The following is a 288,358-nucleotide window of genomic DNA, read 5'->3' on the forward strand; positions in this document are numbered from 1 at the left end:
CTAATTATATATCATCACTTCTGGGAGGACATATGCCCTTCAACTGCCTCCTATTTGATACACACAGAATTGTCCTTGTTCTGATGGCTGCAATTTAGGAAATAGAAAACATAGCCAGCCATTAAATATCAGGTGGGGATCCTCATTCCCTTTGATTTGATTTATGCTTTCCAGAGACATACACCTTCCTAAACTGTTCTGCTATTTATGCCTGTCAGATAATAAACATACCAACAGGGACCTATGGAGTCAGGACGTATAGACCTGATTAGTCATTATCCTCAACAACCAAGAAGGACTGGAGGAACCAGAACCAGTTATCAGGCAGAAATCAAGCAGCAAACAAAGGCCGGAGTACCAAGAGAAAAGTACTTATCACGATCGGGCAGATGTTCAGAGTCTAGAGGTGGCAGAGCAGGAGAAAAGATAGGAAGCACTGACATTTCTAGAACAGCTACTATGTAGGATAAGTAGCTCAGACTGAGGAACCTTATCTGACCCATCTGCACCAGGCACCATGTCAAAGCAGGACCATGGATAGCTCCAAGTTAGCAACTTACTGTAACCAAGGACAAAGCTCAACTGATACAGGTACCTCCCCATTTGTGTGCAATCAGCACGTGTATTACTGCTAACACACACACCATTTTCAGCACCGCAAGGGGGCAAGGGCAGAACAGGGTGGGGCGGGCTTACTGCTAACATGTCCAGTGCCTCAGAATGTAAGCCCTGTGTAAATGGGGACTTGCCTGTACTTTAACAATTCTCTCATTCGCTCATTTCCCCCAAGTTCTATCCTCTTGGCCTCAATACGATGGCACTTAGTGGAGCAAACCCTAGCCTGCAGACATGAAATGATGCTGGAAGCTATTCTCTGCTGCTGACGATGACTCTGAATACCATTTACTCACAAGAGGAGAGAGTAGCAGCTTAATCACTATTTTATACCCTTCCCTCTGCCCAGATCCTTCAACAATTTGACAAACAATTGGACATCTGGTAAAATCATAGTATTGGGTTAACTAAAAGTATAATAAATAATAATTATAATTATTATTACTGCTTGTTTGTTTGTTTGTTTGTATGCTACCCATCTGACTGGGTTGCCCCAGCCACTCTGATGTTTTAATTTGTTGGAAGTTGCCCAAACAAAGTAAAACATCAAACCTTCCGAAATTAGAGTCAGTCACCAATACTTGAAATAATTGTGTCACACCTTACATGGAAATCAGACCCACAAGCTACAGTTTCATGGAAGGAAAATATATGTGATTGTACCAGTGTCGTGTTGGCCCTATGTCTAAAAATGCAATGCTATTATAAGATTAAATATATGAGAAAATATTTAATGCAAATAGATTGAATGACTTTTTAATGATTAGCTATTAAATATTTAAGCACAATCTTGCAGCATTTTGGTTTTTTATTATTCTCAGTGTGATCTTCAAAACATAATAGAAATTTCTAGGTAAGAAGGTGATTATGCATAATAACTAGTAAGTGTTTCTCCTCATAATGCTGGAAATAATTTTATTATTGCTAGGCACTTAAGTAAAATAGCAAGCTTAAGAAATGAATGTTTTCTTGGTACTCCAACTTGGAACGTAATTTGGATGTGCTATTTAATCTATTGTGTTTCACAGCAGCAATTACTACTGCCAAATTATATAATGGAAGATTGATCTACCCATAGGATGTGCTGCAGTCATCTTCATGGTGTTAAATAGGTTCACAGTGTCTTCCATTGCACCCGTATGTGGTTCTATGGCACAAGGCGCACCATATAAAAAAAACTACCCATTTCCAACTCCCCAGAAATATTGCTCTTCATATATAAACACTTTTAAAAATTCACTGAGTGTTTCAATTAAAGTAGGGCATCCAAATTCTTTTCAAATTTCACTTTAGGTTGAATGCAGAGATATCTAGGACTGTCAATCCCACTTCTTGATAATTGTTCCAGTTGCTCTTCCCCTTAATAAGAACCCCCCATACTTTCTTAGGCACACTGTTGATAGCAACATAAGAGGCTTACCAAGCAATCTTATATATACTGACCTTTGAGTCCCATTCAATGGGGGCTTACTTCTAAATGGACACCTATAGGATTGCCCTGCTAATTGGTGTGTTAGGAGTGTTAGTTGCAAGTTAGTCTATATTTAAAATTCTCTTTCGACCCCCATCAAGGATCAAAGTTGTATAAAATACTAGTAGTGTTTGTTATTTTAAGAACATGCTCTACATTTTCAGTTGGTCCCGTGCCCTTGATGGTTTGACAGCTATACTATAAATCAAAGAAATTCAGACCTAAAGCTAGCCTTGTTCTAATAAGTTTTCAGTGCCTGCCTGGTAAAGTTTAGAATAATTGTAGACCCAAAAGTAGCACCATGAAAGTAAAATGGAACTGAATCAGTTTGCATATAAAACAGCATCTTGATAATAAGGGGAGGCGACTATAATTCTTTAAATAAGGCAGTATCTAGCTGAATGTAAGCACTTTAAAGCCCCATTGAGTTAAACAAGAGAAATTTAGGAATGTTCTTAAACCTACAGGCCTACCCATGTTTATCTAGGAAAACCCACCGAACACAGTGAAACTTGTATCTTGCTCTATATGCAATGGATTGTACTCTAATGCCCCTGTTGAAATCTAAGGCCTATAGATTGTTCTGTAGATACATGGGCTTAAATGCAACATTCCTGTGGTTTTTAAAGGCAATGAAGACATATTAACATTTTTTTTCTAAAATAACCCTAGAGATAGTTTAAGAGTAATGCTTGTTAGCAAATCCCGTCCTCCAGCAACAGCTGACTGCACTGAAAGTCCACAGATGGAAAATCAGTTCAACTCATGGATCACACTTGCTGAATTATGTCAAAGGACATTAGAGGTCAAATGGGGCCTGCAATAAACTGTTACAGTGCTCAAAATTCTAGCTATTCCGTGTTATCCCTCTCTGCTTTTCCACATACGGTAGACTCAACAATTGGGGAACATTTTTGTACTATGAGGTTCCATCAAACCTCCTGATTCCTCACTCTTGTGTGTGTGTGGAGACATTTTGGCTACATCAGCAATGACATCCACAGAAACGGGGGGGGGGGGTTAGTAGAGAATTCTATTAAATGTAATACCCCTCTGCTCAGAATTTGCTTGACTACAGAGATAACTAGAAACTTAAAAAACAAAACAAAAAAACTCACCACATCATTTTACCAAATACATATGCAGGCCAGGAACTGGCATGTTAAATTTTAATTAAATGATCCAGTTGCCTAAGCCTACAGGAAACTAATTTTATAAAAGAAGCGTAGAATGTCTGCAAAGGCATGCCCTCCTTATAAGTGATCTGTGAACATGAAACTTTTTTTCTCTCGGCAGCCTTATTATAGAAAGTTCCAATTAATGTCTTACAATTTCCATAAACAATCATATTAAACTCTGCTTGCCATGCTAAAATCACAAGTGTTTTCCCCCTTTAGGCGATAGATGATCTTAGCACTTGAACCTGCCATATTTCTATTAGACAAGAAATAAACCTCATGCATAACATTGTTGAGTTTTTAATTGAATTTCTTTATTGAAGACAATATTGTACAGATGTTCTGTACCGTCCCTGAGCATGTCTTTTTGCCATTTTTTCTGCTTTTTAAAAGCCAAAACAATGTACATTGTTATAGAAGCTTGAAGACAGGAAACATTCACTATACCCAGACATATGGCAAAGATTACTGTTGCAGTGGATTTTTAGCTTGAACATGTTTTATGGATCTAAAATGCTTCTTTGATTGATTGGTTGATTGATTGATTGATTGATTGATTCACTGTTTGTCTCAAAGTGACTTACTCTAAAAACAACAACAACAACAACCCAAAACATACAATGTACAAGATTGAAAACAAAGATTAAAGCATCAGGAAGAAGAAAAAATAGAACAACATTCATAGTGCAAAGGACTCCTGAAATACAACCATTTTAAATCTCTGGACCACAGAGAAAAGCTCATTGCATTGACGATGCAATGCAAGATGCAAAGAGCATCTTCTTAGCCACCTTCAGTGCTACTTACTAGATGGCTACGTGCTCTAACAAGTGCTTGATCAGCTTTAGAGTTAGTTTATAGCACTTATGCTCTAGCCTTCTCATGGATTACCCTACCGCATTAGAGTGATCATGCTGACATACCCTCCAACATTTCTCCGATGAAAATAGGGATGTCCCATTCCATAATGATCATTTTACTATTTATACCCCACATGTCTTACTGGGTTGCCCCAGCCACTCTGGGAAGCTTCCAACATATATAAAAACACAATAAAACATTAAACCTTTAAAAACTTCCCTACACAGGATTGCCTTCAGATAGCTCAGGAGTCAGATAACTCCATACCCTCCAACATTTCTCCAATGAAAATAGGGACATCCTAAGGGAAAGTGGGACATTATGGGATCAAATCAGAAACTGGGCCTGCTTTTCTAAATCAGGGACATCCCTGGAAAATAGGGACACTTAGCGGGTCTGTGCTGATAATCCTCTTCATGTTGTTATTCCACAGTGAAATGAGTCCCTATGTTCACCAAAACCCTCCTTTCAGTAGCCTTCTCAAGAGGCATAGCAAAACTATAAATAAACACTAAAAACAAGTTACATTGAAAAAATATGTAGTTCCATTAGTCCAAAAACAAGTTAAATGGAAAAATATGTAGTTACATTAGTCCTACAAATAGCCCGAAGCAGGAGCTGAATGAGACCTTCTTCTGTTAAATTTAAATGGTAATTATTTTTTTCACAGATTGCTATAATGCTCACCTCACACTGCCCAGTCCCCATATAACCCATGTTATTTCCTATTTAAACCTACAGACAAAACAAACCCAAAATCTTCCAGGATAAGCAAGTTTGAAATAGGCAGATCTCTGGCTGAGCTGGAAGAATCTGGGCTCAGCTGGGCCTATGCCAGCTGCGGTGCCTCAGCTGGAAATACACCAGTTTAGCTGGTGGTCAGTCATTTCAGTTGAAGCTGGCTGGAGTTGGACCAGCATAACTCCCGAGAAAGGGTGTGGTGGTGGACAGGAGGGGGCAGGGGCAGACTCACATCTATCCCAAACTGCTTTCAGCATAAGGGGGTATCATACACTGTCTTAAATTAGGCTAGTGTAACTTCTACTGGTTTCCTTTAGTTAGGATTACTCTGTCAATGGAGCTCTGGAAGCAGCAACCACTCAGCACAAAAGTATGTATTTTATCACAAAGCTTCTTATGGCTTCCTTCCTACCCACCCACCTGCAATCAAATTAAGCAATAAAAACTGTGTTTTAAAGGTCACAAATTACTAGGAATTATATATCTGGCATTTGGTCAAGTTTCAAAATGTGTTTACTTTACAGCACTTTCCCTACATTCCCTTCCTGAAATCTTTCCTTGTCATTTTAATTATTGGCTCTAACCACTGTCTGTACTAGACACCAGAATTTGCATATAAAGTGCAGCCCCCAGAGCTCTCATAGAGCATGTCCTGATCAAAGCATTTATTTTGCTATTGATTCCAATGTGAAATGACTTGACAACTCTGCTCTCAGTAGGTAAGCATTTGATGCTGTTTCAAATCATATGTATTCAGTCCCCTCGAGCAATACTAGACTACTCACAAATTTCATTTGCCCAAGTCCTGATCTTATTGAGTGTGGCAGGTATAGAATAAGTGACCCAAGGTGAAATGATTGAGAATGAGGGAGGAAATTGTTTTGGTGTTTTCCCCTGAAACACTTGCATACATTTTTTTTTTTTTAAGGTAGTCCCATCCATCACAGCAAAGTTCCCTATACTGTTCTGGAAGATTTTGTAGTGGAATGGGTAAATTTGTTTGATTTTAAAACTTCAAAGTAGAATGATAAAGTATTTTTAATGTAAGGCCAAGAATGGAGGGTGCAAAGACATGTTCTGAGTCACACAAAATGGCACCTGCTTCTCCTAAAGTAGTGGTTTTGGTAGGCATGGAGATGAACTTAAAGGAGCAATTATACCTAGCTTACTTTTCTCAAAGCAGTATTAATTGAAATGTGGAATGTAAAAACTTTTGATAACTCGGTATTTTTCATTGTTCTCATTCGTCAGCTCTATATTGCATATGAAAATGTGTAATAGCAGTGTTCAGTAGAAGTACATTTCAGTCTCCTAGGACAATCTGCTGCTGGTCTGAAATTCAGTATTCTCCAACAGAGATTTCAAAGAGTTCTGTTCTCTGAATTTTCTTTTGTTTTAAATTGTGATTTCTTTCTTTCGAGATGTCATTCAATAGATCTCTTTACAAGTCATTGTTACAAGAAGGACGTAAGGCAGTTTACATGAGACTAGTGACCTCTCTGCATGCTGAAAAACCTGAATTTTACTAGTGGGAAGAAAAGGGGAAGTGATGAATGTGAGGGAAAGAGCTTCATTCTGGACACATCCCATCACTGGTGTGGAAGGGAAAGGGCATCAAACAAAGTCTCAACCACTGTTAAGTGACTGCCGAAGTACATAAGCAACTGCACCTTTTTGCACTAAAAATGTCACCCCAAAAATAGTGCAGTAGTGCTGTAAAAGGTATGTTTGGACGAGCCCTAGATCTGGGCAATGGTAATTAAGGGTCTAAAATAGCCATACTTTTTCAAAGCAACAAAATAAAATTGAAGTAAAAATGTTCCTGACATGTGCTAATGGCAATTTTTGTTTCATTCCATCTTTTTAAAGAGATTGTTGTCTGTTACAAAAAGTGAAACACTCCTTAAGAAAAAGTTTCAAGGGAGTGAATCAGACTTAATGATAGTTTGCTTTTCAAAAGTTTTGTCCACAGACTGATTGCACTTCCAAATGTGAACACTGTCAGATCATCAACTTTACTTTTAATCTCCATAAAACTCACCTTGCAGAGTGCTACTGAAGTCTTTACATCTGTGCCACCAGTTTTTGAGGGCTAAAAACATACAATAAGAACTGAGATTTTCCCACAGCTTATGGCAAGGTGCCATCACACAAAATCTGTTTTATGAAGATTAGAAAGTAAGGTAAGCAGCTTTTACAGGGGGGAAAGTGTGTTGATTGGTGCTTACTTATTTTTCTTTATGCAGGTACTTTATCATCAACATGATGAAGGTGCTGCTGGCATTTAAGGGGAAATGATGATGTACGCAGCATTGTGCATTCAGTATGATAAAACGAAAACAGCATTGGCTCTTTTAAAGTAATCTGAAGCTTGCTACATTAGTTTTAACAGCCATTTGGAGTCCCAGAGCAGTTCTTATCTTTCTTGTTATTCCTATCCCAAAGCCTTAGAAACTCTCAGTAGTCCAGAACCCAAGCACTCCTGTCCCTTTCTGAGTAGTGGCTCCACTATATTATCCCTGTATATAATTGGATTCTTCCCTTTGAAGAATCTAATGTGGCAGAGACTTTATGCAGTAGGTTGCATATGACAGAGTTGTTCCCTGCATGAATTGCTCATTTGCAGATAACTTCCTCTATAGTGGCCAGCTTTGATCTGGAGTTTGCATGGAGAACAGGCCTCCTGGATGGCCTTCCATGTTGATTGTCATCATGCAAGGCAAAGTTTATAACAGGCATGGGAAACCTGTATTCCTCCAAGTGTTGACGCCCCATGTCCCCCAGCCAGCATGGCCAGTGGTCCAAAATGATGGCAGCTGTAGTCCAATGATATGTGGAAGGTCACAAGTTTCCCATGCCTGGTTTACGAGATCTGGGGAATCTGAACTTTGAGTAATATCCATATTGTAACTTCACTGTACCTCAGTTCAGTTTCTGTCTTTAAAAGCAAAGACCATTCAAAATCTAGCTGTGTCTGAGTAAATGTCATAATATGAGAATCAGGCCTAAGGCTACCTTTTACCATATATATCAATGTTCATTATATATTTATAGTCAGATCCAAATAATGGATCATCAATATATATTTAATGGTGACCACTGGCCTCCTGATTTATGTCTAATAGTCAATAGTATTAAAAAGGCTCCAAAATTGGTCTTAAAGCTGAAAGTAAGTTGGTTTGACCTTGTAAACTGTCTTGATGAGAAACCAAGTGGGAATGGCTTCAGCCACAGGAGACCAGTGGGAGAACTCAACCTTTCAGAGAAAGGTTAATAATAATAATAATAATAATAATAATAATAATAATAATAATATATCCATTCATACATATATTGCACATCCTCTAGCTACTTTTAAACAGAGTGCTGCTTCAATAGAGTGCAATCCAATGCTGTAGGTATGGTTTGTTCAGAGGACATTTTCAAGCTATGTTCTGGGGTATCTGAGTGTTGCTTGGCAGCTTGTCAATGAGTCATCATTGGATGAAAACTTCTCATCTGGCTCATGACAATGTGGTTCATGTGTACAAGCAAACAGAATAAGCTTACTTATTCAGCAGTTCAAACCATTTCTACCTAAGAAGTAAACCCTATTGAATGTGATGTTAGGTTTACAGCCTTGGCCAATCATCCTAGTCTCACTTATGTGAGAGTAAACTCTGCTGGAGACAGGGTCACCAATGACTGAGCACAGGATTGCTGTCTTAGAATATAACATATATTTAATATTTTAATAGAATTGTCCTTATTATGCCTTCAATATTAGTGTCATGATGTGTGTTTTTTAACAGCAGGATTTTTATTTACAGTAGCAAGAGGCCAGTTTACAGATTTTTCATATATACACTTTTTAAATAATAAAAAGCCTTCTGCTTCTCATTGCCTTTTTCAGTTTTTTAAAATGTTAAAAAATGTTGTGGTTCAAAACAAGGAATGATATGCGTGGCTGCATCTACTGCTGTGCCTTTCTAATGAGAATTATTCAAGATATAGTAGGGAAAGTTGTACACTGGTAGTATGTCAAGGGAAAAATGTGCTTTCTATATATATATTAGAGGACTTGAAAAGTTCATGCAGATAGGTGTACATTCTGTGTTAGACCCTTGGCATAAGAAAACGCACACACACAAACAAATGCTGAAACAAATGAGCCTTTTATGTCACAAAAAGAGTGAGGTCTTTAATAAGAAAAGCAAATGGACTAACAAAATTGTAAACATCATTGAACAGCCCTAGGTAAAGGGGAAGGTGGTTGTGAAGTGGCATTTAGGTTTCATTGCAGAAAGGAGATAACTAACTGGCTGGAAAAGCTGTGTACGAATACATTTCAAACAAAACATTTCCACTGTTATGGTTTGTTTTTAATATTAAATAAATGTGCCAAGGAAGGAAGGAAGGAAGGAAGGAAGGAAGGAAGGAAGGAAGGAAGGAAGGAAGGAAGGAAGGAAGGAAGGAAGGGGTAGGCAGGCTACAGAAAATAATAGCTGTGTATTCAGATATTTATCTGAATACAGGAGGGATACAAATATGTAGCAAACCCTATGCCCAGGGGTCTGCATACCTGCAGAAGCCTCTCAGAGTTTTGTACATTGAATCTATGCATATTCAACTGTAAGCACTGAGAATCTTCTTCAAGACTAGGAATCCTGATAAGGTCAGATTCCCAATCAGATGCATATAATTGCATCCAGTGAAAATGATAGGGAGCCCCTCTTCAACTTTCATGCTTAACATATAAAGGTTTGAGAGGAGACTGCAGCTGAGTAAACAATAGGGGAAGGCTTGAGTGCCTGCTTCAACCTTCAGTATGATCCCTTGTGTCCTCAGGACAACACCAGCAAGTACTCTAGTGCCCTTTCCACTCGGAGATGATGGCACCAAAATACATGTTCAGTTATCCACAGCGAGAAATGTTGTTCTCAACTTAGAGTGCTATTTTTTCCAGAGCTCAGAACTAAAGGTGAGAGATGCGTTTGGATTGATCACAGCATGATGCCTTTATATTTTCCTGCTGCTGCAAAAAGTTTTATCTATCTTCACAAAAATATATTAACTGACATGCCACAAGGATCTAGCACGTAATGCATTAAAAAAGAGAGTTTTGTTGGACCACACTTGCCAACAATAATAGGCTTAAAATTAGGTTAATCAGCTCAATGTTTCATTTGAATTTAAAATTTTAATTACCTTGTGCAGTTTCATTACTGCAGGGTGAAAAGGGTGGAGGGGAGGGAGCTGTGTCATTTGCAAATGTTAAAAAGCCAAGATATTAGAATGCTTAGGTTGAAATGACTCCAAGTTTATCAGCAAGAGGAGTAATAATCTCTATCACATATGAGACCCAAAGAAGAATTTGTATTTTGTATGTGGTCATCCATATGTTCTCTACTACTATTCATGGTGAACCACATTCATTATTGGCCAATAATGAGGGCCAGTATGTCATTTGTATACTTCTGCACTTCTGCATTCGTAAATAGGCACATAGGCCCTTCAGCTAATTTGTGCAGGTCAGCCGAGGAAAAGGTTATAGCCCCTCTCTGCTCACCAGATTATCAAACTGATGCCCATGAAGGGGCACTGGGCACTACCAATCCGCATCCTCTATTCTTCTTTTAGCACCTGCTGCTATAATTTGGGTAGGGAAATATTGTTTTATCAGGTCCTTGAAAAGGAAGCTAGCCGCCCCTTCTTTAAAAGCTTCTTGACTTGCCTTTTCCCTATACTAAAACTCCCTAATGCTGAAAGCTTTCCTCATAGGGGGTTTTCTCCAACCCCTTCATCATTTTCTTTGCCCTTTTCTGAAATATACAATATACTTTTTAAGATGAGGTGAGCCGAACTATATGCAGTATTCCAAATGTTCACACCATTTGTTTAGTCGTTTAGTCGTGTCCAACTCTTCATGACCCCATGGACCAGAGCACGCCAGGCACTCCTGTCTTCTACTGCCTCTTGCAGTTTAGTCACACTCATGTTGGTAGCTTCGAGAACACTGTCCAACTATTTCATCCTCTGTTGTCCCCTTCTCCTTGTGCCCTCCATCTTTCCCAACATCAGGGTCTTTTCCAGGGAGTATTCTCTTCTCATGAGGTGGCCAAAGTACTGGAGCCTCAGCTTCACAATCTGTCCTTCCAGTGAGCACTCAGGGCTGATTTCCTTAAGAATGGATAGGTTTGATCTCTTTGCAGTCTTCTTTAAGGTCCAGCTCTCACTTCCATACATCACTACTGAGAAAACCATGGCTTTAACTATACAGACCTTTGTTGGCAAGGTGATGTCTCTGCTTTTTAAGATGCTATCTAGGTTTGTCATCGCCTTTCTCCCTTCGTGACTGCTGTCACCGTCTGCAGTGATTATGGAGCCCAAGAAAGTAAAATCTCTCACTGCCTCCATTTCTTCCCCTTCTGTTTGCCAGGAGGTGATGGGCCCAGTGGCCGTGATCTTCGTTTTTTTGATGTTGAGCTTCAGACCATATTTTGCGCTCTCCTCTTTCACCCTCATTAAAAGGTTCTTTAATTCCTTCTCACTTTCTGCCATCAAGGTTGTGGCATCTGCATATCTGAGGTTGTTGATATTTCTTCCGGCAATCTTAATTCACCATAGAGTTATATAAATGGCGCTATAATAACAGTAGTTTTTTGCTATAAGCTGCATTTGTTTGACTTTTTTTTTAGGATGTTGGTAGCTTTGTTTTCAGTTCCTTTCTTAGTGATCCCAAGTAGTGACTTCACCCTTTACACAGCTGCCACACACTGGGTCTAGCTATCCTCTATGACAGGATTTCTCAACCTTGGCCCTCCAGATGTTTTTGGCCTACAACTCCCATGATCCTAGCTAGCAGGACCAGTGGTCAGGGATGCTGGGAATTGTAGTCTCAAAACATCTGGTCAGCCGAGGTTGCGGAAGCCTGCTCTAAGATGTCAAAGTCATGTTCCTGGTCAGTCACTGCCAGTTCAGACCCTATTAGCATATACAGTGTGTGAAATTAAGATTTAGCCCTAAGTCTTATTGTTTCAAGGATAGATGTCTAAGAACTTCTTGGAACACTCACCTTTACATGAATGTTTATTGTTTAAAAGTTACAACTACCTTGTCAAGAATGGGTGAGAGGAGGCATTGAGAATAATTTTATTGAATACAAACTAATAATTGTAGGGATAGGTCCATTTTATATGAGCCAATAATCTATTTTAGCTTCTCTTTTGCCCTTTTCAAACATGCCCATCTTAGATAAGGTCTAATTTATTTTCCCAGCCTTTTATAATTGCTTTATTTTTACTATCTTCTCTGGGGGTATATCATTCTGGAAATTAGAAATGTCTTCTTCATCCTTTTTGTGATATCTTGAATGATTCAATTTCATATAATTAGATTTTAAACACCACCATGTCTTTAGTGAAATTTCTTCGATTCGGCAGAAGCAGTCTCTTTTGTAAGACAACCTGTGCTTCCAAGATGTATTAAAGATGCTTGATGTTCATTCATTGTTCTGAGTTAAAAAAAAAGACTTAGTGCAATATGTAAACTGTAAAATAATAAGGATGCTCTTAAAGCTGGATAACTTTATAGATTCCACCCACCCCCTGCCAAAACCAGACATCTCCACACTTAGAGGATAATAGCTGATGGAGAAACAGACCTCATCCAAAAACCACAATCAAGCTTTGAGATCCATAAAACACATTTGTTTGTTCCTCAGTTATATATAACTCATTGAAAGTCAGGATCACTTACATTTCCTTCAGAGGAAAAAAAAATCAATTCAAAGTCATTAATTCATTTACTCTGCTATATCAACACAATTTGCCAAAAACCAGACACTATATTAAACGCTTTCTTAATCTTTATTGTTGTTGTTATTACAGTGTGGTATTTTCCTCTCCAAAGAGGTTTGCTTATATAGTAGTACTGATACTGTTCCAACTCTGCTTATCATACGATTATTTATTAAATTTATAGCCCCCTCCCCCTCCGTCCTTTCTCCAGAAGGAGACCAGGACAGACAAGCATACAAAAGATAGAACAATTAAAATGTTTAAATCAGTTCCAGAACAGACAGACTAGGAAAGATGATATAGTGAACATTGGCATAATTTCGAGAATTGAGAATTTTGAATAATTGTGAGTATTGGCATCAGGTAAACCAAATCAATCTCCACTCAAATTTTGCTTTCCAAAGGATCACCTGGGGCAATTAATGTATAAATTTCCCAGCCATCAAGTGCCATAAGTCAAAGGACACGTTTCTGAAGCAGGAGCTGCCTCTGCATGCAGAGCCTTATCACACATTGTAGAACACTGTATAATCAGCACTTGAATGGCAATGCCTAGCTGTTATATTTATGTATTTCATGCAGTTGTGTTCATATGTGTGCTAAGAATTATGGCTACATAATTATCTTAAGGCTTTGCAATGGAGCAAGCTGTATATTTAAACAAATGAAGAATACTGTGATTGTTATGAAAGGTAACTACAATCCCCTGAGATTATTTCACATGGAAAGCTCAAGGCAAGGAATGTATCAGTTTTAGATTAATCTATTCTATCTGAAAAGAATTAGCTTTGGGATAGATTTTTGAAGGCATTTACATTCACCGCTTTGACATTCCACTCCCTCAACCTTTTCACTAGAGAATGAATAACATGACACCCTAACTTTAATACCTTTTTAAAAAAGAAAAAAGACGGTCCTATGATTTAAATAAGGGTTATTTTCAGGTAAGAATGCATTGGATTGCAACCTTAGGCTGTAATGTAGCACATAGACTGCTTAAATCTTACTGTAGTCAATGTGATTTAAGTGGCTTAACAGGGTGCACAATTTTTCAGCTGGCATGTTCCAAAGGACAGAAAGGCAAATTTGGAAACTCCACGGATCAAAGCAGTCAATCCACACTATTACTACATGAACTAAGGAAATAAGGCAGGCAGGCAGTCTGCCTGCCTGTCTTATGGGAGAAGGAAGGCAGAATGAGAGAAGAACATCAGGAGAATTTTTGGCAAATCTCAAACAACAGATGTGTCTGGGATTCAGAGCTGTCTCAGGGACAATTGCTAACATACGGATGGACAGAGGGAAATGTGGATTAAAATATAAATAAATAATATGCTGAGTGGAGTGCAGTGACCCAGGAGAGCGAAAACAACAAGACATTCTATTTAGAAGGAGCAGATGATCAGGCTGGCTGATCAGGAAATTAAGCTGTTGGGAATGATGGCTAGATTCCGAGTGCTTCTAGCCATGTCAACACATTGTTCCTGGTGTGGATGGGCTCCGGTCCAGATCTTGATCGTTCCTGCAGCATTTGCTCCTGTGGTAAGCAGTGAAAAGGGCTCAAATCAGTAACATCTGCTAGGATCATTGAACACCTTGTTTGCTAAAGGCTTGAAGGGGCAAACCCTATGGTAGCTCATCTGTTCTTGCATTGTCATAATTGGGAAAGCAATATTGGATTTCACAGCACACAAAGAAAACAAGAACAGCAAGAGTTGTAAAAACATAGCCCTCTTCATAAGGGCCAGTGCTTGTGTCGTTTAGCTTCAGAAAGAAAATGAAGTAATGTAAAGATAGGATCCTGTAAAAGTTCATCTGAAAGTTTTAAAGGACTGCTTCTACATTTGTACCTAGAATAAGCGTACATTTTCCTACAACATTCCTGTAAGCATTTAATATAGGTGTGGATGAATCTCCCAATTTTAGTATCACCCAATTTCTAATTTTTCTAATCTAATTTTTTTTTGTGGGGGGGAAGTTCATATGGAAATCCATACATTTATTTTTTGTGTGTGTCTGCATTTCACCTTATATCTTTATTTTGGCAGCCATTTTTTATAATATAATGCTTTTTGGTACATTTTGTGCTGTACTCTTATATTAAGATATGCTTTTTGGTATGCATATTTTGGCTGAAAAACTGCATCACAAAATTTGGATAATGCAAGTTTCAAAAGACAGCCGTGCTCCGAAAGAGTGAATTGGGTGGGTTCAAATAAAAATGTGAATTTAACAAATATCTCCTCCATCCCTAAAGCAATCAATTTTACTAAATGGGTCTGGGTGGCAGGATCTCATCTTGCATATACTATGGGAACTGCACATGTTCTATTTCTGAAATTTGTACAAAGTCTCATGGGCTCACACCTCTGAATATATGCCTATATTAATGTCATTTATTTTCCCAGGCTTTGTTGCTTTGTTGTTGTTTAGTCATTTAGTCGTGTCCAACTGTTCGTGATCCCATGGACCAGAGCACACCAGGCACTTCTGCCTTCCACTGCCTCCTGCAGTTTAGTCAAACTCATGCTGGTAGCTTCGAGAACACTATCCAACCATCTCGTCCTCTGTCGTCCCCTTCTCCTTGTGCCCTCAATCTTTCCCAACATCAGGGTCTTTTCCAGGGATTCTTCTCTTCTCATGAGGTGGCCAAAGTATTGGAGCCTCAGCTTCAGGATCTGTTCTTCCAGTGAGCACTCAGGGCTGATTTCCTTAAGAATGGATAGGTTTGATCCCAGGCTTTAAAACATCTTAAACAGATGGGAGTACTATGTTTAATTCTTCTGTGCTTTCAGGCTTCCAGCAGATAGGTGTTTCTTCAGTTCTTGTTATAATAACAATAATTTATTATTTCTACCCCGCCCATCTGGCTGAGTTTCCTTAGCCACTCTGAGCAGTTCCCAATCAAGTGTTAAATACAATACAGCATTAAATATTAAAAACTTAACTAAACAGGGCTGCCTTCAGATGTCTTTTAAAGATAGGATAGCTGCTTATTTTCTTATTTTCTTCACATCTGAAGGGAGGGTGTTCCACAGGGTGGGTGCCACTACCGAGAAGGCCCTCTGTCTGGTTCCCTGTAACCTCACTTCTCGTAATGAGGGAACCGCTAGAAGACCCTCGGCACTGGATCTCAGTGTCCAGGCTGAACGATGGGGGTGGAGATGCTCCTTCAGGTATACAGGACCGAGGCTGTTTAGGGCTTTAAAGGTCAGCACCAACACTTTGAATTGTGCTCAGAAACACACTGCAAGCCAATGAAGATCCTTTAGGGCCAGTGTTATATGGTCCTGGCAGCCACTCCTGGTCAACAGTCTAGCTGCCGCATTCTGGATTAATTGCAGTTTCCGGGTCACCTTCAAAGGTAGCCCCACTTAGAGAGCATTGCAGTAGTCCAAGCGAGAGAGAACTAGAGCATGCACCACTCTGGCAAGGCATTCTGCGGGCAGGTAGGGTCTTAGCCTGCATACCAGGTGGAGCTGGTAGACAGCCACTCTGGACACAGAATTAACCTGCACCTCCATGGACAGCTGTGAATCCAAAATGACTCCCAGGCTGCGCACCTAGTCCTTCAGGGGCACATTTACCCCATTCAGGGCCAGGGAATCCCCCACACCCTCCCACACCCTGTTCCCCAAAAACAGTACTTCTGTCTTATTGTTGTTACTGCTGACAATGTTTTCAATGCATGGTTCCCTGAAGGAACCATTGTGCTGTGACAGTGCAGAATGCAAATTCTGAAAGTGTAAATAAATAAATAAATAAATACTGCATTAACACACACAAAGAAGTTATTATTAGGTCTGTTTTTATTAGAAAAAGAGGTGCCAGAACTCACCATGGACGCCTCCCTTGTTCCCTTATAATGGCAATGGTTCCCACCTGAGAGAAGCTGCAACAGAGTTTCCGTGAGTTTTGACTGTAAAAAAATCATGGCTATTATTGAAAGACACTGTCTTCTTGGCAGTTAGAGACAGGTTGCAAACATTTACATAGGCCACATAAAGGGATGAATCTAGCTAAGTCATTCTGAGAGCAATGGGACTTCTTATGCAACCTCCCCCTGCACATTTTCCGTACCTTTCCCAAACCTGCTATGAAGCATTGTGGGGAGTAGATTTGGGGCAAAAGGGCTGGGAAGTTCCAATACACAATCAGAAATTCTACTGCTTGTGCAATGACCTTGCTGGATGCAACCAAAATGTTTGTTACCACTGAAGAAAGATGATGTTGCCAGACAAATCTCCCTTGCTCTGACCTGTTGGGAACTGGTCACCTATCCGAGCATTTCTATGTCAAGAGGCGAGTGATTTAATTCCCTATTTTGTGGGAGGTGGCAACAATTAATAATTTGCCCTAAACTCTCAGGCAAGTTAGGATAGGTAAATGGCATTATTATTCTCTCCTGTTACATCATGAATTAGTTGGAAATCCTATATCTAACCTCCTTCCTTCTTCCAGGCTTGTGTCCACATTTGGACCAGCTTCACACATACAGTGGTACCTCTGGTTACATACGCTTCAGGTTACAGACTCCGCTAACCCAGAAATAGTGCTTCAGGTTAAGAACTTTGCTTCAGGATGAGAACAGAAATCGTGCTCTGGCACAGCAGCAGGAGGCCCCATTAGCTAAAGTGGTACTTCAGGTTAAGGACAGTTTCAGGTTAAGTACGGACGTCCGGAATGAATTAAGTACTTAACCCGAGGTACAACTGTACTTCATTTGAGTAGACTCCCAAACTCAGATGTTCAACAGATACATGCAGATGATGTGAAATGTTAACCATATTAACTTCTTAAGCACTGAGCTTGAATGTCCAATGCTTGCAATACTTGTCACATTATTTGTGAGCAAGCTCCAAGCCAAGAATTATTTTCAGAAGCAATTTGCTATAGGTTTCTGTATTCTAAGCACTCAATCATAAAACAGGGAGAACATTCACCAGATGAATTATTCATTGCTGTTTAGTCACCCAGTCTCACTCTAAGAACAGATGGCATTTCACTTCTTTTTCATGTTTCGGCTTTGATATGTACATGCAACATTTTAAACACCTCAGAAGGCCTTTTTTTCGATTTCTATGGAAGTGCAGAATCCCATACCACTTCCATGTGTGGATTTTCTAAAAGCAACAGCCACCCAAGATGCAGAAAAACCAATTTATTATTATGTATATAATTAAAACTGACTACTACACTTGTTTAGTTTTAGAAAGAAATAGGAAATGATAAAATAATGGCAGCAGAGTTCAGATGCAGATCTTGATGCAGCTCCCATACACAGCTGGCAGCCCTGGATAGGAATGTGCAACCTTCCAAAAACCAGTTCACTGAAGCCTGGATGAGATGGACACCAGAATCTTCATCTGGGTGTCCATCTCCATCTACACTGAGCTGCTTTCATGCATATCAGGTCTGAATGGGCCAATGTATGCTACAGACTCAATGCACTCAGTTCTATCCAATTTACTCCAAATAATATTGAGGTTATATGTTATGTATGCACATATGCATATATTCATTCAATTTATCAACTCTCCTGAGAGTTATGTGCAAAACATTTCATTGTGGTCGTGCGCCTGTCATTAATGTTGACTGTATATTTGAAAAGTATTTTCTGGCTTGTATTTGTCCTATAAACATGATGGTGGAAAACAAATGCTGTCTAAATGCAGCCTGACTTATATTCATTAATTTTAATGGGGTTACTCTGAATAGTACTAACATGAATACAAGTCAAGGTCTTTATCGTTATCTTGGTGGTTCCGCTGTGGTACATCACTAAGAGGTACAATGAAAACTTATGCCATATTCTGATGGTTGCTCAGAAAAAGCAAGAGATACATAATTCAAAACAATCAAGTACTTTCTTAACCTTTGGACAAGTAAGGCAGGGATACAAATTTACTTAGCTTACTTAGCTCTAAGAACAATTCTCTATTGTTGGAAGAGATTTAAGCAACTTAAATCACATAATTCTGATTTTAATGGTGATTTGTACATGTTTTTAAGTTTTTAAGTCTTTGTAAATCAACCTTAGACCATTCACTGAAGGGTGGACTATAACTACAAATCATAAATAACATTAAGAATAATAGAGGTGCCTCTGTTAGGCCTGTAAAATAATACTCATTCCTTTGCATTAATGGGGGGGGGACACAAGCTGAATTATCATATAATCATTAGGTATTGGTTCTGTTCTCTTTGAATCCACAGAGATACATTTTAAGTTTGTTGGCAAAGATCTTCAAGTAGGCAAAATATTCTGATGAACAACATTTGTTTCTAGGATATTATTATTTTCTAATTATGGCACATCTGTGTTTATTCATATGCAAGTGTGGGTTTTCTGGCTGGATAAATGATGAAACAGAAGATGCATTTTTATGTCTTGCCACACATTAACCAGGAAAATACATTTCATGTAATTCAGTGACATGGTCGCTATTAAATCCTGTATAATTGCAAACCACTATGCAGCCTAAGCACATATTAACACTGAGCCCATACACATAAATACCAAAAATGTATTTATTTCCATTCCTATGAGGGCAAAAGCAGGTTTAAAATGAAAATTCACACAATATGACACACATTCACATGCAAGGAAAAACTAAGTAAAACTAAGGCGACATCAAGAGTGCTTTTACTAAATTGCTCCAATTTACTTTCAATTTTTCCAACACTACAAATTCTGCCTAAATTATTTCCACTCCAGTGGATTTTTCCTTTTAAATAAGATTGTGGTCTGGTTCCCACATCACATTAAGCCACAGTTTAATGTGTAACCATGGTTTAATGTGAAATAGCAGCATTATTATGTATGTTCTTCAAAGTCTAGGGAAGCAGAAGTGTGAAAGTTAATAGCTCCATAATAACACATTATAGCTCTATTCAGATGTTATTCCCCATGCATAGGGCTACTGTGTGGAAGGAAGTGGGGTCGCACTACCAATCTCACAATGCCCGCCATCCGCCACTGGTTCCACACCTTCTAATAAGGAAATATTCTCCCTTGATGTGAACATGCATACACAGAGCCCAGGAATTCTTCAGGAGAACCCAGGACAAAATAGGAACTTGAGAATGGAACCTGAGATACCGGTAAATTGCAATTTTGGTTATTAGGTGTGAAATACTTACAATGCAATCTCTTGATGTAGAGGAGAAGCAAGCTGTGAGGGATAACTATCAATGAAAGTCCTTTTGGCAAGCATGGATCAATAAATAATGAAACTTTTTACCAAATTAGTTTTTTACAGAAGCATATATGAAAGTGTGAGATGAGGCAACTTTCTGAATCTAAGCAGGTGAGGGTGCGACCAGTACCTGAATTTGAGGTCACCAGGAATCCTGATATGTACAATACTGAAGAAAACATGGGGTATAAAGGCATTGGATACATTAAAATTAAAATGTGGAGAAATGAAATAAGGGTTCCAAATTTCTCCTCCAAAACTCCATATTTTGATATAAACGACAAATGTTAATGTTCCTTTACTTAACAAATTGTCATAATGTGTCAAAGCATCAACACCAGCAATGTTCTGTGTTATTATTATTTAAGAGTTGGTCATTTTTTCTTCTCATCCTTTGTAATGCCTTTGTGTAGTTTTGTTCTGCCTTAGTTTTATTTAAACTGCCTTTCCTTTGTTGACTCAAACCTTTTGGTTCCTCAAGCTTCTCCTTGAGGCCCTTTGATCTGTGTTCTTTATCTTTGGCCACTGGGTTTTCTTATTAACAATCATGTGTGCTGAAGATATTGTCGTTCATAGATTCATTTAAATGTGTGAAATTGGAAGTAGGCCCAGAGAGTGTGATCTCTTTCATTGCTACGCCAGGTGTTCTTTCCCCAATATGAAGGTGTGAACAGTTCTTTTGACAAATGCTTATCTTTAATCTCTGATTTCTCTGTGTCCTCTTCTTCGTGGCCTCCTTTATTTTTTTGTTGCTTGTCAAATTGTATTTTTATCTCTGTTTTTTCACTTTTGGGCTTTTTCTGTATTGGCTCCCTTTATGAAACACATTTACCATCCATCATTCATTCATCTAATTCTGTTCCTCTTAAAAGAAAAACAAACAAACAAAATCCAACATGCATACTGAGAATCAATTATTCCAGTTACTCATTATTTTGGCACTCTCCCTACCAGTACATAGAGTTTTTGTTTGTTTGTTTGTTTGTTTGTTTGCTCTAAATTAGATTGTAAGTTACTTGGCCTGGCTAGGAATGGCAAGTGAGCCTCATTATGTTCCTCAACACTGCTGATCTTTTCTCTTTTCCACCAAAACTCACAGACCAAGGTAGTAATGAAAGGTAACTGCTGGAAATTAGGTCTCAGTTGTGCTTCACGATACTGCTGTGGCAGAATCTTAGGTGTCAAGAGCTCTGCAAAAGTAGTTTCCAAGACTTTAACATCCATAGATCAGAAAACAATATTGTTCAGGTTCCGGGAATTCTAGAGGAGTGGATTTGAAATTTTTCACCCTGCGGACCACTTTTAAACTGCTGAAAGCCACTGAAATAACCTGCCCCCCTATCAGGCCTGCCATAATCATTATCATCACCAAAAAGGGGCTAGAAGGGTGCCAGGAGAAAACTGTAATGAAATGCCATCCTTTGGTATAAAATAATCAAATAGCGAAGAAAGTGTATCAGTGAAAATACACGCATGCAACTCCTTATTGTACTAGAATATTAATCTAACATTAATACCTAAAATGTTATGTGAAACTTCATTTAGAGACTGTGACAGTTGACTGTCAGTCTATTTATCAGTCAAGGATATTGCATATGCCAAACACTGCAGAAGCTCAGAAACATATGGGAGAGTTTCTGAGACTTTCAAATGTTCATATATATGAAGCATACCATATATTTATAATCTACATATTAGAATGGCGTCATTTTTTACAGATAGTATCAGCCAAGATAAATAATAACTGATTTTATGTCTATTTATGGTGCAACCTGATGCATGTCTGCTCAGAACCCCATTAAGGAAGTGCTTATAATAGTGAAGGACCCAATGCACGCCATCGTGAATGCCCTTTAATTACATGCTATTCATTGAAATAGCTTTTTATATCTTTGTTTCTAAGAGATGATTCTGCAGTTCTTTATACACTTTTCTCAATCTATGCAAGAAATATTTTATTCTCTTGGAAACTATTCGAAACACCACTTCTTCTTTTTTAGCATAGGCACCTAGTTGACTATGCAAATTAACACAGGTTCTTCATCCTTACCTGTTTGCAGTTATTAGGTGGAATTATTTTTAATGTTAGCAACAGTGTATTTGTAGAACTAAAGACTGATTATTATTTTTGTGATCCAAACTATCTCACTGACAATAGCAGTGTACTTGAAGGCTTTCCCATAAGTGCTATACCAATACATCATAATAAGTTGTACTGCAGAAGGGATATACTATTTTTCTCATTTTTGACAGCATGTCGTTTTTGTTTTAAAATGTCTTCTGGAAAACTTTCGCTGGAAACAAACTTTGGAATAGTGAAGGTTTTTAAGTAAATGCTCTCCCAAATCAGCTTATTCCTGGCAGAGAGACAGAAATGGAAAATGAAGCATTTCATTAAAGTAAAAGTCTCTTTACTATTAATATACAAATGGTGAAGAGTGACAAATAATTGATATAACTGTAATCCATACTTTCAATATCTTTCATAAATACAAAACTTCAGCATTGCAGTATCTTTTTTTTTTTACAGTTTAGAATATATATATACAGCATTTCATAGGGACATAAAATTCTGAAACTATGAACAAACGCACCCCAGTTGTAGGTAACGCAACAGTACAGTAAGTGGATCAGATGACAGATACCATATGGAATGTTGAAACAAAAGAAATGTTGATGAACAAAAACTGTTAAGTCTTAATTTTACTGTACACAGAATCCAAAATACCTACTAAATGTTCATTTTTTGCAGGATAACTATCCTTGTCAAAGTAGGCTATATATCTGGAGGCTTAAAATGCTCTGTCTCTTTTTTTATTATCCAATTATGTACATTCAGAGGCTGTTGTGATGATGGCAACTGAATTAAATTGCATGATTAAGGAAGTAACTCAAAGGTCCCGGGGGAGGGTAGCAGGTGGCTGCAGGGTGCAGTGGTTCCCAATCTACATGGATTGGCTAAGTCCTGCCATTGAAGGCTCCTCATGGCAGTGGCAGAAAGCTCCACTGCTGTTGCTCCTCTGCATTCAGACTTCCAATAGCAGTAGAGGGTGAAAAGGAGTATGTTGTGAACATGTCAGGGGGGACTGGTCTTAGATCAGGCTTAGATCAGCAAGATCCAAATCCCTCCTATGCCCCTGAAGAAAATGAATATTAAAAACTGACTACAGAAAATAGGGGGGGGGATCCCATTCCCCTGACCTTCTGCCCTGTACACACAACATGGCAGGGCTTAGGATATGAGTAGTCCACAGACTACTCCCTGCCTCCACCTAGGATTGTTCTGCCTGAGATCTTTTTCTGAGAACAAGTCTCCTTACAGTTTCCATTCAAAACAAGCATAGGTTTTTATGTTATTGTCCACCTATTTGTCGTTCTCTGTTGGCTGCACCACTACTTCAGCATTGCCTTCATGGGACCTGTTGCTGTCCTATCCTTTCCCCCATCTTTTCTTGTTTTGGTCAGCTCTCTTTTTACTGCCCTACTGCGATCACGTGGAATCAGTGGGGCTTCACATTGACAAATTTCAATTGTTTTGTGCCCATCCACACCACACACCCCAGGACAGGTCTACAAGAAAATCTTAAATACAAGCAGAATGGAAATCACAATGCCTTTTTAAAGAGAAGTTTTAACTAACTAACTGTAATTGGCCCAAAGACAGCTCTGACGCTTCCCAGCTGCATCAGTAAATTGATCAGGTTTTCAAAATCTAAATGCAGGTTACATTTATACATGAATGGTGGAAATGTTGCAAATTCTGTGGCCAGAAGTCGCTCTATCTGGTGAGTGTAATATTACATAGCAATGAAGTTATCATGTGTAAAAGAATCATCTCACGCGTGGCTATTGAGCAGGGTTCTGAAAAAGAAGCATATCTAACTGAATTCCTGAACAGATTCAGGGGACCGCTGCAGTAATTTTGTCAAAGATACTAAGTTTTCCTTATAAGGCTAGCAGCCAGTGATTTTAACTGATGCTTGGACCTGATGTCCATTCCCTGCATAGAAATGATTGAACTGCATGCTGCAATAAGAGTTCTTGGCCAATAATTTATTGTGACAATGCAAGCAGAGGCAGTGAATTCAATACGAGCTTCGGCAACACTCCTAATAGTTTTATGATCCATTGAAAATTGAGGGATAGTATGATGCAGATCCTCCCCCCCCACACACACCTTTTTAGGAAAAAAGAGAACAGAATTAAATGTTAAGAGTTAGGAATATTAACACAGAAGGCTATTTATTGATAAGATTGCTCTAATAAGCCTTTGCTATGACGATTTAGTTAAATAAGGCAATAATTGAAATTGGGCTTTTGTTTCTCTCATTGCTTTTGTGGGAGATAGCAGTGTCTGTTTTGTTTTAATCTTCTTCAAAAGAGCTCTCATTCTCTCTCCCTTAAAGGAAAGTTGAAGACAGGCGTCTGAAAACCCATAACTACATTTAGCAACATACTGCACAAATCCAAACAAAATGGCTACTTTACCAGTCTTAGGTAGGTTTGGGTTTTTCATGGTGCCACTGAATAACATGATGGCCCCTGTGTATTTCCATATGCAAGAACGTAAGCAAGTCTGAGGCTCTGTATTCAATGAAACTAGGGATCTATAGGTACATGACTGGAGCTGGGTGTTGTTTTTTGCTTGACTAAAACAGAGTGACCCACTCTGTTACTTACCGTGCTAAGCAACAGGGGGAAATGACTCACAGTTTGGCACTTAAATGAACTTATTTCACAATCATTAGACAAATAATTGATTTCTAATACACAGTTCAAAGCTTGGCAATATTTAGTGGGATTTGTCATATGATTACATATTGTCTGTCTCAGTAATTGTTTTATTGTGGAATATTGCTGTATATTTCTGTAGACAGAAACTAGACCTCACACACATACCTGTGAGCTGCTTATGAAGGACAGTTACAATCTTGCATCACCCTACAAGGTGGTATTTGTTTATTATTATTGATCTGGCACTCAAGTTGCCAGATATTCGTATATACTAATAGAAAATTCATTCTCTGAGTGTCAGTCCAAGAAGGAGGTAGGTGGTGGGCAGGGCGGGATTAATGGAAGAAGGAGAAAGTTACATACCATCTCATTGATGACTGAGGAATGAATGCTGGCAATTGGGGAAGGATGGAAAATTGGGGAGGGGGTGAGTATCCTAGAAAGGGGCACTTTCCACACCACAATATTTCAAATGTTTGAAAAGGAGAAATTGGAACAATGGATTCTAGTTGATAGAAAGCTAAAGCACTGGTATGTGCTATAAAATAAAGCATTAAATATGAAATTAACTACAGTCATTTTGGAGTTGATTTTCACATGTATTGCATTGTTCTGAAATTTAAGAGAATGCCCTATTTAACTCTTAATTGTGGAATTCTATCATGCTGATTTCATTATGCTATTTTTGTACTCGTTGTTTGAAGATAGGTTGCAAAGATGTTGTCAACCACCTAGAGATATTATTTTTTGGTAAAGCATGAACACTATGTAAACCGTCTAAATAAAGCAAAAAGTATTCAAAGTAGTTTAGAAAAACTATATTTGTCTTCAAATAAAGAAAAAACTGGCTCTGACATATGGCACCACATTATCAGACTGTAGGACCATTAATATTTAGCAGTTCTAGCATGATGACACAGGAAGCCAGTAAACATGTTATGAAAATTTCTAATCAAATAAATATATATTTATACCCATTCCATATATTTCAATAGTGTATGCCAGAGAAGGTGAATGCTTTATCAGGCCATTAGTGGATGGAAACCTTGGGCCCTGCAGTGCAGACCTATCATACCATGAGCCCTTGCTGGGAGCTGCAAGAATCGTCTCAGGACATGGAGGTGGGGTAGCACCTCCATATCTCTGCCCAACATATCTCTGCACCTCTCCCATAACACCTTCAGCCTTTTGCTCCCTTGTTTGCCACTCAACAACAGCAGTTGCATAATACATTCCTCCCGTGCAGGACTACTGTTCCATATATTTATTAACAGCAAAGATTTAAGGGGGACCTGGGAGCCAAATGAATATACTGCAGCTGATGGCAATTTTACCAAGGATAAAAAAAGCACAGTTTCTTATTTGTTATTTTATTTCAATAGCAAGTTACACATCTGTAGAGGCCAACCAAAATTTAACTATTGAAGGGTATGATACACAAATTGTTCTATTGCCATCACAGCTATCCAGTACAACAAAGGCATGCCTAGGGTTTGGAGACTGCAGTTCAACATTCTATTTTTATTTGGATTTAAATGCATCTTAAGGTTGTCTGATTAGTTCATTCCCAAGCTAGGGAAGATATTGCTGGGGAAAATTATGTATAGAATTCTATGAGAACAGAAATAGCATTTTAAAAGTCAACTGGTTTCTTGGATATATTTTCCTCTATTGTTTAAATGCAGCTCACTCAACCTCTGTCTTATCTTTCTTATCACCTATCATTTGACATTCCTCCTAAGACCCACATTTTCCATTGCTTTTATTTTATTTTTGTGTAGTTGGTTTATTAAATTGGTGGTGGAAGTGAAAATTACACAGGGCATGGCCAAGCCTAGAGAAGTTTTTTGGATCTTGGGTTTGAGTTTACGTGAATAACTTTTAAAATATATATTAGAACAAATATGATTATTGTTGTAGTAAACGAATGAAAGCAGAAATGTGCATGTTATGTTTCTTTATAAATACATTGAGGCAACTCAGTTGATCTTGTATTTATTGTTGTAAGACTTGCTTTGAAGCTGAGTGCTATGGTCATAAGTCAGGATTCTTATTTTCACAACAAAATAAGTTTCGACATTTTTAGCTTACACATGATCTTCCAAACATAAATACAAAGTATCTGAAGCACTGAAATTTCTGTGGACTTTTGATAGTTAGGATGTGATCAATATCTTCATCAAAATAGTTCACAACTTTTGTTAAAATCTGTACATCAAACCTACAAACCCTTCATTGTCTGGTGTGAAGTGCAGGGTTAACAGCATAAGGAGGTTGTCTACTCTGTGTCAAAGATCAGCTGCAGTCAAGTCACTATTTAGCTTTGCCAGCCACATATATCTAATTTCTAATGGAGCCTAATATTATATCTATATATATATAATTTGTTTATATATATATTCTTTTAAAGGCAACCAAAATCTTTTAAAATTTCAAGTACAAACAAATATAAATGTATATGGCACTTTCTCTCAGGGTTTAATTTCCATTGTAAGTGGTACGGCTGTCAGGTGTACAGTCTGTGGCTAAGGGGGTTTCTTGAATTTTTATAAATAGATTTCTTCAGTGATAAAATAAATTACAATATTTATATTGGCTGATTTGCCAAACTGAGACCACGGGACTGATGTCATCCAGGACTACAGACTAAAACTATTGAAATAAAGTGAAAATGGACAGTCAACAGAAGTCATTTGAACTACTTCTGAGAATTTTTCCATCTTAAGTTGCCCAAGAAACTAAGGTCAGCTGTAAAGTTTTGGTCACAGATTTATTTGAATCCAAATGCCTTTTATTCCCCTCTAGACAGCTGTAGTTGTTGTATTATGCTTTGCTATCATCTTCTTTTGACTGGATGATGTCATTAGAAACTTTGATTTCTATAGTATCTGAATTTAAAACTTCTTTTCCATTTTCTTCCTTTAATGGCAGTTTCCTGTGAGAAAGTAAGGAAAAACCAAAATATTACATTGTAAATTCATGGGTGATTTTTTTGGGGGGGAGGAGGGGGGTTAGATCATTTTTCTCTTATTCAGATTTTGTTGAGAGCACTACACTGCTGCAGTGGCAAATCTTTAAGTTTCTCTATGCGTCTCTTCCTCCCCATCCCACCTTCCACCACTGTTAACAATGTGCAACACTACCAAAAAAATAATTGTTCATACAATTGCATCAAGTTTCATTTTGTGAAGTATTTTACTGATGCCCATGTGTTGTTGTCTTTCATGCTCAATAGAAGCTTTTCTTCTAGTAGAAATAGGCTTAATTGTGTTTTTAACATTGTAAATCACTTGGAGACTTTCCCATAAAAAGTGATTAACAAATATAAGAAATACTACAACTAGCAGGCAGGGCCCCCCAATCCAGATTGGGAATTGGGGGTCAGCAATTTAAAGCTTCTCCTTCTCTCTCCAGGGTCTCAAAGCAGATCAGGCATTCCCACACCTGCCATTTACATTTGATTGATTTCAAAGGGATGTCCATTTAACCAGCTACATTTGGATTGGGACAAATATCTTCAAGAACAAGCAGTTGCTAGAAAATATGTATTATATGATGGAAGGAGCATCAAGATGATATGTTGTAAGGTACACTAAGATTACTTTTCCCCATAGTTCTGGGAGGACAGTTGTTGTTGTTAGTGCACAACATTATGGAGATGGTAGTGTGATCTGGACCTAGGTCACAGACCCACTTACATGGGTTCAGCCATGAGTCATCCCTTCTGCTCATTCAGTTCTTAGTAGCAGGCAACACAAGGCAGCTACCCTGACCTTTTTAGCTAGCAGCTATTGTTCTTAGAGAATGCTAATTCTGTAATGCATCAGACTATAGTTGGGACTTTCCTATTGATGTCAAAAATTACAATGCTCCAGAGGCAGGGGTCAAGACAGCGAGCAACCACAGCACCTGCTTGAGCTAGTTTCTGATGTTCAACACTGAGCTGAGGGTCAACCACAGAGTTCCTGTTTGATAGCCCCAATTTATAAAAATTAGAACATCAGTCTGCTGCAACTAAAGCGTAAGTTGATTAATAGGAAGAAACACAAGGCTTGAGAGAAACACGTCCATAGAAGGACTGCATCGGAGTGCCAACTTGAGTAAACTAGGGTGGGGCAGGTAAACCCTGATCCATATAATCGATCAAATGACATGGTGCATGCACTCCATTTGAAGGGCAATACCCATCAACTTAGGGGGTGGTACCCTCAAATATTTTATTGGGGTGGGTATGAAGACCACCTTGACCCCTAGGAGTTGGTTCCTGTGCTGCAGACCAATCAGGGGAGTGCAATGGGGACGGGCAGGGTACAGTAGGGAATCACATATGTGTATATAATGTGCTTTAGAACTTATGCCTCTCATCCAGTCTTGGGAGATTAATCTGCTGGACATTCACTTTTGAATATACAGGGTGTGAACTTATTAAAATGTGGGCTACATACTCTGGTTCTGTTAATGGTGTTGTTTCATTGGGTTCATTTACTGGACTTCCATCTTCGTGATTGGTAATTCTTTCATCCTCTGTTCTCATTTCAACTATCGGCTCTTTTGATCCGTCTTTCCTAAAGAACATTGAAAGATTCTTAGCCTCACTTCCTTTGTGATAAAAATATGTTGCATTTCATTAATTGTCAGTATTCTGCTTTCAGAATCATGGAAGAAAAGCAAAAGGCAACTATAATTAATACTGATAAAAATATTTCAACATTTATTACACCCATCATTGTCACCTCATACATTATCATACATTTTAACCTCAAACTAATATGCAAAAATAAATGTTATATCTAAATAATAATTTGAGAGTACCAAATTGGATTTGTCAAAAACTAACATTGAGGCTAGCAAACTATCTGGATTTGTCAAAAACTAACATTGAGGCTAGCAAACTATCTGATCTATTTAGCATGACAAATGATAGTAGCCATATTATAGTTTCAACTTATATAGATTAATTAATATGCTTTTCTGAATAAAAGGAGAAAAACTAATGCCTTTCTCATGGAAACTGATGGTAAGATTTTCAGAGCTGTAACAGTATGCTTGCATAGACTTGCCAATTTCATTAATGTGTTATGTTAGAAAACCCTTTTCCTTTTCATCAAAGTAACAGCAAATGTGTGGGGCAGGGGATGAAATCATTTTTGAGTGCTGCTTATATATAAGGACTTTTAACTCCCATTGCTTAAAAATATGGGAAACTGTTCCGCATCTACCTAACTCTCTCACTGAAAGCCACCAGCAAAACATAAATGTGCTTAATTTTGGCTGAATGGGATTCATTATGTCTTCGGTCTCAGTACTGACTGAAAGCAGCTTTCCAGGGTTTTTAGACAATGGTCCTTCCAAGCGGTCACTGGAGATTCCAGGGATTAAAGCTTGGATATTTTGTATGTTCTCTATCACTGAACTACAGCCCCTTCTAACACTGAAGCCTCAGCACAAATGTCTATTAAAAAAACCTATTTTAAAAAAATGTAACATGCAATGTGTAATTCTGCCTTTCCTTGGCAATATGGCCCATCAATAAATATGCATAGGAGCAGGCTGTACAGCTGCGTTCCTAAGGACATTTATTAAGGAAGTAGCATTGGGTTTTCTTAATATTGATGTGGTCAATGGTGCTACTCAGAGGTGTATGTTTGTAATTATAACCTGCATGGAAGCACATCTGTGAGCTCTTGGCAATTCAACACACCTGCAGTCTCTTAACAATTTAACTAATTAGCCGGGGGGAGTTTACCTGCTTCACCGAATGCAGCGATGTGATAGGGTAATTGATTATTTTGAAAACTGCATTTAAGTTGATCAAATGCTTTGTATGATACTGGCTGGAGTGGAGTGGTGAGAAGGGTTGTTTTGCAGCTGTTTGATTATATTATTTAAAAATAAAAGATAAGCAAAGATATCGCGGGCAAGTTTTTATTCCATCGCCCCAGTCGCTGCACTCAGTTGGTGAAGAAACTCCAACAGAAAGTCCAATTGGACTGACCTGCAAGGACTGGAGGGGCATGTCTGGAGTTAAAGAACACAATTTGTGCCAGTCACCTGTTGACACACCATTGAAATAGTGCAGCGGGCCATAAAGAAGCTGTAGTTAAATGACACAGTGAACAAGCTTTCTCAACCTTGGAGACCCAAGGTTGTTCTGTGAATGGCAGTTCGTGACAGATTCACAATTCACATATGCTTGTCCTTTGGCTAAACGTTGTGACTAATACTCACAGATACGCAGCCTTCCCCTCCTCTAGCTCTTTACTCTTCCCACTGGAGCCACTCTTCTTTCCACAGATCCTTCTGGTGATGCACATCAGCAATCCACATTGCCTTACAAAGAAGCAGCTGACATCAGTCACGACAAGGATTAATAAAAGGGCAGCTACACCCAGTCCAATGACTGCACCGAGTCCAAGTCCATTAAAAAGTGTGTCTTGAAAACAAACAAAATAGACAAAGGCAATCCGGTTAATCTACTGTGATGCATTCACAAAGGGAAGAGCTTATATGTCTTGATGGCAGGCCTACTTTTGCACATTAAAGGCCTTAAAATACTTCAGACTTTTCTAGCAAAACAATTTTCTTCTACTGCAATGCAGTATGCATTGTGCCTGCTGGCTTTAAAGCGTGGTAGTTACATGCAAACTAGGAAGAGTGTTTTGTCAGGTAATTTAGCTACAGAATTCAATGGCTGATCATGTACTTTGGAGATAATCAAACATTATAGCTCAAAAGGGTTGTTATTTTTAGAACATGCATTATTTGATTGATGGTTTGTCAGATCCCATCATTCCACTGTTGAATGAAACAGAAAGGTTATATGTAAATACTTTTTTAAATGCTACGGTTAGTACAAATAGACACTTTTCAAAGTTAATTGTGCAGCTATTAGTTCACACTTGATGAACTCCAAATATATTTTTGTACTTATTACAGTGTAAACACACAGAACTTCATTAAGTTTACTCTGGAGTTGAAGCAGAATAAAAATTGGTTGAAAATGTTTATCCAGACTACATGTCCATACAATTGGCCTTTGGCAGAAAAAATCGTTTGGGAGGGATAGGGTACCTTATCTGAAGGTAATAAATAAATAAATATACAAATGTAGTTTTAAAACTATTAATTTCAAAATTCAACACTTTCAATCTTTATTCCAGTAAATTATTTTACATAACTTTCTTATCCCACCCAAGTGCATTATAGTAGACAGAGATCATGTAAGCCTACAAAACAAAATATTGAATTGCATAATTGCATATGACTGGCTGGTTGTGTCACGCCTTTGCAGCTCTAGCAAGACCTGGCATATTAGGAACATAGGAAGCTGTGTCGCCTTGTATCACACCATTGGTCCATCTAGCTCACAACTGTCTACACCTGGGATGGGGAACCTGTTGCTGGACTCCACCACCTATCACCCTTGAACATTGGCCATGCTGACACTGAAAGGGATCCAACTTCATGTGGAAGGCCACAGCTTTCCATCTCTAGTGTACACTGACCACCAGCAGCTGGAGATTTTGGGATTTAACGCGAACCTTTTCACATATGCTTTGCTACTGAGTTACAATCCTGACATCTCCTTAGCAACAGTAACAGCACCACCCTCTTTTCTGCAGTAGTAATAGCTCTGATATCTGTGTTCCAAGATATAGCTGGGCCTTGAATGTCAAAAAATGCCAGGGTGGGCTGTTGTCATATGGCCTTTACTCAGCCCTTAGGAAGAATGGACATAGATAGTGGTGGTGAAGAATAGAGAATTGACAGATATACACTAATAAAATTTGTCTGTTTGTTATACCATCTTATTTTGTTCTATTTGTTATGTACTTGAAGCTGGAAAGTTGACTGCTATATTCTAGACATCAAATAGCAAATATGATCTGAAAGCCTTATATAGACCAGAGCCCCAATACATGCAGCACTATTAAAACAAATTTCAAATAGTGCAAATCTATTACTACCAAAAAGGATGCTGACACAACTAGAAAGGAAAAGAGTAGGACTAGTAATTAAGAGTGGGAGTGGAGCATGTTCTCTTGTACTTAGGACAGGACTAAACCTGAGGTCGGGCACTGCCATTGGGAAGTGGCTACAGATTATGAGTTTGGCTGGATCAGTTGCAGATATGTAGACATGAAATTCTGTGAGATTGGGGGGGGAGACCTCTGGATATGAGGGAAATATAAATTCCTGATTATAGAGAGGCTTCAGAGAGTGTTTAGTTTAACGTATTTAAAAGGCCCCTTCAGATCTTCACACTGAGGTCTGAAATGGAGCCAGCATGCACAAAGAGATGCTGGGGGGGGGCAGGGTTTCCATGCATGCCCCTTTCCCCCTCCCCAGTTGAAGCCCTCAGATGTTTACTCAAATTCCTGAAATAGGGTTTACACAAATTTAAATTGTTCATTCACTGAAAGCTTTGCACAGGCAAAAATGGTAACAATGCCATAAGTATATCTTCTTACGTGTAGAACAATGTATTTGCAATGTATCATCTAACATTAGAGCTGTTGTTTTTGTTTTTGCAGTGCATGAGAAATCTAGCTTGATAAAAACAGTCTTCCCTTCTGAATCCATGCTGAAGCAAAGAGAGCACAAGGCTTTTCACCTTTCACCTTTTCACCCATCTCTTGTTTTCTTTTTAACCCCTACAGCTGAAAGGCCCTCTGCGTACATCATGCTAGCATACTCAATGATTACCCTGGGCTATAGGTTGCTGATGTGTTAATAGTGGATGTATCTATGCACTATGGACTGCAAAAAGATCAAACCTATCCATTCTGAAGGAAATCAACCCTGAGTGCTCACTGGAAGGACAGATCCTGAAGCTTAGGCTCCAATACTTTGGCCACCTCATGAGAAGAGAAGAATCCCTGGAAAAGACCCTGATGCTGGGAAAGATTGAGGGCAGAAGGAGAAGGGAACAACAGAGGATGCAATGGTTGTACAGTGTTCTCAAAGCTACCAGCATGACTTTGGCCAAACTGTGGGAGGCAGTGGAAGACAGGAGTGCCTGGCGTGCTCTGGTCCATGGGTCCAGAGTTGGACACAACTAAATGACTAAGCAACATCTATGCACCAACCCCTACACAACTGTAGCTGGGCCATGTGAAAGTTTGAACGTTTACTGCTTTGTCATACATTGCATTTCACAAAACATGGGAAATGGAACTTAGTGATTAAAGACTACTGGACACCACAATTCTTTCAGCAGCAGCAATAATAATAAATAATTTATTTTATATAAGATTGCGTAGGTCGTGCTTGGTGAATTGTACATCTTAATCCCAGGGAATCACCTTTGGTTGAAGGATGGTACAATTGTTCCACAATGTTGCACATAGAAAAATTCAAAGTAACTTTGGGAGGTCCTGCTTAGGCCAAATATCTGAAGAAATATTGAGGCAAGAAATGAAAAACTAGGGGGAAATGATCAGGCCAGTAATGCTGCACTTTACTTATTTCTTATCCCTCCAGGCTCAGTCATTAATTATATGACTCATAAGACAGTTTAGATGAGTTTAATGAAATTAGGACAATTTTCTTTCTTTCTTTATGTATAACATAGGAGCAGTGAGGCACCACAGCCAAGATAACAACTGGGAACTATTATAAACATATAGAATAATTTTGCAATACCAGGACACTGTTCACTGGCTTATATGCAATTTCAGAAGGTCTAAGGTCACAAATTTTTATTAATGATTTGGACTGTCTCACTAAAAAGACTGGCTGCTTTTGCATTCTATTTCAGATTACTGGGTAACCTAACCCCAGTTTGAACTGCTGTCCCTAATTCAAAAGAAAATAGTTTGTCAATCTTATCTTTAATTGGTGAAATTCATCCAAGCTTTCTTACAAATTTATTTATTAGCTAATTATTTTTAATGCCCTTTATCAGCTATGATCCCAGGGTGATAATTTAAAACCAATACAAAAGGCAACCATAATACAATGTAGCAAGAGGACAACCTTTGGCTTAGTAAGCATGTTAGAAAAAAGCCAAACCATGGCTTAGTGTAAACAAGCATGCATATGGCTGCCACACTCCATGAATCCTGCTGCTGATCTGCAGCTCTGAGCTATGCCCTGTGGTGCTTGATCTGTAATGGTAGATTCACATATGCTATAGTCATATGTTGGTGAACATTAATGTGTTCAGCGGCTCTGGGTATAACAGATAAATTCTTCGTTGATGTAATTTACTGCTGCACAGCTCAAAGCAGATCTTTGAGCTCTTCAGATATTTGTGCCAAATATTAGTGTTGAGGTAGCTTTGTGAAACTGAGACTCAGGCTTAACTTTAGTCAAACCTGGAATCTATTCCACTAGCCCAATGACCTTTTTAATGCCAGGGGAGGGAGCAAAACGAATACAGTTTGGAAAGGGGAGAAAAATGAAATTGAGAAATAGTATGGGAAGAGGCCCCTTAATTCCCCCATCCCATTTCCCTGGTCCAAATGGCTGCATTGCCAAACAACTGGTGTTAATACTTTGGTTTTAACTTACAATCTGTTGAAGAGTGAATGGTCATTTATGATTAAGTTTTTGGAACCCAAATTCCATACAAGTGAGCTGAATTTATGTGGATTTTACTTCAAAATCTGAATGAAATGGCCTTTAGGTATGTTCTCCGCCCCCACTTTCTAGCCTGTCTCTCAGAATTGCCTTGGGTTAAACCGGAAATCATGCCAAACCCCAAGTTCCCCCTACATACACTACATCACATCTCACACTATCAGCAAAAATGGCTTTGTCCCCTTCTCCCTGTGGGAGAATTTTGTGGACAGTGCTCTGCCCACCAATAAATCTAAAGCCTACCATCTTTTCTTGCAATGCTGATGGATTTCAGGAAGTGAGCTTAACATTACTGTTAGGCTTTTCTTTCTGGGCAAATGCCTATTGTTTTGTACAGAACTGAGTCACAAGATTGGCTCAGGATAAATCCTGCATAAGCAGAAAGCTGCAGAGGCTGCAAGGCATTGATTGTATCCAACAATCCACGAGTGGCATTCTGCTTGCACAGTAGAACTTCCCCTTCTCCCATCCCTGCTTCAGAAGGTCCCCAAACCCTCTACAGAAGATTCTGAGGGTGCATAAGAAGGGGGCTGCTGGAGATAGGGAAGGAGAAGAGGAGAAATTTCCATTTCATAAGTGGGAGCCTGCTACATGAGGGTGGCAGCATTGGATAAAACCCTAAATTTGTGCATCCCTAGTGTGCAAGTCTGGCAGGTAGAATCCTCCCACTACATAAATGGGTGAACAAGACTTGATTAAGTAATGCTATCCATCACAACTATGGTCTGATCATGTGCTTTCAACTCACTCTTTGTGAGTTCCTAAAACTATAAAGCCCCATTTAATCATCTTGCTCCTGCTGAGAATAGCACATCCTTTTATTCTTTCACTTTAAGTTATTGGGGTTTTTTTATTATGTGATGTTTTAATTTATTAATTAATTGAGTGGAGCAATTAATAGTTCTAATCCCATTAGCAACAGAACTGATTAGAATTTCATGGTTGAAGGAGACAAGAAGTGATCTGATTCATGAAGGGATATAAGCAAGAAAGGAGACAACCTCAACAGGTGCTAAACTTAATTAGCCGAAGAAGCAGCACAACAAACATTATCTTCAAGTTGCCCCTAATGAGCAGTTTATATCCAAAATGCATTGAGATGCATTTCTTCATGTTATATTGCTTCATGACACTTGCAGAGATTATTTTCTCTCTTGTTTCTTTGTTGTTCCTGCCCTAATCCACCGAAGAAACTTGCATACAAGCTTCTGCATTGGGACTGTTCTTTGGGATGCAACCCCATAAATGCGACAAATAGCTGGGGAAGGGAGAAGTCCTTACTTCCAGCCCTCTTGGAAATCCTGATCACATAATTGGAGACAGATTCTGAGCACCCATCTCTCAACTAAAGATGTCCAGTGTGCAAAAAGCAAAATATACCAAAGCAGACCCCATAAAAAAGCTCAGATTTTTATTTTTCTCTCCCCCTAAGGGGAGAATAGCAACTTTGTAGAATTTTCTCCACCACTTTCTTGTGGTGATCACCACCATAGAGCTTGAGCTACTGTTACATAAATGGCTACAGAGAAAATGAAAGCCTTTGCAGAAAGCAGAACAAGGAGAGATGGTTTTGCAAAGCAATGCAGTTATGAAGCAAACATACATCAAATTGTAAAGAAAGGAAATAAAATATTGAATTTTATGGGCAACACTCTGTGTAATGAAAATCTCAAATCTCAATCGATCACATATTTTCATACTTAATTCTAGTGAATTGAGCGTCGGCAATTTGCAATTGAGAAGTCAACATTTTGCAAGCTAGTTACAGATTTTAAAATAGTGGGCTGTATAAAATTTGCTAATTTGGATCCTGTGTTTATTTTGATTGGCATTTGTCAAAAATGTACTGGTTCCACAATTCTATCACTTTCAAATATGAATAGCTTTTCATAAATGAAAATAGCATGCCTTATCTATGGTCCTGTCAAGTTAAACTATAATGTTCAATAAGCGTTACTCAAAAACTTTTGAATGTGTTATCACTCCCAACACTTTTAATTACAAATATGTTAACTATGACAGAGGGCTTTGTTCTGAAAATATTCCATCAAAGCAGAATCAGACAAATGAGTTGACATGTGAAAATTAGTATTAGCAGGTAGTACCCATCAATATATAGCAGAGGTAGCCAACATGGCTCCTTCTATATGTAATTAGAATAAAACTTCCAACATCTCTGATTATTGGCCATGCTGGTGAGGCTGATGGGAGTTCTAATAACATCTGAAGGACACCACCAAGCTGTATTTTAAAGTACAGCATTTTAAAAATGATTCTGAGTACCTGTGATTGCAGGAAACTAGCTGCATGTGACAATTTAGGGCTCAGACGGGCAGTGTATCCAACCAGTTCAATACTTCAGGAAGCCATGTAAATTATGTGGACCACTCATTACCTGCACTGGTCTATTCTTCTGTTTTAGCTTAGAAAAAGAGGGCCTTAATGTAATCTGTTGTAATATTTACCTGCATGGGAATAAAGGATTGTATCCAATGCTAGTATTACTCAGAATAAGCTCATGGAAATGCATTTGTTAGTGGTGTTCATTAGTTTGAATGTGTCTACTCTGGGTGCTTTGGTCCATGGGGTCATGAAGAGTTGGACACAACTAAACGACTAAACAACAACACTCTGAGTAGAACTAGCATTGCCTACAGCCCATAATTACTAATTTTAAAAGATGCCGAAATCACCATGACATTCATGTTAAATGATGGTTCAGTAAATGGGAATGGAATGCAAACAATATTTCTTACTGGTCCCAGTTTATTTCAATTTGAAATAGTAGATATCGAAGACCAAGCTTTGGAAGGTGAAAGTATTACTAACAAAATCTCAGGGTGGTGACTCTATATAGCTTGTCAGACACTGTGCCCTCCTTGGATTACAAGTGGGATTTTCTTTTTTTAATATGATTAATAAATTATCAGAGTAAAAATTAATTACACAGGTGCTAAGAGCTATTCCTCATGTGTTATTTTCCTCTGCACATCTGTATGTTGGAATCAGAATAGGAAAGGGGAATCTTCACCCTTGGGACTGAATCCAGCTCTCCTGGCATAATAGGCCCTTGGGATTGTTCCGTGGCCACACCCTCTCTCCCTAGACCATGCCCCTGCTCCGTGCCTTCCTCGGATTGTTTTGACTGGCCAGGGTATGTCTATAACTGTGAAAATGCATCTTGATTTCCTATATGCAGGATGGGAAAATGACTATGTGGAGAGAGGCCCCCTGTCTTTTACGTGGCTGCTGTAGTCTACCAAGGGCAAGAGTAACCTCCATTGCTCCACCCACTTTTGTTTCTGGCCCTGCCCACAGCTGACATGCAGTCCCCATAAGTTTCCTTTTGAAAAAATGTGATTCTTGGACTGAAAGGTATGGAATCTTACTGGAGGAGCACCACATGCTGGTTATCCCCACTCTCATGATGCTATAAGGCAGGTCTCTGACCTAAGACAGAACAGGTATACACAAGTTTAATAAGGAAGCAGGCACTTGTGTAGCTCTTTTGAAAAATGCTACCAAAATCACAGGCCTGAAATTCTTATGTTGTATGGCACAGCACCTTTCCCCCTAGCTGCTGCCATGTGTACAGCCAAGTTTGAACTGATGCATATATGTCACACTCCCACAATACTATTGGTATTGTACTAGGGCTGTATCCCAGATTTGACCAAATCTCAAGCCAAGTCAACCTGATTCAGGTGGGTCTCAGCTTTGGTCGATTTGAAGTTGAGGCCTAAGGATAACTGATAGATTATTTTTATTGTTAATAGGAGCTGACAATTTTGCTTGGTTTTTTTAAATGTTATACTCAGACACACATATACACATACATGCACGTGCACGCACACACACACACACACACACACACACACAATCTGAACACTATTATGTTTTACTGAAAGATCTTCATGGTAAGCTAGGTTCTATGTCCACTGTAAAGAAACAGTATGCCTCTGAATAGCAGTTTCTGGGCATTACAAATGGATTAAGGTCATGCTTGTGGGTTTCCCATAGGCATCTGGCTAGTCACTATGAGAACTAGATGCTGAACTAGACTGTTCTTAAAGCTGCATTACATTTGGTAGGGTTCAGAATAAGAAGCAATAACCACAATGTGATGATTGTGTTTTCTTCAATATTTTACTGATAAGACAATACTGTCCTTTGACTTTACAAAAAGGGGGGGAAATCCTGAGAAGAATGTTATACAGTTAACTGTGATGTGGAAACGTGTGAATTAGAACAACAGTAACTTTATATATAATTAAAGAAACTACTGCTAAATGAATGTTACATCACTTTTCTTTATTACAAAAATGGCTTAAAGATTACATAAAACAAAATGGACATTAAACAAGTAATGAAAGACGTGCATAAGGTTACAAATGTTTTTGACATTACACTTGGGAAGATTTTGTGGGACATTACACTTACAATGCACACACTTGTTTTAAGGAAAAGATATGATGCATGACAGTAACCATCAGTGTGTACTAAAAGCCATTGAGACAGAATGTCAATGAGACGTGAATGAATGAATAAAGAGTTACACAGTGCTTCATAAACTACTTTAAAACTATATATTTCTACATTTGGAAAGTGTTTTGTTTTTAAATAGCATTCCAGAGAAGATATTTAGTATGGACAGTTTCTCTCTCTCACACACACCCCTACACCCCACACCCACACCTAAAATCATGGCTTATTGGGAATGAGAAGCAGTGACCCATGAACTCTAAAACCACAGTTCCCCATTACATCTGACCTTGGGGAACTGTGGTTTGCTCTAACCAAAGCTAATTGAAACAAACTAGGATCAAACTCTGGTTTGAACCAGGCTAGACTAGCTTAAGCCAGCTGTTGGGAACCTTTGGTGCTCCAACGTTGCTGAAATACAACTCCCATCATCCATTACCACTGACCATACTTGCTGGTGCTGTTGGGAGCTGTAGTACAGAGACATCTTGAAAGCCAGAGGTTCCTCACATCTGCTTTAAGTGAACCAGACATATGCTGGATATGCTTGATTTATTTTTCATGTGTTACAATTCAAATATGATTAGTAACTAAAAGAAGATAACAAAATAATGTTAAGACCAACTTTATATCAAATAAAAATAATTATTTTACAACCTGCAAATATACATTCCTGTAATTTGATTACTGAAATAAAGAGTTTACATTAATGGACAGCAACACGTTTTTGTATCCAGAGCTTTGATGCTAAGTAGATGTCTTTTAAAGATTATGAAATACAAGAACAAATAAAATGCTAACCGATTCTAAGATCGATACACAATGCTCAATTTATTTAAATGTGTCTACTCTGGGCATGGCTGAAGCTGGATATCACACACAGTTTTGAACTTTGTGAATTAGTGGGTGCTTTAGTGAGGGTAGCTGTATTGCTGCCTAGAGATTTAGCTTTAGATGATGCCCTGCTTGTCACACCTTTAAATTCTTAGAGAATTGGTGTGGCCCTCTAATAAAAAACCCCATAAAAATATGTTGCAATAATTAGAGAAATATGTTATTACTCACTCACATAGCACTTACTATTTAGGATCAGATTGGGCTAATAGTCTCTGGGCTCACACCATCTCTTTCCCCTTTACCCAACCTATTCCTGCTTCCTTTGCTTCAGCACCTCCCCTTCCCAACTCAGACTCTGTTTCATGGCTCTCCCTCCCTCATTCAGCACCCCTGTGCTGAAGTTCCTGCCCTTCATCTGAGCACTCAGATGTTTAACTTCCCATTCCACAGTCACAGCATCCCATCACCTTCTCCCTCCTCACTCCTCACCAATATTTTTCACTGTTGAGATAGGTCAGAGCTGGATCAGGAGCTGTGAATATGATCCTGCCCCTTGTTTTGTCCACAGGGAAAGCCTCACTAAAAGATGACAAGAGAAGGTATAGGGACTCTTCATCCCAGGGGTGCCAACTTGGGATCCAGGCAATGGGTGCCCAATGGCACCTGTGACATAACATGACATTGCAGTGTCATGATGTCATGTTAATCAGTGCACCGTAGAAGCTTCTGAGGCCTGGCAGGGCCTCGGACGCCTCAGAGATCATGCCCAAGGTCTCCCACGACCTCCAAAGAGACTTCTGGTTTGTACTGGAAGAGCTGTTGGAAGGCCTGATTGGGCCTCCAGCACGACTTTGGGTAGAAACCGGAGGTCACATGGGAGCCCGCAGTGTGGGTACCAAACACCCAGAAAAAAATTGTGGATGCCCGGGCATCTAGGTCACCCAATGCTTGGCGCCTACGCTTCACTTAAGTTCAGTCTGAATGCCTGAAAGTCATGAATGCCTTTGCCATGATCAATGTAAAGGGCAGTACAACTGATTCTACCCCAAACCCATCCACTGAAGTGTTCTTTTCCAAATAAGATATCTCGCATGTTTCCAGTGTTGTCTCTTTGGTAAGAAAGAGGTAGTCTGCTGCTGCCTTGCTTCCAGATATTTTTTGAGAGTTCACTTCCCTGATGTAACTGAGAAGCCATTTCATAGTAGAAAGACAGTAGGGAGAAATATAGACCTAAACCATCTAGAACCACCAATTGTTGCTACTCATTAGTGCCCATATAGACTAATAGCTGTAATAAGGGGGGCGGGCAATGCAGATGACACACATTTGGTAGCAATCCCCTCTGTTTCTCTATATATCCTATAGTATGCTTTCTATATGTTCCATTTATATATGGTACTTCACTACTTCAGTGGGCATGGCTCTTTATTGCTTGTATGGAGACATGCAATTTCAAGCTCCTATTAGAATCAACAATGCTATAGGCAGCCTCATTGCTGACTGATTAGACAAATTATATGGGAAAATTTATTTATTCATTTATTAAAATATTTCTAGAGCATTATTCATACACAGCAGTAAGGCAGTATACAAAAAAGCAGAATTACAATAAAATTACAATAAAAAACAAATTGGCATTAGAAGCCAGCAGAACCCTCAAAAAAAATAATAATGCATTTTCAGCTAGTGCCAACATTGCATTAATATATATGCTTCCTGCAACTCACAGGGAATGTGGTTTCACAGGGAGGGTGACACTTGAACAGACCCTCTCTCTGTGAGTTGTAGAACAACCCAATATGTTTCTGAACATCTGTATAAGATATAGCTCAAGTGGTTCCTTCCAGGTGTGACCATTGGCCACATGCTGGCTGGGGCTGATGAAAGTTGCAGGCAACATCTGGAAGGCACTACATTGGCCACCCCACCTTAAAAATTCCCAGTCCTATTTTAAGTTCTATTGTTGTTATATTTCTATAGGATCCATAGTAGGTTTACATTAACAAGACGTGCAGATCGTAGAAGGAAAGGATGCTAACTAACAGCAACATCTAGTATCTAAATGATTATTTACTGTACTTATTAATTTTGACAGGCCAGTCAAACTGACAGGCTTCAATTCATCAAGATGTTTAGGCTTATGCATATTTAAAGCATATACACTAGCAGAGAGGATATGCACATGGTTAAGTATTTTTAGGACATCTGCCTAATGCAGATTCCCAACATATTACTAAAGGTTTTAGGAGTGAAGAAAGTGTGTAGCTCATTAATGTTTTGAAGTTGCAAAACAGTTGCTAGGTATTATTTGCTAAATTATAAATTGGCTAGTGAAGTTTCCAATATGAATGATATGTTGAATGATACCCATAAAAATAATGTGAAATAGAACATTTACTTTCCTAAATACAATACATAAGTGGATATCACTGACCATTGAGAAGTTTCAATCTTATGTTCTGTATTTGAAACACAGATTGAAGGATAAGCTTATTACTATCCTACAATTTTCATGTAATCTATTTTTGCCTTTAGAAAAAAATGTATTCCCTGGTATATTAAAAACATAACAAAATTATTAGACCTACCTACCTGTATAAAGGTAAAGGTACCCCTGCCCGTACGGGCCAGTCTTGCCAGACTCTGGGGTTGTGCGCCCATCTCACTCAAGAGGCCAGGGGTTTACCTTCCCGCTAGAAAGCGGTCCCTATTTATCTACTTGCACCCGAGGGTGCTTTCGAACTGCTAGGTTGGCAGGCGCTGGGACCGAGCAACGGGAGCGCACCCCGCTGCGGGGATTCGAACCGCCGACCTTTCGATCGGCAAGCCCTAGGCGCTGAGGCTTTTACCCACAGCGCCACCCGCGTCCCTACCTACCTGTATAGTAGTTGCTTAATCATGAGACCTATTAGATGCCCAAAGGTAAGTAGTGTAAATTGTCTGACTATATAAAATGTCTGACTATTTAAGAAGTAAAAATGATTAATTTGAAGAAATAACTAATTTTCTTTATAGAAATCTATGGTTGATGCAAGAAAGACTGAATAACTGAGCAAACTTCTCAGTGGGCAAAATTTTATGTAGGAAAACCAGACAGAGATGTCCTTTTTCCCTGTTCTGGGATACCAGCATGCTACGTTAAGTAAAATATACAAATGAAATAAAAGTAAATAATCAGACTAGTAAGATATCACTATTGTCATAGGATATCATGTATCTCTTATAATATTATGTTTTTCAGAACTGAAAACATCACCCCAGTAGCTCTTTGGGGAACCTTTGGACCGGCAGATGTTGCTAAACAGCATATCCCATCAGCCCTAGCAAACATGGGCAATGGCCAGGGATTATGAGAGCTGTAGTTGTAGAATCTAGAGAGCCAAAGATTTCCCACACCTTCATTAGAGAAGCATTTTGATTTGCTGTTAACCATGATAACTCAAAAAGTATGTTACTTTAACAACTAAGGGAAGGGGAGAGTAAATCAAAGTTCCCATTTGTGTGGACTAAAAAATATCAGAGACACTTGGAGCTAATCCTACATCTGATCACCTGCTCATGTTCGGAGAGGAAAGAGCTATTGATGGCTACTAGACATGATGGCTATGTTCTGCCTCCATAGTTGGAGGCAACATTGCTTCTGGGTACCAATTGCTGGAATCCACTGGAGGGGACAGTGCTCTTGTTCTCAAACCCTGCTTGCTGGTTTCCCAGAGGCAAATGGTTTGGCACTGTGAGACAGGATGCTGGACTTGATGGACCATTGGCCTGATCCAGCAGGCTCTTCTTATGTTATATTTATGTGTAATAAACTACTTTGTGGTGTGTGTGTGTGTGTGTGTGTTTTTTTTTGTGTGTGTGTGTGTGTTTGTATGTATGTGTTAAGAAGTTATAATTGTGGATATAATGGAGAATACTCTATTCCTACCAAACATGATTAAATGAACCAAGATTTCCACCTCCAATGTTCTGAAGAGGTTGCATTAAGTATGAATGTTGAATGTGTAAGTTTATGTCTAGAGTCAATGGATAAAACAAACACCATTAGATGAACTGGCTAAGTGTTTAATGTTTCATGTATCTGTATTTGTTTAAAAACCAATAGAAATTGTGGGGGGGGGGAGTTATAAATATGGATGGGATGTTGTTTATCTTGGGCAGTACTTCCAAAAATTATAAATTTCAAGCAATGTCAATTATTTAATTATCACAATACATTAATGAAATGGCAAACTAAAATAAATACTTTAATGAGGCGAAACAAGAGATACAGCCTACATTGTTGCCTTAAGGGGGATAGGCTGGCATTACCGCATATTGCTGATTATTTTTATGCTTGTCAGTTGAAGGATTTATCAGGAAGCATCATGGCAAGAAATGGAACAATTTCAGTCCTTAATGTATTAGAAGTTTGGAAATAATAACTGATATACCGTAAGGGTAAAATGGAAGGGGATAATCATATCCTCAAAACAGTCCACTAGATGCTTCCAGATGTAATCCAAATTTCATAAAGCAACATTTCAGAGGTGGAAAGCTCTAAGCAAGCATGAATTTACTGATACCTTTAAGAAGTGAAGATATGAAAGTTGACTAATGCAATTCTGTTCCCTGTTGATTTCCATATTTGAGAAATATTACACAGAGTCTGAAAATGTGTTTTTCACACTGTTTTAGAGAAAGAAGTTCCTTTGGTGGAGGGGAGGTGCAAATCTTGCTTTATACCTTTTTTAGGTAAATGAGAGCATAGCATAGCATACCATAATTGCTACATAATAAAATGGGAAGTAATTTCCAGAGTGCTGAATCCACATGGGAAAAGTGCTGCTTTTCCAAGGGTAATAGAAATTTTCCTCCAGCAATAGGAACAGATGTGACACAGGTGAAATGAGGCATATTGATATCTCAGTTCTGATGCTGTCGAGTGACATAACTACAGAAACTATACAATAAGACCTGTGGCCTTTGGGTTATTATTTAAAGTTAGATTTTAAATTTCACATAGAGATACTGAATACTGTAGTATGAAATAAAATCCAATGGTGAATCAGAGTTTTATTAGAGGATTGTTATATGGTAGTTTAAAATCATCAGGTATTATAATTATTTATCTGTGATCTTTACTTCAATATGTATTTCTAGATATATGTTTTAGTGTGTTATTTCTTTATATTAGCTGAACATTTATATGTATTTATATGAAAGAATGTGTTTTACCCTTAATACATAAAAAGAAAGGCCTTTCCCTATAAATTAATCCCTGTCATTCCAATAATTTACATACTAATAAGGCCAGTGATATAAAATATTGCCTATTACTGTGTTAATGGAATTATCACCAATATCTAATCTGGTGGATGTATTGAAAAGTAACAACATTTGGTGTAAAACTATTAACTGTCTCATATGGGGATGATTATTATTTTTTTTGTAAAGATGTATTAGTTAAGGCAGGAATGGCTGCATTTTACCTACAATAAATAGTATATTTTACTCTCAGTCTTGGGACGGTATTCTGAGAAAGGTTTTAGTTGTCTGAAGAATTGTGATAGGAAGGAAAAATAGAAAAGGATTGCCTGGGGAACTTACAAAGCCTATAGAGGTACGAAATGGCTGCTTGTTTGTTTTTGAATATATATACACATATAAATCTAAACTATGTTAAAATATATATTAGGCAAAAACGCTCCGGCCTGAAGTTCTGCATGCATTCCAATATGCTTCTGCAGGTTTCCCCATTGACTTTAATGTCAGAAATATCATTGTACAGGGATGTATAAACAGGCTCTCCCTGACAGCACAGTGAATGGAAAAACACAGGTAGGGACAGTAAAACTCTTTATGGGTATTTAAGAGGTCCCAACTATATTTAATAGTCCTTTAGAAAGGGCTGAACTTCAACACTTTGCTTTAAAAACAAAAAACAAACAATGTCATAAGAAATAATAAAGAACATATAAATACATCTTAATAAAGGCACAGCAATATGCATAGTGGCATATATGAAACCAAAGTATTCTAATAGACTATTCAAGTCGTGTGATAAAATTGAACTACAGGTCAACCCACGGGCCAATGAATAATTATGCTTGTGGTTGTTGCTGTGGTTGTTTTGCAAAGAAACATAATTGAGACAGAATGGCAACATTTTACTCCAAACCATGCTACAAGTAGCTAATCATGTTGTGTGTTTGCCATAAGATTGAAACTGTTTCCACAAGTGATGCTGAGAATCTATCATTTTGAACTGAATCTACTTCTATACCATGAAGATTCTACATTCAAATTGCATATGCATGAAATACAAAAGATGATTTAAGCATCACTTCTGAAAACATTCTTAGGGTTTCCCCAATGAAAAAAAGCCACTCGTAAGGAACATTCATTCATGCATAGTTTCTTCAGTTGCTTTCATGTTGATGTAATATAACAAATGTTTAAAGGAGCTCCAGAAAGTCCAATAGTATCCAGGTCTGTTATTTCCCCTTAAATAGGAAGTTCACAGAAAGAAAGAAAAAGCTCGTACAATGTTCTGCATGGTTCACCACCAATATGAAAACGTGCACAATAGACTTATGACTATAAGGAAAACAAAGCCAGCAGCATTCAGCTGCCGTGACTGGCATCCATTTCCACCTTTACGGGCTTCGCAGCAGGTATCTGCTTTGATGAAGATTGATATAAAAATCAGAAGTGTAAGAAAAAAATTGACAAAAATGAAAAAAAAATATTATAAAATGTGAAAAAAGAAAATTAAAAGGAAACAGTGATAGTGAGAAAGAAAAAAGAGAAAAAAATAATTAATGCAATATTTATACAATGTCAAAGACATTTACTTAAACCAATTACTTTAAAATGTTGAAAATGTAGGTAAATGAAGGGCCCTTTTTAAAAAACATGAAACAAATATCGTCTGAAGTAGGAGGAATTACCAGGTTAAGATACTGAATATACTTTCAGTAAAAGTGCACCATAAGAGCCCTAGGACAACAATATGAATTTCAGGTGGAACCACACCACTGCTAATCCCATTTTAGTCCTTCTACTGATATTATTAGACAAGCCAAGATGCCATGTTACCAGTCAAAATCTGATTTTGCAAGATTGCAATGGAACAAAATGGCCTCCCATTCACCAACATTTAATACCTTGCCAAGGTGCAGACAATAAATTATGAGTCATTATGTTGCCTTCAGCTGATCTGCAGTACATATTAGTTAGATACAGCTCTTTCTGTTCCGTTACTTTGGAAGTACTGAGAGGCTATGCAATTTTCATCTTTTAAAGTGTTGGTAGAAATCCTATTGAAGTGGCTGAGCTATAAATCAGTTTGGCATATCTTGCTACACTGTGCAGGTTCCGCATGCAATGTATATGGATGGTGGTGGCATGTATGAAGCCCAAAGCTCTATCACATGAATGACCTTATCTGATTGGTAATAGCAAAATACCATTCATCCATTCATTTTATGTAAGAAATAAGTTGCACTGGGAAATAAAAAATGTTATTCAGGTTCAGCACAGGGCCACAGAAATCTATGGGCATATGTAACTCAAGTCCATTAATTCCAGTGGGTCTATCCTGATTATGAATTGCATCCATCTTCCTCCCAATGAAGTACCTCAGTTCTAGCCATGTCTACTCAGAAATAACTCTTATTGAATGAAATGAAGCTTATTCCCAAGTATGTAGGGTGATGATTGCAGCCTAAGTGTCTTTGACACCTCCCGTCTTTGATCAAAGAGCAGAATTGTGGAAGAACAAATGGAGGGTGAATCTTTCTCTTCCTGTGCCCTACAAATCACCAGCAGAGCAGAAATGGTGGGTGAGTGGGAGTATATATTAGTTCTGAATTTTTTTTTTGTCTTTTAAACAGTTTCACAATGAGAGAGAAATAATTACATCAGATCCAGGACTGGGTTTGCTCCAATTCTGGGAGCATGATGGGGACAGTTTCAAACATAAATGTTCCCATCACCATTTTTGACATTAGTGCTCCAGTGTTGGAGAGAAACTGGCTGTGAACTTTTCCACAACAACATACAGTAGAGGAAGTCTATGATTCTATGATTCTATGATATGATTTCATACCTCCTTCTCCAAGGGAAATCCAATAGATCCAACACTCCTATCATTATAAGCATATATAGCAAATGCAACTAATAGAATTTTCTATGGCTCTGTCCTACAGGACTTTAAATGTAAGTAATTCACGTTGAGTTTCTGACTTTCTGCTGCTCTTTCTGGCCAATAGCTATGTTTCACCTTAACCTTCTCACATTCCATTGGAAAATTATTCCAGATGCCTCTGGATCGGCACATAAGCTTCTGAGGCATCAGCCTATTTTTATGCTGGGGATGGTGACATGCTGCTCAGAAGAGGTATGTAATTCCCAGCAAGCATGCTCCACTTAGCCTGACCTATACTACTTTCCCCAACTAGTTTTTTTCCCCTTTAGAAAGAAATATTGGAAGCTGTTGTGATACAGACAGGACATCTCTCCAAGAAGGGCTTGGAGATAATAGCCTGCTAGATCAGGCCAATTGCCCATCTAGTCTAGCATCCTGTTATCACAGTGCCAGCAAGATGCCTGTGGCAAACCAGTGAGCAGAACATGAGCACAAGAACACTCTCTTGTGGTTTCCAGCAACTGGTATTTGGAAGCATTGCTGCCTCCAACTGTGGAGGCAGAGCATAGCCATTATAGCTGGAAGCCATGGAGAGCCCTCTCCTCCATGAATTTGCCTAATCATCTTTTAAAGTCATTCAAGTTGTGTACCACCACTGCCTCCTGGGTGAAAGAGTTCCATAGCTTGACTAGCTAGCTACTATGACTCCCAGATTTCACTCCTGCTCTGTCACTTCCAGTTCAGACCCCTTAAATTAAGATTTTTTGGGGGGTCCAACATGCACCACTTTACACTTGTTTATATTGCATAGCATTTGCAATTTTACTGCTCATTCACTCACTTTGGAGAGGTCCTTTGTTCAAATTCTCTTTTTTGCATTTGAGAACCCTGAACAATTTAGTGTCAGCAGCAAACGTAGCCACCTCACTGCTTACTCCTAACTCTAGATCTCTAGGATCTCTCAGCTGGTTGAGCAAAGGCACTTTCTAGACATCTCTAAGACGACAGCAGTAGGAGCAACATTGCACAACCCAACAGCATTGATCAGGTCTCTGTTTCTGAGACAGTAGATGCCACATCTGAGAAATGGGAAGAAATGGCTACTACACAGTTCTCTTGCTTTGAAATGTCCTCTACTTTTGAATCGAGGCAGTGCTTTCCAAATTATTTAAGAATGTGAGCAGCTTAATATGGAGGGTTTGAAATAAAGGAGCAAAAAAAGGAAAGATAGCAGTGTTGGTCCATAAGAAAAATTACACACTCCACAGTAGGGCAATAATTTTATTAGGTCAATAAAAATATCACAAAATAGTGTCAAATTTAATAATTGTGTGATTTTCTCCTAATAAACACATTTTTATGCAGTGCATGTTTTGCAGTGAATTTATCCTAATAGAATCCATTTTGTATGTAATTCTCACCAATATATTCATTTTTATGCACACTTGTTCCTAACAAATTCATTTTTAATTAGTTGGAGAACTGAGTTGAAAAAGTCAGATAAGGGCGAATTTCAAAGAATAGTTGTTTCTCCATTCCCATAATATTTCAGAAACTAGGAGTTTGATAAATTCACCTTCAAAAGTGAACTGAATTCTCCAAACCCATTCCTAGAAAGAACCATATAACTTACCCACTTAAAGTTCTTACAGAGCATATTGGTGTGGCAATGTAACTACTGCACTGTAGATGCTGTAACATGTTGAGTGGTAATAGGACAGAGAGGAAGAAGCAGACCTGATTGTCAAGATTTCCTTCCCATAGAACCCTACAGGGTGGACTCAGAGACCCACAATGGTTTCTTACTCCAGGTTCTGCTTGGCAGGTTCTAATCACAGTATCCCTTTTTTGATAAAAAAAATCCTTACAGTATAACCTGTTTTCTTTGGCTCACCACTGAAGTTTACACTCAGACTTCCTCCCTTGGGTATCTCTCTTTCACAGCTCTTCATCTCACAATTATCTCTCTCTCTCTCTCTCTCTCTCTCTCTCTCTCTCTCTCTCTCTCTCTATATATATATATATATATATATAAAATTTTTTATTAAATTTTCTTTTACAAATTAATCAGCACAATCTTGTTCTCATATTTCCAATTTTTTGAACTTCCACCAGCTCCTCACAATTATCTCAATGTGCCTATGCTGGCGAAAGATGTCTAGAGTTTATCATTCATCTGTACTGGATCATGGACGCCTCAATTGTTTCCACAATTCAGCTGTGCTTGCAAAGAACAGTAACATGACTGAAGCTGTGTACATGCTACCATTGGTGTTTGAAGATGAGTACTACATGTTAGCCACAATTGATATGTAACTTGTATTTTCTTGAAAAATACTCTTTTAAAAAAATAAAACTATTAAAGCTTTTCCATAATGCAACAAAATAAAAGAAACTAATCTAAATAAAAACAAAAACAGAGAGAGGAAGAGAAAGAAAACACCAAATGAAAACAAAAAATAATGGAAGAAAATGAACAAAGAAGAAAATATAAAGGAATTTTGATTTTCTGTCTGTCAGTTACATAAAATAAATAATTCAAAATAGACATTCTAGAATGACATCCAACTGATCTACTTTCTGTTAGGCATCCCCTAACAGATCTTCTGACCCAAATGTCTCAAATTAATTCATTTTCCTTTTCACACAAAAAGTTTAACAATGGTTCTCTAATTCTTGATATTAATAAAACTCTGAAATGGTTTTTATCCAATCAAACGTATCAACTTCTTCTCCAATAACTTCAACTACCATTCCTCCATATTAAATAATAATAACTCTTTCCATATTTATCCACATAAGACTCTTTCTGCTGTGATCATATATTAAAATAATATTCCATAGTTCTTTACTTATGATGTATTCATCAATTCACACCCAGTTCAGTTTCTTCCATTTCCTGTTGAATTTGCCATGGTTCTGCATCTTGATTTTTTAAAAATTACCCTCCTGTTTACACTTCATGTACTCCATCAGGACTCCAGCATTTGGCTGCTTCATTTCTCTAAACTCCTGTGTGAAGGGTTTCTTCTATTTCACCAACCACTGCCTCCAACTCTACAATTTCACCCTCCTTTTCTGGCAATCTTTTATCCATATTGTTCTCTGAGGTCTCTGTGTCATATTCAATTCTGCTTTCCATTTCATCCTTCTCTGGTCTGCTTTCATTCACCAATTCATCAATCTTAGCTCTAATCACTTTTATTTGCTCATCAAACATTTCCTGAAGGATGCCAACAGTCAATGGAATGTCCAACAATGTATTTGCAAAACTGAATGTTCTTGATCTTATTAACAACTCAGTCTCATTACATCTGCCATCTTCACCTTAAGTTCTTAATGGCACTATATCTTATCAAAACACATTCCTTTCCCATGGAACAGGTATGAAGTGGCAAAATTACTATCAATTTCAAGGCAACACTTTCATCAATAAAACAGAGAATTAAAAATAATAAAATAAGAATTATCAACACTCAGAGCTCCTTTGACCTTTTAAAACTTTATTGGTTCAAACAATTAGAGCATGTTTTTTTCCCCTCCTGCCTTGAATGAACAACTCTTCTTAAGGCCAGAAAGTAGATCACACGCCAGATTAAATTTCCACTGGCAAACAGAAATCTTTCTTAGTCATAAAATATGACTGCCTCGGAGATTGTTAGAAAAAGGGATGCTTTTCAGGCTCATACCCATCAGGTCTCTTACATGGTTTTTGGGCAAAATGTTTATTCCTCTACTCATAAGTTGCCCATCCTTGTTCAGGTTCCCAGGAGCTGACAGCTTCTCAGTCACCCAGTGTAGAAAATGGCCTTTTCAGAGTATCAGACGTTAATCCCCTGTTCACTCTTATCTCTAGATTACTTCTGGATCCACAGCTATCTCTTGAGGCTCAGGTGGCCTTGCTAACATGGTTTAGCTTCTGTTAGGTTTGGCCAGTAACCCAGCTGCACCCTTACCTGGACAAGGATAGCCTAGCTTCTGTTGGCCAAAAAGCAAAACGAAACCTCAAAAAAGCTCAAAAACTTTTCTGTTTTTGAAACATGGCAACCCTGGGACAGGACTTTTCTGTGGTAGCACCCCATTTGTTCTCTCAGGGAGGCTCAACTGGCACCTTCATAATATCTCCTTTGGTGCCAGGCAAAAACTTTTCTCTTCAAACAGGCTTTGGCTGATTAATACTCTATGACCTTTTAAATGTGTTTGTGGGAGAGGCATTATTAGTTTGTTTTTATTATCAGTTTTGTTTTATTTTGTATTCTTCCGTTCTCATTTCATATGTTTGTGTTGTGGACCACCTTGTATCTTCAGATGAAGGGCAGTATACAAATTAAATTATTTGTATTAATTTTTACTGAATCTATATTGAATCCTCATTGTATCACAAACATTCTGCCCCATGATGTAGAGAACATATCTGTGTCCTTGGGTACACTCTTTGGATCTTAGACTATGTACTTAAAACTAGGGGAATAACAATCTTAGAAATTTCTACATGATCAATGCTGAATTCTAGCAAAGAAAGTCTACACTGATATAATATGATATGATAGCCAACTTCAAATATCTAAAGGGCAATCACATCAATGACGGAGGAAGCTTGTTTTCTGTTTCTCCAAAGGTAGGATCTGGACCCATAGATTCAAATTATATGAGATGAGTTTCTGCCTGAACATTAGGAAGAACTTTCTGGTAGTAAAATCTGTTCAACAGTGCAATGGACTCTGTTGGGAAGTTGTGTACTCTCCTTCACTAGAGGTTTTTTAAATAAAGGTTAGATGACCAGCTGTCAGGGATTTTTAAATCTATGATTCCTGTATTGCAGGGGATTGGAATAGATGACTCTGTGTCACTACCAACTATAATTCTTTGATTCTATGCCAGGCAGGGCTGCCAAGAGGTGGATACAGAAGGTACTGATTTACAAGACCTGCAGTCAGCAGGGGTCCTGGACTCTGAGATTCCTTTTAAAAAAGAGGTGCTAGACCGCCCAGAAGGGAAGATATGAAGTAAACATGGAGGCAAATCTCTAAGTGATTTCTGTGAGATGACATGTGAGTCTGGCTGCTGACATCTTTCAGTGAAGTCAGAGCTGTGACTGATTAGTGAGTTGTTTGGACACCAAGCAATAGGACCACCTGTGTTCCTAAAGAACTGTTGCTTTCACTCCCTGCCTCCTTCTGTCTAATTTTCTAATCCCTGAAGACTCACTCCACAGTTCTAAAGATCTCAGTTCCCCATGTGTTCAGGCATCCTTCCTTTCTTCTTAATCAACTTTTCTGTGGTTGTTCATCTGAAAATAGGCACTGCCTTGAAGTTATTCTGTGCAAGTTATTTAAACAAATTTTCTTTTTTTAAAAAAAATGAAAGACATTAGAAGGAAAAGCAAAACAGGAGAGGAGAAATCACAGTCTAGGGGAAATCTGAAGAAGTGTATCTGAAGAAGTGTGCATGCACACGAAAGCTCATACCAAGAACTAACTTAGTTGGTCTTTAAGGTGCTACTGGAAGGAATTTTTTTTGTTTTGACTATGGCAGACCAACACGGCTACCTATCTGTAACTGTAGTCTAGGGGAAAGTTACTGTGTAAGCACACTAGAAATATATTGATATATAGGGTTTAATGCAAAATACAGAAGAATAGTCTTATCATAATTTTACCATAACTTATGATAAATGGAATAGAACCAAGTATATAATATATGCACAATTTGTTTACAAACTAAAATTACACAAAATATTTGGGAAGATCATATTCACAAGCATTTTATGATGGTTCTCCATTGCATAAAAGAAATGCATAAAATGCAGGTCCAATTTTTGTTGGGCAAATTCATTCTTCAGTCTTATAGCTACTTCAGCCCACATTTGAGAACAATGCCTTAATAGCTTTAATTATGTAAAGGTAAATTACTTAGGGCAGTAATACAAAGTGATGTGTTCTCTTACTTTTTTTCCTGAAGAGCTAATTAATGTTCAAAAAGTGCTGAAGTTGCAAAAATATCATAATTTACCGTAATTGCAATTTGGGTAATGTAGCTGACATTGATGTTGATGATGGTGGTGGTGGTGATGATAGTGACGAAACAGATTTACATTTTGCTTGGTGCAGAAAACTATATGCCCCTGGGTATAACATTCCCAGCAGCTATTTTTACAAGTGCAGGAAATGCAAAAAAATGGTTGCACTTACCCCAAATTGTTGTTCATTAATCAGGTCCTCTATGCAGTCACACACATAGAACCACACATATACAAGTCATAGATTCTAGAGCTCTAAGCAGGCACAAAGGTGCTTGGGTCCCTTTTTGACTGATGGGTTTTGACCTAGTGGACATGTGCTGACAGGCAGACTGAGCACCTCTCTCCTAACTACTCAGTTCCTTCCTGACAACCAAGACCCTTTATAGGGACAAAGGCAGAAATCACGTGTTCCATTTGATATTACCACCCCAAAAAAATAAAAGTTACAGATATGTGCATTCTTCTTTTCTACTTTTTATCCATGTTCATTCCCATATAGTGACAACTGATGACCTAGGCAAGGTCGTAAGTGTTTTCAGAAGTAAAAAGCCTGAACAAAACTGCAGCCAATCTTTGCTCAAACATCCTGGGAATAATGCTTGAGATATAGTTCACACAGTAGCTTTGCACAGATCTGGAATATGGTCCACTGGAATGTGCCAATATGAATAGAATCCCATATCTTGATGAAAATAATAATAATAAATTTGAGATGTAGAGGATCATATCATCATGCTCCATTACACTTTGGAATTCTGACTGTTATATTTATTGGAATTTCTCTTCGTGAAAGTATCCACTTTAAATTGCCCTTTGGTTTAGTTGTACATCAGCTATTCCACTAAAACATAGCATACAAAGGACTAACATAATTTGGTCCAGAATCTCCAGAATGGGCTCCATCTAGGGCAAGGAGAAACACTTCCTTATCTTGCCAAGATAAATCTAAAACAAAAAGGAGCATAGAACCCATAGTTATTTGTTCTAAAAGTTTATAGCTAAAATGCCCAGCAGTTTGATTCCTCCTTTATTCCATCATAATCTGGCTTTCTTTCCTTTGGACATGAATCTGCTGGGCAATTAACTGTTTTGTTCTGGAAGACAGTCAACTGAGTCATTTTGAGAGCATCTCTAAATCCTGAAGTCATTTCTGGGGTGATCACACAAGACATTGTGTGATTTTAACTGCCTCAGCTACTTTCAGTGTCCAGCGAAGATTCATTTTGTAATTCCTATTTACCTGGCATAAGGCTGTGTAAATTTGAGAAATAATATAACTCTTTTAAGAAAGAATTCCTGTAACTACAGAGGAGGTGTCAGTAGTACATCGCTCTAGAGTGAGTCTTTACTACTCACTTCCCCAATTCCCATTTACTCTTGATGGCCTATAAGCATTTTATCTGTGAGTCATCAGAGTGTCAGTCCATTCATGGAATGTGTGCAGCTCACTGCGTTGCTAGTGCAGCTATTCTTTGTAATATGGAAAGACCAGCTGGCTCAGGAAATTCCAAATCAGCATCATCTGTTCAGCCATAAAAATGTTCTAGCAAATAACTGGAGATCTTGTTGATCCAGTCTGCAGATGCACCAAATGCTAGAGTGTTCATCTTTGGCCCTGTTTACTTTGAAGTTTTATCTCTGAAGCAGACAGTATCACTTGATTTCAGCAAAAGACACTCCTGGGTCTATTTGTCAAATGTGCATTTTTGCTTCTCTTTCTTTCACATTCTTTAAGGCGACATTGCCATGAGTTTTCAGTAGGGTGTCATTAATTGTTTGGCACCATCCCTCATCCCATTTGCTACTGCACTGAGAATAATACTCCAGGGGTGTACATAGGTCAATAATGCTTTAAACAAATCTCCATACAGCATATACTTTCTTCATCAAGTATTTCACTGTGTGGCTCTTTCAATTACACACAGTTCTGGGTTATGTGGGCAACTTGTGCTGCAGTTAAACAGTTTAAATTCAGCATTGGGAAACTGAGAGAATTATTAATGACTTTATTTGGTATGCTATATTTTGAGAATGTTAACTACAACACAGCCATCACTGAGGACTACATGCCTGTGGCATGTAGTGAATAGATATATTGGGGTACATTCCTTTGTGGCATTGGGTGAGAATTTAGTGCCTGCTCTTGCAATCAAGCACCTTCCAAAATTATCCCATCTGCAATTCCTGTAGTCTCTCACCCAGAGATCACAGCTACGTTTATTTTCTAGCTTTCTCATATGACTGCTTCCTCTAGAATTCTCAATGAACAATCCTCTTTTCCATTTCCACTTTGATTTCCTGTTTATTGTTTTGTATGCTAGAGGGAGTGATTTGACAAGTAATCCTGCATGGGCCTGCAGCTCGGGTTCAGAGATCTTACTAGCTTTCAATATAGAGTTTAAATTTCCAGAAATAACATCTAAAATATGCATTTACCTGTCATGCAGATGCAACATTCAACTCTACTTTTGCATTTTTATCATTTGTTGAATCCTAAAATGTGGTATAAGGAGTTTGTGATCTGCTTAATTCTGGGCAGTTTGCACAGATATAGTAATAAAATAAGATTCCCAGCAACTATTTCCTGATTTCTGTGTATCTTGTTTGTGCCGCAGTCAGATTTATTTAGAAGATTTGCACACCATCTCTTAATCAGGTTCCAAAAAGTGGCTTATAACAGGCTACATAAATTAAAACAAAAACCCAGGAACCCTTGTTCCTTAGGCTAATGCAGAGGCCAGCGCTCTTCTGATAGCTAGACACAAGATGATCTTTCACTTCCTGTGATGTTCTTCCTAGGAGAGTGAAGAAGCAGCATCTCATTGGTCTTTGTTTCTTTGGTTGATGAGAGGACATAATGGTATTCCCTTTGCTTCTGCATTCCCAGTTTCATATTCGTATGTCAGCCATTGTCAAAATAGATTTGTGTATCTGCAGACTGTGCTCCTTGCTCCGGTGGTAATACATCCAACTGATATTTTGACACATATCCAGGAATCACAGTGCTGCTTTTGTGTTAAATTAGATGTGTATTTAACCCAATAATTTAACTTTCCCAGAAAATGCTGTACTTCTTTGTTTGACTAAAGCAATGGCATCAGTTCAGGACCCTGAACTTTCCTCTTGTTCATTTCAATCCCTTTGGTGGAGAGGAAATCTTTTACAAAAGTCAACTCAGCAATGGCAAGCACACTTTTTATCAATTCAGTTATATATTTTCAGTTCGGGTAATTAGTAATTGAATTAATAGGGGGTCTCATTGGCTCTTTCATCCTGAATAGTGAATTAATTACACTTTCAGGTGAATTTAGCATTTTGGCGTGTGCTTTTGCTGCTTTTTGTTATCCTGCAGATCTTGAGAGTCTTTTACAGAATGAGGACTTGCTCATGAGAAAGCTTCTCTTGTGACATATTGGCTGCATTTACGCATTAATGTTAAACAGTGGTTTAGCATTATGAGGATGAGCTACAGTAAGCAATGAACTCATGTACACACAGGTCCAGCAGTACATCCCCAGGAAATTGTTTATTAGGTGAATTTTTGCATAACAAGCTGATGATTTCCATTATTTCTTATGGGAAGATTAATAAATCATGACTTGTCCGATCTCCCTCGTACCCTCCCTCCCTGGCAAAAGACAAAAAAAGGAAGGAAGTGGGCAAACTTTGACTGTTCAGATATCTGAATCAGTTGCTGGTGTAATGAGGTTTGGGTATTATTCTAATGAGCATTCTGATTTACTCCCTTCCCCTGGTGGGGTCTTGAGGAGTTTGGAAGCTTTTGCTTCTGTTTTACATTATCTTAGTGTTGCATCCCAAAACTAAAATGTGGTAAACTAAATATGGTTTATAGAAACAAGCCTCTCCACAACAAATAATTTGAAGTTGGTTTATTTCTATGATAGTTTGTTTTAAAAAAGGTGCATTTATTTATTTATTAAATTTGTACTCTGCCTTTCATCCATAGATCTCAGGGCGGTTCATAGCATAAAAATACAAAATAAAAACACAAAATACATAATAAAAACAAGAATGAAACAATAACCCTGCTCTCCCCAACCCCTCCCACAAACACATTTAAAAAGATATAGGGTGGTTGAAGAGAAATGTTTTTGCCTGGCTCCTAAAGGTGTGTGTGTGTGTGTGATGTTTTCATTAAAGGTTTCTTGGTTTACAAAAGTATGTGCAATGTCTCTTTTTTCAACTTAAATTTTCTACAGATCAGTTTCATTTGTTGAGACATTAGTGTTACATTTAAAGGTGTATAATTAAGGAGCCCGATTATAGAGAACAGAGTCAAAAACTAAGCCAGCTCTTAATACAGTTGTCATGTACTGGATTATAATAAATAATTGATATTTAAATGGGTCTTTTCTTCAGCTTAAATTCTTCAAACTATTGTAAGCACTGGATGTTGATATCATTCACGGGATCAAGTACTGTGCAGGAATTTGAGCTTTTCCTCCACCAGTTACTGTTGTAAAAAGTTTGTTCCAGCCTTAATTATATCCTTGATAAGGCACTATATTCACGTGTGGCCTTCTAATCTATCTCAAAGGTGTGTTTTGAGGATAAAATGGGGAGGGCGTCATAGGAGCCAACTCCTAGGGGCTGAGGTCTGTTCAGCCCCCCTAAAGTATTTGAGGGGCCCATCCCCCCTCCCCCAAGTGGATGGGCACTACCATTCAAATGGTGTGTTTGTGCTGTGTATTTTGATCAATTATGTGGGGTGGGGCTTACCTGCCCCCCATATTTTATTCACGTTGGCCCCCTTGCAGGGCATGTATACCACCCTGCACTTATTTCATGAAAGGTGGGGTGAACATGTAGTAATTAACAAGTACCATACATATTATCTGTTTCCTCTCTTTCTGTGCCAACAAACAAAGATAGATTTTATTCATCTTAATTCCTACACAGTTTTCACTGATGCCGTAGAGATTTCTATACAGCAATCTCTCCCCTACCCATTCCCATAGTGTTGCAAAACACTTCAGGCCTTAAATTCTGCTAGGGGCCACCAAGAGTGATATTTCAAACCTGTTTTTACTTTCATATTTTAGCCTTGGGAGAAGTGCATAATAGTTGAGTGTCCTTCTTAGAATATGCCAAGTGAATTTCCTGTTGCAGCGAGAATAATCAGACTACGCACATCAAGTCTCAGGGTGCACTTTCGGGAGTACTTCAGATCTAACATGCTTCTTCCTATTTTAAGTTTAATTTTATTCTGTAAGTAAATCTATATGAGTGAACTGAAAGCTCTTTTCTATAGTGATGAGATTTGGAACCAGGTAGCAGTATTGGAACAGGCTTGTACCCTAGAATATCTTGAAATTAGGTACTGAATCCACCTTACCATTACAGAAAACTATGAAGCAAGAAAGAAACTCTAGTTGAAAAAGTAAACAGAAGTGTTTCACGCATTTCCTATGGGGGGTTGCAGAAAAGAATATAACAGTGTTGTGTTTATTCAAGCTTCAAAATATGAACATATTGTTATACTTAAAATAAAAGTAAATGTTTTTAACCTCCAGGTGAACCTTTAAAGTTTATAAGGCTGTGGCTGCGAGTAATTAATGAAAATATAAAATATAAAATATAAATATGGTTTAACTTGATGAACACTGACATTTTTTGCAAGTATATAGCACAACATGGTCACATTAAATAGATTATCCATCATCTGTGCCTATGACAAAATGGGTTTGGTCAGGAAGAGTGAAAATGCTTTAGCACACATGATGGCACTTTGTTTGAAAGGGTATGCAAGATATTCCAGTCAGGGACATAAAAGGTCATAATATTTGTGGAATCTGAAAACAGTCCTAAATGCAATGACTGATGGGTGCACTTCCATGAAATAATTGGCTTAAGTCCATAGTCAAGAAAATATTGCTATGTAAGCTGAGGGGTTGTGACGGGAAACAACAGCTATTCATCCCAAACATCAACAAATAAATTCTGCCTTGCTGATAAACACAACCACTTAAAACATTTTAAAGAAATTGATTCACTGATAAAGTCTTAATATGTTGAGAATTATTGTACATAAGTTAAACTCTAGGGAGAACTGAAGAACTGTCTAGAAGCTTTCAATTTTATCTAAAAATAATCAATGTGGATTCCTAAGATAGCAATTGTCTTGATGATGATGGTTGAATCTTGTGATCTACCTTCAAATCATAGTTTCCTACCAATTTGCTCTGGATACCAAACTGATATTGATATAATTGTGAGACCTAGAAAGTAATTGAGGATGGCAGAAATCCTTTTCAATGGAGTTATATTTAATACCAAATGTGTCATAATGGCCATGTTTGGATGCTTGATCAAGGCTTCATAAGCAATAATGATACCCAGCATTATTTTCCTGGTTTGTTAGCTCAGGCATAGTTCCTTAGTTCAGGTGTAAAATGGAATGCTGGATTAACGCAAGCCAAAAAGTTCACACTGCTGGATAATGGGAACAGTGTAGGGATGAGAGTGTAGCCAGATCATTCATGCATGGCTTTATTAAAACATTGTTTACAAAGTCCTGGATGATTATCCAAACATGGCAAATGTCCATCTTCCCACCCATTGTCTTGCCCTTTCCCTTTCAACTTTTATTTTAATGAATTTTTTAAAAAACGATTCTGTAGAAATAATCCATTAATCACAGACACCTATCTCATTTAGGTTTGTAATTTATTTTCTGCAAGGTTTCAGATCTTGCACAATTTCTTTTGTGATTCTGAATAAAATTTATCTGCTTTTTATTATGCACTAGGCACAAGGGAGCAGGTGCACATGAAGAAATAACCAGACTGAAACCGTGTATGGGGAAAACAAATCCACAAGAAGGCTACAGGAACATTGGGGTTTGGCAAGGCATAATCAGTGGGGGGAGACAACAGAGGTCACCACCACCCTTTTAAGGTTCAAATGCAGATCAGGAAAGACACAATCTTCCATCAGGTCTGTTTCCAGGCCCTACCCAGCAAGATTTTAAATCTGATTTTCACATCATTACTAGAATTCAATTTTTATAATTCCTTCCAAGTTTGAAAATTCATTTGAGTAGTTCGTTAAAAAGTTGATTGCCTTCTAACTAATAGCCACACAGGAATTACCTAGTGGCCTATAGCTAAAAGAAACTTTTGACAAAATTTCACAGGGAACCGAACACTTAAGTCAGAAGTCAGGCAAACAAGGCACCATTAGTATTCTTCAGATTTCTAATTAAAGTACCTATTGGTAACTTTTGGACAACCTGATCCCAAACAGTCATGGAAAAGAACAGGGATAGGGAAGCTGTGGCTTCTTGGATTTTGTCAGACATCAAACTCTCATCAGCCCTGTGTTTAGACATGAAGTCCACCAACATCTGGATGGCCACAAGTCCACCTCTTCTGGTATGGAAACTTGTGCCATGGCAGCTGCAGAATGACCAGCATCATATGCTATACAAGTGGGGCAGATGTCACCTGACTAACATGCTTTCAAAAATGCCTAGCATGCTCTTTTCTATACTATGATCCCAGGGAGGCATTGTCACTCCACCAGACTTTAATATTCCAGGCAACAATCTGCCAGCAACTGCACCATCATCTCCTTTAATGTCACCCTCTAGGAGCCTGTTGTTTGATGCATGCAGTACCATGCAGAGACTTCTTCTAAGTGCTACCGCAACAAAACCAATTACTGCTAGGTGGATGTAACTACCAAACTGTAGACCGTAAAATTGCAGAGATATGGTAAGTGGTTTCTTTTGAAATAGCGACCTGTTAGCATATGTCAGTGCATAAAATCAACAGAATATTGTAAACCTTGTAGCTGGTGATTTTGCTAGTAATAAGGAAATAGTCATACCAGTAATAAGCAACTGTGTGCCATTTGAGATATACCATTTGTAGTGCTATAAATTGTAGCTGACCGCCCACACTAGCTGTCACATGTTGCTGCTTTTTTGGAGGCTGATTGCTTCTTTCCCCACTGCCCTTACCAATGGTGGGATGGGTTCAGACTGAGAAAAAAATCTGTGCCTGTAATCAGACCCCTTCCTTTACCTTGTGCCTGAAACCAGTGTAAGAGTTATGAGACAGGGTACTGACAGACCTCTTGCATCCACACCTGATGTTCTGGAATTCTGTGTGTGAGGGAGATTAGGCAGTAGGAACTCTCTGAGTTTTTGGTCTTGGCTATGGACAACTCCCCTGTCAAAAAAGGCCAAGGAGGTTAAAGAAGTGCAAAGCTAAAGTGGCTTAAATCCCACACCATGAACAGCACCTAGAATGCATGGAACTGCACAAAACACCACACAATGGTGTTCCACACAATGAAAAGATTGCAGAAGAATTCCAGATCTTTCACAAATGTCAGAAATTTTGCTGCAGAAGAAAAAGTGGTTTGATGACTGCAGTGCTTTGGAATAGTGATGAAATAACGCTGCCATGTGGAAGCATGTAGAAAAATAAAGACAAAAGCCCCACCAGTTATAATGCTACAAACGGTATATCTGGCAGGGCCAGAAATGTTGAAGATGTTTAGAAAATATAGAAAACCAATTCTCTACTAATGTTAAAATAAGAGCAGAAGTAACTGTTAGTAGTATGTTAGAATTAACTTACCTGTAATTATATTGGGCTTTGGTGGCATGATGAATTCATACACAGCTGGTTCTGAATATCCCAGTCTGTTGGTGGCAGTAATTTGCACTTCATAGACCATTGTCCACTGCAACGGTTCTAGAATAATTTGGTCTTTATTACCTTGAAACTTTTTCACTTCCCATTGGTCTTCCTTATCTTTCTGTAAAAATGCAAAGAACAGTCTAAATTGTGATGAATTTAGTCCTTAAACTGAGTACAGTTGAAAGCAAGTCCCAAACTACAACATCAGTCATCTAATATATGAGTGTACTTTCCTATTAAGCATATAAAAAGCAACTGACCAGGAGCTGCTGGTATGGAGAAGTGGTGTTGTGCTGTCCCCTTTCAGACACTAGAGTTACTGCTACTTGCTGAGACAGTGTAGGAGTTACGTAGGGTTTGGTTAGGCTCTGTGGATGTACTTGGAGTTTTGGATTGGCTGCACTGATGCACCCACATAGCCCGGACCTCAGTGCTACCCTGCACCTTCTATAAGTGGTAGCAACTCTGCAATGTCTTTGCTGTTGGGAGATCTCAGCACTGCCCCTCCATACTGCATGTTTCTGGTATAGCCCTGGAAAGCCTCCTTTTCTGGAAGCTATCTTTCTTGGAAGTGAGGGTTGGAGGAGAAGCAGCAGCCCTAACCGGAGAAGGGATCGGGGAGGATTTCACACTATATTGGGCAACCTTTTGGTCTGCATCTCCAAGCCTTTCAATCCATGCACAGAGGTTCATCTTTCTCCTTGTGCAAAACCAGTTCTCCTTCCCATTTTTAGGCTGTGTGTGGGTGGCTTTTTAGGTTGCCTACAAAACAGGAACCCTTTCTCATATCTGTCTGAAATTTGGCAAGTCTAATTTCATGTTTCATTCCAAATAGATGGAAAAAGCAGAAGATACAGATAATATAATAGCAGCTGGTCTTCCAATGAAAACAGTTGGAAACAAATGAAATAATAATGAGAAGAACTAATGAATAACAAAACATATGAGGTTTTAGTAACAAAAATGAATGTAATAATTAAACAAACAAATTCTTGCCCATCCCTATAATCTAGAGTTCACTGGTACAACACTCTGAGGAAATATAAAGTACAGAAAGGCTTGGGGAAAGTAGTAACAGTTATTTCTTCTGTAGTAAACCACCACTATGGCACAGCATTACTCTCAACAAAGCATTTAAAGCAATAGCTTCTTTCTAAAGTAGCGTTATATTGGATGAAAGAATATTATTTGCTACTTCTGTTATATAGCTGTTAGAACTTTAGGAGCATAAAGCAAAACAATTCTGCACTCCATTCATTTAAACAGCTACAGTGTGTGTGTGTGTGTGTGTGTGTGTGTGTGTGAGAGAGAGAGAGAGAGAGAGAGAGAGAGAGAGAGAGAGATATGAAGAGATCTGGGAAACAGTTATAACTGTCAGAAAAGTCAGAAAGCAGAAGCAGACTGGAGCTCCTCAGGGCCTCTGCTTCATAAAAGGCAGTTAAGCCTTTTCATGATCTAGTTGCCTATAGGTAGCAGCAGGTAGCAGTGAGAAGAAAAGTATTATACTTCCCCCACTGACTTATATCTATTAGGGATGGGAAAGAAATTTGATTTTTGCACCCGTATTAATGAGAAATTACCTTAATCACACTTCACAAACAAGTATGTGAACCAAAACACAGCTATCCTTCAAAACCAGGACTTCCCTAAATTTTGTGATGTTCTCCAATCAAATAAGTAAAGGTAAAGGACCCCTGGACAGTTAAGTCCAGTCAAAGGTGACTATGGGGCGAAGTGCTCATTTCGCTTCAGGCCAAGGGAGCCTGTGTTTGTCCTAGGACAGGCATGGCCAAACTTGGCCCTCCAGCTGTTTTGGAACTACAACTCCCATCATCCCTAGCCAACAGGACCAGTGGTCAGGGATGAAGGGAACTGTAGTCCCAAGTTTGGCCATGCCTGTATTAGGAAGTGGGTGGCACTGTGGTCTAAACCACTGAGCCTCTTGGGCTTGCTGATCGGAAGGTCGGCAGTTTGAATCCGTGCAATGTGGTGAGCTCCTGTTGCTCTGTCCCAGCTTCTGCCAACCTAGCAGTTTTAAAGCAAAACAATGCAAGTAGATAAATAGGTACTGCTGTGGCAGAAAGATGAATGTGTGCTCTGGCTTCTATCACAGTGTTCCATTGCACCAGAAGCGTTTTAGTCATGCTAGGCACATGACCTGGAAAGCTAACTATGGACCAATGCTGGCACTCTTGGCCTGAAGTGAGATAAGTGCTGAACCCCACAGTCACCTTTGAGTGGGGTCCTTTACCTTTACCTCCAACCAAATAATGTATACAAAGCACATGTATTGGATAAAGGGTGCATGAAGTGCATATATTAGAAAATGTAAGATACAAAAATGCATCATAATAGGGAAAGCTGCACAAAAATGTGCATATCCATTAAAACTGCATACAAAAAATGTGTATATTAAGAGAAATTCACAACTTTTCATGAAGGTTTTTAAATACATGAATAAATCACAACTTCCTGCAGAAATGTGGAACACTGAATATAAGATTGGAAAACTGAGATAAACTGAAAATTACAGATTAATCCACCCTTAAATAACGTATGTATCTGTAAGAAAGAAATTCAAATGAATGTATTGAAACAGAAAGAATGTCAATCAAGGTCAACCACAATTAAAACATACTTTACACTGTAAAAAAGCCCATTTTTAATGAGAAACTAGTGTCACAATTTTCTTTCAAGAGCAATTAATGTAAACTGGAAAATACATTATCAAATAAAATCATTTGAATACCACAGGAAAACACTATCAAGCAAGGGTTGGACTACATGGCCTACAATATATCCTCCATCTTAGTTCATTTATTCATGTTTTATGGAAATGCTCCCATGTTTAAAACTTTTGGAATTGAGCATTTTCCATTATAGCTGCAATTACAGGCCAACCCATTTCTCCAAATCCTGCCTTAACTTTATTATCTTTGGACATAGACTCCACCCTGCACCATAGAAAACTAGCTGGCTTCTTACTGCCTGCAGTACACTTACTGATAGCTCAGCAATGGAAGAACCAGACAGAAATGCCCATGAACATATGGGGAAATAATGTATTGCATATAGCAATGTGGGAGTGTCTGACTAGACCAGGCATAGGCAAACTCGGCCTTCCAGATGTTTTGGGACTACAACTCCCATCATCCCTGACCACTGGTCCTGTTAGCTAGGGATGATGAGAGTTGTAGTCCCAAAACATCTGGAGTGCTGAGTTTGCCTAATCCTGCACTAGACACAGGACGGCAATTAAAGACATCAAGAAAAGAGACACCTTCCAAGAAACATTGATCCATTACTTTAACTATTTTAATGACCAAAATGAAGACCTTGCTAGACCAACAAATCAATATTCTCAGCGGAGAGAGTATGCTAAGTTATATGTTTAAATGTTATATGTGTAAGTTTATGTCTAGAGTCAATGGATAAAACAAACACCATTAGATGTACTACTGGATAAATGTTTAATGGTTGTTGTATTTGTATTTGTTTAACAACCAATAATAAGTGTGTGTGTGTTTTAAAGTGTGCATAGGATTGCAGCATACACATCCTTTCAACACACTAGTAACTACCCCAATGTGAAATCTGGAATGGAAGTCTGAGGTTCTTGCTTGTAGATACTGTCAAAACGTATTCTAAGGGGGAAGTTTTATAAATTTGCTGCAACAAGAATAACAAAGAACCTTGTGGCAACTTTAGCAAAAAACAGTCTGGGGAAAGATTTTGTGTGCTTGTAGCTTTATTTTAAAAGTTCAAAAGAAAAAACATAACATAAGCATAGTCTTAAGATTAATAAAATACTTACACTTCTGTATTTTACAATATATTCCAAAATAGGTGCTCCTCCATCATCTTGCTTTGTTATGCTAAGTTTAAAGCTTTTCCCACTGCCTGGTTGTCCATGAATAGCTGGAGGGCTTGGCTCACCTAAAATACAAGACGAAAAGAGATATGCAATAATTCTATGATGTAATTGTTGTCTTTTATTTATATATGTATTTTTAGGTTGCTCTCATGTTATTTTACAGATGTGAGTTGATCTCAATCAAATGAAGAAAATGCACAATTTTATTGGGGAGCTGGTCTTAAGCACCACTTACAGATAACAGTGAAACAGTAATTTCACATAAGGGAGTATTTACAATTAATGCAAACATTGTGTTATATTTCTATTGAAAAATATAACTTTAACAACATATCTATCCAAAGATTGACTGGGTTACAAAAAGACCACCCAGGGTACAATCCATTCCTGAATCTTACATGGGTAAAATTCCATGTGTAGGAAGGTAAACCAGTGCAGGATCTGTCTCCCCACTCCTGGCTGACTCATGGCTATGGCTGCAGTAGTATTATCTACGCACCATACAGCAAATTACACAATGCTCTCCTAAAATCTCTGGCTTGTGAGTTACCAAACTCTGTTTATGCAATTTATTACACAGACTAGAAAGCAACCATATATTTTCTGTTGCAGGACAGGTTGAGGAAATTGAAGCAGTGGAAAAAGGGACAGCTTGCTTGTACAAGCTGTTGCACAGCTAAGCCAATTGTACTCTTAATGCCTTGAGAGGAGAGAGCTGTAAATTAGGAAACCATGTTGCTGTTCCTTTTGTTCTCTCATGTGTTTCCAACTAGAAGCATTTGTGCCCCACTCCCCATGGTCCCCTATCTGAACTATGTGAACAGATTAGAAATCTCCATATGTTCATAGGAAAAGGAAATGATTAATAAAAATTGCTCTCCTCACTGGTATGCTGCAATAAAAAAGGTAATTGAATTTCACTTTATTTATGGAATATTACTTTCCCACAGCTTGGAAAAGTCTTTAGAGAACTTAGGTTTCAGCAGATACCCATTAGTTACGTGAATGGTATGTACCTGTAATGGATATATTGTGTACATTTGGAAGAAGTGGTATAGAGAGTTTTGTTTACTTTATGTGTATCCCAGAATGAAACTGTTTTCCTGCTACGTATCCCAGTGAACCAGAAGGTCAGCACAGGATATAGCAAAACAAAACTCACAGATTGTATGGGTGCATGGTCCACACACCATGGATGTAAAACCCATTTAATATACTGTTATGGGTTTCTGGGTGCCAATGCCCTCTAGATTCCTGGGTGCTGGGGTTTAATCAGTATGCTGAGAATTAAGATGAGCTAACAGTGCAAAGGGATGTGGGTGGTGCTGTGGTCTAAACCACTGAGCCTAGGGCTTGCCGATCAGAAGGTTGGCGGTTCAAATCCCCGCAACAGGGTGAGCTCCCATTGCTCGGTCCCTACTCCTGCCAACCTAGCAGTTCGAAAGCACGTGAAAGTGCAAGTAGATAGATAGTCACTGCTCCGGTGGGAAGGTCAATAGTGTTTCTGTGCACTGCTCTGGTTTCACCAGAAGTGGCTTAGTCATGCTGGCCACATGACCCAGAAAAACTGTCTGTGGACAAATGTCCAATCCCTCGACCAGTAAAGTGAGATGAGCACCGCAACTCCAGAGTCATTCGCAACTGGACTTAATGGTCAGGGATCCTTTGCCTTTACCTTTTTTAACAGTGCAAAATGGCAGGCTAAGCTTCTTTTCCAGTCCAGGATATCGCCTGGGGGAATTAGTTAAGGAGTACAATGATGCTGATGACTGGTCATCAACACATCAAAACAAGATCCTTGGAGTCTGGGGAAATGGAGGTTTCCAGGGATAGCAGTGGGTTTGATGACCCACTGGAAAGAAAAGTCTCCCTTTAAAAACAGATGTTTGGAGGAAGGGGAGGCATGGAACATCTTGGTGGGCTGGTCAACACAGAGGGGGGAAGTGTTGTTTTCTGCAAGTGCTGTAAATGCTGCTGAGAAGCAGAAGGAGGAAATGGGTAGAATGGGTGAAAGAATCAGCAGCAAATAAGCATCCAAAGTATCACCTAAACTTGATTTTTCAACAAATATAATTCATTAAAGAGTAAGGAGATTACTTACGAACTGGCAATGTTTGAAAGATCTCAATTTTACTATATTCTCCTTGCCCTTTTCCATTTACAGCAGCAACCTTCATTTCATATGTTGTATTAGGTTCCAGGTTGCTGAGAATAACGGTTGCTAAAAAAGAAGAAAAACTTTGCTTAGAAACACACACATGAAATAGGATATAGTATTTTGTTACATTGCTGCTTCAGTTACTTCAAAAGCATTTTACTAATTTTATACTGAGAAGTTAGACAAATATATTTTTGTATTTAAGTTCTTTAATATTAAGTTCAATAGGCAAATTTGTTTTCTGCTTTATTTATTTTTGTGTTATTAGTGACCAAATGATAAAAATACATAACAGTGAGCATGTAACTATCTATGTTCCACTAGATTTGTGATCACAAGTATACTGCAGGATGAGGGAACTCAACACATCTAAGGAAAATCCCATGACCACATGTTCAAACAATTACACCTTGGCACTATCTCAGTCAGTGTTGTATACTGAAGAAGAGTGTGGTTGTACTGGAAAACTGCAAGCCTGAATGCAATATAGAAATATATTTTAATCAACAGAATAAAAGTATAAGTTATAATGTTCCATAGATAGCATGGGGGGGGGGGGGATGATGACAATTTTCAGCACAAAACAAGTCAGGTAATGACTACTATGTGAGTTGTGACTTTTTAAAGAAAACTTTTGATAGGGTCAAAGCCTTATCACGTGTTTCAGGGAAATAAAATAATATTATTGTATGATTGTTGTTGGTTTTTTTTTAAAAAATAAACCCCACAAAAACACTTCAACTAAATTGTGTATGGATGTGTAGTTCTTCTAGCAAGTAAAAATAATAATTTTTGAAGCATGCCATCTTTTCTCCCCTTCCCTTTTCTTTAAAGACACCATATTAATTTTCATGCAGGAACTGTCTCACTAACCCAATTACCTCAGTTTGCAATACTCAAATAACAACTCAATTCATAAATTGTGAGTCAAGAATCACATTATAAATGTCACAAAATAGCTGAAATGCCAAGTTGCACTTTCATAATAAACAATTTGTATGCTAAAGGTTAAGACATATATGATAATTAAGTATTGCATTATACTTTTTTAAAAATCAATTTGAAACCTTAGGAGGTTGCAGCAACAACACATTTCCCTATCAAAAAAATGTTTAGTTTCTCTGAAATGAAACAGCAATGTACCAGATGGAGCTCACTCTCCTCACACTCGTGCCCAGTTAGAAAAACAAATATTCACACCCACTTATCCCAAACACCTGCACACTGCTGGTAACAGCAAACAGGATTACCGTAAGTTGAAACCCAGGGCTACCAGTTGCAGCATACCAACACAGAATCACCCACGGGCAGTCACACACCCTTGAGCTCACCCCAGGAAGCCCTGCAGGATTCTTTAATAGCAACGCTTGGTCCCCTTTAAAGGGGAAACACAGTCACACCCACCCACACACCTGCAGGAAGCCAAGCAGAATGTCTAACAGCAAAACTCCCTCTTCCCCAGCTGCACCACATATGCCCACATACAAACACACTGGACTCTTCCTCTCACAGGCAGGCAAGCAAGGATTATGGAAACGACCCTTGAGCCAAACACACACACTCACACAGGACCAGTACTCTTCTAGCACGTTCACTCACCACCACTACGGACTTCAACTCCCAAACTCCCCCCACTCCCGATGTTTTGCCTGATTTTAAAAACCTGCCCGGGCAGACACTTTAAGCTGGAAAAAGAGGGCAGGTCTGGGAAAGACAGACAGATGGCAACCCTACCATAATGGACAGACATCCCAGAGTTTGATTGTAATATACACAAGATACAATAGCAGAGCTATTTTGCTAGAGAAATATGAAAACTAAAATAAGTAAATAAAATGGGTTCAATTTGGCATTTGCTCCTCCTCACTATAATATCTTCTGAGCAGAGTTCTCAGGCAGGAGCGTACCTATGGGTTGATCAAGCTGGCCTCCACCAAGGGTGCAGGCCAGGAGTGGTGGTATAAAATCATACGTCTCCACCCTTGTTAGGAGTGGCTAGGACCCCATCTGCATTCACCCTGGGTTGCTGCTCTGCTGCTCAAGCCATGGGGGGGGGATACAGCTGCTAGCCATGGGCACACCTTTGCCAGGTACACCTCTGTTCTCAGGGAACTTTTCTGCTGGCCAAATTTGACTGTGGCGAACTCCCCCTCTCCTATATCTATCTGCCAGTACTACTTCCAATACTATTCCAGAGGGTCTTCCAGAATAGTCTGGCCCTCCACTGAGTTGGTAGTCTTTCAAAGACAAAATAAGTCTTGAAATCCACAGAAGATAAAGGCTGGATCCAACCCACTCAAGCCTCGAAATGTTGTCAACCACAGGCCATGGAATGAGGTGGCAGGATCCTTAATGAAACGTTAAATTGTTCATTTTTGTTATATCTGAACATTTTCTCCCCATTGTTCGGTGGCATTTCTTCAACCCAATTAAATGCACCAACCAATACTTTACACATTTAGTTCCGTAAGAGCCAGAAAATAGAACAAAACATTGTTCATTCTGAAGCTACTAAACACTATGTATGATGGACTTTGTGTGAATGGGTTTTAATTAGTATGTTCTACGCCCTGTGTTATTTTATTCAGCAGCTTTGTTTGGTCCAGTAAAAGAAAAGAAAAGAAAGAATGTTATCATATGAAGGACCAGTTCCAAAACAGTCTGTGAAGTACTGCAGTTATAATTAAATGCATGCTATATAAATAGATGTGTAACAAGTCAAAAGCTTAAAATTTTACATCTGTTTTCAGAAGTTCAGCCTCTGGGTAGAGAAAGTGAGATTGTTCATTACAATGAACGTTAATGCTGCCATCACATAACCATTAGAAATCACATTGTTAATTTCTTCATTTTACTAGTTCTTTTAGGATATATGTATCATTTCTGACACCACTAATTCTCAATCTCCCAGATTCCATTTAAAGTTCCTATATTGTAATAAAGTCAAAATGTAGCACTACACAAATACAGCATATTATAAGAAAATAGTATGTCTGAGGGACACACTAAACTGAGATATTGATAAAACACACACATTGTGGCTTGTGTAATAAACAACTTATTACGCTGAACAACCTCAAATGCTATTTGAGTGAACTGTCTCCAAACTACTTGAATATATGGTGTGAGCCTATAGTCTGATTTAATCAAGAAACTGGGAGTGTAAAATTCTATGCAAGTATCCACTATGCATGTAGAGTTACCTTTATTTTTAGTATTAAAAATGTTTCCAATGACAAAAAGAATTTTGAAATGTATGTAACAGATATGCACAAATATTTGTGCAGTGTTATACTTCTAATATTGCCCAGTTTTTATCCAGCAATTATAAAAGTTTTAAATTCTTGCATTAATTATGTTAATAAATGGCTTTCCCCACCCAGTCATTTTTTTCTTTGCAGGTATAGATATTAATTTCCCATGCGTTGCCTAAATAATTTTTGTGGCCACTAATAAAAACATTACAGGCATTATAATTCTTCCAATGTCTTTAGCTATCTTAAAACACAGACAAGCTAATACAGGGAGATACAATCCTTCAGATTGTCTGGACCTTACCTAAATATGTATAGCCACTATATATTAAACACACAAACATACCCAAAACTACCACCAATTTTATTAATAATCTAATTATGTAATCCTGCACCCATTTACTCAGTAACAAACCCTGTCAGGGAACTGACATCTAAAGCGCCGCAGGTGCAAAGGCTCCCTGAGGTTGAGAGAGCAGTAGCAGCGGAAGAGGGAACCAGTAGAGGGCGAGCAAGAACTCCAAGGGAAAGTGAGTCGGAGGGATGGCTCAGAGACGCTTCAAGCGAAACCAGTGGGGAGGTCTCAGGACCTCCTATAGGGACACCCACACCTCGACGGAAACTGTCACGCCGAGAGGCCAGACGACGTGTTTCCGTTAAGGAGCTTTTATGTTGGAAACGTTTCCGAAAGCAGCCACTTTCGGATTCTACTAGTGATTGACGCAGCCATGCTGGAGGGGCTCCGTCACAGGCAGAGGTTTGAAAACCTGATCAAACTCTGAGGGACTTGCATTTTACGCACAAGCAGCTCATCGTCCCATCACAGCAATCCGAAAGTCACCGAAAGCCAGCTTGTGCAGAGAGAAGCATCATGAGCAACCCAGCCGGAACCGGGGGTGCAGGAGCAGCTGGAGGGGGTCCAAGCCTGGAAGAAAGGTACAGAGCGTTGGAGATCCAGTTGGCGCTGCAAACGGCGAGGCTTGAGGAGAGGAGGGCTCAGGATGCAGAAAAGGGAAAGGAGAAAACCACCCCGCTTGCCAGAAAGGTACCAGGATTGGTGCAGAAATTCGGGGGGGATCCCAGGAACTATCATGCCTTTAGAACAGAGATGCAATACGCTCTAAACTTGCAGTTTGATGACTTCCCCGACGAGGAATCGCGAGTGGCGTATGTGATTGGCCATCTCGAATCCGGGGCGAAAGATTGGGTTAGACCCCTGATGGCAGCGAATAATGAGATCTTAAAGGACACGAGGAAGTTTTTTCGTGCCATGGACCTGATGTTTTCCAGCGATATTGAGCAGGGGGTGGTGCGAAGGCAGTTAATGGCTTGCCAGCAAGGAAGCAGATCTGTCCGTGAGTACTGGACTGAATTTACTATGCTGATTCATAAATTGGGGTGGGACCTATCGGCGGAGCCCATCCAAATGCTTTTCGAAGAGGGGCTTTCTTCAACCGTCAAAGATGAGCTTTCCCGGGGGCCCAGGGCGGAGTCTATGGACCAATTAACCAAATCTGCGCTGGCCATAGGAGCGCGCCAGGAGGCGAGGGCTTTGGAAAGGCGGGAAGGGAAAGGAGACCGTTGGAGGGAGTTCCGCATTCCAGACATTCCAGAGCCATCTTTCCCGCCGGCAGAGCCGATGGAAGTTGGAACAGCGCGGGCGCGCGCAGTTTCAAATCCCAGTGAAGGGCGGAAGAAGGAGGGAAAGAGCGCCAAGAGATGTTATCTCTGCCAACAGCCAGGGCACTTTGCCAGAGTCTGCCCACAAAGAAAGGAATGGCAAGGGATGGCAGGAGCTGTTGGGGGAAAGGAAGAGGAAAGCAAGGAGCAAGTAAAAGCCAACGCCTGGCTGCCACCGTCGGGGCACAGCAGCCAGGCCAAAGAGCAATGAAAGTGCCCATGCCAGAACCTCCCAGACCTGCTTTAGTGATAGAGGTGTTACTAGAACTGCCAAACGGACACCCACTAAAGGTCAAGGCGCTTTTGGATTCAGGCAGCTCCTGTAATTTCATGAGTAAGGAGTTTGCAGCTGAGCACCAGATACAGACCATCCCTTTAAGTAACCCCTTGCAGGTGACTACGATTGACGGCAGAGAGCTGTTGGGGGGAGAAGTTAGCCAACAGACTGTCCCGATGATAATGAGAGTGGCAAGGCACACCGAACAGATAGCGTTTAATGTGGCCATCCTGGGAGGAGCGCCCATCATTTTGGGGATGAGCTGGCTGGCGCTACACGATCCGCTAGTGGGCTGGCATCAGAGGGTGGTCTCCTTTGGGTCAGCGCATTGCCTAGAACACTGCAAGGAGGGGAAGGTCTCGGGAGGAGACAGAGTCACCCTAGCGGGGATGGAAGTGATGGGCAAAGGGAAGGTGCCCCCGCAATACGCAGATCTGAGCAACGTATTCAGCGAAAGGGAAGCAGACAAACTGCCACCGCATAGACCCTTTGACTGTCAAATCAACCTACTCCCAGGGGCCCAACTCCCAGTAGGCAAGCTGTACGCCATGTCAGACAGGGAGATGCAGGAGCTGAGGGAGTTCATTGACAAAAACTTGAAGCGAGGTTTCATCAGAGAGTCCCGAGCGGTGGGGGGCAGCCCAGTGTTTTTTGTGGACAAAAAGAACACAGACAAACCGAGACTGGTGTGTGACTTCAGGGCCCTCAATGCAGTGTCGGAGCCCCTGGCTTTCCCTATGCCCCGAATTGACGACATTTTGACCAGAGTAAGGAAGGGAAAGATTTTTACAAAACTGGACCTGCGGGGGGCGTACAATCTGATACGCATAAGGAAGGGAGATGAATGGAAGACCACCATGTTTACCCCTTTGGGAGCCTTTGAATACCTCGTTATGCCCTTCGGTCTACAAGGGGGCTCCGCCTGTTTTCAAGCTTTTATAAACCACGTTCTGGGACCTTTGCTCTACAAGAACTGTGTGGCCTTTTTAGACGACGTGTTGGTGTATTCGGAAGATGAGGAACAGCATGTGAGGGACGTTCGAGAAGTGTTGGGCAGGCTGCAAGCCAACCAGCTGTGGGTGAAACTGGAGAAGTGCCAGTTTCATACCAAGGAGGTGGAATTCCTGGGGTACCGCTTGTCAGACAAGGGATTGGCCATGGATCCAGGCAAGGTTCAAGCGGTACTGGAATGGAAGACACCGAAGACCAAGAAGGACGTGCAAAGATTCTTGGGGTTTGGGAACTTTTATCGGAAGTTCATCAAGAACTTTGCCCACTTGACGGCGCCCATCACCGACTGCCTCAGCAGCAAGAAGAAATTTGTTTGGACGGTGGAGGCGGATCGAGCCTTTGAAGAACTGAAAAGGGCTTTCGCCTCGGAAGAACAACTTCTGCATGTGGATTTACAAAAACCCATGAGAGTGGAAACAGATGCATCCGACCGGGCTATAGGGGCGGTCCTTCTTCAACCGGGGAGGAGTGCGTCGGAGTGGAGACCGTGTGCATTCTTCTCGCGGAAACTGAATAAGTCCGAGAGGAATTACACGGTGTATGACAGGGAACTACTTGCCATTCACGAAGCATTCCGGAGGTGGAGACATTTATTAATTGGGGCACAACACAAAGTGCAAGTGTGCACCGACCACAAAAATTTAGAGTATTGGAGAACAGCTCGAGTGCTCAACCAACGACAAGTGAGATGGGCACAGGAATTCTCCAAATTTAACTTTGAGATTTGTTATGTGCCAGGCCCAGAAAACGTCAGGGCGGATGCGCTCTCACGCAAACCAGAATATTGGGAAGGGGAGGAGGTGATCGAAGAGAGACATGTCATCCCGGAGGACCGCTGGGTGTGTGGGGCGGCGCTGGTGGGGCAACGGGAACTGGTGGAGGAAACGGAAAATGATGAATATGCCCAGGATAAGCTCAGAGGTCTCAGGGGGGAGGGCGAGAGCCCCGGAGGTTTTGAGGAAAGAAATGGGGCATTGTATTACAAAGGGGCACTGTATATACCCGAAGGTGAATTGAGGGGGAGAGTACTCAAGCAGTTGCATGATAGCCCCACGGCGGGACATTTTGGGCAACACAAAACCATGTGGTTGGTTACCAGGGAATTTTGGTGGCCTAAGGTGAGGGAAGATGTAAGGGAGTATGTAAGAGGGTGTGACCAATGTCAGCGAGCCAAAGGGGAAAGAAGGGCGCCGGCAGGGTTATTAGAACCTTTACCCACACCAGAACGGCCTTGGGAAGCGATATCAATAGATTTTATGACGGATCTGCCAAGGTCCAAGGGGAAAACAGCCATCATGGTAGTAGTAGACCTGTTAACTAAGATGTGCCATTTTGTAGCATGCTCACATGCAGTCACAGCGGAAGAAACGGCGAAGTTGTTTGTGGAATATATCTTTAGGTTGCACGGGGCTCCCTCGAGGGTGATCTCAGATCGAGGCAAACAATTTACTTCCAGGTTCTGGAGGAAGCTCATGAGCTTGCTACACGTGGAAGTTAATTTTTCAACTGCCCGGCACCCTGAAACCAACGGGCAGGCGGAAAGGGCAAATGGCATTCTTCAACAATATCTTAGGTGTTATGTCAATGACAGAGAGAACGATTGGGTCGAAAAGTTGGCGTTGGCAGAATTTGCCTACAATAATGCGGAGAATGTGTCCACAGGGATGAGTCCCTTTTTGGCTAATTACGGGTGTCACCCCAGGGCATTTCCAGGGGAAGGAGGGGAGAGATGGAGCGTTCCAGCGGCTGAACATTTTGTAGAAGAGATGGAAGCCATCCATCAGCAGCTCCAGCTCAACTTAGAAAGGGCCAAGGCACAATATAAGAAGCAGGCAGACAAGAACAGAAGGGAAGGTGAAACCATAAGGGTGGGGGATCAAGTGTGGTTGTCAACCCAAGGGTTGCCGTTCAAAGGGGGTTGTAAGAAACTGAGGCCCAGAAGATTGGGACCCTTTGAGGTGATTCAGCAGGTCAACCCGGTAGCTTTCAAACTCCGATTACCCAACCACATGAAATTGCACCCAGTGTTCCACAGGTCGTTACTGTCACCATACAGGGGGGGACGTGAAGGGGAGCACGTCAGGGGACCAGCCTTGGAAGAGAGGGAACGCCGCAACCATGTAGCGGAAATCCTCGATTCCAGGTGGAAGGGTAATCAGGTGGAGTATTTGGTGGCGTGGGAAGGGGAACCGGAGTCAGAAAACACCTGGGTAAGTGCAGAGGAAGTCAATGACGAGGTTTTAACAGAAACGTTCCACCAAAGGTTCCCGAGGAAACCTCAGCCTATAGCAAGTTTTAGGAGGGAGTATTTCGGCACCACCGATGAGGAAGAGGAAATGGAAGGGTTCGCGGAGTCGGAGTTGGAAGATGGAGTGGACTCTGATGACGAAGAGTACCTAGAGAGTAGGAACAGCAACAAGTGGAAGGAAGTGTTCGCAACGTCGGAAGATGAGGGAGGTTCTTTCAGGGGTTTTACCTCCTCACCGCCAGTAGGAGAGGAGACGGGAGGGGGTGAAGGGGGCCCTGGAGGGGAGGTGGATGTCAGGGAACTGACATCTAAAGCGCCGCAGGTGCAAAGGCTCCCTGAGGTTGAGAGAGCAGTAGCAGCGGAAGAGGGAACCAGTAGAGGGCGAGCAAGAACTCCAAGGGAAAGTGAGTCGGAGGGATGGCTCAGAGACGCTTCAAGCGAAACCAGTGGGGAGGTCTCAGGACCTCCTATAGGGACACCCACACCTCGACGGAAACTGTCACGCCGAGAGGCCAGACGACGTGTTTCCGTTAAGGAGCTTTTATGTTGGAAACGTTTCCGAAAGCAGCCACTTTCGGATTCTACTAGTGATTGACGCAGCCATGCTGGAGGGGCTCCGTCACAGGCAGAGGTTTGAAAACCTGATCAAACTCTGAGGGACTTGCATTTTACGCACAAGCAGCTCATCGTCCCATCACAAACCCCATTAAACTCCCACATATAGAATCATGCTGCTAGAGTACTTAATATAAAAAACAAACTTTCCCTCTGTCATTTTTCTTGTCCAGGTAATACAACTTCATGTATGCAAGAGTTAAGTGTGGCACTCCCCCCCCCCCAAAAAAAAATCACATATACTCTTATGGGGTGTGAATTGGCAATGACTAACCAGAAAATATATATTGGGGTCATAATGAAACTGTCATCCTAGTGTGTGGTAGTTAAGAAAGGAAAATTCTGCTTGGAAAGAAATTGAAAATAGTGTGGCTATATGTTGAATAATGTGTTTTAGTCACTATACCTTAGGATTTTGTAGATCTGAAAATGCTTGAGAAAAGTCAACCTGATAGTCAAGGGGCTGGAATAACTCTGCTATGAAGAACATCTTGCTTGATGACAGCATAGTAAATCTTATTGGTTTAATTTTGAAACTTTATTACACACTAAAATTACCACAACTATTTAAAGATGACTATATGTGTTCATTATCTAAAACATGTTAGTTCCCCATTAGAGAATGTGTTCTCCCATGTAATACCGTGGACAGAAATGAGCATTTAACAAGTATTTTCCTTTTATATTCATATTATGAATTATCCCCGTTTTTCCCATTGCAGACTCACTCTGAACTCCATGGGAAAGAACGACTTTCCATGTTTCCGAAGAGACTTCTTTGACATCCACTTGATAATGATGGATTGGGACGCCCCCATGTGAATCTGGTTTATTGAAAGAGACTTTAGCAACCGTCTGTGAGATCTCTATAATTTTTACTCCATGTGGACTGGATGGTACATCTAGGGAAGTGTAAGAGATAAGTAACTAGAAATTATATTCCTTATCAATAAAAACATAATACTGTGTTCAGCATCTTGAGAAGAACATATTATAAAATGTGTACTGATGTGTCTTAAAATGTCAAAACCACATTGCAGAAACATTAAATGATATTCTGTAGCTAATGTAACAGCAATAAAAGAGTTACATGGTTTCAGCTTGTTTATGGTAGCATGTTAAGTTTGTGCTCACGTGACTTTACCTCTGTCATTTTCCTGTCCATGTAATAATAATAATAATAATAATAATAATAATAATAATAATAATAATATTTATACCCTGCTCATCTGGCTGGGTTTCCCCAGCCACTCTGGGCAGCTTCCAACCAAATATTAAAAACAATACAGCATCAGACATTAAAAACTTCCTTAAACAAGGCCGCCTTCAGTTGTCTTTTAAAAGTAAAATAGTTGTTTATTGCCTTGACATCTGCTGTGAGGGTGTTCCACAGGGCAGGTGCCACTACCGAGAAGGCCCTCCGCCTGGTTCCCTGTAACCTCACTTCTTGCAGCGACGGAACCACCAGAAGGCCCTCAGCACTGGACCTCAGTATCCGGGCTGGATGACGGGGGTGGAGACACTCCTTCGGGTATACAGGACCAAGGCTGTTTAGGGCTTTAAAGGTCAGCACCAACACATTGAATTGTGCTCGGAAATGTACTGAGCACAGTTCCCCATCTAATTCCATGCCAACTCTAACCATCCTAGATATGGATGGATGACGAATTCATTTCAAACGGATCTGTACATGGTTGGTGGTTCCAACCTGATGAAACTCTGCACACATCAGACTTCTCTTGCATCAAGTGCCAGCTTATATCTGAGGCAACGATGCCTTGTCAGTTTTGTTTTGTTTTTAAAGAAAAGGTTAAATGCAAAGGTTATATGCAAATCGGAATGAAAAAGGTATATTATATATATATGCCACATATAAAAGCCTCAAATATTAGGGTGCAGTAAAGTTCAGCACCTCATGTGACCAGATGCTACAGATGATTGCAATAGGTTATTCTTAAACTGCATTGTTAAAGAAACAAGTACGTAATTCATCTCCTGACTCAGTTTTACTTGCAGTTAATTAACCTTTAGAGTCCAAAACAGCCTGGGACAAAGCCACTGTAATGACTTGCTTTGCCCACATGAAACAACCCAAGCCTCAAGCTCAGAAAGGACTTCTTCTCTTCTGTATTTAGATGGCTTATAAAAAACATTTTTATTGCAAGATGAGCTTGATGACCAACAGAGCAATCTAAAGCCCTGCTGGGCTCATGCTACCAGGACAGCGGGGTGGCTTCTCTTTCTCCTCCTTTTTGCATTCTCTTTATTCTTCTTCTTTTTCTTCTTCCTTCTGTAGTTCTCCACCCCATGGATTTTTCTTCCCATTGGGAGCGCAAAATAATTAAGCCAGCGTGGGGAGGGAGGAGGAATGTTGGATAAACAGGATTCAAAACATTCTTCAACACACACCCTGTTGTGTTTTCTCAGCCATTAGGCAACTGATGATGGAGAAGTAACAGCAGTTGGTTCTTTCCTTAGCCCAGTCACTGGAAGGACACTGAACTGCCTTTCCAGGGACCATAAAAGTGACCAGAGTCTATGCCGTTTATTTGTTTGATGCTGGTTTTCAAGGTTGCTATTCAATTGAACTGGATAGGAATATTCTACCAAATATATATTTTCCCCTGCAACTTTTTTTCAGCATTCTGGTTCATTAAATCATAAACCTTAACAATATACATCAGGAAAGTGAAATAAGGTTGCTGATTTTTTTTCTTCACTGGCCTTCATAGTAGCCTTAACAAAATGGGGGTTTTCAAATACAGGGCTTAATATATTTCCAGAGAATTGCTGTGTTGTTGTTTAGTCGTTTAGTCATGTCCGACTCTTCGTGACCCCATGGACCAGAGAACGCCAGGCACCTCTGTCCTCTACTGCTGTAGTACAGAATAAATGTTAAACAAATCACATGCCATGGCTGAAAGATGCTAATGTATTCTTAAAACTGCCATCCTTCCCCTTAACACAAAACTGTTATATTAACAGGTATAAATATACATTTCTAGGGGGTGCAGTGCTTGTGAAATATTTGCTTGGCAAACAGTTTTTCTTTGCTTTGAGTAAATTTATTGAGCTGCACAACCCATTATTTCTTCAGACAAAAATGTTCTGCAGCAAAAAACCCCCAACTCTTTGTCTTGTAAACTTCTCTTTTAAAGAATGTATTAAGGGCTGTTCTCATAAAACTTATAAAAGAAATGTTAATTGCTTATGAAGGAAGCACAGTGACATTTAGCCAGCATAATCAACCTTTAAGAATTGCAGAACAATTAGAGCAAATGAAGTCAGAGAGAAAGCTACATACATAATCACCACCTTGCAACTATCTGGCTTTGTAATGAGATTTGTGTCTTTGATCCACATTCTTCACTGGTGTAAATTACTATCATTCCAGTCATGCCTAGTCTGCACCAGAAGACACCTAGATTTATGTGCTGTGGTGTAAAATGTGGCTAAAATAAGTCACAGTATGTCAAAAGCAGGCTAGAATATTTCTTTATAGGCTGCAATAGTGGGTTGTGAATCTCACTCATCCTACACCATTTGCCCTCTTCCTCCATTAACAAGATTTTGTGAGAAACCAATGTGGTTGGCAATGCAATCCTAATCACGCTAAGGTGAAGGCCCACTGAGGCCACTGAATTACTGGTGGCAGTGGCATAGCGTGGGGGGTGCAGGGGGGCCGGCTGCACCGGGCACAACATCTCGGGGTTAGGGTTAGGGGCGCAAATCCACAGGTTAGGGGGCACAAATCTATGGGTTAGGGGGCGCAAATTACTTGCCTTGCCCTGGGTGCTGACAACCCACGCTACGCCACTGACTGATGGTGAGTAAACATGCTTAGGATTGCAGCGTTAAGGGCCCTCACTACTGCAGTTTGACAATTTCTGGTCTAACCATGTGTAACCATTATTGTACTATGTATATAAAACTTTACTGTGAAATGCTGAGCTTGGGTTGGCAGGCTCTGATGCAGGAGGAGGAGGAGGAGAAACAGAGGGAGCCTGAATGCTGGGAACCTGTCAGAAGAAAAGGGAATCTCGCCTTTCCACCCCAGCGTCTGTTGCTTGGAAACAGGGAACAGGGATGTCACCTAGAACCAGATCCCATGCCTGGAGACTGGAGCTGACCCACCCACCCTGTCGTAGCAATCTGAACATTCCTGTGAGACGAGTGAACATGTCATACCTCATCTTGGTGGGCAGAGAGTAGAAACTTCCTGAGACATTTCTGTTGCTTCCACCTAGTTCTCAGCTTTTTGTCTTGCTCTTGAACTCCTGAACTCTTGTGTCTGTTGCTGAGCCTTTACCATAATTTGCCTGAATAAATATATATTTCTTGCTTACAAGTAAGAGCCCTTATTTGCATATTTTGGGGTAGGAGCCTGGACAGTAGCAGATATTGTCATATTGATGTTTTTGAGGGTGGGAACAGAAATTTTAATTATGCCTATTGTTGCTAACTTTCTCATTGCCAAAAGAGCAGGGCATATATGTAGTAAAATAAACAAATAAGTATTTGAAATAAGTTATAAAGAAGAAGGCCTTCAGTGATATTCCCTCTTTTTCCTCTTCACATCCCACAGAGGCCTGTAAGGCTTGCTCTTATTCTCTTCTCTCTGCCTAACTCTAAATCACGCACACTGTTCAAAAAGCTTAATAATTTCATTTATTCAGGCAAGTGTCTCTAGCTTAATCATTGTATGCTCTCAAGAAACACTTCGCCAATCAGATTTTAGGGCCAATTATATGATCCAGTGTTGTTATGGTTTAAAAATTATATGTTTCCACTATTCATAAGCTATATTGAGAATTTCACTTCTACACATTAAGTAGGCTTATACATTCTTAAGTACATTATTTATCCATTTTTTCATTAAAGTATTGCTTCTCATGAGCTACCCTGAAGCAGTTTACAATATGTAATATATATACAAAAAAGTTTAAACAAATGCATATATAAAAATATTTTTTTTAAAAAACACAAATTTATGCATGCACACACACTTTCAAACAACAGCGCACATAGCCTAAATTGAACTCAGTACAAGCTGGGATAAGTATCTACATTCAGAAAGTTTGTTGAAATAATATATTTTTAAAAAAATATTTTTACTTACCAGCTAAAGCTAATATATATTCTTGATATCGTGTTCCTATTCTATTGGTGGCTGTGCAGTTGTACCGTCCAAAATCATTGTCAGATGTAGGAGCAAACTTTAGGGTCACAACAGGGGAGGGGGGAAATAGATAAATACAAATGTGTATCAGTCTGCATGTAAAAACAAAACAATATAATATTTAAGCAATTTATTATTATCTAGTTTTTACCCCCCCCCCAAAAAAAAGAAATGATAAAAATAATAATAATTGTGAATCTAGTTACATATCCATCTAGCAACTGGAAATGGTTAAGCATAAATATCCACTGCCATTGGATGGTCATCTGTCATGGATGTTTAGTTGATATTCCTGCATTGCAGGGAGTTGTACTAGATGTCCCATGGGGTCCCTTTAAACTCTGCAATACTAAAATTCTGTGATTAACATCAGGTTTGAGAAAGAGCCTCCATTCTGGGGGCTTGATCCTGCCAACAGCAAGCATAGTGTCTAGCTGTAAAGGATGTCACATAGCTTACTTGCTAAAATCTGATCTTTCACCTACTTGTCATGTACACAGGGCAACTGCAAGGAATAGGAGACCCAGTTGTCCTTCTGTCCACTGTACAAGTTACTTTTGATTTGATGTAGCCAATGTTGTGCCCTATGGATGCTGTTGGACTGCAACTCCTATCATCCCTCACCATGGACCATGCTGGTTGGGGCTGATGGGAGTTGGAGGGTACCATGCTGGGCAATAATGTTGGAAAGAAACCCTGCTCTAGAGCATAATTTCACCAAGTTTAGAGGCTCAGCTGCATAAACCTTGCTGGTATGCACAAGACAGGTGAGGAAGGAGGGCTGTATTGAATCTTGTCTGAGTCCTCTGCGACAATAACACTGGAACTGCACTTGGAGAGGATCAATCCTATGCCTGTTTATTCTGAAGTCCTTTTGAGTTCATTGGTGCTTGGGATAAGTGTATATAGGATTGCTTACACACACACACACACACACACACACACAACACTGTTCAGTTTCTGTTAATTGATTCTCATGGGAAACTTGCAGATTTTGGCTTCAAACAATTAACTCAAGGCAGTGTCAATTTACTCTTGGCAGAAAGCCCAGGTCAGCTTGACCTAGAAACTGCTTACTCTGATTGGTTAAAGACCAGCATTCAACTCTTAACTAGGGATTGCTAGCTCAGTTTGATGTGAGGTGTGTTAGGAGTAGAAGTGCTGTGTATGGTTTTGAGAGAGAGAGAAAGAGAGGATTTATTTTGCTTTGTATGCAGAAACTCTGCTGGTTTTATTTTTCCTTTTAATAAATCCTGTAAATAGTTATTCTGAGTCTAGCTGACTAGTCATTTCCACCTCAACTAGCTTCTTCGCTGTGCAGGAAAACTCTGCTACGTTTGGGCTAAAGCCATTAGAGCTATGCCTGACACTTCAAAGTTCCAAGAACACTAGGGAAAAAATTGACAAATTCAAGTATAGAATAACAAACCATATCAAATTATTATTAATAATAATAAAAGAAAGATGCCGAATCCCGCAGGGCCCTGATCTCTTGTGGGAGATTGCTCCAACAGGCCAGGGCCACAGCCGAAAAGGGAATGTAAAAGGGAAGGGTGAAGAATCCCTCATCAGAAAATAATCTTAGTCACAATTGTAGAAGCAAAGATATTATGATTTTTTAAAAACAGTATTTAAGTTACTAACACAGGTTCAAGGTCTTACCTCTAGTATCAGTTTGCTTCCAGCACTGTGTGTCTTTAGATGAGTTGAGTTTCTTACAGGTAAAACTAGTTTTCCTTGTCTCCATTGAATAGATGCTGATGGATTAGATAGAACATCACAACTTATATTGATGGGATTTCCTTCCCAGGAATAATATGTTGTCTGATTTGAAACAAAGACTGGAGCATCTGCAAAAAAAGAGAGGACATATTGTAAAAGTGTGTTCTTGCTTTCTCTTCAGTCAACCCAATGCTATACAAGATGCTGTAGAGATTTCAATGACCAGTTATATCAGTGTGTAATATATAAAGAAGTACTCCGTAATAATTTCTGAAATATTATTAGCATACTTCCTATTCTATTTTGTTGTCATGAACAAAATACTTGGCTTTATACTGCACTTTTAAATACATTGTGTGAGTGGGGCATAATTAAGCCTATCCCAAATGCTCAACACATTATATAGATGCACAATGCAAGATCAACTGGAAAACAAATCAAGCTACTTGGAGAAACAAGATATAGTTTATTTGCTTATCTGTGAAAAGATTAGTTGTTTGTTGAACAAATCGTGGTTAAAGCAAATCATGGCTTAGTGAACATGCTTGAATGCATTTTTGACATTGCTTGTGTTAATACTCAATGACAAGTAGCTATTAAAATTATTTTTTAGAAATTATTTTCAAAAAACCCCAACCTAAAATCTGATTTAAACTTAATTCTCACATAGCTACATGGTGTGCATATGGCACATAGCAAACAGGATGAAATCCCCCCCTTTTCCTCATTAAATACAGTTTCAGGGTGGAAAAATTGTCCCTAAGCTATTCTCATCAAAAACACTGAAAACAAACAACTGGCTACTTCATCACTGCTAAAAATTGCCACCTGAAACATCTCACCATGTCACATCATGCCTTCACTTCACCTTCCCTTGATTACAGGAACATGATCAGATTTCTATGTGGCTGCTGCATAATACCTCAAATGGATTCAGCTAGAGTGACCATATGTTGCATCCATAAGCAGAGGCTGCAGAATATGCATTGAAGAAGCTACAGAAGGAGGTCAATGCCAGGGGACAACATCATTAGGCACTCACTGACTGCTGCTGCTGCAGGCTGTTCCCCTTCTGATCACGCAAGAATCAATGAGAGCAAGGAGGGAAACTGTGAGAATTGGGCCCAGAGGGAAATAGCACACTACTGGACCATAGTGAGGAGCTGGGCCAAATCAAGGAAGGGGGCTCTATGAGAATGCTCACAGCTCCCCATCTTCATCTGGATGGCCACCACAAATTGAAAATACAACTTTAAAATAGTGGCTTTAAAGTTGTAGGTGAATGGGTTTGCAAACCGTGTGACATGAGATAAGATCCATCCAAATCAGGTAGATTCATTTTAAAAGGATTAAAACAAAAAATGATGCCCAAGAAATCACTGAATCCACAGCTTATATGACAGAACACAGTTTACTGGAAGCACCAAGCTTGGCAGCAAATTGAATTACTTTGACTTTGACACATGAAGTACTATTATGACAGTTAAATTGCAGAGCTGTCAATGGTATCTGATAGGACCCGTAATTCAAAACGAAGCCAATAAGTTCAAATGAGAGGAAGTGTGTGCTATACTACTGGTAAATTAGGCCCATATCAAGAACATATATAGTATTTGATAGAATCATAATAAATTATAACTTGAGTTATAATTCTCAAGGCACAGAACCACTAAGCACCTTTCATTTCTAAGAGTTTAGCATCTTCATAGTACTGTACCAGGAGGAAATGTATCTGAAAGTCTATAAGGCTTTCCTGCCTATCTGTTTAATAATTTTATTATTATTCCACTTGGGTGGAATCAGGCAGAGATACTAAGAAGTAAAAGGTTCAATGGGAAACAGTAAAACACAACCACTTAATTCTTAGAAATGCAAAACAGAACTGTGTAAGCACAGTGTTTGTGCTATCTGGAGGGGGCAGTTGAGGAAGTAAAACTGCAGTGGAAACTTTTCCACTGTAAACCAGATCATGGCTTTCTGGCTAACTGGTAATCAAATATTGGAGCATTTCATCATTTAATTGGGATAGCACGCCTACATAAAGTGGGTAGTTTCTGCAATAACAGTTCCTTGTATTTAGCAAACCTATGTAGCTCTCAGCAATCCCAGCCTACAAAGTGGATCAGGATATATGTTTACGGTATGTGCATTTCGAGAAATTTTCTGCCCAGGTGTTTGCTTTGCTGATGTTAAGCTGAAATAATGGCATAGACGGTTCAAACAATATGTAACACCTCTGTGAATTCTCAGAAATTTGCATGCAATACTTGATGAAGGCCATATTGCAACATGAAACTTAGAGTGTTTAATATATATTAAGGAAAGCACCAAATCTATATTTAACAAATTTATACCACGGGGTGGCTTATATAAGTCACATAGAACACAATATGAAAGCACATACCGGTATATGCTGCTGTTTAAAAAAATACAAGAAGAAACAAAATGCAGGATAAAAGCAGCAATTAAAACATTTATGGAGAGAGAGAATGAAACACAGTGAAAATAGAAAGGTCTTTGTTCCAGAAAGACAACATAGTTCTTTGCAGAAGAGGATCTCATAAACAAGGCTCAAAAACTGACAAGACCCTATTCCCATTGCTACCTGCTTTACGTGAGACAGCAGAAACTCTGGAGCTCAGGCTGTGTTAGAAGCATCTCTTCAGCTACCCAGGTCAGAAACCATTTGGGACTTTAAAAGTAAACAACAGCATTTTGTGACCAAAAATGAACCCGGAGCCAGTGCAACAGCACCAGTAAGGTATGACCCCACCATTCAGGTCTAGTTAGCAGATGAGTAGCTAACTAACTAGCTAACAGTTTCCTGACAAAGGTAGCTCCAAATGCAACACATTGCAATACTCTAATTTGGGGGTTGCCACCAAATGGATGAATGAGGCTCGCTATTTCTAGCCAAGCAGAGTCACAGCTAATGTGCCATCAAAATATATTATGAGCTGTGTGTAATGGTTATATGGGGTTGCTCGTGCATAAGTTGCCGCCACTCCTGGCTAGGTAGCCTGGTTAAACCTTTTCTGGCTGGACAGCCCTTCACTTCGTTCAGTCGCTGGCAGAATCCGTCAGTGGGCATTTCTTGAACTTCTTCCAGCAAAGAAGTTCTTTGACGCCAAGTCTACGCCTACTTTCCCTGCACGGAAGTCTTCTGCGCAGGGTGGGTGTGGGTAGCGGAGGACCTGTGCTCTCCCCGCTGGTCTCCGGCGAGGAGTCCTGGAGCCCCCTCGCCGATTCCCCCATCTGCCCCCCTTTATCCTTGGTGTTACACTGATTTCCTTCCCCAGCCGATGAGCTCCCTCTCTCCCTGCTGGGCCCTTCTCCAGCATCGCTTGGGAGCCTTGCCTCTACCTCTGGCTCCGATGTCAGTTCCCTGACACTGTGGAAGCATGGTTCCAGTGACAAAGCTGGATCAAGAAGCACCCCAAAATTGTGAACTCCTTGAGGGGAATGGCAACATCATGTAGAACAGGTTAAACACTCATTGGACAACAAATTGCCCACCAACTGGAGATTCCCGATCTCCATCTACTTTATTATAGACTTAATATGTTCACGTCCACACCAGACTCAGGTGTAAAGCATACCGATGAAACCAAACATCAAACCTGTGGGTGATGTCACTCAATGGCCTCAGGTAGACGTTGAGATGCATATGGAAAAAAGATGGAACACTGTGGGGCTACATAGCATACTGGGCTGAACAGCAGTCCCATAGCACCACCTTCTGGAAACAGCCTTCTAGATAGAAATGGTATGAAAACAGAATTGCAATCCACCTGGGGCCCCTGTTCATTCCAGAATTTACACAGAACTAGACCTACAGCAGTCCTGCTAATTTATTACTATAAACAATGTCCCCAAATTCAGGCACATTTGACCCCAGTGCTGGAATGGTCCAGTCAGGTTTTCTAATGAAGGAGGGTTAACGAAACTACAAGGAAAGTGTTCAATACTGCTGAATATAAAATAAGTCATTCTCCCCATTCCTTTCAGAGGAGGGAAAAACCCTCTTAGGCCATTATTACAACGATGAGAAGTGGCTTTGCATAAAATCAATACAGAAATTATGCAGAGCAGCAAACCCTTGGCTGGAAACTGTCTCCATACATTTGAATATTTCCATTATGTTTAATGCCTCAGAAACTGTTAGGAGAATACTGGATAATATATCACTTGTCACATCCAGCAGGTAATTCAATTAATGATTTCTTAGATCCAACCCTAGTGTATGTTCAGAGTTGTATCCAAAATTAGATATGGAAATCTACCTGATTCAGCATATGTGCCTAGGGAGCTATGATGGCCAGGCATAAACCTGCTTGTTAAACAGATGGCCAAAGGTTTTCAAAATTTAGTGTATTTCCCTTTTCCAGAGGGGTGGGGGTGATGTGGGAGTAAACTGTGTGGCTTATTTATGCAATGTTCACCTTTTACTCCCAAGCAGCTAGCTTTTTGGCTCAGTGTAAAAGAACTTTTTTTTGGAGGGGGTGGGGAATCTTTCACCTCTGACCTTCTAATTTGCTAATCCCTTTGAATAACTGATTTTATTGGATTGTTTTACTTTGCAACTGTTTTGAATACGTTTATCCGCCACTGATTCTTGTGTTTAGCATTTCAAACATTTTAAGGCAGACATTTCATCTGGTTTTTATATCTGGTTTTATAGCTGTGCTTTTGTATCTTATCACTGAACTGTCAGGAAAGATGAGATATAAATCTGGTAAATAAATAAATATAATCTAGGTGGTTCACAGCATAAAAACAAAGGATAAAACACAAAATGCATAATCAATACAAGAACAAAACAAGCCAATATCCCTGCTTCCCCTTTTGATTCAACAGATGCCCATGCTAATGGAAGAAGAAGGGAAGGTGTTTTTTTTAACCATTCCTCCCCCTCCTCCAGTTTCCATGCTTCCTTGAAAACTTGTTACAGAGTTGTAACATACCCCCACTCTTGGAACAATGGCATGGGGGGGGGGATGCAAGGAAGATAGGCAAATAGACAAAAATGTCCCTCTTCCTTTTCCTTTAGCAGACACATCCACTAGATCAAAAGTGCTTTCTTTAGCACAAAATAATCAGTTTCTACCCTAAATAGTAGAACCCTATTATGCATGTTTCAGTTCCTTTTGCATCCTCTAATCTATGAATGCTGGTCCTGCTCACGATCCCTATTCATATGCACAGCCCTCTCACAGAATAATTATTACTTATTATTTATTTTAGTATTAATATTGTACCTTAGAACCAAGTTTTCAGGGCTGCTTACTACAATAATAAAAGGAAACTAAAAATAAAACAAGCTGCATGCACATAATAGCACTCAGGAACGTGCATGCTGAGTGAGGCTCCACAAGCAGCAAGCTCTATTTTCTCATAACTTCTTATTAATTTAGAAACACAGGAAGCTGTCTTAAAACAAGCACAACTTTTGATCCATCTAACTCAGTATATCTACAGTGGCTGGCAGAGATTCTTCAGAATTACAACTGCTATACACATCCCAGTCTTGTTTGGAGACGTTAGGGATCGAACCCGAGACCTTCTGCATGCAAAGAAGGTGGTCTGTTTCTGAGCTACGGCCATTCCCCTATGGAACCCTTGAAAACAAGTCTTTCAAAAAACTATTAAAATAGTACTTTGCTCTGCAAACAGTCAATTTAAGCCTTTTGCATACTGTTAAACTTTTATGCGGTGGAAGAAGTCTTCAAATAATTTGAATAAATTTTAAGATTACAGTATGTATTCAATAAACATCATACATTTTTAGACCCATTTCTTACGATTTATTTTTATGTATGTATGTATGTAAACATTTTCACAATTGAATTGGGCGTAATCTATGCAATAATTATTTTAGGCAGACAAATTATAATGGGACAATTGTATTAGTTTGTTTCAGTTAAAACAACAGTCCTGTGGCACCTTAAAGACTAACAGGTTTAGCGAAGCATAAGCATATGTCATAACAAATCTGCTTGTTTTTAAGGTGCTACAAGGCTCTTTTTCATTTATACAGATGGTGAGATTTCTTAGAAAGTAAACACACCTCAGCAGATCCCAACTCTCTAAATCAAGGAAAAAGAATTTCCTGTAGCTTCAGTGCTAATACATGTAGCAAATACATGTTTGTCATCTTCTGAAAGTGATGCTGCCTTGTTTCCTAAACATATTATGTGTTGGCTCCAAGCTTCACCTTCTGTAAGTCTCCTTCCAGCCACCGAATACATTTTTTATGGGTTCCTATGATCTTCAGAGACGTAAGTAGCCTTTTCACTTCAGAGAGATTTTTATTCTCTGAGGGATTTCTCACGGCAGTCTTTGAAGGTGACAACTGCCCAATACTGGAAAATACTGGTTTATTCTAGTGTGTCTATAACTGTTCATTTCTGCTGAGACAGCAGCAGATGTCATGGGTTACTCTGTTCTCTGTGTGTTCTCTGTCAAGGCCACAGTGAGCCAGAAAGATATATCTGAGCTCAGTGAACTGCCTCATCATTGTTACTTTCACTTTTCTTTTCTTCTCTTCTCTTCACATCCTCTGAGTTTCTATATATTTATTCTTGAAGTTGGTTTTTGTTTTGTTTTTGCAACGAAGCCAGAAATCATTAGAAAACGTTCTATTTGCTAATAAGCTTTTACTGTTCGTGATTTTTTGGAATCAAACGCAACCAACAGGCTTCTGCAATTGTTCTATCCAACAAGACAAGGAGCACCTTGGGATTTAAGGCCAAATCTTGTCAGGATCCTTAATCTGGGGCCTTGAATGTTATCATTAAATCTTCTCAATAAAGGTGTATATTTTACACCATCACTCTTCCTCAACTTCTTCTGCCCACTCCCTTTTTGGTTTACCAAAGGGATTAACAGCCTGGTGCTTTCTTATTCTAAGCTTTTCTTCCAGTGTTGCTCCCATCTCCATGCAGCTCTGTATGCCATCTTCCATACTGTTCTGGAGGGTTTCTAACCCTCTGGGAGAATGTGGGAAGTGGCAATTGGGTCTGCAGGAAAATGTGGAATCAGCAAACATCAATTTCCCCATCCACCATTAGGAGGAAAGTCTGAATCCAGCCCAATGTTTTAAAAATGGAATATTCTGTGGAAAGTGTAAAGTTGCACACAAGCAAATTCAAATAACTAATTTTGGAGCAGCTTCCCTGAATATTCAACAAGGTTTCTCTAAATCTAGAATGTTACGTCTCTGTTTGGGGAATCTTACTGAGGTAGCATAACAACTGCAGTCATTCCTAATCTAACCAATGTTTCTCAAGCTTTTTCAATATGGACTCTGCATTCAGACATCATACAAACCATAATTTATTGTGACATTAGTGCACCACTGTGAGCCTTGGGTATGCATGCTCCTCATGCCATCTCCTCTTACAGCATGATTACAAGCTGGAATTCAGAAACTTTCACTTCCATTTATGCTTAACCACCTCTTGTGCTATCGGAACAGGCAAACTGATCAAGGTGGGTTGTTTCAAACATTAATCATAGTTTGTCACAGCAAGTTGTAGTGGGGAAGGGGGACAGAAGCAAAAGCTTTCAAACTCCTCTTCACAGCTGTAGAAGGACAAGCAAGTGGGGAGCATGTAAGTGCAAAGCTATCTGAAGTGCATTTACATCATAGTAATCTATGATTTAATATACGGATAAACACAGCAAGGATCGCCTTTTAAACCAACCATTGAGAAACTGTGTTAAGGTGGAGGAGGAGAAAAACACAGAACAAAATTTAGACCAAACAGAATGTTGTTAGCAAAGAATTCAGACACTGAGGGGGAAATGACTTTTCCTGTCTCTTTCTTGCCTTGTCAGATCATGCACACAAAAAGGGTAGGACTTGGCATTGCTACTGGAGAAAGAAAAACATGCCCACAGCCAGATGGACCTTTTATCAACTATATATTACAAGCTCCCTCTTCTATGATATGGATTTCACTTTATCATACAAGATTTTTTTTTAATAGCTTCAGTAGTCAAATATATAAGAAATAAGCTAGGAAATAAGCTGGATGTCAACTGAGAAGCTTCACAGCTACACTTTCCAAAGATGGAAACAGATTCAAACAGTATTGCAAAATTTGTAGCAGCTGCTGGCAATTTTCCAGGCCCATTTTTAAAGGCTTCACAATCTTTGAATAGCATAGCTTAGACTGCATTCCTACATATATAAGAAGGGATGTCAAATCAGAGGTGAGGATCCTACTTTTAGTTATAACAGCTTAAAAGAACAGGACAGCAGCGCAAGATCTTCTCAACAGAAGCTCCCATATGACAATGGTTTTTGCTAATGTTAAGAAAACATTGGAAAGCACACACCTTCAGGCTAAAGCTTTGGAATCTGATTAATAATACAAGGCATTGCCTGTGCCACACAACTACAACACATTAATCGTTTAAAGTTGCAAGGATTTCCCTCTTCAATTGCCCATATCTTCAAGCATTCTTTATTTTTCACTATGTTCTTTGCTTTTCCATACAAGTTTAACTTCAATTTAGTTCATTGGATTTTTAAATTATTTTTTAAAATCCCACAAGGTTTTATATAAGGCTCATCATTTCCTTTCTTCAGATTCTTAAACTGCTTCATGACACAATTTTATATAATTGTTCCTCCCCTTGATTAGTTTCAAGAATCCATTCGGTTTAAGAACTGATATGTTTTTGCCTTGCATGTATTTTCCCATTACAAAGTTTTTGCAACAACCAGATGACCATCTCATTTTCCTGCATTAAGTGAACACTTAATGTAATTCACATGGTATGTGAAATAAATCATATGAATATTAATGCATTTGATTTCACTTGCCTCAGTTTTTTTCTACGCAGGAATTATATTACTCACCATAGTCATATTCACTTGAAGTTTTCTGAAATTTCTCCTTTTTCTGAATTAACTTGAAAAAGCAGTTACCCTTTATTCATTAAATCATTGTATTTCAGGAGCTTCATTTCTACCTCAAAGGTCAATGTATGTCATAACTGCTTTTATATGCTTTTTGGTGACTCCTACTTAAGTAGTTTATTTGCTCACTGACATCATTAAGATATATCACTGCAATAAAGTTCACATGCTGACAGAAAAATCAGTTCCAAATGAGTAAATGCCAAATCTATTTTTCAGTTTAAACCCCAGCATGCCATCTTTAAATAGTACTATTTTGAAGTTGTTTATAAGTAATACCAAACCAGTTTCAAGACAATCTAAAAAGTAGGTTTTAAAAATGAGTTTAAAGTTATAAAATAAGTTAAAATGAGTGCAGTTAAAGATGCTTACTATGAGATAAAGAAAAACAACAATAAGAAAAATTGCTGAAATACAGATCAGCTCATAAATGAGTTGCTTTTGTTTTTCTTTTGAAAAAGAAATTTTCTACGAAGAAAATTGCTGTATACAAAACTATTCAATACTTCTGTGAAGTTAAAGAAAGCAGTGTTCTGAACTCTGAGCACAATCAAGATAATTTACAGCACTTTTTGGTCCCACTGAAATCTAGAGGACTTCTAAGTACTTAATCTTTGGCTATATCATGACAGATTTTCTACTATGTGGATTTGTCATAGTTAATGTGGGTGTCACTAAAATAAGTTTGCATTATACCAAATTGCACAGAGATGAGTTCAGATACAGAGGTGATTCCCTGAGTTCACTAAATAAAAAAGCTGAAAGTCAAGAACTAAAACAAGTTATTTCATGCTTCAGGCCAGGAATATTGAAGAAAATTATTACTGATAATAAGTCCAAACAACTTGATCCTGGAATTCTCATGCACACAAAGTTGCACTTGTATTTAGTTTTCCAATATATGTTAGTATATATGTTCTATACTAACACCTAGAATTAAACATTAGTATGAGAGCTGTCTAACCCAATCTATCACACTGGTTAACCTATATCACCCCAGTTAACAGAACAGATGATAGAGCAATTTGTATTAAAGACAAGCAGCTACTTAGTAAAACTCAGAAAGCTGAAGTATGTGGGAACTCAAATATCATAGTGCAGGAAACAATTGTGGGTGGATGGGGAAGAATCAAATTATGAACATTTCAAAGGAAAGGAAAGACCTGAAATACATTATCGGGTGGGAGTGGGGAGATTGGTGGGGATAGAATTACTTTTCAAGCCCAATATTGTCACTATTAAAACTACTTAGAAAATTATGAAACTATGCTTCAATAGCACTTTGTTCATTTTGTTTACCAACAACAGAATAATTTTACAAAACAAATGTTTGCAGAATACAGTACGAAAACAAAAATACTGCTGTTTCTTATGTGACACTATTTTATGAAAACATGTTGGTCTTTGTGCAAGGACTGCTTCCTTGTAAACAAACCTTCAGGCCTTTCACATGATTTTTGGTACCCCTTCTTGAAAATGTGTGAAACTCTTTACAAGGAGATAAACAATGTGAGCATCCAAACAATGTGAGCATCCCATTGAAATGGATAGTGAGGGATTATTAATATTATAAATTTAGTGCAAATGTAAAGTCACTTCCTTAAAAGTCCAAGAAAAGCATTAACAAGTTAAATGTTGGTTTAAAGCTCTTCAATTCCATGCCCAATAAGCACAGGACACCCTTGCCCGGCAGTGCTGTGGCCCATAGATTGCAGCAAAATACTGGGCAAGGTTTTGCCCAGCATCTTCTGTGTGTGATGGGCTCATGGGAAAAAGCTGTCCCATGAGCCTTTGCTGAAGATGGGAGGTGAAAGCCTATATAAGGCTGCTTTCCCTGGATCTCACAGCCATTTTGCTTTTAGAGCTTCCCACCCACCTATCTTTGGGTTAGAACCTGGCTGACCGGCTGACTCCCGCTGTATAGATTTTGAGCGATCCAGACACAGCGGATCCATTCCATCAACATGGAGCTTGTGGAACGATGAACTGATCCTGGGACCCAAGCCATGCCAAACCTTGCTCTGCCTGCTGCTGTCAATAAAGATTTTATCCTATCACCATTGTACAGTCTGATTATTTTGCTGCTCTCATACTGTTCCTGCCTGGGCAACTCCAAATTCAAAACCACAGCCCTTAGGAATCCTAAGAAAACTAAGTACGTAAGTCTAGTGCTACTAACCTAGGTGTTTAAAATGCAAACAGTAATCCAGGTCTCTTACAACACAATTCTACTCAGAAGCAACGACCACAGTTCCAGCGTCTCCACCCCCATTGTTCTGCCCGGACACTAAGATTCAGCACCGAGGGCCTTCTGGCAGTTCCCTCACTGCGAGAAGCAAAGTTACAGGGAACCAGGCAGAGGGCCTTCTCAGTAGTGGCGCCCGACCTGTGTAACGCCCTCCCATCAGATGTCAAAGAAATAAACAATTATCAGACTTTTAGAAGACATCTGAAGGCAGCCCTGTTTAGGGAAGCTTTTAATACTGGATAAATCACTGTACTGTATTTTAATATTCTTCTGGAAGCCGCCCAGAGTGGCTAGGGAAATAATAATAATAATAATAATAATAATAATAATAATAATAATAATAATAATACAGTCCAAGTAATCCAAGGGAAAATAATCATTTCACTGCTTGGGGGTGGGGGCATACACCAGTACTTGAAATGATAATACAGCTAACCTCCAACAGTACTTAGATGAAAATAAGGGCATTCTATTCTACTTCAATATCTCTCCCTGTACCCCTTAAATATGTGCACTGCCAATGGAATATAAGAAAAAGGCAAGGGTGGCTGCATTACCCAGTGTGTTCAAACTGTAAGCTCTTTGAAGTTCAAATACAAGTGTGCTCAAGTTCAAAATCTTACACACATGCTGTCTCATTCAAGTCAGTGAAAGCACACAAAGGGATCCACAACCCTTTAAAACTGTTAAAAGTGTAAATTTACACCCCATGGGCTTCCAAGGAATAATACTCAAAATGCTGGTTCTGACCTGCTGAATTTTTGCAAATCATTTATCAGTTATGGAGACATTAACTCTGCTGCGGTGGGGGGGGGGAGGTGTCAGTCTATATGCCCAACGTTACCTTTTCATATATATACATGATGACAGCACACATACAGACATGCTAAAAGGCGATAACTTGCAACACGCCTACACCTCAGGTGCAATGCCTGCTTCCTACCCACTGAACTCAGTTGGACAACACACACAAGCTCCCGAGTTACAGCACCCTCATCCTCAAAGGCTTGCACAGCGCTTTAAAGGCCTAACACAAACATTCATTTGCAAATTCAAAAAGGGATTGAATGAAAAGCTTAAACACACTTATTCACAACACCAGCCCAATGGAATTTATGTAGCTTCCAGCCTTTTGAAGACCCCACAAAGCTCCAGCTTGCAGGGCAGCTTTTATGGAGCTGAGCTATGAATGGCAAACTGCCAAAGCAGAAGCAGGGAAGGCTCCATGTCTACTTTGCCCAGGACCTGTCAAGTGTCCAGCCTGCAGATGGGCATCCTCAGCTCCAGGAATGTAGCCATGCCTCTCACCCTTTCTTCCCACCCCACCCCCCAACAAGCCCCTGTGCATGTCTCTTCTCTATAGCCAATCTGGCTCTTCCCTGGCTATGAAAGCAAATCCCACTGACTTCAATGGGGCTTACTCCCAAGTAGACATGGGTGGGTTTGGGAGAGAGAAAGAAAAATGAACCACTATGTAACTTTGCAAAGCCATTGGCTCTGAGGCGACTCTTTTGCTCTGGGGCCTTGCCCAATGCTCCTCTGCCGAGCCAAGGAGACCCTGCCAGTGTGAATTAATGAGAGAGGGTGGACAGGCACTGTGGAAAGTGAACTAAACAGGTAAGAGCATTTTTCTCAGTAGTTTATTTAGGAGAGCAATATGGGGACTTCAGGAGCCAAGATACTCTTAAAGGAGCTGCAGGCTAGTAACAATTTTGCCCACAGCTCTTTTAAAATTGGGACAGCCTGTGGCACAGGAAGAAACCATGATGGCTTACTGGGTTTCATGGCAGTCCTGGCATAGTCGTGATATTTGGAGACTATGGCTAATTGCTGCTCTCTTTCCGTAAGCACAAGTGGAACTCTGATAAGCTTGATTTTGGATCCAATATATTTGTCCAATTATCTGTTGGGCAACTTTATTTCACAAGAGAAAAACATTATACTGAATGCAGTGATGCACTACACTGGAGTGTTATGAAAACTTTACTATGTCTCAAGAAAACTCTGTGTTTTTTTTACTCAAATAATTAAAGGCAAATTAGAATTTTCAATCAGAATTATTTTAAAGAGTGTATCCTTTCACAATACAATTTAGGAAAGAGAAAGTAGAACTTACATTCAATATCAAGATACATGCTCTTTTGGTGCCCTCCAATTCTACTTGCTGCTTCACAGTCATATCTTCCCGAATCTGACAACTTCACATCTTTAATGTGCAATGATGATCTTCCATGTTGCCCTTTGACTTCTATCCGGCCATCTGGGCTCTGTAGACATTCAGGAAAGAAGTTTTTGTGTAACTTATTTTGTCTTCAAATTATTTTGTACTAAATTCTACTAACAATTGTATCTGAATGCATACCTCTTTTGAAAACAGAGCAATTTTAATAAAGCTTATATGACATATTCTGGATATTTTAAAATAGCGTTTTAACCATAATATATGCATTAGTGTTTATTGTGTACTTTGCATAGTGTTTATTCTGTACTTTGCCTTAAATAAATAGCTTCATGCTGTTAAAGGATTAAAGTTTCAGTTACCATCTCACAAAGGGCTGGTTCTCCCAGAGTCCTTGTGATAATGACCTATGTCAGGTGAGGCAGATATTTGTGGATTTCTTTCCAAGATGACCTGATCTATGTGTCTCAAGGAATGGTGGCAACCAAATGATAGAGCAAAGGCTTTATTGTAAAAGTGCCTGGTATAGTTCCTGGAATCTACACATATAGTTGGCATAGGGCCTTGTCTGAAACCTTAGAAAACTGCTCCCCGTCAGCATAGACAGTGCTAGATGGACAAATGATCTAGGCTTAGTATAAGGCACATTCCTTTGTTCCTATTACTAATATGTGAAACTTGCATGTCTCTGAATGCTGAAATGCTATTCTTGGCAGTTTAAACATTATCAAAATACACATTTAAATAGCCTTTGGATTATTATTATTTTAAATACACATTTAAATATGTATTTTGAGAGGGTGTTTACATTTGCGATTAATGCAGTTATGGAACAAAACAAAGTGGCACAGACAGGAAGCAAACAGATTTCGGCATCTCTTGGCCGGGAAACCAATCTGTCTTGCACTCACTTCGCCATAGTGTAGTGTATCATACATGGTGCTGATACACACATGTCTGTACCAATATAGGCTCATCTTGATTACCTCCTCATATTTTTGGTGGGTTTAGATTGGGTGTGTCAGGCCTGCATATGTAAAGACATGTAGACTGCATGCTCAACATCATAAATGCATGCACAATATACTTTATGCTCTATATATGGTACTAGGGGACAGTGGAAAGGCTGAGGCTTGCTCCTGCACTTCAGTACACACGGGATACTGATGTTGGGACCATGAATAAAATGACACACACACTCACTCAACCTTCTTAATTAAATAATAATAATAATAATAAATTTTATTTATATCCCGCCCTCCCCAGCCGAAGCTGGGCTCAGGGCGGCTAACAACAATCAAAATAGTCCAACATTCTAAAAACATTCATTATAAAATTAATTAAAATCAAATTAAGATCAAATTAATGGCAACCATCAAGCAAAATTCTGTGCAGAATGTATATGTTACTTGATGAATATAATGGCTTAAAAAAATTATAGAATAAAGCAGTCCTCATTTGAAGTGTTCATGTTTTATACAAATGTAAAACCAGAATATTTAGAATCAGAATAAATTGGTTGCCCGCTTTTCATAACATAAAGTAACATATCAGAAACAGATTTGAAAATAATAGTTAATTGCATTCTAATCAGATTGACATATTATATTGAAGATATCCATGAATAATGTAGATGTAAAACACTTAAAAGAGTAATGCTGACCTACATGTACCTAAAGGCTGTGCAAACCACAAAATGCAAGTAAACCGTCTAGCATAGTGCAAAGAGACACAAGGGCTAAATGTTTCTTCTTATAATGGCACAATTGCTAAAGATAGTCTATGTTTTTTTTAAAAAACAAAACAAAACTTGTGAGGCATTTGCTGTGAAACTGCATGTAGCCTTTAGATTTTGTAGTTTCATTGAACTTGTTTCAAAACCTATGCAATAAAAAATAATAAAGGGCATACAATGTTGTAAAGGAAAATATAATTAATTCATCAGTAGCAAATACAGTCTAGAGAAAGGCACGCCAAAGTCCCCCTGAAATGAATGGTACAATTAAGCACTTAATTCCTGCTGATTTCAGCTGTATTCAAACATTCCTAAGGTTTTGCAATTTTATGTATGCAGAAAAATGTGATACTGACGCAAAGTTTGGATATAGAGCTCCTTCTTCACAGTGTCATTCTATACATCTGCTTAGATGTGAGTCCCTCAGAGGTCAATGGGGCTGGCTGTCATCTAAGTGGGCACAGAACTGCAACCTCACAGTGCTAATGACAAAATGTAAAAAACTGAATTCAGATATCATCCAGTGCAGGGACACCTGTGGCCCTTCTGAAGGACTCTAGGTCCCATCAGCCTCACTACAATGGCCAATATAGAATACAGATCAAGAGGTCTGGGACCCAGAATCCAGCAATATAGGGGTGAAGGCTGCTGCACCAAAAATAAAGAAAGTGGTAAGGAGTGGAACCCAAAGTACCTAGAGGTAGATACATCGGTAATATGCAGATCCCAGTGTGCCTATGCAGAGCCAGCTGTAAAGGGGTGGATCTGTTTATCTATGGAATACAGCTAGCTCTTGTCCTGTAAACAAGCAAGACCACCCACACATATCACAATAGATCAGCTTTCACCTTTCAAGTACAAAACATGAACTAAATGTGCAGGCAGAACCATTTGCTGAATGATGAGCCAAACTACAGACTATACTCTAGTGTCATATATATTCAGGAGAAATAAAAAAATAAAACAGGCAATCTCAGATTAACAGTGTGTAGCTCAAACGATGAATCAGTGAATCAATGGCAGACATGCCAAAACTAACACAGAACAAATCCCTCATGAGTGAAAATACTATAAAAATTGCCAGTTGCATTCAAGTAACCATACCCACAAAACTCATCCCTCCCCCATCACACACCACTGGCTCTAAACAAGCTAGCATTCCTTTCCCCTTTGTATTGTGTGCAGCCCATATACTCCCCTAAAACTTCTCATTCCAGTTGTTCCTCTTCTATCTCAACCTGAAGCAGCCACCACTTTCTTACTTCTGTGATGCCAATCTGCCAGTTATATTGCCTGTGTACCACTGTAGTGCTGCCATTACAGTTTGCGTTTGCCATTAGTATGCCATCTCACACATTATGGGAAGGTTCTGAATCACACAATGAGCCAAAGAGCATAGTGCAGGCTCCCTTCTTCAGACCTTTGCTGAATTGACTAGCAGGGTGAGCAGAATGAAAGAATACAGGATCACCCTGATCCCGTGCTCCATGCAATGTTAATCATATGAAGGCGAATGCCTGACCAACAAACTGAAACTAGCATGGGGAAAGATAAAAGAGGATGCCTTAACTCCAGTGTGGCTCTCCTTTATTACACATAGCCCAACAAGACAACAAGAACCCGCCGACAGCATACAAATAAATATGGCTATCTTGACCCAGCAATCCCTCCCCCTCTCACACACAAACAAACTCACTGCAGTCAACTGAAGGCAACCAACAATGCCCTGGACCCTCCAATCTCTTCCACTGCCAGTGAAAACTAATAAATGAACAGAAAGAGAACCTACCCACATGACACTGACACAAAAACCTTGCACATACACTATGTAATAGAATAGAAGTTTACTGAATATGGATTTCTGGGCCCTTACTGATCATATAAATAAATAAAATGAATCGTCCCTGAACCAGAGTCCATGGGTACTTTGATATACATGTGGAGTATGTGCTTCCTGTTTACATTATTTGGTGAGTACCACTCAACGCTCAAGGGGAATCTAACAATGAATGGTAATCACCATTCAGGTTCTTACACCAAAAGCCCTGTGACTAGAACAAAAGCCATAAAAGGTTGAAAGAATGGTGGTGATTACACAGAAGGAAATTTTAGAAATTTCATTTCAGCTTTTACCCCTATAATATGGATATCCACAGGCTACCTAGGACTTATTTTGCTTAACATTCATTGAGACTGGACACGGTTTTTAAAAAGACTTTCATTTGTTTTAATAATAAAAGCTAAAGGTATATATAGACCTATCATTTGGACCTATCATATAGACCTATCGTTAAATAAACTAATATTTGACTATAAAGCTGCAATACTTTTTGACACATTGTCATCACTTCCAATGCAAAAAGAATTACATTTCATGAATATGTTGCATAAAATCGAATATAAATAACACAACAAATGTAGTTTTGTTACCAATAGAAACAAACATTTTCTCCATCCACAATACTGAATTTAACTATACATATTGTATTTGTTTATTGAAAAAAATACATATATACTTTTTCTTTAAAAATAAAAAACCCTCAAGGCAGTTTACAAAATGAAAACATAGGAGGAAAACATCATTAAAATACAGTTATGCAATACTATGCATATTCAGCCATAAGTAAGTCGAGGACTTACTTCTGAGCAGACATGGATAGGATTGCACTGTAAGCAAAACAATAGCATCAAAATAAGGCTAAGAATATGGATATAAATATGATAAACAGACTTAGAAGAAGACTTTTATTTTAAGAATAAGGATCAGACTCAATATAATAGGGTCAGATTAAAATAGTGGTGAAAGCTGTCCAATTTACTTTCAAAGGGTTGTATCCAACAGTGGACTTGCTGTAGCCTAAGCAATCATTTCTACCAAGTAAAACCCTGTATATATTCCATACTGTTCAGAGGATCCTCCAACTATCAGGAGAAGCTCTTGGTAGGCATGAACGGCTGCACTGGATAAGGTGGATTTGACATTACACAGGGAAAAGGAAAATAAGAGCAGACACAACAGGGGTGTAGCCTACTGGGCAAAGGTAACAGTCCCAACTGTTAGTCTGCCTCTGTCCCTACCCACCACTGGCATGTGAGCTCTGGGAGACTGCCTATGAGAGACTGTAGCTCTTTGTCAGAATTTCAATCCACTCCCAGAAATCTTATTCAGAATTGTATTCAAAATATATTCAAGAAATTTGAATGTTAGTTTGAAGAATTTTTGTTTTAGCTCTGTATATTTTTAAGGAAACATGTTCAGGATTTTTGGATGGGAATCAGTCTAGAAATGATTTTAATAAATAAATAATTAACTCATTTAAGTAAGTCAAAGAAAAGTAACCCAGGTGATTTGTATAACCAGCAGTATATGCATTGTAGCATTAAAGTCTATGGTAGCAATGCAATGCTTTGCAGAGTTCACTGACACTGATAAGAGAAGGAGTCTTGTTCCAATACAGAAGAATGGCTTCTAATTTTAGTTATTGCTCGCTGCCTGTAATGATGTCCTACATGGGAATTATTTGTTGATCCCCACTTACAAAACTATGCAAATTGCAGTGAACAATAACTCAGTTTAATTGATCAGTGTCTGATGGATTTTTTCTTTTTTTTGCAGTAAAAGGGATAACATCATAAAGTTCTCATATTGTCCATTTTTAATTAGATGGAGGATAATATACAATGTGAGAAGAGCTGTAAGCAGTAATGACTACTTGGATTACAATATAACAAGCTTGTCTTCTTTTGTGGTGGTTTCTGTGTCCATACATAAATTTCCACAGGCAATTATATGACAGAGTTAAAGAACTAGAACAAAATTATTTACAAATAAATAAAATTAAGAAAAGACGATGGCGCTTTTATTTGTTCCTGAGTAAATGTTTGAATTACTGTTATTTTTAGAATTCTGTATAACAACTACATAACTATTGCACTATAGGTTGATTTTACTTGTCACTGTTCGTAGCAATAATGCATTTTCAAATGCATTTCCGTTATCAACATGTTCACTTGGTTTAGATCTAAAGAATGCCATGTGTCACCAGCTATAATGACAGGAAATACAGCCCCAGTATGTATAATACTGCCATTTCTCAAATGTATGATGTATATGACAATATTGGTTTCTTGATTGTACTACAATCTGTCCCCCTCAAAAAGGCAAAATTTATTATTAGCAGTCATCAGAAATTGAGTACCTATAATTGCCACAAGTATAGATGGTAGGAGAGCCAAAGCAAGATGATGCCTCAATCGTATACTTAGTTCTTCACTGCTACTATTTAATTCAGCTGCTGTTTAGCGGCTGAGAAAGTCAAATATATGGTTTACTCATGTTGTCAGGACCAGTTTTTACTGATTTTCAAAAGGATCCAGAATCCTGATTAAACAGCACTGTATTTGAAGTCCATGAAATATATCTGTTTGCCAAGAAATATATTGCATGTTGTATGGTTGATGAACTAGCATCCACAGGAGAGATAAATAAAACAGTACAGACACTTGCAAGTCAGGCTTCACTGTTGGAGACAAGGTAGATCAACTCCAGCAGTAAGCTTGTTCCTCAAGTAGAAGAAAAGCAATGGAGACAAAAAGTGCTGTCTGAATTGAAGGTGTTATGAAAATTCCAGAAGTTGAAACAGATGGCCAAGACTTCCTAGGCTGAAAGCTACCTTTGATGAGCAAGGGCTGTTATTCACAACAGCCACCAATGTGGAGAAGCTGATGGAAGCTCCCTTCTGGGTTATGGATGCAACATTCACAACATTCCCCACATTCTTCTGGTAAATGTATTCTATCCATGCACCTGTTGGAAACAGCAGAAAATTCCAGAGTATTGCCATGTGTATATTCCTTATTGCGCACTGATTCAGTCATGTTACATCTGAGTCTTGCATTTGATTGTGATTTTTTCCCCTAAATGAAAGACCTTGAATGGAGTCTATAAGTGCAGTTTATTTCTCAGTTTCACGCAGGTACTAATCATTGCAATATGCTACAATTTCCTTAATGGGTTTATATACTTTCGTCCTTCAAGGGAAGAAATAATTTGTAGTCACCCATTTAAGAGCTGATCAGTATTTAGGTCATTATATGAAATCTAATCCTGAAGGAAAGCTGTTTTGTTGCTTTGGCTTTCTGTCCATCTGTAGACATAGCAGCTAATTTTAATGATTTCAAAGTAGAAATATCACTTGGTATGTACTGAAAATTGCCTGATAATTATCATTACATACAGGTACAATAAGTAAATTCTAAAGGACATGAGACATAATTTAAGAAATGGTAGCAATATGAGACATGATTAATCACTGCTTTATGCTGGTGTTTTCATGCAACATTTTGGTTGGTTATAGAAAGAGGTGACACAGGGCATTGTACATACCAAACCCAATACTACTTCTTCTGTTCTTGAAAGAGCCGGCATTGGTGCGCCTGTAATTGTAGGAAGGTAAAAAAGGAAAATAATGAAGAAAAATGATACTTTAAATGTGTTTTTGTTGCTAAAAAAAAGTAAAGAAGCATCAGTAATCATACAGAACAGAAAAAATAAAGGGAACTACATAAGGATACTAAAAACTTCACTGAAATATGATGTCAGATACTGTCAAAAACTGCTCTGGAGATTCCAACCGTACGGAACAGAAAGGGGTGTAGGAAGCTGCAGGGAGGCAAAATTGCCTCCTTCCCTGTTTTATTGACTAAGGCCTCCATTAGAGGAACAACATCAGCTGGATTCTACCCTGTTTATTATTATTAATTTATTAGATTTATATACCACCTTTCATCAAAAAATCTTGAGGCGGCTCACAAGATAAAAATGCAAGATGTTTCAACTGGTGTTTCCAAAGCAGCTCAGTATAATCTAATGCTCCAGTTTTCATTAATCTGTGCATTTAGACTATTTTGAACAAGCTGTAAATGTTTAAAATATAGAAGCTTGAGATTGGGAGGAAGTTATAGGAAACTAAATTTCTGGAACAAAAGGGTGTGTAAATGAAGACGACAAAGCAGAATTTTGTAAGAATTACTATAAGAGTTCTACAACCAATTAAAAGTGCAAACACAATATTTCTACATATTCTTTATGGAGCCTGAAAAATGAAAACGCATCTACAGGTTTCTGTAAGGTGATCAGAAGACACATTTGTGATAAAACTAGAACCACAAATGTTCTGCATATTAGGCTCCTTTGGGAGGAAGTGCAAGATAAAATGTAATTAATTAATTAATTAATTAATTATAATAATAATAGGATGATACCCTTCATTTTTAATACCCTTCAGAATCAAATAACTTAATTTTAAATGCTCTGGATATGACTTGGATATATCAGTCATAATAACCAACAATGTCTTAAAAAGGTCAATTTCACTGATCATGTCATTACACTGGCAAGAATCATAAGCACACATGGCCTTATCATCAGCTTTAACAAGCTATCAAGACGTAAAGTAAGTATATTTTTCATATTTCATGTATTAGCAGCGCATTTGTACTGCCAACCATCCCAACTATATTTACAAATGCACAATTGGCGAATTACTGATATTGCAGTATCATTTAGTCACTGATTAGTAAGTTCATGCTGTTGTAGCACTTGCAGACATGAATAAAAACTGCCATTTTTAATAAACTAAAGCAGTATTTGCCGTCACAATACAGTCTAAAATTCACTTAAGATGATGTACTAAGACTGATGCTGAATTTAAGGGAAAACAGCACCTGCAGTTAAAAACGTATACGACCCCACTTCTTTTCAGTTATCCAGCGGATCACATTTCATATTCAGGCTTTCAACATGTATGTGTATATGCTTTTTCCAGGATAACATGCATTATTGATTATGCCATCATTGTATTTAATGACGTGACTGGTAGCCATATGTGATAAAGAATTCCATGCAGTCAAATGTGTGGAATTGCATGGCAATGAGTATGTGGCTTGGCAGAGTGGAGAAACCAATTTCTCCACCAGCCTGATTGATATAAACCAATTTTCTTTTATTAGTCTGTTAAGAGAGTATTGTCTGCTGTTTCCATGCTTGCTGTGGAAGAAATGACTTCACAGGACTATTAGCAGGCTAGTAATTTGGGGGGGCTTCTTTATAAAGTGAAATTACGCCCCCCATTTAGTTCTCATTCTCCCCTGTTTAATTCTATCCCTTCTACTGATGTTCCTGTATAGTAATTACAATAGTTTCACCAGCATAAATAAGGGAGTACCTATAAAAATTGCAACAAACACAAACATACTTCACATTAAATTCAAATAAAATAAAAGGATAGGATTTGCACCATAGTAATAGGTTAGCACATTACAGAATGACCAGATATTTTACAGCCTATCCTCTGTGAGGTTCAATGGGGTGGAGGGAAAGGAATATAGATTGCTTGTATAATACAATGCGGTACATTAGAGTCAAGTGTTATATATTAAGGTCTACTGTACACTGTTAATTTTCCCATATTTGACAGGTTAGTCATAACCTTACAATTATTTACACAGTGCACAGAACTGGAAACCTATTGAAACTGACCATGAAATACCTTGCCAGGTCATTTAATTGAGTACCCTGATAATATATTAAAGTACTTATTGGTCCTCTCTCAGTAAAAATGCCCTAGCTCCTTTAATCTCAACTGTAAAAAAAACAAAAAACTTAACTGGACATTATTTGAACTCATCTCTGTGGGTGGGTGGTGGATTTTTTTAAAGGAAAAAGGAAAAAAGAAAGAGAGCTCTCCCCACTCCATAGGCTGACCTGATCAGCCCCTGCTACTCTGATGTCTTTTCAAAATAAGTTGAAAACAACTGCTTTGCAAATCTTTTTCTAGATCAAGAGTAGTCATTTCCTTCAGGATTTCTTTATATGATTCTACTTTGGATCATAATCTTTGCATCACCATCAGATAGTCTACAAGAAACAGGATGAGAACATGTATTGAAAAACCTATTACAGTAAAGTTCAAGAACAGAGTCAACAAAAGCTAGAAAGGCAGAAGCAAAGAAAACCCAGTTCCAAATAACACCATTTTATACCCAGTAAAATACTCATGAGAGTAGGTTTAATAGGCATAACCAACTCAGGTGAGATTATCATAAAGAACAGCTCCAAACAGAAAAAAACAACATGAAAATAAGCACCATCCTTGGAAGTGCATAGCTTCAACCATCTTCTCAAAGTATACTAGCACATACAAGATAAACTTTGCCAGTTTCTATTAAGAATAACAATTTATGAGAGGAGACATATCCACAGTGGTGTATGGGACATTCGACATTGCAGATAACAGCAGTGAAATCTGACACCATGTTGTATTTCTGTATTGTGTATCACAAGCCTTAAATGTTACCAGTAAATGTCATGTATGGAGACTGCCTTGCAGCCAGAGGAAACACTGCATGTGAAATGTTAATATTTCTAGTCTTTTGCTATGAAGAAGTTACATCATTAAGGGCATGGTCATCCTCCTTACACAGCTTGATACCTCATGTTTCTAGTTCTGGGATATAAGCCAAATCAGGAGTAGACATAAATTCCCCAAAGGACATCTATCTTATTTGTGGAACATATTTATCTGCACACAAGGCAAGGGTGTCATATAAAATTTGCTATAATTCAAAGAGGTCACTATTAGAAGAATTCTAGTGGAAGATTCAAGACATTAAGAGAACTAAAAAAAAGTATACTAGTACACACATATAATCATTTTCTTTAGTATTTACCTCTTGCTTTGTTATCTTAATGCTCCCAAAGAGTGTTATGGTATAAAACAAGCAATGTTCAATAAGCTCATAAAACTACATTAAAAACACCAACAAACAGGTCCAACAAAATAATTAACAATAACTAAACCAGTGGGGGAAAAGAATTCAGAGCTGCAAGGAATTGGTTGGTAGCAAGTAAGGGAATATGTGCTGGGACTAGGGTTAATGGAGAATTGTACAGAAATATGAAGACTGCAACTTGCCATGACTTCAACTTGCATTCTCAAGACCACCTCTTACTCATTTTAAGCAGTTATATAATTTCATATTTCCAATATAATCTTTACAGATATATCTTTATAGTTAGGTACATTATGACTCTTTCTTTCCATATACTCTTGCATTCCCAAGAAGATACATCAAAACAATATCATATTACAAATAGCCCCAAATCTGAAGACAATGTATAGTCACATAACTAGATAGCTCTTTCTCATAATAATATGTTCAAATTATCCACAAAATACTCAATGTGCACAAGTCCTACAGATTTTGAAGAGAGCACTTCACCCTGTAAGTTTGTCTTCAGGATTATACCTAGATAAAGCAAATTAAGGGAGCATTTTTAAAGCGGAAATACTGACATTCTAAATTACAGGGGAAATGTAGAGAAATGTCCTATCAAATTTCAGCAGGGAATTTTTAAGAGATTAACAAAGTATTCTTACCCATGCTTATTCAGAAGCAAATCTTACTGAATTCAATGGCACTAACACCCTGTAAGTGGATATAGGACTGCATTCCTTAAAAATGTTCCCTTATTTTGGATTGTCTGATCTCTGTCCAGAAAACAAGTTTCAAGGAAGACCATTTCCCTTGAAGTCTGTGGAATTGCTGTGGTTAAGTATTTTGTCTTTATTTTCCTTTCCACTGGAAAACTGCAATTCCCACACTATCGTATAAATATATTGGAAATAAAAGTGCCAAACTCAAAGTGACATTGGTATTTACACCTTTCCTCCTTCCCCATTTTTTTTCAGTAATAAAGAGATATATTTAGCCTTTATTCAACATAATCCTGATTCTTAAAAAAAATAATAATCAAGGGAGACTGTTTTACCTTGTCACCTTCAGAGAATGTGATTCCATCGATTGCTCTTTTCCAAGTAATTTCAGGGACAGGTTCTCCTTCTGCCTCACATATGAGGGTAGCTTGGCCATTTTCAAAGGTAGTTTCATTTTTAAGTTGTATTATTTGAGGCTGTACTGTTAGAAATATAATTTATATTATTCATTCTTGATTTGAATAAATATGAACAATGCTATTTGTTTAGCTAGAAGATTTATAAGCTACCCTTCATTGGTACCAATACCAATGAAGATTTTGAACACAAAATAAATTATTAAAAGACAATAATAAAAGAAAGCATCAGGAAACAAAATGGCAACTCAACAACTAAGCAGAGGAAAGGACCAAAAAACTAACTAAAAAGGATGACTGGGTATGCCTTCACTTAGCACTATGTTAGTGTTGGGTGAGTGACATTCCACAAGAAGGCTGCAGCCATGGAGAAGGCTCTCTCATGCATAATTTCAAGTCTCCCCTAGCAGTGGAACACACACAAGGAAGGGTACTTGACAATTAGAAAACATTTTTTGGTTCTGAACACACATAAATATTTAGCAGGACACACAGAAAGGACATTATTGGAAGTGCATCAGTGCCCCAGGGAATGGGAGCAGGGTGTTCCTCTTATAGATTGTGCTGAAATTTGCTATTAACTGGTTTCTGTAGATAACTATGCCAAACTTGTTATACTCAAATGTATTACCAACTGAGTGCCACTTCCCCTGGAACTTCGGTAACCTATGATAAATGAAATTCTGCACATGTGTGGTCAAGCTTTCATCACAGCAGGCATCCAAAGCTAGCGGATTTTAGATGTACATGTCGAACCCATACAGGTGATAAAAACATTAACTGCTGTGAAACCCAGTGAATTTCTGAAATAGGCTTGTAACTTACAAAAGGAAAGACTTTAACATAGTCAATTAAACTAATCAGATTTATTCATTTGGCAACCATTACAAATATGAAAATACAAGGAATACATGTCATTGACAACAAAGAATATTGTAGAATAGTAATACATTAAATCAGAGGTGGGGAAGCCTGAGTGTTTCTTCTTTCCAAATCTAAAATTTAGCAATAATTCAAGTCCCCTTGTAGCACTAATCAGAACATACTTTTTGTAAGACTGTGAATAAAAGTAAGCAAGAAAAGAAAAGAAAAAAAGCAGCCATTGAGTAAATGAAACTGGAAATTGTTGGTTTCGGTGCATCAGTGCATCGCTTCCATACTAAAAGAATGAAAGTTGTATTTCAAATTTAGAAAAAAAGTTGCAGCGAACCCTTATCACTTTTGAAAAGTGGTCTTCTTCAATGCTTCAGTTAGCTGCCACAGGATTTTCATTGTGCTGTTTGTGCTTACTAAGGAAAAGGGGGGAGGGGTGTTTTTCAAGATAAAGATGGGGTGGAAATTTCCTACTCCTTTGAAACGTTTCCCTCACTCTTTTAAATAGTGCTAAAGGCATTTGAAGCTATCTACTAGTTTCAAATCAGAGTGCTTGGCTATAATAAAGCAGGAAAATGGGTAATGTCTGTGGGTGTTCCTGTATTTTTGCCAGCCTGACAGACACGAGGCTACTCAAATTCAGCATTAGAAATAATGGTAGGTTATAGCATCACTGTCCCTCCCCTAGGTAATCCAAATGAATCCTTGGGGATTAGCATTTGGGCTGGGGAAGAATCACAATATGCAAGATACTATAATCCCTATTCCCTGAGATATGTTGCTTTATGGAAAATCTAAGCTTCCTTTAAAACTCCTCAGAGTTCAGAAGTTTGCTTATTCTTTTTTTACCATAGGTGAAATTTCTGGCAACTTGGACGTATGCCATACACCAGGCATAGGCAAACTCAGCCCTCCAGATGTTTTGGGACTACAACTCTGGCCATCCCTGACCACTGGTCCTGTTAGCTAGGGATGATGGGAGTTGTAGTCCCAAAACATATGGAGTGCCGAGTTAGCCTATGCATGTCATACACCCTTGCACAGCACCTCCAAATTTGTCTGAAATCTTTATGTGAAATTCAGTGGCAACTTTAACAATACAACAGGAATCAGAATATGTACTCTAATTTTGAACAGAGTTCAAAGGTAGATATAGCAAGCAATACTTACCAAAAACCTGAAGAAATGTCTGATTTGTCATCTTTCCTGCTTTATTTCTTGCTTCACAGATGTAAGGTCCAGCATCAATATTTTTGATATCTTTAATGGTCAGTTCTGTATTGCTTCCCCTTAGTATGTATTTTTCATTTTCCTCAATGCGTTTTCCTCTCCTGAGAGACGAAAATGATTTATAAGCACAAAGCATACTTTATCATCTGATCTGAAACAGGCAAGCATTTCAAAACAATATTACTGTTGTTATTTGGGTTGTCTTGGGCGAGATAAAGTGACTAACAGATTTAATAAATAAATAATGATAAATAAGTATAAGAATATTTTCACGATCATTTCTAGTACATAGCATACTAGTGTCAATAGTAGCACACAGTTTCTTGGTTCACTGGCAAATGTACAGTGCTATTTAAAAAAAAAATTGCAAGGCAATTCATTTTAATAGGGTTCACTGAATAATTGAGGACTATGCAAATTAATTACCTGAGGTCAAATTATTTATTAGTTTCAGGTAAATTCAATATAACCTCACACATTCCAACCTTCTCACTGGATGTACAGCTCCAGTCATGAGAGTTTAAATATATTCTCACTGTACTACTGAACTTACTACCCACAGTCACTTCATCATGATTGACTGACCTGTGGCCAATTTAATCACAAAGTTGAACAACTAACAGAAGAGATGTACAGTGGTACCTCGGGTTAAGAACTTTATTCGTTCTGGAGGTCTGTTCTTAACCTGAAACTGTTCTTAACCTGAAGCACCGCTTTAGCTCCTGCTGCCGCTGCACTGTCACTGCACGATTTCTGTTCTCATCCTGAAGCAAAGTTCTTAACCCAAGGTAATATTTCTGAGTTAGTGGAGTCTGTAACCTGAAACATATGTAACCTGAAGCGTATGTAACTCTAGGTACCACTGTACTCTCATAGGCTGTATTCAGACAGCACTTTATTTGGTCTTCCTGACCTTTCCATACCTGTTAATTTTCATGTTTTATGGTCACACAAGAACAAATGTCACTGGACATGTCTCCACAACCCTACCCGCTACATATGTTTCAAGTTACAGACTCCACTAACCCTGAAGTTTTATGGCATAAAAGCAACTTCTAAAAATCCACTGGAATCTAGCAGAAGTTTAGCATTCATTTACGTCTTAATTCTTTTGAGAAATAATAATAATAATAATAATAATAATAATAATAATAATAATAATAATAATAAATTTATTTATATCCCGCCCTCCCCAGCCGAAGCCGGGCTCAGGGCGGCTAACAACACTAAAACAGTACAACATTATAAAACATTATAAAAATGAATTAAAATCAAAATTGATGACAACCATAAACTAAAGTTTTGTAAAGATTGCCAAAGGAGGGAGTCAGGCTGCACCCTGACCAGGTGGAACAGCTCTGTCTTGCAGGCCCTGCGGAAAGATATCAAGTCCTGGAGGGCCCTTGTCTCTTGTGACAGAGCGTTCCACCAGGTTGGAGCCGCAGCCGAAAAAGCCCTGGCTCTAGTTGAGGCCAGCCTAACCTCTCTGTGGCTTGGGACCTTCAAGGTGTTTTTATTTGAAGACCGTAAGTTCCTCTGTGGGGCATACCAGGAGAGGCGGTCCCGTAGGTACGAGGGCCCTAGGCCGTATAGGGCTTTGAAGGTTAAAACCAGCACCTTAAACCTGATCCTGTACTCCACCGGGAGCCAGTGCAGCTGGTATAGCACCGGATGAATGTGATCTCTAAGCGAAGACCCCGTAAGGAGTCTCGCTGTGGCATTCTGCACCCGCTGGAGTTTCTGGGTCAGTCTCAAGGGCAGCCCCACGTAGAGTGAGTTACAATAATCCAGTCTGGAGGTGACCGTCGCGTGGATCACAGTGGCTAGGTCAGGGCGAGAGAGGTAAGGAGCCAACTGCTTAGCTTGGCGGAGATGAAAAATGCCACCTTTGTTATAGCTGCAATCTGCACCTCCATGGAGAGGGAGGTATCGAAGATTACACCCAAACTCTTAACGGACGGTGCTGGCACTAATTGCACCCCCGCAAGAGATGGGAGTTGCCCCCTCAGTCCCATGTCGTCCCGTCCCAGCCAGAGGACCTCTGTCTTCGAAGGATTTAACTTCAACCGGCTCCCACGTAACCATCCAGCCACAGCCTCCAAGCATCTGATCAGTGTGTCTGGGGCCGAGTCCGGGTGGCCGTCCATCAACAGATAGAGTTGGGTGTCATCAGCATACTGATGGCAGCCCAGCCCAAAACTCTGGACAAGCTGGGCGAGGGGGCGCATAAAGATGTTAAAAAGCATCGGGGAGAGTATTGCACCCTGGGGCACACCACACACCAAGGAGTGGCGGGATGACAATTCCCCCCCAAGCGCCACCCTCTGTCCCCGACCAGAGAGAAACGAGCGCAGCCATTGAAGGACTGTGCCCTGGATCCCCACGTCGGCAAGGCGGTGGTCCAGGAGTTCGTGATCGACCATGTCGAAGGCTGCTGACAGGTCTAGAAGAATCAGCAGCCCCGACCCGCCTCGATCCAGCTGCCTGCGGAGATCATCTGTTAGGGCGACCAGAGCCGTCTCGGTCCCATGACCAGCGCAGAAGCCGGACTGGAATGGATCCAGAGCTGATGTTTCATCCAGAAACCTACCAAGCTGTTCAGCAACCGCTCTCTCAATCACCTTACCCAGGTGATATAAATGGGAGCACACAGGTGGGGTTGTGGTGACATGTCCAGCGACATTTGTTCTTGTGTTACACCATGGCCACTGGTGTGAATGAAATATGAATGCATTTTGAAAGCTTGGGTTAGCTGTTTCTCTCCTACTGGACTCAATATACCAAATACCAAAGAGGTTACAATTTAAGCAAAAGGGACGCTACTGTACATTGCTGTAGTGTAGGAGGAAGAGAAAACCTGTAATATTAGTAAAAATCCTGCTTCATTGTTGCAAATTATAGCCTATTCACACCATGCAGAATATGTCTTTTCTCAAGGATATGGGAAGAAAAAGGGAAACTGAAAAACCAAACCAAAAATAAACCCCCACAGCTAAATACTGGATATTTTCATCTTTAAAAGAAAGCTTTATACTCCAAAACATGCTATCCTCAAACAGGCAGAGAGGGAATTACCCTGAGGCAACAGGAAGTTCTGCTTATGTCAGGAAACAAGGATCTGAATACCAACAGTTGAGGTTGCAAATAATTCTTCAAGAGATTAATAATTTAAGAAAATGAACAATACTAAAAGAAGGCATCCATTTACATTTTTGAAAGATAAGCCTCAATTTTTAAAAAAAGATGTTATCAGGGGGACTTCTTTTCAGTCAATGATAATTGCCATTGAAAATAATGTTTTGATAAAATCTGCTGATTTAGTTGCTTCTACCTATGAAGGAACTTTTCTGTGGAAAGATCCGCAAGGTCAGATTTCAACACCCCCAGTGAGCAGAAGAGATCTCATCCAGCAGTTTATATACAGGTGGGCACTATAAAAATAGCATGTACAAGTCTACTACTGTAATTCTCAACATTGAAAAAAATATTGCTATGAATAATTTCATGCTAGACTGAGTATAGTACTGGAATTGCACCCCTTTCCTTTTAAAATCTATGCATCTATGTGCAAACTGCATCAGTTCGCAAACTACAGCTTTTATAATATTTATTTATATAGATAAGCAGAAAGAAAAAAGTTGGTAAAATAACTTCTCTGAGAGATGATCCCTCATGCTTTTAACATAACGAAATGGTATTTTTATGCAATACCTGAGTCAGATTTTTCATGTTCAAAATTGCAGAAGCGGCTTTGAGAAGGAGTATGCTTCTGCACACACAACTTGAAATACTTGTTTAGACAGAAAAGCTCAGATTTTTTATTAACTTTTCTCTTAAGCACCTCTTTGCTCATTACAATTTACATATGAGAGACATATGAGATTTGGGACAGAATCCCAACAACATGTTTTCAGGAAAAGAAAGCATCTCTCAACAAGAGGTGATTAGTAAATAGAAATAAAGTTTGATCATGGACTGTATTAGTTATAGTCTGTGTAGCAATGTTTCTAAACAAATTACCTTATCCATATGTGGGAATACAACTGAACTTGTATTCTAAAAAGGTAAGGTAAAGGATCTCTGGATGGTTAAGTCCAATCAAAGGCAACTATGGGATCAGGTGGTCATCTTGCTTCAGGCCGAGGGAGCCGGCGTTTGTCCACAGACAGCTTTCTGTGTCATGTGGCCAGCAGGACTAAACTGCTTCTGGCGCAACGGGACACCATGATGGAAACCAGAGCACACGGAAATGCCATATACCTTCCCACCGCAGCAGTACCTATTTATCTACTTGCACTGCTGTGCTTTCGAACTGCTGGGATGGCAAAAGCTTGTATTCTACACCTAATTAGCACTTAAGATTTGAAATGCAGAATGATGGAGGCCCAAACCACCTCAGTCAAAAAGGGTAAGAGAAACAACCCAGCCACACTTTCAGTGGGTAGAACAGAGAGTTGCACGTGGGGAAAAGCCTGCAGAACTGCTCTAGGCTCCATCCACAGTGCAGCAGATTGAGGTGTGTGTATTGCACCCCTCAGTTCCTGGAGACACATCTGAATGTACTGCTGATGGATCATCTGGATGACAAGCTGATGACTGCACTGAATATGAAAGTCTGAACTTTTGGCTGAAGCACTATCCACTTTGGCAGTGTAACTCAGATATAAACAAAGTGAATAATATTTCAGGATCCATGCCTTTCTTGTATTTACAGCATTCAGACAATGTTTCATGTTAATTTTGAAGGTTTCAGATAGCACGAAGTCCAATTACATGACATTTCCATCAGGAATAAAGTAAAAACAAGAACAAAATACCTGCTCAATTAGTGACCCTTTAAAAAGAAATCCCTATGAGTTCAAAGTTTTATTTTCACCTCACTATTCAAATGTATATTTGAAATATCTCTGCAGCATATATTTGAGCTTACCTATACCAATTGATTTCAGGTTCAGGAGAACCCATGGCTCTGCAGAATAATGTAATTGACTCTCCTCGATCTGCTGTGGCATTAAAGGACTTCTGTAGCAATGTGATAGCTGGAGGAACTGAAGAAAATATGGAAAATGGATGTAAGGTTAGATAACTGAAAGCACACAGATCACTCTTGTTTCTTAAAGTAACTTTGCTATAACCATTTCATTTTTGAACCATAAATGAGGCCCATGGATAAGTTTTAGTCAAGTAAAATTCAGTTACTTATTTTACTTTCATCAAGAACAGGCATAGGCAAACGCAGTCCTCCAGATGTTTTGGGACTATAACTCCCACCATCCCTGACCACTGGTCCTGTTAGCTAGGGATGATGGGAATTGTAGTCGCAAAACATCTGGAGGGCGAGTTTGCCTATGTCTGATCAAGAATATTAGCAGTTTATAGTTTCAGTTTTAGCCAGTTCAGAGTTAACTACAGTACTATCAGAAGAAACCATGGATATTTAAACCTTAATTGTTAAGCTCTAAACTGTTAACTCTTAGCATTTTGATGCCATTTTAAAATTAAAAATTTATAGTGATTTTTTGACATAAATGCATGATAGTTTTTAAAGGTTACTGCAGTATAAATGCTTTAAGGAGTTCATTACTGGAAACAGGAAAAACGCCTTAACAATAGCATTTAAATATGTAATTACTTCAAATGAATTGCAACTAATTGCTAACTACATATTCCACACAAATTTGTAAACATCAAAACATTTGAAACATAATGCCTTTTAATTTTTTGTTTGGTGCACTATATTTATTAAAATAACATTCCTCTTACTTTGGGTAGTGCCCTTTAAGATGACTACAGCCTGCCATCAACCCTGTTGGCTGAGTTTGCTGTGGCTCCTAACCTGAGATCAGCCAATAGCTGACGCCTACTCCCCAAAGCCAAACCTTTCAAGGAATGGAGGGAACTACAGGCAGCAGAAAAACCATACTATCCAACCTTTGAGAATAATGAAGGCATTCATGCTCTAGGGAAGTTTCTTTCCTGGTCTGCTCAGGCTAATGAGCTCAAAGGTTGGTTTTGTAGCCACAACAATATCTCAGGATGGTCACCAATATCTTTTTACTACTTTATTTTTTATTATACTATGTCTGCATGTATCTTCATTGTGGAAGGAGGGACTATCAATGTTTGGTTTGGCTGAACTGTGCCCATTCTATGCACTATGAAGGTAAAGATAAAGATACCCCTGACTGTTATGTCCAGTCGCGGATGACTCTGGAGTTGCACGCTCATCTCGCTCTATAGGCCGAGGGAGCCGGCGTTTGTCCGCAGACAGCTTCCAGGTCATGTGGCCAGCATGACTAAGCTGCTTCTGGTGAACCAGAGCAGCACACGGAAATGCCGTTTACCTTCCCACCAGGGCGGTACCTATTTATCTACTTGCACTTTGACGTGCTTTCGAACGGCTAGGTTGGTAGGAGCTGGGACTGAGCAATGGGAGCTCACCCCATCATGGGGATTCAAACCACGACCTTCTGATAGGCAAGCCCTAGGCTCTGTGGTTTAGACCACAGCGCCACCTGCGTCCCTTCTATGCACTATACCACACACTTAATAAAAGGTGCCATTTTAAAAAATAATAATATAGAGTTGTATCTAATGAAATCATAGAAGATGATTAACTGAAATTCAGGGGTCTGCTCTAAGTCATACACAACCCATAATTAAGGTAGTGTTTAAAAATAATACACCAAACATTATGCCTTGGATTCAAAGAAATGTTAAGTGAGACTCCACTTGCCCCATTGGAGCACTGCCACCTTCCCAGTATGGAACTGCCTTTCAGCTTATGCAGGGCAACTTTGGACCCAGGCCTATCTTTTTAATCAAGATACTTCTGCTGAACTGAAGATCATTTAAAACAAAAGGTTTGCATGGATACATATATGTAATAAATGACTACAATCCTGGTCACATGTAAACTTTAGGTGCACAACAATAGTCATAAACATTAGAATATATACATATGTCTCTCTCTCTCTCTGTGTGTGTGTGTGTGTGTGTGTGTGTGTATGTTTGGCTGCAGCATCATTAAATGAAAGTCTCAAGGTGTAATTTAACAAGCTGATAAAGTTGCTACAGTAATGAGCATAATATTGAATCCTTGATTATTCTGAATTATATAAGTGGAGGTTTTCCCAATGTAACATCTAGCCCAATTTCTATTATAAACTGGAATGTGAACTCAATGGTAGACTATTACCTTGATATTATAGTATTAGAAAAAATGATTTTGTTCATGACTTTTGCCAGACCTCAGCTATTTACACACTTAGAGTAAGCTACAGCATATTTTGTGGTAATAACAAGGAAAGAGAAAGCACTGAGGGCCACACATAAAGGGTGATAATTTAGATTTACGGAATATTTTGTTTGGTGCTAAGCAGAATTATTTAAACACACAAAAACAGGCATCCATCTCTCTCTCTCTCTCTCTCTCTCTCTCTCTCTCTGTATGTGTGTGTGTGTAGAACTGTTCAGTTTTGCTTCTTACCATTTACAAGTACAATGATATCCCGAAAGTCAATTTCCCCTCTGGCTTCTACTCTTCCTTCACATCTGTAAACACCTTCATCACTTTTATTGATTTTAAGAATTTGAAGATTATTGTTTGGCAGCATGGCAAACCTATCTGGAAAGGCATGTAAGATATAAAATAGTATCAGTAAGTGAAGGCACTGCTGGGAACATGGTTGTGAATTGATAAAATTTAAACTATTCTGCTATACTATCAGAGAGCTCATCAACAAAACATACTTCAATTTACAAGTAAAATGTAATTCTCGAAGCTCAGTTATCCTAGATAAAATGCTTCATGTTGTCTTTTTTAAAAAAATTAACAAATGTACCTCTTATAAACAACAGCTCATCTGACCCATCATACCTTACAAACTTTCCTAACAAGAAATGAATATCAGAAAAAAGAAAAGGGAGGCAGGAAAGAAAAAAAGAACAGAGGCAGGAAGAGAGATAAAGAAGTAAGTTAGAGAAAGCCAACATGGTTCCCTCCAGACAATGTTACACTGCAGTTCCTATCATTCTGACCTATGGCTGTGCTAGCTGGCTTGGGCATGTGCAAGTGGTTGCCCAACAAGCACAGGAAATGAACCACATTGGCCATCGGAAGGTTATATATGAATTTATCTACGGATTCTCAATCATTTTTATAAGTCTCTCTCCTGTTATATGACTTTTCCACACACTGAACTCTTGCATGTCTCTGCTATGTAACTTATATCAGGAGAGTAAGATAGCTCATGGTTTTGAAGTTTTAACTTTTTGCCACCAATGAAGGTTGTTGAACTCGTAATGCAGGGGTCAGTCCAAGCTGGTCCACAAGGCTGTTCTCACCCAAACCATGCCAATATCCTCCTCTCAGGTGTGAGGTAGGTAAGGGTGCAGCTCCAAAGGAATAATGCAAGCTCAAAAGCATTGGCAGAGAACCCCACTAGGGTATGTATGCCACTGAGGGGGATCAATGTTGAGTGAGACCCCCTTTTGTTTGCAGGTGAGGTTTCATAGCACATCTGCAAACAGATATTTTTGCTTTTCAGATGCCACCTGCAGATGGAAAATGTAACTGCTGTAACTCAATGTAACTGCTACATTAGTAATAGCAAGCCTGTTTGCAGGCACACTCCCAGTGCCAATCAACTTCAAATGGTTGCAACCTGATATAAAGTCAGGTGACTGACCAGTGGAGGCCCTGCCCACCTGTCAAAGATGGTCTGCAGGGGGTTAGGAAGGAGAGGTTCTGGCCACCTGCTGAATCCACTGCCCTACCTCTCTCCCAATGTATCACTTAGAAAGCTCCCACAATGATTTAAATAATCCAGAATCAACTGACTGATGGAAGACAGGATAGCAGAAGACAAAGAAAGAATAATTCAGTGCTCCAAATCATGGCAAAATCCAACAACCATAGAGCAGATATTTATATCTTTTGTTAAAATTCAGTCATTTTCCTGATGTTTAATTCAGCATATTTTAGCTAGTTCTCAGAATTTACTAAGGTAGTATAGAAATTAAAGTAGAATTGAAGTCATGTATGAGAAAAAATATGGTCTTGAGGGTCTAATCCAAAAACCAAACAAATGAAGATTAACATGACAGTTCTTGAATTCATTGGTCTCCATGACTAACCTAATTTACAACCAAGTTCAAAAGCTAAAAATCTACAAATGTCTTCCCACAGCTGTTGACTAGAATTATTTATTTTTGTACTTGGCAAAGGTTTACCTAACTGTGGGGTTACTTAACAAGAAGGTACCAAACACAGTCAGTTTGTAAATTCAAGAGGGATCCTGAGCAGAGAAGTCTCAAACAACACAGAGTCTAAAATAACCAGGTAGATAGTCCTGCGGCCACAACCACCACTTCTTTGGGAAATTTCTTTCATCACTGAGTTTGTACATAGAACCCAAGTAGTCACCAGGGTTTATGTTTTGTTTTGTTTTGTTTTTGGCCAGTTTTATCTTGTGGCTTTCATTTGCCAATCCCTAAGCTATTTACCTTTATTTGCAATGGAAAATTAAATTTCAGAGGGATATATCAGGAAAAGGACTGCATCGCAATTTAATAGTAACATTAATTGCATTCCCCATCTCCAGCAATATAACATCTCAATGATCACATTTTACTCATTATTTTGCTAACACAATAGGTGTTTCATTACTATATCAGAACATTAACATAAGTGCCTTTAAACTGGTTGAATGTAGAATGAAAACAGATAATTTAAAGAGTTACCAAAATACTAACTGTCAGCAATATTTGAGACTTCCTCATTTTGATACAACCAGCTGACAATAGGTGCAGGTGAACTAGTAACATGGCAAATGACTTGTACATCTTCTCCCTGTACAAATTCTTGTGGGGATGAGATATCTTGGAATGTGAGCTTTTCTAAGAAAGAAGGAAAGACAGTTTAGCTAGTAGCTTCTACCATTTGCTGAGAATTCCAAAGTACATTACTTAGGTAACAAATAGAATTTACTTAGCACTTTAAAGTGTTAAAAGTATTTCACATGCAAGTTGGGTAAGTACGATTATCGTATTGTTCTGTTGCAGCAAAAAGACAAGGTTGATGGCAAAAATATACAGCAGGGCATCAGTGCTATATTATTTATTTATTTCATAAAAGTCATACACTGCTTGATTGTTGTTGTTTTTTAAATCACATCAAATTTGTTTTCAAAAATACCAGAATACTTTAAGTTTCTATTAACAAAGACAAAACTATTTCAAGTTAAAAGTAAACCATTGTTGTTGCTGTTTAGTCATTTAGTCGTGAACAATTACTATAAATAAGTCTTCTGCTGCCATCTATTACAAATATATATATGAAAATTTGCTTACTTCAAAGTAATCATTGAGTACATACAATACTCAGTAGCCCCAATATACTGAATAATTTTGATATAAAGTTTACAGAGCACTTATATTCATCATTTTCGGTACAACATGAAGGAAGAGAAGCCTCATTATTGAATTTATTTTCACCTTTGGATTTTACTTACGGTAAATTTCCAAAACAACAGTAGCCTCTTGAGTCTGTCCTCTAGAATCTGTTGCTTGACACCTGTATATTCCAGCATCTTCCACATTGGCATTGTAGATTGTTAACCGTGATCTGACACCTTCTTTCTGTACTACCACTCTTTGATTAGATACAATCTTCTCTCCTTGTGGGTTGTACCAATCTATACTCTCAGCCTCACCAATTACTAAAGGAAAGAAGAAAGAAAGACAACAATGTACATAATGAGTAATGGACAAGGTATCAGATACATTTCTTTAAAATATGCTACGCTCATGTGCATCAGTTTGGTTCTATATTTTGGGACAATATCAAGCAGTCTCACAATATTATGTCCAGTAGGGGTCTTCCAGAAGTTTGATTTTGTTAGGGGTGTGCATCTGATTTTACTGAATCCTAAATTAGAAACAAGCAACACAAAATGGCAGGTTTCAGGCTTGTCTAGGATTCCCATATTTCAAGAAGTAAAAATTCGGGTGATCTTGCAAAAAATAAAAGCTCAACAACTTTTTTTGCAATCTCGCCAAAATAAAGCACCCTAAAACCCAGGCATTTCCTATAAAATGCAAAAAAACAAACAAACAAAAAAACAGATGGGGATGTAGGCCCCCCAAAAGAGGACATGTCTGGGATATTCTGGATGTATGGCAAGCCTAGGGTTGTCCAAACCAAAGAGGAATCTGAAGTGCCTTGAACTGAAGAAAGAACTACTAAAGTGATTTGAATTAGAAGAAGAAGAAGAATTTGGATTTGATATCCCGCCTTTCACTCCCTTTAAGGAGTCTCAAAGCGGCTAACATTCTCCTTTCCCTTCCTCCCCCACAACAAACACTCTGTGAGGTGAGTGGGGCTGAGAGACTTCAAAGAAGTGTGACTGGCCCAAGGTCACCCAGCAGCTGCATGTGGAGGAGCGGAGACGCGAACCTGGTTCCCCAGATTACGAGACTACCGCTCTTAACCACTACACCACACTGGCTCTTTGGAGATACTTTCTTTTTTATATCTGTGGACAGTGTGCCTGCAAAAATCAAACCATTTCTCCCAAGATTCCAATGTAATGAAATTCCACTGTAAAAGTGGGAAAGCGGAAATAATTTAATTGGGTCTCTGCAATCGCAATGCTTCAGGGAAAGGGTGCTAAAAAGTACTATATCACTTTGTTTTTACCAGTTCCGCTTGTTTTGCTAGTTCTGCTAATGACATTTGTTTCCAAAATGATAGACAATTGAGTCTTTCTGCCTTTGTGTCATTGCCCAAGCATTCATTCCTGCATTGATATAATTTTTAAGCTGCTTGTAAAAAAAACTCTAAAAACAACAAAATAAAAAAACCAAACCATTCTATCTTTTATTTGAATAAAACAACTGAAATGTAGAGTATTTTCAGGAACAAATTATTCATTAGTGGTTGACATTTGATTAGCTAGGTTTTGTTTGTATTACTTCGGTTTGTAATAATCTTTAATTATCTGCCATTAACTCAAAATTCAATTGGTCAGAATGAGTAGCCATAAAAATAATTACATGGAATGAACTTTGTACTTCTCCTGTCCTAATATCATTTCAAAGTTAGAAGGTAGCGACCCCATGCTTTATAGACCCAATAATGTATACTTAAATTCTAATGGGATATCTCATTGTCTGCTGGCTATGATATGACAGTAAAATCAACTCCTTTCAAATCTCACTTGGAAGCACATTGCAGAGATTCTGAAGCATAAATGCAGTGGAAATGTGATTTTCAGAGTTAAGACTTAGAAGGAAATTCCATCAATACCTGTACTCATTAAATGAAACCCCACATTGTTCAGATAGTTTAATTTATTCAGTAGCCACCGAATAATTAGTGCCAGAACATTTCTCAATGTTTCAGTTCATTATACATTTTTAATGCTTTGTAATGCATTTGCAGAACAGGTAGAGTTTTCTACTCAGTGATCTAAGTACCAGGAAAAGATTCCCTTCTAAATTTCCATACAAAGGGTTACTATGAAAAGCTGAGGAGCACATCCAGTAAAATAGAAAGCAACTCTATTCTTGCTATCTTTTCAGAAGTGAAAAGAGGTCATGCCCAGTGCCACTAATGTTTCTGACCAGCTCAGTTCTTTTCTCACTTAATTGCCTTGGTTTGTACCCTCTGAAAACTGGCTGCTTCAATATGGAAAGCTCAAATCCTACCCAGGGCTGGCTCTACCATTATTTAGAGGTGGTGCCTGCATTATTTTGGGGGCCATGAAAGAGAAGCAAATTATTAGTTTTTTAATTTATCATCATCATCATCATCATCATTGTCATCATCATAAAATTTACATACCGCTTAATTATATCTATATCATCTATCTATCTATCTATCTATCTATCTATCATCTATCATCTATCTATATTGTCAGGGAACTGCCATCAGCTCAGAGGCAAGAGGTGGAAGGGCAGTTAGGTTACAGGGAGCCTCCAAAGATCGTGAGAATCAGCACTTCCTCCGTGGAGGAGGGAAGCCACGCCTCCAGTGGGCAAGGGGTCCAGGGCTCGGAGGATGCAAGGGAGAGCTACAGCACTGAGCATGAACAAAGCGGGTGGGAGGCAGGTCCCCCTCTGCCCACGCCCTCTTTGCGCAGTGGGTTTTTGCGCAGAGAGGGGAGGTGTAGGATGGGGGTCAAAAGACTACTCTGCTGGGGAAAGTTTAAGGACCGCCCACTCCCAGATTCTGCTAGCGACTGAGCAGACATAGAATTGAGTCAATCAGCATTGTGAACATTTGGGACAGATAATAAAGCCTTGAAAAGACCAACGGGGAGTCTTGTCTGTTTGCTCTTGCTCTTGAGCAACCACCCCGGCACACATAATATATATAAATATATATCAATATCTATCTATCTGTCTGACTGTCTGTCTGTCTATATGACCAGTTTACAAAAAGATAAAACAATAAAACTGAGAAAAATTCACAACAATACTTTAAAAGATACAAAATTTCTATTTTATTTTACTGCCAAGAAGGGAAGGAAGTCCTTGTGCAATTATTATTATTTTTTGCTTCAAGTATCCCATTTGACTTGAAGGGAGCGCTATATGCTGTTCTACCTGAGGCAGCCAAGTTCTCACCCTCCCCTTTTGCTCCTTAGACTAGTGACTCCAGACCCATAGAGAGGAATCTTCACTTCTGAAAGTTTGCATATAAGGGACTATTTCACCAGGTGCCTGTGATCACCACATGGCACTGAATGATGAGAAAACACAATTCAAGTAAAGCACATTCCACACAGTTCAATGCTATGGGGGGGGGGGATAGAGTTGGAGAATACGTAATTTATACAGTTCTTGCAAAGATCAGGGACCATTTTCCAATCAACCAAATCAAAATAATGTCAGACATTATTCTCAAGTGGAGTAGCTGCTTTCTAATGCCTACAAATAATTTTTTTTGCTTTCATAAAAGCTCTGCAGGACCAGGCTTCCTGTAGACCAGAGAGTACCTATATTGGTATGTAACTATATATAATCTAAAATAATACAATGAAATATAAAGTGCACATTAAGAATCCAAGTTGATGCATCAAAAAATAATGTCAAAAAAATCACAAAATATTAGGTTGAAACTGCACCCTTCCTCATAAAACTCCAGCACACATCTGGTTCCAGGAAGTGTCTTATGACAAGGCAAGAGGGCCATAAATATTTGAAATTTCCTTGCTCAACCACTTCCTTCCTTTCATCAGCTCATAGCTTCTTCTTTCACTGATATCTATGTAAGATATTGCCTTGCCCCATATTCTCCAATCTTAGATTCCAAGCCTCAAATACTCACATTCCCATCAGGCCAATCACTAGTCAGTGATTGTTGCAATGAACAACTTTGTTACACTTCTTTAACCATCCCGATGCTTAGCTGCTTCCCTCCAATTGGTGTACACACTAGTCACATGTGAAAAGGGATAGAAGTCAAGTTGAAATTAAGCAAATATACATACCTGTGCATGTGAAGAACTTGGATACACCCACACTGACTTCTACCTTGCTGAGGGAAATTGACACTTGTAAAAGTGCTGCAAAATAAAATAAAATTATTATTATTATTATTATTATTATTATTATTATTATTATTATTATTATTATTGAAGCAGAATTTTCCATATGTCTACAAAGAGGAAAAACTTCCACATATTAAAACCATAAATTGAATCATGTCCCTACAAATTAGATTCCTCTCTGAAAGAGCCTTACACCCTACCTCTTGGAATACTTCTAAGTAACAAGCGCCATGGACTAATATTTAGAAGCAGGAGCCAAATATTAGGGGCAGAAATACTCAGGTATAAAAAGGGGGGGGGAAACAGTTAATGAGATTTTTTAAAAGAGACAATCACATTATTCTAAAAACATCACACCATCTATTAATTTTTAAATACATTTAGGTAAATCCAGGCTACGGTAGATGAACTCAATAGTTTCTAAATAATTCACACATAAGTAAACCTACATGGTAGTCCTTGAGTGACATTGTCACAGATTGTTACCTGCACAATGTCCCCAAATAACAGCCAGTTGCCACTTGCTATTTTCCTTCTTGAAACAAAACAACAACAACAAAACCACCTGTGGCAAAAATAAAAAATAAAAAATGACCCTGAAATGCATTGAATTTTGCCATTGGGATGTGTTTACTACAAGCCAATGTTAGCAGACTAGGGTGAATAAAAAATCAAGAAAGGTCAAGAAACGGTGGGGCATATCCATATTTCTCTAACCAAAAGCAGTTCTCTTGAAGGTTTATTAATGGAATCAGAAAAACACCCCATTTGCCATTAATGTTAGTTAACATTGGTTCTCAGCTGCAATGCAGGTCCCCCCCCCCGAAAAGTTACAAAATTTTCATAACACTTTGAAAGACTTGTCATTTGTAAAAGGGGTCATATTCTGTTTAAAGAAATCCATCTTGCTTACTACTCAGCCTTCCCGTTAGCAGAACTATCATAACAGTTGCTTACAAAATGATTCTGTGCCCAGTCTGCTTGCAGTCAACAAGTTACAGCTTTCCTCTCAGCTATCAAACAGACTAAATATTAATGTTTAGTGTGCAGCTACATCTCTATTTTTTTCTTTACTTGATTGTATGTGTGAGGAACCCTGGAAGTTACTAGGACCGTGACAGAGAGACAGAGAGTGCTTCTAAAGGTTAGTGAAAAATAAAAATAAAAATCCCATTTGTGCCCTGCTATCTACCATAAAAGCTTAAAACTCATCAGAATATGTTAAATCACTCATTGCCAATGAAACAGAATATCATGTTTACTGAAAGGGGACAGAAGACCATGGTTCTGAGCGACATACAATTAAAACAGGAAAACAGAATTCTGACTAAATTAGTGATGCTGGCTTCTAAAAAGTTCCAAACTGCATGCAGAAAGCAGAAATTGCCCTCTTTTGGGGGTCTTCTGGTGGTTCCCCTACTTCAAGAAGTGAAGTTACAGGGAACCAGGCAGAGGGCCTTCTCAGCAGTGGCACCCTCCGTGTGGAACACCCTCCCATTAGATGTTAAGGAAATAAAGAACTACACAATTTATAGAAGACATCTGAAGGCAGCCCTGAATCGGGAAGTTTTTAATGTTTGACATTTACTATGTTTTTATATGTTCTGTAAGCCAGCCAGAGTGGTTGGGGAAACCCAGCCTGATGGTGGGATAATAATAATAATAATAATAATAATAATAATAATAATAAAAAATCAATAGCAATGGGCCTAGCTGCAATGTTTAGCTGATTAATAGGCTAGATTAATGAGTGCATTTTTGTAATGGTTAAAAAGTTATCTCTGATTAATTATGCTTCACATTGAAATCATTCATTGTTTTTAATGGGATGCAGTCAAGCAAGAAGGGCACCCTAGTGATGTTGATGTTCCCCTTCCCTACCCAGAGGAACCCCCTGTGCTACCAAAAATATATTTATGAGGGTTGGGGACACTTCAGAGCAGAATGGGACATGGCACAAGAGACTGCAATATTTGCTTGCATTGGGTGCAACCTTTAGTATTGTGATGCTACACGGACAGACAGCACAGCACAGCAGAAAACCTATTGAGGCATTATGGAAATGGAGTAGGTTCTTCCATAAGGAGGAAAACGTTGAGATGAATATGTTAGCTTCAGCCCATCTCTCTTCCTTTTCATCACCTTCCATGAGTTGGCTGGAGAAGCACACTGCAAAATTTGAAGAAGACTGAATTTCCAAGGATTGCTGAATACACTAATATTCAGTTGGCACAGATTGCTCCTCAACTTAAACAACATGAGGAGGAATAGAATTTGAAGGCACTGGTATTAAAAATTCTAAACTACACTTATAAATGTAGGCACAACTCTAGTAGTAACAGAATAAAGGAAAGAATATAAACACATGTTCTACATATGGTTATTTAATAATTATAAAACAGAAAACAAAAAAATACCATATGCCCTCTTTCCCCAGCCCAGCCAGAAGCATCATTTCTGGCAAGGCTTTATGTAAATACGGTTTGAGAGAATTAAAAATAAATAAATCCCTGATGCAGATTAGAATCGAAAAGTATTTCCTTAGTGATTAGTTGAGCAATCTGTGCTTATGAGGTAGTTAAGCAAACTCTATTACCGGTTCATGGAATGTTCTCTCATCAGTTATTTGAAGTATGACATTTAATTAAAATGAAAATATTCTGAAGGGATATCAGTGTCCAAAAGAGTTTTATGTCATGACCAGATGTAAAGCTGTAAAGACACGACAGGAAGTACTAAGATGATGTGATGAAGCTACTGCTTGAAAGGCAGGACAAAATCAGTTCTAACTCACATTTATTCTTGTGCAGCCCATGCTTATTCACTTGTGGGGCATCTATCACATCCATCCCACTGCTGGTTTACTGTGGTCAGAGTGGGGAGGTGAACGGCCCTTCCTACCTCTTGACAACAATGGAGGAACATATTACACCACACATGTTTCTCCTCTCTGCTGGTGGAACAATAACTGCAGTGGATCTGTAAAGAGGCGTGATAGGGAACTAGCTGGTTTAGACATCCCACCAGTGTGCATTCATATCTGCTTCTGGAGTAACAATTACGCCACTTCTTTAAGCCCCTCAAACAGTCAGCTTGAGTGACATGTAAACTTGAGTGTCATACAACAGCACTTCCTCCTCCTCTACCCTGCAGTCCCCTATGCACCCTCAAGATCTGCTGAAGCATTGGGGGATCATAGAGTAGATTTTTTAGAGGTGTGGGGAGAGGAGAGAAAAGGGAAGTATTGTTATACAGTACCCTTAGTATCTCAATTTACACATTATAGTTCTCAAGTTGCTTGTGCACTATATCAGAAGTTAATTATCCTTTTGCTATTTTCTATTTCTCCATATTTCTTTAATTACTGTGGTACCTTAGCTGTCAAACTTACTCCATCCATTTGACTCCCGGAACCATTCGAAAACCAAGGCACTCAATCGGAAGCCACAGAAGCCATGTCAGATGTTTGCCTTCCGAAAAGTGTTCGCAAACCAGAACACTCACATCCGGGTTTGCGGCATTTGGGAGCCAAGCCATTTGACAACCAAGCTACTACTGCAAGGTACCACTGGTATCCTACAGACATATTCTACAATAATTATTTTCTTATTTTTCGGTGAACAACCTTAAGCCATTAAAAACAAAATGTAAGATAGTAAATTCCATTTCCATAATATGCTATTGATTGTTACTAAGTGATATCCAACAACAGTCAATTCAAATATTATCTGAAATGTGCAGATGTGTAATAATATGTTTCTCTATTTCTAAAAGCTAGAAATATGAATCGTTCCTACTCCTAAAACCCATTCTCAAAATTCCCCTTCCCACTGGAAATGTTTCTCCTTTGAAGTAACTCTATACCCATGCTGTACCATGTGGTTATCATATAAACAGGCTCCATATATGACCTGCTGTCAAGATAGAAGTGTTTCTTCTCTATTATATTATTATTATTATTATTATTATTATTATTATTATTATTATTATTATAGAACTGACTTTTAGACAGGTATGTGGCAGTAGTGTATATAATGATTAAACTAAGGTTACCAGATTCCCCTCCCCCAATGAATAGGGGGACACATTTCAACTTCAATGGATTTTGTATGGGAACTGATTTGTAAATCTGGGGATTGTCCTTGGGAAACGGGGATGTCTGGTAACCTTAGATTAAACCTTTCCTATTTGAGATGTTGGGAGGCACCATATTGTGGAAGCTTCCCAAGTGATTTTGACCCACTGTAATAAATGTGTACTCTATTTTAAAGATGAGCTCAAGTGTTTTGCTTTGCTTTTGAGTTCAAAAACACAAAATTTGCATCCCTGAATGCTCAGCCTTGCTTATTTACGTACATTGAAATCAACAAATCTGTTTCCTCAAAAAATGCAATTGTGTGATGAATCAATAAATATTCTTAGAGAGAACCTATGCACATTTAAATAGGTCAACAAGAAAATGCATGATCTAGTTAAGATGCCTGCATTGCAGGGGATCACTTCCAACGCTACAATTCTATAATTCTGTGATCATTAATTATTGCAGTGGGAGGAGAAAGATTCGGCTGATTAATGTCCTCTGCATGGCAACCTCTGCCATCCTCCCAAGGAGCTTTATGGCATCAGCTTTCGGCAGTTTACATTGCGCAAACTTCCACAGGTCCTGTAAGCTGCACCTGCCAGTTTTGACAAAACAAAACTTTAAACTCTACTGAGGTCATTTAGAGTTTATTTTTCCTCCTCCCATATTTGGCAAACAACAGTCTCCAGAGTCCCAAAGGTAATGAAGGATGTTTGTTGTATTTTTTAAGTGTTTGCCATTAAGTTTCGAATGGGAATTTTTTTCATCTGTTGTTAAATCAGTTATCATATGTATTTAAGAATTTAGGATTTATTCACAAAATCACTGAGATTTATCAACATGAACTGAAAACAAGTTGACTAATTCTGAAGAGCGATTCTAACTTGTTTACCAATGACTACTCTTCATTATACAGTACTGGTATTATTATGTTCCTAGCCTGACTGTGTGTAATATCATCAGGCAAAGTGATCTTAGTTTCTCTACTTATGGGACTGAACTAGAAGTCACACAAAGTTCATTCAGCCCATGGGATTTTCAAGATGTTTCCAGTGTAAGAAGAGTGATGCAAGTGTTTCATCCTTTGGTACAGAAAATAAATATATGGATGCAACAAGCCAGAACAAATTAGGTGCATTTAAATCCCATTGTAATCAACAAACTTTTAAAATTTATGGCACTACCTAGTCAAAGGTAAATATTTCAAAGTCTAATTTATCTAAAAGGAAGCCTAACTACAAGCTTAACTCTCTTCTGGCACTTAAATATAATGAACTTTGGCTTGATAAATTATGTTAAGAAGTAAGTTCCAGTTTCAATGACACAACCTGAGAAGTTGCTATCCTTAGCCCCAGCCTGAGCAGTTGCTATGGTAATACTGTGCTGAACATTGTTATATGCAACCTTTAGTAAGCTGGTATTCTTTCAGTACCTATGGCATTTTTAAAAAAGCATTATTTATGCTAAATTGTGTGTTCTATTTTTCAAGGCCTATATGGACCTTGAAAAACTATGTTCATAGGGCACATTCTTAATTCCTGACTAAACACAGCTACACACCTAGGATTTGGTAGCTACCCTCTAAATTGAGAAATGCTTTGAGTCAAGTCTTGAAACCCAAAATTTTAATGAACGATCCTGGGTGTATAACTGGTTAATCAATGATTAAGAATGGGGCCTATAAACATTTTCAGAAGCCCCCTGGTGTCCTGGCTCAGTTTAATACAGAATTTTGTATTAATATGTGATTAGCTTCACATACATTATTAATATTAGTTGTAACCTAACTTTCAGAGGTACAAAATGCCCATCTCTGCCCATTCATTTTAATTGGAACCGGTGAATCAGCTCTCTTGAAAATACATCCTGGGGAGTAGGAAGCCCACACTTATTTTGAATTACACTACACTGCAGAGAAATTTTTTGTGGAATCAGTGCAATTACTTTAAGTTAAGGTAATTTGGGGTCAGAATTCTATTACATATCTTGAACTTTTTTAAAATGAAGTGCTTAGGATTCTTGCTAGGAAGAAAAGTCTAATAGCACTAACATCCTTTTTGCAGGAGTCGTAACATTGTTTGTAGTAGCTTGGATTCAGAGGTCTGGAAAACTGTAGAAGGCGGGCAGTAAAAAACCCTAAAACTCTAAGTAGAAGGCTTCTATTTAACATTTTTGGAATACTGTATTCTCTTTTCCAAGCTATGTCAAAGCTGTTTTGCAAATTAATAAAAGCCATTGTCCACACTGCAGCACCATATTCCCTGTGGGATGTTCTGATGAAACGACTGCTTTCCCCTACAGTAAATGCCTGAATATTCTTGCACAGAGACTTCTTTATATAAGAACAACAATAAAAAAGACAATATTGCATGGTCTTACTCTTTTACATATCATAACAGATTCATTTGAGATCTTTAACAGAAGAATGTAAATGTAATGTTCACCATGGAATTATGTTCAGTTGTTTGCATGCAGTAAATTATAATTTATCTTAAACATTGTTGAACTAAAACTTTTCAGCTATTAAAGCAATTGCTAGGCAAAGCAGCAGGCTTGCTGCTCAGAAAGTCAGCGGTTCGAATCCCCACGATGAGGTGAGCTCCCATTGCTCAGTCCCAGCCCCTGCCAACCTAGCAGTTCGAAAGCACATCAAAGTGCAAGTAGATAAATAGGTACTGCTCCAGGGGGAAGGTAAACAGCATTTTCATGCACTTCATGCACTGGTTCGCCAGAAGCGGCTTAGGCTGACCACATGTCTGTGGACAAACGCCAGCTCCCTTGGCCAGTAAAGCAAGATGAGCACTGCAACCCAGAGTTGTCCGCAATTGAATTTAACAGTCAGGGGTCCCTTTACCTCTAGGTAAAGCAGCAGTATGCTGTGCTAGAAAGGCAGAAGTTGCCTAAAATCTAAAAGGGTTTGGGCTCAACTCAAGAGTGACAGGCTTGTAAATTAGTGATCTGCTATGCATGGCACTACTGTACATGCTATTTTAATGCCCCAACATTTACAGTTTAACTATGATTGTTTCCAAATTAGCATTGAGCCATTTGTTTCAAGCTACAGTATTGAAATGGAGTAACATTTCCGTTGAAATTATTTCAAATAAAATGGAATGACATTAAAGGAGGATTAAAGAAATATAAAGCATCTAGCCATGTTTTTGTTCTCCCTGCACTGTTGGAGCAGGTAGAACAAACCTGGGAATTGAAGATTTGGGAAAACTGGTGCACGCAAATGCTGCTTATGGGATTCTCAAAGACATCTCTGTGTGGTCACTGTGAGAACAGGAAACTAAACTAACTGCTTGGGCCTTTGACCTAGTCCAGCAGGGTTCTTCTTATGCTCTTAATGTCTTTGAACAAGTATATACATTTATATGGGCTATGTTCTCTTCCTGCTCCTTTCAACTCCCCTTTCTTCTGCATGACTGCACAGAGCATGGTATGGCACAGTCTATTGTGGGTCCCCCTCACTCCAGGTTTCTTTCGTTGTGCTTTCCCCCACTCATTTTCTTATAATAGCATCTACTTCTGCAATGTCTGTAGTCATACGTCTATTGCCTGTTTGGGATTGCTTTTTCTTTTTTTTAGAAAGTAAACGCTTAATGAAAAGTGCATAACTTTTTTCCAATAAGTGCATGGATTTTGGCTACGCAAGTATCAGCACTAATCCCTGAAGACAGAAAATATAATAAATGATTCATCCCTTCTCTAAACACAACCTTCCAGCAATTTTTCTAATATCCAACACAGAATGTCTTTTTAAAAATCATCATTTAACAAGTTAATGAGTTACTGGGGTATATAGATCTGTTATACAAAATATGGAAGAGAATCAAATACGGGGAAAGGTAATGAGTAACTAAATAAAGATGATTTTGAAAGGGCAAGATACACCTCTCACATGGGGTTTGCCATTCCAGAAAGCTGAATATGATCCATATTCATATATCAATACATTTCCAGAAGCAATTTGTTTTGCACATACACAAAATCAATGAACACCACCATAAATTAGAACCTAGAAGCAAGAGACCTCAGTGCCCAGACATTATAAAAATCCTTAGATTGGCATAGAAAGTCAAATTACATGAAAATCTGCTCTCAACTAACCCTGTCCCTCCAAAAATAGCTAAGAAAATTGCTTAATATTTTCTGAAGATATAGAGAATAATAAAATAAAAAATGCTTCTATTGTATCTAAAAATTATGGATAGTTATGAAAAAAGAGGTGGCAGTATAGAATGCACCATTTCTAACAGCAGGTAGGAAAACCATAGTTTTTATAATTCCCTTCTGAAAGAAAATCAGCATAAAAATCTGTGAAACGTTTCTCCCTGATCGACTGGTTTGTATTTGTGGGGAAGTTATATTAATTTTTAAATGAACAAGAACTAAAAAAACCTGGAGCCCTGCACTAATAGTATGCAGCAGTACAATTCTATATACCATGACAGCAGTCCATCACATCATTTCCACATCATTTATTTGCATTTGTAGACCCAGGGTTAGCTCACAGCGCTTACTCTGAATCTAAACTGTAGCATGTGTGAGTTTGCTACTTCTTTCTCAAGAAAGGGTAACTAAAACCTTTTAAATGAGTTTGGTGCCCTCTTGTCTGCACACATTCTGTTCAGTAAGTGCATACTGGCAAAAGTTATTATTGATACACACCTTGTCCTTTCCTCCTAGAGCCAGGTTGAAAAGATATTCAATATTGCTAACTTAACTCAACAACCCCCCCCCCCATGCACAAACTTCACTTCTGCCAACCAAAGACAATCAACCACACCCTAGGCCACCCCAACCTCTCTCACCACAAGGAAACACAACAAGTGAATAGAAAGAGAACCTACCCAAGTGACGCTTGCACAAACCCCCCACACATACACTAAGTAAAAGAACATAAGCTTTACCACCCCCTCTCTCCCTCCCCCCTCTTTTCTTCCCAACCCTATACTGCATATCACACCAATGCTTCACAACTGATGTAACTGATCTGTAGAAAACACAACCTGAAAAAAGAGAGAATGTGTGTGCTTTTGTAAACCAGGAAGATCTTTAATAAGAAATATTTTAAGAAAGAAAGAAAGAAAGAAAGAAAGAAAGAAAGAAAGAAAGAAAGAAAGAAAGTAAGTCAAAGATATGCCCCATAGGAATAACATGTAGGTAAAATTAGCTAATTCTTCTGGAAGACGCAAGATCTGCCCACCGTGGAAGAATGGCAGATGAAGGTGATAGACTATATGGGACTGGCAGAGATGACGAGCAGAATCCGAAACCAGGGAAGAGAAACGGCGGAAGAAGATTGGAGAAAATTGAAGGACTATTTAAAGAAATACGGTAAAATTAAGGAATGTTAGAATGACGCTGGATTATAAAATAAGAGGTTAATAGCGGTATGGGATAATTTAAAGAAAATAAATAATATTGAAATTAAGGTAAAAGTAAGGGAAGGATTTGCTGATAACTGTATCAGAAATTAGAATACAGAAAGGGAAGGTATGAGGAAGTCGGGAAAGTAAGCCACAAGAAAGTGTAAATTGAATTTATACGTGTTTACTGTTTATATCATTTATAATGTCTTTTTTTTCTTTTTTCTTTTTGTGTTTGGTTGATGTGTTAAAAATCTGTGGAAACTTCAATAAAAATTTATTTTTTTTAAAAAATAAAAATTAGCTAATTCTTCTAACAGATATCACAGATTAAGTCCAAATAATTTCCAGTCTTTATGAAGAAACAGAGGAGGGAGAGAGAGACAGAGAGAGAGAGAAGGAAATAGCAATTTTGCTTGTGAGCCCTGATATGAGATGCCATCTTTTTGAAAGTTTTTGGGTCCCCCAACCGACCTTTCACAGGCTGAAGGGGCAGCCCACCTGATGATCACCTGACATCATGTGATTCGACTTCAAAGGAACAATCAGATGTCCACTTGCAGTGCTCTCCCAATTCTTTCCCTCCAACTGCAATTCAACACTTTTTTTCTCTTGGGTGCCTTTTTCTGTGACAGAACCATTTCAAGTGTTTTAAATTATGCCAGTGGGTGCAAAGGAAGAATAATGAAAGCACTTAGAAGTTTCATTTAGGCCCCACACTTTTACCTATCCCACACATAACATCAGGTGACATCAAATGCTGAACAAGTAATTGTGGTCTGTGCAAAACCATATCATGGGCAAACTGGGGAGGTTTGGTGGGCCCGCCTTTTGTTCTAAAATCACACACACAAATGCACACACTGTATTTTGTATCCTGCATGCAAACAAGAAGAGGCTACATTCCCACAATTTCAATCCAATGTTTTTTGAAGGTTAAAAATCATTTTCAGTCTCTCAACTAGTAATTTTCCCAGGAGAAACAATGAAAATCTATGGGGACTCACTGGGATTCAAAATTATAATGTGTAAGAAATTTGACTAATGAAGAGGATTAAAGAGCTAGGTGGTTATGCTTAGTAGGAATTATATTATTTTAGCATATTTCTCCTTGGAATAAAACACACATGCCTGAATAAAAATTGGATTACATATCAAGCATGAAGTAATAAAAGAAATAAATGCACAATGGAAAGTGGTATTCTACATTTGGCAAAATGTTGTTGGCTTTTGTGGCTTTTACCACAAAAATGACCAACATGCAGAACTCATTTCCAGTTTTTCTAGCTGAAAATATGTTGGACTAACACTGAGCTAATGGCCCTTTCACTAACTTGACATTCATTGTTCAATTTAAAAAAAAGATAAGGAAGATATAATAAAGAACACCCATAAAGAAGGCTGATCGCCGAAGAATTGATGCTTTTGAATTATGGTGTTGGAGGAGACTCTTGAGAGTCCCATGGACTGCTAGAAGATCAAACGTATCCATTCTTAAGGAAATCAGCCCTGAGTGCTCACTGGAAGGACAGATCCTGAAGCTGAGGCTCCAGTACTTTGGCCACCTCATGAGAAGAGAAGACTCCCTGGAAAAGACCCTGATGCTGGGAAAGATGGAGGGCACAAGGAGAAAGGGACGACAGAGGACAAGATGGTGGGACAGTGTTCTCGAAGCTACAAATATGAGTCTCACCAAACTACGGGAGGTAGTGGAAGATAGGAGTGCCTGGTGTGCTCTGGTCCATGGGGTCACAAATAGTCGGACACGACTAAACGACTAAACAACAACAATAAAGAACACAACAGGGCTGTAAACTTCAGAATTAAAATGCATTATCACAATTTTGTGGACACCCTTTTGTGTGTGTGGGGGAGTGTATTTCAACTAATCTCAAATACACTCAGATCCTTGGGGAAATGTCTTGAAAAGCAACCGTTTTAAAAATGAAATTATATTCAACAAGGAAGAATAAAAATACCAATTCTCATCTTTAAAACTATACCAATTCATAGGTAAAAAAATGCACATTTCTAGCAAGTGTAATTTAAATTGAAAATAAGTGTTTCCTATATTGTAACAACACAAAAGAATAGCTATAGAAGCTGTAAAACAGCATAGATTTCTAAGATTGTAAATTCTACATACACTTTACTTTATAGAAAGCCCCACTAACGTTTGAGTAAGGATACACAGGATTGCCCACTTTTGAATGCCTGAAAAGTGATCTGGTATATTTTTGTATAATATATGTAGTGTAGATGGTTTTGAATTGATTAAAAATGCTTTCCACATACCTGCTATCCAGACTGAAGAGCAAATGTACGGTATATGGTGCATTTAAATAAGGTAGTGTATTATACTAGTATTAGATAAAACAGAAACTGCAGCTAATTCTTTTTGGACTATGACAAAATTGTTTGAGGTAATTTGCTTAAACAATGATTAAAAAAGCACTTGGTGTCAATAAAATCGAGAGGTTTTTTGTTTTATCCACAATACCTAGATATCAATTGCCACAATCCAAAACACTTTACAACTACTTCCATGAACCCAAGAGGCACTTGTGCTTCTTGAGGAGTACCATTTTTTTAATCCCTCCAAAAGTTTCAGCGGCATTTACCATAGGCAGCTGGGGAATGCCTGCAATTTCTCCTTTTCTTGCAGTAGCTCCTTGCCTGTACAACAACACTGCATTGAGATGTAGCATAATTCCAAGATAGGCCTTAGGGTGTGGGGAATGGTGACTATCAATGGAGGACATTGTTCATGTAGTGTCATTCCAAGGGCATCCTGGGGGATAAATAAGACAGGCACTGCTGCCACAAGCACAAAATGGAAAATATAATTAAAGTGATAAAATAGAAGAACAGCTGCCAGTGATAAGTGTACGTTAACACTCCAAAAAAGAGGGAAAAAGAAATTTTTTAAAAGTCTCCTTGAAATACCCATTCACCCCAATTTAATCGGCTATGCCCTACAAATCTCAGGTTCTCATTCTTTGTCCTATTTCAGGTGTTTGTTACATCTAGTGTTTCTTGGTTCCAGTCGCAATTTTTATATAAAAGGATTAGCCTTTTCCCCAGCAGAACAGGCATTTTCAGATTGCCATTCTTGCATACTCAAGACACCAGTGAGAATCAATAAACACCCTGCAGGGCAGTATTATATACAGTAGTGCAACACTAATGTCCTAAAATTATGCCCTAGGTTGAAACTTCGGTTAATCTCCATTAGTATAGGCACCACTAATCAATTAAAGTTACAAAATAAAAATAATAATGAATTACATATAAATAAGGACATTGCTTCAAAAATAAACAGAATGAGCAAGGAAAACAGGCAAGGAAAATAACAGTACTATGTTAACTGGTCCATTTTAGGAGTTTGCTTGTATGATTACCATAAGTGCTGAAACTCTGCTTCATCAACTGCAGCTTTAACAACATATCAAATGGAAAGAGGGTGCCATTAAGAGATAAGTACTTTTCAGCCTTTTGCACAACTCCAATCTGCAGTACCCCTTTTCTGATCTTGACCAGGCAGAGCTCCAGATTATTTTGGGATAGGGATAGGGATAGGGCCAGCCCAATACATTTTGGCACCTGAGGTGGATCTCAAAATGGTGTCTCACTCCACATCAGGAAAGAAGGTGCTACAGAATAGCTATGTTAGTAACAAGGAGGGAAGAAAGATCAACATTCCCCTGTGGATTTTGCCACCTGAAGTAGTCGCCTCACTTTGTATCATGGATGAGCCAGCTCTGAATAAAGATTGGCATCAGACTGTATTTCCCTTAGTGATCTTGCCACCTTGTCCCATGGGTGGGCTGACCCTGGATGGGAGTATGGAAGGTATCCTACCACAGATATTAACTGCAGTCTTTAACTGATCTCAAGCATTATGCAATGTTTATTTTAAAGCTTGGAAGTCAGAAACAAAGCAGTACTGAACATAACAGTAAAGGTTAAAAACGAGGAAACCTGCTGTGAATATCCTGTTTCACATTACAGCTGCAGTACTCTTAAGTGACCTCAAATTTCAAGAGGACTATCTTAAGAGTAGTGTTTCTCAGATTTCTGATAGCCAACACAAACTTTTTTTCTTAACTGAAACAGGAACTATATTATTATGCCTTCCAAATGTTTACTCTAGAGTAGGAAAGAGGAAACACTGCACACTTTGGAAAGAGATGATACAAAGAGAGAGCAGACAACCACGTGGAGATGCAATAGCGGAGAACTTTTCTGAGATGTGGTGCAAGAAAGGAAAAAACCAAATGATCTTATCATGGTACCCTGTTCCTGCTTTAGTCAAAGCAACACAACCTGCCTGCTGCTTCCACTGCTTTCTACTCACTCTTCAAAAAATGGCGTGTTGGCTCCTCAGAAATGAACTGAAGCAACAACAATAATGTGATTGGTTGAAACTGTCCAGAATAAATTCATATTGATCCCATGACAACAATCAGAGTAAAATTGGGGGAAATATTTTGAAGTGCTTGCAATGGATTTGTTGTGGGTGTCAGTCTGCAGTGAACTACTTTATGCAAATTAAAGCAAAAAACTATTTCCTGATTGACTGGCTTGAAAGAAGGCTATATGGTTGGTCTTGTTGCCCTGCTTCAACACTATTTTTCCGCGAGGTATTATCTGTGGGGTGGGGCATGGTCTGCGGCTTGTCTTCATGAAGATGGTTACAAAAATGTTCATTTCTCATAATTCACAATAAGAATGCAGGAACAACTAGAAAAGCCTTGGCTCCCCTCACCTCCAATAAAATCACAGCATGCTAAGTAGTAGTAGTAGTGATAATAATAATAATAATAATAATAATAATAATAATAATAATAATAATAATGCCTTTATTGTCAATGTATAACCTGTGTACAATGAAATTAACCAAGCCTCCCCCCCCCCACCGCAAAGACTCAATCTCATTGCACTCTGTGTGCTTGTCGCACAACACCAACCCCGAAAGTCAGTTGCACTATATTATCTTCTGTTCAGCAGCCTAACAGCCCATGGATAGAAACTGTTTTTTAGCCTGTTGGTATGACTGATTGTGGGGCGTGGGTGGCACTGTGGGTTAAATCACAGAGCCCAGGGCTTGCCAATCAGAAGGTCAGCGGTTCGAATCCCTGCGATGGGGTAAGCTTCTGTTGCTTGGTCCCTGCTCCTGCCAACCTAGCAGTTCAAAAGCACGAAGTGCAAGTAGATAAATAGGTACAGCTTTGGCAGGAAGGTAAACGGCATTTCTGTGTGCTGCTCTGGTTCACCAGAAGCGGCTTAGTCATGCTGGCCACATGACCCAGAAGCTGTACGCCAGCTCCCTCGGCCAGTAAAGTGAGATGAGCGCCACAACCCCAAAGTCATCCATGACTGGACCTAATGGTCAGGGGTCCCTTTACTTTTACAACTGATTATACTTCTATATATCCTGCCCGAGGGTAGAAGATTAAAGAGGTGCTGGACGGGGTGTGAATCGTCCCTGAGAATTTTTCTCACTCTCCTAAGGCAGCGAACCCTTGTAATGTCATCTAGTGGGCTCAGGGGACAGCCCACGATAACATGTGCTGTGTTCACCACCCTCTGTAAAGACTTTCTGTCCTTGGCTGTCAAGCCAACGTACCACACTGTGATACAATATGAGAGGACACTTTCTATTGTGGACCAGTAGAAGGAGGTCATCAATTGTTGTTTAACATTGTTCTTTCGCAAGACCCTGAGGAAATGGAGTCTCTGTTGGGTCTTCCTAACCACCTGAGTTATATTGTTTTTCCAAGTGAGGTCTTCACTAAGGTAAACTCCCATGAATTTAAAGAAAGAGACTCTCTCCCCACAGCCCCCTCCCCCCTGATATACAACGGGGCTAGTTCCCCTCTCTTCCTCTCTGAGATATCAGCACCATCATGATAATCTTTCAGAAGAATGAAAAGGCAAGTGAAAGTGCATGTAAGACTGGTTACAGATAGGTAGCCGTGTTGGTCTGCCATAGTCAAAACAAAAAAAATTCCTTCCAGTAGCACCTTAAAGACCAACTAAGTTAGTTCTTGGCATGAGCTTTCGTGTGCATGCACACTTCTTCAGATACACTGAAACAGAAGTTTCCAGACCCTTCTATATAGTGAGAAGGTGGGGAGGGGTATTACTCAGAAGGGTGGTGGGAATGGGTGATGGGCAGATAGCTGTGATGAGCATGTAAGACTGGTGAGGTTGATGGAGAAGAGAATCATTTGCATGTTTCTTTTCTAAAATATTTCCTTCCAGCAGCCTAGAGTGCAGTCATTAAAGCTTCACTAGGACAATGCCTTCAAATCAACAATCCTCTTCAGTCTTCCTCTTTCCATGATGTCATTGTAATGACAATTAAAAATGGTCCTATTAACCTTTGCTGGTTCTGGCAAATGTACAGGATGCTTAGTTGTATAAGAGCCACTTGTTCCCAATTAAGTTATAATGGGCTACCTTTAAATACGATAAACATTGATTGGTTGGTATAGTTTTCAGAAACATACAGTTTTTGAGATGTACATCCAGACCTTTTGTGTTCTTTAAAATGTCAGAACTCTACCGGTGCCAGAAAATGAGGGGCAAGGCACACACACACATACGCACACACATTACATAAAATATGAGTCAAAGAAACAGAATGTGCTTCCATTGTGCTGGCTGTTAAGACTGGGCAAACAAAAGGAGGGGGAAGCAGCAGCAACAATTATGTCTTGTTTTGAAAACCAGCTCTGAAAATTAACTCAAGAACTATGCACTTCCCTTTTTGAAATGAATATTATATTGCTTTAAAATAATGTGTTCATTTCTTCAAGATTTAATCTCTAAATAACTGCAAAAAATATGATAATGTAGTGATGCAAGCTTAATGTAAGAAAGAGAAAGTTTGCATAATTCATAAACATATCGTATTTCTTAAAACAACTAATGTCTCTTTTATAACCGAAAGTATTAAGTATTTAATACCTTATACTAACAATAATTTTACTGAAATACTAATGCCAATCTTTTCCTTTCTGGCTTTGGATTATCTTACCCTAACCAAATTCAAATCTTATATGAAATCAACACTGCATATAAGGTACTTCAGTAAACATTTGAATTGTTCACTCAAAATCATATTCTTCTGCACAGTGAACACTATCAAAAACTACCACAAAATTACAGATGGACAAATTTGTCTAGACTAGTGTCACTTTCACATGCGCATTTTAAATTTTTGTTCTTTTAGCATTGTATGCATTTTTTAAAAAAAATCATATCAAAATAACATTTAAATAGCGAGCGAGAGAGAGTGTGTGTATTACAAATTCTTGGCTCAAAATGTATACAGGTAACTCGCAGCTTACAGGAAGGTTCAGTTCCTGGGTTCCATGTATAAATGCAAAATTGCGTAAACCAAGGAACCCCTGTAACCTATGCCAATGTTGGGTTTTTCAGTGTCCCTCTCCACTTGAAGAAAGAGATGAGTGGTGAAATCTGAACAATGGCAGTACCAGGTTCACTTGGGGGGGGGAGAATACCATTGTATATCTTATATTCAGAAAGAACAAACAAAAACTGCTTGGCTGCCATCAAGGCTTGAAATACACACTGCACACCAATGCATATAACTTAATCATAACACCAGCACTCTGCTACTGCCCCCACAAGTCACTTGAGTACAGGGTGATTCGAAGTGAGGAAATGATGGAAGGGTGTTAAACCTTTTCCCCAACCCACATTACATGATTCCCCAGCTTGTTTTCCATTCTGAACACCAGCTGAAGTTGCTTTACTTGGGGGGGGGGATGGGTGTCACCAGGATTCAATTACATGCATTTGAATGTAATGAGTAGCTATTTCTTACATGTTCTAAGCTACTCTAAATACTTTTGGTAGAAGATCATGATAGAAATAAGAAATGAAACTGAGCAAGGTTCTCAAATTGCTGGAGAAATGAATATCTACATGACTAAGTAAAACCAATTAACATATCTAAGCTAAATTCATTCTCACTTGCTATGAGGAATTATTATTCTTAAGTACTCTAGGGATACTGTTGACTACTGAAGAGTAATGCAGATTTATAATAAGACTTAGGGCTGATTCAGACATACTTGTACATTATGGAACATAAAATCAATTACTCACAGCTGAATGTGAAAATTGAAAAGCAGTATGTTCAAGATTATGTTAGGTAATATGGAAACTCTGTTTTTGAACTGCAAAGGCTGTTTAAATTCATATATTAATTCCTGTGATGTGCATAGAAGGGGAATAAGAATCTACAGGAGGGGACATATCTCAAGAAAACCGAAGCAGGAAAGGAAGGAAGCCGAGGCGTGAGGACACGCAGTGTAAATATAATGACTTAAATTGTTGATTGTACAAGATTGCTTTATTTTCTTGTTGTTTGTGTGTGAAAAATAAATAAACAGTGACCCCCCCAAATCATATATTAATCCAGTGAATTCAATATGCACTCCCCACTAGATTTTGAATACAGATTTGTTGGTACACTACCAGGTTCAATTTTGTCATGAAGGTACTACAGTTCCATTTGAGCAGACAAGAATTCCATATCCTTATGTCCAGTTCAATCTCATCTGACTTTCTTTGGAGATATGGGATATTGGGGGCTGAATATAGTGTCAGACTAGAACGGGGGAGACCCAGGATCAAATCCCCAACTAGTCATGAAGCTCTCTAGCCAAGCTCAGCCTAACATGGTAGCTCAGTTGATTAGAGTGTGGTGCTGATAATAGCAATGTTGCAGGTTCAATCCCCATATGGAACAGCTGCATATTCCTGCATTGCAAGGTGTTGGGACTAAATGATCCTCAAGGTCCCTTCCAACTCTACAATTCTATGATTCTATTAAAAAAAAGTGGGGCAAGTACTCTTCCTTCAGCTATGGAGATGAAAGGTGAACATGACTGTAATAAATAGATAAAATAGAACTTGCACAATCTTGGAAATTTTTGTTGAAAAAAGAACAGAAAAAACCAATTATCACTTTACCCTGGTTCTTAGTAGGCATGAGTCCCAGAAGTTCTGTCAGCACAGTGGTGTAATTGACAAGGACTTTTAAAATAGATCCTTCTACAGTGAAGGCTAACTGCAGGAGTGGGTAAAAGACTGTCTTTCATTCTTACTTTTACAGATACTTTCTCAAGCTTAAGCAAGGTGTTGTGTGTTGTGGTCACTTCTTAGGTGAAAAGGAAAATGGTTATTAATGATATCCACAAAGCCCAGCCTCCGATTTACCTCAATTTTAGCTATATCACCCCATAGCTTTATTAAAACAAGCTGGATTCCCTACAATTAGGACTTCTAGATTCCCTCTAAGTCAAGCATTGATCTAGTCCCCACCATAAAGTTTTCAACAAGAAGGAGACACACTGTCAAGCTTGAGTTCAAATAAGCCTGTCATTCAAAAATGAAACTGATAAGAACTTCCCCTGCACAACTATGACCATCCATTTTATTTCTCTACTGAATGAACTTATCTGACTTGCCACATGTTTTACAGCTGCAGGGGATGGGTTAACACATAACAGTAAAGATGCAAATGAAACTCATAGTTATGGGGCTTGGACCAAACTAGACAGAAATGTGTGTTCTTTGTTCTGATCTTAAAGAACTGACATATATCTTCCTTCCACTTCTATTCCTTTTGTGGTCTTTTTTAAAAAAGTTTTTAAGGCTAAGAGCAGGGCCTCCCTCCCTCCCCCCTGCTTTTTAATGAAGAAAACTGAGACAATACTTGTCTGAAGAGCAAGATAAACAAACTCGGTGGTTATTTCCCCAGGTATTCCTAGCTAACTCATCTGACCTAGCCAGCCAGCCCAACTATGTCTCATCATCCTGCCATTCTTTAAGCCCTTTCATTATTATTTTCTAAAGGCCTGGCAGGTGCAGCAATGGTGCCACTTTAGTCATTTGGAAAGTGAAAGTGCAGATATAGCATGCTATAAAAACATCATTACAGTCCTGCTGGTTTAGACTGAAAGTCTATCTAGTACAGTGGTACTTCGGGTTACAGATGCTTCAGATTACAGATGCTTCAGGTTACAGACTCCACTAACCCAGAAATAGTATCTCAGGTTAAGAACTTTGCTTCAGGATGAGAACAGAAATCACACAGTGGCAGCAGGAGGCCCCATTAGCTAATGTGGTACTTCAGGTTAAGAACAGTTTCAGGTTAAGAAAAGAACCTCCAGAACGAATTAAGTTCTCAACCTGAGGTACCACTGTAGTGGCAAACCACATGCTTGCTGTGTAGCAGCATACCAAGAACAAAAAACATTGTGTCATTCTTTGGAAACAGTCCCCACTCTCCAGAGCATTGTCCATAGTGGAGCCACTAATAACCTTATGTTGTATGAATCAACAATTGTGTCCAAATAAGAGTGTGTATGATCAATAAGCAAACCCTTTTTTTAAAGTAAGCTAAGCTTGTTACCTATGCTGAGTTTAATATTTTATGTTTTGTAGGGTTGCCATATGCCCAGAATTTCCTGGACATATATGGGATGCTGCTATCTATAGCAGGAGATTTTCACTGTTTGAAATATGGCAACCCTAATGTTTTGCTTACCCTGGTCTTTTCAATAGCAGAACACAAAGCCTCTCTGCTTATCCAGAACACCACTGGTATTGATGAGATATTATATAGCTGGGGTGAAATCTGTTCATACATTAGAAAATAAAATGTCATCAACGAGTCATATTCAATGTGCTCTGAATTTATCAGGGCCCATTTGGCACTATTGCAATATAAATAAAAACCCTACATGCTCTCTTAGAACTGAGCTTTTTCTCCTCATAGGCCATAAAGCTTTCTCCTTCTTGGTACATTTATTATTATTATTATTATTTTCTGGACTATAAGGTTGCACTTTGTATTCTTAGATTCCTACACATATTTTCAGATTTAAACCTGGCACTTGCTTGCTATATAAAGGGACCAACACATCGACTCAAAACTTGATTTCACACCATTACTGCAAATAAGTATGCCAATTCAAATGCTTCAGATGATGCCAAGCACAAACACAGCACGCACGAAATGTATACTGCCATTTCAGATATAAACATAAATTACTTTCAGAGCATACCAACTTCCTTCCTGGATCAGAAGAAAGGTCTCAGTAGTCCTGTTTGCAGAGAGAGCCAGTCAGATACCTCTAGACAGCTCAACAGCAGAACAGGAAGCCTCTTCCCCCTCATGTTTTCCCCAGCTGCCAATCAGTAATCTAATTAATCTATAATGACTTACAGTACAGCAAGGAATAGATCTGTCCTTTTGGGCGGGGGGGGGGGTCATTTATCCTATATCCTGAATACAATGTAATTGCTACAAAAGCAGTGGGGGTGGGGTAGAGATAAACAAGAAGGGTAGGATCAGAGATCAGCAAAGATCTAGAAATGTGTTTGCTGTCTTCTACACATTCAGATGGCTCTCTCTGTGTGTGTGTGTGTGTGTGTGTGTGTTCTGTTATAAGATTCCCCACCACACACACACACACAATCTGTTTGACATGTAGCTAGGCTATTTGTAGGTTAACCATTCTATTTCTTCAAGACACATGCAAAACAAATGAAGTGGCATTGGTCCATAATGGGGATGAGGGTGGTAAATCAAAACCCATGGTTGGACAATGCCTTTATTAGGACTAACTAAAATGTCACAGAATAGTGTGCAAGCTTTATCATTATTTTGCAATATTTTGGTTGGTCCCAATAAAAGTGTGGGTTTGGGGGACTTAATGTTGGTTTAATCATTTATCTACAAAAAAATATTAACAACGACAAATAGACATAGCATGTGATGCAGACATGTGATGCATAAACTAAACAGGAAATCGGAAACAAATGTTCATCTTGTTAAGATCCTTTCATATAATCTATTCTTGTATTGCACTTTATAAAGATACCGGCCTGATTTTCACCTCACTTTAAAACAGAAATCAGCCAAACTATGGGATTGTGGTTTGCTTTTCTACAAACAAATCACAAGCGGTAAACAAGCTTTGCTTTTGGCTTACTAGTCATGGTTTATTTGAGCCCAGGTTCAGACACGCTAAGCCAAACCATAGCTTAGGTCCTGATAGGACAGCGCGCTTCATAGGCATGGGGAAGGAGTGAATCATTCGTCAGTTTAGCCTTATTCACCACCATGCTGCATGTCCACCTCTAAACCTTACTTTAACATAACTGTGATTTAAAAAGTTGTGTGAACCAAACAATTGCAGCTGTACATGGGTTATTTACACAGCAACAATATTTTAGAAAATTACACAGGAATATATTTTGTCAGTTTGATATGCTGAAATTTGGCAAATATCTATGTAGAAACAGACAGTTAAACCTAATCAAAATGTGTCCTCATAGTTTTGGGGAGTATTTTGTAACATACTAAACATGAAAAATACATTTTTTTCAACTTCCCCTTGTGGTGTTGTTCTCAGCAATCTTTATATCATCATCATTTTATTTGTATGCTGCCTTTCCACAGTTAAAAACAATGCTCAAGCCAGCTTACATGACAAGATTTACATAATTATAAAAGTCATATTCAATAAATAAACCACATCAAAAAATTTAAAAACCCCCCACAGCCAAATGGAAAACAATTTCCACATAAATAAAAACCTAAAACTAAGAATACAGCATTAATATTACAGTTTAAAATGACATAGGTAGAAAATAAGAGCATTTTTTAAAAAAACAAAAACAAAACATAAACAAAATATAGCCCTCCCTGCCCTAGGCCAGGTGCTGAGTGGCAGGACTGGGGCCAGGGGTAAGATTTTATGCTAGTAAACCCAGGTTGCAGTTAAGCATGAATGTTACATAGCTACAACTACCAAATTTGAGCTATCTAGTCACACTTCAGTTCTTTTACAACTTCTTAGCAGCTCTTTCCCTGGCATACAAGGGAGTGCAGGAAATCTTCTGTAGTAGTTGAATCAAAAAGGCAGTTGTTCTTGAATTCTTTGGCTGCTGTATGCTATGGGTATGGGATTCATATTGGTTATCAAGTGCAAAGTTCCCCAGAGATAATAAAATGCCTTTCGGAAGCCAAGTCAGTTTCCTCCTATGTTATCACAGTAGTCTATGCAGATAAAACTAACATTTCACTATAGGATGCAAGGAAGTAAGCGTAAATAACATCCATGTCCTATCAACAGTTATACAACAGGAGTACCACACAGTGAACTTAGTAGGCCTTAATCTACTGCGCCACTTGGACTTGCTAATCAGAGGTCGTGGTTTGAATCCCCGCGACGGGTTTAGCTCCCGTTGCTTGGTCCCTGCTTCTGCCAACCTAGCAGTTCAAAAACACACTGTGCAAGTAGATAAATAGGTACCGCTCTGGCGGGAAGGTCAACGGCGTTTATGTGCGCTGCTCTGGCTTCGCCAGAAGCGACTTAGTCATGCTGGCCACATGACCCGGAAAAACTGTCTGCGGAAGCAGGCAAACGCTGGCTCCCTCGGCCTGTAAAGTGAGATGAGTGCCGCAACCGCAGAGTCGTTCGCAACTGGACTTAACTGTCAGGGGTACCTTTACCTAACCCAAAGTAAACATGCAGACTCCTAGGGGTTGAGCATCTTTGCGTGTGCGCCCCATGTGTTTGAAGGAGCCCCCCCTCCCAAAAAGTTGTTATGCATTGTCCCTGGCCATAAAAATGGAATAACTGGGGAAGTGTCAAAGAACTGCCAAAGAACTGAGCATTTTTAAGAAACTCTCTTGCAATTCTCTTATATCTAGTAAGAGCTTGTGGATAAAAATGAGAATTGTGTAAAGAAAAACAAACATAATAAACAAGATGAAATGAGTGAGTTTAGTAGTTTGTTGTTTTATTTTGTTTTATGTTGTAAGTTGTTTCAGGTGCATTCCAGATAATGTAACATTGTAAATACGGTAAATGGACAAAGCCTCGAAATCCTTATGTTTTCAAAATTATCAATAGTTTCCTTTTTCAGCTTTACAGAAATAGTTCAGGATGGAATAATTTGGGTTTAATTTAACATTGAAAGCGGTAACATGATCTTATTCAAAAGTTTATTTTTACATTCTATGAGCATTAGGAACAGCTTATTTTTACAAAGGTCTTTTCAGAATCCAATGATTTGCTACATTCCATTTTCAAGAAGAAGCTATTCAAAATTAGATGAAGCCAATGTGTTCCCTTGACTGAATTTAGATTTATTAATCTGAGCTCTGGTTCAGACCACTGAAATTTGTTTGAAGTGCAAATTAAAATGTCCTGCAGTTTTTCCTCTATTTTATACATTATTAAACTGATTCAAGGTTATAATTCTTGTCCAGTATTATGTACAATGCTTTCCATTTTTTATGCATTTGAGAAGCACACCTTAGAAAACACTGCACAGCAGCTATGTTTAATTAACTTCAAAGGGACCCATTATGATACACTGTGCTATTGTTAGCAACTTGGGAAAGCAAGTTAATAGTAGAAACACCCAATAAATTGTTCAGATGGAATCATTTCATAATTCCTAAGCATATGGATTTTTCATTAATAAATGGAAGTCTCTTTTTTGAGGAATTGGTTGATTATTACTGAAAATATTTGTCATCAATGGTTTCTTTCAAACAGTGTAGGGGAAAACTACAAATGGATAATTCCAATATCCAAATTAGTGCTTAAGTATGCAAATTACATCCCAGCAGGAGTCTGCTGAACATTACATTAACAGGGTGTTTTTCATTCATTTTCACCTGGATCTTTTTCAAGCCAGAAGGAAGATACATGGCTGATCGCTAATTAAGCTTCGTAGCAGTTTAGGGCTATAAAGTAGCTCCACATTGTGAGTGGGACTCTACTAAACACACACACATACACACAGTGATTCCATAAAAAATATTAAGGGAAATGATGCTTAGCTGGCTGGAGTCCTGTCAACCACCATCATGCCTTCAGCCAGTTCTGCCAAGGCTGTAGAGCTTCAAAGGCAGATAAAGACTATTGGTCTGCCTGCTATAACTGTGTTTCCTACTGATAGCCAAGGCTGCAGAGGTGGGGAACCACTAGCCCATGGGCTTAGTTAGACCCAGAACAGGTCCCTTTTTTGGCCCATAAGGCCATTTTCCATGAAGGATGTATTTAGAGATGAACAATGCTATTTCCAGTCTCTGTTGAAGACAGAAACCTAAGTTCCAGTCTGCACATGAGTGATAGATATGGATCAGAATACTTCATACAGTAATTAGTACACTGTATGTGTACTATCCTGTACAATCCTGTATGTAGGATTGTTAGCATGTTGGGATACTGCCAGGGAGACAAAGGCCATCACTGCCTGCACGTCGTCTCTGGACGATCTGTTGATGTCCCGTAGTCACGCAGTATCAGCAATTAGCGGCACCAAGCCTCAGAAACAGATTGCCACATTCCTGGGCTGATGCACACTCTATCAGCAGAATTCACACAGCAAAAGTTGCACTCAGGAGAGTATCATTTAGAATGTTTATTCAGCGTTGGTCAGAACCAAGAAAAACATGACCGACTGCTAGCGTGTTGTGGCGCAGAGAGAGAAAACGAAAGCAATAGCAAACCTAAAACATCCTGAGAAACAGGAAACACGCAGACTCTGACACACAGCCTTTTAAGGTGGAACAGAAATATCCTAACACTCCTGCCCATACGGGCCAGTCTTGACAGACTCTACGGTTGTGCGCTCATCTCACTCTATAGGCCGGGAGCCAGCGCTGTCCACAGACACTTCTGGGTCACGTGGCCAGCGTGACAAGCTGCATCTGGCGAGCCAGCACAGCACACAGAACGCCGTTTACCTTCCCACTGGTAAGCGGTCCCTATTTATCTACTTGTACCCAGGGGTTCTTTCGAACTGCTAGGTTGGCAGGCGCTGGGACCGAACGACGGGAGCGCACCCCACCGCGGGAATTCGAACCACCGACCATGTGATCGGCAGGTCCTAGGCACTGAGGTTTTACCCACAGCGCCACCCGCGTCCCTTTTCATACAGTAATTAGCAAAGATCAAATTCCTCAAGCATCACTTTATACATTAGAGAAACACAATACCATACCTCCTTTGGTCATGCAGATTTAGATTCCCCAGGACGATTCCCTTAAGAGACCTTGGTTTGTCACATCAAGGCCTTATCCAAGCTCAGCAGCCAATACACCAGTCATACACCTGGTCACAGTAAAGGCCTACATCATGCTAATGTGGGCCTGTGATTGCCACCTAGTCTCACTAACATTCTCCCAATATGTAGGATGGTTGGTGATACTGGTCAACTAGGCTCTCCGGTGCACAGATCCGTCCGCTATGCCATTCCAAACTCTTTCCCCATCTTCAATAAAGTCATGGTTATTTTTAACTCACTTTTGTCTACATGTAGGTGCTGTGCCTGTATGGCACCCTGTTTCACATTGGAAGCATAAAGAACTTCATTACTGAACAATGAGGCTTTATCTCAGGAAAAATAACATCGACTTCCACAGCATTCTTCTTGTCCCAACACAAGTCTTTACAGGCCAGCCTCTAGAAAGGTTATCTGGAAATGTCTTAAATATTGCCAAACTTTCTACCAAGTCTCTATGGGACTTGGAAATCTCATTACATCCTGCTTAGTTTTCCATGTTACTAGCCAGTTGCCCTTTAGGAATTTCAAATTTCAAATCCTACTGCAAAGATAAATTGCTGATTCTGACCACATATTTCCTTCCCAGCACATGATGGACTATAAATTTAATTACTGCCCGAATTCCTTTGTGACTATTGCAATATTTCCTTTTTGCTGTATGACAAAGTGTTTTAATGTAATAATGCAATACCCTTTCAACAATACAATGGTATGATCCTTGTACATTTTTTTTAAAAAAAACCTTAATACCTGCCCTTTTGTTTTATCATGGCTAAAAAGTGTATTAGCATCTTTAACTGCCAGAAAATCTGATCCAAATCAATGGAGCATTTGGGGCTGTACCATACCATTTCCTACTATATGAAACAACACATATTAGCTTTAGCCTTTTATATACCATGTCCTGCAACACAGATTTTTTTTTTTTAAAGAAAGAGTAGATTAAATTCGAGACTTTTAATTTTGGAAAAGTTTCACTATGCTCAATTTTTCACCAGTTCTCCCCTTTGCCTATAGGACTGCTGAGCTAATGAGCACGACTATCAAAGTTTCTAAGCACCTGCCTTTAAAGCAGTTATGTATCTTAATATCAAAGACAGATAATATGTCCTAATGTAACTTCTCTCATTACCATAATTCTAAAATGAATTTAACAACAACTAGAAAACACAGTGGGTAACCATGTTCACATAGTTACTCAATATGTATCAGTCTGGATGACCTTAGAGGGGAAACGTATATTCAATTCTATTGCATGCAACAGCATTGCTCACCAACTTGTGGACAAAATCAGTCTGACATGCATAGGGTTAGTTTGGATATAACCATAACCATAATTTAGTGCTATGGGAACAAGCCTCCTTGAGCCTTGTGTGCAATCTGGTCTTCTTCATCATGGTGATGAGGAACATAATGATGTCTGTTTTCTGGTTTAAATTAACAATAGTTACATGCAATCTGTGGTCAGTGTGAACTACATGATTTATTAAAGCAAGCCAAAGACAAATTATGGTTTCTGATCTGGGCTTGGTTCAATAAGCGATAGTATAAGCTAACTGTTGTTTCTATTTTGGTGTCCACATCAGGACACAGTGTGCCTCCCCACTGTAGTGTACATATTTTGCTGAAGAAACAGCAAATTTGGTTGCTGTATGAAGTATTGAGCTGCCTTTTACATACCACATTAGAGTCTAGAATCAAAAAATGTATCAGAATTCTGAAGCATATTTATTTTTTGACAAAATGCACATGAATTATCAATGGATTGAGTTATAGAATGTTTGATTTATGGCTGACACAAGAAGGTATTCCTTTTAACTTTGCCAGTGTAGCAATAAAAAACACTGGATATTGATGAAAGACTGCAGCAATATCAGGCTTTGTTCTTAAAAAAAAAAGTTAATGTCAGGGTTTCTGGGAGAGAGGAGGAGATGACAGAGGAGACGGAGAGCGAGTGGGAGGAGGGGCAGAAGGATGAGGAAGAAGATGACGGAATTCTGAGGGAATCCACGAGTCTGAGCAGCGAGTCAGAGGATTCTCAAAAGGGGGTTACCTTAATCAAGCAAAAGGGAGGAGAAGGGAGAAGCGGAGAGGAGCCCAGTGGAAGACAGACGCAGCAAGAGGCGTCTCAGCCGGAACGGAGTAAAGGGGGTGGAGTCGTCAGCCTCTCGGAGGGAGCAGGATTAGGAGAGAACAGAGAAAGGGGGTTGGAGCAAGGTGTTCAGCCGGAAAGGGTGGAGAGCAGAACAAGGGGTGGTGTAGCGGTCGAAAGAAAGGTCAGCAGCAACGTACGCGCGCCAAGTTCAAACGTAGAGGCGCGCGGAAGTGGAGAGAGCTCAGGGGAGGAGCCCGGCCCTAAAGCCAGAAGGAGGGGGGAAGAGGCGGCAGAGGATTCAGCCTCAGGCGAGTCACGGAGAGAGGGAACCCAGGGGGGCAGGAAGACCCTGCGGAAAAGAAAGGAGAGGAAGAGGTGGTCTAGAGCCAGGCTATTAAGTTGGTGTGGAAGAGGGGAGGAGTCAGAGGGGACTTCAGCGGTCTAACGTGACAGACGTACGGCCACGATGCTGAACTGCACGAGAAGCAGAAATCTTCAATAAACTTTTCCTGTAAATAAACTGCAACGGAGTGAGGTCTCTTGTGAGCTGGGACCCGTCCTGGGTGGCCGTGACAGTAAGTCCCCTCTCAGAAAGCAAAAAATTTTTTTTGCGAAGCTCACGAACGGGAGCAGCCATGAGCGCTGAGGAGCAGCTGGTTGCACTGCGGGATCAGGTTACCGCTCTCACATCGGCAGTCATTGCTTCGCAGAAGAAGAATGACGACTTGGAGAAGACGTGCCAGGATTTGCAGGCAAGGTGGGAACACGCGGACAGGGCGGGGGCCCCAGGTTCCAGAGCGGAGGGCATTGCGCTTGGACGGAGGGGGGGGGCCCTGGTTCCGCATTTTAATGGCAACTTGCAAGACTATCCCAATTTCAGAGCGGACGTCGTATATGCACTGCATTTACTCCGTCACGATTTTAAAGATGAGGAGGAGAAAGTGGGGTTCATTGTTTCGCACCTGCATGGGGAGGCCAGGGCTTGGCTACGCAATCTGTGGCGCGAAGATGGACCGGCCCGTCGCAATTCAACTGCGTTCATCAAAGCGATGGATTCTTGTTTTCAATCCTCTGTGGATGTGGACATTGCGCGCCGTCAAATGCACGGGCTGAGGCAGGGGAAAGCGACTGTGCGCCAATACCACTCTAAATTTTTTGCATTGCTCACCGCCTTAGATTGGCCAAAGGACAGTAAGCCGGTCAGAGATCTTTTTTGGGAGGGATTGAGCCCCCCCATCAAGGATGAGATCGCTAGGGGGGACAGACCCCAGACCCTAGAAGACGTGGTGCAACGGGCTTTAGCTATTGGAATTCGACATGAGGGACGTCCGTGGCACGAGGAGGACGGGCCCCAAGCGCGTGCGCAAGCGAGGACTCTCCCTTTTGTGCACAGGGATTTCAGCCGTGCGCACCCCTCGCCAATGGGGAAGGACAGCGAGGAGCCAATGGAGATTGGTGGTGCTAGGGCTCAGAAGCCATCCCAGAGCCCTGTTCCTGGTGCAGCCAAAGCGAAGCCTCCTAGAGGAACCAGGAAGTGTTACATCTGTGACAGTGCGCACCATATGGCGAAAGAGTGCCCCCAGAGGCTCCAGAAGCACACTGCAGCACTGGCAACTGTAACAGCAGAGGTGCAACCAGGGGAGCAGCTTCAGGGAAACGACAGTGCCTGGCTGGAAGCAGAGCTACTGGGGCTCAGCCAGGCGGATCTGTAGACAAGCCCCCAGCATCACTGCAGAGCGTGGACCCTTTGCCTCCCAGACCGGCAGTTCTGCTCACAGCAACACTCCAGTTGCCTGATGGGAGACTCCTCGAGGTTCCAATAACGATCGATTCGGGAAGCAACGCCGACTTCGTGGGACTGCAGTTCGTTAAGCAGCACAACATGGCGCTCCTGCCTGCAACGACGCCTCTAAACGTGGTCACGGTAGACGGCAGGAAGTTGCTGGGGGGGCAAGTGGTGCAGCAAACCCCTCCCATGATGATGCAGATTGGCAACCATCGAGAACTTATTAGTTTCAATGTCACCCACTTATCGGACACACCCATCGTGTTAGGCATGAGTTGGCTGGAGAGGCACAGTCCCGCGGTTGCGTGGTACCAGCGGCAGATCACCTTTTGTTCATCGTATTGTGCTCAGCATTGCTTTCAGACCGATCAGGGAGGAGAAGCCGAGCAGCAGTTGCATCTGGGTATGGTGCAAACAGTGCCTCACAAGTACCAGGACTTCTTGGAGGTTTTCTGTGAGAAGGAAGCTGACAAGTTGCCGCCTCACAGACCTTACGACTGCGCGATTGATTTAGTGCCAGGGGCGCAACTGCCTGCTGCCAAGCTGTACTCCATGTCGGAAGACGAGATGCAAGAGCTTCGGGAGTTCATAGACCATAACCTCAAGCGAGGTTTCATCCAGGAATCTAAAGCAGCGGGTGGCAGCCCTGTGTTCTTTGTGAAGAAGAAAAACACGCCCCAAAAAAGGCTTATAGTGGATTACAGGTTCATAAACAGCTTGACTAAGCCCAAAGCTTTCCCCATGCCCAAGATTGACGACCTTTTAGCGACCGTCAGGAGGGGCAAGATTTTCACCAAGCTGGACCTACGTGGAGCTTACAATCTCATCCGCATCCGGAAAGGAGATGAGTGGAAGACCGCCATGTTCACCCCTCTGGGCACATACGAATACAGAGTCATGCCTTTCGGTCTCCAAAATGGCAGCCACGTTTTTCAAGCATTTATGCACCACGTGCTAGCAGGTCTCCTCTACAAGAAGTGTGTCTGCTTTCTCGACGATATCCTGATTTTCTCGGAATCGCCGGAGGATCACGATAAGGACGTGAGGGAGGTCCTGCAGAGGCTGAAGGACTACAGGCTGTACGCCAAGTTGGAAAAATGCCAGTTTGATGTCAGAGAGGTTGATTTCCTTGGCTACAAGTTGTCCGACGAGGGACTGGCCATGGACAGGGCTAAGGTTCAAGCGCTGTTGGACTGGAAAAGCCCTCGAAATCGGAAAGAGGTCCAGAGGTTCATCGGCTTTGCCAATTTTTACCGCAAGTTTATTAAAGGTTTTGCGAACGCGACGGCGGCTATCACTGACACCCTCAGTTCCAAGAAGAAGAAGTTCGTCTGGACCGAACAAGCGGAGCGGTCCTTCCGGACGCTTAAAGGTCTTTTCGCCTCCGAAGAGCAGCTGCTCCACGTGAATCCCGGCAGACCCATGCGGGTAGAGACCGATGCGTCAGACAGAGCGGTTGGGGCCGTTCTTTTGCAAGAGGATTCACACGGCAACTGGAGACCGGGTGCGTTCTACTCCCGGAAGCTCAGCAAGACGGAGCGCAATTATACCATATGGGACAGGGAGTTGTTGGCCATTCATGCAGCTTTCAAAGCGTGGCGACACTTCTTAATAGGAGCCAAGCACACGGTGCAAGTCCGCACGGATCACAAGAACTTAGAGTATTGGCGGACGGCTAAGTTACAGACCCAGCGACACATGCGCTGGGCGGAGTTCTTTGCGGATTTCGACTTCAAAATAGAATACATCCCAGGAGACTCCAATGTTATTGCAGACGCGCTGTCCCGAAAGCCGCAATACTTGGAGGAAGCAGCTCCAATCGCAGCAAAGCACATTTTCGCACCGCAGGCGTGGACGTGCGCTACCATCGCAGTCGACCTGGACGCGGTGCGACGCGCGTTGCAAAGGGATCAGTTCGCACAAGCCCATGCCCGAGGAGTATTTTGATGATTGGCTTTTCACGCCCACTTTGTCAGACAGCACGTTCGAGGGTTTCTCCTCACCCGAGGGCCATACGCCCGAAACAAGCCCGACCAGGGATCCGAGACTGGGGGGGGAGGAGACAGGCCCTTGTTGGTGGGTGGATCAGCCAAGGGAGGCATGGAGTCAGAGATGGATGGTAGGTCCTTGGCAGGCAGCGCCAGGAGAAGCAGTGATGGAGGAAGAGACTGTGAGGTCTGTGGGTGGGGAACCCGAGTTCGAACACACATATACGGAGATGACAGAGGAGAACGTTGAAGTGGACAACTTGTATCCTGAACCGACCCCGGAAGAACCACGTTTTCCTCAACCTGCACCCGGCGAGCGGGAGGGGGGAAGGGGGGGCTTCGAGGGGGGGATGGATGTCAGGGTTTCTGGGAGAGAGGAGGAGATGACAGAGGAGACGGAGAGCGAGTGGGAGGAGGGGCAGAAGGATGAGGAAGAAGATGACGGAATTCTGAGGGAATCCACGAGTCTGAGCAGCGAGTCAGAGGATTCTCAAAAGGGGGTTACCTTAATCAAGCAAAAGGGAGGAGAAGGGAGAAGCGGAGAGGAGCCCAGTGGAAGACAGACGCAGCAAGAGGCGTCTCAGCCGGAACGGAGTAAAGGGGGTGGAGTCGTCAGCCTCTCGGAGGGAGCAGGATTAGGAGAGAACAGAGAAAGGGGGTTGGAGCAAGGTGTTCAGCCGGAAAGGGTGGAGAGCAGAACAAGGGGTGGTGTAGCGGTCGAAAGAAAGGTCAGCAGCAACGTACGCGCGCCAAGTTCAAACGTAGAGGCGCGCGGAAGTGGAGAGAGCTCAGGGGAGGAGCCCGGCCCTAAAGCCAGAAGGAGGGGGGAAGAGGCGGCAGAGGATTCAGCCTCAGGCGAGTCACGGAGAGAGGGAACCCAGGGGGGCAGGAAGACCCTGCGGAAAAGAAAGGAGAGGAAGAGGTGGTCTAGAGCCAGGCTATTAAGTTGGTGTGGAAGAGGGGAGGAGTCAGAGGGGACTTCAGCGGTCTAACGTGACAGACGTACGGCCACGATGCTGAACTGCACGAGAAGCAGAAATCTTCAATAAACTTTTCCTGTAAATAAACTGCAACGGAGTGAGGTCTCTTGTGAGCTGGGACCCGTCCTGGGTGGCCGTGACAGTTAATTTTTTTATTTAAGAGATATATTTCACAATGCCCATTTTTCATTTTAATGATGACCTTGTAGAAGGGAAAGTTATGTTTGTATTTTGTTTCAAATCCACAAGTTGTTTTTTCGTAAACTCACCAGTGGTTTGACTCTACCCCAGTGACACACTCTTCCATTGTCTCTCGAGACAGATAGATTCCAACATTTTTTTATTTTTTAAAGAAGCCTTTGTGTATTATTTATTCGGAACTATAAGCCTTGTACCCAGCACTGCTTGGTAATTCTAAGAAACCAAAAAAAAATCGGTGCAGTTTTGAAAAATTCAGCCTGCCATCTTGATTTAAAAGATAGACAAAATCCTGCTTCTTGATTTGGTTATAAATTTAAGGTGTCCAAATGCATAGCAGACAGATATTACACTTTCCAAAATATATAGTAGATAACATGAAAAGGTACAGGTCACTATAATAAAGGTAAGGTAAAGGTAAAGGTACCCCTGCCCGTACGGGCCAGTCTTGCCAGACTCTGGGGTTGTGCGCCCATCTCACTCAAGAGGCCAGGGGCCAGCGCTGTCCGCAGACACTTCCGGGTCACGTGGCCAGCGTGACATCGCTGCTCTGGCGAGCCAGAGCTGCACACGGAAACGCCGTTTACCTTCCCGCTGGTAAGCGGTCCCTATTTATCTACTTGCACCCGGAGGTGCTTTCGAACTGCTAGGTTGGCAGGCGCTGGGACCGAGCAGCGGGAGCGCACCCCACCGCAGGGATTCGAACCGCCGACCTTTCGATCAGCAAGTCCTAGGCGCTGAGGCTTTAACCCACAGCGCCACCTGTGTCCCCACTATAATAAGTAGAGCAATTATTTCTCTACTCAGTGCCACAAGTGCTACTACACTAATATGACACTGCTATACCTTTGGGCTTCATTCAAACAAAATTCAGTACTTAAATCATATCAATTTCAATCGGACAGAGATAATTGCATGTTCAACTCTCTGTCTGAAATCAGCAGCAAAGGGAGAGGATTCAAATTAGAGTCACTATCTGCTCTGCTGAGAAGTCTTGCCCACTTCCCTGTGGGGCGGGGTTGCAGACAGACCGTGTGGCCTCTCACATGCAGCGGGGAGATCCCTCGGCTGTGTCACAGACTCCAGCCAGCAAATCCGGGTGGCTGGGGGGCATGGCTTGGCTGATTTAAGCTGCTGCACAGCTGAGGGATCCCCCTTGTTTGTCCAGGTCTTGACACGCAAGACCACTACATCAGGCTTCTTTTCCTCAGTGGCAGCAACCATTCCACTAGGCTGCAGCAGAGGAAATTATGAGAAGCAAGTCCACATTCAGAATTGCTGAGAAGCCTAAGGAACCTCCTTTCATCAAAGCCCCTTGTTGTGTCTTTAGCTTGTAAACCTGAGTGCAGGGAATGCATTTTTACTTATCTCTGTAAGCTGCCCTGGGATGCTTTTTCTGGTGAAGAGCAAACTTCCATGCTTAAAATAATTTTTAAAATACAAAAAGAAAAAGAAAAAAACAAGGACACTTAAAAGTGCTTAATGTTGCTTGGAGTGTGCCCTTTGCAATGTTATAAGAAAAGAAAATGGTCAGTGTCTGTTCAAGGAAACATATTACTCATTGTAAAGATGTTCCTAGGACCTGGACTTTTCAGGACAGCTGGCAGGCACAGCTACTGTGGCAAGAAAATGATGGCTGAAGGTAAAGGAAGAGATGTGTGTCCTTCCCTCCCACTGAACCACTGAAAGTGTTTGAATTTTGTCAACTTCCTGATGCTCCAGAGCAACCCAATTTGGTGAACCAAGTAAGAGACCTACACCCCATAGGCTGCAACCTAGGATACATTCTCAATGCAGCAAGGCATTGTGTTGTCAGTCCCCACCATGCTAATCCAGATCCTACTCTTGACATGAGGGAACCTGTGGGCTTCACTGGAATCCTGGCACAAATGGGTAGCTAATTTAGTTTTTGTTTTGTTTTCTGTAAAAATATTCATTTAAAAGGGCATTATGAACCTTGTCTTTCAAACTGCTGCAATTTGTATCTGCCTCTGTGTTTGTTCTACTTTTTTCTGTAGCAACAATTTAGGAGACTGACCTGGGTGAGATGCATCTGAACCTATCTAACATTGCAGCTAAAACAAAGGAACAGAAAGCAACTCATTTGAAGGATGCATGCTATGAACAAACTCTTCCCTGTTAGTGGACCAGAAAGGAAATAATGCAAGCTGCAGTGGTTAAGAAATGTTTGATTTACCAGGCTTGGATTTCCAAATAAAGCATCCATTTTGTCAGTTTCTTCCCCTACTTCCCTATTTTGTCCTTGCTAGGTTGGTAAATATACTGGAAGTTCTCAATAAAATGCTTCAAGTTTGTAACCTGGAAAAACACACACTCAAACCCAAGCCACTATGGTCTTTAAGGACCAGAACTTTAAGGTTTCAGCCAATGTTGTGATAATTTTTTGTGTAAAAAGAGGGGTCTTCTGCTTGTAAAGGAGATGTGACTGCTTAAATCAAAGGTTTTCAACCTTTCTGAGTCCACACTTCCCTTGACCAAATGCATTCTTTATTTGGCTCCCTTGTGGGGCTTAGGAGCCAAGTTATGTCACTCCTTGCCTGCAGAGCTGGCAGCCCCTCACCCCTTTTCAAACACCCTCCCAAGTGGAGTAGTCACTCAGCCTCTTCTCCTCTCCTCTTTCCTTGGGAACCATCCAGGCAGCAGCTGCCACAGCTGCCTCTGGTCCCTGAGCTTCCTCACTCCACCCCACAGGAGCCTGGGAAGAGGATGCTCCCAGCCTTAGCAGCCTGATGGGAGACTGCCCAAAAGTGAATGGAGGCCACCATCTTACTCACATTGGGAGGCAGCAGTGGTAGTAGTGGGTGCTGCCCGGCCTGCATGGCGAAAAGGCTCCCCTTTGGCACCAGGCACTCAGCTACCAGGCAGGCACTGCAAACAGCAAGCACAAGAAAGGCCAGCACAGCCCCTGCCTGCCTGCCTGCCTGCCCAGCCTCCCACTTGTCTGTCCATTCCCAACAGCAAAGGCTGGCGGACTGTCTGGCTTGGCTCCCTCATGCACTTGCTTGCTTACTCTGACACCGCCTAAGTTCCTGGCAACCAGCACCATTTGCCCAGGGAGTTGTAGCCAGGACTGCTGCAACAAAAGACACACAAGCCTTTGGGAGGAAAAGATGCAAGAGGGCATCAGAGAAGTGAAGGAAGGAAAGAGGGACAGAGGCCAGATTTGCCTGCAGCACCCCTGACCATCCTTCAATGCAACCCAAGGTGTCACGGCACACTGGTTGAAAACCCCTGGCTTAACCCATTGAATAGCACACAGAAAACTATTTTGATGGGTCAGATGAAAGGTATTTTTGCAAAAAAAAAAAAAAGACAGCAAGCCAAGCATATGATAGTATATGGACCTACATGATAGAGAGAAAAGCAGAAAGATAAAAGGGTAGAGGGACTCTTTTCCCCTCTCACCTTTTTATACATTTGGAGAGGGAGGGGAAAATGCATCCTGCTATGAAGAAAATAGAACACATTTGAGAGCAGAGGTTAGTTGGTTCTGACAAATCACAGAGTAGATGAAGCTGCTATGTTGCAAAGACAAGAGAAGCCCACTGTTTCAAGAAGTAACTTGGGAACAAAGACTAGCACAAATCTTTTTAACTATGAAGAACTGCTGGGAATATTGTATACAATACAATGCAATGCAGTGTGTGAGATAACAGTACAAGTATAAGCCAACTGCTTTTTAGATCTTGGTTTTATAGAATCGTAGAATTGTAGTGTTGGGAGAAAACCCACGGGTGATCTAGTTCAATCACTTGCAATGCAGGAATCACAGCTAAAGAATCCCTGACAGATTCCAGGCTCTGTTTAGATACCTCAAATGGAGAATTTATCACCTTCTGAAGGCATTGATATAAACTAGTCATTCAAGAGGGCATTGATATATATACTAGTTATTTGCTGTTACATAAACCATGAAGCCCTGTCCATGGGTACTTGGGTACAGGACCCCCATAGACTATGTACTACTGGCAGGATCTGGATTTTGGTTACAATGTATATTAGTCTTCAAAACATGACTTTGTTTTAATACGCTGCAAGCATGAGCATAATGGCTTTGAGTCCTTTAAGACTTTCTCTTTGCACATTTGTGGTTGATGAAACTTGGACAATACTCTGTTATTATCTCTTTTTATCAATAAATACAGATATAAGAATGAAAACATTTACTGAATGCATAACATGCACATAAGGTGAAATTATTCCAAATATTGTCATTAACAAAATGGAACTAGGGAAGTACCTAAAATATATCAGTTGAGCCCACTCCTTCAAACATGGATGCTTCCCATATCCTTTTGCAAGTAAAAATGTTTCATTCAGAAGCAGGTGCCAACGGACAATTAAAAGTTCAATGCATTGCTAACCATGGAAATAAAATTAGAAATATTTGCAAACAGAAGCAGCTTTACCACATTCAACTCCAGTTGTAAGATTTGAACCACATTATTATTTCATACAAATGATCTATTAATGAACCGAACATTTAAAAATAAGAAAGCTCCGGAAGAAATCTGATAAAAGGCTTTAACATGTGACACAATGGAAAACATCAATTGTGTCCATAGTTATCAATCTGACCTTTACTGATACAGAAGATCCTTCATATTTCATGGCATTTCTCTGTGCTAATTATTTCATAAATTGAAATATCAATCATAGAGACTCTCCAGAAGATAGATGAATATAAAGAGACATGTGGCATAATCATCTGTAACAGTATTAAAATGGCAATTATCTGTCTAGTGGTGAAATAAATAAAAAACATTTCATACCTTCTGTAATTCTTGTTTTGTTTGCTAATTTTTGAAATGTAAATACCCAACATAAAATAGCAGGCTACATCTGTCACGAGAACAAACAGCAGGAATGAGAAGAACAGCTTGATAGGAATATGTTCCACAGTAAAATGTCAATTAAATACCTTAAATGTATTGATGTATGTGCACTACAGCCTCATTTTAAACACATATTAAAGAAAATGGCACCTACATGTTTCAGAGAAAAAGAGGTGCATATACTAACAGAGATATATGCATAGAATAATAGAATTTGCTGCGTTTGAAGTGACCATGAGGGTCATCTAGTCCAACCCCTTGCAATGCAGGAAGACTTTGCCCAACGTGGGGCTTGAACCCATGACCCTGATATTAATGATCTCATGCATATGCACACAGTAAAGGTAAAGGTAAAGGGAACCCTGACCATTAAGTCCAGTCACAGACGACTCTGGGGTTGCGGCGCCCATCTCGCTTTACTGGCTGAGGGAGCTGGCGTACAGCTTCCAGGGCATGTGGCCAGCATGACTAAGCTGCTTCTGCCGAACCAGAGCAGCGCACGGAAACACCGTTTACCTTCCCGCTGGAAGGTATCTACTTGCACTTTGACATGCTTTCAAACTACTAGGTTGGCAGGAGCTGGGACCGAGCAACAGGAGCTCACCCCATCACGGGGATTCGAACCTCCGATCTTCTGATCAGCAAGCCCTAGGTTTAGACCACAGCGCCACCCATGTCCCAATAAACCACCACAATTTAGAAGGGGTTGGGTTTTATTATTCTCAATTCTCCTTATTTCTACAATTATTTTTGAGCTGTTTCTGAATCTGGTTTGCCACTTAATAAATATACTCTGTCCTTTATATCAGAATTGAGGAAACTTTGGCCTTCCAGATATCACTGGACTTCAACTTCCATCATTCCTGCCCTTTAGCCATGCTGGATGGAGCTGATGGGTGTTGGAGTACTGTATCTACATAACCACAAGTTCCCCATTCTTGCTTTAGACTGTCATCAAAACACTGTATCAATAATTATTGTTAGGGGCATTAAAATTATGTGTTGTATCATGTTGAATAGGTAATTTGGAGAAACTTGTTATTTGTTTACTGCAGAAAATAGGAGGAGGAAAAATGCTAGAGCTAACCTCACTGAATTATTTCATAGGATGGCAGCAATTTTAGATCCGTTTACTGATGTTTCATTGTTCATTCTAGATGGTAGAAGGTTTCTGGTTTAAAAATGCTTATTTTCAAATATCTTCATAACTGGACCAAGGTACAGTTTTTGGATGTTGCTTCTGCTGCTAGGGAAGATGTTAGGCAAAAAGCAAAGTACTTGTGGGTTGCAGGAATCCACACACCGAGACTGAGTGTGAATCTATTTGTTTAAATCTACATATGCACTCCTAAATTCATACGCTTACATAAGATGCTAACAGATCGGTGTACCAAGCATGTGCATGTGTGCACACAAGTGCATGGACACACAGACAAACAAACAAACAAACAAACAAACACACTGTAACATTCTTTTTTAATGGTTTACAACACAAAACTTCCAAAGGGACTTATTTCACATATTTTGCACTGAAAATACATTTGAAAACCAAGGTTTCAGCTTGTATCAAATAAATTTTATTATTAAAAAATCAAAACCATAATAGAAGATGCTTAGAATGCTTGGCTATGAAAGGTGATTGAGATCCTCTTTAAAGAAGATATGTGTGGTTTTAGTATTGGATAAATATAGTGTAATGTGCCCCCAGATGGTTTTAAAAAAACCCACAGTAACCTTTTATAGCATTATTCAGGCCTTGTTTATTTATTCAAAATATCCTGCCTTTCTGCCTGACAACAAGCGTCTAAGACATGTTCAGAATAAGTGAAGATAATACATAATAACACAGTAATAAAATCCTTTTGAGGGGGAAATTATGGTAAAACTCTCTCCTTGACCTTAGATGTTGCAGATGCTGTTGGCAGTGTTCTTCTTTCAACTTACGTCCTATATATTCCCTTACGGCAGTGTTTCCCAACCTTTTTTGGGCAAAGGCACACTTCTTTCATGAAAAAAATCTCGAGGCACACCACCATTAGAAAATGTTAAAAAAATTAACTCTGTGCCTATATTGACTATATAAAAAGTACAGTGGTGCCTCGCAAGACGAAATTAATTCGTTCCGCAAGTCTCTTCGTCTTGCGAGTTTTTCGTCTTGCAATGCACGGTTTCCCATAGGAATGCATTGAAAATCAATTAATGCGTTCCTAGGGAAACCGCCTTCAGACCAGGTCCGGGGACAGTCTGTCCCCCGACCTCTTCTGAAGGCTGGGGGGGACAGGGACAAGGGCTTTTCTTCCCACTGCCAGCCTTCAGAAGGCTGTTCTGAAGGCTGGCGGTGGGAAGAAAAGCCCTTCTTCCCACCTCCCGCCCCGCAAGCTCCGGGGACAGGAGGGCTTTGCTGCCGACCGCCAGCATTTTAAAAGCCCCTGCTGTCCCGGGGCGATTTTAAAATGCTGGCGGGCGGGAGCGAAGTCTCCGCTGCCCCGAGGAGATTTTAAAATGCTGGGGGTCGGCAGCGAACGCTTCGCTCCCGCCCGCCAGCATTTTAAGATCGCCCGGGGCAGCGGAGAAGTCTCCGCTGTCCCGGGAAGGCAGGCGGGGGGAGCAAAGACTTTTGCCCCCGCCTGCCTTCAGAAGAGGTCCAGGACCTCGTTCCGATGCCCGGCGGCAGGGTGCGAGGTTCCCGCCCCACCGCCCGGCATCGGGGCATCGTTCCGATGCCGGGCGGCGGGGGGAGAGGTTCCCGCCCCACCGCCCGGCATCGGGGCATCGTTCCGATGCCGGGCGGCGGGGGGAGAGGTTCCCGCCCCACCGCCCGGCATCGGGGCATCGTTCCGATGCCGGGCGGCGGGGGGAGAGGTTCCCGCCCCACCGCCCGGCATCGGGGCATCGTTCCGATGCCGGGCGGCGGGGGGAGAGGTTCCCGCCCCACCGCCCGGCATCGGGGCATCGTTCCGATGCCCGGCGGCGGGGTGCGAGGTTCCCGCCCCCCCGCCCCGCTTCGGAGCAGCGTTCCGAAGCGGGGCGGCTGGGGCAGGTGTTCCCGCCCCCCCCGCCCCGCTTCGGAGCACCGGGAGAAGCGATCTCCCCGCAGCCCCTTGCTTCAAAAGAGGTCCGGGGGCAGCGGGGAAGAAGTGCTGCGCTTCCCGCTGCCCCCGGACCTCTTTTGAAGCAAGGGGCTGCGGGGAGATCGCTTCTCCCCGCAAAGCCTTGCTTCAAAAGAGGTCCGGGGGCAGCGCTTCCCGCTGTCCCCGGACCTCTTTTGAAGCAAGGGGCGGTGGGGAGAAGCGATCTCGGGCGCCGCGGCGTGCAGGCGCACTGCTCGCTGCTCTTTCCGCACAGGCGCCTTCTCTCGCTCTTCCCACGGCACACCAGGCAAGGTCTCACGGCACACCAGTGTGCCGCGGAACACCGGTTGGGAAACACTGCCTTACGGTATACACAAATCTTCATGCACACAAACATTTTAGTCTATACGTGCATATTGCGGACTGCAACCTGGTAAGCTTAGTGCATCCAATTAAAAGGAGCTGCCTGCATGTATAAAATAGCTATCATAGCCAGAGCAAATATTTGATAGAAATCTGAAAGCTACATTTGTAGCCATCATGTGAAAAATAGGATTGTGCAGAACCACCACAACACAGGCAAAAATCCAGTTTTATTTCAAAACCATGTTTCTCCCCCAGAGGAATGACATTTACTTAATACTATTTTTTTTCAAATACTTTCTTGGCAAAATAAGCACCCATTAGAAACCCATTCCAGAATAATTGCATTTTCTAGCTTGATAATGATGCACTTTCACAACGTCATGCATCACTTAAGCTGAATACAAAATAAAAGTGACTTAATGCAATGAATAGTGTTGCATACAAAGAAATCTGTGCCATTTGATTTCCCAGAAAAAGTAAAACACAAAGCACAATCAGGCTTAGATTTGATGCTCTTGAATCTTAAAAGAACTTAAGGTGGAACTATATATATTTGATGGATCCTTAATTATGTCTGTGCTGAATAGTGCTTACAGAAAGTAAGGCTGAACTGATTTCCCTCTTAGTTGTCCATGACATTACTTAAAACAAGACTGGGGAGAGCAGTAGAATATACTTACCGGTACCTCATAAATTCAACATTGCATGTCAAACATTGAGCATATAGGCAAGTAAAGTATTCCTTGTTATGAATAGGTTTCAGTGACAATAAAGCTCAGAAATACTAAAGAAGCTAGCCATAGTTAGGCATGGTCACCCACCTAATTGTAATCATATGTCCACAATATGTACCTGACAGACAGAGGGAGGGACGGAGGGAGGGAGGAGGAGGTTGTGAGAAGAGGAGAAATGATTAAATAGTAACCAGAAATCTCTCTTCTCGTACTCTGGCCCACAGAAGAGCCTAGAAATTAGCATGCACATCCAGCTAGGAAGGGCTCTGCAACCCAGACATCATGGCAAGGAGGAATGGCCCCATGGTGTGGAATAGACAAATCTTATATTCTGTTTGTCTGTCTCTCCAGTGCAGCATATTGGTTTGTTCCTGTGTGCTGTTCCTCTGGAAAAGGAACTGCTGCAGACTGGACCCAATCCACCCAATCAAACCACCAAGTAAGAGAGAGCGAGTTGAAAGAGGTGAAAGCTGCCCTTTCATTCAGGTCTTAAACCTATTTGCCCATGTTCAGGAAATAAGTCATTCTAGGTCACATATAACAGTATGGGGAACCTTCTTTCTCCCTAGTCTACCAGGGATTAGGCTGGTGTTGGTCTGGTGGAGCTACTTCAGAAAGAAGGATGTTAAAACCATACACAGAAACATATTGTTGTTTTACATTGTTTTTAATGCTGAATTTAAATTGTTGTAACCTTCCTTAGGACCTTAGTTAATTCATTATAGAGATAGAGGAATCTATGCCTGCATTCTAAGTGAGAAAATGTAGGAAGAGGGGGAAATGTGCACGAGTGTGCCAGTTCTTCCACCTACCTTGCCACACTTAATGTGTTTCATGGTGACTGTCTGCAGGGTTTCAAACCTCAAATTGTAAACATATTTATCAGCTACAAAAGATTTTTATTCTCAGGTTAATGTGAAAGCCAAAGGACATGATAAACTTTTAGGCTTCTTTCTGTTGGTGGTGCAGTCTACTGACCTGCCGGAGAGAGATTAGTAGGTCATTGTAAACTTGTGGGGGTGGTTGGCATAGGTCTGGTTTTGAACATTGTTTATCACATGTCAGGTAGGCTAGAGTCACTGAGTGACTCTTTATGATGATTAAGAAGGTGAACCCAGGTTTCCCCAGCCAAAGGAAACTGTTTCCCCAGCTAACATAACAATCATTACAGCACCTTTTGTCAGTTCACAATTCTGTCAGATGATCCTAATAAAATGGTATTATGCTATGCATTATGCTCTTTCGGATAGGTAAGGTAGGGTAGGGGGAGAGGGAGATAGAGGTGGATTCTCATTGAGAGTGTGATATGATTTTTCTTTGGTGATATTATGGGGCTGTCATGGTGAGCTCCTTAACATCAGAATTTACCACTGCACCCAGTACCTTCTGTACAAAAATGTAGTCCATCTTGGACATATATATCTAAAGGAAATTAATATCAGCTGGGATGTTCTGGTGCTAAATGCATAATTGCTGAAGGGCGTTGTGTTTATAATTTTTTGAAAATCAATACAAAAATTGTATTTAGAAAAACCAACTAACTTAGGTCTGCACAATTTCTGACCATCATACTCAAATGCAGTTCACTAGTCACATACCCCGACAACCACTAGATAGACCAGGCAGGAAGGAAAAGAACAAGAGGTCTTTCAAGCCCCTGGTGGCATTGGCCACACATGTCTTCTCAAATGAGTTTGATTTGGTTGATCAATGCTGAGCAAAGTAGAATGCGTATGTGTGTGTAGCATAAGAATAGGGCAAGGTTGTTTATTGAATCAGCTCTGATTTAGAATGTGTTTCAGGGTTTCGAACTGCATATTAACTATTCATGAGCCACAGTTGTTAAAAAGCAACAAGAATAAAATGGATTCTCTGCTATCATTTAATATTTGTGATGCTTCATAAGACTATGAGATTATGTATTAGTAATCAATCATAATTAATCTTCCACATCCCTCTCTCCCTCCACAAAAACATACAAATATATTTTCAGCAGCAGTATTAATTAAGCGATATTTCTTTCCCTATCACCAGCTTTCAAATCAATTAATTCAGAACTGCTTCATTCATTCTTCTATCAGTAGTTCATCCTGCTAAAATTATTAACAGAGTCCATATTCATTCTACTCCTCCCCACATTAAAGAGACACCCCCCCGGCAATATTATTACAATCTCAAGTGTTAAGAAAGCAAACAGATGATCTGCTGTAATATGAATGTCTAACAAACAGATAAGAAACCATGTAAAATGACGACAACATATTACATAAGGCCAGACTTCATTTTACCTAAGACACATGTGCCAATGAAGTCAAACAGTATGTGGTATCAGAAATTAAGTTCTTTAGTTTTGAGAACTGTGTGGAAGAAGAGCAGGTGGCTACAAAGTTGAGGCAATGCAAATTAGACTCCTTACTCACTGGGGGGGGGGGGCTTTCACTATACCACAGATGCTGTTGAACAATTGCTTACATCATCGCTGACCATTGTCCATGCTGGCTGGACCTGATGACAGTTACACTCAAACAGCATCTGGAGGGCCACAGGTTCCCAATCTCTGGATTATGCTGATGATTTTCACACTCTTTACAGCTTCAATGGCAAGTTTGGGGAATATTTTGGAGCATGTAGGAAATGTAATCATTTAATGTGGTAGCCAAAATCCTTGCAAGTGAAAGAACGGAGAAACCCCAACTAAATCCACAGCTTCGGGATTAACATTTTTGTAGGTTGCGTCGAGGTCCCCAGGGCCACCCCAATAACTCACACCAATATTTTTGTTTAAGGTTTTTGGCATAATTTTGGTAATAACATTATTAAAATACAAACAAGTGAGTGGTTGCTTAGGCATTGATTGTGACTATCTGCTCCCACCGTGGGGGACAGAATGACATTCCACACGCCTGCGAAAGTCAGAATACACCTGGGGCTAGCTACAGAGCAGGGAACCTGCCCTCATCCCACCCCAAATGCAGCCAGGAGGCCTTGCAGTGGCCCGAGCCCCCTTGACAGGGTGTACAAGCAATAGTTAGCCCCCGAATCCTTTAACGGAATCCCTTGCAGCAGCAGCATTACAGGGGCAGGCACAGCCAAGCCATGTCCCTCAACCAACCAAACCATAAACCAATGCCTAACCGCAACCTTACAAGTTGTGACAATTTGCTACACAGTAGGCAAAAACCAAATGGCCCCAGCCAATCAGCCAGATGGACAAAATTCCTACCGGGCCCCTGCCCCAAGAGCAGGCGACCCCATGACAGGCATAGCAAGGTCAAAGCAAACTACCCTAATTCTAGGGAGGGGGGACGGGCAATCCGATTCACGGCCGAAAAGAGGAAGCCCTAGCCTCGTGCAAGGAGTTTTAGCCTTACTGGCTGTCAATCAATCAAATGGCAACATTAACTTCTTCCCAACAACAAGGGAAGCCCAATCGCATCAGTGGCCCAACGGTCAATTAGCCTGCCCCCAGCTTTGGAGTGTCCTGGCGGCCCCCACTGCAACTCATGCTCTCCATGAAGGAGAACACGCTTTACCCAAAAAATGGCATAGCAGTTTCATCATGAGGAGTTGGTTGGAGTATTAATTTAAAGCTGTTCCAGGGACTCTATTTCAAATCATAGCAGTAATACTGGGGAAGGGAGTGTTTAACCCTTTCTCAGTGTGCCATATTCCAGGTCTGAAACACACCCTACTTGCAATAATATACAAGTGTGGTACAGGCACCAATATTATCCCCATAAATATGCTAATAGCAACATTTAGGAGGGGGTGACCTCACATAGGGCACAATTGGTGAACCTGTGATGTTGTTAGACTCTTCCTCCTATCAGCCCCAGACATGATAGCCAATGATTAGGGAGGGATGCAAATTGTACTGCAGCAACAAATGGTGAACCACAAACAGAGGCAAATGTGCTTCAAAGGTTGGGAAATTGTATGCCACAGAATACAAAGAAGGGATGTGTTCATGGTGAGTTAAATTTCACATATCAACTTTAGCTAACTTTGGCTGCAGATATCTAGATTTAAACACAATTAGGGATAATGAAACCTTAAAGTGCTGTTGGCATCCATTCTGATCATATATCTAGCTTGTCTCTTTCTTGTAATGAGTTGGAAGAAAAGTTATGTCTATGTCCCATTAAGAGCAGACAGGGGGATATGTCTTTCCTAGGATTTGGCTGACTTCCAAGTAGTTTCTATTCTCTTAAAAGTGAAGAATGAAAAGGATGCAGATTTGGTATGAATAAGTGTGAGATTTTAGGACCAAAAGGCTGTGTACACATTACTGGCTTAAAATGCAGCTAGGCCATTCCTTTTTTGTCAGTTTGGATGGAATCTGGTTTTAGGGAAAACACATTAAAATGCAGCATTTCATAAGGAACAATGGGTAGCAAGATATAGGATAGACACAAGAGAGGTATGCATTATGGATAATGTCCTGTGTACACTGCTCCCAAAATCAGCAGTGGGAGCACTCTGAGTAAATGGGAGTGTGGAAAATGCTAAATGGCTCAGTGGTTCATTTAGTTCACGATGCCACACAGGGTGACAGGAGTTATGTGTAGCCTGAAGAAAATAGGATATTTTAACATTTAAAGATGATAGAACACATTTATTTTCTGTCACTCCAGAAGCTATGACCCAAACCAATAGGTTCAAAGTATAAGAAAGGGAATTTTGACCCAACATTACAAAGAATTTCATGGTGGTGTGAAGTGTCTGGCCACAAAACAGACTTCCTTAGAAGGTGGTGAACTCTCCCTTGGCATAGCTTTTTAAGCAGAGACTGAATGGTTACCTAGAATGGGTGCTGTAACAGCAGATTTCCTGCACTGGTAGAGGAAATGGACAAGGTGCTCTTTGAGGTACAATTCAACTCTGTTGTTATAAGTACACCCCCAGCTAAGGCATGTATCTCCCAGATGCCTACCAAATGTTCACATAAAAGCCTCAGAAGAAAGGGGGTGGACTGCTGAGCCACTGTTCAGCTATTCTTACTCTTAGAAATGCTCTCCTAAGAGAAGGTTGTTAATGTTTAGCTAAATATTCCATATAGCTTTAAACAACCATTTCTTAAGCTAGCAGGCTGTCATCAAATTATAAGAACTCATGGTCAAAGCTCATTAAAGTAAACAAGCCCCTGGTGACATCTACCAGAGGAAATATTTTCAACAGTACACCTATTCCCAAACAGGAACAAAAGGAGCTGCCACATTGACATGATCATTACTTACATGCTAGAGGGTTATTCTGCGTTTGTTTTGTTTTCAATAGCCAAATCAGCTTTCCTAGATTCCTATAGCCAGCTCTGGCTTATTCAGTGCTTTCTTTTACAATATGCACAATACTTAAAACATAACGAGTGACTGGGGAAGCATAGTAGAGTGCAGATGTTGGGAGAAGTTGGCTTTCCCATCTTAGTCAGAGTGTCTTTATATATTCACTTTTAAGGCCAAGCAACATGAATATAGTGACTAGCAATGAAGGCAAGGGCTTACAGAGAGTACAGAGACGGATTCTGATGAAGCTGTAATTTAATTGAATCTGGGAGCTTCCCAGAGGTGAATTAGACAAAAGCAAAACTGTTTTGATACCAACTCCAGAAGGCCTCCTGAGCTGTGTCCCATGGGATGACTATAAGATTGTATGGTGCTTGGCAAGGTGGGGCAGAGCACTTGGAAGCTTTTGCATACTTATAGGTGTCCAGAACTTGAACAAAACAACAGATAAAATCCAAAGGCTTGTGTGAGAGTCTAAAGTACATCGAAACACAAGGTGCTTTTCTAAAATAAGGAAAGTCAAAACAACAATAGTGTTTCAACTCAACTGAAATTAGTTGTCAGTCAGAAGCATGCTACATGAGAAGGAAAGATTAATACTTAAGGATAATATGCTACTAATATTTGAAAGAGTAAGAAACATAGACAAAACTAATAAACCCAAGGGAACATATTAAATCAAGAATAGATTTACAGTATAGGGTCATTTTCCTATAGATGTTGGTGTGAGAACACTGCAAGGTTCTATATGTAATGTTTTCTTAGATATACAGACTGAGAAAGTTGCAAGCAAGCAGGCACAGGGATAGTGCCAGTTTCAAAACAGCGTTTGACACAAGACAAATGCAACAACCGTGAAGCAAATACATTGCAAAAAAATTAAATGTTTGCTTTATTTTTATATTTTTTATATCCTTGTACGCACATCATGTTATGCCTTTTTAGGCAGCAGGTTGTGATGAATTCTAAGAGATTCAAATAGACCAAGTCTTACCAAGACTCTACACTTCACTATCTTGTTTATTTAAACAATTTATATGCCACTTAACCTACAATTGACTTTAAGTGGTGCAAAATTAACAAAACATAAAAAACAGTTATAACTATAAAATCAAGCTTTCATTAAAATGTCAGCTGCAATAAAAGTATTTAGTAGAACTAGAGCTTCAACAAGAATCAGGTTAGTCTGAAACTAATTTACTCAAAGCCACCCAAAACACTTCTTAACTGAACATGAATTTCAACCAAGTCCAGTAGACATCACTGCATCCAAAGGAATCAAATGTTGTTTTAGAGTGTAGCAGTATATTGAAAAGAGATTGCATGCCTTATCCTGCCTACTTTATCAAACACTCTTCTGTCAGATGAATTCCACAATACAGCACTTCTAAAATTGTGTTTCTCATTTAAAGTGCAATATAGATTCTTATGTCATTAAATGAGACAGGCAACCAGAGATGGGAAGGTACTGCAAAGACAAAGTATCTTTTTTTTAAAAAAGAAGAGAACATTTCTCCAAGAGATTTGATGAAGAAAATGTATGACAGACTCATAGATCTTTCTTATTTTTCAGCGAGCTTCAGAAGTGTGGGATTTACATTGCAAAATTTAACTTTGCCTAAATAAATTCAATATTGGTACTTTCAAAATACTCCCTGATTCCAAAACAACAACCCTGTGACACGTTGAAGACAAAGAGGTTTAATGCATTGTTTAGTCATTTAGTCGTGTCCGACTCTTCATGACCCCATAGACCAGAGCATGCCAGGAACTCCTGTCTTCCACTGCCTCCCACAGTTTGGTCAAACTCATATTGGTAGCTTCGAGAACACTGTCCAACCATCTCATCCTCTGTCATCCCCTTCTCCTTGTGCCCTCAATCCTTCCCAACATCAGGGTCTTTTCCAGGGAGTCTTCTCTTCTCATGAGGTGGCCAAACTATTGGAGCCTCAGCTTCAGGATCTGTCCTTCCAGTGAGCACTCAGGGCTGATTTCCTTCAGAATGGATAGGTTTGATCTTCTTGCAGTCCACGGGACTCTCAAGAGTCTCCTCCAGCACCATAATTCAAAAGCATCAATTATTCGGTGATCAGCCTTCTTTAGGGTCCAGCTCTCACTTCCATACATCACTACTGTACTGGGAAAACCATAGCTTTAACTATATGGACCTTTGTCGGCAAGGTGATGTCTCTGCTTTTTAAGATGCTGTCTAGGTTTGTCACTGCTTTTCTCCCAAGAAGCAGGTGTCTTTTAATTTCGTGACTGCTGTCACCATCTGCAGTGATCATGGAACCCAAGAAAGTAAAATCTCTCACTGCCTCCATTTCTTCCCCTTCTATTTGCCAGGAGGTGATGGGACCAGTGGCCATTATCTTAGTTTTTTTATGTTGAGCATACAGTTATTTAATTGCCAACTTATTTGCCTTCAATACCATTAATACCGAAATAACAATTTAAGAATAAAAGAAATCTCCAAATAAGTTCCATTTAGGCCTCATTAACTTGGCTCAGGAGGCAAAACAAGAATGCCAAGCTTTGGCTTTAGCTGTTCCAGGGAAAACAAACTAGTGTATTTGTACTGGCTTAATCCTGGAAGAATATTTGTTTGCTTCATTGGGTGCTAAATAATCAAGAATTAAAGGTTTAAATCCTAAAAAGGGATTTTAAGAAATTGCCTTCTTTTTCAAATTTACCCATAGGAAGCTAGTCTTATGGGAGATTTATTTAATGATTTCTGTTGGCTACAGAAAACTAAGCTGACTTTTAGTTCATACCATGTACTCTGAATATTCTATTACAGTCCACTTGTGTTACAGAGTCTTATGTCAACTGTTACAAAAGTAAGCTAATCAGGTATAAGATATAAGATTCTTTGCCTACAAGGTTCAAAAGAAATGCCCACAACAAAATCATATATAAAAATTAATGTGAGAAAGCTCTGCAAAATAACATAGTTAAATGTAGAGGGACCAATACTAATTCAGACCAGTTCTGTGTGCTGCTGTTAGGGCAGTTCTCCCACAGACCAGCCCATGAGATGCATGAATGCATAGGTGTTGGGTTTTTGTATCAATCCCTGAATACTTTCAGTAGTGACAAAACTTTATTTAAAGATCTCTCACAAAATAAAAGGAAACCATTGGAAAGGCAGTTAATATACAACCTTTATCTATTGCAATTACCTTCTTTACCAAAAAGCTCAAGAAGGAAAAGACAGAGAAAGGGCATTGTGAAGTGGGGAAACTGTGACAAATACTCTTAAAAATAAACAATCCCACTTTTTTTTTAGATAAAAGAAAAGCAAACTTGTACCCCTACCAAAAAAAAAGTTTAACAGAAATGGTTCACTATCATAAAAAGAAGTTAGAACCAAAAATTGGACTTGACACATGTCTCATTTGGCCACTGGTTTCTTAGGCTTCAATCCTAATGTATAAAACCTGAAGGTAGCTTCACCACCATATCCTATGCCCTGCAGGGCTTATGCCAGTGGAAGAGAAGCAAAGATGGAGCAATGCTATTCTGTTGTTCTGTCCTTTTTCCTTAGTCTGCTTTCCTGCTTTTAATGACAATCAATATGAGGAAAATTCACCCTGCCCTCTGCAGGTCTGGTGTAGATTCACCCCTGCTTTGGGCACAGCAGAAAACTGGGAATGTGACGGCTCCCAATCTGCTTATAGAGCTGCTGTTCAAACGTTCCAGCCCAATGTTCCAGATGTAGCTTTGCTATAAGTAGGGAAAAGGCAGCAGAGGTTTTCTGCAGCAGGGTGAAAGCATTCAATGTTAAATCCCTAAAGTCAAACTGTTATGCTCTTTCTGGTACACTTTCCCAGGAACCAACGGATTGCAGAGTCTATCTGGATTCATCCCATTAAGTGCAGGGGATAAATCTTTTTATAACATTATGATTTTTTTATATAAAAAACCACAACATTGCTATGACAGTGTAACAACAATAGGAGCATAAACACTCTGTTGACTTACCTATTTTAAGCATATCAGAATATATCCCGATGCAGAAGGTATGTTTTGTTTCATTAGGGAGAGTAAATCCAGGTGATGTGGTTGTATTCAAAAGGAGAAGGAGCAAGAAAAAGACAGAAGAAAATCAGTTAGTTTAGATTTTCATGTAGGTTGTTTGAATTTAATGCATGCAACATATTTTGCAGCACAATTATGCTTCATTTGTACTAATAGTTTAGCTTTGTCTTACTATTCCTTGGAAAATAATAAAAGTAACATTATCAGTAACAATACTGAATTTAATTACTTAACAGTGCTCAGTCTTCTGGAGAAGGATTACTCAAGAAAAACAAAGCCTTTTAACACCAGGTACATACATAAGCAGAGAGTGGAATAGGAGATTGCATCATTGACACAGACACTCATGAATAAACACACAATATAACACAATTGTGTGGTGGTACAAAATATTCAGACTTGCACATACACAAACACCATGTTATAGGGCATGCCAAGACCATGAGGCACAATCATGACCCCCATTCACACTTATACAATAAGACCAGTCTTTACCAATCTGATGCACTAGTTGGGGATGTAGTACAAACCATGTGAAGGCACCAGGTTGGCCAAGACTGAATTAGAACATCAGCATGGGGTTTAAAGTACTGTGCACAACCACTCTTAGAATAAATATTAGCTCCTTCTCATTCCATTCCTTCCTTCTCTTTGGGTATCAGCTGCCTTTTATATAAAGAGCTTCCTTGGTTACAATGGGGCAACCTACATAAACAAGGCTTTGTCAGTAGATTCCTTGTTTCCTTTTTTGTCTAAAAAGTGTTATACAGCAAAATCAAACACAACATAGAGAGCACAATAAAACTGCAGCTTGTGTTTGGGTTTCATCCAGATATCTAATCTGCTGACACCAAATGCTCCATCTTCATGAATACGCAAAGGTGCATTCTTCTATTGGTAATCAATATTCCATCCTTGTTTGCAAACGTTCATTTAGTGGCAGTAAAACACTAAACAATGCCAGAAAACAGTATACATATTTTAGCATATTTTCAATGAAAGATTCTCAAAGTATAAAAACCAACTTCTGTTTAGAAATACAGTGCACTACAAACATCATGGCCACCAATTAAGAGACAGGAAATGATGCAATTGGGCCATGGCAGCCTAGACATTCAACAAGGGTGCTGAGTAAGTAAGGAGGCAAAAGGTGAGAAATTGAACAAATGGCAAGCAGGTTGTGCCTACTTCACTTTGTACATGTTTCAGGTTATGGAGTTGCACTGTTCTACAACAGACTTCCCATGATAAGAATAAGGTTGTTGGAGTCAGTTGTCTCTTTCTATTTTGTGTTATGCCACACCCATTCCATGGCAGCCAATATGTGACTTACAATTCAGAAAGCTCTCGAAATTTTAAATGTGCCCATTAGTCCAAAAAGTTTAGCAAGTCCTGCCATAAGCCAATGGTCAAGTAATCAAAGAAGAGCTCAGGAAACAAGTAGAGTGTGAGGGGAGTGTTTGCTGCCCAGGTACATGCTGACCATAACCCAGTGAAGGGGAATGGTGAACCATAGAAAAAACCACAGGATATTTGTATTAGGTTGAAATAGGCCACAACTTTTTATTGATTGCATATCTAAGTAGGTCTTCACCAAGACATTGGGTGTGTGTCAAGCAGCCCATCTGCTACTAGATAATTTGGGTGGGGTCAACCCTGAGCTGAGAGTCACCCCTGACATGTACCAGGTGCTTTCATCCTGAAGGTCACCATTGGGAGAGGTGCTATGGCCCATAACCCCACTTGTGGGCTCCCAGACAGTGATACCCCTTCTGGATTCCTTTAATGGGGCACCATTAAACTAAGGATCCAAATCATTGCCTTATTCCCCAAAGTTGTGACAGTGCTTATGAGGTAGGCAAAAACCTGCAGAAAGAGCAACTTATTTGCAGGAAAAAAATCTTTCCCCTAACCCAGCAACTGTATAAACCAGGCTTCCTCAACCTCGACCCTCCATATGTTTTTGGCTTACAACTCCCATGATGCCTAGCTAGCAGGACCAATGGTCAGGGATGATGGGAATTGTAGTCTCAAAACATCTGGAGGGCCAAGGCTGAGGAAGTCTGGTATAAACCACAACAAGGTCATATGTTGGCGTGCCCACTTACATTTGAACAAGCCACTTAGAGTCTAGTAAACGGGTGGTAAATCCCATGTCGGTCTCCCAAGAAGGCGACTTTCCAAGGGTCACCCTCTTAAATACTTTGGAGGCAGACCTGGTCTAGCCCCCTCCACCACTCTCCTGATTGGCCTTCCCGCCAGACCAGCGCAACCAAAAGGAGAGTCACTGGGCACCCCCCCTTCAGCTATGATTTAAGAAGATGGCCTAACCCAGGACTCGCAGCTGCTCCAGGCAGCAAACACTGCCCACGAGGTGACCCAAGTGAACAGGGAATCTTGGATTAGAATTGGCCAAAAATAAGACAAGACATTTTTCAAAAACATTGGAACTGGCACACATAATTTCCAAGCTAACCTGAAATCACCCCCCTCCTACACAAATGACAGTTTCACTCAGATAGAAGAAGGGACTTTCTTGGTTGTATGAAGTGTTGGCAGGCATTATGGAACATATCAGTCTTCAGGGTGGTGGTTGGTGGTGGAGAGTTGCACTGCACAAAATGGATGCTTTAGGGTAAAGGCTCACCAGCTGCCAGGTACCCTTGTGGCAAATTGGTCCTTGGTCAGAGAGTGGGCATAAACTTTGATATTAACTCTGACAAACATGAATGTCTTGTCAACACTCCCAAACCTTAAGCTAGGCTAATTTGTTGAGGTTAGGATACTGGACTTAGATAGAATGCTGGAGGATTCAAATGGCTACATCATTTGCATGCAAGTATGGTGAGCTCATAATCTATGTTAAACTCTACTTGCCCTTCCAATATGTATTAACTAGTAAAGGAAGGAAAGTTCACACAATACTGTACTGGCATGATCACCTCCTAAATGAACTACTAATTTATCATCTATACTCAGCCATTGAGCTAGAATAGGAGATACAATAGAATGAGAGTCGCTGACACACTGCCTCTCTCCTACAGGGTCTCAAAGCCAATACCGTGACTACTGGTTCTCTGCCATTGTGCCAAGGTTATGAAATGTGCTTTTGATCTATCTGTTTTTTTTTCCACAAGTTGTATTGTGTGATTTTTTTCTTAGCTGCTTTGAGTGTTCTTTAAAAAGAAAATCCGAACAAAAGAAATGGTTAGAAAAAGAGAGCCCACAGACCTAGCAATTTAGTTTGAAATTGAACATGATCTATTTTTCCAAGGAAAAGACAAGAATCCAAGTTTGAAATCCCCCTCCCCCACTTTTTTCAAGCATCTTGGCAGGTCTCTTTACATTTCCTGTGGAAGATATTTTTCTCTAGCAGTTAATCGATTTTTCCAATAAGATAAAATAAAATAAAACCTCCTCTTAATCCTGTTACGATTGGCTCACTTGGGGTTTTTGTGGGGGGGTTTGTTTGTTTTTTTTTGTTTGCTAAGTTAAAAGCACATGAAGATGTCAGTACGAGGACCCTAACTCCAGAGCTACCTTAGACATCTCCAGCATCTCCACAGAACTGCCACCAGGCCCATCTGCAGCAAAAGACCTGATGGGACATGTGGATGAGGTACATGATCCATCCGCAAAAGTTCCCTCTCCTATGGAATCAGAGGGGAATATGTGGTTTGCTGACTGCTCTTAATTCTTACTGGCAAGCTGCCATTTTAGGGGGCAGAGTAGGTGGGTTAAAAACATAAAGGCAGTATATGAAAGAAACTTCTCTTATTTATTATGTGATTTGAATTATTTGGGTAGAGAGAGAAAAAGATGCTGCTGGTCCCTCCAATCATACCCAGCCTTCTTTTAGGCAACACATTCCAAACAAATGGTAGTTTCCTGTTGATTTCTGTCACATCCTGCTGGAGCAAATAATCTATAATGAGGTGTCAGGCTACATTATATTATATTTGTAAATCTTTGTAATTTAATACCACAGGCAGTAATTAGTATTTAACAGCTGTCATACATGTGAGACATATAAAAGGAAAGGAAAGGAAAAAAATCTGATTTTAAGTTGACACTGCAGTTACAGATCAGGCTAGCAGGATAATCTGTCCTATTATCATTCATTCAGGAAGGGGGCACTATCTGAAAACTCACCAGATCCACAAGAAGGAAACAATATATTGATCCGATGAAGTTTTTGCTTTTTACCTGTCAGTCTCTCATCATCTGAGCTGACTGGTGATATGGCAAATATAAATGATAAAGATTTCTTTTGAAAAAAGGTACTTCTCAATGGCCAGCTGTCAAGGACTGCCATGAAATTAAGGCAGCTATCAACCTACCAAGAGAATTTAAGTGGCTGGAATGTATTCATGCTCAAATAGTTTTAAAATTTTTAATGTACATCAGTAGTCTTTACACCTTGAATTTCTGCTCCCCAGTGAGGGATACTAATTTGCATTCTAGAAACACTTTAAAACTTTCTGTGAAGAGTAACATTCATACATTTACAGATGGTGCTTCATTGTAGAAGAAAAGTTTGGATTTGATATCCCACTTTATCGCTACCTGAAGGACTCTCAAAGTGGCTAATATTCTCCTGTCCCTTTCTCCCCCACAACAAACACTCTGTGAGGTGAGTGGGGCTGAGAGACTTCAAAGAAGTGTGACTAGCCCAAGGTCACCCAGCAGCTGCATGTGGAGGAGCGGAGACGCGAACCCGGTTAACCAGATTACAAGACTACCACTCTTAACCACTACACCACACCGGCTCTCAAGTACCCATGAATCTTATAAATTAATATATTTAATAATCAAGCACAAGTAGGGAGCAGCTTCTTTGACAAGAGCTAAGAACAACTGAACCAACTGTGCAAGTATATAAGCTTTACTTGAGTATCTCAGAAGGAACTGTATTGTCACTAAGCAGCAGTTGTGGAAATTCAGTCAGCTCACAGGCAATTTAAGATCAGCATCACTCTACCACTACTGTTCTTAGGACCAAACAAGAAAGTACAAGTGTGTTTCCCACCCAAAAACCCCAACTAAATCTAGTTTCTCTCTCCTGTAATATCTAGTCTCAGCTCATGTTAAGATCTAATGATGTCCTGTATTTTCCCACCCCACCCCAACTCCACTGCATTGTTTTCTGACAGTGTGGAGGGGAAAACATAGATTATGACATTATATGAGACAAATTCCATTAGCGGGGAAAGGGGAAGAGGAATTAGACATGTGGTTGCTTGGTGGCATTTATATGTTTAACAAAACTTCTATCTTGGTCCTTACTCTCCTATTATTTTCTTCCACATCAATAATAGGATGCCCAGGCTCTTGGCAATATATATATCAATACAGTGACAAGATCAATGGGATGATTCCAGGATTAGTCATGCTTAGGATAGAATTGCTCAAACCAATACCATTGATTTCAATTTGCCTCTCACCTGGATCCAACCCATATTTAATTTTGGGTTGGGGCCAGAGACTTAAAACTGGTCAATAGCTAGCTTCTGCATTTTGTACCAGTTACAGTTTCTGGACATTTTTCACAGGCAGCCCTACTCAGAGCTCTAGACTGAAAGTAGCCAGAGTATGTAAGACCTCAGGAATGAGAAGGGACATACTAGCTGAAGCTGAGAAAAAGTACTGCTAGTTATGACTTCTACCTGCCTATTCAGGAACAAAACTGAGTTCAGAAACACTGCAAACTACTTATTTGCTATTGTGAGAGGAGTATAATCCCATTCAGGGCAGGTCACACACATGTCCTGGGTCAGGAATCCTTTCTACTAACAGGATTTCCATCTTGTCTGGGTAAAGCTTCAGCTTGTTAGCCTACATCTCAGACACTGGTTCAGGGTTTCCACTACACTTCACAAAGCAGTTTTATGTAACAGCTGAACAATACAGTGGCAAGATGGGTTCCTAATGAATTCCAGAATTCAAAGGCCATGGGCTGCAGATTAGTTTTCCAATATCACCTTCTTAGACCTGCCTGCCAGGCATGATCAGAACCAACATAAAATGCTACATCCATTAACAAACTCATCCAGGTAGCTCAGAAATATTGTTGATGGCATCAAGAACCACTTTAAGCTCTGTAAGATTCAACAGCGATGCACTCCACCTGACTGTTGCCAGCAAAGATGAAATTGTCTGCCAAGGTGATAAAAGCTGTTTCCATTCCTGAAGCAGATCAGAAATCAAACTGAAAAGGATACAAATCCTCCAAATGATTCTGCTAGCAGCACAGTAGTGGCTATCATAGTGGTTATAGCTGCTGGTGTAGAGGCAAATTTGCAACATTGGCAGCTACAACACACTTGTTGATACTGAGGCAGTGGCTCTTCTGGGCAACTCTTTGGTGCTGCCACTGCTTTTTGCTAGAGTTAAGGCTGCTTGCCAGATTTTGCAGCAGCTCTAGTTACCTCTGGTTGGATGTAATGCCTGCAGCGTCTCACATCCAGGTTTCTGTCACCAAAGTATCTACAAGTTAATAGAATTAGAAAAAATGCAGACAACATGGATGTTAATTTAACTGGGATTAGTGTTCATGAGCTGATTACCTGAAGTGTGTTTAACAGCATCTAAATTGTATTATGCCCAGACGTTCAGTGGGATTACAGGAACAGTTGGATGCTGAGTTGGTACCTATTTAACACTCATTTAATGGCAGATTATAAGATATTGCTAAAAAGCAAGCATTGTTTCTTAAAGTATTTGACAAAGCAGAAACTTCTGCTATTGAACCACCCAAAATAATGTTTAAAAGACAGTGGAATTGTACATCATTTAAAATATTGTACATCTTGGGGACCTCTACAGGGGAGGGATGTTTAGCAATATAGGACCACTGAATATATATTGTGATACGTTCTGTTTACTATTCATAACTACAACCACATCTGCACTGAGCAACTGTGCTACGTAATCTAGTTGACAGTGTATGTGTCTAAAGCCTGTCTTGACAGTGCCACTTCCTATGAAGTTTCATTCCTTCTCAAAGGCAGCTCAAATAAAAATTATCCAATATGTAGTTTGCATGAATCTCAGGCAGATTGTCCATGGTGCCAGTAGATTTTCAAATCTCTTCCCACCTGAAAGGTTGTCATGTAAGGTATAGTTGACATGTTAGTATGAGCAGTCCCAGAACAAAGTGAGTTATACCATACTCTAGAAGGCTTTGAGCCATAAATGGGTTCTAAATGGGTTTTTCTTTGGGATGTTTAAAATCGATGTGGGTTCGTACTTCTTTAACCAATATGCTGATCCTAAACACTTATCTAGTGTGTCCACTGTGACAACAGGCCAGAACCTGATGGGGCAACATAAATGTGCCTGGCACTTTTCTGACTTCTAAAGTTGAACTTCTATACCACTGAAGTTGCATTGTGATTTTTTCCATGCCATGTTTTATGTTATGTTTTATTTTGTGCTATGTTGAACTGTATACTGCTTAGATATTTTAATGTTTAGTAGTCTAGGTTTTAACATTAATAATAATAATATAAATCAGAAAGGGTGACCCAGTTTTAAATACCAGTTGAAAAAAGACAGATACTTCATATAGAGCCACTTTTCCACTCTATTCTATGAGATTCCAAAATGTACAATCTCTTCAGGTCTAAATTGGGGTGTGTGTGATGTAGTGTGAGGACTACCACCTTCCACTGTTCAATTTCTATACCAGCTTGGTATTGGGATTTCTCAGCAATGTCAAGCCCACATAATGATGTATAATTGCTTTCTTGGTTTTGTTACACAGAATTTTGCCTACAGGGACACAGCTTATTTCATTTTGCTCACCAGACCAAATGCTTCAAATTACAATATGAGTTAGGGTGAAATGGAGTGATTTATCCAAGTCATAATTCCATTAAGCTCCTTTTGTATAAACCCAAACACCTATATTTAACTTGCATTAGTAATGTAAATTTTCTTGTTGCAAAATTAGACACTGAAACATGAGTAAACTTCCCACAATAATATTATCATTAAACAATATCTCTTCTGCTTTCTACAGATAAGAAATGACACATTACTGGTAGCACAAAATATTTCTCTCTTTTTTTCCTTAAAGGGGTAGGGTGAATAATAGAAATAAGACATAGAGGCCACCAAACATGCACATAGGTCAACTATACACACACTAGAAAATTGAACAGTGGGACTTGTGTCTGACTCAGGACATGCTCATAATTGTTCCTATAGTCTACTTTCTGGATGGCTGAATCCTATACAGGGGTATTGTAACTGCCCACCTTCAATTTTTCTATTCTCTGCTTTCACACTTTCTTTCTCCCTCATTCTTTTCTTTCATGCCCTGATTTAAATTCTTAGACAAGAAATATTGGAGGTCTTCACACCTAATATAATGGCAAAATTAACCTGCTTATATATCTGGACCATTTATAATCCCAACTTCAATCCAATTCAATTACTAACAACAGCTAGAATGCATACTTGGAAATCAAGGTTCAGTTCCATATGCTACTTTCCTTATAGAAATCTGAATTTCATAATTTAATGTAATCCAAGATGATACTTGAAAGTCAATAAAAATCTAAGGAGCTGAATTTTATTGAAGCGTCCTTATACTGGAATTTATGCTGGAAAAGGAATTTAGTCCAACAAGGATATTAAATTTCATAAACCACGCTATATCACCAAGTATTATCTTTGTCTTTGCGATGATTTATTCTCTGAAGAAACAACCTGAAGCAAAATAACACATATTATGCTGACAAGATGTGTGTACAGTATAGAGAAAAAGGTTTGAGATGCATCTTAGGAAATTAATATAAAGTTTACAGTTTATGTTTTCCAAATACATGTTAATTACCATTTCACTATCATTAAAGTTTTTTTTATTAATCCCCAGCTGAATAAAGAAACTAAATAAAGGAAGGACAAACACCATAAAATACTGGTTTGTATGCAAAGGTGTCCTGCTGATGGAAGGATCTTTGATTTAGTAGAGGCTACCATTAGTGGAACAGGAAAAGAGGTGATTTTATTTGGTTCTCCATACTGTCTGCAGCCCCCGCCCCTCACACTGCCACCTTCAATACTGGGTGGCAGAGGCAGCTGCCAGGTAACACATTAATGGCTTCCCTTTATGGGAAGATGCCTTTTTAGTTCTAGTAATGCCAGGGAATTTATCTGTGGAGGTTTGGCCCTAAATGCAGGCAGGCAGATTTGCCAATGCTAGGTTTTACCTGCCTGCATTTGTTTTCGTGACTGGTGAGAGTTTTCTTTCTACCAAAACATTTACTATCAATTCTTCATTCCATGTGTGGGGCAAACAAATATCAATAAATCAATAGATTAGAAAATGAGTTTATAATGGTCAATGTCAATGTGAAGCTTTCATACGATACTATGGGCACCAGGCATATTGTAATATTTTTAACTCAGAAATACAGAGTATTTTTCAGTAACAGAAAAAAATATTAATTTAGGGCAATCTCAACAACCGTATTCTACTGAACCTCCAGAATTCTAGAAGGGACAAATGGGAAAGAAAAGGGAAAAAAAAAACAAGCAGAAACTCCCCCTTGCGGCTGCTGGCACACATTACAGCACTTGCAGTGTTACGTTTGAGTGTTTTGAACTCCAAAAAGAATACAAAATAATGTCTGACCTGGAATGCAAACACAATTTCCCAATGACAATTTGCATAAGTGCTACCACTTATTTCAACCACTTCCTTCATGCAAATTGCTGCTGAGAAATAGCACCAGGATTCAGAGAGGCTTAAGGTCATACATTGCTTCTTGAACACAGCAGCGTGGTGCAAGGCATGGCTGAACAGAAAAACAGATGCTTAATGTTGATTTTGTCTGAGTTTTAGGCCCATTAGGAAACGATAACTTCTACTAAGACATTGACTAACATTTTTTTCCCTGTGACGATAGACTGCTCTGCCTCCTTTCTTTTAGCAAATGTTTTGCGCCACTGGGGAAGTGGTAATTCTGTATTGATTTGTTTTGGATGTTTGTACGGGATGCCAATAAAAGGTTTGATGATGATGATGACTAACATTTTTGTAACCTCCCATTTTCATACATTATATCCCAGAGCACAGATTTCGCCAAAGTCACAAACAATGCTGTGAGAATGTATTGACGTGCTATCGGAAGGTTCAGAACCATTGATTATGGGCTGGAGAGAGACTAATAGTCATGCACAGCTCCATGTTCCTTCCTAACAATTACTATTCCTTGCAGCCCTGCTTCTACAACCCTTTTATGTAACCTTATCTCCAAATGCCCTGCCATCCATTTCCCCTGCTCTTTTTATCTTCTGTCATTCTAATCCTTGAACACATACAAATATGAAGCTCAGCTGTTCTAAATTTCTGAACTTGTAATGGAGAAAGAATATATTTGCAAAGTGAGTAACACCATGCAAATATACTTGATATACATAATTCATTCTAAAACACAATACTTTGAGCTTCCTTGGAATAAATTTGGATTCCTTTGGTACATAGTGCAGCCAGCCCTCGTTATGACACAAGCATATCTGAATAGCTGTATTGTTTTTGTCATGCTGATCAGCTTGTTTCCATTTTGCACGCAGTGAAACTTAGTGTCTAATAATTGTGCTGCATTATAAATGATGGCAGATAGTCACAAACATCAAACTTGCTCTTCAAGGGGATTTATCAATATGTGATTTAAATGTAAATTGGTAAGCATCTTTAGTCAATTCTGACAAGAAAAATAAAGCCTCTGGAAAAAAAATTCTAGCAGAGTGTGCTACAATAAAAGCAACAGTATAAAATGTTTTTTTAAAAAAAATGTATAAATTATATCACACTCAAGATTTTTGAAATTCAGTCTACCATGATTTATCATATCCATACAAAAGAAAGGAGGATTGCTATTCATGTGAAAAGTGATAAGTGAGAAAACATGGATCTGAATGTTTTGATCAATTGGTTATGGTGAAAGTTGTGAATGAGGTAAGAAATATTCATCACATTTCAACTGCTTCACATTACCAAAATTGTATGTGTGTGTGTAAATATTTTATAGCATCTCCTTTATTTCAAGAACAGTAATGAAAATCACTCTAAGAAGCTGTGTAACAAAAGAATGGTTGGCAATAGCAGAGTGTGGTGGAATAATAATAATAATAATAATTTGTTGTTTATACCCCACATGGAGTTAGAGATAGCAACAGGTGACAATTAGAAGCGGTTTGGAGAGAAAGAGAGAAAGAGAAAGAGAGAGAGAGAGAGAAGTAGGAGGAGTTGGAGAGAAATGAATTTGAGAATGAGGGCTCCAATAAAAGGTATGGTGTTTGTATAACATAACAAGGGGATCAGGTATGGATATGGATATCTGGTTAGGATATGGGCAGAACAATACAGTGAGGGTGGGAAAGGGAAAATCTGTGGCAGTAAAGCTGCCAAATCCCAAACCCAGACAGTCTTGCATAGACCAGAACAGGGAAGAATCATAGTACTGCAGAGTTGTAAAGGACCACAAGGCTCATCTACTCCAACTGCAGCTGCCCCATATGGGGATCAAAGCTGCAACCTTGGTGTTATCATTACCATGCACTAACCAACGTAGCTATCGAGAAGGTGATGTAGTGGGGGATGGGGATAGGAGTGTTAAGGGAATGACCAGACTTTGCATTTACTAGATCCAAAACTTCTTCCAATCTGTCACTGACACTCCTTCCTTTTGCTCTTTCCCCCCATTAGAATAGTTCAAAAGCTTTGGGGTGAAGGGCAGCTATAAACCCCCCAAATAACAAAGAAGTAAATCAATCATATACTGAAGCAAGACTTAATTGTAATATAATCTTAATAAAACGTGTGGGTTTCCCCACCTATAATTATTTTTTAAAAAGAAAGAGTTAATCTAGCAAAGGAGACTTCTTTCTGAATAAACTTCATGGATTCTTCCAAAATGAAGGCCTATTTCCCCACCTTTCCCCAAACATAGTGAATCAATCATCTGTTAGCTGAAGGATGTATGCAGGTATCACACAATAATGTGAAACCCAGTAGGTCCTAGGAACAAATAAACAATTGGGCTCTAGAGAAAAGAGAGGCTTTTTAAAAGAAAGCAAGAAAAACAACAACACAATTTTCTCATATCTGCTGTATAGTGAGAAGTTATTATTACCACTCTGGTTTAACCTATAAAGTGACACAATCCAATTTAGAAAGGAAAACAAACAAATCCTTTATGAAAATGCCAAATCACATCAGAGTGACACTTGATTTCATTCTGCTCACTGAAGTATTTGATGATGGAGAACAGCTAATGTGCCACCAAATCCCATGGGGACTGAAGCTACAGAAATGTAATCTTCTCATGTCTGCACTGTAATGCCTTTTACATGAATAAATAGAGTATGAGATTGCCTTTGCAAACTTTTCTTTCGAAGTCATTACTGGGAAAAGCACTACAATATTATGACTCTTAAGTGTACTGAGATAAATAACAGCTTCCATTCAAAGTAGGCATAGGAATGCATTTGTTGGACCCATTGTCTGAAAAATATGCAATTTCAGTTACACAGAAATATTTTCTTTCTTTTAGGCAGAGTGAGAAATTAGACAATTTTCAGCTATTTTCCTAGTGCGGTTACTTATGCCTGTAAATATATTTGTTCTTTTCTGGTAGACCACCCAATGCTGTCAGTAAACTTTTGATGAAGCTAAAGAAATAGCTGTACTTTAAACCGTATAAACATTGCTAGAATTTGAGAATGAAAGAAGGCTGCAATTCTATACCTGATTATATAGGAACAAGCTCTGCTGTACTCAGTAGAACTTGTTCCTGAGCACAGGACTGCATAGTAAGGATTTTTCTTGGTGTGGTTTGTTTTGCACTCAGATTAGCAGGACATTTATGGGTAGCTGACAATAAATTGAGAAGGGGGGAAATCTGAGAAGGCAGAAGCAGTGTAGGAAATTAATGTTAAACTGTGAGACTGACAGATCATCAATGCAATAAGGTATAATTGTGGAGAGTATACAGCAATGGATCTTGGATGGTAGGCAAAGGTGAGAAAAAGCTGGAACGCATTTGCCTGCAATAATCATTCAGTACTGATTGGAAACTGAAGCTTATTTTCTGAAGCAAAATCCAATTAACTGCAAGCTTGTGGTAGAAGGTCTTCTGTTGTATCAGTTGTGTAGCACTTAGTGGTTGATGGACACAGAAATAAACATTCATCTTTGCATGGAGTAAAAAATGTCAAAAATGCCTTCAAAAGCTAATATATGGAGCTGCAAGACTGGAAACTTTACTAATTCAATTCAGTTGATGCAATAAATTTAATTTCCTAGGTAATGACATTATATTTGCACTAAACATTCAGTGCTCTCCCTTATATTTCCTGTTTTTATTTCCAATTAAAGGCAGTTGGTGTATTTTAAGGAATATTAATAAATCTGAATAAGAAACACTGCTTGTTTACAATCTAAACCATATTCAGTATAGAAATATACAGCATTTTAACCTAATGGACATTTCATTCTAAGTACTACAACTTAATTCAACAGCACAATTTAGCTTATTTATGGGCATGCACTGGTGAGGTCTCATTAAGTTCAACAACAATTGTCTTATGTAACCAATATTTAACCAATTCAAATTTAACCAATTTCATCAAAATAGAGTTATACTGTTACAATGGATATAAAGATTTCAGTTTCATTTATTTATTTGAACAGAAAAAAGGCTCCCAGAGGCTTTAAAAAAGTCAATAATAAGACATTTCCTTTTATTACAGTTAAAATCTAAAAGTCGTAACACAAAAGGAATAGGCACTACAACACAGAAGGAAAAAGGCAACCTGGGAAGCTAATCTTTGCTCACAAAGTACTTGTAGCAAAGAACAGTTTTGGAAAACATTTCAGGAAGATTCATAGAGATGAGTCAGGCATTCTGCTGCTAATTTCAGATGTGTGTTAAATACCATTTTATGTTGACAGGTCTATATAATTGCCTATATTCCCCACCCCCCTTCAAAATATGCAAGTCATGTTTATGATTATTTTGATTTTTTAAAACATATATTATGTTTTGCTGTATTTGTACATGTTGTTATATACCTCCTTGTTATGTTATATGAGTGGGCACTTTATAAATATTCTTATAAACAAATAAATAAATGTTGCTGACTTTTAGCTGAGCTGAAAGAGTGGTCCTGCTTCTGTTCACTTTGCTACACTTTGTTATAATGGCAACTGTCTGATGACAGTTATTTGAGTTGGTGGGGGAATGGCCATATATAATACAATAGAGTGGAGCCAGACTTCCTATGCATGGGTTTTGCACTTTCCTACCCCATCCTGTGTTCCCTGAAAAGCTGCTCCAAAGTTGGGGGGGTCCCTCTGGGAGGAGAGTTTGTGGGTGAAGAGGAACTGGCAAAACATATCTTCCCTTCCTCCTCCATCACGACCCGTTCAACCCTGGTGCTAGCCAGCAGGGCACATTTGTAGCCTGCCAACTGATTAGGCACACTCCCCTGGGATTCTCTGCATCCTCACACATGCATTGTGTGGCACAGGAGGCTGGGTGATGTCAAAGCCCTATTTAATCGCTAGTCAGCCTTCCTCTGCCCTCTTACCCCCAGTTCCTGCTCTTCTTCCCTGTCTCAGTGTGACTTGCTAGTTGCTTAGAGCAGTGGTTTTCAACCAGTGTGCTGTGGCACCCTGGGGTGCCTTGAATGATGATCAGGGGTTCCAAAGGCAACAATGGCCTCTGTTCCTCTTTCCTTCCTGCCCTCCCTTCCTCTGATACCCTCTTGCGGCTCTGCCTCCTAAAGGCTTGCACAGCTGTTTGTTGCATTAGCCTTGGCTACAAGCTTCCCAGGTGAATGGTGCCTCTGGATCTGGCCAGGGGGTGCTTCCCAGGCCCCTGTGGGGCAGTGTGAGGAGGCACCTCTCTTTGGGGCATGGAGGCAACTGAGAGACCAGGGGCAGCAGCTGCGGCAACCCAGATGACTCCCAAGGAGAGGGGAGAGGAGAGGAAGCTGAGGGAACACTCCACAGGGGCCGTGTTCGAAAAGGGGAGAGAGGCTGCTAGCTCTGCAGGCAAGGGGTGACAGAGCTGGGTTTCTGAGTCCTTCAGGGGTGCCGTAGAAAGTTGGTCAAGGGAACCGTGGACCTAAAAAAGGTTGAAAACCTCTGGCTTAGGAGACAAGCAGGCATTTTGGGGTAATCTACCTTGTTTGGGGGTTTTCTCCATCTACTGTGTACTGAATAGATGGGCGGTGTCACTGGATGGTCTGCTTTTGTTGTTAACTATGTCAATCTGGTCTTTAATTTATACACTTTTCATGGATGTACAGGAAGGGGAATAGTTGTGTTTCAGCCTTGTGATCCTAGTTCAGTTCAGCCTCTGCATCTTTCTCATTATTTAGCCATCAAATCACGAGGTTCTCCGCTGGATAGAAGTCTGTTCCACAAATGGAAGCTCTTACCATTTATGGAAGAGCATGCCTGGATTCAGCCCAATAATTTTAGCAAACACAGGATGGAGTCAGGTTATCTACAGCCAATTATTACCGTTAAAAGGCTGGCAAGAATTCAGTCTTGGTTATTTGCTTCAATACTTCATACTGAATCTATACTAGTAATGAACTTATTAGAAGATATACACATTCATAGTATGTTTAAAATAACAATTCTAAATTTCTTTATTGATTAAGTGTGTATTTCAAAACACATTCTAGCAAAGCACCAATGAGTGTTGTTTTTCTGTCTGGGATTCTTGCAAAGTTATCTTGTGAATCACACAAGAGACACTCTCTTTAACAGACAAGCACAATTTCAGGCATGCTAATTTTACTTTAGATTTCACAGCTAGAGTATTTCAAGATAGGAAAAGGAAGCATTGCAATGTCATAATGAAACATAAAACAGCAGGGAGAAAACTACTTTTTGACTTATTCAGTAATTCCCTCTTCATGAAGAAATGAAAAATTCATGAAAAATGACTATTTTGCAGGCTCACATTCTTTCCTAAACTAGTCTGACTGGTTCACCGAAAGGATAGCTTGGATAGGGAGAAGGGAAAAATAAAATGTTGCATTATTCTTATGTAATATCCAAAAGTAGGAAACTGATGCATATACAACTTCATATGATACACATCACACCAAACAGGAGGCAGGTGAGTTCTTATTAATTATATATTATAATGTGACAAGAAGCATGAGAACAGGAATGACAAGTAATTGATTTCTCTCCCTCCTATACAAAAAAATTGTAAAAACGCAAGCTACAGTTGGACCTAGAGAAATCTACTCTTGGACTAGGATAAACCACAAGTATTATCCATGCCTGGTATGGATGTTTGCCAAGCAGAACAGAATTAACAGCCCAAATATAAGGAAACCAAAGTAGAAGTCTGCATAACCCAGCCTTCCTAAAACTAGCACTATCAATGTTTTTGACTACATCTCCAATCACCCTGACCATGCTGGCTGAGACTGTTGGGAGTCGGGGTCCAACAACATCTGGAAAACCAAAGGTTCCATATCCCTACTTTTGAATGTCTGGCTTCAGCACAAAGTTCTCTGCCCTTGGATATTCTTTGTAAGTCCAGATAGGTTTGTTTTGCGGCATTGATGACCACACACTTGAGGTTTTAGACAATTTTGTCTACCTGGGTTCCACAACAAACAGTGACCTCTCTGCTGCACTAACATATCAGCAACACAGCTATAGCAGTGTCTCCAGTCTCCAAAAAGATGCGGGAGAATGTGATGCTAACATCCAATCACTTGCAGATGACTGCAGTGTCTGCAGACAGTCAGGTCATGCATCCATAGCAGTGACCAGAGGAGGAATGACTGCTGGGAGGAGTGCAGAGAGAAGAAACGCCATTGTGCAACTGCAGTAGCACAACTAAATGCCTTCATCTGTCCCAGCTGCAAGAAAACATCTATCTCCTATATTGGTCTCTACAGCCACAGCAGGCACTGTAACGTTTCAACCCATCAATTAACTGCTCAAATTCCTACTAACTTCTAAAAATTTCCCCAGGTCTCCAGCCTTATATTTGATGTAGTGGAAATGTAATTTTAAAATAATCTTATACAATTATTTTGCATAACCTTCTGATGTTTATGTCATAAAAATATAGTTGCTCATCTCAGGTATGTTCTCATGTGGGTAAGAAGCAAGAAGCAATAATACTAAAAAATAACAATTTTATAAATTTGGATGGCATTATTTTTGTGCAATGGTACTGTATTTTAATGATAAATTATTTAAAAGAAATCATTCCCAATTTGTTACATTTTTCTCCTATGTCTTACATCAGAGTGTGGAACAATATAAGAGGTCAAAGGTCAAATCTTATGGAGCCAAGCATAGAGATAATGGTCTTGTTCGCTCCTTCCTGATATTTTTGCTCCTACACTTTTATAAAAAAAATGTAGGTCAGTGGGTTCAGGTGGCAAACTATTGTACAGTAACATCTTGTTATGTAGAGTAGCAGCTTCAGAAGCAATTTAACTTTACTAATATGTGCCACTGGTTCATGTTGATTTGCCCCTTTAGGGAGAGCTACTGAAACGTCAAATGAGTAATCATAAATACCTGTATGAAGGATCATTTTTGAAATTAGATTTAGATTTATGATGAATACACACACACACACACACACACACACACACACACTTGTGGTTTGATTGATGACAGACTCATAGATTCAGGCAGAAGAGGTCAAGCTTAAACAACCTCTTATAAAAATTACTCCTGTGATTTTTTAAAAAAGGGAAATTCAGTAACTATAGTATATTTCAGTTTTCAGAGAAATATTGACACCAAAGATTAATGGCCAAATTAAGCAACCACAGTGCAGAAAGCAAAACAAGGTTCTGAATATAAAAGCATAGGTTGCAAATACACATCTGAAGAGGGTGATATAAAGTGAATTTCTGATGTTGAGAAGCAGTAATACCCTTCGTCTACAGTAGTTCCATTAGGGCACAGGTGGCAAAGACAGAAAATTGTGAAGAAGTAGCAGACGAAGAAAGGGCAGCTACCTTTGGCTCTGATTTCACCCCTTTTGCACCCTTTTCCTCTGGCCCTGTTGCCCATTGGTATGCAACATCCGACAGATTACCCATGAGAGAATAAAAAGGTTTCCTGCCCCTGTCCTAGGATCTGGACCAGACAACTCTTATCAGAGATAAAGATGTTCCATGTGTGCTAGACTGTTTCTGTGCACACCACTATGAGTTTAACAGACTAAAGTTTGGAAGCTTTCTCTCAGTATGAAGGAGAGAAACAGGATTGTTGCTTTTTCTTGCTGGATGTGTGGAGGCCTGTTGGTAAAAACTGATACAGTAGTCATCTACCATCATATGTACTGTTCCTGAATGGTGGGAAGCACAATATTTGGAGTACATGAAACTGAATAGTGTAAAATCTAATCTATAACCCCTTTCAATGAAACAGAATTTTAATAACAATTTAGTACTCATGCTATACAGACCTTTCATGCACAGCCTTAAATCACATCACAATACTTAAATGTTCTCCGCTTTGTAGCCTGTTAATTTTTTTAAAAGGTGATGTGTATAGCTTTCAAGGGAAAAGCATAAGTAAATGTTTATAGCTTATACGGAATAATCTACTTCTATTTATAAGCTTACAAGAATTCAAGTGCTTATTCTGTTTTTTAGACACTGAAGAAGTAAGACTTGGGTGTACTTATCCCTACTTTATATTCCAAAGCAATAATACCTAAATTCAGAGACATTTCTTATTTCCTCAAGCAAATGAATGCTCAAAATCAAATAGAATCGGATAACTGAGACTTGAACTTGGCACTCGGCACAGTATGGACAACCTAGTGCATGGCTATAGTTCTCCCTCGTTAAAGCATACCCTCTTTTATTTATTAAGCTTAAGACACTAAGGAGTGTGCAGGTACAGCTGAGAGCAGTGCAGGTACAAATACAAAAAGTATTCGTAAGTCATGGCTTTGCCTTGATTAATGGCAATTGGCAACCTGGAGAAAGCACACAAGAAACACTCAAGTTGAGGGGCTGTAGATGTTAATCACTTGACTTACGAGCCCTCTTCAACTTTCAAGTCAGGATCAGAGCCACAGCAACAAGTGAATGGGGCTGACTGCCCTGGGGATAAGATGGCAGATCGTCTGCAGTCCCTGCTCACCCAGGGAGGTTTTAGGACACACATGCCCCGCCTGCTTGCAATTTCACATTCCATTTTGCATTTATTCCAAGGGTCTGCAATTCATTCTACTCTGTGGCATTCCCTGCTTCCCGCACCATTTAACATTTACTTATCAGGGTTGTGGCACTACACCATCCATTTTTAATAGTTTTACTGTGGTTGCATTCTTGTTGACTAAGGCATTTTCTGGCAAATGGCAGGATTTTAAAATGTTTTAAAGAAAACAAAATAGAAGTATTTAATGGACGCAACACATAGTGCTCTTCCCCACATCCAGTATTCTGTGTGCTGCATATCTAATGTTAGCTCCTGTTAAAGAAGACACTGCCTCTTATCTTAACTTGCCATTTTCCCAGTGATCTTAAGTAAGAGTTTTACTTCAATTTGTGTGATATTGTGTGATACAGCTTCTCCTGTGGAAACATTTAACATGTATTAGTTTTTCACTACAGAGCTTTCAGTAGTTCATGGTGCCATGGAATATAAATTCACTTATTCCTTCAGTTAAGCTGGCCTCAATAAGGCCCTAAATTGGTTAAGTCTTATTCATTATAACCTTACTTTTATTACATCAATCAAATGGATTTCAGGAACTGTTAATTTTATACAGCCATGTCTTACATTTTCCCCACAAAGACACCCTTGGAACTTCAAATCATGTTTGTGGCCCCACTCCAATCAATCAATCAATCAATCAATCAAATCACTTGCATATTTCTGTGAAGACATCTGCCAGTGAAGAAGCTGGTCAGGTTTTTGCATAAATCATCCCAGGGGTGTTGCTAGAATTGGTCCTGGATAATTTCCCAAGTGCCCAAAAATGTTTCTGAGTGGGTTATAAATTGAGGATAAATGGAATTGGGTAGCAATCTGGCTTGTTAAGAAGTATATTTATTTGGAGAAATAAAATTATTTAAGATTGTTTTATCCAGAGATGACTGCAGGCAATTCAGGGATAATTCAATTTTTGTTTGAAATCCCAAACAAAATCCTTACTTCCAAGTTCCCTTAAAATGTTACTTGTGTTTAAGATAGGTCTTTTTCACATTATCACTAATTTACTATTCTAAAGATGTGTGAGGATAGTAATGTGCACTATGAATTAGGACTCAGAAATGGGTTTTTTATTTATCCGCTGTATAAACCTATATTCCAAGAAGTTGCACCTGTACATCATTTTTTTAGAGAATGAAGAAGGTCACTAATCTCTACACCATCATAACTGAAAATGAAACTAGGCTAACAGAAGTCCTTTCCTTGTGTTACTCATGAGTTGGCAATTACAGATGATCCAACCTATGAGCAATGCTATTAAAATATGCAGACCATGAACTATCTGTATTGTTTTACCCTATTACTAAGACCTGAGGCTACACTATAGATACTAGGGATGGGATGTCATACAAGTTTTGTCTTCTCTCTCAATCCCTTTCCCCTCCACTACATACATGTATACAGGAAAAAACCTGCCTGGCCAGAGGCTGAACACAGGAAAAATATGACAAAACCATGCCAGTGGATTCACACTATTATATATAAAAAAGCTTTTTCTTGGGAGAGAAATTTTTATATTTCAGTTTCACTTGAATGAATGCATTGAAGAGGTGAGTTGGGAGGTAGGAAAATTGTATGTTTGTATGGCATTGTCCCAATAGTGGAAGAAATGATTTGCTCTTCTTCGTATTAGATTGAATTGTGTTTATAAGGTGTAGTGAAACTGCAGTTTTGTTAGGCTGTTTCTTGATTTAAAATGGTGGAGTGAAGGAAAAGCATCCTCTGTAATGACACTCCTGTCTACGATACAGATTTCCCTACACAAAGGGAATATGTACTATTAACAACGTCCATAGTGATTGGTACATCTGAGTACTATTATTTGTATATCAAATGAAAGCACTCTGTAATGCGTCTGCCATTATGTTACATTACTTCAGAGATTAATTCAGCCTAGGAACTCTCAGATAATATGAACACTTCTTGTCTTTGTCAGCCATTTATAGGATGAAAAATCCATGCCTCAAGAAAGGAAAAGCTTCATCAAGATATCTTGGTAGGCTGGTTATACTGATTTATCTTTATCTTTTGTTTTCCTTCTGTTGCTCCAGCAGATATGTAAGTGGAGAGGGAGTGTGGATAATGACAAGCAATTTCATTCTGGAACATGTGCATTGTTCAAAAAGATCTTATCAACTGAAATTGATTGCTAGTCTCTTCCAGTGCTTCAGGTTAGCTCTCACAGTCCCTTTTTATGAACCAATTCACTTAAAGTATTAAATACTTTAAAAATAATTACGAAGAATGGCTTTTGATATGAAAGAGTTGCTGCCAGTATGATATGCAGCCATTCTCAGGAAACTATTTTCCCTGTGATGATAGCCCAACTTGGAAGCATGTGGGTTAGAAAGAGCGAGGCCATTCACTGATCCTGCCTCCTCTATTGCATCGCCATGACTAGCCACACTCTTCCCCTCATGAAATTCAGTCTTGGGATTCAACATCTAGAATAAAGCTTATGGGTAAGAGGAATGACCTGCAGTATATGGAAAAGTTTTGAACATGCAGATGGGGTCAAATGCTGAGTGAATTCCACTGTAGGCATACATTGCTTTAGAAAAGAAGTCAGACTCCTAGTTTTTTATCATTTATACTCCATTGCTATTCTGATAGCCAATTCATATCACACAAATAAATATGATCACAAACATTTTTTGGTGTTTCTTTGCTTTTCAGAAATGAGAAAGAGGTCACTAATTGACATATGCTAACATAGAAAACAATGCTAAGCACTCTACTCACAATGGTAAGCTGGCCTGCTGAAATAATAATTTAAAAAGATGTGATGAAGGCTTCTGAAAGTGGCTCAATAAAAGTAGGGGTTATTCGTTGCCTAGGACCTACAGTGTCCAGAAAATAATAGGAATTCAGTAAAATGTACTATACAAATATCATTAGGGTTCACTCTTCCTGGCGAAGTCCACTACTCCACTGTAATTTAGCACACATTTCAATTTCAAAAGGCATTTTCAATGTTATGATATGGTATATGTCTAAACATCAAATTTATTCTTATTATAAACCACTCAACCAAAGAGAGTTTAGCACATTTGTAAAGAAATTGCACACATGTTCTGCCATTCATACACTTTTCTTTCAATCATTTCAGCAATAAACTGTTAGAAAAGGAAATCAAGTAATTCCATTTCACATACAGGTTGGCAAAATTATAGGGGCATATAATTTATAAGTGCAAACCGCAGTCTAATTTCCAAAAAAGAAACTTGTAATAAAACTTTTAAGTTTGATGTAAAATAAACTTTTGCCTACTGAAGCAGAAATGTGAACTATAATGTAGTTATGCCAGTTGATTTATAAAAGGCATATTACTTACATCTAAGTAAATATGAACCTAAGAATTGTCATGCACATCTAAGTACCAGTGGGCTGACTCAAGACCAAAACTCTTATGGCATTACATTCTTATTTATTTAAATATTTTAGGTCTTTCATTCCGAAGGCTAAGAATGAAGTGAAAATCAGTATAAGAATGGGGAAAAGGAAAATAGGGGTGGTAAATAAACTATATATTCAAATTACAAATGACATTCCTTTCTTTGTAATGTGAAAATATAATAGCCCTGGCACCAATGGTATCTGTCTAAGCTGGTCCCATGTTTTGTTGGAGGAACTAGACATGGAAGAAGGGGTAAATTTCTTTACAGGTGCAATGTCAGCCAAGCCAGTTGCTATGGCAATGGCCCAGTGCTGTCTATATAAGTCATTAATGCACATCAGCTCAGCGGTCCGGGCGCTTGTGCTGAATGACAGTCAATAAGTCTGTCTGTGAATTGGAATATGTGTTACGTCTTGAATTGCTGGAGCAACAGATATACCTTGTGCTTGTATATATCTGTATCTGTATCTAAAAGCCTACAAGCTGTATGTATATATCAATGTATGTAACTGTATTACTGAAGCATAATCTTCTGCAGCAGTAAAACTGTTTAGACCTAAGCTGCCTGTGTGTGGTGATTGTAACTGTGGACAACTTTCGCTATGTGGATATCTTAGCTCAGATTCCCAGCACCCTTGGCATTCATATATTAAGTGTGAGTGTCTATGAAGGAATCACACATGTCATGCAACAATAGAGCTCTAATTGGTACTAAAAGCCTGCTATCTCTATTAAGATCTTCTAATATGGCTCATAAATATTTCTACTTATTGAATCAAAAGTGGAAAGGGGATCAATAAAACCAACAAAAGTCTCTGGTTATTGTTGTTTTTAATGTGAAGATATTTATGAATCAAATGATTCAGTATAAAATATTGATCTATAGCTGGCTCCAAACCCAGCCTGCTTGTCTGCCAATAAGTAATTCGTAAAATAAAGCAACCAGTTTCTGAATGGTTATTGCCATGAAAATAATACGTATATATGTTATTATTAATATACATAGGTAAGTGACTTATTATATATAAATAAATCTGGACCCATTTCAGTCTACGTCCAGGTTGAATGGAACAAACTGGCTTTAGTTGTCCAGGAGAGGAGGCTGAAGTGTTACCCTGCTGGGCTTAATTTCTCAGCAGCTTTTTATACCATCATCCATAGCAGGGCTTCTTTCAGAGGGAGCTTACAGGAATTCAGTTCCAGAACCTCTCAGGTGGGTGCCATTGCCATTCTAAAAGAATGAGGAAGATATTCCTGGTGACTTCTGGCACCTCTTTTTCTGATCTTCTGCATGTATATGTTTTACTGAGCTGGCTTGATGGGTTGGGAGTGGTTTTGCTCAAACCTTCAAGGCTGGTTTCAGAGGGAAGCATTGAGGGCTGATACTTCAACTTCCTGGCAGTTGTGCTATAGAGTGCTGCAGGATATCATATTGTCCCCAGTGAAGGGTGCAACTTTTCAGGAAAAGAATTCATAAGCTTCAAGATAAAAGTCATAGGGCACTGAGGAATTTAAGCAACATACCCATTCCAGAGTAGGAGCAGCATTGTTGAGGTAAAAGGGCCTAGAAGAGGATTAAAAAACACACACATGCATTGCAGACCTGAGCAGGGGTAGTGGTGATAAACCTTTATTCAAAATCACATCCTTTTACTCTCAGCTTGGACAGAGTAACCAACTTTGTAGAGAAGCACACTGCTCAGCTGTTCTGTAATCAATATGTGGAAGATCCTGGAATGTTAGCAAGTCCAGAAAATACATGTCTAAAAGAGAAATTATAAGAAGTCACTGCTAATCAACAAAGCTTCAAGATCTGCTTTCAGTAGGGATCATTTACACTCCAGATTTCCTGATCAGGAGCTTGAAAATGCAGCAGATTCCAAGGGAGATGCATTTGGTGCCAAATGTAAAAGGCATTGGATGCAAGCTTACCTGCCAAGGAACAACTGGGAATGCACTTCAAGGCTGCCAATATATAGATACTTCCAAAATGGGGCTAGAATTTCCCTGTGATACAGTGATTTTTTTCTAGAAAAATAGGTGCCCTTACTTACCATGAAGTTGTTACAATAAGTGTCACACTTTTTAACAACAACAACAACAATTCTTGCCAGTACTGCGTACCCTTGAGTATCCCTAAAATAATAATCACTGCCTGTAAATATTGCTGCATGAACACATAGCAGAATTTCCAGGGACAAAATTTCCATTAGGGGACATTCAAAACACTTGTATGTCAGGGTAATATCATATGCCTCCTCCGTGTGAGGTCTGGAGTGTGGCAACATGAAAATGGGCCTTTTCTGCAGTGGCTCCTCATTTGTGTAATGCTCTCCCTGAGGAGATCCAGCTGGCACCTTCATTATACACCATTAGGTGCCAGGCAAAAACATTCCTCTTCAACCAGGCCTTTGGCTGATTAACATCTTATACCCCTTTTTAATCTGTTTGAAAGAGAGGGGATGTAGAGAGGGGAGTGTATTGCATTTTTTTGTTCTTTTTATTATTTATTTTGTGTTTTTGTATTGTGCTTTTATGTTGTGAGCCACCTTGAGATCTACAGATAGTGGGCAGTATACAAATTCAATAAATACAAACAAATAATAAAATATTTTTCAGAAACATTTACAGGGATGTTTCCTAGCCACTCCATGTGGCATTAACTTTTAAACAAGGTAGAAGAAGAAGAAGAGGAGGAGGAGGAGGAGGAGGAAGACGACGATGACGACGACTTAAAAGCCATTGGACCACCTCATAATTATAAATGTAACTAAATTTAAAAAGGTAAAGGTAAAGGACCCCTGGATGGTTAAGTCCAGTCAAAGGTGACTATGGAGTGTGGAGCTCATCTTGCATTGGGCTAAATACTAAATATCTCCTACCCACAAATGACTTTTACAATATTCATCATTGCCTCTGTTTTTTTTTAATTATTATTTACTTTCATTGGAAGCACAGTCCCAACCTAAACTGAAACTCATTTTTATAAATTATATAAATCAATGCCAAAACTCATTTAACAACATTCCTTTTTTTCTTTTAGACTGCTTTCACCATCCCAAATGAATGCAATATGTATAAAATCATTTATGAGGACCAAATGTATTGTTATTACCTAGGTGCTCTTTTGAAGCCTCTCAAATAGAAAATCTTTAAATGTAATGATACAGAAAAATGATACCATCTTAAAACAGAATGAGAGCTCCAAAGACTTTGGAGTTTATGATTAAGAAATAACAGCCCTGGCATATTAATATATAGTGGATTAATTCTGTGGAACAGTTTTCAATTTTAGCTAATCCTGTTTGCAAAATCTTCATCAACCAAACAGATGGATAGTATTATTAGAAGCAGAGTATTAAAGATGGATTATTGGAACGTCCAATATTTGACAAATGATAATGAGTTAAAACAGCTGAGAAGGAAAATCCTTTTGTCCTTTTATGAAAATCCTGATGGAGATGAACAAAATAAAAAAAACCAGATGACATTCTTGAGGGAAGTGAGGAGTGAAAGACAGAATTAGATATGATAATTTCAGTGAATTCCCAAGATTCTCTTCAAAATGTCATGTGCTCTTAAAGAAAATCTTGAAAATCTGCTACAGCCAAGGATGAGGGTGGTAATTTTCATAAAGCTTTGAAAAAACTATTGTCCCCAAATGGAAACAAGGACATGAGACATGCATTATTCACATATGGCACAAATAAATACCCATCGCATCATGGCTACCACTCTTTAGTAAAATGATACTTAGAATGAATACATCCTGTTGTCATCCCCGTTAAGCAATTCCACCCTGGTTCTTGTTCTGGGATCAACCAGTATCTGACCGTTGCTCATTGCACACAGTCCATTCAAAGAGGGAACTATAGGCAGCATAATCCATCTCACACTATCTAATCTATGAGGTCAATGAAGCTACCAATGCTCTGTGGAAGACAAATCCCAGTTCCCTCATGCCAATTAGGTACAGCAGCCTTCACTGCTGTAGTGTCTCTGGGTGGTCACCAATATAATCCAGGTGATTTCATTTTGTACCAGCTTCTGTACTTCTTTCAAATGAAGACACACAGGAATATTCTAGTCAGTAGATGAACAGTGGATGAGTAGTAGAGACTAGGTCGCCCTTCTCCAGGTATGGTCTCTGCTGGTGTACTACCCTATGATGCACCTAGCACTTCCAAGTCCAGGAAAACCTCAAAGCTGCAAACTTGTCCTCCCAAATCAATAGTCAGCAGCAAAGCTCCATTTAGAGCAGTTGGTTTTCCTACCAAGAACCTTAATCTTATTTGGTTTAAGTCTCAGCTAGTTCAGCAAAAATCCAGTTTAAAAAAACAGCTCCTAACCCCTATTTATGAGCATGGCAGCCTCCCTGGGGTTGGTAGATGAAGATGAAAGGTAAAGCCGTATACTGGTGACATTGTAGCCTGTATCTCGGGATTTTCAGGCAAACGTTTCAGGAAAAGATGGAGTTCTGAGGCACCCTCTAGATTAAAAGCCATGTGATGGAGCAGAAATCTGTGCACACTTCCTTTTGGGAATATTGCTCCAAAAGGATTGGAATCACCATTATGCTGTGCCTAAGCTCAGCCCAGGAAGATGGGCCAGGAGAATACCATGGTCAGTGTTACTGAAAACTACTGAGAAGTCCATTCCCTGGCATTATCATTCTGGTGCATCCATCCTGCCATCCAGCACTTGTCTCTTGAAAAAGTCTTCCCATTCTGCATGGCAGCAGAAGCAAATGCATTAAACCCAATTCAGTCAAACTTCACACACCTTGTGAGCAATGATACAGTATAGTGTTCTTCCTCAAATTGGCATTCAAGATGAAAGTGGTATTGTCTGAATGCTTCATGCATTTCCACATACACATGTGACATGTACATGTCACCTTTGCAGTTCCCTCCCCTAAGTGGTGTATGGGATGCTGCAGGAAGTCAAGTAAACAAACATGACAATAAGCTTTTATAAATTAATACTTCTTTGTGCAGTGCCCTATTTTGAATACTGTACTAGATGGACTTTTAGTTGGATGAAGCAGGGTACTTCTTAGTTAATAGGTAAAGACAGCTTTGCCATTTACTTAAATAGGACCAGCCTAATGTTTCAGGCATCACAAACAAACCTAAAGGACATATTGAAATGTGAATGTGACTTTAGTGATAGAGAATCTTTCATGGAAGCTACTTAAATACCAGGCCTTTGGTCTTTCAAATGTGTTTGTGGGAGATAGGTTATTGGTTTGTTTTTGTTTTATTATGTAATTTGTGTTCTCATTGTGTGTGTTCTTTACAGTTAACCACTGTGATTTTCAGATGAACAGCAGTATACTAAAGAAATAAATACAATATTATAACAGCATGTAATCAGATGTGAAAGACATGACCAACTCTTCATAGGATTAAGCTATCCAGGTAGTAATTAAAAGACTGTGCTATATTCTTTTTAAAAAGAAAGAAAATGTCCAGGATATTCAGAAACAGCTTGAGATTATGTAGGTTTTTCGGAAGTACGTCCAAAGGAATTCAATGGCATTTACTCCCAAATGAGTGTGCAATGGATGGTGGCCTTATTGGTCAGCTAAAAATATTATTTTAAAAATCTGTAGTGCAGTTTGGAGAATGTTCACACAGCAGTGGTTGTGCAAATATGAAAATCAACCATTAAAACTCTAAGTGTAAAATGTTAAATCAGTCTACCTTGAGAGGGAGAAAACAGCTGAGACAAATTTAGGTATCATACTTGTTTATTTCTAAATTAGTTTGATATATATGTCTTTAAAAATACAGTGACCTAAATGCTGAATTACTAGCTTCATCTTTTTGCACTTAGCAGTTTGTAAATCCTGCAAAGTTGGTTTCATCAAAAGATGTTGGGGTTTCTGAAAACCTTAGGTTTTATTGCCAAGTCTGCAAAAGCCATATTTTCCATGGATATCAATATACATACAGACACTAAAATGGCATATTTAACCCCCCCCCCGTGCCCCCGTTTCCCACATCCAGAGGAAATGCCACTGAATAAAGAATTGTAGTCTGTTTTTTTCATAGTCTGTCACCCACAAAAGAAAAGAAAGCACATTGAAAACAGCAAAATAGGCTATTAAGCCCAGTATGTTAAAGGCACAGTACACCTTATGCAAATAATTCCTTGTAGTTTGCTTTAAGACTAAGATCAAGCCAGCTGTAGCACACATACATATAGCCTTGTGCAAGAATATATTTAAATGCAGAGATTTTACAAGGACACACACGACATCAGCTTTAGCAATGTGACTAGAAAATTCCCAATACCTCTAGTTTTGAAAAGGAGTGCATGCTTAATCTCACAAATGTTGCATTTTTAAAAAAACAAAAAGAGAAAACTGTTTTGTCATTAGTATAAAATCATAGAATTGTATATTTGGAAGGGATCATGACAGTCATCTAGTTCTATCCCCAGCAATGTGTGAATATTTCGTCCAATGTGGCACTCAAACTCACAATCTTGAGATTGGGATTCTCATGCTCTACTGACTCAGGCTTCACATTTCAATGTTTTCAAAGATACTTCATGGGAGTAACATGAAAAGCAATGAAAATGGCAGACAAAAGAGATGCCTGGACATAAACTGTTTTTGTCCTCTTCAATGCACACTCATTAAACTTAGTAGTCAATGGTGCTAAGTGTTGTCTGGGAGCAACTAGTTTCTTCAGTTTTGTTCTGCTGATATATAATTATTCCTCTGCATAGACTGAACATTGGAAAATTATAGCTAGCCATGTATCAAATTTAGGAATATCTTAAGCCATTGAGCAAGACAAGCTCGGAGAGTCAGACTGATGCTTTAAAACCACTAAGATATCATATTGGTAGTATATATAATGCTTTAATAGAGATTTTTGATGGCACAAACCTAAAAGGTTCTCTGGAAATATTTCCTAAATTTAAGCTATGGCCCTTGCCAATGCAATTTGTAAGTTCAAGTTGCAGTATCCCTTGCTACATAGTGCAACATCCTTTTTGAAGTCAATCTTATAAGCAAGCTATTGCAAAATAAGGAAACTGATTTAAATTCAGCTACAAGCCAGTTGCAAGTGCCCAAGAATTGCCTTGTGAGATGCAGGTACGATGAGCATTTTCAATAAGTTTTGACAGATGCTACTGAGATTTCAAAGGATCTAGAGATACTATCAACGTTTGAGACAGAAATGGCAGTTTGAGTATGAGCCCCCAAAATAGGCACCACAAGAACCAAACCAGAAGTCAAAATAGGTTTCTATTGTGCTGTCTTAGGCATTACCAAACAACAATATAATTCCGAAAGCTACAACAATCTGGCTTCCTGTGTGATATGTATAGTATCAACATAAAACCACTGAAGATGCACGTAAGGCCTGTACGAATTTGATGCAGAATGGAAACAAATATAATGATGCTGAAGATCAGTGCTGTGATCTTGAAGACTTCCAAAGTCTATGCTGCCGCAAGGAATCCACAAGTCTCTTTATACTACAACAAAAACTCCTGTATAATGTGCTTCATGTTTTCATTGCTTTAAGGATCCTTCTCACACTTCTAGTTTAGTGGCAAGTGATGAGCACAGTTTCTAAAAGCACAAAATTACAAAAACTAGCTTATGCTCAACTATGTTGCAATGATAACTATATAAACTTAACATGCCCAATCATCAGCACTTGACCCGAAGGAATTGGTGGCAATTGGTGAGATTTTGATGTGCTTGAAAATGTGCTTCTTTAATGACTGAGCCAAAAGATTCTTGATCCTGTGCAAGGTGTAAGATTCACAACCCTTTTACACTATTTTGAAATGGAGCTGAACCAGAATTTTTGGCCCAGCTTTTTATTTGGGTTTGTGTGTGTGTGTGCAGAATATAGGCAATAAAATAGGTGGGGGGAAAGTAGTCACAAAAACTGCAGCAGGGGAGCAAAAAACCTTGCAAACATTTTGAGAGAAGAGCAAATATTTTGGCTTAATTTACTTAATAACAAGGTAGCAAGTCCCCACCCCACGCCTTCTATTTCACTATTTTAAAAGCATGTAGCTGATCACAGCAAGCATGCCGGAATTTTCTGCTTCCTGCTGCAGGAGGGATAAAATTGCCCATGGGAACACTACCATAGAAAACACACCATGCAACTGCTAGCAATGGGGTGGAGGAGGTCTGTATGTTGCCAAAGGGACACTTTTTCTAAAACTAAATAATGGTATAGTCTGGTGGTGGCTTCCATTAGCACTGTAGCTCAAGAAGAAAATGTCAGACCTCCCCTGCCTACATGCAATAGTGGGGATCGCCTAGGATTAAAATTCACAAATGTTAGTGCAACAAACCATACAAATAATCTAACATGTAGGTAGGTCCTGTATCCACACACAAAGCAAAACACTGACATAACGGTAATGCTATTGGGGGGAGGGGGTTCTGAAAAGTCACCACAACCTTTTCCCTGGGGCAGCAGTGGAAGTGCATATATTTTGCTCAACAGTTTATTGTTAGTCTGCTCATGTGCTTCCGAGTGTGAGATGATACTTTACCAGGCCCATTATAATTTTAATATGTCCATTACACAGTACTTTCCTCCTATTCATGCTCTCAGATAACATTATTGTAATCACTCTAGCTAAGGGCTTTATCCTTCATACAGGAGGGAAAGGGAAAGGTTTAAATCAAAAAGCTTGGAATAATCATGCACTGCACTTTCTGTAAAGAGCACCTGAAAATTACCACTATTTTATAGTTTATCTTTAACACTCAATGATCCAACAGCTATAATTTCAAGAACTAATAAAAGAATCTCCTTAAATTAGGCTAGGTAGACCCCAAAATGGGGTTGTCATTTCTTAACCCCCATTTGATCATTCCTGGGAATCTAAAAATATAGAACAGTAGTGTTTTAGGGAAAGAGTTCCTTTTCTTAGGTGGCTATCAGGTAGTTGTATTTTCATAACAAAAACCTTCTAAAGTTAATGGCTGGCATACATTTGGCAGCTACCCTGCACAGATAAAAGGGATATATGGATTAAAGCTACTTAGCATTCTGGTCAGCACTGCAGAGCAGCAACCTTACAAACAAAGACTTTACTAATTAGAAAGGCCTTTTTTCAGTGTATTTCATGGACTGCTAGGAAAAGCCCCCTTCCTAATAAAAAAATATTTCAGAATCAGATATAAAATACAGAGTGTGGATGCCAAAATTCCAGTGTTTGGCTCATCCTGTAATTTTTCAGTGAACTTTTGCAGTTATATTTTGAAAGAAGCAAGCACTCAGTGTGACTATTTGATACAAGGGATGAGAAGTTCAGTTTTCTACATTCCATTTTGCACTCCTGTGTTTTCATACATAAGTCTACTTCTATGCACTAAAAGCAATGATGAATATCCACATTTAAAGACATATTTTTAAAAAAATATTTCATCTGAAAACACACATTTCTAAAAATATTCTGGGAAGTTTTTTGAGCTGAGAACTGCATTCAAATTTTAGGAAGTGTGAAAACTGGTGAATAAGTAAGTTCTGACCTACACGTCAGTCCAGTATGAGCAGATCTGATCAGTTTATACTTCAATTAAAACAAATCAGAATGAACGCTCAGTAAATAGCTGGCATCGTCACATACAGGAGTATTCACTAAACAAGTCATCTGGAAAACAACTTCAGTCTCTTTCATAATGATGAAAGATGTCACCTCTTTGCAAATAATACAGCTGGAATGTTCTATGTCACCATTGCACATATCTCACCTTCCATAAGAACATTAGAAGAACTGGATCGCACCAAATGTCTAGCTAGTCCTCTTTGCTAGAGCTACCAACCAGACTCCTTTGGGAAGCCATTTGTTTGCTTTTGTTCCATGATGATTGGTACTCTACATCTAATACTGGAGGTAATATGAATTTTTCCAAGTTGGGACCATAATTAGGCATGGAGAAGGAATCCACCAAGTTCAGACAGGCTGACATGATTTGATCTAGGCATAAATTGACCTGGATTAGTCCGTGAGTCCACTCCGAATTCACAGTTCTGTGGATCCAGTTACAAGGTAGTATGAGGATTGCAGCACTGCCTCTAAAAGCTATTTCTTTCCTTTAAATGTTTGAAAGCAGAGAATCCAGCCATCTGAAGCCTCAGTTCCCTCAGGGAGTGATGATGTCCCATTGCTCTTCAGCAGAATTGTACAGGGGAAAACATGACTGGCTCCATGTAAATAGTAAAGGCCTTTACCTGCCTCATGTTTTTGCATGAATTTTTAAAGAGGTTTTTTCCTTACAAATATGTATAGAACCAGGACAGCATAGAGTTAGTACCATACTCATACAGAGTTGGAATGAACTGGATTTTGACAGATCTAGCCCTCAGGTAAAATAGCACCTGTCGTGCAAGCAGAAGGTCCCAGTTTCAATCCCCAGCTTCTCCAGGTGCAGCTGGCTGTAAAACTGCCCAGGTTCTAGTATTAAAAGAGGAGGAGATTTCCCACCATCTATCAATCTATCAATGCCCTGCCTTAATCACCTAAACTGTAACACTCCAGATTTTGAAATGCTTCCTCATTTGGGACTTGCTTCAACTCCTTCATCATTTTGGTTGCCCCTTTCTTCCGCTTTTCCAGTTCTGTGATATCCTTTCTGATCTACTGCAAGGAACCCACAGTTCCACATGTGGTCTTATGGACAACTCCTCTCATGTTTAAAAGGAGGGAAGTTTCTATGTTCTAATATGTACAAATGGAAAAGCATTACCCAAAGGCCACATTCCCTTGTTGGTATCCATTGCTGGCATGCCAATTGTGGGAACGGTCAGAGGCAATGGATGTGCCTCTTAGCTTTGTACAGTAGGCTACATTATATGAGTCACATGAAAGTATGAGGTTCTACAAAGTAACACTCATGCACAACTCTCCATGCAGAAAAGCAAGAGACATTATCACAGAAGAGCATATTCCTGATGAAGAAAAGCACTCAGTGAGGGTATGGAGGGCATGGTTATAGGCGGTTATAGGTTAGTGCTGTAATAGACAAACATAGCTGCCCATATTTTGTTGCTGCTGCTATTACAATAAGCGTATAAATAAAAGATATACAAGCAAGAATGATATAAAAAGATTAAAGTCACTTCTAGGGGAACTACACCTACAGCACATTAGGACTTAAGAAATTTCTACAGTACAAATCCAACTTGAAGGTTTACTGAAAACAACATATTTCAGATCCAGACATTTACAATACAATTCATATTCCCTGTGAAGCTTGGGGTCAATTGCATTGCCTTGAACTCCCCTTAAATTTCTTTCTTTCATGTGCCACTGATTTTCATATCAAAGATTTACGCGTTAAGTTTCAAACTTTATTATGCAGCATCAGCTTCTCCAGCTTCTAATTGTATTAGTAATAGACATACTGTAGCTGCATGAATCAGCATGTTTGCATAATGTTATGTAGCACAGATGTTCCAGTGCTATGACCAATGGGTCCTGAAAGAGTAATTAACTCTTAGAATTCTTATGTGCATCACTCTAGACAATGCTGATTTTAAATAAAGGCCAACTGATACTGACCCACATGTTTAGTAATAGGTAGGCATACATTATATTAATGCTTTTCTATACACAAATTCTTAAAAACCACCATGTTCATTAATTGAATTCAGAATTCAGCTCAGATTTATTTATCAAATCCATGCCTCTTTCTCATAGTCACATATAATTATCAATGTAAAGGCATGGTTCAAGCAACACTGGAACACGATAATATGTGATTAAAATAAAAAATGTGCATATATGCCAAAAAGCAGGAGTAAAAAAACTAAATCTACAATTAATTTCAATCATATCAAATAAAATATTTGATATATTCAGAAAGATTCCATTTTTTAAAGCAGTAACCTAGTCAGGATAGAGCTAGATATGTTAAAATTGGACTGTACTGACACATCTTAAAATAAATACTCCTGTAAAAGTATCAGTCTTTTTTTAAAAAGGAAAAGCATTACATCATAACCCTGTAAGTACACAGAATTTATGAGCAAAAATAGCTACAGAAATCAAATGCAAATCTATGGGAAGACCCATCCAAGCGCTTAGCAGTTGTTGGAATCAGAGCCCAGAACTGCCATAAATGGCACAAAGCCATTTAATATCCAATCACCCAGCCCCAATGCTTCAATGACTAGCAACATGATTTGAATATTGAACATTCTGAAACAGTTTGAAGTTGTAATATAAAACCAGAAACTAAGCCACCAAACTCACATGATATGTATAAGTTCCCTGTTATCTAAAATGCTATATCCTTGGAATCAATACATTCAGAGTGTGAATCACAGATTGTGAATAACAGTTATTTCCATAAATAAGAACAGCACACCTGTTTTTAGTACTTACAGACCTGTTCTGGTCTTATCTCACATATTCAGAGATTAGGACCACTATTATTATAATTTAATACAAACAACAATAACTAGAAGCCTGTAGCCAAAGAGTTAAATGTTTCATTCAAATCAAAATGAGGCATACAGTTGCAGAAGCCGTGGTACTGTCAGAGCAGGACTTTGGGGGCAAAGGTTCAGAATGCAAAGAGTCTCTAAACACTGCAAAATAGTAAAGTAATACCCACCTCTTATGGGACATTCAGGAGAACAAAAGGCTAAGGAGTAAATCCTACACAAATCTGGAATGAAGCTCCTAAGGTAGTTAGATGGCACCTTGTACATCTCCGTCTGGCAACTCCTGCAGCCAAGCTGATGCCAAATACATTGCTCTGCTTTCCTTTGGGCCACATCAGTGAGGTCAAGAGGAGGTCTTGTTATCTGAGCAGCCCACAACTTCCATACACATTGCCCAGGCTTGCATCCCAGAGTGATTACTTTCCTGATGCCAACTCAGCAAAAACAACACAGGAAGCAGCAGTTATGAGTTACTGGTCTCTGCAGCCACAGGAGGCACTGTGGTTTGACTTCAGCTCTGGAAGTGCACTCTTGAGGCAGACAGATGCCACAATAGTAAAGTTAACACACATTGCCATTTACAGAGAGGGCCCCATAGGATGAGTAAAAACACAGTCTAAAATGATGTAACTACCACTGCCCACCAACATTAGCTACTGCTTCTTGTCACAGGTTGCTTCCTAAGGGTTGTCTGGTCACAATATATTAGTGACAGTAGAAGCTCTTTTAGACTCCTGACTCGGGGTGGTGAACCTGTGGCCCTCCAGCTATTGCTGGACGCCAACTCTCATCAACCCCTGTCAGCATGGCCAATGATCAGGGACGATGGGAGTTGTAATCAAACAACATCTGCAGAGATGCTGCTAACCAATCACTGCTATTCACACGATCTCTTGTTTTGAGTAAGTTCCTTTTGTTGGTTTCTGTTTTATTCAACTATGTGCCTGCTCCAGTGCCTGATGTTGCCTTGGTTTCTGCTTTTAACCCACAACCTACTTTGTCCCACTTTGTTTGGTCACTATGGCTTGAATCTTGAGATAAGGAAATTCAAGGAAGGAAAGCTTACCATCTCCTGTAGCTTCTCTGGGGATCATAGGACTCTTCTGAAACCTTTTTTCCATAAACATCCTGATATTATTCTAGGATCAAGGCAATTCCCCCCTTCCTTAGGAGTCCCTGTATTTCCCCCCACAATGTTCAGCAGATGCTCTGGCTGTCCAAAAAGTATTACCAAGGTACATGGGTGGCTTGAGGGGGGGGCAGAGAACTTTTTTCTGATCAGTTCATTATGTTTTTCTTTATCCAAGGATGCAATCCCAGGCCTCTTAGCCAGCTTCCTGATCACTCCTCTCTCCTGCAAAATTTATTCAAAGCCAACCCATGGCTGCCCCTACTTGCATTCTCCAGCTACTCTTTCTTCAAATTCATATTTCTCTGTTTGTTGCCTTTGGCTTCATTGAATTTACTAGGTACCCTGTCCTGAAGCTTCAGTGAATACCAGGACCACCTCCTAGTGTACACTGTGAAGTTTTCATCCCAAGCAAACTAATAAGTTACCCTTCCTTCACTCAATATGTACTTCAAATTGTTTAGCTTCTTGAACTGAACATTCCAGAGCAACAGAGTAACATGGCCAAACAATGCTAGAAGATTCACATCCACAATACAGCTGCTGCAGGAGTGGTGGTAAAAAAAAAAAGGTGTCTGGATTTTTCAGTGTTCCATTATTATAATGCCATCAAGATAATTTATACTCTCATTCTAAAAGTTGGTGTAGAATTTGACTATACCCAAGTGCCTACTCATCTACCAGAAATAGTGTGAATATTCATCCCTCTCTTCCTTTTCTCCAGCAACAACAGTGAGATAAGCAGGATGAAATATCCGAGAAGGATATTCGGGTGTGGGGAGATCATGGGTGTGTGGTATTTACCTAGGAAATGAATTCAGATTGGCATGGAAATAAACTTAGGTATTGCCTGAAGTGGGTGAAATTAAAGACTCAATCCAATTTTAGATGGCAATCCCATTTATGCTGCAAAGAGTTTTATTTTAATCTCTTGACTCCCTTAGATCTTAATCATTCATTATTATCTTAGTTGTCAAACTGTTATCAGTATCTACATAAGATCAACCAAAGAGAAAATAAAACTCCCTAGACTTCAAATGTAATGGAAAGTTTATTCATAGCTGGTCTGATAATACAGTTGTTGTTAAAGATTTCTTAGAAAAATGATAACTTCACATGTCAAAAAAGTGTAGGTTTATGATCATGTGCTTACTTGTCATTATTCTTCTGCAGTATGCAAAAAGGCCATTGAATCCTGCTCTGATTATTTAAAAAGAATACTTACCTAGTTATTTATTGGTCTTATACTACTTTAACTAACATGGCTCCCCTGACAAAATACTGGCAATGTAAATTTTGTGAAGTGCTAGAATTCTGTTAGATGTCCATACTTCCCCCTGCTTCACTACAGCATTCCCCAATAAAAAAAGATTTTAATCTATAGTGCAGATATGAGCAGGAGGGTTCTAGGTTGATGAACGTAATTCCCAAGCACCTTATTGTCAATAAAATATATCCAATAATTAAATGTAATACGACCATGCTAGAGCTCCAGTGAGATTTCCTAGCAGAGAGCATCATATATCTGAAGCAGCTACTGCTTGCCATTGATTTTAAATTTGGTACACAAATGGTAACATAAGAATGATGCTCTTGTTCATTATTAAAGCCCAGATTCTATGCAGCTGCACTCAGGAACAGGCATGAGGACCCTAGTGTAGCTCCAAAGGCACAACTTGTTTCTTCATGTTAGAACAAGGGCCTGATGTCAGCACCAGAGCCCTGCATAGCATACAGCTTAGTATCAGCATTAGTGCCATGCTAAAATGTCTCTTGAATTCCCCCCTCCCAGTCAATCTCCATCAATTAAAGAGAAAAGAATATGCATAATAAAATTATCGAAATGGAGAAGTTCTCACAGGTGAGGTGCAGAGTTTTGCTGTGCTTATTTTCCAAGCAGCCAAGGGCTTTTGTGAGCATCCTGAAAACCCCATGACCTCTTCAGCTGAACTCTTCTAAAAGCATAGGAAGTTGGGGGTGGGGTGCTCTGGGGCATACAACAGCTGTTCATTTTTAAGTGGTCGGATTTAAAAAAGAAAAGAAAAAACCTGCAAGATTTCCCCTTAAAAATAATGTCAACAACTGAACCAGTCTCGTGTGCTTTGTACATCTCCTGGCTTTCTATTCTTCGATTAAAGCTCCTTTCCATGGACCTTATCCAGATCAGGAATCACAAGCAGAGAATCTGTAGAGGGCTAGAGAAATATTTAATGGAAATTAAAATGCACACACATTACCCATGGTCATCTCAGAGTAATAAAGTAAGCTTTCAGATCTGAATGCACCTCAAGAATGAGGTAGAAAAATTGAAAACCTTTGAGAAACTGGAGGACGGATTTCAGCATAACTTGAATCAGCATGCAAAGTACTTCCTCCAGGTTCCTGTTTTGCACCCACAAAAATAGTATCAAGCTGTGTGAGTGGCAATCGTCATTATTTGGGGTAAACAGGCTGTCATTGCAAAGGTGAACAGAGCTATCCCATTTCCCTAGGACTATGCCCATAATTATATTACAGAATGGCATGTCTCTACGTACATCATCTGTTCAAGAAAAACAACCACAAGATCAAGTTGTAGGGTACAGTGGGTTTGAGAAACAAAGATGAGCTCTGACATATGTACAGCCCAAGTCATATTTGCCTTTACTGATAATGATCAATCAGTGCCCTGAAGTGTGTTTTGTAAGGTTGTTTTAAAAAGTTTATATTGCTACAGAGGTTGCGCGCCACCCCTAATCTCTGCCAAACAGTAGCATGAATCCAGGAGTTCAAGGAGCTAACCTGGGATGTGTTTCCATGGGCAACACAGAGGAAACTAGTATCCTTAATAAACATGGCTTATTGTATACATACTGTATTTACACCTGGGTGTACTTTGGAGATAGTTCAGAGCATTACATCTCACAAAGGGCTTGTTTCCTACAACAGAGCAGCATTGAAATCCAAGGCATCCTGAACACCATCTTTGTGCCTCTGTCCCATCATGCCAAGATGGTTCTGGCCTTCACAGCAGCTCATTAAGTCCTCTCTCTTCTTTCCTAACCTCTAAATTTCAAAAGAACACTACATACCCTTATTACCCAGACAACCTCCCCATCTGAACTCTGCTATTGTCTTCAGCTAACTAACACACAGCTGGTGGGGAAGACAGCATCTGCATGGTCAATTGTTCTTCTGGTACTTAGTTTTTCCTTCTCTTCTTAATAGTGACACTATCAGCGATCTCCTGAACAGGAAAACTGGTTCAGCCTATATTTTTTATTTGCCTTGCATCTTCCCTTCATTACTCCAAATATTATCTAAATTCTACCATATATTATTTTCTAACATTCACTAACTCTAGCAATTATGAGTGCTATTGCACCCCTAAACTCTGTTACCTCATATCTGTAACAATATATTCATTTATGTTGGGAACCTGGCCCATATCCCATAGCACATGGGGATGGGAATTCAGAAATTGTTTATATTTAAAACAAGAGGCTATAGGTATGTGCATCTGTCTTGTTTTTACAAATGTAAAAATAACCAACAGTGCAAGTTTTCAAAATCAAAGCATTTTTTCCATTGCAAAATTGATTACTTTCCCTTGCTAAAAAGGTAAAGGTACCCCTGCCCGTACGGGCCAGTCTTGACAGACTCTAGGGTTGTGTGCTCATCTCACTCTAGAGGCCGGGAGCCAGCGCTGTCCGCAGACACTTCCAGGTCATGTGGCCCGCGTGACAAGCTGCATCTGGTGAGCCAGCGCAGCACATGGAAATGCCGTTTACCTTCCCACTGGTAAGCGGTCCCTATTTATCTACTTGCACCCGAGGGTGCTTTCGAACTGCTAGGTGGGCAGGTGCTGGGACCGAATGACAGGAGCGCACCCCGCCGCGGGGATTCGAACCGCCGACCATGCGATCAGCGAGTCCTAGGCACTGAGGTTTTACCCACAGTGCCACCCGTATCCCTTTTCCCTTGCTACAAAATCATTAATTGAAGGGGAGAATGTTTGCATAAAGATAGCTACCAGTTGTGCAGAATTATTTATAAGAAATATTTGTTTTTACTAGTTATGCAAACTTGTTATTTCCCTTGCTATTTCCCTTGCGATAAGATACATATTACTCTGATTGAATTGTGTAACATTTTGTTTAGAGCTCTTCAAAGAGATTTGTCTTCAGACAACAGCAATGAAGAGGTATATGGAATTAAAGCTGGAGGAACACTGAGAGAAAGGGACACTACGTGGTACAGTCTGAATGTAGCAAGACTAAATACACTGTTAGTATTTCACTGAAGTTGATTCCATGCTCTTGAATAAAGGAGTAAAAGTTTTTCAAACACTTGCATGATCAACAGTGGAGAAGATATAATGAGGATTGTGACAAACGACTCAATATACTATTTAGAACAAAAGAAGCACTGTACAAATTTAATTTGTAGTTGTGCCTGGCAAGGGACTAATTGGGAAAAACGTTACAACATATAAGTATCACGTCCCAAGCAGTTACACTACATAGCCCAAGTTCAATAAAGGAACAAAACACATGCCTACACAGTTCATTGTCATAATAAATTGAATAGAAACTTTCCCTTGCAAATAGTCTCCAGAGCCTATCAATGGTTTTTGCATCTTCATGGCCTCTTTAACAAATTTGGTAGTTCTGTGTGACATAAAGTAATTGTATGGCCAATTAAAAATGTGTACCATTAGAGCTCCTCAGATCTGAATACAGACAACATTTCCTTATAAAGTGTACAATATCCCTTTTCTTATGGCAACCAGATGGAAAGTATCTATTCTCACCAAGTTGAACCCCATAGCACTCCTTCACCTCCATCAACTGCAAAGAAATTCAGGCTACATTTAGTCAACCACCACCTCAACTCATGTGAACAAGTAAGGATAGATATGGGGTACTTTCTTGGAAGAATATTATTATTTTTATATAGCTTATTGGAATGCCATTCTATTACAAGTGCCCCTGTAGTGTGCATTTCAACATCATATAGTTGTTCTTATATGTTATATAATCCTGAGTTGTCAGCCAGGATAACCAGCGTTTGGGGGAAAGAGTTTTTCCTCATCTGATAATTAACTAAAATACCTCAAGGAGTGATGGAGTTCAATGTACTTACAAAACTATGGTGACAATAATGAAGGCAGTTTTCAGAATCCTACCACTTGTTATGGGAGACTCGTTCAGTTGCACTCCAGATGCAGAGAGCTCTGATGACAACTCCCATGCTGATATAGCAACCATATAGCAACCATGATAGATTAGAGTAAAACCTAAAATGCATGAAGCCTTGAAGTACAAAAACTATAAAAATGCTTGAGCACACCTTAGAATCACTGAATAAAGTACTGGGGTGGTGACAGCATTTAAAAACATAAACACTACATTAAAAAAGCAAAAAATTAAATAAAAACAAGCTGCAGAGCCTAGATAAACCACAGCTCTGGCTGCCATCTTGACAACTGAAAGTGGAGTACATATGCAATGTACAAGAAGTGAATCATCCATCTGCTTCCTCCAGTTCATCACATATATCACTCCCCAACGTACTGTAGGATGCTGACAAAAGTGCAGACGTCATTGTTGAATTCTGGGACCTTTTGAAGGCCTTATCAGTTGCCGCTGTATTATTATTATTATTATTATTATTATTATTATTATTATTAACCAGTTATTGGCTTTGATCCAAAGTCATGCTTTAGAGGAGACCGGTTAAAATAATAGGACTTATTATTTCAGTGGATCTACTCAAAGCACAACAAAGTCTGGATTTAACCACTTATGTGGCACTTTTCTGAGAGGAAAATATATTATTTGAATAAGTTACACATTTCAAAAATGATGCACAGCTGTGGGTATCGAGTGGGTAATCTTAATACTGCTTAGCTGAGGTCATATTAAAGTGCTTTTCTTTTTTCTAATTTATTTATAGAATGGAAGGAATGGATTGGTTTATATGTGATGTGATCTAACAAAACTCCCCCCACCCATTAAGGTAAAGGACCTGGTTATTAGAGCACATGATGCATTGCACATATAATTCAGAATTTACAGCCCTCATGTTCAGGCCCAGAGACTCTGCCACAAACATCTGAATTCCAAGTATTTCCAAACATCAGAGGATGGTAGAAAGCAATTATTAAACTTCCAGAAATATACTTTTGCTGAAGTCATCCTGTTCAGACAAATACTCCCATTGATTTCATTGTGTGTGTGTCACAGAAAGGAAGAGATAAATAGATAAAATGAGAAGAACAGTTATTTAAAGCTATTGAGCAAATACCACTAAATTTAGACTCCGAATCTGATTTGCTGAAAAGCATGAAAAGTTGAAATCTTAAAAAAAAAACCAGCCAGAGTGTATTTTCTTGTAAATCTGTAGATAAACTAAATTCTACTGCCATTTAAAAGCCTACAAATTCAATACCTAGTTTATGTCGAAAGCATATTGCATTTGGTTGTCGCCACATTATTATATCTAAAATAGCTGATACTGACAGGCCAACACGAGAGGTAGATAGGCCTAAATTTGGATCTTTCAAATCTCCCTTTTTCACTGCAATATCTAAATCCTTGCAATTTACTGTGGCAGCAACGGTTGATAGTTCAAGGCAGTGTGTTAATGGAAGTGAGTGTGTTTGCAAAATGGTAGTAAGAAAATTCCTGTTCCCAGATCTGCCATGTACACATATCTAAGGATTCAGATGTAACAACTGAGCTGGTCCAGAGTAGGCCTACTTTAGAGAGAGGGAAATACTACTAAATAGAATATTTCACACAAGAAATTCTGACCAATCAGAGAGGCAGAGGCATTTGGCCAAGTGTGCACTATACTGTAAATGTAGCCAACAACAATTCTCACGCAAATGCTTTCTACATGCAAGTACATATACAAGAAAATGGAGTGCTGCATCAAGTGTACCATCTGTGAGATTTATCTAAAGCTGAACACTGACCAAGGTATGCTACTGATTCTTTTTGGTATTTATTTGTGTTGAGACCAACCCAGAGAACATGATACATAATGAATAAAAGAAATAAATAAATGAAATGAAATATGAAAATATGGCTTTAATATGATGCGAGAGTTGTTTTCATACACAGTGGCCTTACCCATTCACTAAGAAAGGCCTATGAACTCCATGCAGATTCCCATCAGAAGAATCCCAAACAGAATTAATACACTACCATCTCTTTTAGTCTTACAAATAATCCTTTTAAGTAGATGTATATGGATTAAAGCCAATTGAATCCCATTCAACATCCAGCATGATATTGTTTAAGTTAGTAAAAGAAAGTCCTTTCTGACTTTTTTTTTTGGGGGGGGGGGAAGCAAAATGCCAGCAACATGGTTCAATTTTTAAAATGCAACTTTATCCAACCAATTTTAAAGCTTCTCTCTCACAAAGTAAACAAACTTTCTTGGTTTTCTTTTGTTTTAAGGTCATGATGTTCTTATTTTCAGCCAACAGAGCACTCTTGGCACATTAACATCCTCTATAATTACCTTTCAGCATCAGCCCAATTCTCTTTTCAGGAAGGATTGTAGGAGATCACTCGCCTGTGCTATGCTGTTTATTTTGAAGGATGTAGTGAGGAAGAATAAAAGCCCTGACATGTCATCAGAATGTAACTCTGTGTTTTGCCAATCAGTTGCTCATCAGGGCAAAAGTAGCAGGAATAGCTACCCTTGTTTGATGCCAGGGGTGCTTTAGGTAACTGCTAATGTTAGCAACACTGCTCTTTCCAGGCAAGACTTTTTTGTAGTTCAATCAAAGAGGAGGGAAAATCAAAGTGATTTTCTGCAGTAGTCTAATATTACCTTAATATTGCAAGCTGACACTTGTCCAGTCCCTTTTTAAGAAGTGATAGTGAACTTCCTACAGACAAGTGTTGTATTTCAGAAGGAGAGATGGGAGTGTCAGGTAAGAGCCATATTATTTATTCATATGTACATTTACATCCAGGCCTTCAGCAAAATCTTTCTCAGATCATATTGAGCATAACAAAAAGATCAGAATGTACTGTACTTGTTTCAATTCACCATTGTACAGAAACAATGTCCTATTCCATCATAAAGCTAAGCAGTTTTTGAGATCCCAAATAAGCATTAATATTAACCTCTATGAAATCTTAACCTGGCATCCCATCATCCTCTATAAATCAGAACTCCTTATAGTAACAAAATGGGCTTAATCTATTTTCTGTGAATCGACCTTTTACACATATTTTATAGAGACAACTGTTGCAAGCCAACATTTTTTGCATCTTCTAGTTAAATGTGGGCCTACAAGGGTTTAAATTCTCAAGACCAATGTTTCCCAACCTTGGGTCTCCAGCTGTTTTTGGACTACAATTCCCATCATGATCCGACCATTGGTCTTGCTAGCTAGGGATGTTGGGAGTTGTAGTGCAAAAACAGCTGGAGACCCAAGGTTGGGAAATACTCATCTAGACACTTTTCAGATATTACTTTTTAAAAAAGACAACATACTCTTCAAAACCTGTTTTTGGAGTGCATATCACATTATCAGTACAATTAAATGTGTTGATTTGGGCCTTCTTATTTAATTATGACATTGATTAGCACTCAGGCTTGGCAATTTTTTACTTCTGCTATTCTGAGCAAGCAGTTGCTTCAGCTCAAACATACTGCGATTGCTTAAAAAGAAATGCATTCTTCCTTCACCAACCTAACAACACAATGCTTTCCAAAGAAACAAGCTTCAACCATGCTTCATAAAATCCACATCAACTATATTACCAACATAAAACCTGAACCTTGGGGGTTTGTATATCTAAAACAAATGACCCCAGTGATTACTGTCTATTTTATTTGTGCCTCCCATATGCTCTCCCACTTCTTTCAGTTATTGAGAGATAACATGCATTCTAAGATTCTAGATGAGTACACAGTTAAGAAGTTAATAGGATGCCCAAATAATTCTGACATTTTAACCGACAGAATTGTTCCAAATTGCATCCTCCCAATTTTTTTCCAAGGTCCCCACCCAACAAGATGTATGTGTTTCTTGTTAATGAACCAAGTTTTTCTTCTTAATTCTTGCCGTTTGTTTAGGCAATTTTATTTAGCCCTTTATTTAATTCCATCCACAACAATTGTAGCAATTCGTATGTGGGTTTCAGTGAGATAGAGTACTCTGACAAAGATGCACATACAAACATACGAGGAATGTGGTGGATGAAAATAACATGTTGTATTTGTACCCTAAAAAATCCATGAAACATGGTTTGTAATTGACTATGAAACCCAGTGGTTCTGGACAAGCCACTATTTCACAGAATTACTGTATGGATGACCAACTATAAAGCACACTGCATGCTGAAAAAACCTTCAGAAATGATTAAAATACAATCTCTCTTCAATGCAAATTTTATCAAAAGCAATCTGACCCAAAGAACTGATCTTGAAGGCATATGGTCTAGTTCTACTGATGAATCAATAAGGTCTAGCCTTGGATGTGGTATTCTTCAGAGTTATAGCAGAGTGCGAAATTGATCAATAAATATCCTGTTTGCAGTTAAGTCATTTTTAGGACATGGAATCTTCCCAGCTGAAGAACAATATGAATTTGCAAATTTGCACCCATCTATTTCTTGTACCTTAGCAACACCATGCTCCACAAACTACCCCGCTAAGCAGATGTGAATGCTTAGGCTACTGTCTTCCATTGCCTCTTCTCTTAGCTCTAACTGTTGTTCTGCTGAATATCCTCAGGGCAGTACTAAATTACTAAATACAATTGATCCAAAGTCTACCCAGAGATAGCAAAAAAGAAAGAAAAGAAAACAGCATTTTCACTTAAGGTAATAGCATCCAGGGACTTACATTCCTAAGGACATGAGATATAAAATAATTATGTGAGATACAGTCCTCAGTATCCCTAATTATCATTGGTTTGAAAATGTGCAACAGTTTGCTCTTAGGCATTTTATAAACCTGCATTGTTGATGTTGCTTAAAAAAAGAAGATGCTGCAGGTCTTAATTCTAAACGTGTTTGATGGAAGGGAAGCAGGGCAGGAAAATGGCTTGTGCAGCTAATTTGCATATCACTGCCTGTGCTCAGCTGAGGGGGGGGGAGAGATGAGAACAGAGAATTGAAGAAGTCACATCCAAAATGTCAAGCTGTGCTTGAAGAATGATAGAAGACAGACTCACTCTCTTTCTGCCTGTGTAAAAGCCTTGCTTTGACATAGAGTGAAATTAACAAACTTAGCCATTTCAGTAGAACTCTATCACCCCCTGCTGGACAGAATAATTCAGTAAAAAGAGCAACCTAGAAAATGCAAGTCCAGAAGTAATCCCAGTTGGTGAAATTCCACCCCCCCCCCTTTCTTAGATATGCTTTATAAATAAAGTCTATGGCATGCATCTGTCCAGCTTTTCCCCAGCATGCATACACACACAAAAATATATATGAACTTCCATGTAGCTAGTTGCCGTAATACCTATAAATCCTTTCCCAGGGAGGGCAAAACAAGCTCCTCCAGCAATTTAACTGACTCTTTAAGTCATGCCAAAAACTTGTCTAAACAGTTTGAAACGCTGCAATTAATTTGCACAAAGGGGTTCTGTTAGTGCGTCCCATTCATACAGTGCAATGTTCCTTCTGCCTGTCCAAAAGTAGTGGAATCCTGAAGTAACCTAGGAGTAAGAAGCACACAACAGGCACAGACCAGCCTCTGTTTCAAGCGAAGCACTGCTAAAATGTACGTTTAAACACACAAACATATATCCGAAAACCAAAAGCGCCGAGGTGCAGCTTCTGCCTTTGCCTTCTTATTGCAATGCAACTGCCATTCAGTTCTAAGGATGTATACATGCCATGCACCACCTTGTATCAGAACGGCTGCATGCATACCTACACAGATGTGCCATACACAACACAGCACCCAGTGTCTGCTGTTGGCAAATTTAATCCAGGAAAGCTCTCCTTACAGAACCACAAGGAGACAATTTTTTTCCTCTTGTGGGGGTGGGGGGAACCTCCAGATTTCCTCACTGGCAAGGACTCCCAACCCCTTTCAAATTCATTCAAATTGGGTAAATCCAGTTTAATTAGTATGTGAAGGAAGGCTTTACATTCAATCCCATTCCTTTTACTGCAGTACCAGGAGAGGGGAGGGGAAGGAAAAAAAATCAAAATCAGCTGTGAAGAAACAAGGACAATCATTGTTCCGAATGATCAGAGAAAGATTAGCCCCCAAGAAAACTGCAGTTAGCATACTCGTTCTCCATCGTATGTCACAGACGTATCTATCAACGGGGAGATCTTCCTCGATTTAAGAAGCTGACCAATGCAAAAGGCAAAATGATATTTCAAGTGTCAGGTTGCTGCTGCTAGTGGCGATAGGAGTGTGAGGAGGGGGCGCGCGTTATTTTAATTGCATTATAAGCATCACGAAGAGATGGAGGAAGATTGAGGGGCTCATGGAACAAGGGAAGGAAGGGAAGCGAGGGGGAATCGTTCTCCTACCTTGCCCGCTACTGAGGAACAATCCGAGCAGGTAAAGAGTCAGGCGGTTCATTTTCAGGAGCTCCCGTTGGTGGACAGTTCCCAAGTTAAGAGGCGCCGAGCGGAGGCGAAGCCAGCAGTCTCGCTCCTACTTTGCCGCCGCCTCTGCTGCTACTGCGTCGCTCTCCTCGCGCTCAAGTCTCCTCACCCCTTCAGTCAAAGGCGCGCGCCCGCCGCGCGCCCGCTCGCACATAGACGCGCGCCGCGAGAGCAAACTCCAGCCCCGAAGCCTCCTCACGAGCGCCGTTCGCCGAGTGACTGCAAGCGCCTCTCTGCGCCTCGCTATATCAAGGAGGCGGCGGCGGTAGCAGCAGAGGAGGAGCCGTTACACACACACACGGGGGAAGGAATGGGAAGTATCCCTCCGCCGGCACACACGCACGGCTTGATTTAAAACGCACACACACGCAAACGGGAGCCGGTCCAGCTCGACGAGCGGTAAAGAGCGAGGAAGGGGAAAGAGAGAGAGATTCTTCCGCGCCTTTCGGGCGCTCAGGCGCTGCTTCTTACAACATTCCGCGCCTTTCCCGCCCTGGCGGAATGCCGCCGAGGGGGAAAGGGCTCTGCTGGCGGGCTGCGAGCAGCTTTTCGAGGAGAAGAGGAAAGGGAGCTGCCCCCGGAGCTGTGGGGAGGCGCGAAAGGGCAAAAGGCATGTGGCGAGGCCAGGCAGAACAGGAAAGAGAGAGGGGAAGAAAAAAAAAAAAGTTTGCAGGAGCTGAAAGGCGACGGATATGCAGATTTGGAGGGGCTGCGTGGGCTCACATGCCTGTGCAGTGCGACAGGTTGCAGCGAGGTGCGGGGAAGGAGGGAGACGAGTCGGGAAGGGAAGGCTGCTGCTGCTGGAGGAGTCTGTGGTCAGAAAGGTTTCTACAGTGACACAATCTGCCTGCTAGGGGCTGCAAGCGGGGTGGGCTGCGGTGGGTGAGGCTCCAGAACAACGCGGGGAGTGGCTGTCTGTCAAGACATGTCTGTATCTGCGAGCGGAGGGCGGTTTTCTTTTCTTTTTCTCTTGCTTTTTTAATGAGGAGGAAAACAAAATGGCTGTAAGGAGAAAAGAGAAAACAATTCGGGCATCTGGAAGGCCACCTGAGACCGGCGTGGGGATGAATGGGTTAAGGCTATGCCGTCCAAAACGGGAATGCCCAAAGTTGAGGCGAAATTTCCATGGGGAATATAGGACATAACGGGAGAGCAGGTGAAAGGGCAGAGAGAGAGAACCACACCATCTTTGGGTGATGGGGATTTAAAAGGCGCTGAAATAATATTCATGGTTGGAAAGGCAAGGAATGGCTAAGTGTGGGTCGATACACCAGAAACAAAGATTCTCTCTCCAAACCAGCAAGTCTGCATGGAGAAGAAGCTATGCAACCAGTGCAGGTGCAGATTGACATCTGGATTGTTACTTACTGCATTTATACCCCTGTCATTTCTCCAATGCACTCAAGGCAACGTACCTAGTTCTCTCCCCAAATGCATCTTCACAAGAACCCTGCAAAGTCCGTGCTAGATTGAGAGATAATGATTGCTCCAAATCTCTCCCCTTCATGCTGAGTTGGGACTGAACCTGAATCTTTCCAGTCTCCAACACTGTAATAATGATGCACATCTGGCTCCCAATGTTCACCTGCATTGGTCTTCTTAGGGCACCCCAATGTAGCAGTTTGACCCATTTAAAGCGGATGAATATGTTCATACCCTTATGAGGCCATTGACTAGGTGCAGCTAGAGCTGAATTGACTCCATATCTCTGGGCCAGTGCTGGCTTATATCTAAAATTAAAAATCAGGAACATGAAGTTTGTAATCAATCTCACGAAAAACCATCTGAAAATGTTCAAAATTTTGTGTAAGCCAAGTGCTTGCTTCTCTATTCATATTATCTAGAAAGCTGTCATTTGGGTTGCACACTGGGTTTGATCCAGGAACTGTCATTCTTAAAGTAGACTCATTGAAACAAGTGGTTATTAAGTCAATCATGGGCCTACTCTGGCTATATTCACATATCTGAATTGCTAGAAATTTCTGATAACAGCATTATTATGAACTACGTTAAAAGAGGGGTATGAAATGCACCCCTCCACTGTAGTTACTAAGATTGAATTTGGTATATATGGAGTTCTTTTTAGACTAGGGAAATCTGAAAATCATACATCAAATTGTCAGATCTCATGAAATATGCAGTCAAATTCCAACATGGAACAGTGAAACATAACAAAGGCTGTGTTAGGCTATTGGACTTCCAGAGCCACTTTGGAACATAGAAATATGCCTTATACTGAGTCAGACTCATTGGTCCTTCTACGTCAATACTGCTTACACTGGCTGTCAGTGGCAGCAGCTCTTTGGGGTTTCAGACAGGTGTCTCTCCCAGCCCTAAAGGGGGTTGAACCTGGGGTTCTCTGCATGTGAAACATGTCTCCTATTACTCAGACAAGGCTCTCCCACAGTTAAATCAAGTAATCTTTAATTCAAGTAAAAGTGATATGAATTAACTTTCAAAGATTTTCAGTAGCAGCTCAACACATATATCTATGCTTACAAAATGCAGTCTGAAATTACTAGCATATTGTGTATGTGTGTGGGGGGGAGATTGAGTGTTCATCTGTCTACACACTTGTCAGCGTGCCATCTGTATTCTCTAAGAACAAAAAAAATCATGTTTATATGATGACAGTTAAGGCTTGAAGGGAGGAAGATTAAAATAATAATATATCCAAGAAAATATAATAACTTTTGTGCTAGGCATTGCTCTCGATTTCCAGCTTGGACCTCTTATTTCCTAGGTACCAGGCAGAATGGAAAGAAACATGTGGATTTACAATTATATCAAACAGAGAGGAAGACACAATGCCAATCTCATGAAGGCATGTGGAATAGCAAGAGCGCTAGGATGGAAGTTTAATTACATGGGGAGTCTATGGGGACAAGGGGATGAAAAGGATGAGGAGAAGGTGAAAGGGGGGGAATTATGTAGGAAGTTTAAAAAGAAGTACTAATTAAAAGAAGGTTTATGATAAAGGGGCAAATATAGAAATAGTGGTGCAGTGATTATGCATACCTGGCAGAAGAAGAGTAAAATCTTCTGAGTGTTGTTATTATAAGAAGGCTGTAGAGACTGTGGCATGGACTATTTGTTGCATAACCAAACAATGGCTTAACATGGCGGCAGCAGGACCAAGGAAGGAACAAAGAAGCTACAATTTTCACTATATGTAAAAATGTACATTACTTGTTCATGGTTAGCTATGCGTGGGTGAGACCACTGGACAACTACTTCGAGGCTCAAGGAGAGCCATGATGTTATTTCATATGATGCAAAATATTATTTTTGTCATTTTTAAAAACTGTAAAGCTTCATCGTTGAAACCATATTTCACCTGGATCTACAAAAAAATATGTACATCCTCATACGCCAAGGTGATGTGAAATTATCATATTCCAAATTAACCTTGTTTGGGCATTCTGTTGCATGTAATTAATATTGTGTGAACCAGGAGAAGAGAACTGTGGTCTTTCCCCCCATCTTCCCCACCATATGCCACTTGCATAGATAGCTTAATAAGATGTGAGTAGACAGAAACCTGTTGGATAGTTCCATCTGTAGTAGTTAGCTATGGTAGCTAATAGAACATCCACTACTTCCTTAATGCCAAGCTTGTGGACTTCCCAGAAGTATTTGGTTGGCCATGGTGGGAAACATGTTGCTGAGCTAACAGGTCTATGATTTGATCTAACAGATCTCTACTTATTTTCACCGTTGGTTAAATATTTAGGGTGAAATGTTTACAGACTTATTGAAAAAGACTTACCTAATTCTACCATTGTTTGATGTCTTCAGCCTAGCATACTGTAGCTCAGTGTCAGAGTACATGTTTCTCATACAAAACGTCTTCATTGTATCTTCGGTTACAAGAAACAAGTAGCTGTGTACATGCAAGAAGTCTGCCTGAGACTCTGGGAAACTGTTGCCATTCACAGTCCTGGATACATATGCTAACTTGGAATAACACAGCTTCCCGTGTACATCTGCTTTGACATTTTACATTCATCCCATGGTCTTCAGCCTACCCTTCTGTTGTTCTGTATAGTTCCTGAAAGCTATGCTCCACTGAGACAGACAAACTTCTCAGTGACCCCCAGGGCAAGTGGCCAGCATTTCACATTTATTGTTGTAAGACACTGTGCTTTTTATACAGGCCTACTGACACCTATTATTTGGTTTTGTCCCCATAGGTTATAGCTATGTTGGCATTGTATTCCAGATTTTACAGTGAGCATTTCTTTGTCATTTACAGCCCCTGAGTTGGAAATATGTTCAGAGTTCTTGTGCTCCCTGCTTTCTTGAACTGGTGCTTGGTATTCACTTTGTTGGTTGCTACCAGTCCTCAGGAGAGCTCACATCCACCAATTAGATCTAAACTGCAGGATTCTGGCCAGATTCTTTCCTAGCTGGACAGTAAAGTATTTGGTGAAGAAGTGATGATTATTTGAATGCAATTTCAGGGCTTAACTCCCCTCCCCCTTCAATGTCACCTTCTTTCCTTACTATTGTGTTTATTCACTTGCCAGTCTTTTCATGTTAAAATATTTAAATAATATTAGGAAAATGGATATTTGGGAGCCTTCCATGTGTTTTGAAAGTGTCACAAATTCTCATACCTATTCATTTACTCGTCTATAAAATTGCTGGTTTGGGCTTCTTTATTAATGCAAATAAAAAAAACCCATTCCTTTTATATGAATGTAGTAGACTGTTTGTGTGATATGCAGTCAATTCAATGCTATGAAGGACCTTTTCTCAGAAAAACAGCACCTAAAAATACATGTATATATTTTATAACCAGTGAAGCAAATGACGTTTGCACTCTCTTTTCACATTATAATGTAGCAAGAAAGTTTTACTCAGAAGCTATATTGCATTGCTATTTGCCAGTAATGAGACTGTTATCTCCCTAGTCGGGAGAACCCGATGCAAAAGCAGGTGAATACAAGTCTACAGTTTCCATTGATATGACCTGAGCACACGTACTGATAGTAACAAAGCATCATATGGCTTTAAATCATTTTAAAAATACGGGACATAGAAAGAGTGGGAACAACTTCTAAAGTAGATTGAAGATGTGATGTTCCATCCTCTACCACCTTTTTGGCTCCAACTCCTATTCAGACAGGCCTCTTTTATTAACTCCTTGGTTCACAGCAACCTTTTCTCGCTTTGAGATCCACCTCTCCATGACTACCTTGGGGGAGGGAGGTGATGTCTTCAAACTCTTTTGCTTTTCTCCACACTCTTTATATACTTACACAATTTCAGATTTCATAGCTAGCTTTTCATTGCTCTGCAACACAACTTTAAAGCTAGAATCCTGTCCATGGCTGCTGTACCTCAACCCCTCACCCCCCTTCTGCATGCCTGCAGTCTTCCCTGTAATGGGGTGCACACATCACAATATCTTACAGCAGTAGTTGATATGGCCTGTAGAATACTTTTATATGGGTTTTTTTTAAAAAAACAAACAAACCTTTGTTTATAATTTTTCTATGATATAAATAACAAAAAAGAACATAATATAGCTAATAAGTTGCCCTCTCCCAGATTTATTGGTGATTTATTTATAATTTATTTGTATTTTGGCAATAATTCCTATAGACTTAGGGCTGTTTCAATGGCTGATGCTTCTGCTGTGTGCTGTTCAACAGAGATATCGGTCACACCTACGAGATCAGAATCAGTAGCTGTAATTGATGTCTCTATTCTTCATCAGCAAGGAGCTGAAAATGTAGCAACCCCCAGCATTGTCCATGCTGCCAGTTGTGTACACATGTTGTCTGCAGTCCCTTCGGAATAATGAGCATATTGCAGTATGCTCATTATATGGCACTATTAATTGCTTGGGCCCTGGAAATTCTGTCTCTCCCGTGAATGATATCAGTGGCCAGATGCAGACAAACTTTCTGAGAGAAACTGAGATGATTTTGTTAGGAACAAGATGCAGAAAGTATATCCTGAGGCCTTTGTGAAGGCAAGACAAAGGCAGCCTTTAGGAGAAAGAAGCAAAATTCTTCAGTGGATTCTGGTCCACTGAAGGTGTATTAAATTGGACAGGTTAGTGTAGGAAAAATGACAGGTACTGCTCACCTAATAGCTTAAATGTTTTTGGGAATAAGGATAAACTCAAGGATATGGTAAAGTGTTTCTCCAAATAATGACTGAAAGCCCAATAGAGTCAATAACCCATTTCCTTTTATTTCAGGAGACATGCTACACTGTGAATAGCTTGTGTAAGTATCATTCTTTCTGTGTTCAGTGCTGTAGTGCCAGGTAGAAAATTTAGAAAGTATGGCATGCCTGCAGGTTTTATAGCCATTATATGTGTTGTGCACTGACAGTAGAAGGCAGGCATAGGCAAATTTGGCCCTTCAGATGTTTTTGAGACTACAACTCCCATCATCCCTAGCTAACAGGACTAGTGGTCAGGGATGATGGGAGTTGTAGTCCCAAAACATCTGGAGGGCCGAGTTTCCCTATGCCTGGTATAAAGCATCATTTTCAGGTACAAAGAAAACTGGTGCAGGTTCTGGGAGTACTGTGTTGAAAATCATCAAACTATAGGGAATTCCAGATGAATCTTGTGAATGTCCAACAATACAATGACAACTTATGACAGTCATCAAAATGAAATTGTCAGTCTTTACCAGCACATTCCTCTAACAAGTTGGGGAAAATGCATTTATTATGGAGTAGTCCTAAAACTAAGACAATATGCCTAAATTATCCATATTTTGAACAAGCCCTGTTTCAGGCATATGATAACAGAATGAAAAACAAAAACAAAAAGACAAGGGGTGAAGACCAATACCACACCAGTGGACATGACAGGACTTTCTCCTTCATCTTCTCCCACCACATCCTCTGATCCTCTGAGGCAGATTTTGGAAGCTTGTGAGTAGTGGCGGGGGGGGGGAGGGGGAGAAAGAGAAGAAGGTTCTCAGATGTATTTCCTGATATGTGGATGCCCTTCCTGTGAGGTATGTCAATGTCCATCATAACTGACTTTCATATAACTTACACACACACACACACACACACACCAGACATAACAACCTTTAAATTACCAACTGTAAGATATACAATTGCCTTAATGGTAGATGAGGGCGCAGACTTGGCATGTATAACTGAGACTTGGGCAGATGGACCGGATGGCTCTACATTTGCCCAGCTGTGCACACCTGGATACATGGTGCAGCATATTCCAATCAGAAGGGTAGGTGATTTGCAGTTTTCTTCACCAGGAGACCAATCCACATGGTGTCTGGGTTTGATAAATAGTTTGTGGTTTTGAGACAGAAAGGCAGAATAAGGATGTTGCTGGTATGCCTTCCACCCTGCTCTTTGCAACCTCCCTGACCAAGCTGGCGGAAGTTGTCTTAGATGTGGTTGGAGAACTCTCACACAGTGGTGCTGGTGGACTTCAGTATCCAGCTGATGCTGCCTCAAATGAGGCTGCCTCAGTAAATCAGTGACCCAACACATGTAGCTGAGCATCCCTTGGCCTGGTCTTTGTCTCACAACAGTTTAGCACTATTCCATTGATTGGAGGGCTCACTGTGAGTACATTGTTGCAGATGGACCCTTTCCTGGTGAGATTTGGGCTAAACGTTGCTGCTCCGCTCTGCAAGGGTGTGGGACCAATGTAGTTCAGATGTAAAAGCAGTCTTTGGGAAGGAATCAGAGCACATGGGGGGTAGGATATAGATGGAATGAGAGCAGGTAGCATATGAACCTTGTTTCTTCAAGATCAAACCATGTCTTAACCTTACATCTGAACCTAACCACAGACTGTTACCACTTTCATTTTAGATAATAAATTCATGTTAATAGTTGACTCTATAGTTTTAAATGTTCATGAAATAGTTGCCAGGTCAGTTTGGTAGCTACAGGGGCCTTTTAAGTATTCAATAATTGAATCTTTGTAATGATGACTAAAAGACTCATGACACATACAGGGCCCGACTCGTGTCCTTGGGAATTCTAGATAAAAAGAGCAAAGCTTCCTGCCTGATGCCACAGAAAATCAGGAGTTATTTTCATACAACAAGCAAACACAACTAAGCTGTCATCTTCAAACATTTTGAATGAATGTTGATGAGCCAAATTGAGTAATCATCGAAAATGCAATGCTTTCTCACAATTAAAAATACAATTGAGTAAGCACCAACATTGATTAGAACAGTGAGCAAGACCATTACAATGATGTACCACGGCGTAGCAAAGATGCAAAATATCAACAAAAGACTAGTGTTAGCATGGCCTTTTCTGTTTTAAAAGCATCTCAGAGTACATATTTAAAAGAGTTAAATCTTTTCCATTTACTTTAAATCTTGTAGGGGCACTCTTGGAAAATTCATTTTCCTATACCATACAGAAAGTTTCTTGAAATAGCTTTGTTCCAGTGTAACTTATATTGTTAGGGAGTTTAGGAAAGATTTGCTTTTGAAACTGAAGTTTGTGAAGATTATTTGTCCACAGATATCAATACCAACAAGCAGTTACTGGGATAGCAAAGGGTGAAACTTTCCTACAATTTAATATTCTGTCCAATGTAGCTCAAGGTAAAGGTAAAGGTACCCCCGTCCGTACGGACCAGTCGTGTCCGACTCTGGGGTTGCGTGCTCATCTCGCTCTAGAGGCCGTGAGCCGGCGCTGTCCGAAGACACTTCCGGGTCACGTGGCCAGCGTGACGAAGCTGCAGCTGGCGAGCCAGCACCAGCGCAGCACACGGAAATGCCGTTTACCTTCCCGCTATAAAGCGGTCCCTATTTATCTACTTGCACTTAAGAGTGCTTTCGAACTGCTAGGTGGGCAGGAGCTGGGACCGAATGATGGGAACTCACCCCGCCACAGAGATTCGAACCGCTGACCAGCTCAAACAACATCTAAATTGTGTTAATCATTATAATTGAGGCTAGTAGCAATAACAACAATAATAGTTTCTATATTTCTTAGATACTATGGTGTAGCTTCCAGGCTTCTATTGGTGATGGTGATGACAACAGTCTAAATTCTAATCAGAATACAATCATAAGCTGTACTCCAAAGCCTCAAGGCCTTCTTCTCACTAGGATATATACTGCAAAACTCTCTCTCTTTGTGTGTGTGTGCACATGTGTGCTTAGAAAACAATCAGGGAAGTTATTATCTAATTAGAATAAGACCCAATAAGTGGATTAATAAAACAACTCCGGACAGGAACACTATAAATTAGCATGAGAGGAATCAGCCTCAGGAGAGATAGGGCAGTGTGATGAACAATGTGTCTGTTTTGCACTTCCATTGTCAACTTGCTTTCTAAAGCAGAATCATCAGTATAGTTCCAAAACCACAGATTCTCCGTGCAGCTAACAGTGTTATTCAGATACAAGTTTCTTAACATTTTTATTCTGTTCTTGTTTAATGATACACCTTTTAATTTAGGAACAAAAAATGACCAACATTACGATGAAGTTCAAAGACATTCAGAAAAGCATGCCTACTGATTAGCAATCGTTAGTAAACTCCAAATATTGTTGCTTTCATCCATGCTGCACTTAAAAACACAAAAACAGTTTTGTATATGTAAATGTGACTAACTTATGTTTCATTGATTTCAGAAGAATCAGCATGACTTAGGCTACAATCCTAGCCCTACTTAGCTCAGATTATACCCCACTGATTCAAAAGAACTTTCTTCTGAGTATACATGGCTAGTTCCTTCCAGCTGAAGGAAAAGGACACTTTTAAGACCATTTACTTTAATGATGAGCTACAGTGTTATCATGAGCACATTTCAAAGGGTTTTCCCACTGATTACAGCAACAGTGGCAACAAACTCCAGTTTAAATGCAGCTGGGAGACCAGAGTGCAGCATTCACCCTGAGTCTGTGTTAGTGTCACTGTTTCTGGCTATACTCTTATCAGAAAATGCCAGCTTTCCAGCCTGGAGTCTGTATAATTTATCAGTGCTGCAAGAAGACCATACTTTATAACTTTGGACTGACTCACATTGCCAACAGCAATCATGTGCATAGGGTGTGTGAACCACATCCTTGTGTCCGCCACACACCTGCTGATTGCATGGAGGCAATCTGGTATGGATCAAACACACTGGATTCTCATATGTATATATCAAAGGTCACAGTTAAATTGCAAGTCCAGACTGATACATGTGAACATTAGTCAGGTTGTAAACAGAAAAAGTCATATTAGCTTATAGCATCATCATTCATACACCCACAACAAAGTAATCACTTTGATAATATAAGCCCTGATCCCCGCACCCACCCTCAAATACCAGTCAGCAATCTATTTTGTCTCAAATAATCCTGGCTAGCTTCTGTGTTTTGTTTTAGGTTGGCTTTGTTTTATTTTTGTCTTCCCCTACATCATGACAGCTTGGCCACTTAGTCAAGCCATCTGGATTCTTATACTAAATCATTACTGGAATCATGCAGAAACCCAGCTTGGGGATCCTTGTTTGCTTTTTGCTTTTTGTGGCAGACAATGTTGTGAATTACACAGAAGGGAGAACAATAATATGTGATGAGGATGTGAGTCAGAGCATGGAGCAGGCTTCCTCAACCTCGGCCCTCCAGATTTTTTGAGAATATAGTTCCCATCATCCCTGACCACTGGTCCTGCTAGCTAGGGATCATGGGAGTTGTAGGCCAAAAACATCTGGAGGGCCGAGGTTGAGGAAGCCTGGCATGGAGGATCAAGGCAGAAAGAATAACATATTAACTTCAGGTCATGCTCTTAAATGTTCATAATTCATGTCACAATGCATTTTATCACTCATATGGCTGCATGGGCCTCCAGGTCCTCTTGGTAGTGTCTCCATAAAGAACAAGGACCTGAGAGATAGGAGCACCAGTGACCATCTGAGGATTCTTCTGTTTCTCATATTTGATTGATTCCTGCAGTTGAGGTTAGAGGTGATCTCCACTGATTATTCAACTTTCAACTATCTCTAATACCTGTGGTACATCACCACTTGGAACATCTAGGAATGGCTCTCCCTGCCCTCAGTTGCTGATGTCACTCCTCAGGTTGTAATAAGCATGTCACTTAATATTGCCATATAAATAGCATAATAAAGAAAAATCCTAAAACCTGTTACGTGAACATTTCAAGTAGCATAAACTACAATAAAGGTAAAGGGTAAAGGTACCCCTGCCCATAAATTACAATACACAAATATAATTAAAGCCCAGGAAAACAGTCAGGAAAACAAAAAGGTTCTACAATGGCAAGCATTAAGCAACCAACCAAGTCCACAGTGAACAAAGAATTTTCTAAAATGCTAAAATTGTATCAAAATCTGCACATGCATTAATTGGAACTCTAATGTGACAAACTTGGCATTTTGGCTTCCTCAACTTTCTCCAGTCTCTATTGTCCAGGGATTCTGTTCCTCATCTCATTAGTCACTGAACCACAGTTCTAGTTGTACACACACTGAAGCTCCATCTCTTCTTATGACTGCAATTGTACTGTACTTTTGTTAAGTTACTCACTGCCAGTTATTGCATAATATTACTTGTCTTTGGCTTGTCCCATCCTTCCATGACTCAAAGCTATTTCTCTCCATTTTCTCAATCGCTGGTGAGATTCTGGATGAAAAGAGAGCTTTTCTCACTTTAATTGAAAACTTTGACACAAATTAACCTTGAATTTTCTCCAATATGTGTCCCCTCCCCCCTTGAAAAGAGAGCATGGTTGAAGTAATTTACAGTTTCTTTTCACACTTCCAATGATATTATCTTGTTTTGCAATTGTCACAATACCTTTTAGGATTATCATGATTTACTTATTGCTTGTGGGTCAGTCTACATAGTTTCTTTTTATGACTAGGTTGTTTTTTGTATTTTACGAAAATCATTTTTTAAAAAACCTCAGACGTTTGTGTGGCATATTTTAAAGAACATGTACTGGAACTATTGATACTGCAATCCTGTACATAGTGGGTAATGGTGCCTTCCAGATGTTTTGTGCTCTAGCTCCCATTACCCCCCAGCCAGCATGGTCGAAGGGATGATGAGAAGTAGTAGTTCACAATATCCAGAGAGTACCACCTTGGCTGCCTCTACTATGCATACTAACCTGAAAGGAAACTCCACTGGAATCAATGGGACAACTGAATAGACATCTAGAGGATTTCTGAGAGAAGGTTGCTTTAAATTATGTTGCATGGAAATGAATTTGGATGTGGCTGTATGCATACTTTCCTGTAAATCTTATTTATAAATGGAATGTACTTCTGTGTTAAAATGCATATGATTTGGATGCACACCATGCACCTGATCCTATTCATATTTACTAAAATAAATTCCACTGTGTTCAGGAAGGTTTACAGGAAAAAAGAGCTTCCTGGCTGATCACTATGATGCTGCTCTTTAAAGTTTAATGTTGAAAGCAAACAACTTGCAAAGCATAATGAGTTTGGCATTCTTAAGCCTCATATGAAACGTTGCTGCTGCTGCTGCTGCAACAACAACTGAAACCACGATAAGTGACAAGGAATGTAAAATGGGTTGAACTCAGGCCATATTTTATATAAGCAAACATCTGCAAAAGGAATTAATTGTGTGGGCAACTATGGACAAGTCTACTCTGCCAACTGGGTCATGACCACTTTACCTGGACCACACAACTAAGGTACACAGGGAAGCCCTTGGTCTGAGCCACACAGCTCCAGTCAGATGAGGCTCATTAGCCTCAAGGATGTTCCATATCCAGGAAAGAGCTCCATGGCTCCTACCAGCAGGCCTCTGGAGATGCCTATCACTTTTAAAGGTGAAGAAGAAGAAGAAGAAGAAGAAGAAGAAGAAGAAGAAGAAGAGAAGGAGGAGTAGTAGTTTGGCTTTATCACTACCCGAAGGAGTCTCAAAGAGGCTAACATTCTCCTTTCCCTTCCTCCCTCACAACAAACACTTTGTGAGGTGAGTGGGGCTGAGAGAGTTCAGAGAAGTATGACTGGCCCAAGGTCACCCAGCAGCTGCATGTGGAGGAGCGGAGACGCGAACCCGGTTCCCCAGATTATGAGTCTACCACTCTTAACCACTACACCACACTGGTTCTCCTACACCACACTGGCTGTTCATCAGTATACCTAATATCCCTTTCATTCACATACCTTCCTGTCAAATGTGATCAACTAGAATATTTAAAGATGCTGGCCCACTAGACCAGTGTGGTTCAACTTTTCATACCAAGTTGGCTGCAAGAGTACTTCAACAGAGAATCTGCAGGCCACACAATGGCTTGTTGCTTGGGGAGGGGGGGGGAGTGAGCCCAAAATTTGTCTCACCCCCCCAACCCTTCGTTGGACTGGTCATGTTGTTTGGATGCATGATTATCATCTTCCAAAGCAAATACTCTATTCCAAACTTAAAACTGGAAAGCTTAATGCTGATGGTGAACAAAAGAGATTTAAAGACTGTCTCAAGGCAAATCTAAAAATATATAGTATAAACACCGACAATTGGGAAACAATGGCCTGTGAGCGCCCCAATTGGAGAAAAGCCTATACCAAAGGTGTCATGGACTTTGAAGATGCTCGAACTCAGGATGAAAGGGAGAAACATGTTAAGAGGAAAGCACGCTTGGCAAACCCTCACCATGATCAACTCCCACCCAGAAACCAATGTTCCTACTGTGGAGACGTGTGGATCCAGAATTCACTTATGGACTCATTGTTAAGTCTGTGTTCATGGAAGACAATCTTCCTCAGCTACGAGTGATCGCCAAAAAAGAAGATACAGAACAATGCATAAATATATTTGTTAAGAAGATGCAGGAAAAACACTGAATTATGACCATATGCACAAATGGTTAAGAACATCTAGTTCATAAATCTAACGCAATTCAGTTTTATTGAAATGGACTTACAGCACAATCCTTATCAAGTTTACTAAGAAGTAACTCACTGCGGATGGTGACAGCAGTCACAAAATTAAAAGACGCCTGCTTCTTGGGAGAAAGGCGATGACAAACCTAGACAGCACCTTAAAAAGCAGAGACATCACCTTGCCAACAAAGGTCTGTATAGTTAAAGCTATGGTTTTCCCAGTAGTGATGTATGGAAGTGAGAGCTGGACCATAAAGAAGGTCGCTGAAGAATTGATGCTTTTGAATTGGTGCTGTAGGAGACTCTTGAGAGTCCCATGGACTGCAAGAAGATCAAACCTCTCCATTCTTAAGGAAATCAGCCCTGAGTGCTCACTTGAAAGACAGATCATGAAGCTGAGACTCCAGTACTTGGCCACCTCATGAGAAGAGAAGACTCCCTGGAAAAGACCCTGATGTTGGGAAAGATTGAGGGCACAAGGAGAAGGGGGCGACAGAGGACGAGATGGTTGGACAGTGTTCTTGAAGCTACAAACATGAGTCTGACCAAACAGCGGGAGGCAGTGGACGGCAGAAGGGCCTGGCGTGCTCTGGTCCATGGGGTCACGAAGAGTCGGACACGACTAAACGACTAAACAACAACAAACTCCTATTGAAAGGTTAGGATTGCAGCATAAGCTTCACCCTCATTCCCAAATTAATTGTGGATACAATTCACACCTGAGTTTGAGAAAGAAGGTTTTTTATTTTCATTTGCAAGCCATAGAGAACAGCAGGAGGCATATTTCAGTATTCAACCAGTCTGTACTCGAAATAAAATCAGGATGTAGTGGGAACAGAGTTTGGCCCCTTCAGAATTATTCACTGAACCTTGATTAGCATAGGTCTATTTGAAATTCATAAAAGCCCAACAACTGTTTAACTGCAGTACTCCATGTGATGGTAAGATGTTAAAAAGGTTGGCCATCTGGGTTTAAAATGTGCCATTTATTCCTGCATCTGCTTTAATTTCTAAAATTCCCTCTAAATATTGAATTAGAAGTAGTGATATGATGCTGTCCATCAAAATAGTGGCTACAAAAGAAACATGACTTGACTTTCTTTACTTGTACAAAAATGTAGCATGGAAATATATATATATATATATATATATATATATATATATATATATATATATGCAGGTTTTGGTGTCCTCGGGTGTCACCAATATATATATATATACTGCAAGAAAATGTTGCAGTGCATCCCCAGCCCCCAACAGAAGGAATGCTGCAGAAGAGAAGAGTTCAGGGCTTCAGTTAGGGGAAGTTTTTAGGAAGAGGAAAAAGGATTCCTTTAAAAGAAGAAGTGTTGTTGAATACATTGTTATTCCGCATTTTAGATAATTTCTCAGGTGGAGAAAAATAATACAAAATAAAACAAACATATAATAAAATTTATAGCTAAAATAATATATATATATATTTAAAAGCCTCCTTTTCTACCAAAGTTGTTCCATGTAACACTATATATATGGCCCTAAGGAGGCTTGAGTTCTGGACTGGTATAGCTTTTATTGGTATATATTGAAGGAGAAAGCTTACTGGAGAGAGGGAAAGGGAAAGTGTGTCCTTTACAATTCTGAAACCCATGTAATGGGTATGGAAAGGAAATGTTTAGCCTCATGTCCTGACCCTAATTCCCACCTCCTGGAGAGTATAAATTGCTAGGAGCTTAGGGTGCAATCCTAACCCCACATACCCGTGCCATATTTATTTCAGTAGTTCCTATGGTTAAGAGGAGTCAAGCAGTCAAATTCCTTTCCTCTCCCTTTCCCTGCCAAATGAGATCCCCAACACTCATTAACTCCCGTAGACCATGGAACATGCTCCCCATCAGATTACCCCTCCCCTTGTAATTTAGAAGGTATTATGCATCCTTGGGGGAGCCTGAAAGTTTGCTGAAAACATAGTCTGATGATGGGCCCATTTTTATGCTCCCAAACAGTAGGTATGGGACCATCTAGGATCAATAAGTGCATCTATATTAGTGAGCCATAGTCCTTTTGTTATTTTTATGACGTGTTCTATGGTATAGATGATGTCTAATTACTTATCTGTATGTAATTGTATTTTAGTTTGGAAAACCAGAAGTAAGTAGACCATTTGGTAGATTAAATTAGCATCAGCCCAGGAAACCAAGTCAGGACAATCTTCCATTTTCTCCTTGCACAACTCAATTCATTAGAAATAACCAACTGCATAGCTACAGACCTAGAAACATGTCTTGTGGGGTGTCACTATACTAAAATAATAATTGGTTTTGGTAATGGCAAGCATATAATAACAGGCATAATAAGTGCAGGTTTTTTATTTTTAAAGAAAAGGTCCTGCAACTAAGGCAGCTGTTGTTTCTTTGTCAGTGGTATTGATTTTAGATTTTCTGCTACTTGAGTCTTTTTATTTCCTTCTTTCTGCTATTGAAAAAAAAATGCTCTGTGGGTATGGTAAATGTGCTAGCATTAATGTTCACATCAAGGACCTTTCCAGTGGTGGGGGAAAAAACCCCACCTACACACTTCTCTAGGCTCTATACTTGTGTAACTGTGATTCAGCAGGTTGATACTGCTAAGAGTCTTGCGGACCTTATAAACTAACACACTTATTATGGCACAAGCTTTCATGGACCAGAGGTTACTTCAGCAGATGCAACACACTGCCTTTTTGAAGAAGAGGATTTTAGTTCTAAAAAGCTTGTGACACAATAAATGTGTTAGTCTATAAGGTACCACTAGACTTTTAGCTCTTTTTGTTGCAACAGAAAAAAACATGGGTACCCCTGTGGAAGTAGTGTGATATACTGTCCTTGTGATATTGAAAAGGGATAGAACAACAGGGGTTATTGTTATTTCTGAGAAAATTGCTGAGCTTTCTTTTTGTCACCCTTTGGAAAAAAGGCCACTTCTTTTGTAGAATTTTCTCCAAATGTTCTTCACCATTCTTTGTGGCAACCACTGTATTTAACAGTGAAACAAGCCAGTGGTCAACGAGGACATATTTTCCCCTGTTTCATCTAACTATGTCCATATTTTCCCAAGTTATTCACTCTTAAATATAATTATTTCCCATCTGTGTTTCACAAAGCACAGTATGTTTTTAACTCCCTGCCAACAAATGTAAAGATACTGTGCCCAACATTTACAGTTCAACAGCATAGAGGAAAGTCCAGACAGATGGCACTCCTGACTCAGAAAGACATTTTTCTTCTAGGCAACTGACAGGATATGTTGATTTTCAGTTCTGACCTCACTTTCTTGTAATAATCCTGAATAAGATTTATTACTTTGAATGGCTGTAAAAGAAGCTTTGGCAGTAGGAAAAATTCCAGATCCCCAATAGAGGCATCTCTCCAAAATATTCTTTTAAAGAGTTGTTCTTTCTAGAGCTTGAGATCTTTGTTCAGAAGTACTAGTTTTTGGTTTTTTAAAGTATTGATGTCCCTGTCACATTATTTACTTAATTTATTTTTGGGGAAATGGGGGTGGGGGGACACCTGGAACTACCACTCTGAAATATGGCAGGGTTAATTTCCTATTGGCTGTCCACAATTCAGATTTCACACACCTGCATTAAAAAGTGGCTGTTTGGGTTCCCCAATGAAAGTAAATGGGAGGCTGAAGCTTTGGTTTTCTGAATTTTGCTTCAGATTTTGGGTTTGAAGTACCCCCGCATGTAATTTAAAGCATATGGGGGCCTATTTCAAAACACTGAAATTGGGGGGTCCCTCACACAGCCCTAATTTATATTTCCCACAATGCCTCAGAACCATGTCATGTTGGGTTTTCTCTAGAACTTTGTAAGAATCTTAAATGACGGTTTCAAGCTGTCCCTTTTACCCATAAAAGTACCACTTCCCACAAGCATCCTCTGACCTGAAGGCAACCCTGCTTTCTAGATGCCACCCATACAAGAGGTAAGAGTGGCTACTGCATTGGGTGGAGCCTTCTCTGTTGCAGCTTCCACTGGTGCAACAGCTCCACCAAGGACACCAACCTTCCAGAAGCCATACATGCCTTTCACCTATTCACTAAAAATAATTTTGCTTAATTATATATTCAGTAGCTGTTCTTTGCTGCTTAAGATTTGTAGTTTTATAGTTTTCTGTTACCCTTTTTAACCCATTCATGCCCCAAAACAAATATTTGGGAGAATTTTCAGTATTTTATGTGTCACCTATATCTGGGAAGGTGGCTATTATTCACAGTTTGTTGTCTCTTTTATAATGACTTTACTTTTTCAGAGTAAAGCCTTTGCATACAACCAACCTCCTTTGGGCTTGCTAGAAGAAAAAAACCAACCATCCCAAAACTATTTATTAATATTTGAAAAGGGCCGAGGTACTTAGATAGAAAGTACCAATGAAATGCAGGACACTATTATAATATGAAACACTTCAAGCATAGAAAAGAATGTAGAAGCATGGCAAGAAGCTCAAGTAATGCAGAGACAATTTCAAGGGAAGATGAAGCAGAGAATAGGATGTATATTAAAAGCCAGGTATGTGCATGGGGAAAAAATGCCACCAGGAAAGTGGTTAAAACTTTTTAAGAGATAGTATGGTAAATTATTGTTGGAAGCGACAGACATTGAGCTATACTTCAGCTCTCTCAACAAAATAGGCAATGGGAGAGTTGAGAGCATATTTCTTCCAGCCAGAGAAAAAAAGGAAGTAGCATCACTTCAAAAGGAGCAGAGAACTCTCCTAGTCTTTCGAGTACAGTATATAAGAAGTCACAATGCCAGGCATTGCCAGGAGACTAAAGTTATGACACCACTTCACATGTTCCTCAGCCTCTTGGTGCCAAAAGCTTTTGTACAGTAAGGAAAACTAAGCAGAGGTTTGGCTGGGTAGGCAAATTAATATGTCTTTCTCGCCAAATGAAGAACGTTTCTCATCAGAATTTTCTACCTCTGTGGACCTTCTATTCTGCTGGCAGGGGAACTCCCTGAGTGCACAAATGCCATGCCTGCCTCAGAGTCCAACCCTCACTGTACTGTGCTATTGGTTGATTATGAGAGCCCCAAAAGTAAAGGATACTGTGCAAGGAAGTACTGTAAATCTCACTCTAAAAGCCAACAGAAAGTTCATCAACTACTCTGTTGTTATTGTTAATCAAGCCAATGACAACCATGTCTCTTTGTATCCAAGAGTCACCCATCCAGAGCAATCTTTTGATATCTTAAGCCCTTTACCAAAGTCTATTTTACTAAAGTCTATTTTAACCTTTGTGTACCTGGTTTTTGTAAATCACCTAGAAGCCTATTTTGGTTTTAAGTGATAAATAAAATGATGATGATTATAAATATGGCTGTTCTAGATTCTCTGAACTCAATGAGTCTCCCTAAATCTGTCCAAGTGTCTAATGTCCTTATTTTTACTGTCAGACCAGTTGCCTACCAAAGTTTAGGAGTGTCACCTGGTGTCCACCCCTTTTCCAGTCTGCTGCCACAATAATATGGATAGGTATGATATGTTTTTCATCTTCTTTCAACCTCTTTTGCCAGTTCCAAAAGCAACTTCTCCTTTTTTGGATGCAGAAAGACCACAATACATTCCACGCAATTGATTCTACCCCACCTCTTTCTTTCCCTATCTCTTTCTGGGAAAGCTCAGAGTTAATAATTTGGCTACTAATTTACTTTTTCTATTGACCTCATTTTCTGGAAAAGTGCTGACTTTTCTTCATTGCACCCCAACCTTATGGGGGTACTCTGCTTGCCCAACTAAACTACCAAAATGCCATCCATGCTTGGGCTCCATGTATTTGGTCAAAGGGTTAGATTGGGCTAGCTCTACCAGATTGACAGCAGCTGGTCTTTCACTAGACTAAGATCCACAGTTGCATTGGGAAACGGTTGCCCTAGCAGAACATTTGAACAACATTCCACCAATCAGTTTTGTTGCAGGAGAGCTCACTCCTGACCACAGAGAAGTATTCTGTAGATGTGTCCTGAGCAAGAGTGGCAACTCTGAAGCTTCCATTCACAGAGTAAAATTGTATTCCACCTCACATTACTAAAGTTAGTAGCAACATTGTCAGGCTTGTTAACCTCCCTTCATTCCCCTTCTGTGCACAGTTCCATGTATCAGAGCATCCTGCTATCTAGTTCCTTCCATGTTGGCTGCCATTATGGTGTTCTGGATAAGCAGTAAATACAAAATACCAGTTCTCATAGATGATTGATTAAACTGACCTAATTTTTAATTTATTATGGTTGTAGCTCAGAGGGACAATTAGCAACAATGCCTACTAAGCTTTATTAACTCTATCTAGATTTTAAAACAAACAACCCTAGATCCCCAAAACCAGGGATAAGGAACCTCAGGATTAAGAGGCCAAATGTGGCCCTCCAATCCTCTCTATAAGATCTTTAGAACTCTCCCCAGGCCACATACATCATTGGACCTGCTTTGCATCCCATGGCTAGGATGTAATAATTGCTTTCACTTATCCTGATTCACTTATCCTTGAGCTCTGTTAATGTTTCTGCCTTGTACATTTCAGTGAAGGAGAGAGAGCAGTGCGTGTAGAAACTAGCCTACAAACTGCATTTGTTGCTTCACCCTCTTTTGCCTCTGGCCCTGCCCACCACAGCCATGTGGGCTTCAGAAGGATATCCAAAAGGAGTCAATCCTTCAACCTGAAATGATTCCCAATACCTACTCAATGCCATGCAAATGATACTGGATGCAATGGACCTGCCCCAACTTTTTTTTTTTAAAGTCAAGATTTTAAATAATTGACAGGTGGAAGTTGTAGGCAGGATTTACCTACTCCAGAAAAAAAAATCTATGACCACACAGCAAGTGACATTCTACAAGGTCAGCAAGCATCGTAGGAGCTACGAGGTGCTTATCTGGATAAAGAACTGTCTTGAAGAATGAAGACAAATGATATCTGGGAGAGAAAACACTTCAAGATGGATAGAAGTGACAACTACAATGCTGCAAGCCTTCGTATTAGCCTCCTTTGTGTTAACTCTATATATCAGTTACCGGAAAGAAAGAACATCTAGGCTAGCAGGATACAAGAGATACCCGTGTAATAGAACATAGCTAAAGGCAGGAGCAGAAAGCTTTGTCTTGCTGCATTGGCCTTCTCATCTCTTGCATTGTTGAATGCCCTAGGAATATGATGTAAAAGAAACTAACAATTCTCTGAAAGGGGGTTGTATATAGATCACCTCAAGTCCACTTGGTTATTGTTCCACCGGTCACATGTCCCTCAGATGCTGCCACTTTCCAGTAGGAAATTCAGATTTCAGAAGACTGTGCTTGCATAGGGTTAAGCAAAAGGAAATTAAAACAAAATCTCTGGTACTACATTTTAAAATTGGACTGGGGAAAGGGTAGTTTATAATATACACCTATGCATGTGTATTTGAAAACAAGCTCCACAGGGTTCAGTAGGACTTACTATTGTGCAGAGAATTTTTTTAATACACTAAATGAAAACAATTATGTACACCACCTTGAGCTCCTTGAAGGGCAGATGGAGATCCCAGATTCTTTTAGTTTAGGAAGATTGTGGAAACTCAAAGAACCAGTCACAACCTGCCAATATCAGAAGATAAACAAATACATCAGTTTCTAAATGCCAGAAATAGCCTCCCTAAAAACCATAATGGATAGAACACAATATATTGACAATCTATCAGATGGCAAGGCTTCTGTCTTGTCAGTTTAAAAAGCCCTATAGAGTTGGGTGTTCTTCTCCTCACATTATTTACAAACACTTGATACCAACATTCTTGGTGTCAAAAATCCATAAAACATTCATTTTATAAATAGCATGAAATATCTCCTGTAGTGTTTTATTGGTGCACAAGAGCCACAAGAAGTTTCCAAAGCAATGGAAAGGATGGCTCATGGTGTCATGGACTGGCCAGATGCAGAGGACTGATTTGAGCATTGAAGCTTTAGGAAAGCATCATCATTTGAGTCCATATTCACCAGCAACTGGGAGCCAGAACACTAGTATTAACCTTTGCTCCCAGAAGCCTGTAAGGTACTGTCCGGTTAACTCTGGCCACAGCTTTATTAACAAACTACAACATGAACCCTTATTAAATGATTAACTCCAGCTTTTACAAAAGTTAAGTGGAATGGGAGGAAATAGCTAAGATACTGCTGGAGGCACATCAATCTTTTGTTAACACGCCCTTTAGGCAGCTTTAGGTAAAACAGGCTCACTTTGTGCCTCAGCTATTGAGGAACCAGAACCTTGTGAGTGAAGCAATCATTCTCAGGTTTACTCAGGCTTCTCAGAAAATCCTGTAAGAATGTGTATGATATACTTGAAATGCATTAGGCAAATAAACTGAAGTGCTTCTCTAAATGAAATATTTCCTTTAGCAGCTTTTGAGAATTGGCAGCTGAACTAGTTTAAATTCCTAAAATCCATTCCAGCTTGCCCACCACAACCGATGGCCTCTGGTTCCCACTTTTGCTTCAAGTACTTGCCGCTATCATTCAAGGAGATACTGGTGCTTCCAATTTTATTATGTTGTGGTTTTTTGTGGGTTTTTTTAAAAATACCTTTGGCAAAAATTAACAGTGCCACATTTTCTTGCCAGTTTCATTTATTATTATTACTGTTATACCATCTGCATACCAAAGAAAGGGATTAGCACATTCCAACCTCGATAGCTTGAAATCTGAAAATAGACACAAAGGAAATACCAGGGTAGTAGATGGAAATGGAGATGGGGAGAACATGCTGCTTTGGAGGGATATAAATTTGATAATGAGTTTGTGATTCTTTGGTGTCATTTACATGCCATTTGGTTTTCAGGAAGGTACTGGAGTGAGGGGGCTGTTTTCTTCCAAAGGCTTCACAGAAAAGTGGGGGAAGGGGTTGAGGAGAGATCTGAAGGAAGGCAAGGAGGTGGTCTGGAAAGCAGTTTGACAAATAAGGGAGGAAGAATTGTTCTGGGGAGTAGGAGAGCTTTGGATGTCTTGCTGGATGAGCAAAAGCCACTATTAGGGATCTGTTAGGCTAGAAGAGCAGAGAGATAAGGATTCAGAACAATGAACATGGGCATGAAAGTAGCTTCTACTGAGACTTCCGGTCGGCTCCAGCGTTAATGGCGGTCCTTGCTTTGAGCTCCGAAGCAGGACTGCTCCGTGAGTTCGGGTCTGACCCGCTACGGCGAGCGGGGGACCCCTAAAATCACAGGCGCTGAAGCCTGTGAACAAGGAGATTCGGTGGGCACCTTTGCGCCCCCCGGTATCGCAAAAGAGCCTTTTTAAAGGCTCCGGAGCGGCATCGGGTGTGAGCGCGGTGCTGAGGATCGCAACCCAGCTCACGGAGCGAAGCCGCGTCGCCATTGACGGAGAGCGCCGATTCCTTCCTGAAACTACCGATTGGAAACAACACCCGTGAGTAAGAACAGTAAAAAAAGGGAACGGGACTTTAAAATTTAAGAAGATTTGGCTGAAAACGGGAGAGGCAAAAATTAAGGAAGTCTGCCCCCCCGGAACTACATGATTGACTGAGCAACGAAAAGAGTAAGCTGTGCTTAAAGGGGATGTTTCTATGCTTTTTAACTTCGTTAAACTTGACATCGGAAGAGGACCTCCCCCCCCAACGAGCAGGAGAGGGGGGGAAGAAATTTGACTTAATTTTATCTGCTCAAGAAAGGAGATTTGAACGGGAAATCTTCCACTGCCGATACCTCTGGCCAGGCTGCCGGGGCAGTGAGCGCCTGAAGAGAGCTGTCAAACCTGATTGAGGATACAAAGTAAGATTTATCTGATATAAAATAACGGGACTTTAGCGGACAAAAACTGTAACATTTTAAACTGCAACAAAGTAGGGTCTTTATTTGGACTTTCGCTTTTGGAACTTTGTATGGCTATTTCTTTCCCTGTTTCTTTGTCTTTGCATTGGATACAATGTACTCCCTCTAGAGGCTTAAAAGAGAGACTGCTGCATTGAGATATAAACAGTGGGATTTTCCAACTGCAACTGTTCCTGTGGGAACGACCTTGAGATATGAGCGGCCCACTGGATGAAATATCAACAAGATCCAAAGCAAAACAGGCTCAGGCTCAAAAGAAAAGAGGCAACACAGGAAAGAACAACAGCAACACAGGAAAGAACAACAACGGTATCAATGGATTCCATGACACAGGCTCTACTCAGGATAAATGAATCTTTAGAATCATTTACTAGGCAAACCACAGAGAACTCCAAGAAACTGACTGAACTGACAACAAGATTGGATTTGAACACGACAATAATATCGACTAATACAGACTCTATAAACCGTTTAATTCAGGAAAGCACAGAGACGAGGAAAATAGCCGAAAGCGCGAGGACCACGGCCGAGGAAACCAAAGGGAAATTTGTTCCTATTGCAAAGAAGGTACATGAGCATGATGAAGCCCTGGCCCTTATGGAACTGGAGAGGAAAGGCAAGAACTTGAAATTGAGACTGGTACCTGAGGAGGAGGAGGACAAGCTCGGGGAATTTCTTACAGACAAGTTCCAAGAATTTTGGAGTGAAGAGTTGGGGGAAGAGGAAGAGGATTTTACAATAACTACAGCCTTCCGGATTGGTAGAAAGCAAGGCAAGAAGCCAAGGGATTGTTTAATAACTTTTAGATCCAAGGAAGAAAGAGATAAAATATTGAACCTACATTTCCAGAGGGCACTGGTTATCAAAAATTCCCAAATACAGATCTTCAAAGATATTCCTAGATACTTTTTGGAGGTGAGAACACAATTTAAAGACCTAGTCGACATATTAAAACAAAACAACATCCAATTCAGGTGGGAATTCCCACAAGGGCTGTCCTTCAACTTCAAAGGGAAGAAAACTAAAATAAAAACAATTCAAGATAAAGAACACTTTTTGGAGAGAAACTTTGAGGACTTTCAGAAAGGAACTGTAGAGGGGGGAACACTGGATATTACCAACCTATCGTTTGGATTGAACCAAGCACCGACTGACGAGGAACAAGAACTTGGAGCAGTGGGTGGGAAAAGTACCCAATAACAAAAATGTCTCTGCAACTTCTGAGTTGGAATTGTAATGGTCTAAACCGTCCCCGAAAAAGAGATCAAGTTTTTCATATATTAAAGAAAGAACAGTTAGATATAATTTGTTTGCAAGAAACCCATATTGCCAGGATACACAGGAAACTTCTGATAAATAAGAGACTAGGATTGGAATTTGTTTCCTCGGACAAAGTTAAGAAAAGAGGGGTGGTGATTTATGCCAAGGAAAAATGGGAACCAAAAATGATCTTTAAAGATGATGAAGGAAGATACCTGGGAGTAGAAATTCAAATTCAAGGAGAAAAGATTTTAATTGTTGGAGTTTATGCACCTAACGAGGGGAAGGCAGAGTTCTTCAAGAAGTTGCATGAGACCTTAATGGACTTTATGGACCTTAAAATTATAATGATGGGAGATTTCAACGGAGTTGTCTCCACAAACATGGACAAGGCACAAAGGCAAGTAATATCCAAGGATGGGAGACTACCAAAGACTTTTTTCGAACTCACTGACACCATGGACTTGATCGACATCTGGAGAACTAGGAACCCTCTGGAAAGAGAGGGAACCTTTTTCTCGGAAGCAAAAATGACCTGGACTAGAATTGATCAAATTTGGATTTCTAGCAGCCTGGCACCAAGAGTGAAAAAAACAGAAATCTGCACAAAAACCTGCTCCGACCATAACGCAGTTAAGATGGAAATGAAATTAACAACGGCTGGAACCTTCAGATGGAGAATGAATGACACCCTATTTAGAGATGAAGAAATTTATCATAAGGCCCAAAAAATATTGAAGGATTACTTTGAGATAAATTTGAGAACGGAGGTGGAAAAAAGAATAGTATGGGACGCAAGTAAGGCCGTGATGCGTGGATTCCTAATTCAGCAAAATTCCATAAAAAGGAAGAAACAAAATGAGAGGAAGGAAAAGATTTTGAACCAGATAAAGGAAGGAGAAAAGAAACTGAGATCTAAGCCGAAGTCTCAAGAGATCTTAAGAGAAATAAAATACCATCAGACGCAATACATGGAATTGATGAATCAGGAAATAGAATGGAAGATAAAGCAAATGAGACAAAGGACATTCGAATCGGCAGATAAATGCGGGAAACTGCTGTCATGGCAACTGAAAAAGAGGCAAAAATTAAACACGGTGACATCCCTGGAAATAGATGGGAAAATTATCAACAAACCAAATGAAATAAGTAATTGTTTTCAAAGTTTCTTCAAAAAACTTTATGCACAAGGGCCTACAAATGAACAAGAAATAGAAGAATTTGTTAAAAAATATGGACTACCAAAGATCTCAGAACAAAATAAAAGGATTTTGAATGAAAAAATCACAGAACAAGAAATAGAGGGTGCCATTCAGAATACAAAATTGGGGAAATCACCAGGACCAGATGGTTTAACTGCAAAATACTACAAAGATCTTAAAGAATGGCTAATACAGCCATTGAAGGAAGTATGCAACCAGATACTAGAGGGGAAAAAGGCTCCCGAATCGTGGAAAGACGCATTCATCTCACTTATACCGAAGACAGAAACTGAGAAACATCAAGTTAAAAACTACCGCCCTATATCACTCTTGAATGTGGATTATAAAATTTTTGCAGACGTTTTAGCAAGAAGATTTAAGAGAGTTTTGATGGAGGAGATTCATAAGAACCAAACAGGCTTTCTCCCAGGGAGACATATGTCAGAGAATGTGAGGAACATTATAGACATTTTGGAGATGCTAGAGGTGGACATTAATAGGAAGGCAGTGTTGATCTTTGTGGATGCGGAGAAGGCCTTTGACAACATTTCTTGGAAATTTATGAAGAAGAATCTCCATGGGATGGGGGTAGGTCAAGGGTTTGAAAACGGTATAGGTGCAATATATTTTGAACAAAGAGCGAAACTAATTGTGAACAATGTGGTAGTGGATGAAATACCAATAGAGAAAGGTACACGACAGGGATGCCCTATATCCCCTTTACTGTTTATATCGGTCCTGGAGGTTTTGTTAAATATGATTAGGAGGGACCAGCTGGTAAAAGGAATACAGGTCGGATCTAAACAATATAAGTTAAGGGCATTTGCAGATGACTTAGTGCTAACTTTGCAACAGCCAGAAGCTAGTACCAAAAGAGTTTTAGAATTAATGGAGATATTCGGCCAGGTCGCAGGATTTAAATTGAACAAACAGAAAACAAAGGTGCTGGAAAAAAATCTAACAAAAGAGGAGAAAGATAGGTTTCAAAGTGAAACTGGGTTGGAAATAGAAAAAAAGGTTAAGTACCTGGGGGTGAATCTGACATCAAAAAATGTGAATCTATTTAAAGATAACTATGAAAAATGTTGGACAGAAGTTAAGAAAGATCTAGACATATGGTCCAGGCTGAAACTTTCCTTGTTAGGCCGAATTGCTGTTATCAAGATGAATGTATTGCCAAGAATGTTGTTTTTATTTCAGACGCTGCAGATTCTAGACAAAATGGACTGTTTCAAGAAGTGGCAGAAAGACATATCTAAATTTGTCTGGCAGGGCAAAAAGCCCAGAATTAAATTTAAGATTTTAACTGACGCAAAAGATAGAGGGGGCTTCGCCCTGCCAGACTTAAGACTTTATTATGAATCAGCAGCCTTTTGCTGGTTGAAGCAATGGCTACTTCTTGAAGATACAGACATTCTTGATCTGGAAGGATATGACAATAGTTTTGGTTGGCATGCATATCTGTGGTATGACAAGGTAAAGATTTATAAAAGTTTTAAAAACCATATTGTCAGGAAAGCATTGTACAATGTTTGGAATAGATATAAGGATTTATTGGAAAGTAAAACCCCTAGGTGGTTGTCACCAATGGAAGCGAAAGCAGTGAAAAAAATTAACATGGACTCTAATTGGCCTAAGTATTGTGAAATTTTAGAATATGATGGCGAGAAACTGAAGCTACGAAGTTTTGAGAAGCTAAAGCATAAAGTTCGAGATTGGTTACACTACCGTCAGATAAACGAGATGTTTAAGCAGGACAGGAAACTGGGTTTTCAGAAAGAGAGGTCAAAGTTAGAAACAGAATTGTTAGAATCCAATACTAAAAATCTATGTAAAATGTATAATTTGCTGCTGAAATGGAATACACAGGATGAAACAGTGAAATCAGCTATGATCAAATGGGCACAGGATATTGGTCATGACATTATGTTTGACGACTGGGAACAGTTATGGACCACCGGTGTTAAATTTACGGCATGTAATGCCCTGAAAGAGAATATAATGAAAATGATCTATAGGTGGTACATGACCCCAGTCAAACTTGCAAAGATCTACCATCTGCCCAATAACAAATGTTGGAAATGTAATGAGGCTGAAGGTACTTTTTATCACCTTTGGTGGACTTGCCCAAAGATTAAAGCCTACTGGGAAATGATCTATAACAAAATTAAGAAAGTCCTTAAGTGGACGTTTGTAAAGAAACCGGAGGCTTTTCTCTTGGGCATGGTCGGCCAATTGGTACCAAAGAAGGATAAGACATTTTTTATGTATGCAACCACAGCAGCAAGAATTCTGTTGGCAAAGTATTGGAAGATGCAAGAATTACCTACTCTGGAAGAATGGCAATCGAAGGTGATAGAATATATGGGACTGGCAGAGATGACCGGCAGAATCCGTGACCAGAGGAAAGAGACAGTGGAAGAGGACTGGGGGAAATTTAAAATATATTTAAAAAATTATTGTAAAATTGTGGACTGATAAGATGACAAGGGGTAAGAAACAAAGAATTGGGTGTTCTTCTCCTCACATTATTTGCAAACACTTGATACCAACATTCTTGGTGTCAAAAATCCATAAAACATTCATTTTATAAATAGCATGAAATATCTCCTGTAGTGTTTTATTGGTGCACAAGAGCCACAAGAAGTTTCCAAAGCAATGGAAAGGATGGCTCATGGTGTCATGGACTGGCCAGATGCAGAGGACTGATTTGAGCATTGAAGCTTTAGGAAAGCATCATCATTTGAGTCCATATTCACCAGCAACTGGGAGCCAGAACACTAGTATTAACCTTTGCTCCCAGAAGCCTGTAAGGTACTGTCCGGTTAACTCTGGCCACAGCTTTATTAACAAACTACAACATGAACCCTTATTAAATGATTAACTCCAGCTTTTACAAAAGTTAAGTGGAATGGGAGGAAATAGCTAAGATACTGCTGGAGGCACATCAATCTTTTGTTAACACGCCCTTTAGGCAGCTTTAGGTAAAACAGGCTCACTTTGTGCCTCAGCTATTGAGGAACCAGAACCTTGTGAGTGAAGCAATCATTCTCAGGTTTACTCAGGCTTCTCAGAAAATCCTGTAAGAATGTGTATGATATACTTGAAATGCATTAGGCAAATAAACTGAAGTGCTTCTCTAAATGAAATATTTCCTTTAGCAGCTTTTGAGAATTGGCAGCTGAACTAGTTTAAATTCCTAAAATCCATTCCAGCTTGCCCACCACAACCGATGGCCTCTGGTTCCCACTTTTGCTTCAAGTACTTGCCGCTATCATTCAAGGAGATACTGGTGCTTCCAATTTTATTATGTTGTGGTTTTTTGTGGGTTTTTTTAAAAATACCTTTGGCAAAAATTAACAGTGCCACATTTTCTTGCCAGTTTCATTTATTATTATTACTGTTATACCATCTGCATACCAAAGAAAGGGATTAGCACATTCCAACCTCGATAGCTTGAAATCTGAAAATAGACACAAAGGAAATACCAGGGTAGTAGATGGAAATGGAGATGGGGAGAACATGCTGCTTTGGAGGGATATAAATTTGATAATGAGTTTGTGATTCTTTGGTGTCATTTACATGCCATTTGGTTTTCAGGAAGGTACTGGAGTGAGGGGGCTGTTTTCTTCCAAAGGCTTCACAGAAAAGTGGGGGAAGGGGTTGAGGAGAGATCTGAAGGAAGGCAAGGAGGTGGTCTGGAAAGCAGTTTGACAAATAAGGGAGGAAGAATTGTTCTGGGGAGTAGGAGAGCTTTGGATGTCTTGCTGGATGAGCAAAAGCCACTATTAGGGATCTGTTAGGCTAGAAGAGCAGAGAGATAAGGATTCAGAACAATGAACATGGGCATGAAAGTAGCTTCTACTGAACATGGTGGGAGTTGCTTCTGGGGGCTGCTGCTCCAAAGGACCTGTTTATTGACCATTCCTTCTGATTTGCTTGCACAAAGTGATTGTTAGACTATGAACAGTCTTTATTAAGCATTTATTCCATTTTGTCGTGAGGTTATACCGCAATGGCCATTCATCCTGCATTGATTCTGATTTGCTTGTGTGCTGTTTATATGTCTTCCCATCATTCATTCATTCCACTTTTCAATGTTTTCCCTGTCACTTTCCTAATTGCATGAACTTGGTTTCTAAGGTGTCAGAGTGCTTTAATCCACTTTAACTGTATAAACCCAAATTTCCCGTGGGTGCTTGAATCATTCAAAGCACTGCCTGTCTAGAGGTATACTGAATTAATGCACCCAGGGTTACACAGGAAGTGGTTTGAACAAATGTATTGCTGTCAGTTATGATGAAAATTTAAAACTGCATGCCTGAGCTTTTCGCCTTTCTATAAAATCATATATGCCTAAAAGCAAACCTTAGTTGAAAAGGTTTCTCTGTATAGACACATTCTCTTCATGCACCATAAGCTGAAATGCCTGGACTCCTCATACTGTAATGTGCCACATTCATTTTTGATATTCATTTTGAATCTCTTCTATCCTAATATAGCTTCCCATTCCTCATACCCTTTTGTTGCAAGGATAATTGACCCTCGTTGACCTTATCAGGATTTAAAAGCTGACAAAAATGCCCCACTGCTCAAAACCTGAGATTTACATATAAAAATTATATAGTTGTGACTTTTGCTAAGCAAAAAATTGCTCAATGAGTGAACAAAAGCTATGAAGATAGATTTCACTTAAGTAATTGGCTCTCTTTCTATTACTTCTGGCCCATTAAATTTGTCAGTAAAATACATGAGCACGTAAGGTCAATGATCAAAGAATGTTTACAGGTGTAATCAGTTTAAAATGAGATAATTAGGCACATTATCACAGTTAAGTGAATTGCAGAAATTAGAAATGGGAAGTACTGTTAGGTCACTTTGTCAATCTCACAAATGAAGCTGGTTTGTTTTCTAGATTGGCAAACAGGAGTGTTTTTTTTAAAAAAATACACTATTCTAGACGGGAAATATTGAGAATAGCATTACTCAAAGGTTTTAAGGATGAAAGGTATCCAGATTTTTAAGGATGAAAGTAACCAGCAATTCTTGCAGAAGCTTACTTGGTTCTACTGGATATGTCACTAAAACGATAGTATGAATAAAGTATTCAATGAAATGTCATTGAGGATTGTGCCTAAATATGTTGAAATTAATATAGCAATGGTGGAAAGCCGAGCTGGTCTATGGAAAATACATGTTGTTCTTCCCTGTGGACCATTTTAAACATCATCTATATTTTCTTGTTGCCTTTTTGCTATGTCATCATAACCACTATGCCTGATCCTGAAGGGACTTGCACTGTACATATCTAAGGCAGTCTTAGGGATGTTTCTGATACTGTTGAGACGTATGACCACATGAAATTTATGAATAAAGGTCTAACAATGTAAGAAATGCTTGAATAAATAAATAGCACAATAAATGGTTAAAAATAATGTCTCAAACCCTCAGTGAGTTAGGGACTTCCCCTACATGCAAAGATGGGCTCACGTGGATTGAGTAGATAAGACCAACAGTGGGTCCAATGGTGAAAAAGGCGGTTTCTGCATGTGCTGTAGAGGGAAATGAGGGGCAGATGGGTCAAGCTGGAAGGGTAGCCCATCTAGGAGGTCTAAAGCTCCCCAGCCTTGCGCTTATACTCATTTGTGAGAAAGGCTTCAGGAATAAACCCCAAGGAAAATTCCTACCCGCTGCCTTGCAGGACATCTTTGGGGAAAGAAAAGGATAAAGAGTAAACACTACACAAATCCAGAGTGGAGTCCCTAAGATGGTTGGATAGCATCTTCTATGTCTCCTTCCAGCAACTCCTACAACCAAGCTGCTGCCAAATGTATTGCTTTCCTTTCCTTGGACCCAGTGGCAGAGGAAGGGGGGCGGTGGGGGCGGTTCGCCCTGGGTCTCACCACTGAGGGGGGTGACAAAATACTGGGCAGCACTCACTGTGGGGCCTGCAGTGCGCCTGAGCCACACATGTCTCCTGGAAGTGATGTGGTGGCTCGGGCGCCCACAGGCTTCACTCTGCCCAAACGATCCACCCACTGCCTCCCCCCCCCAGCTGTAGGGTGGCTGAGTGGGAGGAGGCAGGCAGACTCTGGAGGCCCCACGGTGCACCCCACCCCGCCCCTGGGCATGCCACCCCAGGTGCCTGAGCGGCTTCCTCCACCACTGCTTGGACCACATTAGTGAGACCAAGAGTGGGATCTTGTCAAATGGGCAGCCCAGGACCTTCATATACACTGCCCACTTCTAATGCAGCAAAAATGATGAGAGAGGCAGCTGTTACAAGCTACTGGTTACTGCAGCCACAGTAGGTGCTGTGATTCTCCAGCGGTTTGACTCTGCCCTCAGAGGCTCATTCTTTGTCTATTGAGACAACTACCTACTTGTCTATTGAGCCAGACAGATGCCAACAATACATGTATACTCAAAAATAAGTCCCATTGAATTAAAATGGGCTTACTGCCAAATAAATGGATATAGGATTACAGTCTATGCAACCTGGGAGCAAGTCCTTTTGATGTCTATGGGGTCAACTCAGAACATAATGTATAAGATTGCACTGTTGGCATTTTATTATGAGGTTGACATTAGTTATATACATACAAAATAATTGTAATGAATCCAATTACGTATCCTTGCAATTATTTCACTATTCCCCTTCATCTAAGAATCAATATAAGCAGTGAGATGCTACATTATATCAGACTTCCCAATCCTTGGCTAAATTATCTATTGCTTTAAGGTAGACTTTCTTTCTCTCCCCCCCCCCCAGTACCTGTATAGTTTGCAGTGAAGCTATAACAGACATTCCAACATTATTAAAGAAAAATCTTTCCCATTCTACTCATACCTAAGTTTAAGTCAAGACTCAGCTCTCCATATAATAGACCTCTTTAAGAGAGTAGAACTGTTGGTCGATAATGGGATATGGTATTAGAAGTTCAGATCTGAACATGAATGGGAACAGAGCTGAAGTCATTATTAGCTGAAAGTAGCTTGGGTAGACTCTGTGAAAATGAGTTGATCACTCCCAATCAGAAAGAGGAGAGACAAATGAGAAGTCAAGCACCTCCCAAACTGGCAGATGTTAGGGAGCTATTTTGCCCTTGCACCAACAGGCTTCTATTCCATTTTTTTTTCTTTCAAGAAGATGAGGAGTCCAAGAGCACTCTGTTCTTTTTTCCCCTATAAACATTTCTTCCTTGAAAGATAAGAAATGTATTTGCACATGAAACTGGAATCTTCTGCTTTTTCCAATGTTTTTAAATGGAAGAGGTCTCTCTAAGCACTGTCAATCTGCCATTTCTCATGAGAGTCCTTTGCACTCCTTTCCCCCCTGCTCACCTCCCCCTCAAGTCTGTTCCCCCTGCTGAATTAAATCAACTTCTACTGGAGCCTGGAGTATTTGGAAGGCTTTTAACAACAGACTCTGCAGGGAGAGAAATGCCGTAGATCAGCCTTGAAGGTTGAAACAGAGGATTTCAGCACACTTATCCACTCTAATCATAGTTATCTTGATCATGCAGTTTATATCCCCAGTGGCCAGCCAGAGCTGTGCAAGTTGGGACCATGCCTAGAAGGTAGGCACACTGCCTCTTAAGTATTTCTCTGCAGCTGTAGTTCACACTGTCATGTTTTGTTTAAGCAAAAGGACTACAAGTTCATTTCTGGTATAACCGTTTGTGAAAAGAACACAAAAAACCGCCCACCTTCACCTGCAGCCTTTGCATTCACCTCTGCAGCACAGATGTCACAGTCTTTGTGTCTGAAGGATGTGGACATATTCCAAGCTAAATCCACCTGTGCCTTACATTGAACTTAGGAGTTATGATATGTACATGAGCACAATGCAGACTTTTTGAAGAAAGGCAAGGTAAGTGATGATAAGGAAGGCTCATGCCTTCCGCTGACATGCATTGGGTGACAACATTGTTCCTTTGATACAGAAGTATTTCTATGCTGTCGCATCATAGGCTATCATGGTGGTGTACAATAAACCATGAAACACCATTTAAAAGAATACAATAGTAATTAATGTGACTGGTTAATCAATTTAAACAGCTTACAAAGACCTACCTGCATAAAAAGCACAAAGATGCCTGGAAGTCAAAGGATTACGACTGAATGTCTGCAGGCCAAATTCCACTAAATGTTTGGCTTTGAGTGAAGGTGTCAGGCCTCTGCAACATGGGGGCCAACTAACAGCACCTCTGTGGATCAGCTAAGTGATCAAATTGGGATATAAGGGCTGAGTTGTTCCTGAAGGTATCCTGGATCCAAGTTGCTCAGGGCTTTGTATGTCAACACAGGAAATGTGAACCTGTCCCCATAGCATTTAAAAACTGTTTTTAGGGCCGAAAGGCCCCAAATTTGTGAACAGTATTAATACATATTATAGAAGAAATATATGATAAAAATGCAATACATATACTAGTGCAATCAAAACACACTCTCATTTTTTTTAAAAAAAACAATAATAAGCAAATTCACTCAAAGATACTAGTTACATAATAGCATCTAGTTACCAACATGTGCAGCACACACAGGGTGGCAGAAATCTGCAGTCCTCACTGCCTTCTATGCAAAAGCAAGGAAATATTTACTGGTATCTTTCTTATCACATGGCATGTTACATGCTGGACTCTTCCAATACATCCGGCACACTCTTCATGTATTCTAAAGTGCAGATTTTTGCAACACTAAGGCATGCACAGAGGCTACTGCCTCTAACTGCCATCTCCAGGCCTAAACATCTGTGTGGATCAAGAAAAAATGGCAGCAGGCTGAGGAATCAATAGCATAAATGCTGATGCTCTACACAGTTTTGGCCCACTCCCAGTTATTGTTTTGGCTGCCCATCCTAAATACTTGTAGGGAACTGGAAGAGATGGTATCAGGCCCGATTAGTAGGCAGACCAATAACAGGTAAGCACACTTCTTTACAGAATTCCCCCCCACCCCACATCCCTGCTGTAAAACTAGATCATGGTCCTTAATTGAAGTTTAAAAATTCCAGTCATTATGTAATAACAGCCAATTCTAGTGACTGAATTTGAAGGCTTCATAACATATGAGGCAAGACACTGGCTACTTTTGCCTCATCTGTTTTTTCCCTTCTTGCTTCGGAAATAAAATCTTTTTCCCCCTCTGCCTGTACTTTGAACAACACAAAGTATTGCTAAATGATATTGACAATCATAAATAGGGAACAAAATTACAATAAAAATGTATCTGACTGCCCCACATTACAGAACTGAGGGTCAGATAGATACAAGATACTCTTACAAATCTAGTCATGTTCAAACAACTTTGCTATTCTAAGATACGGAGATATTACACACTCTACTTGGTAATAAGCCTGCTATTTTAAACCTATACATTTTAGCTGGATGGAAAAAAAGATAGTCCTTCCAGCATTACAATTTCCTAAGTAATGGATTGGGGGGGGGGGGAGAGAGAAAAAATCTTATTCTAAGTCCCTAAATAGCTTTGTGTTGTATGTAAAGTGGTCTTTTTTGCACTTGCAACTGGTATGAAAGGGGAAATGAGTTTTCATGGTAATGAAGGAGCAAAATTAGGCTCTAATGTTCAGAGGAGGTAAGTACCAGGGATAAATGTGTGGGATAATGCACTGATGCCTTGAATTGCCAAATCCAATGCATGTCCAATGATGGTGGTGGTGACTATAGGTGGTCCTTCTCTGAACAAGCTGTCCCTTCATGGTTGTAACCCCTGAAGGAGGTCACTCTAACAATTAGGATTGGTAACCCATCAAGTGTCCTTTAACCACGCAGTGAATTGAACCTGCTCGCCTCACCTTGGGCTCAAGTAAGTATATTCCTCTTGTCCACGTGCCATTTCACCTATTCTGCAGCATCTTTCTTGCTGGATTCATGGTTGCATAGATCCTTTAGCAGAGTCAAGTGAAGGGATGTACATTGATGATGATTTTTGGTACAGGGAGAGACAGAAGAAGAGAGACTCCCTTAGAGTACAAACTGAGGAATTTCTACTACCAAAAAGATGGACAACACTGGTCTTGAGCCCCTAACTGGTAGAGGTCCTTAGTCCTAGCTAGGCCTCAACAAAATCAAGAGCTGTGTTTGGGCTTTCTGGGGCTGGGCTGAATACAAGCTTCTTCAGCATTTCTATTCACAATGGGGCTTGAATGAGTCGGTGTTGTGTTCTGTCCTCATAACAAGGTAAACTTCCTCATATGGAGGAGCTCTGCAAGGCAGAATCAGTTCCCTTTTCTGCCTAGGAAAGATAAAACATTGCCTGTGTTAGGCTCATCTGGTTTAACTTCCCTTCAGAGATCTTAACCTTATTAATTAATTTGGAGCCTGGTCACACTCCACTTGCTTTCTTCTGTTTTTCTTCATGAGCATAGGGTGCATATTTTGGAATTCTGTGCTTAAATAATATTATCATCTGGATATTGCCTGCCTAAGGTCCTTCTTAATCAAGAATTGCAACATGACTCTTTGTTTTTCTACTTGCTTATTTCCCGGCAGTTTCCACAACATCTGTTACTTTGCAAGGATAGAGCCAAGCTCCCTGTCATACAGTGATACCAGAGGGTAACCCTCTATCTCATCAGCTGTTAAAATATATTGCTGCTCAGAAAGAACATGCATAAAGAAAGCCCCTCTTCTAGTCCAAGCAAAGCACAAAAGGCTAGTGAGCATAACTATTGCAGGCAAACAGCACACAGATCTTAAAACATATTGATGCCACATGCTGGTATTTTATTTAAAGGCTCGTTCAGAAAGAGTTTTCCAACAGGAACAGGAGAAATGCAGAGTGTTCCAGATACTGGAACCTATCAAGGAACCTATTTCCCAGTATTGACTGTCTTTTGCATGTGGTTGATAATAAATGGAATAGCTACATCAGTCTTTCTCAACTGTGCTGACTGGGGCCCTTGGGAATCTGTCAATCTGTGTTTCCCATTTTTCCAGTCTTAAGTTTGATTTTCCACAAGAAGGCCTTGTTCACATTCATCAGCATTTCAGTGCACTCCCCCCCCCCCCGATATAGACTTTTTTGCATGCAAATTCCCCTAATAAGCAGTGCCCAATTTGGAGAAGTACAAATCTGAAAGTATGTGTTTCAGTCTGTGTACTTTTTCAGAAAGTCCGATTCAGGTAAGCCCACATTTAACTGAAAAGTGAATTGAAGTTCTCCCCCATCCCAAACTGTATTCCAAAACTGTAGGACACACACTACAGAAGGCTGACCTATGGCATCCCAAGGCCATATTAGTTCTCAGGGGATGGAGAATGAGCAGGAGTGCAAAACAGAGTAAGGGAAAACCCAAAATGGTTTCTCACTGATGTACTAAGCAAATTAGAACTGCAGTTAGATAGATGATTTGTTATTATTATGGGAAGGGTTAGTATTTGAAGTCCTTACTTAGAAAACTCAGTTCTATATATAAAAAAGTCAACAGTGATGCAAGCGGAAGGTAAATTTATATTCCTAACCTTAGGTTAAGGAATGGCAAATGATACGTGGAGAACTTCATAGCTGAAATAGGATTGGAAGGTGCACCTCTATGGCCCAAGTCTACACACATCCCTTTTTAGAAGGTAACATGTTTTATCTCTCCCACTTCAACATGATCTGCTCTATTTCAGGACCCTCCTGCCCAGTCTGTTAAGTGAAGCCCTTGTAGTCCTGCCTAGACCACCAAATGAAAGCAAGTCCATAGTCTGCCTTGCTTACTGTCTCTGAAATTGATGTTGCCAACATTCGGTTATTTAGCTAGTAGAGGAAGAGCTGGATGTTTTCCCTTCTTTTGCCATGTCTTGCCAATCAGAAGGACATGGGCAAGGAATCAATTACTACCTGCAAGCGCCATACATTTCATACTGTACACCATCCCCATAGAAACGGAGGAGAGACTAAGTTGCACTCCAGAGCACATAAATTTCACACAAAAGCCTATGTGCCTGTGACAGGGAACTACAGGAACAGTCATGCCTGCTGAGTTTGTTCATTACATTTGTAATCCACCCTTCTACCAAGGCGCTTGGGGCATTGCATAAGACCACCCTCTACGTACTGTATAATCTACTCGGCAGTGCTGAGAGAGCTATTTGGCTAAGTAATTCTGACTTGCCTGTGGTGAACATCATAGTTGGATGAGGATTGGAAATTGGGTCTCCCTGCCCCAAGTGCCACACTCTATCCTCTGCAACACGAAGGCTCTGAATGGAGTTCAGTTCTATACCTCTGCATTAGAATTTTGCAAACTCATTTATACCATCTCTTCCCATAAGAATCAATTTCAATGCCTAAGTGAATTTGAGACCTGGGCAGTAGAGTGTTTATGACTCCCTGTCAGTGGCGTAGTGTGGGGGGTGCAGGGGGGGCCGGCCGCACTGGGCGCAACATCTGGGGGTTAGGGTTAGGGGGCACAAATCCATGGGTTAGGGGGCGCAAATTACTTGCCTTGCCCCGGGTGCTGACAACCCACGCTACGCCACTGCTCCCTGTCCCTCCAAACCACCATCCAAAGACCTCTAGAAGGGAAAGGCCGTAGCACAGTGGTAGAATTGCTTTGCATGCAGAAAGTTCCAGGTTCAATGCTTCTCATGTACAGTACAGGTAGAGTTGGGAATGTCTCCTATCTTGCAGTCCCATAAAGCTGGTCAATATAGACAGTACTGAGTTAAATGGAACAACGTTATGTGTACATGCACACACGTGCACATGAGACACATAACAGCAGGTACTGAAGATTGTATCACATGTTGCTCCCCCCCATCTTATTTCTCCCTTTTCTTCTGCACTGTAATTTGTGAAGAAAGAATGGGTTTCAATTTTCCTTCAGGTGCACTACAGTGGTACCTCGGGTTAAGTACTTAATTCGTTCCGGAGGCCTGTTCTTAACCTGAAACTATTCTTAACCTGAAGGACCACTTTAGCTTATGGGGCCTCCTGCTGCTGCCGCGCTGCCGGAGCACGATTTCTGTTCTCATCCTGAAGCAAAGTTCTTATCCTGAAGCACTATTTCTGGGTTAGTGGAGTCTGTAACCTGAAGCGTATGTAACCCGAGGTACCACTGTACTTGCATTGAGCTTCCAGCATACCTGTTTAAAGTAAAATAGGTGCTTACACATTTTTTTTATTAACATATTCCTATGTTCCCCCTACATTGAGATGATCTCCAAGAAGACAACCTCCCATGTACAAAATGGAGGGGGGGGGAGAGATGGAAGTAGTCCCAAGGAGATGCTGACTGGGAGTATACCCCACCATCATTGTGCTGCCACATGCTTTTCTGAAGCCATGACTGCAACAATTGCTCTACAGGAATGTTTTTTTTTTTTAAAGCAAGATCTGGAAAGTGTTATAAGCAAAGTAGCATTTGGATTTTCTTCTGTCATACATGAGACCAGGCCTTGGAAGGCTCTTTCGGCTGTTTCTACCTCCTGGACTATTTCCATATGCCAGCAGTGCATATGATAAAAACCAAAAGTTAGTAGGATCAGTCATATGTGATTTGGTTAAAAGCAACATCCGTTTACACAAATCCATTGACACATACCCAGGCATTGACACAAATCCAGCCAGCCACATATTCCGCCAATATCTCTCTCACTCCCTTTCCCATCCATGTTCCCCCCCTCTCCATTACCACCCATTCTTTCTTCCTTCCCCACACGTCTCTCTCTTTCTTTCTTTTGCACCCACACCAACAGCCATTCATTCTCTCCTTCCCTCTATCCATCTATCTCGGTCATTGCCTTTTTAAGAAATACCAAATGCATTGCTCTTGCAAGGAGTGTGGAGGCTACAGTCTTAATTGTTCACTATTGCTTTCAGGCAAGTAACATGAGTTGTCTGCTTGCTCTGTCAAAATTGCTTCTTTGCTCAGATGCGATTGCTTTCCTCCCTCAAAGGTAGGTTCCTTTCCTTCCATGCTCTCCCACATGTTGTTTTAGTGGCAGCATGGTGGAGGAGAGGCCATGGATACAATGTTATTGTTGGCACCCTTATGTCTCAGGAGACAATGGAAGAGTACAGCCTCAGGTCGAACCTATCGGAGAGTTACAGCACCAGCTTTGGATGTAGAGGAGGGACATGTCTTATTGCAGGTGGGGCAGATGAAGGGATCCAGTTTTGCTGCTACAGGAGCACCATGGTGTGTCTTCTCGCTACACTCCTCCCAGTGGTCACTCTGCTCACTGCTGCAGATACAAGACCTGACTGTCCAAGAAAAAATGCAAAAGACCTGGTCATTGATGTTTTCGGCATGAATTATAAGTCACAGGCCAGGAATTTTAACCACGGACCATTTAACCTGCCTTCAGTTCACATTCACACTGTACTTTTTGAATACTCCTATTCCACTTTAACAGTCATGGAGAATCCTTGGAGTTCTAGTTTGTTAAGAATTGCCAGGATTGTAGATGTGGAAGGTCAGTACCTTTAGCAAACTACAATTCCCGGGGTTCCCATGGGAAACCATGACTGTTAAAGTAGAGCAGGAATGTTTTAAATGCATGGTGTGGATGTGACTGATCTGTCAGTATGGCTGATACTTCTTTTGTGTATCATCTCAAGGTAGCCTTGGGTTCTAGAACTACCTCATTTTGTAACAAATGAAGAGTTTCTGAATCTTGGCAAACTAAATAGCACAAAAGGTTATTTAATATGACATTAAAATTCTGACAAAGAACACTTCTCTGAGGAAATGAAATGCTAACACACTGACACAATATCCTCTACTTATGCAAATAACTGGTTATGGATTTCTTGGTGACAATCCCTCTGTCATGTTTACATTTACATAAAGAGTTGTCTCTTGGAAAATATTGCACAATCAATAGGAGGAAAAGAACAAAGTTAATGTTAGACCATTCATAATTGCAAGCATTTAATACTACATTTTTTTACTATAACGTTAACTTTACAAATAGTCTGGGGTTGGAAGAAGTGGGTACACAGCTTGGTAGTACTTCTAGATCCTTTGCTGTCACTTGAGGGGGTATTCTTTTTGTTTGTTACTATGCTATTTTTTGGTGTTTTATATTGTAAACCATTCTGTGAGCCTCAGATTAAACGTGGTCTAGAAAATACATGCATTCATTCATACATACATACATACATACATACATACATATATTTGATGGAAATTGCATTGATAAATGTATATGACAGTCTGTTGGAAACATGTTAGCTTAAACAGGACTATGTTATTGTCAAATCCAATATAACAGGGCTTGGAACAGATAGACCAGGCATAGGCAAACTCGGCCCTCCAGATGTTTTGGGACTACAACTCCCAACACCCCTAGCTAACAGGACCAGTGGTCAAGGATGATGGGAGTTGTAGTCCCAAAACATCTGCAGGGCCGAGTTTGCCTATGTCTGAGATAGACTGACTATGTAACAGACACTCAAGGATATTTCCACCTAAAGTGCACCATAAAAAGTGTATTTCGGTCTTTCTTATGAAAGGCAGCAGGATCTTTTGTGGAAAGACAGTTTCAGATGGAAACAAATTAGTTAATGATAAATTGCATAACATATGTAGTTCAAAGCACAGCTAGACATCAGGCATGATTTGAACAATGCCTATTTGAATCTGATATATATATTTCAGTCTGGGGTTAAGTTCACTTTCCAGACAATCTGAATATGGTGAATGGGAGGCAGGACAGTGAGTTATCATGCCCATGCAGGACTTCCACCCTATGTTTCTGCACTGAGCAACAAGTAAGACTGAGGAGTCAGGTCACCTGATCCTGCTGGACTTCAAAGCTACAGGAGACCTTCTGGCCATCGGCGGTGGTGGCACGTCAGAACAACAGAAGCCAGGCTAACAGTTCCCTTCCCTTGCTTTTTATCCTCTCTCCTGCTATACAATGTTTATTCTGCCTCTGCAGAATATCAGCGAGCTAGCAGCTAGATAGAAACATGATTAAGAATCCATTACATTTTAAAAAGTTCCTTGCAACCATGGGGTAAGTGTTGCTGTGCAATCAAACACTTTGGATAGGAAGGACATGCAGGCTGCTATGTCAGCACAATGTCTCAGATCATGGTTATGCTGGCACTGCAAGGATACTAACTCCTGCATCACAGGAAGATTTGCCAGTGCAAATATTTAGCATCTAAGTTGCCAAGAGCCAGTGATTAAATCTTGATATATCTGCAGCAATTAAAACTTGACATCTTGTTTCCAGCCTCTAATACCCAATCTCTATCTTTTGTACTGTCCCCTCCTATGAATTAGTTGGATAGCTTCCACCTGTCTGGAAACTTGGGTGCTTTAATCTTTCATCCCTTGTATTGATAATCAGTACATTGTGCATCACTGCAGCACTTTATAATTATAACCTGATTCAGCATACAGTTAACCAAAGCTAATGCGACTTGTAGTCTACAACAGATCTGCAGTCTCTTCCTCTCTACTGTTGTGGAATGAGCTTGCAAAGGATAAGGTATTGGTCATCATAAATATGTATCCCATACACAGAAGCCACAGTATCCTGATTTTATTTGATAGGGCGTTTTTGGTGAATATTATTATTATTATTATTATTATTATTATTATTATTATTATTCACACAATTAAAAGATGAAAAACCAAAATATAACATAGGCATGTAGAGTTGCACATGAGTTAAAATAACAAAGTCCAGATAAAGACTATCAACTTTATCAGATCATCAAGCGGAGTTCTAGATTTGCCAGGCTTGTGACAAGCATAGTCTTGAAAATGATGGTTCCACTGTATATGTCATAAATGAATGCAAAATCATATAAAACGTTACTGGAGGTTTTTGTCCCTGTCAAAATATCAAATTATGTATGATGTTCTCCACTATAGCTATGTTCCAGAGTGGGTGGCTCTAAACATCCAGTGTAGGATTTTCGGCTGTTTTCCATTGTGATGCACATACTATTGTGCTACCAAAATCACATACAAGACCAATTCTTTTGAAGATATATTTACAATAGTATCATCAAAAATATTCAGTAACATTAATTTTGGACAACAAACAATAGTTTCTTTAGTAATATTTATCATTTGTCAAAATTAAATCCCAAAAATATTGCACCAACTGCCATTTCCCACCATAAACAATATGTACCAAGTTTACTACAACACCTCCAGCAATTAGGTGATACAGCAGAAAATATGGTTGACATTTGCAAAGAAGTGAGATACCATACGTGTGATCAGTTTTAGGACTTTTTTACTACACTGGAGAAGTTACAAGCTCTGTGTATGACTGCCAAGAAAGTTTTTTAATCTTTTTGCTCTGCACCCTCTAAAACTGATCTAAATTCCAAAGTCTGTCACAATTTCACTTAACACCCACATGGTCATACAGCTCTTTATTATATTGTAGAAAGTTTTGGATTTTTTTCCAGAGTTTTCCACACACAATTCCATAGCTTCATTTGCACTTATTTCTATTACTTGTATCTTCCGAGTTAATTTTTCTCATGGATCTTTAATAGTATTGAAGCCTCTTTGCCACTTTACAAGTAAGGAGGCATGCAGATTTTGTATTTTGACAGTAACTGCCTTCATCAAGGCTGTTGTTGAAGCAATATCTGCTAGTCCAAGCTTTTCTCCCTTGGTGGTCATTTTGTGTACTTTGTTTGCACTCTGTTTTCCTTGATAAGATTATAGCAAGCCAGAAAGAGAAGACTCACAATTCTGGAAGATATTGTTTGCTGCTTTCATTTGCAAGATCAAAAATATCTTTAGAAAGATTCAAAGTTCAGTTTAATCCATTGAAATCAGTTGTAAAGACTTGTTAGAATCAGAACTGTTCCCAAGAAACTGCTGTTTGACTCTTTGCTGCACCTCCCCCTCCAATTTTAATTGATGTTGATGCCAGTTCAGTTAAACCTCAAGAAAGGCAGAGCTTGGTCTAGTTCAACTAAAGGGCATGAAAGACCAAGGGAATTAAATAATTTATTGTTTAATTTTTGTTTTGACTGCAGGTTTTATTTAAAAATACAATCTCCAAATATTTCTATCTTCAGCTACAAAATAGCCACCCTAATTATCTGAAAAACCTTTTCAGTAATGAGTTACCAGGAAACAGGATCACCTTTCCATAGTTTCTAGGTTCAATTATGAGTCAAACGTATTGTTAAAAATAAAACCTAATTATATATACATAATTGACAAACACTGTAGCATATTGTTTTCTTGGAAGTCCCCCTTCCCACTCATATAAATGAATTTCTTCGAAAAATGGTCTGTGAAGCTCCACTTCAGCCATATTTTTATATCTTCTAAAATAATTCTCAGTGTCACTGGCAACAAGCTATCTCTATTGGAAGGAGCTGACCTCCTATCTAAGGTTAATCCCTGATAAACTAACAGATAAATGGATGAAGGGTATACACAATCTCTAACAAAACCTATAGCTCAGACTTCAAGAAATTGTTTCCTAAACAAAATTCTAAGCACACTTACTAGGGAATGTGAGTTTTACTCTTGGTGTTTAGAATGGTATTGCAGATATGGGAAAGAACCTTAGCTCAGTGACAGAGTGCATGTCCTGTAAACAGGGGTCTCAGGTCAAAACCCACCCCAACGTTTTCTGTTATTAAATTTCTCAAAGGAGTCCAGGGTGGCAACCACACAAGCTATAAAAAATATTAAAAAACAATTCCAATACAGATGCAGACTTTATTGTACAATTAAAAGACCTTTAGAAAGAGGAAGGCCTTCACTAGGCATTGAAGAGATAACAGAAATGGTACCCTCAGGAGGCAGAATGTGATGGGACTGACCTCTGTCTAAGAACCAGGTGATGTTCTGTGAGTCAGTATACAACAGTGGCCTAGGTTGACAACATCATTTGACCTGGAATAAGATGGCTTCCTATGTGCCAATAACAAAACTGTTGAATACAGAGAGAACCCAAACTCTGTGCTTAAAAAGAAATAAAAAACCACTCCCCATGTTCTACTCAATTTTCCAGCCTGTCACTGTTGCCAGTGGCATTAAGTTGTTATTTATTTATTTCATAAAAAATTATACACCTCTTGAAAGTAAAAAAACCCCTCAAAGCAGTTTTACTAGAAGATAAAACAATAAAATCAATAAAAAATCAGAACTGTACTTTAAAACATGGAAAAGTTAAAATACTAAAACAGATTGAAATTACCTCATGGCACATTACTGTATGTCACTTGGCCAATGCCTGCATATCACTGAATTCAAAGAAAGCCAAGTGTACAGTATAATCCTTGTTAATTTTAGTAGCGCTAGCTTCTATGCAATTATGTTTCAGGCTATGTCTGGAAGAATTTATAACTGGTGCCAGGGGGAAATCTGCCACCCATGACTATTTCTGCAATGGGACAGGCTGATCTCAGTCCACAAGAGATGACCCAGAAAGCAGGATGTTTATTAAATTTAGAGGAGTACAGCGTGGTTAATCTAGGAAAGTTGATACATTACTGATCATTGGCCATGCTGGCTGGGGCAGGTGAATTGTAATCCAAAGGATCTGGAGGGCACCAATTGGGGAAGAATAATGGGCCATCCCTCTGGAGTTGAGACAGGCTTGAGATTTAACCCAGAACAGCATTATTGAAAGGAAGTAATGGAAAATATGACATTAAAGTTCCTGAAGAGTTAGCCAAAAGGGTGGGAGTAAGAGCCCTTTAAAAAGCAGTAGTTTGGCAAATAAGCAAAGGACAGCTAAGTCAGCAGCAAAAATTTAGAAGAATTACTATTGCTTCTCTGACTTGGCTCACCTGTTCCATTGCTAGGGCTGCCTGTAAATTAAACCCAGTCTGGGTGGGGCGTGATAAAAATCTGTCAATATATTTGCAGACGAATTTGCCTAGAAACAGACAGTGTTATCTGTAGTAGTGTTATTTGTGTGGAAAAGCTAATAGTCTGAATTATGGCTGGAATTCTATATGTGCCAAAAAAGAAAAGGGAAAGGGAAAGAAAGAGATAGAAAGAGGCTGTAAAGGGAAACAAAAGCATATGGCCAGGAAAGAAAGAGCTACAAAAAGCCACGGTTGGTGCCTTCATTCTGGCAGAAGATTAAATGAGTGTAAGTCCTGACTGAGCTCACATGAGGGCCATTGCATGGCAGAACGCTTATGTGTCAGGTCTGTCTATTTTTCACAGTTGTTTAGAAATAAAATAAATCACTCCGTTCAAGCCAGACTAATTCCAATCTGCAAGGATGAAGCTTTGCGCCATATTTCTACACAAATATTTGGTTGATGGGAGCCCAATCATGATAGATTTTCAATCAACATGTTTTTAATTTGGATTATTTTACTTGTGGCTTATGTTTCCAACTCATCCAGCTAGATTGTGATCATAGGGACAATTCTTACATTCAAATTGTGAAGTTACCCAAATCAGTGAAATGTATTTTGACATCCACGGTGAGACCACTGATGGGTACAAGAGTTAATTAAAAATAAACTACTGAAAACTATATAATACACTGACCACACATCCCAAAATATATTTTATTTGACAAAACTGTCATTCACAACTGCCAATTATCCTTTATCTTACATAGAATACCACATGTTCCATTTCCTTGAAAGAAAATATATAGGAATTTGATAATGCATCACATTTTCCCTACAAGAACAAAAAATAGTTCAGCTAAGAATCAAACTATTGCTAACTCAGACACTGTTCCCCTGCTCATTACTTACTTTCCAGCAACAACAAAAATGTTGCAATACAGTCTACAAAAAATGTGATTGCAAAATGTCTCTCCTTCCTGCTACCTGGCCATTTGGCCATTATATCTTAAAAATTCACACACAGAGAGAAATCTGAAAGAGCAGCACCAAACCACTAGCAAGGGTAAACCAGATTAAGTTAAACAGTTTTAAAGCCTGGATAACTAATGTTTAAAGCGGCTCTGAAAAGACATCAAGTTAGTCACCAGGTGAGCATCCTGAATAGGGAAGGTCCACAATCAAGGGACCACTACTTCAAAGATCCTTTTTCCAACAGCCTCCCAATGCACCCCAGATAGTATCTGGAGCCTGCTCCATATACTAAAATGGGCAGGTGCATGTGTGGAGACAGGCAGTGTTTTGATCCCAAGCTGCAAATAGCTTCAAAAGACTAGCACAATAAAATGAACCTGGAAACAGACTGGACTAGAGATGAGTGCATTCGAGAAATCACCAATGCTAGTTAGCAATTTAGCAGTGATATTTTGAACAAACTGCAGTTTCTGAATTGTCTACAGAGGGCACCTCTTGTCTTGCACATTAGAGTTTAATCTGGAGGTTGCAAAAGCATGAATAACAGGAGTAATTGATTAGAGAGGTAATAGGTGAATGGGTATTTAAATGTACATTTTCTGAGTCTAGACATAGTAACATGTCAGACATTAATGAAAGGGAAGTGAACTTTATGCTTCTAGAATTGTCCTTCTTCTGAAGCACAGAACACTTGCCTGATCAAATTCAGTTACAGAACAAACAATTCAGTTTCAATTTCTGAACTGGGAAGTCAGATAGTGATCTGTTTTGTATGGTGTGTTCCTCCATTGCTGTAACTGAATAGATTTTCTGCCCATGGCTTTTACTTAACATTACAGTTCAGTATAATATCCATCTGGATGTTCTGATAAAGGAATGTGAGATGAACCACCAATTATTGCAGATCAGCAAAGCAAGTCACATTGATATGATTGATCTGAAGATGGCTTGGACTACTCACTTGTCAGGCACCTGGATGATCATTGTTCAAAGACATGTTGTGCATTTTCCTACTGGCAAAACTATGCAGAAAACCTGTTTTTGACTTGCAAATATTATATCTGGGATTAATTTTGAAAATATACCCAATACCATAAGAAGGCAGTTATTTGAAACTGGGCACATGTATTCTAAGGTACGGATGATTGGGCTGAAAAGCATTAGATTTATACATATGGTGGCAGTCCAAAAATAAAGATCTGAAAGGGAAAATGAATCAAACTCTTTGGCACTGACCTTTAGGAATGTTCCCCACATCAAATCCAAGAATACTTTGGAATAGATGCTGGTGTAAAAGTGTGAGCCCTAGATCAAATTTCCCAGAACAGTGTGAGATCCAGCCTGGCATAGCTGCTTCTCATGCCATTGGAGGGATGTGTAAATGGGCCAGGTGACATAGTTAATCTGCCCCAACATTGCCCTTGAAGTTCTCACTTTAGATGATTCAACCACATTTTCTTCTTTTCAAATGTTACAGTGGTGGCATAGGAAGCAGCCATGCCACAGTAGTACCCAAGCTGTTCAGGGAGCATGGGCATAATTTAATCAGCCTCCAGACTTGAAGTGGTTACTATATGCTATTCTGGTTCTCTGTGTGTGGGCTACTCATGGTTACAAATTTCTAGATGGAGGTGATGGGTGGATTTTGTTCTAAGCCTCACACAGAAATCGCACACATTCTTTCACAAAAGCCAACTCTTTTAAAATATCATGGTAGTGCACAATAAAATTAGTAAACCATAATAAAAATATAAAATTTTGTATTCCACTTATGATCATTCATTGATGTAACAAAGAAAATGGTTAGTATGTCTCTTCAATTTATTATTGATACAAGTGAGCAAGTATTCATGATGGATATAACCTGTTTTCCACCAAAATATCAACACATTCACCAGCGTAAGTCATTGTCAGACTTAAGTCACTTTTATAAGCTGAGCCAAAAATTCTAAATGAGTAGGCATATTCATCTATAGTAGTTTTTGTGGCACCTTGAAGCCTTACAAATGTACTGTAGCATCAGCTTTTGTAGGCAAGACAAAACCACTTTATGGAGTGATCAGAGGTCCTTGCCTCTAGAAGAGAATAGCATAATCAATGTTAGCCCTTAAGGTTTCCTTCTTCCACCTGTTATCCTTCAGCCGTTTTGGCTTACAACTCTGATCAGCTCCAACCAGCATGGGGCTGGCTGGGGCTGATGAGAGTTGCAACGGAAAACAGCTGGAGGGCACCAGGTGTGAGAAGGCTGATTTAATGTATTGCAAGCCAAGGTATGGTTTCCAGCATGAAAACTTCAGTCTTGACCTTACAATCCATATCCTTCTAAAATGCATTTTCAATTTTGTTTTGTCCAAATATAGAGGGCAACATGAGATTCTCTGCTATTAACCTTCTTAATCAAGGGTTTGTTATGCAATACTCTCAAAAATAAGCATCATTTCCAAGGTTGGAGGGAAAATATTTGGAACAAACAATTCCTATCCAGGTACTAAAAGGGGGACATAGAGATACTGAGAAAATAAATTGGCTAACAAACATATTTTTGTTTTAGTGGCTCATATAAGGTTTTGACAGGTATATGTAGGAGAAGCATTATAAAATAAGTATGGCTTTATCCATTTATTATTAATATCAGTTATGTCAGCCAAAAGCTGAATTACAAAGATTAAAACACAAATTAGGTATGACATTCAAATGAAAAAAAAAGTACTAAACATTAAAAATATGTCTTGCATTATTCTCTGAAGGTCACTAGCCTAGATTTCTGTTAAGGCTGCCAAGGGAAGCAAATTTCAAAAGTGCTATCTCAATGGAATGTTCAAACCCAGTTATAGACCAAACGTCTTCCAGCTTATCTTTACTACCATGGAAGAGCTTCTGCCAAGGGCTTTAAAGGTCACAAGAAATGTTCTGAATTCATCTAAACAATATAAATTGACAAAGCAGATGTAAAAGTAGTTGTAGAATGCTCTCAGCTAAGACTCGGGTCTATCCACTCACAATTCATTTGAATTTTATGCTGCAACCTCAAATACACTTAATAGGGAGACAAACCCATTGAATACCCTGGGACTGACATCTGAATAAACCTGTGTAGTACTGTAATATCCCTTTGTAAGATGAGGAAAATAAGGAAATATTTAGTGAGTAGAGTTAAACCCCTATCTCTCTTTCACACAGCAACACTCACACACACGCGCAGAATATAATAATGCTGTGACAAAACCCATACTCTAATTTCTCAAAAGTTTTCTTCCCCTTTGAAAGTGGATTCCATTTTTTCTACATCTAGCTTTACCAACTGAGGATACATGGGTGTTTTCAGGAAACACAGGAACCAAGAAGACTGAAGATCACTAGATATATGTTTTGCAGAATGCAAGGGCAAACCCCCTTCCTCATCTTGGAAGTAAGGTTAGCAAAACAAAATCCTTGCGCTCATCAGAATTTCACTGAAAAATTCTCTCTCATTTGATGGTTTTTCAGGTGTAATTTCTTTTCTCATTAATTGATGGTTATAAAAAAAATATGAATCAGGGCAACATTTTGGCATAGAACTACAGCATATTGTATGCTGGCACACAAATATTGATAATTACATTGTGGGTATGACATAGAGAGGAAATGACCTAGGAAGAAAATGTGATGACAAGTTATTACATGAATTTGTCTTCCAAATACTATGACAGGGACTAGGGTGAACATAAACAATCTGACAGGTTGTGATGCAGTGTGGAATGAATATATTTTATACTGCTTAAACTCCATAATGGATTGTGAAATTTAGAATAGATCCTTAGATACTTTAGACATCTAAGTTGCTCAGTGCATGCTAGGAGGCAAAGAGGTAGGTGATGCCACGTTTCTTTCACCATATTGGAGACTGATCATATTAGATGAGATCTAGAATGGTCTGGTGATGCCTCCTAGGCAATGCTAGACTTTGTCCATATTATTAAATATCAAGACCATGGCAAGGAGAAATTGTGTGATGGTTGTACAGTGGTACCACTGGTTACGTACCTAATTCATTCCGGAGTTCTGTTCTTAACCTGAAACTGTTCTTAACCTAAAGCACCACTTTAGCTAATGGGGTCTCCCGCTGCTGCTGCGCTGCTGAAGCACAATTTCTGTTCTCATCCTGAAACAAAATTCTTAACCTGAGGTACTATTTCTGTAACCTGAAGCGTGTGTAACCCAAGGTACCACTGTATAGCTATATCACACTTCCTTCTTTCTGTAGCAGAGACAGATTTCATAGGAAAGCATTGCATCCTGGGTAGATTGCCATATTGTTTTTGTCAGAAATAGAACCCAGACCTTCACTGCGGATTCTAGTTGGGAAATAATTTTTCCCCAACCTGATAATATAATAATTGCAGGCGGAGATGAAATAGCGTACAGGGGGGAGGTTCAAAAACTATCTATATGGTGCTTAGAGAATAACTTGCACCTAAATATTAGCAAGACAAAGGAGATGGTCTTGGACTTTCGGAGGAAGAGAGGGGAACCGGCCCCGTTATATATCGGGGGGGGGGGCTGTGTGGAGAGAGTCTCCTCCTTTAAATTCCTGGGAGCTTACCTTAGTGAGGACCTCACTTGGAAAATCAACATAACTCAGATGGTCAGAAAAGCCCAACCGAGACTCCATTTCCTCAAGGTCTTGCGAAAGAATAATGTTAAACAACAGCTGATGAACTCCTTTTACCGGTCCACAATAGAAAGTGGCCTGACAGCCACGGAAAGAAAGTCTCTACAGAGGGTAGTGAATACAGCACATGATATCATGGGCTGTCCCTTGAGTCCACTAGATGACATCACAAGGCTAGCACCTCTTTAATCTTCTACCCTCGGGCAGGAGATATAGAAGTATAATCAGCTGTACCAACAGGCTAAAAAATAGCTTCTATCCGTGGGCTGTTAGGCTGTAGAACGGAAAATAACATAGTGCAATTGACTTGCAAGGTGGTGTGTTGTTCGATAAGAGAATGAGTGCTTGGGGGGGGGAGGCTCATTTAATTTCATTGTACAATGTACATTGTACAAGACAATAAATGTATTATTATTATTATTATTATTATTATTATTATTATTATTATGGCAAGTTTCCAAGCTTCTAATCATTCAACCTAGTCTATTTCTTTTTCTGAGTAAGGCTTAAAAGTGTCTGGAGCCCTCTTCAGGCATTTCTTGCCAAACACGAAGGGGTCTGCACCCTTAACAACATGTATACCTTCCAATGTAATACAAAACTTGCTTCTCCATTAATAAAACTTTTTCACAGGAGCTTTCTAGTGGGAGCAATTGGGGCATTATTGGGAAGGCCTGATAAGTCACCAAGGGAAGAAGATATTTAACTGAGAAAGTGAATAATGTGAAAAAGATAAATACCATAAATTGTCTTATTTATTTGAGAAGCAAGTTTTTTATAACAGTAAACCCCTGCGAAAAAGTTTTGTTAACGAAGAAGCAAGTTTTGCAACATAAAAATCTCCTGCAAAAATAAGAAGATAAAATCCCACTGGAACAAGCCATTGCCTGCACAGATTGTTTTCATTTTTTAGAAACTCACACATGCCATTCCTTAGTTTAGTTGAATGTTTTTGCCCCTTTTCATGTTCAGCAGAGCCAACAGCTGCCCTTGACTACTTGGCATCTACTTTTATGGGTTTCCACCCATCTTGAACCTATCAAAAATATAGAAAGTCTGCATGCTTTCCTCTAGAACTTTAGATTAGTCAGTCAAATAAATATCTTTGCCCTCTAGGAGTGCATCTTATACTATGTAAAAAGAAGAAATAAATAAAGAAAAACCACATTGTCATAGGCAATTTACAATAAGTGTGTTACGTATGTGGGCAAGTCTGTTTTCTGGAAGAACTACCTCAGAAGCATTAGTCTTGCCTCAAAAGGGGGCATATGATGCTGTAATTTCTTTCAAAAACAATTTCTGTATGTAGTTTCAATTTAAAAGCAAACTTTTCAGGAACATGTGAGACATCAGGCTTGTATAGGGAGCCTGTACATTGTTGTGTGTTTTTTAGCCCTATTACTTACCTTTAGGCACACACATGCACCGATCAGCAGAAGTAGTTTGTGAACATTTATCTTTGCATTCGAGCTCTTCTGGAATCCAATTTCTCCTGATTACTATTGCCTCAGGCCATGTCCCATCTGCTCCAACGGTAAAGAGAGTTCAACACACACAGAGACATAGATATCAGGTTTTTTCCCCATGTCAATACTACAGAGGTGGGTGGAGTTGGAAAGCATATTACTGTTCTCATACAGAACTTCTATTGAAGTTTGCTAGGTATAGTTTTATCAGTGTTTCCAGTAATCCTCTAATCACCAAAGAGGGGGAAATATGTCAGACAAGTATTGAAGCACATTGGGGAGGATGTGTGTGTCAGGGACGGAGGAAAGGGGGGTGCGGTGGGTGCTGGCTGCCCCAGGTGTCACCGCAAGGGCTGCAGCACACCCGAGCCATGTGTCTCTCCTGGGAGAGATGCGGTGGCTTAGGTTCGCACTGCCCAAACGGCCCGCCCTCTACCTCTCCCCAGCTGTAGGGCGGCTGAGTGGGAGGAGGCAGGCAGACTCTAGAGGCCCTGTGGTGCACCCCGCCCCTATGGGCGGCTCACCCCACCCCTGGGCACGCTGTCCCATGCGCCCGAGCGGCTTCCTCCACTGCTGGTGTATGTTCTCCTTTCTGAGCAATATTTTCCAAAATAATAGCATTAAAAATGACATTAAGACATTACTTACCATGTATGAATGGATCTGTAACATATGGCCCAAGTCATGTGAAGTGGTGCCTGATGGAAGATAGAACAACCCATAATGTTAAGTTCTGGGAGTGATAGCATAACGAGTAGTCATAACAGATCTTCATCAGTTGCTGTTCATGTTTTGTTTCTTCAAAGCAGAAGCAAGGGATGGAGTCGGAAAGTCAGGTGTCATCTCAACACATCCAGGGGTGATCTGGAGCCAGAGTTGACAGGTGTCAGCAGATAGAGAAGAAGCAAGGCTGGGTTGAACAGTAATATGGCTCAGGGCAGCAGCAAAGGCAGACACAGATTTAAGCAGCAGCCTATCACAAGGTTTTCTGATATTGTAGGGTTAGATATTTGCTTTTGCTTTCTCTAAGTCAACATTTCGACAGTTTCTGGGGCAATTAGTTTTCTTCAATCACCTGAGATCAGGGTGGCTAGCTGTGAGCTGCAAGGTAGAGGCAGCTGTTGGCAACTATGTTCCCACTAATCTGAGGATAAAGAATCAAACATGATGCCTTGGGTATCAGATACAGATCCTTTAATCTCCTTCATGTGGCAGCACAGAGATAGCTTTCCTGAGTTCCAGTGCTAGGAAAGGCATTTCAGGTGCTCAACAAGAAAAAAAATCAGGGTAGTGCTATAACATGCTGATTCATTTTCCTTCCTCCTATTCATCAACATTTTCCAGACCAGGGGTGAACAACCTTTCTGGGACCATGGGCATATTGGCAAACTGGAGGAACTGTTGCAGGTACCACATGCACCCTGCAACCAAGCAGACAGCTGTTCTATTGACTACAAGTGAATGCTTCTTCCGAGTCAAACTTTGGGTAGGGGAGGGAATCATGTAGGCATGAGGGAAGGTCTATGGGACACATGAGCTCGCATGGGCACTATGTTAGTGAACCCTGCTCCAAACAAACACTGGAAAACAATTGTTTTCATATCAGAGCTGGATTTCCATGTCTGAAGAATTCAGTATTTCCCCTGCTATGTTACTGACCTAGTCCCCACCATCAAACAAGTTATCACTGCTAACAGCACTGACTATCTGATAGAATTGAGTTCACAATTTTATATTGCTATCTTTTCCCCTGTAAATTGTTACTTTATTTCATTTATACCTGGTCTGGGATTGAAATATTGAACGAAGAGTGGTTTATATAGGAAACAACAACAATTCTGATACAATTCTGTATAATGGTGAGAATCCCACATGAAAATTGTTTTGTGTGTGTGTAGTGTTAGACTAAGGTTCAAGCTGACAAACCTATTTACTTAGAATAGTTCCTTTAAGCCCTCAGCAACATATTTTGGAATAAACAATTTTATATTCTGTTATGATTAATAGCTGCAAATATATTATACACTATTTTGATAACAACTGAATTATAAGAACACAAACCAAACAAACTCCAAATTTTCATAACACAAAACATCATAGATAAATAAGGTCTGTATGCCCATGTACAAATATTGGCAACATGACTTGGCATTGGGCATTGTGTAGTTTCTTACCCATTATTAAAGTATACACAAATATCAAGTTATTTGTTATATTGCTGTATTTATACTTTATATTTTCCTCTTATTTTCTTTTCTTTTATTGATGTTTGACATTACAAAGTATTCTGAGTTGCACTGTGGCATGCCTACTTTGAAAAAAGTGTTTAGCATGTAATAAAAGAATAGTTTTTAAGAGTCTGTGTAGGCACACAGCACATATTCCCTTTTCCTGACAGCTGTGCTATAGGTAGATCAATTCCCTCACCATAAACCTTTCATTTTGAAAGCTTGATACAATTCAGTCAAATGAGCAAGCACTATATCTCCTCCCACTGTAATGCTGAAAGAGACCTAACCTTGCTTGAAAACTCTGCATTGAGTATGTCAAATATGTACATAACGCAGATGCATATTGAGTCAGAAATTAACTGCTTCCTAATCCATATTTCTCACATCCCTTTTGAAAGCTGCACTGACTCACTCATAATAAGCTATTTTCTTCCCTAGAATTTGGCCTGGTTGCAGTGCCCTGGGCAGTATTTCAGTGATTCTGGGTATAACTTTCTAATAACTGATTTTAGTTTACATATCTTCCTAGAACATAGACATTTTTTGTGCTCCTGTGAGGGTTCAGGGTTGAACAGTGCTTCTGTGAAGGTACAATTTGTGTACCATTGTCAAAAGATTGCAAAGCCATACTAGCGTAGATGCTTTAACTCCTTTTTAAAAGAGGGTTAGGCAAATTCATCATAAGCAGTGCTGGTACAGGCTATTTTGTGCCATAGGCAAGGGTGACTACTTGCACACCCCCCAATGGTTAACTTCAATTTTCAGAAACAGGGGTCTTGTAGAAATGATACAATATTAATGAAAAGAAAAATATTATCTAAAAATTATAGCAAAAAAGAATCTGTATAAAATCATGCTCCGCAAAGGTCAGTACTGTGCCCCTCTGAAGTCTGAGCCTTGGGCAACTGCCTAGTTGGTCTAATGATAGCACTGGCTCTGGCTATAAGCAATATCCAGGTTCAGATGTGCCTTGCCTCTGACCACCAACTGCTCAGGAGCAACAGCAGGAGAAGGCTCTTGCCCTTATATCTTGCCTGTGGGCTTCCCACTGTGCATAACAGGATATTGGATTAGATGCACCTTGGGTGAGTTTCAACAGCATTCCTCTTACGTGTGATTGAAATTCTCTGTGGGCTACAGTACTTGCAATTGCTTGATGACAACAGTGCTTTTTGGAATCATAGGCATTGTGGAAACCATAGCAGCCATGTAGTATGGTGGGGTCAGTTCACCTAACAGTGCTTCTCTGTCAGTGCACCTAATCGTAGTTCCCATCTGTTTCTGAGGCAGAAGCATGGGTTTTGGCCCTGGCAATATACACTTACTAGAAAACAATTGTGTTGTTGTTTATAAGCCAAATTTTGAAACTGACTAATTCCCCCAATGACTGTCAGGTGCCATCTTGACACCAAGGGGCAGTCCAGAGTCTGAGTTGAAAGGAGTGTGAAGATGGAGAAGAAGCAAGTGTAATTAGGAAATAAAACACCTTCAGTACTCTTCCTTGAACAGATCCTGCTATTCCTCCTACTCCCCCAAACTGGGGCTATGAGTTATTCTCCTTGAAACCCAGTTTAAGGCTCGGATCACCATTTCTGTAGTGAGGCTGTGGCTCTGCAATAAGGGCAATAAGAGAAGGCTGGGCTCCTTCCTTTATACCAAGGTTGGCCAGACAAGACAGCTCTGCCTTTTCCAGGTGTTAGTGTTGGGTTTTCTCCTACATTTGGGGCTCTCTCTGAGCTACATCCCTTTGCCCCAGGCAACATGGACTGTTTCTAAATTCTTTGCTTCAAAATGCTTCAGTGCTTCAAAAGTTAAATCAGCAATGCCACTAAGAAGCAAACTCAGAAGGATAGAATTGCATGTTATTTAACAGAGCAGAACAATTTATAGAGCAGCAATATGGACATTCTTTGACAGACTGGGTGTCTCCATTTAGAATGTAATCCTGCTTAATGTGCCTGCATAATAAGAGCTATAAAATACAGCCAGCCTGCTTCATTGTATCTAGTCTTTAGCGATATTTGTTTTATTGTTCAGGAACAGTTTACAATGATCACATTCCCATTGTTTCTGGGGAAAGTGTTGAGCCTAAAGAATGTCATGGCAACCTATTCTGCTTAAGGAGCATAGACACATAATGTCTACTCTAACTATATTTTACAAAACTCAGTAAACTCCTAGAACAATCAGAATACACACACACACACACCAATGAGGTGTTTCAATGGGCTTTTGCATTTTCTGCTTCATAATTCAGATGTAAAATCTACACTATATACTGCTATTGTTTATACGGCTTAGTCATATATAAATTGTATATAAAACGTTCTAAATAATATAATGTAAATTCAGATGTGCATTATTTATTTATTTTAAGAAACTCTTTATTCCTTTCTGTACCTCTTTAGACAGAATTTGCTAACATGTTGATGGTCTACACTTCCCACCGTCCCTGTGTTGGCTTGGGCTGATGGGATTTGGAGTCCAACAACATCTGGAGGTACAAAGTTAACTTTCAATAGATGAAGGCTACAGCCCCAAGCATACCTCCTTTCCGTCTTAAATCCTAATGGAATCAATGGGATTAATTTCTGAGTAAATCTGTTTAGGGTGTAAGACATTTGTGGTGTCAGTTGTGAGACTTATCTGGAATAAGTTCCTAAAATCACACCTGGCACTTTAATTATTTGCAGAAAACATTATCTGGCTTAGTCCAAATGAGATGGTAAGCTGGGTACGGTTAAAGTATATAGTCAGCTGAAGAAGAGAAGCTAATACCAGACATGAGAAGCAGGAAAAGCAGGAAAGCATCGGAGGCAGTGCAGAGGTCTATGAATCAAGAAAGTTGTGTTTAATGTAAAATTTAAAGGGCACACCAACTGCAATACTAAAATTAGAGCAGAGTAGTCAGCTTAAAAAGCACCTAAAGCAAGGGGGAGGGGAACTACTTTTACACACAAGTTTTTGGTACTACTCTGCCACAGGCACACTTACAATTGGCTCCTCTTTTTCCTTGTGCTTATCCTTCATTATAACAACATGAGACCACATTTATAAAAATCTAAATTAATATCTATGTAAACAACACTGGTAGCTACAATTCAAAGTGCTAATTTTAACCTTTATGAGCCTCAAATGCCTTTTTCCTACAAACAATGGAATTTTCACATAATTAGCATCATCTGCTAAGGTACCTTTTTGCATCTGCCGTCCACACAAAATCACAAGAAGACTGCCAATCAAGTCCTCAGCTGTCTATTCTTTTTACAAGTCTATGATCCCACTGGCGTGCTCTGGTCCATGGGGTCACGCAGAGTCGGACACGACTAAATGACAAAACAACAACAACAACATGATCCCACTACATGTATGGCTAGTGGCTCCAAAGTTAAAATAAACAATGGGCACAAGGGATAGCCATGCCTTGTCCTTCACTGGAGAACTATATGTTTGAAATCCAAATAATTCTGATTTTGGTTACCAAGTTTTATTTTGTTGACCTGTGTGTGTTTGTTTGTTTAGTTAGTTAGTTAGGCACTTATGCAATAGTGTGCAGTTGTAAGAGTGACTGAGGATGCTAGGAGAGGGAGAATGAAGTTTCATGCCTGGTGGTGTGAATTTTGCCACCAACCTTGGATGTGAGAAAGCAGGGGATTGGGTGTCGTATTACACACACACACACACACACACACACACACAGATTATTACAGTGTGAGCTTAATTAGTATTTTTGCCTCCTAGCTGTTGCCTCCTGTGTGAGAGGCACTGGTTTTTGCCCCAAGGTGAAAGTCTATTGGTGCAAATTGCCCCCCTGGATGCAAGAAGGTATTGGTGCATCTACACCAGGTATAGGCAAACCCAGGCCTCCAGTTGTTTTGGGACTACAACTCCCATCATCCCTGACCACTGGTCCTGTTAGTTAGGGATGGTGGGAGTTGTAGTCCCAAAACATCTGGAGGGTTGAGTTTGCCTATGCCTGATCTACACACCAAGGGGAAGCTTGTTTCTTTATTTTTGCTGTGTCTTTGCCACAGAGCTAACTGTTGTTCCTAATATCATTCAAATTATCAGTTAGCTGGGAGCCTGTACTTATTGTAAATGTGAATGACATGCCCATTAACCTAATATACTGTGTCCACGTGTCTTCATTCCCCAAGCGGGGATCGGGTCCTCGAATCACAAGAATGGATTAATGTGAGTTGGTGTGTTAGTGCAGCTGATGCTGTGAGTGTGGTGTAGATGGTTGCACTCTGTCCCCCTTTCTGGTTTCTTAATCAATCCCGATGCACCTGGCTGCTCTTCCACTGAGCTTCCTACTCAGTAGTGCTGTTGCTCAATGCCAGGTCCATTTGCAACAAGACTGCACTCATTCATAATTTGATCATGGAGGAGCAAGCCAATCTGTCATGCATTACAGAGACCTGATTAGATTAGCTGTGTGGGCCAGAATTCACGGAGCTTTACCCAGCTCGGAACTCTGTGCAGCACCAGGCAAGACTTGAGGAATGGTGGTGGTGATGGTGGGGTTTACTGTGCTGATCTTGAGAGATTATAGCTGCTTGAGGGAATTGGCAAGTATCTCATTGGTAAAGATACCCAATTGGTCAAGATGCTGGGACACTTGAAATTCACTTATAAAGTCAATTAAATTTCCTGAGTGGGGCTGGGCTACAATTTCATTAGTAAATAAATAAATAAATAAATAAGAATCTTGTATCTGTTTGGCTATTATGATCTAAGTTTATGCTGACCTTGAATGTGAAGTTAATGTTGGTATCTTCTATGGTTCATCAGGTGTTGGGGTTGTGCAGTACAAGGCCTGTTATGATTATGGAGTTGGCAGTGAGGGAATGGAAATAATCCCCCCTCTTAATGTTGGTGGTATAATCCCCCCCCCCAAATTAAATAAATAGTGCCTCCAAAATGAGGAGTTTGGATTTGATATCCCGCTTTATCACTACCCGAAGGAGTCTCAAAGCAGCTAACATTCTCCTTTCCCTTCCTCCCCCACAACAAACACTCTGTGAGGTGAGTGGGGCTGAGAGAATTCAGAGAAATGTGACTGGCCCAAGGTCACCCAGCAGCTGCATGTGGAGGAGCGGGGAATCGAACCCAGTTCACCAGATTATAAATCCACCACTCTAATCACTACACCACAGTGTTCTGCCTCTGAACACCAGCTGTTGGGAGCTGCAGGTGGGGTGAGATCCATTGTGGTAATGTCCTGCTTGCGGGCTTTCCAAAGGCATCTGGTGGGCCACTGTGAGAACAGGCTGGTGGTCTAGATAAGCCTTTTGCTACAGAACTCGTCTTATTTTTAACACAGTGACAACTCCACTGAAAAGCAAAGGTGACGGCAGCATCTGTGCCAAAGTGAATGAAGAAGCTTCCTGAAAGCTAGGCAAATTTCTGTTGAACAAACAAATTTGTGTATAGCTGAAAACAACTCCTAGAGAGCACAGATGGATGGTAATAAAAACACATTGCTATTGATAGGTAAGAAAGAAAGAAAGAAAAGACTAAGAACCGTAGGTATCTCTATTTGTGTTTAAAATTATGCCTGCAAAAAAAAAAAAACCAATGTGCAATTTAGGTTTAAATATCTCTGCAGGACTAATGACTTATTTACCTATTGTTGACTACAGTGTGTCATTGTGATCTTATCACATTTGGAATAATTAGTATCTCAAGTGCCGTTACAAATGCACACCACTGATAAATATAAAAAGCAATGGGAGCCTTCAGTAGAAAGCAGCAACATTCACAAATAGTGCTATTTCTAAAGCAAGCATAAGATAAGAAAGATGAATATCCATGGGGACATTTTCAGCAAGGCACTTAGGAAATTAAACAAATGACTTCTGTTACTTTATAATGTGCTAAAGGAATCTATTCCTGATAATTTTCTTCCTACCTGAGCAATGTGGACATAATAGATAAGCCTTGCATCTTCTGTATTATGAATCCCTGTGAAAAGGTAGTGAGCATGACCCTGGTGGGTCTATGATATTCTAATATGAGATACTCTTAAGGTAAAAAATAATAATAAAATGCAGGCAGAAAATGGGGTGAAATGGTGACTACATCATTTGCTAATGTTACCTTTGCCCCCAAATAGATGGAATAACAATGGTGCTTTCAGAATCATTTGTTCAAGGCCAACCTGTCTTTTCTATCCATTCTAAAAAAACTAGTGCTCCATGAATTTGAGTTTGTTCAATTCCAGCAAGGGATCACAGGAAGACAGTGTTGGAATCAAGCTTTGTCAGAGGAATGTGCTACTCTCCAGGCACCCGGCTGATTTCCTTGTTGACCTCCCCGTCTGCGACTCCCGGCAGGATACAGGCGAGGTCTCTCTATCGGCGATCCTCCTCAAACGTGAGAAGAACACACCACTCCTTCCCTCTCCTCCCTGCTATCCCCAGGGAGGGGAAAGAGACAGACAGAAATGTATTTACATGCCTTTATTTCTGTCTTTTGCAGCAGTACAGAGAAACATGTCTGCACTCTCTTAACATCAACAGAGAGAGATTTAAGACTCCACCCATGTACTTCCAGTACAGGTCAGATGACACACTGAGCTAACATCCGGTGCTCAGTACAGTGAATGGACTGCCCCCTTTTCCCACGGTACAGCCACAAACATCAACATCCTGTTTGGCTTTCCAGCCACCTGCTGCTCGCTGCATTGCTCCTTTTTCGTAACAGACAGAATGCTCTTCCTTGAGTGAAAAATATAATAAGGAAATCCAGATAAACATCAGAATCATACAATAGATGTAGACAAGAAAACACTAAAGGAAATTATTATTATTATTATTATTATTATTATTATTATTATTATTATTATTATTTCCAGCCTCGGCCCAATATACCTGAAGGAGCATCTCCACCCCCATTGTTCTACCCAGTCACTGAGGTCCAGCACTGAGGGTCTTCTGGCGGTTCCCTCACTGCAAGAAGCAAGGTTACATGGAACCAGGCAGAGGGCCTTCTTGGTTGTGGTGCCTGCCCTATGGAATGCCCATCAGATGTCAAAGAAAAAATCAATTATCAGATTTTAAGAAGATATCTGAAGGCAGCCTTGTTTAGGGAAGCTTTTAATATTTGATGAATCATTGTATTTTAATATTCTGCTGGAAGCTGCCCAGAGCGGCTGGGAAAACCCAGCCAGATGGGCGGGGTATAAATAAATAAATTATTGTTGTTGTTGTTGTTATAGTTATATTTATTATGTATTATTTATTATAATTATTTGAGCAGAACAATAGCCTTCCACCCTGACTCAAAATCTAACTTGTTTGAAAGTCTACTCTCATTTCTACCTGGACTTCCCTT

The 288,358-nt window shown here is 39.7% G+C and overlaps 1 protein-coding gene and 2 long non-coding RNA genes across 5 annotated transcripts; 1 reads left to right on the top strand and 2 right to left on the bottom strand.

The window, feature by feature from the left end:
* Nucleotides 1–22,232: 22,232 nt before the first annotated feature.
* Nucleotides 22,233–226,006, bottom strand: NCAM2 (neural cell adhesion molecule 2). 3 transcript variants are annotated; one of them, XM_081907812.1, is made up of 18 exons: nucleotides 225,701–226,006; nucleotides 126,929–127,003; nucleotides 122,945–123,151; nucleotides 122,187–122,330; nucleotides 119,920–120,057; nucleotides 117,361–117,478; nucleotides 112,371–112,531; nucleotides 110,247–110,392; nucleotides 98,617–98,767; nucleotides 85,264–85,451; nucleotides 83,542–83,638; nucleotides 79,151–79,324; nucleotides 69,281–69,400; nucleotides 67,120–67,241; nucleotides 63,243–63,423; nucleotides 30,806–31,010; nucleotides 29,023–29,142; nucleotides 22,233–27,512 (listed from the first exon to the last, which is right to left on the bottom strand). In XM_081907812.1, exons 1-18 carry the CDS (start codon nucleotides 225,750–225,752, stop codon nucleotides 27,401–27,403), a joined length of 2,511 nt encoding a protein of 836 aa, XP_081763938.1. In that variant the 5' UTR covers nucleotides 225,753–226,006; the 3' UTR covers nucleotides 22,233–27,400. The 3 variants fall into 3 exon arrangements, with proteins under 3 accessions (XP_081763938.1, XP_081763940.1, XP_081763939.1); XM_081907814.1 differs by lacking the exons at nucleotides 22,233–27,512; nucleotides 29,023–29,142; nucleotides 30,806–31,010 and adding an exon at nucleotides 45,549–47,140; XM_081907813.1 differs by lacking the exons at nucleotides 22,233–27,512; nucleotides 29,023–29,142; nucleotides 30,806–31,010 and adding an exon at nucleotides 45,549–47,143.
* Nucleotides 39,458–43,489, bottom strand: LOC309368055. Its single transcript, XR_014167518.1, has 2 exons — nucleotides 43,354–43,489; nucleotides 39,458–43,068 (listed from the first exon to the last, which is right to left on the bottom strand). It is a non-coding gene; the product is annotated as an uncharacterized lncRNA (long non-coding RNA).
* Nucleotides 172,383–181,708, top strand: LOC309368911. The gene is made up of 3 exons (XR_014167966.1): nucleotides 172,383–172,625; nucleotides 179,014–179,128; nucleotides 181,470–181,708. It is a non-coding gene; the product is annotated as an uncharacterized lncRNA (long non-coding RNA).
* Nucleotides 226,007–288,358: the final 62,352 nt, after the last annotated feature.

This window comes from Podarcis melisellensis (assembly GCF_964234715.1).
Source record: "Podarcis melisellensis genome assembly, chromosome: 4".
Taxonomy (NCBI): Eukaryota; Metazoa; Chordata; class Lepidosauria; order Squamata; family Lacertidae; genus Podarcis; species Podarcis melisellensis.

Bases quoted from the DNA above. Each gene is read 5' to 3' on its own strand.
- NCAM2 (XM_081907812.1), bottom strand. From the start codon at position 225,752: ATGAACCGCCTGACTCTTTACCTGCTCGGATTGTTCCTCAGTAGCGGG. The intron at 117,479-119,919 runs GTAAGAAGCAAA...TATTTTCTTCAG, and splicing joins TATCATTGTACTTGTAAATG to TTCCTCCAGCTATCACATTG. The intron at 69,401-79,150 runs GTGAGTCTGCAA...CTTCTTTTTTAG, and splicing joins TCTTTCCCATGGAGTTCAGA to CAACCGTTATTCTCAGCAAC.